At 40.7% G+C, this 276996-nt stretch overlaps 11 protein-coding genes across 19 annotated transcripts; 5 read left to right on the plus strand and 6 right to left on the minus strand.

Moving 5' to 3' along the window:
- The first annotated feature begins 338 nt into the window (after positions 1-338).
- On the plus strand, positions 339-6379 carry syt19 (synaptotagmin XIX). Its single transcript, XM_041037414.1, has 9 exons — positions 339-527; positions 1798-2032; positions 2143-2216; positions 3332-3451; positions 4283-4468; positions 4737-4889; positions 5219-5338; positions 5564-5675; positions 5776-6379. The coding sequence occupies exons 2-9, from the start codon at positions 1831-1833 to the stop codon at positions 6081-6083; spliced, it is 1275 nt and encodes a 424-aa protein (XP_040893348.1). The 5' UTR covers positions 339-527; positions 1798-1830; the 3' UTR covers positions 6084-6379.
- A 5935-nt stretch (positions 6380-12314) lies between these two features.
- LOC121181715 (myosin heavy chain, fast skeletal muscle-like) lies at positions 12315-22853 on the minus strand. 2 transcript variants are annotated; one of them, XM_041037806.1, is made up of 39 exons: positions 22647-22853; positions 22415-22558; positions 22160-22316; positions 22043-22070; positions 21853-21961; positions 21669-21761; positions 21517-21580; positions 21337-21435; positions 21128-21231; positions 20865-21003; positions 20614-20732; positions 19935-20084; positions 19662-19832; positions 19270-19573; positions 19023-19093; positions 18827-18914; positions 18595-18712; positions 18379-18502; positions 17962-18098; positions 17618-17873; positions 17285-17527; positions 17017-17193; positions 16791-16936; positions 16595-16685; positions 16115-16504; positions 15888-16014; positions 15675-15793; positions 15380-15576; positions 14879-15062; positions 14605-14770; positions 14340-14464; positions 13912-14220; positions 13610-13813; positions 13358-13483; positions 13096-13266; positions 12906-13010; positions 12711-12806; positions 12460-12591; positions 12315-12335 (listed from the first exon to the last, which is right to left on the minus strand). In XM_041037806.1, exons 1-39 carry the CDS (start codon positions 22851-22853, stop codon positions 12315-12317), a joined length of 5811 nt encoding a protein of 1936 aa, XP_040893740.1. The 2 variants fall into 2 exon arrangements, with proteins under 2 accessions (XP_040893740.1, XP_040893742.1); XM_041037808.1 differs by having other exon boundaries at positions 22415-22548; positions 22643-22853.
- Positions 22854-27360: 4507 nt separating this feature from the next.
- On the minus strand, positions 27361-38817 carry LOC121182544 (myosin heavy chain, fast skeletal muscle-like). 3 transcript variants are annotated; one of them, XM_041039115.1, is made up of 39 exons: positions 38641-38817; positions 38379-38522; positions 38124-38280; positions 37997-38024; positions 37804-37915; positions 37620-37712; positions 37468-37531; positions 37291-37389; positions 37082-37185; positions 36819-36957; positions 36560-36678; positions 35793-35942; positions 35520-35690; positions 35128-35431; positions 34930-35000; positions 34739-34826; positions 34507-34624; positions 34291-34414; positions 33469-33605; positions 33122-33377; positions 32789-33031; positions 32524-32700; positions 32298-32443; positions 32102-32192; positions 31622-32011; positions 31395-31521; positions 31182-31300; positions 30887-31083; positions 30028-30211; positions 29756-29921; positions 29491-29615; positions 29061-29369; positions 28764-28967; positions 28515-28640; positions 28252-28422; positions 28062-28166; positions 27867-27962; positions 27616-27747; positions 27361-27381 (listed from the first exon to the last, which is right to left on the minus strand). In XM_041039115.1, the coding sequence occupies exons 1-39, from the start codon at positions 38815-38817 to the stop codon at positions 27361-27363; spliced, it is 5784 nt and encodes a 1927-aa protein (XP_040895049.1). The 3 variants fall into 3 exon arrangements, with proteins under 3 accessions (XP_040895049.1, XP_040895048.1, XP_040895047.1); XM_041039114.1 differs by having other exon boundaries at positions 38635-38817; XM_041039113.1 differs by having other exon boundaries at positions 38611-38817.
- A 3156-nt stretch (positions 38818-41973) lies between these two features.
- On the minus strand, positions 41974-53072 carry LOC121182545 (myosin heavy chain, fast skeletal muscle-like). Of its 2 annotated transcripts, none has more exons than XM_041039116.1 (39): positions 52866-53072; positions 52646-52789; positions 52391-52547; positions 52274-52301; positions 52084-52192; positions 51900-51992; positions 51748-51811; positions 51568-51666; positions 51359-51462; positions 51096-51234; positions 50845-50963; positions 50166-50315; positions 49893-50063; positions 49501-49804; positions 49262-49332; positions 49071-49158; positions 48839-48956; positions 48623-48746; positions 48206-48342; positions 47859-48114; positions 47526-47768; positions 47261-47437; positions 47035-47180; positions 46839-46929; positions 46362-46751; positions 46135-46261; positions 45922-46040; positions 45631-45827; positions 44818-45001; positions 44544-44709; positions 44281-44405; positions 43853-44161; positions 43551-43754; positions 43315-43440; positions 43052-43222; positions 42862-42966; positions 42667-42762; positions 42200-42331; positions 41974-41994 (listed from the first exon to the last, which is right to left on the minus strand). In XM_041039116.1, the coding sequence occupies exons 1-39, from the start codon at positions 53070-53072 to the stop codon at positions 41974-41976; spliced, it is 5811 nt and encodes a 1936-aa protein (XP_040895050.1). The 2 variants fall into 2 exon arrangements, with proteins under 2 accessions (XP_040895050.1, XP_040895051.1); XM_041039117.1 differs by having other exon boundaries at positions 52646-52779; positions 52862-53072.
- A 3893-nt stretch (positions 53073-56965) lies between these two features.
- On the plus strand, positions 56966-86541 carry nlrc5 (NLR family, CARD domain containing 5). 2 transcript variants are annotated; one of them, XM_041037462.1, is made up of 55 exons: positions 56966-57073; positions 57936-58282; positions 59768-59857; positions 60985-61170; positions 61356-61510; positions 62569-62700; positions 63670-63985; positions 64846-65266; positions 65584-65734; positions 66097-66227; positions 67635-67866; positions 67957-68201; positions 69535-69618; positions 69750-69833; positions 69946-70029; positions 70194-70283; positions 70609-70659; positions 70766-70786; positions 71102-71185; positions 71408-71491; positions 72009-72098; positions 72418-72507; positions 73375-73458; positions 74230-74313; positions 74636-74725; positions 74979-75026; positions 75125-75154; positions 75523-75606; positions 75683-75766; positions 76090-76179; positions 76318-76377; positions 77023-77106; positions 77222-77305; positions 78047-78136; positions 78422-78487; positions 78848-78931; positions 79219-79302; positions 79630-79716; positions 79837-79896; positions 80003-80047; positions 80156-80239; positions 80359-80442; positions 80530-80613; positions 81107-81181; positions 81374-81457; positions 81703-81786; positions 82452-82535; positions 82655-82738; positions 83376-83459; positions 83722-83805; positions 83906-83989; positions 84087-84164; positions 84469-84552; positions 84805-84888; positions 85080-86541. In XM_041037462.1, exons 2-55 carry the CDS (start codon positions 57952-57954, stop codon positions 85159-85161), a joined length of 5733 nt encoding a protein of 1910 aa, XP_040893396.1. In that variant the 5' UTR covers positions 56966-57073; positions 57936-57951; the 3' UTR covers positions 85162-86541. The 2 variants fall into 2 exon arrangements, with proteins under 2 accessions (XP_040893396.1, XP_040893397.1); XM_041037463.1 differs by having other exon boundaries at positions 70769-70786.
- A 1466-nt stretch (positions 86542-88007) lies between these two features.
- cpne2 (copine II) lies at positions 88008-126545 on the plus strand. Its single transcript, XM_041037464.1, has 16 exons — positions 88008-88229; positions 90754-90954; positions 97601-97780; positions 98262-98336; positions 98660-98731; positions 100027-100110; positions 100338-100427; positions 100727-100825; positions 102569-102655; positions 104139-104198; positions 112980-113113; positions 113853-113907; positions 114381-114432; positions 116823-116956; positions 123846-124082; positions 126161-126545. The coding sequence occupies exons 2-16, from the start codon at positions 90778-90780 to the stop codon at positions 126266-126268; spliced, it is 1644 nt and encodes a 547-aa protein (XP_040893398.1). The 5' UTR covers positions 88008-88229; positions 90754-90777; the 3' UTR covers positions 126269-126545.
- A 3060-nt stretch (positions 126546-129605) lies between these two features.
- psme3ip1 (proteasome activator subunit 3 interacting protein 1) lies at positions 129606-137886 on the minus strand. Of its 2 annotated transcripts, XM_041039205.1 has the most exons (8): positions 137806-137886; positions 135937-136068; positions 135738-135836; positions 134576-134697; positions 131667-131806; positions 131223-131305; positions 130586-130792; positions 129606-130038 (listed from the first exon to the last, which is right to left on the minus strand). In XM_041039205.1, exons 2-8 carry the CDS (start codon positions 136061-136063, stop codon positions 130034-130036), a joined length of 783 nt encoding a protein of 260 aa, XP_040895139.1. In that variant the 5' UTR covers positions 136064-136068; positions 137806-137886; the 3' UTR covers positions 129606-130033. The 2 variants fall into 2 exon arrangements, with proteins under 2 accessions (XP_040895139.1, XP_040895138.1); XM_041039204.1 differs by lacking the exon at positions 129606-130038 and having other exon boundaries at positions 130051-130792.
- Positions 137887-139110: 1224 nt separating this feature from the next.
- Positions 139111-140687, minus strand: exosc6 (exosome component 6). The gene is made up of 2 exons (XM_041038521.1): positions 140345-140687; positions 139111-139957 (listed from the first exon to the last, which is right to left on the minus strand). The coding sequence occupies exons 1-2, from the start codon at positions 140620-140622 to the stop codon at positions 139414-139416; spliced, it is 822 nt and encodes a 273-aa protein (XP_040894455.1). The 5' UTR covers positions 140623-140687; the 3' UTR covers positions 139111-139413.
- Positions 140688-141181: 494 nt separating this feature from the next.
- Positions 141182-161066, plus strand: aars1 (alanyl-tRNA synthetase 1). The gene is made up of 20 exons (XM_041037913.1): positions 141182-141280; positions 144041-144198; positions 144356-144544; positions 145000-145145; positions 146356-146547; positions 149105-149249; positions 150062-150207; positions 150511-150619; positions 151906-152056; positions 152867-152991; positions 153930-154074; positions 154169-154347; positions 155115-155228; positions 155401-155607; positions 155883-156067; positions 158008-158116; positions 158654-158767; positions 158851-159057; positions 159452-159565; positions 159746-161066. Exons 2-20 carry the CDS (start codon positions 144055-144057, stop codon positions 159923-159925), a joined length of 2901 nt encoding a protein of 966 aa, XP_040893847.1. The 5' UTR covers positions 141182-141280; positions 144041-144054; the 3' UTR covers positions 159926-161066.
- Positions 161067-164415: 3349 nt separating this feature from the next.
- Positions 164416-195222, minus strand: st3gal2 (ST3 beta-galactoside alpha-2,3-sialyltransferase 2). Its single transcript, XM_041038155.1, has 8 exons — positions 195145-195222; positions 181413-182063; positions 174066-174125; positions 173507-173640; positions 170890-171069; positions 170432-170477; positions 169439-169558; positions 164416-169280 (listed from the first exon to the last, which is right to left on the minus strand). Exons 1-8 carry the CDS (start codon positions 195220-195222, stop codon positions 169107-169109), a joined length of 1443 nt encoding a protein of 480 aa, XP_040894089.1. The 3' UTR covers positions 164416-169106.
- Positions 195223-216043: 20821 nt separating this feature from the next.
- sf3b3 (splicing factor 3b, subunit 3) lies at positions 216044-245238 on the plus strand. Of its 3 annotated transcripts, none has more exons than XM_041038403.1 (27): positions 216044-216159; positions 216846-216971; positions 218915-219070; positions 220085-220255; positions 221073-221245; positions 221547-221688; positions 221890-222002; positions 222329-222466; positions 222784-222887; positions 223078-223243; positions 223415-223510; positions 224565-224637; positions 227046-227197; positions 227446-227601; positions 227928-228083; positions 229191-229334; positions 229688-229810; positions 230101-230255; positions 230475-230649; positions 231700-231905; positions 233761-233917; positions 236878-237003; positions 238464-238676; positions 238906-239004; positions 243217-243360; positions 243569-243673; positions 243761-245238. In XM_041038403.1, exons 2-27 carry the CDS (start codon positions 216902-216904, stop codon positions 243899-243901), a joined length of 3654 nt encoding a protein of 1217 aa, XP_040894337.1. In that variant the 5' UTR covers positions 216044-216159; positions 216846-216901; the 3' UTR covers positions 243902-245238. The 3 variants fall into 3 exon arrangements, with proteins under 3 accessions (XP_040894337.1, XP_040894339.1, XP_040894338.1); XM_041038405.1 differs by having other exon boundaries at positions 216047-216159; positions 216886-216971; XM_041038404.1 differs by having other exon boundaries at positions 216072-216107.
- The last annotated feature ends 31758 nt before the right edge of the window (positions 245239-276996 follow it).

Genomic DNA, 276996 nt, shown 5'->3' on the forward strand with positions numbered 1-276996 from the left:
TAACAACTAATGAACTAAACTTATTTATGTATTTAATACTTAAAAGTGCTATGGAAATGTAGCCCATGATATATAGCAGAGAAACCTCACAGTTTAGGCAGGTTTCAGTGCAAAAGAGCAGCAGCTCCTGTGGTACATGTTATCACCATCATACACAAGTGTGGAAACTGTCTGACCTGAACACTTGGTATGCAGAGGAATCTTTAAGAGGAAGTGAGCTGAGGATCAGGTCATGTGAAGCTCCGTCAAATGTCCTTTCGATCTAATCAAACCAGTTTGTCCAGAATGGGTATGCAGGAAGTCATATGCTGGGTGTGTGTAGAGAGGAGAAGAGAGAGGGAGTGTGTGTGTGTGTAGAGTGTTAAAAACAGGAGAACAGTTAGATGATAAGGTGGTGTTTTGCATTTCTCTTGCAGACAAGTTCTTTTGTTTCTGTGAAATTTTCAGAGTCTACAGCGTGGATTTATAGCACAGGAAAAAGCATGCATTCATGAAGAGAAAGATGAGCTGACGTTTTATTACTACAGGTAAATGTGCATCTTTTTATTAGTTCATGTCTCAAGTGAGTGGAAACAGAAGGCCTGCACACTAGCGAAAAGTATGTCTGTCTTCACTGTCCACCAATCTTTTAAAATAGGTTTTGATCTTATTTGTGTGACATTGTACAATAACTGACTTGCTTTCTTTGTCTGAACATGAATAATAACTTCTTTGTAGATTTTTGTTTGCAATGCTATTCATATTTTGCATGACGCGTGAGCAGGTCAAGGGCAATTTGACTGAACCGTTTCTGATTTTAGATAATCATGCACTTACAACCAAGCCACTGTTGTACCAATTTTCTATACTTAAAGAACTACTCAAATAATAATAATCCAGTCATTACAGTATATTCATTTTAACCTGAACCAAATTTTAAGTCTTCAGTGACCAAAAAAACAAAAAAAAAAAAAAAAAACCCTGTTTGTATTTTGGCCTTGATGTTCTGCTTTGACCATTGTTTTTGACCAAACAGAATTTTGGAGTGTGTTTTTTTCTTTCTGTGTATTTGTGTTACCACTCCACTCTGTGATTAATCCATTCAGTGTTTAGTCTGCAAAATATCAGAATATTTGTGGAAAAACATCTGTCTGGTTTTCCGGTGCCCAAGCTGGCATCTTTAAATTATTTGTTGTGTCACACCTGCAGTACAAAAGCCAAAGATATTCTGTTTATAAGCATATGAAACAGAAACAAATTGTACTTTTGTAGATTACATGTTATATGTTAATCGACTAACATAACTAATCAACCAGTTATTTCAGCAGTAGCTAAAAAGGAAATAATCGGTTGTTTAATTATTTAAGTTATGCTTGTTACAGTACATACAGGTGCAAACTTCATACACGTTCTCCTAAACACCATGTCTTTTACTCTTTTGTACTTTTCATTTCATGGTGGATAAGAGCGTGACTAGTGTATGTTCTTGTGTTACAGACTTACTTGTGCAGGTTAACTCACTATTTTTTGACATTTGTCCTGATAAGACAGTCTTAACAGGCTGTATAAGTGTCCTAGAGGTCAGGACTGTCAGAGGGGAGGACTAGGATCTCTAAACTGCTAGCTAATGCTAATACTGCAGTTGCTATTCACTCATACTACTCTTAGTGATCAAAGAGTATGATTAAGCTAACTAACAAAAATCATGTATTGCTGATACTGTTGTTGTTTAATGGTTGAAACTCCACTATGGCTGCTTCAGGGTCCATAAAGCCACCCCAAAACCCAATGGTCTTCACATATATTCCTGTATTGCAGAGGTACATATAGACTACATGGAAGCAGGGAGTCATGATCACTCTCATAGACTTTCCAGCTCATGTGGGGCTGATTTCGGCTGCTGGAGAGCTGAAGATGCCATTCTCAGACACGGTCAAGTACTGCATCCTGGGCATCTCCGTCACTCTGCTTCTGCTGGCCTTGTGCATCTTGGCCTGGCAGGCCTTCAGATGCTGCACCCAGAAACACAAAGTGTATGCCCGGCAAGATACAGGTGAGTAGGGATTAGGTTACAGTACGAAACAGTGCACCACAGGTTGATGATGTTTGGTGTCTGACCCATAAAGTAATTACTAAATGTGAACGTGTCTGATTTTTCTCTAGCGAGCAGTGATCTGCTGTACTCCCATGTAAAGTCAGCACCAGTAGGAAAGAATTCAGGAGCTCCAGGTACTAAGGTAAGAGGAGATGGAGACAAAATCCGTCCAGATGTCCAGTTCTGGTGAGCCCAGATTTGAGTTGTGTGGATAAACAAAAATTTTAAATGTGTTTTCTTACATATCAGGTGGCCTAGACTTCAAAGTACAACACAATATTAGCCTTGATCAGGGTTTCTTAACAAATTTGTACATGTGGCTCTGTCTGGTTAAGTGAAAACTGGAGCCAAGCCACAGCTGGGAAACTGAAGGTGAATCTGAATTATAAAATGTGCTTTAAAACAAACAAACAAAAAGCTGTCAAAGTAAGGGTTATGTGTGCATTCAGTTGTGACTTACAAATTCCGCTTTTTAATGAAATGATTCAGCAGCTCAGTCTGAGCATAAGAAATTCAAATGCATGCAGTTAAGATGTAATATGTTGGTACTAATCTCTTTACATGCATGGCTGCTCTGTCGTTGAGTTGTGCATTGCACGCGCTTACAATTAGGAATACGGCTGGTTTACATATCCTAATATCCTAACCTTAATGGAGAAATATAGAGGAACAGTCTTGCCAAGACTGAAGGAAACCTTTATTGTAGATTCATTTCCTGACATTGTCGTTTAACAGCTGTTATGCTCTCCTACATGTGAGATGTGTTTCAGAACTTTATTTGGATAGTCTGCTGTTTTTCTTCCTGCCATGTGACTGACGTGTCTGCCCTACTGAGCTACAATTAGTCTTTATCCATGTTTGAACAGGGTAGATTCTGAGACTTGTGGGTAAAGTAGAACTGGATGAAAAACTGGGACAAACAATGCACTGCTGTCAATGTACAGTTAAAAATGGCTGCAGCTTTCACCATCAGCACATCTTTGATACAGTGTTAATGCAGTTTTATTTTTTTAATTGCATGTAAAATATCACATTATATTGTGTATAAGTCCTCCTTGTTATTTTAGTCAGACTTTGTAGTCTTTGGAGATGTATCAAGTTGTGTCAACGGTGTCAATGTACATAAAGAGAGTGATGAGAACACTTGTTCAAACAAAGGAGAGTTGGGACTTATCATAAGTCACATAAAGGCTGGAAGTGCTGTAGTTATTAATAACACCACTGATGTATACGTGTATATGTGTGCATGCTGTCCAGGTGGAGGACGTCAGCACTGAGGCCCACAGGCTGAGTCGTTGTCTGTCTCAGGCTCAGTTTCCCTCCTCAGGATCCAGCCAGTCAGAGGGAGACGTGGGAGAGCAGACCAACATTACAAAGGTAACAGACATTACTGTGTAATCCAGTTGTAATGTGACACTTCTCCTCTGCATCTAAAGCCTTATGCATCTTCCCAACTATCCAAGTCTTCCTTTCAACTTTATTTCACGCAGTGAGGATGGAATAAGTCTAATTCAATACATTGTTAATGTGCATCCTAAACAGCAATTAAGATGTGTGAGACCTATTTCCTACTCACTGTGTTGTAAGGGAGACTTGTAGTAAGTTACACTTCCATCAGACTAGAATGATCATCCAGGCACCTTTGCAGATTTCACAACAATCCACGCAGTAGTTGTATTATAACACTAATATTTGACTCTGAACCATCAGAGTACTGTCGCAGAGGGAGATTTGTTTTACACACATTCCATGGAGCAACATGCTGGTAAACACAATGTGTGAACCTTACACTTGGGCACATATACATTCATGCCCCTGCCTGTGTCCCAGTTCACATTTATAAACATGTCACCAAACATCATTAAGATTCACCCTCTGGAAACCAAAAATATCTGTGCAGCATTTCATGCCAATCCATCCATTAGTTGTTGAGATATTTCAGTCTGGTTCAAAGTGAGTGACAGACCAACAGGCAGATTTTAGTTTTCCACTGTCTGGCTCCTGCCAACTGCTGAGAATTTGTTGGATATGTGGGATGCTTTTTATTCTTGACACTTAACTTCTTATGGCAAATTTTTGCTGAAATGTTTAACAGGTTTACAGAAATTAACAGAGATAAACTGCTCACAGAAAACAAAAGACTTTCAGACAATAACAACATTAGCATTAGGTGCTTCGAGTATTCCCTAACACATGCTCTTGTACCAGGCCGATGGATCGCTACGTTTCTCTGTCTACTATGACCAGCTGCAGTCCCGTCTGGTGGTCACCGTTTTGCAGGCGGAGGGTCTTCTGGAGCACCGCCAGACCTGCAGCCTCCAACCATTTGTTAAGCTAAGACTCATGAAGGCAGCCTCAGAAGCAGTGGAAGTGCAGGGCTGTAAGAATGAGGAGGTAATTTTATTAGTTTCTGCACTTGTTACTCTGAATTAGTGACATTATTAAATCAAGTACCGATCATATATAGCTTTTCTTTTTCTTGTCATAAAATCACTGCATTTTTACATAATGATTTTGCCTCAAGCAGCTTTAACAGATCTTATGACTCATGTTAATTGTTCAAAAATATGTCCCTCTGTCCTTCAGTTTTTCTTTTAAAATCTTCAAGCAGTGTCTCTGTGCTGTATAAAGGTGTTATGGATTACCTCTGTGATCCTCTTAGGGTGAAGGGATGCCGCCTGCTCTGTGGACAGTGCTGCATGAGTGGCGGACTCGCATTGTGAAGGGCAGCTGTAACCCTTTATTTGGAGATCAGTTCAGCTGTATTCTGCAGCAGGATAAAGACAGTCTTCATCGCATCAACCTCAGGATGGAGGTCCTGCAGCACACACCTCTCTCACTTTCAGTAGCTTTTTAATCTTATTTTAACAGCCTGAAATGAGCCATTACCTAATTTACCTGCACTAATAATACAATTCCAAAGGTACAATACAAAAAAATGCATGCAGATTACATCTTAGCTGTCATACTATAAGCTCAAAAGGATTTCAGACTGTAAGTACTACAGTCCCTGAACTCTACATGGACTCTAAGATACACACTGGAGAATTTACAATGTAGTCATGAGAGAAAAAGATATGTTTTTGGTTTTTAAACTGCGTGATTCTATAAGTAAATTGTCTCTTGTGTCTGTGTACATCTCAGGTGAGGGACTTTGATAAATTCTCCAGACACACAGTGTTAGGAGAGGTGAGAGTTCCTCTAGGGCAGCTCAACATCTCTTACCCTCTGGAGCTACAAGAGGATCTGCAAATACCCCAGAAGGTACAGTAGGACATTATGTATGCAAACACACACATTTATAATCACATAGGAATGTTCTTCTCATCTTTCAGTTGAGGTGAATTAGCATCCAGCTTGTCATATTGTAAATTCTGCAAATAGTAATTAAAATAAGCTTTGATCTTTGGAGTAGTAGTTGGAGTATTATTATCATTATCATACAGCCTACATCATACTGCAGTGTTTATCCTCTCTCTTTCTGGACAGGATCTTGTAGGACAGGTGCTGCTGTCACTCAAGTTTCTTCCCACTTCTCAGAGGCTAGAGGTTGGTCTGCTAAAGGTCAGAACAGTCCTCGCTGAGATATGCTCAGATGCAGGTAGGGTTAGACAAACATCTTCACAAAAATAAAGCCACCAGCGGTCATACGTTTACAATCTAACATACAGTTGCTAAATTGACTTCCTTGTGTTGTACAGCCTTGTACGCCAGGATCAGCGTCCAATGCAATCAGTGCAAGTTGAGGTACCAAAAGACCTCTGTAGTCGCCCGGTGCCCTGTGACTGTCTTCAATGAGGTGCTCATGTTCTCCCTGCCTGAGTTTCCTCTGGAGCGGTGTAAAATTATGGTCTCTGTGTATGAGACTCACATGACTAGGAAATCAACCAAACACCTGATGGGACAGATGACTGTGGGGAAGGAGAAGAGTTCACAAGACAAGCACTGGAACTTGATGATGCACTCATTCCGCCAGCCAGTAGCAGAGTGGCACGGACTGCTGATCTGAGCTACAGCTCATAAACCCTCTGTCCTTCACTCCTTAGATGTCTGTACCTGCTTGTATTTAACTAGAAGCCATGATGCTTGTGCATTTGACTGTTGAGGCATCTGCACCTGCTTAATTGAAGGGCAAGCAAGGACTCCTTTCCCTCTTGACTCCACAGTGGTAAAGAGGTCTTCCTGTTCCAGGAAAGTTGAGTGACTGCTCAACTGAAACCTAAGGTTACTCAGTGTACTTGTTCACTCACATCTCTTCTTTCTTTTTATCTTAAAATCTCATCATATTGAAAGGGCTCTAAAGATCTGGCCTTTGCACTCCTCACTTCTGATGAAGATTGCCTCAGTGTTGCGCTTACTGTACTCAGTGAATAACTGTGTTGTTTGTGTTACTGTAATATTTGTCTATAAGCTGTGATGCTCTTTTGTGCCTGTTTTAAAAACTGTCCACTCCACACTATTGAAACTTTATGTTGCTATGAACTATGAATGTTAAGTAAATTCAACAATTCACAGTGAATAAGGATTATCTAATGGCTTATATGTTACAGAAACCATATAGTTCATTTACAGAGGGTGTTGAATTGGAATGGCCAGGGCTTGACCCTTAAAATATCTTGAAAAGGAAATAAATGTCAACATAAAACCATACCAAGGATAAGTGGCCTTATTGTAGTAAAAAGCAAAACATAAAAACACAATCTTCAGGTTGAAGGTCTCTTCAAGAGACTCTTCACTGTAATTTCCTTCACCGGCCTTTCCTGCCACCTGTTGGTTTATCTTTGTGAAAGCAGAAAACCTAAGTACAGTAAGTACAGCAAGCACTAAGTGCTTGTGGACTCACTTACAGGGTGTGTGTTGGTGTTCTACCTTTCATCAGCCAATAACTGAAATTAGGGCTGGAACTTACAATGCTGATAATTATTGCTGTAACAGTTAGTTGTTTCATTATTTTGCAATGTGGATCTTTTTTCATAATAATTCCATAACTTACTGGTAAATGAAAACATATCTGTTGATCAATAGGACTGATCAGATGGATTGATTAGACTATTGCTAAAATTAATAATGACGCCACAAAGAAATTGGCGAGCAGATTAAATGCAGAAACAAAGATTATATTTGCTTTGTGTGAATGCACTGTTGACAAATGTGGGACAAATCATTCTTCAGCAGAGCAAGAACACCACTTTATCATTTCAGACCCATGATATCTGCTGTGCTAGTCCCATGCTGTCTTTCTCTGTTCAGGTAATGTACAAGGGGGGAGTTGGAGGTTTCAGCAGTGAGTCACTTCCGCGTTCAAAAAGCTGCAGTTCCTCGGCTGCCGCTGGGGGCTGGCTCCAGAAGTGAGCCATTCTCCATTGACCCCCATCCAGAGGCCTCCGGCTACCTCCAGGGGCTGTAGTGTCAGTGTTTGTCAATGTTCGGATAGGCTTTTGTGACAAAATGGCTTGTTGTAGTGTAGACTGTACTAACCGACCGCCGAAAAAGTCTGTGTTGCAGTTTTTAAATGCACTATTTTACCTGGATGTTTGCACTAATTAGCATATTTTAGCATATTTGCTGCTGGCTTATGACTTAATTGCCGATTTATGATCGCTGCTGATACAGATAGAAGACGAGCAGCTAATGTTAGGAACGCTGTTGAGGTGTGTTCCGTTTATTGCGGGAATACTAGGCTACAATTTTATTTAGTCTCATCTTTCTGTTTAAAAAGTCCGACATTGCATGGACAGAGCAGCTCCGTCAGTAAGCTGCTGCTGCTGTTGTTTGTGTGCTGCTGTGACTGTAAGTGGCTAGTGGAGGGAGGCAGCGGTGAAAGCCGGTAAATATTAAATATTGCTCCGATCTAAGTGGGTGGGTTCTCTGCCAGCTGACCCCGGCTGACCCGTAGAGTAACCGCCTCTCCGCCAAATATGGAAAGTACACTCCCCCTAAAATCCAAGATGGCGCAGCTCAAATGCCCATGGTTTGGTCCCAAAACCGACTCCTCGAAACCAATGGGTGACGTCACGGGTGCTACGTCTATATGCGCCACCAGTTGAGAGCGCATGCGTGACAGTTTGAAAACACGCGAGGGCGCCAACTGGCAGAGTTCGTTTGTTCGTCTGTGATGGGATGTTAAAGGTAAACCTTAAACTAACCGAAAATGTCAAATTTATTTAATAATGCCAGTCCATTTATTTTATTTTTAGAGTTTTAAGCAATTGTGAGGACTAAGATTGATTTAGAATTAGGTTATGTATTATATACATTTTAGCAAGCTAGCTTGAGTTAGTAGCTTAACTTGTAAATGTTTGCTACTGTAGCTATCCAAACTATCCACAGGTTAACTAGCAGATACTGTATAATGTTAGCACTGTGTGTGTGGACTTGTTTTATTATATTCATGGGGTTCTGAAACCTGGGAGCCCACTATACTTGTGTGAGAGAGACTCTTCATTGTGGTTGTAGTAAACTCACAAGAGACATACCTCGTTATTAAGTTTTAGTAGCATCTGATAAAGCTAAAACGAGGGAAACAGCTTTCCCTCTCAGTTGGAGTACAGTGTTCACTGCCTGTTAAATTTAAACAAAAAAGACTGCTTAGCTGCACCAATCAGAATGTAAGTATTTCATTCATTTTCTGAACGATTAATTTTATTTTAATGATTTTATAATTTCTGATTAGAAATAAAACCTGTCTTCCTTGACCCTTAAAATTTGCTTTCATTCAGTTGTTTCCCAACTATGTAGTCAGAATTAAAATGTCACCTACATTATAGTGTGTTAAAAACCATTTAGTTGTTTTAGTTGTTTATATGCTGCTCATAAATGCTTGATCTAACAAGGAAGGTAAATCACACAGTGTATCCCAAATTGACAAGGATGAAGACAAGGATGTGAAGTTGTTGTAGGTGTTGGTGGAGCATGAGATCCTCATCTTGACTGACAACCCCTTTGTTGTCTCAACATTTTGCTCCTTGGAGACAGCATTGTGAATTAAGACAATATTTAGCAATTTATTTATTATTCTTTTTCTGGTTTTCTTTTTTAACACTTGGAGCTGGATTTACTAAATCTCTTTCAGGCTGGTGTTTCATATGAGACGTTTTTCTGCTTCCTTCCTTTGACCAGCTTCACATTTGGACTGTGAAAGATTGGTCCAGTGAACATGGCAGCAGACCTGAATGAACGATCCATAGAGAAAATAGTCAGAGAGCTCACTGACTCGGAGGTTAGTCTCTTCTGGTCTCCATTTGTTTAAACTTGTGTTTATCCAGCCTGTGACAGGCCTGATTTGTGTTGTAGTGCTTGTTAATCAGCTTCTTTTCTCCTCTTTGTCCATTTCCTCCTACACATGTCAGGTACTCCACAGTTCATTGCCCTAGAAATGATCGTGAGGCAGGACTATGAGAACCCTGTAGACCGGTGGGCCGTGGGCATTATTCTCTGTGAGACCCTGGTGGTCTTAACCCCTTTTTCTGGACAGAGATGAGTTCTTTCAGTAGGTGGTCAAAAGTAAGAATCCTTAGTTCAATTTATTGCCTTCTCTTCACATGCAACCATTCTATTCATTTATCATTCTAGCAGTTCTGAATTAACCTTTGTTGTGTCTTAAAGACACTTAAAACATGTTCTCCCTCTTAAACTTGTCCATAAAATGGACATGTAGCTTGAAGCTCATTTCTTGTTTCTTTAGGATGTGTGACATTATCTTTACAGTACGTTAATGATGTTTTTCTAAATTCTGCCATTCAGTCCTCCCAGTACTTTTGGTGATGTAGGTAATATTTTAAATTACTTGAGCAGACAGCTGCTTTTTTTTCCAGATAAATTCATCTGGCCACAAGGAGGAGATGTTGTGCCAGCTGATGCCCAGGCCCTCATCAACCTTTTCCTGAAAAAGAACTTCATGAAGTGCCTGGGCACAGGTAAGTGGCAGTTTTACAAATGATGGACACATGGATGAATGCAGTATGACACAGAAACTGTTTGGGGAAAAACCTGTGGAGTAATAGGCAGGTGAATTCTAGGGTGTTTCCACACATGCATCACCTAAGAGCACTGATTTAATACCACCACTGTGACTATGTGCAGGCCAAGATTTGAGATTTACATTCCTCATAATGAAATACACTCACTAAAATTACTGTAGGCCTGTGCCTGTAACAGTCAAGGCTAGAATACTATATGAGCACATGACCAAAGGTTTCGATTCACAGATTTGTGCCATATTAACCTGATCTGACAACTACAGCTTCTTATATATATTATACATTTATATACATTGTATGTCTAAACAAACTTGTGAATCGAACCTTTGGTCATGCTTCGACATGCTGCTCAGAGTCATCACGTCCAGAGAACTAAGGGATCTAAATCTCATCAGCGTGGATTAGAGAAATGCCTTCTGCTGGAGAAGAAGACTCAGGCAAAAGATTAGCTTTCTGAAGGAGAATGGCATTTGTTTTGGGTGCTTGTGCATTGGGCATATGAGCAAAGATGGTGATTAGTGCATTAATTGCAAAGTTTGCATCCAGAAACATCCTAGTGTTCTTTTTTATCAGTAAGGCCAGTGGACATACACTTCTTTCTACTTGTGGACCTACAGGAGCCAGTAGTAGTGAATTGCTTTCTTTCTATCCCCCCAGAGCAGTAAAGTAAAATCCTCTAAAGGTAACAAAATTGTTCATATGCCTTTTTGTATCCAGGATGCAACATACTGTTAGTTAGTTTGATGAGAAAGTTGAAAAATAAATGCAATGAGAGCAAAATTCCACTTGTCTTCAAAGGCTCCAGATCAGAGAGATCCATGGTTTATTCTCCAGGGTTTGGAGATTGCTGTTTATGGTAATGAACAGTTCTATGACCCTTCTGAAGTTTTGTCTCAGAAAAAACGTGTCCAAATTTGATATCGTCTCAGGAAGTGGCAAAACGGCCATAGTTGAACGGCAGGGTTTTTGGATATTGTAGCCAGCTCAGTCCAGCTTCAAGATGAGCTTACAGTGCTTGACCATGTAGTCACACAGATGCTATTGTTTGAAGTATTTCATTGTATTATTATTATTATTATTATTATTATTATTATTATTATTATAAACAGTCAGTTATAAACAGTTTGAGCTATGGGAGTAGGATTTGATGTTTTGTTTTTTGTATATAGGCATGTAATTCAGACCTTTGTGTTGTCCACTCATGGAGCACAAGTCTGTTGTTCTTAACACATCAACATGTCTAAATTTGGAATGTTTTATAAGATGCTTTTCAGAAGAGCCTGTGTTAAGCACAGACAAAATACAATAAAATGTATAAATATTCCTTTAGATTGTTAAATGATAGTAGAAGCCAATAATGAACGGCACACTTTTAGAACAGACTTTTAGATTAGGTGTAATAATGTATATTAAAGTTCATGTCTGTACCACTATGATTTGTTTTGTTTTTTTTTGTTAAAATCCACTGTGTTTCTTGGAATTAGTAGTGTTCTGCAAAGATGGCGTCAGTGGTCAGGACATCTTCTGAAATATATTTTGGGTCTACTTTTGGAATATTTGTGCTTACCTTGAATATTGCAGTTCTCTGCTACTAAAGCTCCACTACGTTTCTGAAGGAAATTAGTTAATCTGACACCTACTACATAGCTGCGAGGTATTTTGAAGTTTAAACCTTCACATACAAAACATACTGTATGATCACTTAGTAAGTCATGATGAATTGTTAAAGACTAAACTGTCCTGCAATTGTTATGTTGGTGTTGTTGTTGCTCCACCTCAACCAGCCCCAACTTTTAAGTGCTGCTTACTCTTTTTCTTCTTTTTATTGTTATTTATGATCCAATGATATCTAAAAATAAAAGTTTTACGTTCTGCTACATCGCGAGTAAAGGAACTTTACCTGTAATGGAGTATTACAGTGTGGTATGGCTATTTTAGGTAAAGTATACGACTGCTTCTTCCACCACTCAGAGGTGGAAAATAGTGCAAATCCAAAACCACTCTTTGGAATGGCACAGATCCTCCTGAACCAGAACGATCCTGACCCAGTCCCAGGCCAACAATACCAAATTGTTACAATTATATCATCTCCAATAAAACAATACAATTGTTAGGACCTGCTCCAGATGCTGATGCTCAGTGTAATGGCAAGATTAAAACAAACAATCAGACACTTTAAGGGCAATGAGTAAAAAATTTATTTAAACAGCATATTTCAATTCATATTTTATGATTAGAAACAGCCGAACAGCCAGCATGCTTTACTCAGCGGCCTCTTTTCCCTGAAAATACACAAAAAATTTGGTTTTGATCAAGTTCATTTCAGTTACCTTAAACTCGCAGTAATTTTCCGCAAGAATAAGTTAAAATTTTTTATTTGTTTTCTGGACAGAATTGTATATTTACCTTTCCAGAGTCACGGCTCTTGGCTCTCAGCTTGTTGACCTGGGATTCAGCGATGTCAGCGCGCTCCTCAGCCTCTTCCAGCTCATGCTGGACCTTCCTGCACTTGGACAGGTGAACGTTGGCCTGCTCCTCCTGGAATATAATATATAGTAAATTGTTAAAATGTTGATAAAAGCCAACAGATATACTGTACATGAACTATAACATATGTATCAGTGTCTCATTGTTTAAAATAAATATGGTGCTCTCACCGCTTCCTCAGCCTGCCTCTTGTAGGCCTTCACCTTGAGCTGCAACTTGTCAACCAGATCCTGCAGCCTGGTAATGTTTTTCTTGTCCTCCTCAGTCTGTAATAGAAAATACAGATTTGCATGTTTAAATGTTTTCAGTATTAAATATGTTAGCTTGATTTGTACCATACATGTTAAATATTGTCGTGACAATACCTGGTAGGTGAGCTCCTTCACCCTCCTCTCATATTTGCGGACACCCTTAACAGCATCTGCTCCACGTCTCTGTTCGGCCTCAACCTCTGCCTCCAGCTCACGCACCTTCAGAAAGCAATAACATACTAAGTATCCACATCAAAACAAAGTCTTGCTTCAGCTGTGTAAATTCCTAACACGGCTGTCTTACCCTGGACTCCAGTTTCTGGAGCTGCTTCTTGCCACCCTTCATGGCCAGGTTCTCAGCCTCATCCAGGCGGTGCTGCAGGTCCTTAACAGCAACCTCCAAGTTCTTCTTCATCCTCTCCAGGTGAGCGCTAGTATCCTGCTCCTTCTTCAGCTCCTCAGCCATCATTGCAGCCTAGAAAATGGCATATTTTAATGAGAAATGTTATGAAAAAATACAGAGTTCAACTGGAGTAGACTAGTAAACAAATGAAATTTAAACCTACATCAGTGATGGCCTTCTTTGCCTTCTCCTCTGCATTCCTTGCTTCCTGAACAGTGTCATCAACTTCACTCTGGATCTGGACCAGGTCAGCCTCAAGCTTCTTCTTGGTGTTCAGAAGGCTTGTGTTCTAAAATGTAAAAAGAACAACAAAAAAGCAATGAGTCACTTAAGTCATCACTGGCCAAAATTTCACGTTATTTAAAAACTCTTTTGTTTTTTTTGAATTATTGAAGAAACTATTGTATTTGCTCACCTGAGAGTGCAGAAGTCCAACACGCTCACTGGCATCCACCAGCTCCTGTTCAGCGATCTTGCGGCCTCTCTCTGTCTGTTCCAGAGCAGCCCTAAGTTCCTCAATCTCAGCCACCATGAGACCGTTCCTGCGCTCCACCATAGCAGCCTGTTCCTTGAGGTCATCCTGAGCTCTGACAGCATCATCAAGGTGCAGTTGAGCATCCTAGTGAAAAAATATCAGGAAAATATTCACATGAACACCAAAATGGAGGAGGACTCACTATACTGTAGTTTGTACAACAGCACCATGTCTAACAATACCTTCAGCTGTGCCTGCACATTCCTCAGCTGCTTCTGGGACTCAGCAGCCTGGCGATTGGCGTGACTCAGCTGAATCTCCATCTCATTCAGGTCTCCCTCCATCTTCTTCTTGATCCTCAGGGCATCGTTCCTGCTCCTGACCTCAGAATCCAGAGTGCTCTGCATGGAGTCAATCACCCTCTGGCTGTTCCTCTTGATCTGTTCCATCTCCTCATCTTTTTCTGCCAGCTTCCTGTCCACCTCACCCTTAATCTGGTTAAGCTCCAGCTGGACACGCAGGATCTTAGACTCTTCATGTTCCAGAGTTCCCTGGTATCAAAGAATGAAATATTCATCTCTGCCGTCAGACCTTTTTTTAACCAATATACTGTATTTTTCCATGATTTGCATTTTTTCTTCAAAAGATCTCTCCAGATAAAAAAAGGTACCTCAGCCTCCTCAAGAGCTGTCTGGATCTCAACTTTCTCTGTCTCCACCTGCTTCTTGGCCTTCTCCAGCTCATGGATGCTCTTGCCAGTCTCACCAATCTGTTCAGTCAGATCTGAGATCTCCTCTGCAGAGAGACGCATGTGTTTAATAGAGTTAAGCCTTACAATGCAAAATATGAACATTTTATTCTAGCACATATACATAAATGTATTGAATACAGTCTAACTACAGTCTAGTTACTAACACAGTCAAGTAGGAACTCACGTTGCAAGTTCTTGTTTTCACGCTTCATGGTCTCCAGCTGATCCAGAGCCTCCTCATAAGAGTTCTTCATCTTGAACAGCTCAGTGCCAAGAGAACGAGCCTCCTTCTGAGCTCCTTCAAGCTCTGCCTGACCCTCCTCGTACTTCTGCTTCCACTCTGCCAACACCTATTGCAAATTTAAACAGTTGACTTAATTTAAGTATTTATCAATAGAGAGATGAGTCATTTAAGTCCCTTTTGATTTTATGTCATGAATGCCCAAAGTAAATGTTACCTTGTCAAAGTTCCTCTGCTTCTTGTCCAGGTTAGCAGCCAGCCCATTAGCCCTCTCCACATCAATCATGAGGTCCTCCACCTCACTCTGGAGCCTCTGTTTGGTTTTCTCCAGAGAAGCACACTTGGAATTCACAGCCTCAATCTGCTCCTCAGCCTCCTGCAGGCGCTGGGCCAGCTTTTTCCTTTTAAAAGAATGTGTGATTGGTCTCTCAGTGACAGCGTTAAACTTACAAATACATATACGTTTTTCCAGATATTTTTACATATGAAAAATGCTATGATTACATGTTTTTTAGAATCTAGACAAACACAGGAAAGTGGTGCAGCAGTTTAAACTGTTACATAGCACTAATCTAACTTCATAATAACTTCATATTTTGATAATGTAAAGTATTTTAAATATGTTTAAATATAAATATTACTACTAGCGATATTATCAGTTGCACTACACCATAATGTAATACTTTACTGTTTACTATACTGTTTGAATGCTACTCACTTGGCCTCCTCAAGCTCCTCTGTGCGCTGGATAGCATCAGTTTCATACTTAGTTCTCCACTGAGCCACCTCACTGTTGGCCTTGGACATTCCACGCTGCAGCTCAGCCTTGGCCTCCTGCTCCTCCTCAAACTGCTCCCTCAGCAGGTCACAGTCATGGCGGGCTGATTGCAGTCCATGGGCAAGAGCATTCTTGGCCTGGTAAGAAACAAAAATGGATACATGCATTCAGTGTGGAAAATGTCTAAATAACAGAAAGAACAAACTCTATCAGGACACACTCAAGATTTTCTTACCTTAACCTCCTCTTCAATCTGTCTCTTCAGCTCCTCAATCTGCTGTGTGAAGGCCTGTTTGCCTCTGGTCAGCTGGGAGACAAGAGCTTCTTTCTCTTCAATTTGACGGCCGAACTCACCTTGTGTGAAAATAATCATCAAACATCAGTTTGTGCTCAGCTTCTCGGTCATACACTGAAGATCACTGTAGTGTAACTCTGATTTTATACATACCATTTTCTGTCAGCAGACGTGCTTTCTGTGCACCCAGGTCATTGATTTGACGGGTATTTTCATCATTCTTGGTCTTCAGCTCACTAAGTTGGTCCTCAAGAGTACGGCACATCTTTTCAAGATTTCCCTTGAGAAGAAAAAGAAACAGAGAACAAAGATTTTATTTATATGTACTTTGTTTATCATACTAATTTGAGTTTTAACATGTTATTTAATGCACTGTGTACCTTTGCTTTGGCAACAGCCTCCATGTTGCTGGAGAGGTCATCAATCTCCATCTTGTATTCACTCTTTTCCTTTTCAAGCTTCTGCTTGACACGCTGGAGGTTGTCGATCTGCTCTCCCAGCTCAGCAACGCTGTCAGCCTGCTTCTTGCGAAGGGCGGCAGCAGTGGCTTCATGCTGCAGAGTGGCCTCCTCAAGGTCACGACGGACCTTCTGGAACTCAGCTTCACGCTTCTTGTTCATCTCAATCTGAGCAGCAGTGGCACCACCGGCCTCCTCCAGTCTCTCACTGATCTCCTCAAGTTCCCTGGACAGGTCAGCCCTCTGCTTCTCAACCTTGGCACGAGCAGCACGCTCAGCTTCAATCTCCTCCTCCAGTTCCTCAATACGGGCCTGTTGAATGTACAAATGTTGTCTCTCAGTAAACTTTCAGTGTTAAAACACAAAGTACTAATGTTTGATATAATACCATAAATCAGTTACCTGAAGCTCCTTGATCTTCTTCTGAAGCTGAGCACCCATTGACTGCTCATCCTCAATCTTGCTAAGGAGCTGACTGATTTCAAAGTCCTTCCTGTGAGAGTAATGAAGTGCATAGTAAGAGTTCATCCATGCAATTGAACATGTCCAGAAACATGATGGTTGTTTTAAAACAGAGATGAAAACAAAATTTTCTTACTTTTTAAGTTTCTCCTCAGACTGCTGCTTGTCATTCTCAAGATCCATGATGGATTCCTGGGCCAGTTTCAGATCTCCCTCGAGCTTCCTCTTGGCTCTCTCAAGGTCCATACGCAGCTTCTTCTCTTGCTCCAGAGAGCCCTCAAGCTGCACATTGATATTGATTTGTAATTATTCTGTTCAAGAAAAATCTTGTTTTGCGAACCCAAGTGACTTTTTAAACTTACATCATCGACTTGCTGCTCAAGCTTGGTCTTGGCCTTGGTCAGAGTGTTGACTTTGTCTTCCTCAGCCTGCAGGTCATCAAGAGTCTGCTGATGAGCCTCCTGAAGGGCTTTCTTCTCCTTGGTCAGCTTAGCAATGCTCTCATCCTGAGAGGCCATCTCCTCTGTCAGGTTCTTCACCTACAATCGCAAGAAAGATGTTGTTGTTACGGGTGATAATACTGACTAGTTGATCTGCTGCATATATTAATATTTACAAATATTTACAAACCTTGTTCTCAGTGGCATGTTTCTCCTTTTCCACTTTGGCCAAGGTAAGCTCCAGATCATCAATATCCTTCTTGAGCTCAGAGCATTCATCCTCCAGCTTTCTCTTCTTGGCAGTAAGCTCAGCATTGATTTCCTCTTCATCCTCCAGTCTCTCAGTTGTCTCTTTGAGTTTGGCCTCCAGCTGAATCTTGCTCTTGATAAGTCCCTCACATCTCTCCTCAGCATCTGTCAGATTCTCTGATTCCTAGTTCATTGTATGAACGTAAGTGTTAGCACATGAACATTTGACTGATGAAACATGAAACATTACAGCTGTCTGTTCACATGTACTTACGGATGCCACTTGGAGCTGCAGGTCGTTCTTCTCCTGCAGAAGAGACACCATCTTCTCCTCCAGTTCCTTCTTCTTGGCCAGGGCAGCAGCCAAGTCTTGTGTCATCTTCTCATAGTTCTCCTTCATCTGAGCCAGCTCCTTCTCAGTTTCAGCACTCTTCAGCAGAGGCTTGATCTTGTAGTACACCTTCATCCATGGCCAGTGTTTCACATTCATGAATGAGCGGACATTGTACTGGATGGTAAAGATGGCATCCCTGTGGAAAAGAGGTGGTTGTGGAAATTGTCATTGATGATTTTTCACACCACATGCTGCATGTCCAAAATTTGCTGTTTACAACCTACCTCCTCTCTGTCATCTTCACAAACTCCTTTCTCATGAGGTAACCACGGCAAACAGCCTGAGTCATGGTGACCAGAGATGCCAGCTTTTCATCTCTCATCTCCTCAAGGGTACCCAACAGACCAGCCTTGAAGAACACCTGAATAAACAGAAAATAAAAGTGGGCTTTTTGATATCCCACATAGTGCAAGAGCTCAAAGGCAAAGATGTTTTCCACATGATGGCTGCTCTTCATCTATACCATCAATGAATCACTTCTACCTTGGCACATGGTCTGACTTTGTGACAAATTCATTCAAATTAGGTAAGTAAATTTTAAGATATACTGACAATTCACAGACAAACAAACAGACTCAACAGTAAAATTCATTGGCCATGGTAATAATACTAAGTTATACAAAAGAAAGCACAGTGCTTACCTTGGTGTGTCCAAATCTGTACTGGTCATGATCAACATCAATCGATCCAAGCAGTTTCTCTGCTGCCTTCTTGTTGTCAATGAACTGGCCCTCAGGGATGACACTGGCATTCAGTACTTTGTACCTTTATGAGAGAGAATTAATGATCAGTGTGAGCATTTATTTTGTAGTTTCTGTCAAACATTAGAACACAGTAAAATATATATTCACTGATACCTCTGTTTGAAGTCACCATAGAGGATTCTGCTGGGGAAACCCTTTCTGCAGATTCTGATACCCTCCAGCACACCGTTACACCTGAGCTGGTGGATGACCAGGAAGTTCTCCATCAGACCTTTAGAATAGAAATGTGTCAGTTACTACTGTGAATAAATAATTATTCAGTGTAATGATGCCATACTAAACCAAGGCACCACACTCAGACAGTAATATGATCATGTTTTTGTACCTGGAGTCTTTGACTCATTGGGAATCAGGCAACGCACAAAGTGAGGATGGGTGCTCCTCAAGTTAGTCATCAGTTTGCCCAAGTTCTCCTGTAGGTACAAAATAGTAAATCTTGTCATGACATGTAACACATTAGTTTGTGTATAACCTGGGATGTGATGTGATGTTATTCCTGAGTTTACAACTTTAAAGCTTACCCTGAACTGTGAAGACACAGTCTGCATAGAGCCACCCTTCTTCTTGCCTCCCTTCTTTCCGCCACCGCTCTCTTTGATAATTATGTAGAAATGTTTTGTTAGAATCAGATTTAATATTTACAGGGACACATATTACATTTAGTTTAAAAAAAAAAAATATATATATATATATATATATATATGTATATGTATATATATACAATCTTAAATTATGTTTTAGTTTACTGTAGTTAATTCTGTATCATACCCTCAGCAGCAGCAGGAGGATACAGATGAGCCAGCAGTTTAACTGAGGACTTCTGGTACAGCTGCAGGACAGACTCATTCAGTGGGTCCTTGTTCTTGTCCAGCCAGCCAGAGATATTGTAGTCCACAGTACCAGCATAGTGCACCAGGGAGAAGTGGGCCTCAGCCTTGCCCTTGGCGGGCTTTGGTTTCTCAAATGCTCTGCATTTGCCAAGATGCTGATCATAGAGCTTGTTCTTGAAGGAAGTGTCAGTGGCCTTGGGGAACATGCACTCCTCTTCAAGGATGGAGAAGATGCCCATGGGCTTGATGAAAATACAAAGAGATATGTCATGAAGTGACAGAGCTCTTCAGAACAATTACATAGAGTAGAATCCCAAACTTAATGTGTACCTTTTCAATCAGCTCAATGCAGGCAGCCAGGTCCATGCCAAAGTCAATGAACTCCCAGATAATACCCTCCTTCTTGTACTCCTCTTGCTCCAGGACGAACATGTGGTGGTTGAAGAACTGTTGCAGTTTTTCATTGGTGAAGTTGATGCACAGCTGCTCCATGCTGTTGAACTGTGATGGGACAAAGAATCAGCATACTTTTTCTCTGACAATAACACTCTGGACTCTGTCATGAAAAGCACTGGATGCTGAATTGCAGGGAATGAAGCTTACATCAAAGATTTCAAAGCCGGCAATATCCAGGACACCAATGAAGAAATTCCTTTGCTGCTTAGTGTCCAACATCTGGTTGATACGGATGACCATCCACAAGAACATCCTCTCATAGATAGACTTGGCCAGGGCAGTCACTGAGTTCAGGACCTGAAAGAAAACAAAGGGAAGATTGATTTGACTAACGCTTCTTTAACTGACAGTTTTAGGCCACTTACAAGCATCAGACATATTATCACCCTGTTAGCTATTTAACAGGCAGTCACTCAGTGTATGAGCTGAAACACTCACCATACTCAACACAAGGGAAACTGCAGATTTCTGTGTTAACTACAGACTACATAATTGTCTCTCAGTTTATCAGTAGGAGTGACCCCTTTTACATTACATACAGGTATTTGATCCATAATAAGTGCAGATAAAAATTCAGTCTGCTGTTTTTGAACAGAATTGAACTGCATATTAAATAGTCATTCTCATTCTACATTTGTACATTTGATAATGTACAGCACAAATAAATTATAGAAAGTATAACTCATTTTTACACTACAAATGATGTTATTAGCCTTTTTCCTAATTGTCTTAATTGAGTAACTTTAGTGGTACAGAAATGCTTAACCTGTATTTAACAAACATCAAGATTTATTTTTAAAAAATCATAGCAGTAAATCTCATTTACCTGAGGTACAGTCTGTCCCTTAGTGACGTACTCATTTCCGACCTTCACTCTGGGATAGCACAGAGCCTTCAGCATGTCAGCAGAGTTCAGACCCAACAAGTAAGCAACCTTGTCAGCATCTGAAAATAGTTCAGTCATCTACAGTTAATACATACATGTGCCCATAATGACATAACAGAACCCAGTGCAATTAAGTACTTTACTGGCATTGTTCACACATCATTCACTTTGATATGACATTGAATACTCACCCTCTGTGCCATCAGGCTCAGCCTGCTCCTCACGCTGCTTCTGCTTGAACTTCATGTTACCATGATGGAGTACAGCACCAGTCATCTTGTAGATGCTGTTCTTCTCTTCACCAGTGAAGCCCAGGATATCAATAGCGTTCTGTGTTTGCAAGAGTTTTCCCAAAAAAATAACCACTTTAGAAAATGTATTTCAAAGATTACTTTTGAGATCATATTAAATGTATGCAATGTATTGAAATATTTGAAATATGAGGATCACTCACATCAGTGGCTTCCAGCTCAACTTTGTCATCAATGCTGGCCACAGTGATCTGACCCTGGCTGATCATGGGGAAGTCATAGGGGTTGGTTGTGATGAGTGACATCTCTGGAGATCAAAAAAAGGTGAAAGTTGCATTAGCTTGTTATTCATGAAACTTCTATGTACATTCAACAGTGCAGTTAGCTCTCTGCAGTGACTCAGTCTGCTTACCAATCAGCTCAGGTTTGTGGTTTGTCATCATCTGGTAGAAGATGTGGTAGCCTCTCTCATCAGAAAGCTGGAATGTCACTCTTGACTTTTCCAGCAGATCTGCAAATGTTGTTCACAAGTTACAACCTGGCCAGTTCTCAGTTGCCGTCATTTGTATTTGCTATGAGAATTGTTACTTACATGTCTCAATATCAGCACTAGCCAGTTTGCCAGTTGTGCCGAAATGGATTCTGATGAATTTACCCTGTTTGGAACAGAGGAATCGTTAAAGTCTCTCCATATGGGCAACACATAAAAAGAATTTTCTCTTGTGGAAATCACTCCATACTTACAAAACGAGAAGAGTTGTCATTCCTCACAGTTTTGGCATTACCGTAGGCCTCCAGCAGAGGATTGGCTGCAATAATCTGATCCTCCAGAGACCCCTATAATCCGAATTTTGAAATGATATCAGAAAAGTACTTTTCTTCTTGGACTTCATTCTATACTGTCAGAGATTTTGCCATCATAACATACCTGTATCTTGCCTGATGCCTCCTTCTTCTTGTCTCCACCAACTGAGATTGTTGCGAAGTACTGGATGACACGCTTGGTGTTCACAGTCTTTCCAGCACCAGATTCTCCACTGGGTATAAAAATAGACTTATATGAATCTGATCGAGATATTTTCATTATGTGAAACAAAGTCAACAAATGTGAAACTTACGTGATCAAGACAGACTGGTTCTCCCTGTCTGTTAAAATAGAAAACAAAGGAATTAACCAGGGATTTCTTTAACACTAACCTCATATACTAAGAAATAATACATATTTAAGGACATACCAGTAAGCATGTTCTGATAAGCGTTGTCAGAGACAGAGAAGATGTGGGGTGGAGCCTCCATACGCTTCTTGCCTCTATAGGCACTTACAACTTCAGCATCGTACACTGGGAGCCATTTGTAGGGGTTCACGGTGGCACAGAACAACCCAGAGTAGGTCTGAAAGTGATCATGGAGATAAAACAATTTAATCCATGTTTCCTAAAAGTATAGTCAATTTCAGTATTTCTATTTGATCATTTGGTAGATTGTCTTACGTAGATCATCCATGCTGCATAACGCTCTTTGAGATTATACAGGACAGAGGCTTCATTCAGATGGGTCATCATGGCCATGTCCTCAATTTTGTCGAACTTGGGAGGGTTCATTGGAGAGACGTCCTCTTCTTTAACTGTCCTCTCCTGCAACAGGACATTGGTCAAAACCAGAACTGATCACATTTAACTTCCCACTTCAGTCTTACTTGATACTTGTTACTATGATACAAACCTCCTGAGTGTCCAGGACTTTGACGGTGACTTTGCCAGCGTCTTTCTTGATGATTGTTGCTTTCAAGTACAGCTCTTTGGCATCAGCCACATAGCAGGCGCTCTTGGCATCAAAGGGTTTGTTCTGAGCCTCAATTCTCTCCTTCTCTGGCTTACGGAGGTAAATGGCAGCTTTGCCATAAACGGCCATCTCTGCGTCCGTACTCATGGTGGCAGTTTATGTCTGTGAGGTCATAACAAATAAATGTAATCTTATTTATCTGTATTAAAGCTACTGTCTTCAACTCATGTGACTAAACAGAACAAGAGTTCAACTACCCAATTAACATTTCTGTTCAACTGATTTCTGCCCATCATCACAATGACTTCACATGCACAAAACAGAAGTTTCAACTGAATGAAATGTTTCATAAAATTTTGAGAAATCAAGAAATTGTTTTCATACCTGACCCTCTCTCTGTAAAAAGTTTATTGTATTCCACAATCCTGTTGAAATCAATTCACATATTTTCAGTTATTGAGGGAAGGTTTTAAAGTATTGATCTATTCAGCAAGTACATTGCTGATTAATAAGTATTTTTAAAAAATCTGTCAAATAATGAACACATTGAATTGCTCCAAAGCAGACAGAACATAAGCCTACCACAAGCAGGGGTCTTCAAGGGTCTTCCACCACACACTCTTGTGTCGTCTTGGTACTCCTTATATTGGGTGTTACTTGCTTACACAGCAAAGGTTAAATATGGGACATATGCCAAACATGGTGTGGATCACGTCTTAAAATGGCATACATTTAAACATATTGTTCTAGCAAATATATGCCAGTTCCTTTTTTCCCTTTCTAAACAGTTTTTGATCAAAGTAATTCTTAACAATTTAATTTAATAACATTTTATTGAATTGATTTAAATTTCAAATTTAAAAATATTTCTTGAAAATGAAATATTTTTTTTCTTTTATGACAATCTTAGGTATCATGTCAGCATAAAGAAGTAGAACTACAATGGGGAAAACATGCGCAAGAAGCAGTTAAATGTATTTTTTTACATGTATTTTTTTTTTTACATTACATAATTGAACAGATTTTATACATAAAAAGTTATGTATTTCCATATCCCACTGGCTGCCTTCTGTCAACACAGAATGCTTTTCATTCACTTTTTTTATGTGCTACCTTTTCAACAGATGGAGGACCAGATATGCTTTAATTTTAATCTGTACAGCTGTCCGCAGGCTCCGTAGTGGCTTGGGTTTCACTCAAGTTTTACGAGCTGAACCACAAGCCAAAGCATCTTAATAGGCTTCAAGTCTATTTTTTGCCTTTTTACGAGCGTAAATTCTTCCACTTTAAAGTGTTAAGCTCTTGGTTGGGAGGCAGCCCAGTTAAACAGTAATTCTTTATTACTCATTTTGACCAAAGTTATTCTTGACTTCTTCATTGCTGTCATATTTTCTTTCTGTATTTGTGCAGTTGTAATGACTCCATTCCAATGAGTCCAAAACATGTTCTCCTGATGTACCAATTAGACCAATATGGTAAACTAACCCCATCATTGTATGATTGTTATAATTGTTATATAGCAGATAGTACTACAGTAGTACCAAGGAACTGTTAGTACATTTTGCCAACTGCCAAATTAACAGATTGACATGTCCATTCTAAGCAGAACTATATGGTAGATAACAGACGATATCCAGGATTCTAGACATATTTCATTCTAATGATAGATGACTATGAACTAGAATGGAGTGAACCTTAATGTGATAGCAACTACTGTATGCGAAAGACTGAGAAACATATTGGGATTTTAATATTACATATATACACCTTTATTAGTCCGACAATGGGAAAATTGCATCCGTCATAGCAGCATAGAGGTAGATACAGGCACCCTGAATATACAAAAAATATATATTTATATATAAGCACACACACACACACACACATATATATATATGTATATAACACATACCAATAAAAATAATCAATACATGGAGCAGTGGATTAAGTAGCATGAATGCTTTGAGACTAAGAACCTTCTAATGTTTTGATATATTTAGACTTTTTTTTTTTGTGCTGTGACTCAAGGTCGCCATTGGAATTTGTTGTTGCTGCCATGAATTCAAGTTGACAACAGCTGTTAGTGTCCGCTCTCAGTGAGTTAAATGTTTGACCATTTAAGCCCACACCAGGTCAGTGTAGGCTGTGTTGCTAGAGCACTGCAACATGTTTGCCTATTGAGAGTATGCTTACTAGTCTTTTTTTTAGTATGAGTACCTCAGATGTTTTCAGGATCTTACTACAGTTAATCATGTCTCTAAAGTGTACAAGGAACAAATATAACTTTTGCTGTTTCATGAGAACTTTAAAACACCTTATATGCTTTACCAACAGTCAAGTCAATTCATTTTTATTTATATAATGCTAAATTGTTAGACCGTAACTCTTTACAGCGTTAGACCATACTCTTTACCGCATTATATACCGAACATTTTCCCCATGATCAAGCACTTGATCGAGAGAGAGCAGGAGGAAAGAGAGCATTGCACGGTACAGGTTCCACCTAATAATAATAAAACTAATAATAATAATAATTAGGCTATAATAGGATTAATAGTAATAATTAATGAGACTTATAATGGGGGCAGTAGGTGGCCCACAGTCACAGATCCAGACTCTACAGCTCAGGAGAAAGATGAATCTAAAGAGAGCGACAGGAGAAGAGAAGAGACAGATGAGAAAGCACAACACAACGTAAAATGAAAGATGCCCAGTATTAATGACATATGAATACGTACAGATGGAGAGGTAGAGGAGAAGAGAGGAGCTTGGTGCATCATGGGAAGTTCCCTGGCAATCTAGGCCTGTAGCAGCATAACTAGGGAATGGTTCAAGGAAAGCCTGAGCCAGCCCTAACTATAAGCTTTAGTGAAAAGGAAGACACTTAAACATGGAGAGGGTGTCTGCTTCCCAGATGAAAAACTGGTAGATGGTAACACAGTAGAGGGGCCTGATAGCTGAAGGCTCTACCTCCCATTTTACTTGAGGTTCCCTCTCCCTCCCTCCCTGTATACTTAGGGTACCAGTCAAACATTTAGACACACCTTCTCATTCAGTGGTTTTCCTTTATTTTTTTTTACTTTCTACATTGTAGGTTCATATTGAAGACATCAGAACTATGAAGGAATACATATGGAATTATGTAGTTAACAAAAAAGTGTTAAACCAACCAGAATATGTTTTATATTTTAGATTCTTCAAGGTAGCCACCTTTTGCTTTGATGACAACTTTGCACACCCTTGGCATCTCAATCAGTTTCATGAGGTAGTCACCTGGAATGGTTTTCAGTTAACAGGTGTTCCTTGTCAAGAGTTAATTTGTTGAATTTTTTGCCTTCTTAATGTGTTTGAGACCATCAGTTGTGTTTTGCAGAAGTAGGGTTGGTACACAGTTAACAGCCCTATTTGACTACTTTTATAATCCATATTATGGCAAGAACCACTCAGCTAAGTAAAGAGAAATGACAGTCCATCATTACTTTAAGACATGAAGGGCAGTCAATCCGGAAGATTTCAAGAACTTTGAATGTCTCCTCAAGTGCAGTCGCAAAAACCATCAAACGCTATGATGAAAATGGCTCCCATGAGTACCGCCCCAGGAAAGGAAGACCAAGAGTTAACTCTTGGCTTCAGAGGATAAGTTCATCAGAGTTGCCAGCCTCAGAAATTGCAAATTAACAGCACCTCAGATTAGAGCCCACAGAAATGCTTCACAGAGTTCAAGCAGCAGACACATCTCAACATCAGCTGTTCAGAGGAGACTGCGTGAACCAGGCCTTCATGGTCGAATTGCTGCAAAGAAACCACTACTGAGGAAGAACAACAAGAAAAAGACAATTGTTTGGGCCAAGAAACACAAGGAATGGACATTAGACCAGTGGAAATCTGTACTTTGGTCTGATGAGTATTAGGGAAAAATAATGAATTAATTTAAAGTTTTTCCTACTTTTTTTTCTTTTTTAACAAAAGATCAGTGATCTCAGTGGGGAGGTTGCTTTAACATTCCTGTCAAACACATAAAACTCCTTTCTTTGACATGTGTTTCCACTCTTCACATTCTGTAGCTGGGTGTATTTTAATCAGGCCAAAAGGTGAGCATTCAAGGTGTGTTTCGGGGGTTGCCAGAGTGTTTGTGGTCTCCAAATACAGCTTCTGAGTGAGGATTCATTGTGAATTAAGCCACCATACATGTTCATGCCTCCTCATGGGGGATTTCAGTGAAACCCCTTTTCCTTTTTCCTCAACCAGTTTCTCTAACTTGGTGAATTCTGTGTGTGGTCCCAGACCTTCTTGATAATGAAATCCCCTCCGGCTCTCGATTGCCTGTACTTGTTGTATAATGTTTGTATAATGGATGAATGCTGACCATTTTTCCATACCCACATATCTTTGGTCATTGTTTACTTTAAAATGGCCCATACCCATACATGAACAGTATTCGGCATAGTTTATTTTGTAGCCAGACATTTTAATAAAGATTGCAGAACGTTGTTTTGCTGTGTTACAAATGATCCAAATCTCACATTTACTCTTTCTCAGAGAACACAATGAGATCAAAATAACACAGACAGCAGTCAAAGATAAGAACAAATTTTATTGTGACATATTTCACATCATATTATATGATTAGAAACAGCCCATCAGCTGTGGTGCTTTACTCAGCTGCATCTTTTCCCTGGAAAAAACAAAAAATAGGTGAATGCTTACAGCACATTCATGCATACATAAACATCACACTGCGTACATATAGACATTTTGTCTATATGTTTTTTGTTGTGTTTTTTTTGGCTATTGATTTTATAAATCTTAAGACAATAATGGTCATTTTTTTCAGTTATGACATATAAATCAAACGTGTTTTAAAGTATTGTGTTTCATATATATGAGTATGAAGAAAGTACATATTTACCTTTCCAGAGTCACGGCTCTTGGCTCTCAGCTTGTTGACCTGGGATTCAGCGATGTCAGCACGCTCCTCAGCCTCTTCCAGCTCATGCTGGACCTTCCTGCACTTGGACAGGTGAACATTGGCCTGCTCCTCCTGGAATATAATACATAGTAAATTGTTAAAATGTTGATAAAGGCCAACAGATACACTGTAGATGAAATATAATATGTGTATCAATGTCTCATTGTTTTAAACAAATATGTTGCTCTTACCGCTTCCTCAGCCTGCCTCTTGTAGGCCTTCACCTTGAGCTGCAGCTTGTCAACCAGATCCTGCAGCCTGGTAATGTTTTTCTTGTCCTCCTCAGTCTGTAATAGAAAATATAGATTTGCATGTTTAAATGTTGTCAGTATTAAGTATGTTAGCTTGATTTGTACCATACATGTTAAATGTTGACGTGACAATACCTGGTAGGTGAGCTCCTTCACCCTCCTCTCATATTTGCGGACACCCTTAACAGCATCTGCTCCACGTCTCTGCTCAGCCTCAACCTCTGTCTCCAGCTCACGCACCTTCAGAAAGCAATAACATACTAAGTATCCACATCAAAACAAAGTCTTGCTTCAGCTGTGTAAATTCCTAACATGGCTGTCTTACCCTGGACTCCAGTTTCTGGAGCTGCTTCTTGCCACCCTTCATGGCCAGGTTCTCAGCCTCATCCAGGCGGTGCTGCAGGTCCTTAACAGCAACCTCCAAGTTCTTCTTCATCCTCTCCAGGTGAGCGCTAGTATCCTGCTCCTTCTTCAGCTCCTCAGCCATCATTGCAGCCTAGAAAATGGCATATTTTAATGAGAAATGTTATGAAAAAAATACAGAGTTCAACTGGAGTAGACTAGTAAACAAATGAAATTTAAACCTACATCAGTGATGGCCTTCTTTGCCTTCTCCTCTGCATTCCTTGCTTCCTGAACAGTGTCATCAACTTCACTCTGGATCTGGACCAGGTCAGTCTCAAGCTTCTTCTTGGTGTTCAGAAGGCTTGTGTTCTAAAATGTAAAACGAAAAAAAAAAAAGAAATGAGTCTCTTAAGTCATCACTGGCCCAATTTTCACGTTATTTAAAAACTCTTGTTTTTTTTAATTATTGAAGAAACCATTGTATTTGCCTACCTGAGAGTGCAGAAGTCCAACACGCTCACTGGCGTCCACCAGCTCCTGTTCAGCAATCTTGCGACTTCTCTCTGTCTGTTCCAGAGCAGCCCTAAGTTCCTCGATCTCAGCCACCATGAGACCGTTCCTGCGCTCCACCATAGCAGCCTGTTCCTTGAGGTCATCCTGAGCTCTGACAGCATCATCAAGGTGCAGTTGAGCATCCTAGTGAAAAAATATCAGGAAAATATTCACATGAACAATGGAGGAGGACTCACTATACTGTAGTTTGTACAATAGCACCATGTCTAACAATACCTTCAGCTGTGCCTGCACATTCCTCAGCTGCTTCTGGGACTCAGCAGCCTGGCGATTGGCGTGACTCAGCTGAATCTCCATCTCATTCAGGTCTCCCTCCATCTTCTTCTTGATCCTCAGGGCATCGTTCCTGCTCCTGACCTCAGAATCCAGAGTGCTCTGCATGGAGTCAATCACCCTCTGGCTGTTCCTCTTGATCTGCTCCATCTCCTCATCTTTTTCTGCCAGCTTCCTGTCCACCTCACCCTTAATTTGGTTAAGCTCCAGCTGGACACGCAGGATCTTAGACTCTTCATGTTCCAGAGTTCCCTGGTATCAAGAGATGAAATATTCATCTCTGCCGTCAGACCTTTTTTTAACCAATATACTGTATTTTTCCATTATTTGCACTTTTTCTTCAAAAGATCTCTCCAGATAAAAAAAAAGGTACCTCAGCCTCCTCAAGAGCTGTCTGGATCTCAGCTTTCTCTGTCTCCACCTGCTTCTTGGACTTCTCCAGCTCATGGATGCTCTTGCCAGTCTCACCAATCTGTTCAGTCAGATCTGAGATCTCCTCTGCAGAGAGACGCATGTGTTTAATAGAGTTAAGCATTACAATGCAAAATATGAATATTTTATTCTAGCACATATACATAAATGTATTGAATACAGTCTAACTACAGTCTAGTTACTAACACAGTCAAGTAGGAACTCACGTTGCAAGTTCTTGTTTTCACGCTTCATGGTCTCCAGCTGATCCAGAGCCTCCTCATAAGAGTTCTTCATCTTGAACAGCTCAGTGCCAAGAGAACGAGCCTCCTTCTGAGCTCCTTCAAGCTCTGCCTGACCCTCCTCGTACTTCTGCTTCCACTCTGCCAACACCTATTGCAAATTTATACATTTGACTTAATTTAAGTATTTATCAATAGAGAGATAAGTCATTTTAGCCTTTTGATTTTATGTCAAGAATGCCCAAAGTAAATGTTACCTTGTCAAAGTTCCTCTGCTTCTTGTCCAGGTTAGCAGCCAGCCCATTAGCCCTCTCCACATCAATCATGAGGTCCTCCACCTCACTCTGGAGCCTCTGTTTGGTTTTCTCCAGAGAAGCACACTTGGAATTCACAGCCTCAATCTGCTCCTCAGCCTCCTGCAGGCGCTGAGCCAGCTTTTTCCTTTTAAAAGAATGTGTGATTGGTCTCTCAGTGACAACCTTAAATTTACAAATACCTATTAAGTTTTTCCAGATATTGTTGCTATAATTAAATGCAAATGTTATAACAGATGTGTCAAAGTGGTGCTACAGTGTAAAGTGTTGCGTGGCACTAAAAAAAAACGAAAGAAAATAACTTAATGTTTTAATAAATGTGTTCAACCCTCTTAAACCTACATAGAAAATAATTTAGTGGAACCTACCCTCTTTTTCTGGTGCAGTGACCATCATGCATTACCTTTGTGTGAGGCTGTGTTTAGGTTTTTGGAAACACCATGTGGAGTTCTGGATTATGACACTAGGGGGTGCACTTTCACCACTAAAGATGTTGTAATAGATCCACAGAATACTAAACATGTGGAACTAATAGCGATAATGTACAATTAGTCAACAATTATCATATATCATCAATAATTAACTATTTTGTCATGACTGATGATCTAAAATCTGAAAATCTCGCAGTTCAAACACAATTTTCTCTGTCATAAATTGTTCGAAACTTAATGTGTTTTAAAACGTGCATGCGTGGCATTGATCCTACACTCCTTAAATGCAAATATTGATACCAGCAGTATCATTGCTGGTTGAACCACACTGTAATGCTACACTTCTGTCATTTTAACTGAATGCTACTCACTTGGCCTCCTCAAGCTCCTCTGTGCGCTGGATAGCATCAGTTTCATACTTAGTTCTCCACTGAGCCACCTCACTGTTGGCCTTGGACATTCCACGCTGCAGCTCAGCCTTGGCCTCCTGCTCCTCCTCAAACTGCTCCCTCAGCAGGTCACAGTCATGGCGGGCTGATTGCAGTCCATGGGCAAGAGCATTCTTGGCCTGGTAAGAAACAAAAATGGATACATGCATTCAGTGTGGAAAATGTCTAAATAACAGAAAGAACAAACTCTATCAGGACACACTCAAGATTTTCTTACCTTAACCTCCTCTTCAATCTGTCTCTTCAGCTCCTCAATCTGCTGTGTGAAGGCCTGTTTGCCTCTGGTCAGCTGGGAGACAAGAGCTTCTTTCTCTTCAATTTGACGGCCGAACTCACCTTGTGTGAAAATAATCATCAAACATCAGTTTGTGCTCAGCTTCCCGGTCATACACTGAAGATCACTGTAGTGTAACTCTGACTGTATACATACCATTTTCTGTCAGCAGACGTGCTTTCTGTGCACCCAGATCATTGATTTGACGGATATTTTCATCATTCTTGGTCTTCAGCTCGCTAAGTTGGTCCTCAAGAGTACGGCACATCTTTTCAAGATTTCCCTTGAGAAGAAAAAGAAACAGAAAACAAAGATTTTATTTATATGTACTTTGTTTATCATACTAATTTGAGTTTTAACATGTTATTTAATGCACTGTGTACCTTTGCTTTGGCAACAGCCTCCATGTTGCTGGAGAGGTCATCAATCTCCATCTTGTATTCACTCTTTTCCTTTTCAAGCTTCTGCTTGACACGCTGGAGGTTGTCGATCTGCTCTCCCAGCTCAGCAACGCTGTCAGCCTGCTTCTTGCGAAGGGCGGCAGCAGTGGCTTCATGCTGCAGAGTGGCCTCCTCAAGGTCACGACGGACCTTCTGGAACTCAGCTTCACGCTTCTTGTTCATCTCAATCTGAGCAGCAGTGGCACCACCGGCCTCCTCCAGTCTCTCACTGATCTCCTCAAGTTCCCTGGACAGGTCAGCCCTCTGCTTCTCAACCTTGGCACGAGCAGCGCGCTCAGCTTCAATCTCCTCCTCCAGTTCCTCAATACGGGCCTGTTGAATGTACAAATGTTGTCTCTCAGTAAACTTTCAATGTTAAAACACAAAGTACTAATGTTTGATATAATACCATAAATCAGTTACCTGAAGCTCCTTGATCTTCTTCTGAAGCTGAGCACCCATTGACTGCTCATCCTCAATCTTGCTAAGGAGCTGACTGATTTCAAAGTCCTTCCTGTGAGAGTAATGAAGTGCATAGTAAGAGTTCATCCATGCAATTAAACATGGCTAGAAACATGATAGTTGTTTTAAAACAGAGATGAAAATGAAATTTTCTTACTTTTTAAGTTTCTCATCAGACTGCTGCTTGTCATTCTCAAGATCCATGATGGATTCCTGGGCCAGTTTCAGATCTCCCTCGAGCTTCCTCTTGGCTCTCTCAAGGTCCATACGCAGCTTCTTCTCTTGCTCCAGAGAGCCCTCAAGCTGCACATTGATATTGATTTGTAATTATCATGTTCAAGAAAAATCTTGTTTTGCGAACCCAAGTGACTTTGTAAACTTACATCATCGACTTGCTGCTCAAGCTTGGTCTTGGCCTTGGTCAGAGTGTTGACTTTGTCTTCCTCAGCCTGCAGGTCATCAAGAGTCTGCTGATGAGCCTCCTGAAGGGCTTTCTTCTCCTTGGTCAGCTTAGCAATGCTCTCATCCTGAGAGGCCATCTCCTCTGTCAGGTTCTTCACCTACAATCGCAAGAAAGATGTTGTTACGGGTGATAATCCTGACTAGTTGATCTGCCGCAAATATTAATATTTACAAATATTTACAAACCTTGTTCTCAGTGGCATGTTTCTCCTTTTCCACTTTGGCCAAGGTAAGCTCCAGATCATCAATATCCTTCTTGAGCTCAGAGCATTCATCCTCCAGCTTTCTCTTCTTGGCAGTAAGCTCAGCATTGATTTCCTCTTCATCCTCCAGTCTCTCAGTTGTCTCTTTGAGTTTGGCCTCCAGCTGAATCTTGCTCTTGATAAGTCCCTCACATCTCTCCTCAGCATCTGCCAGATTCTCTGTTTCCTAGTTCATTGTATGAACGTAAGTGTTAGCACATGAACATTTGATTGACGAAATGTGAAACATTACAGCTGTCTGTTCACGTGTACTTACGGATGCCACTTGGAGCTGCAGGTCGTTCTTCTCCTGCAGAAGAGACACCATCTTCTCCTCCAGTTCCTTCTTCTTGGCCAGGGCAGCAGCCAAGTCTTGTGTCATCTTCTCATAGTTCTCCTTCATCTGAGCCAACTCCTTCTCAGTTTCAGCACTCTTCAGCAGAGGCTTGATCTTGTAGTACACCTTCATCCATGGCCAGTGTTTCACATTCATGAATGAGCGGATGTTGTACTGGATTGTATAGATGGCTTCCCTGTGGAAAAGAAGTTGTTGTTATGGAAATTGTCATTGATGATTTTTCACACTACATGCTGCATGTCCAAAATTTGCTGTTTACAGCCTACCTCCTCTCCATCATCTTCACAAATTCCTTTCTCATGACGTAACCACGGCAGAGAGCCTGAGTCATGGTGACCAGAGCTGCCAGCTTTTCATCTCTCATCTCCTCAAGGGTACCCAACAGACCAGCTTTGAAGAACACCTGAATAAACAGAAAATACAAACTTACGTTATGTACTATATACTATGAAGAACTCAGAGAGTGTGTACCCCACACAATAATTTATGTTTCAGACTATTATTTTGTGTTCAGTTTTTTTAACAGCCTCAAAATCATAGCCTAAATCCTGTTCAGTGAGATTAGTGCTATTACAAGGGTGAATTGTGTCGAATTTCAAGTAATTTAGCCTCATTACAACCAAGTTATGATCACTTAAATGGACAGTCAAATTCATTGAAATTCTGAAGAACCACTTAAGACAAAATGTTATCAAGTTTTGGTGTATATTTAATTTCTAAATTTGTTTGCAGTTGCAATGTGCACACAAAGTACTGCGACTCATATCATATATGCAATACAAGAACCAGGCATCCCATCCCAAACAGTTTTACAGGAAATGAAATGCCACTAAATTCATTATTTTAATTTACGTACTAAGTTTGTGAAATTTGGATTAAACTGGAAGTAGGAGTTTTAATTCAAACTTCTTTCCCTTACATTTTAGCATGCACACGAAAGAACTAGAATCCAGGGCTGAAATAATCTGGAGTTTTATCCTTTTAGTTCATGGTTGACTGGGCAAAATTAGAACTGCTTTATAAGTGGCATGTAATTTATATACATGCTGGTCCTTCTCCTCTAAAATGAATGCAATCAAGGTGCTTACCTTGGTGTGTCCAAATCTGTACTGGTCATGATCAACATCAATCGATCCAAGCAGTTTCTCTGCTGCCTTCTTGTTGTCAATGAACTGGCCCTCAGGGATGACACTGGCATTCAGTACTTTGTACCTTTATGAGAGAGAATTAATGATCAGTGTGAGCATTTATTTTGTAGTTTCTGTCAAACATTAGAACACAGTAAAATATATATTCACTGATACCTCTGTTTGAAGTCACCATAGAGGATTCTGCTGGGGAAACCCTTTCTGCAGATTCTGATACCCTCCAGCACACCGTTACACCTGAGCTGGTGGATGACCAGGAAGTTCTCCATCAGACCTGTAGAATAGAAATGTGTCAGTTACTACTGTGAATAAATAATTATTCAGTGTAATGATGCCATACTAAACCAAGGCACCACACTCAGACAGTAATATGATCATGTTTTTGTACCTGGAGTCTTTGACTCATTAGGAATCAGGCAACGCACAAAGTGAGGATGGGTGCTCCTCAAGTTAGTCATCAGTTTGCCCAAGTTCTCCTGTAGGTACAAAATAGTAAATCTTGTCATGACGTGTAACACATTAGTTTGTGTATAAACTGCGATGTGATGTTAATCCTCAGTTTACAACATTAAAGCTTACCCTGAACTGTGAAGACACAGTCTGCATAGAGCCACCCTTCTTCTTGCCTCCCTTCTTGCCGCCACCAGACTCTTTTGACAATTAAGGAGAAATGTTTTGTTAGAACCAGACTTAATATTTATGGGGGCACATGTTACATTTAGGTATATACAATGTTAAATTATCTTTTAATTTACTGTAGTTAATTCTGTAACATACCCTCAGGAGCAGCAGGAGGATACAGAACAGCCAGCAGTTTAACTGAGGACTTCTGGTACAGCTGGATGACAGACTCATTCAGTGGGTCCTTGTTCTTGTCCAGCCAGCCAGTGATATTGTAGTCCACAGTACCAGCATAGTGCACCAGGGAGAAGTGGGCCTCAGCTTTGCCCTTGGCAGGCTTTGGTTTCTCAAATGCTCTGGATTTGCCAAGATGCTGATCATAGAGCTTGTTCTTGAAGGAAGTGTCAGTGGCCTTGGGGAACATGCACTCCTCTTCAAGGATGGAGAAGATGCCCATGGGCTTGATGAAAATACAAAGAGATATGTCATGAAGTGACAGAGCTCTTCAGAACAATTACATAGAGTAGAATCCCAAACTTAATGTGTACCTTTTCAATCAGCTCAATGCAGGCAGCCAGGTCCATGCCAAAGTCAATGAACTCCCAGATAATACCCTCCTTCTTGTACTCCTCTTGCTCCAGGACGAACATGTGGTGGTTGAAGAACTGTTGCAGTTTCTCATTGGTGAAGTTGATGCACAGCTGCTCCATGCTGTTGTACTGTGATGGGACAAAGAATCAGCATACTCTCTCTCAGACAATAACACTCTGGACTCTGTCATGAAAAGCACTGGATGCAGAATTGCAGGGAATGAAGCTTACATCAAAGATTTCAAAGCCGGCAATATCCAGGACACCAATGAAGAAATTCCTTTGCTGCTTAGTGTCCAACATCTGGTTGATACGGATGACCATCCACAAGAACATCCTCTCATAGATAGACTTGGCCAGGGCAGTCACTGAGTTCAGCACCTGAAAGAAAAAAATGAGAAGATTGATTTGACTAACGCTTCTTTGACAGTTTGGGCCACTTGCAAGCATCAGACATATCATCACCCTGGTAACTATATCACAGGCAGTTGCTTAGTTAATGTGCCATTTGGTGCTTCGTAGGCGGCATACAGAGGATGGACCTTTTTGCTGTTAAAAGTTGCTTGCTGCAGCTGGAAGAGCAGTGTATGAGCTGAAACACTCTTAACACAAGGGAAACTGCAGATTTCTTTGTTAACTGCAGACTGCATAATTCTCTCTCAGTTTATCAGTAGGAATGACCAATTTGACATTACATACAGGTATTTGATCCATAATCAGTGCAGATAAAAAGTCAGTCTGATGTTTTTTGAAACAAAATTGAAACTGAAATGAACTGCATATTAAATAGTCATTCTCATTCTACATTTGTACATTTGATAATGTACAGCAATAATAAAATGTATAACTCATTTTTACACTACAAATGATGTTACTAACCTTTTTCGTAGTTGTCTTAATTGAGTAACTTTAGTGGTACAGAAATGCTCAACTTGTATTTAACACACATATCAAGATTTATTTAAAAAAGAAAAATCATAGCAGTAAATCTCATTTACCTGAGGTACAGTCTGTCCCTTGGTGACATACTCATTTCCGACCTTCACTCTGGGATAGCACAGAGCCTTCAGCATGTCAGCAGAGTTCAGACCCAACAAGTAAGCAACCTTGTCAGCATCTGAAAATAGTTCAGTCATTTGCAGTTAGTACATACAGATTTTGACAGTGGTTGTCCACAATGACAGAAACCAGTGCAATTAAGAACTTTACTGGCATTTTTCACACATCATTCTCTTTGATATGACATTGAATACTCACCCTCTGTGCCATCAGGCTCAGCCTGCTCCTCACGCTGCTTCTGCTTGAACTTCATGTTACCATGATGGAGCACAGCACCAGTCATCTTGTAGATGCTGTTCTTCTCTTCACCAGTGAAGCCCAGGATATCAATAGCGTTCTGTGTTTGAAAGAGTTTTCCCAAAAAAATAACCACTTTAGAAAATGTATTTCAAAGATTACTTTTGAGATCATATTAAATGTATGCAATGTATTGAAATATTTGAAATATGAGGATCACTCACATCAGTGGCTTCCAGCTCAACTTTGTCATCAATGCTGGCCACAGTGATCTGACCCTGGCTGATCATGGGGAAGTCGTAGGGGTTGGTTGTGATGAGTGACATCTCTGGAGATCAAAAAAAGGTGAAAGTTGCATTAGCTTGTTATTAATGAAACTTCTACGTATATTCAGCAGTGCAGTTAACTCTGTGCAGTGACTCAATCTGCTTACCAATCAGCTCAGGTTTGTGGTTTGTCATCATCTGGTAGAAGATGTGGTAGCCTCTCTCATCAGGAAGCTGGAATGTCACTCTTGACTTTTCCAGCAGATCTGCAAATGTTCACAAGTTACAACCTGGCCAGTTCTCAGTTGCCGTCATTTGTATTTGCTATGAGAATTGTTACTTACATGTCTCAATATCAGCACTAGCCAGTTTGCCAGTTGTGCCGAAATGGATTCTGATGAATTTACCCTGTTTGGAACAGAGGAATTGTTAAAGTCTCTCCATATGGGCCACACGTAAGAAGAATTTTCTCTTGTAGAAATCACTCCATACTTACAAAACGAGAAGAGTTGTCATTCCTCACAGTTTTGGCATTACCGTAGGCCTCCAGCAGAGGATTGGCTGCAATAATCTGATCCTCCAGAGACCCCTATAATCCGAATTTTGAAATGATATCAGAAAAGTACTTTTCTTCTTGGACTTCATTCTATACTGTCAGAGATTTTGCCATCATAACATACCTGCATCTTGCCTGGTGTTGCGTCCTTCTTCTTGTCTCCACCAACTGAGATTGTTGCGAAGTACTGGATGACACGCTTGGTGTTCACAGTCTTTCCAGCACCAGATTCTCCACTGGGTATAAAAATAGACTTATATGAATCTGATCGAGATATTTTCATTATGTGAAACAAAGTCAACAAATGTGAAACTTACGTGATCAAGACAGACTGGTTCTCCCTGTCTGTTAAAATAGAAAACAAAGGAATTAACCAGGGATTTCTTTAACACAAACCTCATATAATTGTCCATATAATGAAATAATACATATTTAAGAACATACCAGTAAGCATGTTCTGATAAGCGTTGTCAGAGACAGAGAAGATGTGGGGTGGAGCCTCCATACGCTTCTTGCCTCTATAGGCACTTACAACTTCAGCATCGTACACTGGGAGCCATTTGTAGGGGTTCACGGTGGCACAGAACAACCCAGAGTAGGTCTGAAAGTGATCATGGAGATAAAACAATTTAATCCATGTTTCCTAAAAGTATAGTCAATTTCAGTATTTCTATTTGATCATTTGGCAGATTGTCTTACGTAGATCATCCATGCTGCATAACGCTCTTTGAGATTATACAGGACAGAGGCTTCATTCAGATGGGTCATCATGGCCATGTCCTCAATTTTGTCGAACTTGGGAGGGTTCATTGGAGAGACGTCCTCTTCTTTAACTGTCCTCTCCTGCAACAGGACATTGGTCACAATCAGAACTGATCACATTTAACTTCCCACTTCAGTCTTACTTGATACTTGTTACTATGATACAAACCTCCTGAGTGTCCAGGACTTTGACGGTGACTTTGGCACCATCTTTCTTGATGATTGTTGCCTTCAAGTACAGCTCTTTGACATCAGCCACATAGCAGGCACTCTTGGCATCAAAGGGTTTGTTCTGAGCCTCAATTCTCTCCTTCTCTGGCTTACGGAGGTAAACGGCAGCTTTGCCATAAACGGCCATCTCTGCGTCCGTACTCATGGTGGCTGTTTATGTCTGTGAGGTCATAACAAATAAATGTAATCTTATTTATCTGTTTTAAGCTACTGTCTTCAACTCATGTGACCGAACAGCCCAGAATAACTGCCTAATTAACATATCTCTATTCGTTTGATATGTCTGTCATCACAGTGCCTTGACGTGCAGAGTTAAGTCATAAGACTAACACTAACCTTAATTGTGACAAAATGAGATGAATAAGAAAGTTATCCTCCAATTTAAATGTTTCATATAAAATGCATAAAAGTAAAAAAAAATACTTGAAAGTTTTTCATACCTGACCCTCTCTCTGTAAAAGTTTTCTGTATTCCACAATCCTGTTGAAATCATATCACATAGTTTCAGTTATTGAGGAAGGTTTTAAAACATTGATCTGTTCAACAAATGTATTGCTGATTAATTTGTGTAAAGAAATTTCTCAAATAATGAAAACATTAAACTGCTCCAAAGCAGATAAAAGATAAACCTACCACAAGCAGGGGTCTTCGGAGGTCTTCTTCCACACACTGCCATGTCCTCTCGGGACTCCTTATATCGGATCCAGATTGCTTACACAGCAGAAGTTAAATATGGGACATATGCCAAATGTGGTGTGAATAACAGTTATGGCGGGCATCCATTTAAATACTTAGTGCTAGTACATGCATCTTGCATTTTAGAGTTCAGATTAGAAAGGCCAATTCCTGTTTTACCTTTCTAAACAGTCATTTATAAATTGTTTTTTTTTCTTTGTTTTCTTTTGAAACATTTTTTTTCTTTCATGTCATGACAAACAGGGAGGGCTGTATAAGCATATGAGGCATCTCCAGATTTCTTCTGACCATGTCCCACCAGCTGTCATGGCTGTGATTAACACTGTGTGAACCCTGCATTCTTTTCAGGAGCATTTTTCAGTTTTCCATCTCATGCACCAATGAAAGAACAGGTGTTTCATTTTAATCAATGTACTAGATATATCTAGATATGCTGTAAAGCAGCTCGCTTTTCAGTCACACTACGCTTTGTCACAGTCCCAAGGATTTATATAGCCTTCAGGTCTGTTTTCTGCTTTTTTAATACCTTAAGACATTGAGAACCTTCTTAGAACATTTTGATATATTTATACGTTTTTTGTATTTTTTTTGTGACCCAAAGTTACAAGTAGAATCCATTGTTGCTGCTAAGAATCCAAGTCGACAACAGCTCTGCAAGAGTCAAAAGTTGCCTTTATAGTGTCATCCATTTCACTCAAACTTCTTCTTGAAAAGGCTTATGTTCTCCTTTTTAAAAAAAAATAGTGAAGTCATCAGATGTCTGATGAGAATATAATAATTGATTTGTGAAATAGTGTAGAAATGTCTGAATGAGTTTGGAAGTCGATCACAGTCACTAGCATCACAACATGCTGAAACCCTTTGCACCCTCTGTCAGTCTATTTTAGAGAACTGCTTAAATTCTCAGTATGTGCCACCCATTGACTGACTGTACTCTTAGTGGGGGCATGACTTATGTATGTTAATTCTACTATTATCCTTAATTAATGTAACTGAATTCCTCTAAAGAGAAAATAAAAAATTGTATATGCAACACCATAGCTCCATTTCAAGGCAGTTTCTTTTGAAGGCTTTTCAGGCTGATCTAGTACCAGTGTTAAAACACACATAGTTAAAATAACTTACATATTTACCGTCAGTTTCATGTGTGCAATTATTAAAAAGCTAAAGTGTATATCTGTTATTAATCATTGTAGTATTAATTATTAATATAAACACATTTAATTAATTTAAGGTTGCTCTTATACACGTTATACTGCATAGCAGTACTCTATTATATTTGGACAAATGTGGTTGGCCGCATTAGAGAAGATAGAGAGACAAATATAAGCTTTGTAGGTCTTTACCACACTCACAGACTTGAACTGGAATCCTTGCATTGACTGTGTTTTGCTTTCAAAGCAGAAGCTAAAACAGGACATGTCAAATATGGTAAGGACGACAGCTGATGGCTAAATGAGTTTAACATTTATTGCTGGTACATACATCTTATGTTTCAGTTTTCCATCAGCAAAGGAAGATCCTTAATTTGTGATCCATACTTTATAAAAGGTAGCTTTAATTGTAAGTCTCTCGACTTACATTTAATTGTGAATTAAATGGTTTGGATTATTTATTTAATTTTAAATGTAATTAAATTAAAATTAATTAATGAATTCGTTTGATTAAAAGAATACTACATTCAAATTCTAAATCTGATATAGCAAATGCTTAAAAGATAATTACAATAAATTTTAAACATATCAACAATTAAAAATTAAAATGATTAAGATGTAATAGTTTCACAAGAAATACATAATGAAAAATATATAACTATTATTACTACTGATTAAGTGTAAAAGATATGTCTGTGGTATTCACACTCATATGTCATGCTATTCACACTTTAACTGACTCTGCAGACATAGTTTCATGTCCATTTCTGGCTCATGCCCATCATTGGACTGTGAAGGTCAGCCTCACTGGCAGCTGAGCAATGTCCTTTTTTAATGTCACAGGGTTAAAGTTTCACTACACTTGCAAAACACTGAAAATTTCCACATTGAATTGTCATCCAATAAAGGGACATTGATGTAGTTTGCAATGTTAAAAATATTATGTAACAAAGTGATTTACTTTCAGAAATATTTATTTTGAACATTAAGTTTACCCAGTGCCCAATTACAAAATGGTCAGGACACCTCAAAACAGCTGTTATAGTACAGTTGAAGCAGTGTCATTTGATTAGCTCCTTTAGCATGAGATACAGATGTATCAAGTCAGACTTGTTCACGTCTGGGATACCAGAGCTTATTTTGCTGTCTAAGTCCTGCCTGAGGCCTTTTAAGAAAATAATTTAATTTATGTTTGACTAAAAAAAAACTAGTCTACATTAATTAATGCCTGGAAAAAATATGTTGCTATATATGCTTTCTGTTGCAGTTTTTAGACATGATTTTCAGTTGAACATTGCAAAATACTCAAATCTCACACTAGCTGACCCTCTTGGGAATCAAAGAGATGAAAGTTACACAGCAATTTAGGAGCAACAGTTTAATCTTTATTGTGTCAGCATAAATTATATCATATTATATGATTCAACATATAGCCAAACACTCAGTGTGCTTTACTCAGCTGAGTCTTTTCCCTGTAAAAACAGATAAATTGTGTGTTAGAGTTTAATAAGCTTTAGGTGACAATCTTTGATACATTTATATTTTTTGTATATAACCCTAAGTACTATGTAAAGAGAATATAATACTGTAATGTACCTACTCTAATATATAAAAATATATATTGAAGAATTATGATAACAACTGTGGTGATTTTTCACCAAAGTGACATATATTTACCTTTCCAGAGTCACGGCTCTTGGCTCTCAGCTTGTTGACCTGGGATTCAGCGATGTCAGCGCGCTCCTCAGCCTCTTCCAGCTCATGCTGGACCTTCCTGCACTTGGACAGGTGAACGTTGGCCTGCTCCTCCTGGAATATAATACATAGTAAATTGTTAAAATTGTTAAAATCTTCAAAATATATAATTCAACAGATATACTGTAGATCAGGGGTGTCAAACCTGTCCACAAAGGGCCGGTGTGGCTGCAGGTTTTTGTTCCAACCAATGAAGAGCACACAGTTTGACCAATCAACTGTCTGAAGACTGAGATCAGTTGATTAAATGAGTCAAGTCTGGTGTGCTGCTGCTTGGTTGGAACAAAAACCTGCAGCCACACCGGCCCTTTGTGGACAGGTTTGACACCCCTGCTGTAGATGAAATATAACATATGTATCAGTGTCTAAAACAAATATGTTGCTCTTACCGCTTCCTCAGCCTGCCTCTTGTAGGCCTTCACCTTGAGCTGCAGCTTGTCAACCAGATCCTGCAGCCTGGTAATGTTTTTCTTGTCCTCCTCAGTCTGTAATAGAAAATGTAGAATTGCATGTTTAAATGTTGTCAGTATTACGTATGTTAGCTTGATTTGTACCATACATGTTAAATGTTGACGTGACAATACCTGGTAGGTGAGCTCCTTCACCCTCCTCTCATATTTGCGGACACCCTTAACAGCATCTGCTCCACGTCTCTGCTCGGCCTCAACCTCTGTCTCCAGCTCACGCACCTTCAGAAAGCAATAACATACTAAGTATCCACATCAAAACAAAGTCTTGCTTCAACTGTGTAAATTCCTAACATGGCTGTCTTACTCTGGACTCCAGTTTCTGGAGCTGCTTCTTGCCACCCTTCATGGCCAGGTTCTCAGCCTCATCCAGGCGGTGCTGCAGGTCCTTAACAGCAACCTCCAAGTTCTTCTTCATCCTCTCCAGGTGAGCGCTAGTATCCTGCTCCTTCTTCAGCTCTTCAGCCATCATCGCAGCCTAGAAAATGGCATATTTTAATGAGAAATGTTATGAAAAAAATACAGAGTTCAGTTGGAGTAGACTAGTAAACAAATGAAATTTAAACCTACATCAGTGATGGCCTTCTTTGCCTTCTCCTCTGCATTCCTTGCTTCCTGAACAGTGTCATCAACTTCACTCTGGATCTGGACCAGGTCAGTCTCAAGCTTCTTCTTGGTGTTCAGAAGGCTTGTGTTCTAAAATGTAAAACGAACAAAAAAAAAGCAATGAGTCACTTAAGTCATCACTGGCCCAATTTTCACGTTATTTAAAAACTATTATTGAAGAAACTATTGTATTTGCTCACCTGAGAGTGCAGAAGTCCAACACGCTCACTGGCGTCCACCAGCTCCTGTTCAGCGATCTTGCGACTTCTCTCTGTCTGTTCCAGAGCAGCCCTAAGTTCCTCGATCTCAGCCACCATGAGACCGTTCCTGCGCTCCACCATAGCAGCTTGTTCCTTGAGGTCATCCTGAGCTCTGACAGCATCATCAAGGTGCAGTTGAGCATCCTAGTGAAAAAATATCAGGAAAATATTCACATGAACACCAAAATGGAGGAGGACTCACTATACTGTAGTTTGTACAACAGCACCATGTCTAACAATACCTTCAGCTGTGCCTGCACATTCCTCAGCTGCTTCTGGGACTCAGCAGCCTGGCGATTGGCGTGACTCAGCTGAATCTCCATCTCATTCAGGTCTCCCTCCATCTTCTTCTTGATCCTCAGGGCATCGTTCCTGCTCCTGACCTCAGAATCCAGAGTGCTCTGCATGGAGTCAATCACCCTCTGGCTGTTCCTCTTGATCTGTTCCATCTCCTCATCTTTTTCTGCCAGCTTCCTGTCCACCTCACCCTTAATCTGGTTAAGCTCCAGCTGGACACGCAGGATCTTAGACTCTTCATGTTCCAGAGTTCCCTGGTATCAAAGGATGAAATATTCATCTATGCCGTCAGACCTTTTTTTAACCAATATACCGTATTTTTCCATGATTTGCATTTTTTCTTCAAAAGATCTCTCCAGATAAAAAAAGGTACCTCAGCCTCCTCAAGAGCTGTCTGGATCTCAGATTTCTCTGTCTCCACCTGCTTCTTGGCCTTCTCCAACTCGTGGATGCTCTTGCCAGTCTCGCCAATCTGTTCAGTCAGATCTGAGATCTCCTCTGCAGAGAGACGCATGTGTTTAATAGAGTTAAGCCTTACACTGTAAAATATGAACACTTTATTCTAGCACATATACATAAATGTGTTGAATACAGTCTAACTACAGTCTAGTTACTAACAGTAAATTAGGAACCCACGTTGCAAGTTCTTGTTTTCACGCTTCATGGTCTCCAGCTGATCCAGAGCCTCCTCATAAGAGTTCTTCATCTTGAACAGCTCAGTGCCAAGAGAACGAGCCTCCTTCTGAGCTCCTTCAAGCTCTGCCTGACCCTCCTCGTACTTCTGCTTCCACTCTGCCAACACCTATTGCAAATTTATACAGTTGACTTAATTTAAGTAGTTATCAATAGAGAGATAAGTCATTTTAGTCCCTTTTGATTTTATGTCATGAATGCCCAAAGTAAATGTTACTTTGTCAAAGTTCCTCTGCTTCTTGTCCAGGTTAGCAGCCAGCCCATTAGCCCTCTCCACATCAATCATGAGGTCCTCCACCTCACTCTGGAGCCTCTGTTTGGTTTTCTCCAGAGAAGCACACTTGGAATTCACAGCCTCAATCTGTTCCTCAGCCTCCTGCAGGCGCTGGGCCAGCTTTTTCCTTTTAAAAGAATGTGTGATTGGTCTCTCAGTGACAACCTTAAATTTACAAATACCTATTAAGTTTTTCCACATATTGTTGCTTTAATTAAATGCAAATGTTGTAACAGATGTGTCAAAGTGGTGCTACAGTGTAAAGTGTTACGTGGCACTAAAAAAAACAAAAGAAAATAACTTAATATTTGAATAAATGTGTTCAACCCTCTTAAACCTACATAGACAATGATTTAGTGGAACCGACCCTCTCTTTCTGGTGCAGTGACCATCATGCATTACCTTTGTGTGAATCTATGTGTTTAGGTGTTTGGAAACACCATGTGGAGTTCTGGATTATGACACCAGGGGGTACACTTTCACCACTAAAGATGTTGTAATAGAGCCACAGAATACTAAACATGTGGAACTAATAGCGATAATGTACAATTAGTCAACAATTATCATATATCATCAATAATTAACTATTTTATCATGACTGATGATCTAAAATCTGAAAAATCTCTATTTTAAAACATGCCTGTGTGGCATTTATCATACGCTCCTTAAATGCAAATATTGATACCAGCAGTATCATTGCTGGTTGAACCACACTGTAATGCTACACTTCTGTCATTTTAACTGAATGATACTCACTTGGCCTCCTCAAGCTCCTCTGTGCGCTGGATAGCATCAGTTTCATACTTAGTTCTCCACTGAGCCACCTCACTGTTGGCCTTGGACATTCCACGCTGCAGCTCAGCCTTGGCCTCCTGCTCCTCCTCAAACTGCTCCCTCAGCAGGTCACAGTCATGGCGGGCTGATTGCAGTCCATGGGCAAGAGCATTCTTGGCCTGGTAAGAAAGAAAAATGGATACATGCATTCAGTGTGGAACATGTCTAAATAACAAAGAACAAACTATCAGGACACACTCAAGATTTTCTTACCTTAACCTCCTCTTCAATCTGTCTCTTCAGCTCCTCAATCTGCTGTGTGAAGGCCTGTTTGCCTCTGGTCAGCTGGGAGACAAGAGCTTCTTTCTCTTCAATTTGACGGCCAAACTCACCTTGTGTGAAAATAATCATCAAACATCAGTTTGTGCTCAGCTTCCCAGTCCTACACTGAAGATCACTGTAGTGTAACTCTGACTTTATACATACCATTTTCTGTCAGCAGACGTGCTTTCTGTGCACCCAGATCATTGATTTGACGGATATTTTCATCATTCTTGGTCTTCAGCTCGCTAAGTTGGTCCTCAAGAGTACGGCACATCTTTTCAAGATTTCCCTTGAGAAGAAAAAGAAACAGAAAACAAAGATTTTATTTATATGTACTTTGTTTATCATACTAATTTGTGTTTTAATATGTTATTTAATGCACTGTGTACCTTTGCTTTGGCAACAGCCTCCATGTTGCTGGAGAGGTCATCAATCTCCATCTTGTATTCACTCTTTTCCTTTTCAAGCTTCTGCTTGACACGCTGGAGGTTGTCGATCTGCTCTCCCAGCTCAGCAACGCTGTCAGCCTGCTTCTTGCGAAGGGCGGCAGCAGTGGCTTCATGCTGCAGAGTGGCCTCCTCAAGGTCACGACGGACCTTCTGGAACTCAGCTTCACGCTTCTTGTTCATCTCAATCTGAGCAGCAGTGGCACCACCAGCCTCCTCCAGTCTCTCACTGATCTCCTCAAGTTCCCTGGACAGGTCAGCTCTCTGCTTCTCAACCTTGGCACGAGCAGCGCGCTCAGCTTCAATCTCCTCCTCCAGTTCCTCAATACGGGCCTGTTGAATGTACAAATGTTGTCTCTCAGTAAACTTTCAATGTTAAAACACAAAGTACTGTTTGATATAATACCATAAATCAGTTACCTGAAGCTCCTTGATCTTCTTCTGAAGCTGAGCACCCATTGACTGCTCATCCTCAATCTTGCTAAGGAGCTGACTGATTTCAAAGTCCTTCCTGTGAGAGTAATGAAGTGCATAGTAAGAGTTCATCCATGCAATTAAACATGGCTAGAAACATGATAGTTGTTTTAAAACAGAGATGAAAATGAAATTTTCTTACTTTTTAAGTTTCTCATCAGACTGCTGCTTGTCATTCTCAAGATCCATGATGGATTCCTGGGCCAGTTTCAGATCTCCCTCGAGCTTCCTCTTGGCTCTCTCAAGGTCCATACGCAGCTTCTTCTCTTGCTCCAGAGAGCCCTCAAGCTGCACATTGATATTGATTTGTAATTATCATGTTCAAGAAAAATCTTGTTTTGCGAACCCAAGTGACTTTGTAAACTTACATCATCGACTTGCTGCTCAAGCTTGGTCTTGGCCTTGGTCAGAGTGTTGACTTTGTCTTCCTCAGCCTGCAGGTCATCAAGAGTCTGCTGATGAGCCTCCTGAAGGGCTTTCTTCTCCTTGGTCAGCTTAGCAATGCTCTCATCCTGAGAGGCCATCTCCTCTGTCAGGTTCTTCACCTACAATCGCAAGAAAGATGTTGTTACGGGTGATAATCCTGACTAGTTGATCTGCCGCAAATATTAATATTTACAAATATTTACAAACCTTGTTCTCAGTGGCATGTTTCTCCTTTTCCACTTTGGCCAAGGTAAGCTCCAGATCATCAATATCCTTCTTGAGCTCAGAGCATTCATCCTCCAGCTTTCTCTTCTTGGCAGTAAGCTCAGCATTGATTTCCTCTTCATCCTCCAGTCTCTCAGTTGTCTCTTTGAGTTTGGCCTCCAGCTGAATCTTGCTCTTGATAAGTCCCTCACATCTCTCCTCAGCATCTGTCAGATTCTCTGATTCCTAGTTCATTGTATGAACGTAAGTGTTAGCACATGAACATTTGACTGATGAAACATGAAACATTACAGCTGTCTGTTCACGTGTACTTACGGATGCCACTTGGAGCTGCAGGTCGTTCTTCTCCTGCAGAAGAGACACCATCTTCTCCTCCAGTTCCTTCTTCTTGGCCAGGGCAGCAGCCAAGTCTTGTGTCATCTTCTCATAGTTCTCCTTCATCTGAGCCAGCTCCTTCTCAGTTTCAGCACTCTTCAGCAGAGGCTTGATCTTGTAGTACACCTTCATCCATGGCCAGTGTTTCACATTCATGAATGAGCGGACATTGTACTGAATGGTAAAGATGGCATCCCTGTGGAAAAGAAGTTGTTGTTATGGAAATTGTCATTGATGATTTTTCACACTACATGCTGCATGTCCAAAATTTGCTGTTTACAACCTACCTCCTCTCTGTCATCTTCACAAACTCCTTTCTCATGAGGTAACCACGGCAGACAGCCTGAGTCATGGTGACCAGAGCTGCCAGCTTTTCATCTCTCATCTCCTCAAGGGTACCCAACAGACCAGCCTTGAAGAACACCTGAATAAACAGAAAATAGAAGTGGGCTTTTAGATATCTCACATAGTGCAAGAGCTCAAAGGCAAAGGTGTTTTCCACATGATGGCTGCTCTGCATCTATACCATCAATGAATCACTTCTACCTTGGCACATGGTCTAACTTTGTGACAAATTCATTCAAATTAGGTAAGTAAATTTTAAGATATACTGACAATTCACAGACAAACAAACAGACTCAACAGTAAAATTCATTGGCCATGGTAATAATACTAAGTTATACAAAAGAAAGCACAGTGCTTACCTTGGTGTGTCCAAATCTGTACTGGTCATGATCAACATCAATCGATCCAAGCAGTTTCTCTGCTGCCTTCTTGTTGTCAATGAACTGGCCCTCAGGGATGACACTGGCATTCAGTACTTTGTACCTTTATGAGAGAGAATTAATGATCAGTGTGAGCATTTATTTTGTAGTTTCTGTCAAACATTAGAACACAGTAAAATATATATTCACTGATACCTCTGTTTGAAGTCACCGTAGAGGATTCTGCTGGGGAAACCCTTTCTGCAGATTCTGATACCCTCCAGCACACCATTACACCTGAGCTGGTGGATGACCAGGAAGTTCTCCATCAGACCTTTAGAATAGAAATGTGTCAGTTACTACTGTGAATAAATAATTATCCAGTGTAACGATGCCATACTAAACCAAGGCACCACACTCAGACAGTAATATGATCATGTTTTTGTACCTGGAGTCTTTGACTCATTGGGAATCAGGCAACGCACAAAGTGAGGATGGGTGCTCCTCAAGTTAGTCATCAGTTTGCCCAAGTTCTCCTGTAGGTACAAAATAGTAAATCTTGTCATGACATGTAACACATTAGTTTGTGTATAACCTGAGATGTGATGTTATTCCTGAGTTTACAACTTTAAAGCTTACCCTGAACTGTGAAGACACAGTCTGCATAGAGCCACCCTTCTTCTTGCCTCCCTTCTTTCCACCACCGGTCTCTTTGATAATTATGTAGAAATGTTTTGTTAGAATCAGATTTAATATTTACAGGGACACATATTACATTTAGTTAAAAAAAAAAATATATATATATATGTATATGTATATAAATATATATACAATCTTAAATTATGTTTTAGTTTACTGTAGTTAATTCTGTATCATACCCTCAGCAGCAGCAGGAGGATACAGATGAGCCAGCAGTTTAACTGAGGACTTCTGGTACAGCTGCAGGACAGACTCATTCAGTGGGTCCTTGTTCTTGTCCAGCCAGCCAGAGATATTGTAGTCCACAGTACCAGCATAGTGCACCAGGGAGAAGTGGGCCTCAGCCTTGCCCTTGGCGGGCTTTGGTTTCTCAAATGCTCTGCATTTGCCAAGATGCTGATCATAGAGCTTGTTCTTGAAGGAAGTGTCAGTGGCCTTGGGGAACATGCACTCCTCTTCAAGGATGGAGAAGATGCCCATGGGCTTGATGAAAATACAAAGAGACATGTCATGAAGTGACAGAGCTCTTCAGAACAATTACATAGAGTAGAATCCCAAACTTAATGTGTACCTTTTCAATCAGCTCAATGCAGGCAGCCAGGTCCATGCCAAAGTCAATGAACTCCCAGATAATACCCTCCTTCTTGTACTCCTCTTGCTCCAGGACGAACATGTGGTGGTTGAAGAACTGTTGCAGTTTTTCATTGGTGAAGTTGATGCACAGCTGCTCCATGCTGTTGAACTGTGATGGGACAAAGAATCAGCATACTCTCTCTCAGACAATAACACTCTGGACTCTGTCATGAAAAGCACTGGATGCTGAATTGCAGGGAATGAAGCTTACATCAAAGATTTCAAAGCCGGCAATATCCAGGACACCAATGAAGAAATTCCTTTGCTGCTTAGTGTCCAACATCTGGTTGATACGGATGACCATCCACAAGAACATCCTCTCATAGATAGACTTGGCCAGGGCAGTCACTGAGTTCAGGACCTGAAAGAAAACAAAGGGAAGATTGATTTGACTAACGCTTCTTTAACTGACAGTTTTAGGCCACTTGCAAGCATCAGACATATTATCACCCTGTTAGCTATTTAACAGGCAGTCACTCAGTGTATGAGCTGAAACACTCACCATACTCAACACAAGGGAAACTGCAGATTTCTGTGTTAACTACAGACTACATAATTGTCTCTCAGTTTATCAGTAGGAGTGACCCCTTTTACATTACATACAGGTATTTGATCCATAATAAGTGCAGATAAAAAGTCAGTCTGCTGTTTTTGAACAGAATTGAACTGCATATTAAATAGTCATTCTCATTCTACATTTGTACATTTGATAATGTACAGCACAAATAAATTATAGAAAGTATAACTCATTTTTACACTACAAATGATGTTATTAGCCTTTTTCCTAATTGTCTTAATTGAGTAACTTTAGTGGTACAGAAATGCTTAACCTGTATTTAACAAACATCAAGATTTATTTTTAAAAAATCATAGCAGTAAATCTCATTTACCTGAGGTACAGTCTGTCCCTTAGTGACGTACTCATTTCCGACCTTCACTCTGGGATAGCACAGAGCCTTCAGCATGTCAGCAGAGTTCAGACCCAACAAGTAAGCAACCTTGTCAGCATCTGAAAATAGTTCAGTCATCTACAGTTAATACATACATGTGCCCATAATGACATAACAGAACCCAGTGCAATTAAGAACTTTACTGGCATTGTTCACACATCATTCACTTTGATATGACATTGAATACTCACCCTCTGTGCCATCAGGCTCAGCCTGCTCCTCACGCTGCTTCTGCTTGAACTTCATGTTACCATGGTGGAGTACAGCACCAGTCATCTTGTAGATGCTGTTCTTCTCTTCACCAGTGAAGCCCAGGATATCAATAGCGTTCTGTGTTTGAAAGAGTTTTCCCAAAAAAATAACCACTTTAGAAAATGTATTTCAAAGATTACTTTTGAGATCATATTAAATGTATGCAATGTATTGAAATATTTGAAATATGAGGATCACTCACATCAGTGGCTTCCAGCTCAACTTTGTCATCAATGCTGGCCACAGTGATCTGACCCTGGCTGATCATGGGGAAGTCATAGGGGTTGGTTGTGATGAGTGACATCTCTGGAGATCAAAAAAAGGTGAAAGTTGCATTAGCTTGTTATTCATGAAACTTCTATGTACATTCAACAGTGCAGTTAACTCTCTGCAGTGACTCAGTCTGCTTACCAATCAGCTCAGGTTTGTGGTTTGTCATCATCTGGTAGAAGATGTGGTAGCCTCTCTCATCAGAAAGCTGGAATGTCACTCTTGACTTTTCCAGCAGATCTGCAAATGTTGTTCACAAGTTACAACCTGGCCAGTTCTCAGTTGCCGTCATTTGTATTTGCTATGAGAATTGTTACTTACATGTCTCAATATCAGCACTAGCCAGTTTGCCAGTTGTGCCGAAATGGATTCTGATGAATTTACCCTGTTTGGAACAGAGGAATCGTTAAAGTCTCTCCATATGGGCAACACATAAAAAGAATTTTCTCTTGTGGAAATCACTCCATACTTACAAAACGAGAAGAGTTGTCATTCCTCACAGTTTTGGCATTACCGTAGGCCTCCAGCAGAGGATTGGCTGCAATAATCTGATCCTCCAGAGACCCCTATAATCCGAATTTTGAAATGATATCAGAAAAGTACTTTTCTTCTTGGACTTCATTCTATACTGTCAGAGATTTTGCCATCATAACATACCTGTATCTTGCCTGATGCCTCCTTCTTCTTGTCTCCACCAACTGAGATTGTTGCGAAGTACTGGATGACACGCTTGGTGTTCACAGTCTTTCCAGCACCAGATTCTCCACTGGGTATAAATATAGACTTATATGAATCTAATCAAGATATTTTCATTATGTGGAACAAAGTCAACAAATGTGAAACTTACGTGATCAAGACAGACTGGTTCTCCCTGTCTGTTAAAATAGAAAACAAAGGAATTAACCAGGGATTTCTTTAACACTAGCCTCATATACTAAGGAAAAATACATATTTAAGGACATACCAGTAAGCATGTTCTGATAAGCGTTGTCAGAGACAGAGAAGATGTGGGGTGGAGCCTCCATACGCTTCTTGCCTCTATAGGCACTTACAACTTCAGCATCGTACACTGGGAGCCATTTGTAGGGGTTCACGGTGGCACAGAACAACCCAGAGTAGGTCTGAAAGTGATCATGGAAATATAACAATTTACTCCATGTTTCCTAAAAGTATAGTCAATTTCAGTATTTCTATTTGATCATTTGGCAGATTGTCTTACGTAGATCATCCATGCTGCATAACGCTCTTTGAGATTATACAGGACAGAGGCTTCATTCAGATGGGTCATCATGGCCATGTCCTCAATTTTGTCGAACTTGGGAGGGTTCATTGGAGAGACATCATCTTCTTTAACTGTCCTCTCCTGCAGCAGGACATTGGTCACAATCAGAACTGATCACATTTAACTTCCCACTTCAGCCTTACTTTATAATACAAACCTCCTGGGTGTCCAGGACTTTGACGGTGACTTTGCCAGCATCTTTCTTGATGATTGTTGCCTTCAAGTACAGTTCCTTGGCATCAACCACATAGCAGGCGCTCTTGGCATCAAAGGGTTTGTTCTGAGCCTCAATTCTCTCCTTCTCTGGCTTACGGAGGTAAATGGCAGCTTTGCCATAAATGGCCATCTCTGCGTCCGTACTCATGGTGGCGGTTTACGTCTGTGTAGTAAGTTAGACAAAGCGATCTTAGACTCATGTTTTCTCTCCATGGGTTGATCACTGAACAGTTAATGTGGCTGTAGCAAATGGTGTCTTAACATCATTACAGGTAGCCCTCGGCTTGGTAAGGCTTTTCACACCTGTTAACACCTTTAATTAATTTTAATTAATTAATTTAATTAATTTTAGGCCACTGATAAACCCACTCATAAATAGTAATACCACTAATAAATACTTACATAAATAATACATATTTTAAAAAAGTAATCAGTAGTAAAAGTTGTACATACCTCACCCTTTCCCTTTGTGAGAAGAATGTTATATTCCAGAATCCTATGAGAAACATTATGTTTTAGTCAGTGTAGGAAATCACCTAATATTAATTTTTAAAATTTAACATAAACTCACACATATTATTTTTAAGTCACAAGGAAGAAATAAATGTAATTTTGTTTCAGGGGAAAGCAGTGTCCAAAAATCTGAGACTACTTTCCCACTGAAGTTAATTACAATACATATATACACTTTTACATGACATTATATAACAGAAAAAATGGTACAATGCATAATTGTAGATAATCTCACCACAGAGAGGAGCTTCACCAGTCTTCCACCACTCACTCTGAAGCTCCTGTTGGACTCCTTATATTCAGTTGGGTTTGCTTACAAAGCAAAGGTTAAAGCAGGCTGACGTGCCAAATATGGTTAGAATGACAGCTGAGTCTTGAAGCATTTGAAATATTTTGCTGGCACTACATTTGGGAGCATCCCTCCCTAAAGTGGCTTTTGAGTTCTTTTGAAACACTCATATATATATATATATATGGAGATGGATTAATGGTTTCCTATAAAAACCTGCATCTTAAGGTAAAAACACCTTTAAGATTCATTCCAAGAGTTATATTACCCAATGACATTCTCTTAGTTCAGTAGTGATTGTAACTTTGATGGAGTTCAGAGTGAAGTTATAAAATATTAAAAGTGAGCATTTTTTTCCACTAATTGGTTTTGTAATGACACCTTGGAAATCCTCTAAGCTTTTAAATGGATGAGTAGGATGTTCTCCAATTTAGGTTTTAATTGTTGATTAATGTTTTGAAATTTTAAATTTATATTAAGAATGCAAACTTCTTTGCACTCCATCAAAGCTCAGAACAGTTTGCTCTCTTTGGAAAAATCCTGGAAAACTGAATTTTGAGAATAATATTTATGTAATTTAATTGAGCTATTAATGGGGTCATTATTTTTGCACATGTAAATATACCCTGCGGGGTGCAGTATGGAGGTGGTCAGAGTGAACCAGTTGTCAGCTAACATGGGGTGAAGTGAGGAACACATGCTATCTCTCTTTGCGCTCCATTTGTTAGGGGCCCTCTGTCATACTCCATCATGTAATTTGAGCCGTTTTAAAGGTTACTGTATGGTGGTGAAAGACGTGGGCATGTCTCCAAAGAGTGGGAGGGTGCAAAGCTTGCCCTGGATTGGTTTACTGTATATCGATTAAGCAAGAAGACTGTTTTAAGCAAGACTGAAGACTGCTTTTATCAGGAGTCAGGAGATGTACTGTCTTGTGTGTTAAAAAATGTTGCCACGACACTGCATTTACTCACTTGGAAGCCAGAAAGTATCCTTTTTGATTTATTGATATGTAGTTCTACTGAATGGATTGAAACAGTGTTTATGATATTGATATGATGTTTATGTATCTAATTATCCAAATTTTCAATTGGTAATGTTTACACAAATGTAAAATCTACTGAAGCTATGTCAGGTGAAAGAAGAAAATAATTAAGCAAAACAATGATGCCATGTTTGTACCACAAGTCGGAGGTACAAAGAAAATATATCATATCTCTTTCGTAGAGAATCTCCATAAATAGGATGCCCACTATATGTTTTTGCAACTGACAAAATCACATTTCTGACAACTATGCTGCATTGAGAAAACTTAACACATCACCTAATTTTGTTAATTTACTTAGTTTGTGAATATAAATGACTGCTGTGAGTTAACTACTACAAGCTGCAAGACAGACACAGGAGGGCTAACTTGAATATGTACTTGATGAAAATAGATAAACTTTATTAATCCCTGAGGGGAAATTAGTTTGTCAGAGCAGCACATACACACACAGAGAACAATTATACATTTACATTATACAATTATAAATAGATTAAGAACCCAAATGTGTGAGTTAAGTGAAGTCAGGTCAGTTTTATTTTTACAGAACCAAATCACAACAGAAGTTATCTAAGGGCACTTTTAAATAGAGCACTTTAGACTGTACTCTTTATCCTTTTATAAAACCTCAACCTCTTGGCTCAGGGTGGCCAGTCGTCTGGTTCAACCGGTTGGGTTGACAGAGATTTTTCTTCCTCTTATTGTTATTATTATGCTCAATATGCATCTTTCAGTAATTTGTGAAACAGAACAATGATTCAAACAATGATTAAAATGTTTCAGGCATTGGCTCCTACTTCTTGTGCACAAGACTCCAGATATCTGGCACCGATCCACCCCAGCAGCAGCCCCCTGCCCCAGCGTCTCTAGTGCATGTGCATGCTTGTGTTTGTTTCGTTCACTTGATGTGGGGTGAGTGCAAACCCGTCTTAATTAATTTTTGTTGTAATAAATGTGTAGAAATTCTTTCTTTACATGTTTTCTTATAGGCTCACCCAATGTTAGATGTGCTGTATCTCTCTAATTATGCAGGTTCAATGTAATGAGATAGGTGTCAGAATACGAAAAATGAGGGGGGAAGCTAGGAGGTCAAAGGTTGGGTTGTGTGCTTGTGGTGCAGTGGGGTGGGAGTTTGGAGGCACAAGGCTTGTTGAAGCTTTTGTAAAAAGCCAGTCAGCAGACTAGTTACCAAAGTGAAATAGCATTCTATAGAAACACTTTGACCACTCACGGTATGAACTGTGTTGGTATGATTTGTGTCTAAAAAAATGAGGATGAAAGGGACTGCAGGCCACCAAGGGTGAAGAGGGCACAGGGCATCTTGTTTATTCTGTCTCCCTGAGTCACAAATCAGCTTTGAATATTGGACTTCACTTGTGGTGATACATTTGTGCTGTAAAACAAGAGTGTGTTTCTCAGAAACACTGATCAGGGGGCTTGTAACGTAAATTCAGATACTTGTTATTGATTTCTCGTGACAACAGACAGCAGTTCTTTCTCTGGATCCTGACACATGAATGGATCGTAAGAATAACTGGTCTTCTCCTCTAAGAATCTCAGACTGCTCGCAATCAGATCATGTCCAGAAATATGTATTAATATGGGTGAATACAGTCAAATCACATAGCTTAATTTAAGCTATAGCTTAAAACTCCACTGCAGTGGATCCTGAGCGGAATGAGGCTCTTCAGCAAAGACAGCACTAGCACATGGCAGACCACCAGTCAGTACTTGAATATGCCTATTTGCTGTCTCTTAGAGATATTCCTGTTTGAACCAACTCTAATGAATGGATTTATTACTTAGAATTAAATTATAGTATTAAATTAAACTCGGATGGAGGATGTACCTCACACAGTCACTTCACATCACTCACTGGCCATCTGCCCCATTGACGACTGTTTTATAGTAGGAATCATAGTCTGAACCAGGCTCGTTTGCCCCCTGTGAGACCGGAGCCACACTATGGGCACAGCTTAAGACACGGTGAGACACGGTGTGACGACTTCATGTAAACACAGTGGACCTCAGTCGTGTGATCTAAGCTGATCTCGGGTCTTAATGTCAGATTCGGACATAACCCCACTCTGATTTCTCACTTAATTTGTTAGCTATGCAGTTAGTGAAAAAGGTGGTTTTACAGAGCAAGGTGCGCTACAGATCAATCCACAGCGTCTTTCTCCACGAATCCGGCCGCGTTGCTGTGAAGAAACGAAACCGAAACTATACTCCCTGCCTTTGGTTTCGATTTAAAATAATCGCCGCTTTGGCTGCAGAGAGATGCAGTCTACGACAACAGTTGCTGGTAAGTGCTCGTTTTTATGTTTTATTGTGTGTTAACGTCTACACTAACGCGTCTGCAAAGCGTAGTATGATCCAAAACGTGTTTCTGCACAGATGAAGAGACTCAGCAAACTCGTTACCTTAAATGACCTCGGCGCTAAACGTTTAAGGACATGACGATGGTTATCAGCGCTAACAGAACGCACCCTCTGTGCGTACGGAGTTCTTATAACATTTACATTGACACGAAAGGCACGAGAAGCTTTATGACCCCCCCAAAAAAGCAATGAGGTATAATCTGTGCACGTGAGCCATCCACATAAAGAGCACGGTTTGAGAACTGCTGAGCAAACACATGTCCTTTGTCCTCATGAGAAATTCAAAGTCAGAAGACTTTTAGTCTTAGAAGTTTGTCTGTTTATCAGCTCTGCCTAAATTAGATTTATGTTAACAGGGTCCTTCAACACAAGCACTTTATTTTAGTTGAGTAAAATGTAATTCAAAAACCAGTAGAAATATATGACAATGGACAGCTGACTACACATTTACTACAGAGCGCGTTTTTTTTTTTAATAAATGAAAATAAACGTGCATTAACTCTTGAAGGAGGCAAAATATAGACTAACAATGAGGTTTCTAAAGAACTTTAAGAACTTGGCAACTGTCAAATTGATAAATGAGGAACATAGGAACATAGTGTTTAGCATCTCCAATGAAACTAGTTTACCGGTTAGGTCCCCCTGCAGTGAGACTGTGTCAGAGCTGGTTTCCCCTTAGTTTCGATGCATGCCACACTTTTATGTTCCAGATTCTTCCTCTGTTAGATCTGATTGTGTGTTAATTTATATACACTATGTGTGCCTGTGTTCATGATTGTGTTTCAGCTGATGGAGTCTGATCATGGATGAGATTGACCCTGGTGAGGAAAATGTGAACTTCGTCTTGGCCCAGGAATCCTCAGAACTGTTCCACGTCCTTAGCAGCCAGTCACCTGCAGTCATAATGGACTTGTGTCAAATGATGCCCAGTGGTGTTGGGTGGAATGTTGACTATCTGGCCCTCAGTAGCTCATCAGCAGAATTAACAGAACTCATCAAAGCCATGTTGGAGTACTTAAGGGTGGCCAACCCTGCAGAGTGCCGTAGCTTCCTTCAAAGCATGTGCATGTTGTGTGAAAATATCCCCATGCGCCTGGAGGCAAGACTTATGTCAGTGGCTGGATATGCAAACCGTGAGTATGAAATGAAGCTGTAAATGTGATGCTAGTGCTTGGTGAGGAGGTTTATACAGTGTGTGCTCCTTTTGCTACGTGAGAGCATCGGTCAGTGATAAGGTAACCTATATTCAGGCTGAAACAGACTGTAAAGCACAACAAGAATGGTCATTAAAGAAGAAGTCATTAAAGTCTGTCCTTCGTTTCATATACAAACATTATGTATGAGTCTAATACACATATCTCAAGGTTTAGGAGAAAAAAAATAACTGTGTTAAGGACAGTCTGTAAAAGGCAGGAGTGATATGAAGTGAAATGTAAAGGTTATGCATTGTAAAGGGTAATTTAGCAAAAATCACACAAGGGAGAAACGGCGCCTGTATTTCTTTCAGTGAGTTGAAATGTAAGTATTTGGTTGTTGTTGCAGATTTCTCTTTTTCCTTGTCTTTGCAAATGGAAAGCACCTTCTGTTGCAGCATTTGCTGCGGTGTGACCAGAAGTGCAACCCCACAGTGAACAGTGCGTTAGCAGTTTTCTGCCCTTAGTAACTTGGCAGCTAATATAACTTTATTCAGGTCTTGTAGCCTCTTATTTCCTGTCCTTATTTGCATGATGTTTTCCATAAAGCAATAGAGGCTCTGTATTTTGTTCTGTTCACTGTATGAAATCGAATAATAACTTGTAAGTGATACTTAGTTACTAGTAACAAAAAACTGTTGTTGTGATGGCTTGGCTAACAGTATTACTTTCTGTTTGACTGCTCAGCTGATAGCATATAGTCTCTTGCCACAGTGCCTGTGTCTCTGAGAAACAGGAAAATGGATAATGTCTGCCTTCCCTGCCTGTGTTGCATGTGTGTGTGCATATGTGTGTGTAAAAATGATTTTACATTTTGTTTGTTCCAGGCTGCACCAGCTTACATAAATACATTTTCCATACATACAGTGGTTAAACAAGCAACCTCTTGTCAGTTCAGTGAAGTTCAAGCTACCTGCACTAATCTAGTGACTTTTCTAGTAGATTACATCTTTTTCAGGACCTCTCTTTTTTTTATTTAAAAAAGTCCACCGTATCTCTGTAGCCTGCATTTGTTTCTCCTAACTGCAAAATAATTTCCAGAAGCCTCCTTTATACAGTGCAAGTTTGTTCTACTCCATCAGCGGTCAGGCTTCCTTTCAGAAGCTTCACTACCAAAAATGATTTAGTTTTAGGTGAAAACTATATAGCCTTACAGACAAATTAAAGTGGAAAGTGAAAATTAAAGAAAGCTTTGGCGAGGAGCAGCACTTTCAAGCAACATTCACTGAATATTCTGTACATCTTATGACTTGTTTCTGTTCACTTTGGGATTCCCCTATATTTCCTTTGATAATAGTAGTTCCGAAATAGCTTAAACTCTTGCAGTGCAGCTGATAGCATTGTTGTTGAGTCTTTTTGGGTATCTTCTAGTATGCCCCAGGATTTTTGTGCACCATTTATCTTATGTGTTTTTCTGCACTGTAGACGTTTGTGACAGTTCCAGACCCAGTGCAGCGAATGAGGAGTTGCTATCACCGCCTTCAGAGCAACAGCTGATCAAACGCCCACGGATCGGTAGAACATACACACTACACTTCAACCTTGTTCTATTACAGCTACATTCACATGCACAAACTAATATGACAAATGGCCACTGACTAGTGTAAGTCCATGGATATGTGTAGAGAATCAGGTATGGTGCAGCAGAATCACCCTTGCAACTTCCTTTAAAGCATGTGCCAGTTTGTCCTAGTGGCAGTTGCAGTACAGTTATAAAAAAAAAATCCCCTAAACCCTAAAAAGCATTTTTCTTAAAGGCATTTTAAACTTTAAAGATTCTCTTATAGCTGTGAAAAGTGTTTTTTGCATTTGACAGAAATTGCATGTGTCAAGAGGTGCCAGTTACTTTGCATGTAGTACTCATATTACATTCATGTTAAAGTCTCATTTAGGATCCTCTTTGCACATGCGCATTTCATACCCTGTAACACACTGTCCCTGATGCCTGAAAATAAATCACTTGCCCCTCTTTGACAGAGCAGCAACAGGTGATAATATCAACAACATTAGAAAGTCTTGCTTTCACCCAACATCAAGATGTAACCATAAGACTGCAAACTGAGTTTTTCCACATAGTAAAAAACTAAATAAGAAAGGTATGAGTTGTTTTCATTCCACAGTAATGTGTTAGTTATGGGAGTAAACCAAGCATGTTAACTGTTTCTTTTACTGAGTATTAAATTACCAGGGTTAGTCCAGCTGCCATGTTTATATGAGCGTTAACCAAGGCAAGCTCACTTGAGGAGAACTAAGAACCAAATCACTGTGCATTCACTGTGCATTTCATTTTTTGTTGGACAGCTGGACTGTGTGTTTTGGATTTTATGAATCATGAATAATTGTATTTGTCAGATACACACAAAGAGACATTTCCAAACTAAATAATGCAGTTTCTTGCACTGTGACTTTTCTCAATTTTGTATCTTATATGTGTGGGTGGGCTAAAGAAACTTAACATACATCTTTACGTGTGAGCCAGAAATTATATTTATAAACTGCAATTCAATTTAAAAAAGGGATCATGTGCCCCTGTGGTGCAGTTTATTAATTATTTCAACTCTGCACCTTCTCAAGAAGAACAATTTTCTCCTCAAAGTAGCTACCCTCTTCAAAGAATGTTTTATACTGTACTCTACCTACAGACCACTGGGAACAGTACATTGCTGCAGTGAAGAGTTTACTGCTGAAGAGGTGGGAGCGACTGAGTGATGGCCTGGTGAAGGAGGTCCAGCTAGAGAATGTATGGGTCGGCCTAAGAATGGCAAGCAGAGTCAGGGACAGACCGGATCAGACCCCTGGGCCAGCAGACAGAGGCAGCAGAACTCCAGGTCAGCATGGCTTCCTTATTGAACAACAAGAATCTGCTGAATTTACTTGATTATTATTTACCAGGAAAGTAGATAATATTTTATTTTCTATGATGTGGCACAGCCATACAGACATAAAACTTTCCTAACCTTGCGTAATTAAAGTCTTGTGCACTAACTCAACATGTTTTCTTCCCCAAACTCAGAGCCTGATGGGGATTTTGGGTCTTTGGAGTCCAAAGTGACATTGGAGACCTTCCTCCAAGGATGCACAGGAAAGGTGACAGTTGTCATTGGCCAGGCTGGATCAGGGAAAACTCTGCTGATGTCTTGTTTAGGACAGCAGTGGGCACGTGGTCTTGTAAGTTAACATACTTACAGTATATAATATACAATAAATACTTGCATTAGGGATATTCTTGCAGATAGACTGAGATTGTTGTTGGTGCTCAAGTAATCATTATCATTGTTAAGAAGAAGAAGGAAAGGGAAAGAATCAGCTATTGAGAAACAACAGAAAGTGAAAGTGAGTCCTTAAAAAATATTTTCTGATTTTTGGTTAAAGCGACAAAAGTATGTAAGTTTCAGACATCTGTAATCTAGAGGGAATTGTACCTCTTTATTTGTGTATTCAAATTCATTGACTCCGGGGACACATTTTTAAAAATGTGTCAAGCGGAAGCTATTTCTAACACTCAGCATTGTGAGCAATGGACCATGAACCAGCACAAACAAATACATGGAAGCTACCAGTTTCACGTAAAGGTTAATGCTCCACTATTGATATGAAAAAAACGTATAAAGCCTTTTGTGACTCCAGAAGGAACAACATAACGTTTAATAACTGTCCTCAAGTGACGTCTCTTGAGTCAGCTTTGGTTGGGGCTTAAGAGTTTGAAAATGACAAATCTGGGAACGTGGAAAGAGGTGGGCTTAGCAGGGGGTTGCCAGATGGTTTTGGAGAAAAAAATAAAATAACATAAAAAAAATAGAGTAACATGTAAACAGGGAAATGGGTTTTTAAATATATTTCCTGCACCACTGATAGAATTTTCCTTGTGTGTGTGTTTGTGACACTCAAAGTGTGTGTGCATGAGTTCCTGATTAAAAGATTAAAATAACTTTCATTTTAGTGCTTTCATGTACACAGTATCATGCTTAACCAAGCAGCTGTCATCAGTTTTGCTAGCTATCCCCTGCAACAACAGTGTATTCAGTGTTTAATTTGTAAACCAGGAGGTCCTGAACACTGAGAATGTGCTGATCAGGCGGGTGCCTGCAGCCTTGAACATCAAAGCAGGCTAAGAAACCAAACTCAGTGACATGTTCTGTTTGTCTGGTTCTGTCTGTGTTTTATTCTGTCCCTTACTCTCTCCCTTGCTTCTCTTTCTGTCCCCCTTGGTCTCTCTTATCATCCAGGGCCCCATCCCTTCATCATACCTGTTTATCCTGCTAGAGTTTCGTCAGCTCAACCTACTGTCCGGCCCTCTCTCCCTGTCTGAGCTGCTATTCCGACACTACCTCCCTCCAAACGGGGGTGACGACCAAAAGGTATGCCAGTAGCCATACTGGAGCGGTACCATAAATCATGATATTTTTTTTCTTTTTTGTTATTTATGCTCTATTTTTTTTAAATAATTTTAATTGTTGCATTATTTATATTATTTTTAGGCATTTTGCTGTTATTTGACGTTGTAGAGAGACAGGAAACATGCAGAGAAAAAGTGGTATGACATGCAGTGCCCCTGACCAGGAGTTAACCACACTTTTATGGTATATGCTGTATCTATAAGGTGCCCCAAGAAAGTAGCATTTTAAATCTGCAGATCACATTTTACACAACAACCTACAACCATCCTGTACTGAAATCAGTGTTCAGAGTGGCATGCAACAAGTGACCTTATTCGTAAAACTGTGTGGTGGCAAGTGTGGAGTTGGTCCTAAATGTAAAACTCAAAATCCATTTGAATTCATAATGAAATAAATCATCTGAAGGAAAGGACTGTAGAGTTAAGCAGAGAAGAAAATTAGAAGGGTGTAGGATGCATATGTTGGGGGGACACAATAAAGTCTTCAACCAAAAGGAAAAACAATTGTTATTCTCAGTGTTTACATACATTTATATTAATCTTTAAAATAATACATAGTGATGAAAATGGGTATTGTGCCTTCAGTAATAATGGGAGTCCAGCAGTCAGGATTTGGAAAAATGGAAGAGGAAGCGCAGGTTTGATGTTTTGCTGCTGTTGATCTCTTAAGAGCTGTGTTAGCATGTCTCACTCAGGTAACTGCTTGCTACAATGCAGTTGAAACTATTTCACAACCGTAGTTGATTATACTCCTGCTCAACTTGTCTGGCAGTCAGCCATTTTTCAGGTTCCTGGAAACGTTGGTTAACAAGGCATTTTTTGATTTTAGTAGTAAATCACATTTACATCTATATAAACAATCGCAACAAACAAATCAGGACCACACATTGTTTTTGTTCTGACATTCTACATATATTCTGTGTTTGAGCAGAGAGCCATTGTGGATTACCTCCTTTCAAATCCAGAGCAAAGCTGTTGGGTGCTGGATGGCTATGATGAGTTTTACAGCAAACTCACCAAACAAGAGGTGAAGCAAGAACCGTTGGACCCAGAAAACCCTCTGCCGGTTGCGGACCTCATCTCAGGGTTATTGAATCGTCAGCTTCTCCCAGGTTGCACTGTGCTGATCACCTGCCGCGTGCGTGATGTTTTGGATTTGGAGGGGATGTCAGATAAAGTGGGGCAGCTGCTGGGATGGGACTATCATGAAATCAAGGAGTATGTGGACAACTTCTTTGGAGTGAAAGGTAAAAACTCTCTTCTTAATTGACACAGACATAGTGTATATTACAATTTGGGTGTAATGTACACTTCAATTTCCATGAGTTTAGGTCAGTTAGTGTGATTGTGTACAATGTTATAATGCTTCCTCCCACAATCACCAAAACATGCACATTAGGTGCTACTACTCTACATTGCATTGACATTGACATTTTATATCCAAAAGGTAAAAAAGATGACTGAGCTTTTATTTATATTTGTTTTGGTTGTTGTAGGTAGTGGTTACACAAATAACCCCAGCACCAAGCTCTTTAGCTTAGCCCTACTGTTGCTATCTTAATCTGCAGTCTGAAACTTATGCATTCATTTAGAACTGCAAACAAACACTATGTCAAAGCTGTCCGGTTAATCCACACCTTGCAGCCAATCAGAATCCATAATTTTTAGTGGCCCTGATATAATACATTTTCATGCATAAGCACCATAACGTTGTCTCAGTAACTGGTGTAAAACTGGGTAGAATTTGTTTTTAGAACAGATTGTAGAACAGAAAGTTAAAGCTAGTGTTGAATCAGTTGATTTGAGTCCACCTCATTTGAACTCATTCCTCGTACAATGCTGTTACTTCATGTTCATTTTGAAAGTGACATTACACGCATCATGGATTGCACACATTGCACAATCAGTTTGGTAATACATAATTACTAAACTTTTTGTAATAACGAGAATCTTAATGTGCAACAAAACCAAGCAGCGTCAGGCAGATGTCAGTAAAGCTCAGTATGAGCATGCCTACACAGGTTTTTGGTCAAATCAGTGAAAACAGCTGTGTGTGTCTACCTTGAGTTTATCTGGGCATAAATTAATTTATATCTCATCTCCAAAGGTGACTCTGCAAACAGAGCTCTTGGGGTGCAGGCAGTGGATCTCCTTCTTTCCAGCAGACACCTCCTTGCCATGTCATACCTCCCTGCCCTCTGCGACATCTGCTGCGTCTGTCTGAAACATCTGTTGCTGGAAGATAAAAAGGGAGGACCAAAAGAACAATCCAGAGAAGAAGACAGAGGAAGTGAGACAAGACCAAAAGCAACAGAAAAAGAACTAAAAGGAGTACAGATTGCAGGGGGAAGAGCAGGAGGGAGTGAAGGCATAAAGACAGATGGAACAAATGGCAGAGCCCATCTACCTCCCACACTAATCCAGATACCCTCCACTCTTACCCAGGTCTACCTCACTGTTCTCATTGCATTTCTGAGGCGTGACCATGATAGGGGAAAAATTGACAAGACCACAAAACATCCTAAGAGGTATAGAAAAACTAGAACACTAAATGTATTAGTACTGTTTCATCATCACACATAGCATTACGTCTCAATAAGTCTTGTAACAAATGAAAAAGGGTACAAACCTTACTATACAATACAAATATGGTCGTAAAGAAAGAACATGGAAATGTAGTAAAAAAAGTGTAACATGTTTATTTTAATGTCATTTTAATGAATTCAGTTTCAACTTTCATTTGATCTTTAACTACACACTGTACCAGTGCACAAATGTTGTAGTTGGTCAAATTCTGATTAAATGCTAATTAATTAGTTTTCTCTCTGTCTGAATCTGTCTGTAGGCTGATCGCTCTGAGTCAGTATCGATCTGAGTTATGTAAACTAAGTCAACTGGCCTGGAGAGGTTTAGAGGAAAGCAAGATCCTCTTCTTGAAAGAAGATATTCCTCAGGACGTTTTGGAGTTTTCAGTCAGGACGGGACTGTTCTCACAGGTCAGACATGGTTGTATATATATGAATGTTTTCTTTATGTCGGTGGGTGCACAGGGTTTCTATTAGAATTAGAAGCTGATAGTAGTTGTTGAAGGAGGTAGTGTGCCTTTGTGGTTTGGCTGTTGGCATAGTTTCAAATCAAGACCGGGTTTGCTCATTGTGAAAAGTAATGATTTAGCACACTGTACCGTGTTTGCTTAGCATGTGAAATTTAAATAACATTGCATTATGAATGCAATGGTATTGTGGCCAGAATAGTTTAGTGACACTGCATCACTGTGTGCTTTTATTTTACAGTGAGCATTACAACTTCACAGAGCACGTCACAGTAAATAATGCATTTGTCCCTGTCTTCTTGGAAGGTGGAGGTCAGACTTGAGGATGGGATGCTTGTCAATGCCTACTGTTTCACTCATCTGACCATACAGGAATTTTTGGCTGCAATCAGAATCATGACCAGTAGTGATGTTAGTGACATGCAGCTCAAGAAGAGGTAAGGAATGGTTTTATATATACACACACACATATATATATATATATATATATGTGTGTGTGTGTGTTCAGTTAGTTACACTTACAATTAATTACATGTGTTTATTCATGCAATAAATATTATAATTATATAATTGCATTAGTGCTTAGTTCTCACACTGAGTTTCACACAGGTATTTGCAGTTCTGTGTGTGTGGCTTTTTATAGTTTTATTTATACCAAATGTGCTTTGCGTTGCCACCTTTGAATGAGTTTACACAGATGGTGTCTCAGATTTCAGGTCAGGTAAACACCAACCTGTTTGCACTGCCACCAAAATAGAGCCTCGTAACATAAGCTTGAAAAATGATCTCATTCATAATCAATTCAAAATAATAAATGAATAATCGTAATTCTGTTAAAGTATGAACTATGCTCGGAGCTTCTATCTAAACGAAATTTAAAAAATTGCACACAAATCATTAGTGATCAGAGATATTTTTGGATTATCTGGACATTGACACAAGCGGAAGAGTGCTATAGAATTTGGCCATATAAAGTCGCACTGTATTCCAAGAATAACTCAGCCATGGAAGCAAGATGAGCTGGGTAAGTTGAGTACACTATGAGACGTGTCTGACCTTCCTCCCTAAAAGGAGATCAGAAATATACTGATGCAGGCACTAAGTGGATGATCCAATCACAGCAGCGGAAGCCCAGGGGATCAGCAGTTGTGGGGGGCTCTGAAAGTGAGATGTGACACTGCACAGGGGTGTCCACTGACACGCAACAAAAGCCTGTTGCTGCTACCTCACCTGTCAGCTAGGTGTTCAAACGACAAGAAACTGACTGACCGAAAATCTGCACTTTATTTTGTCAGTAGACTTTATGCTGTTAACAGTTTTCAGTACAGGTTTAATCGTGTTCCTATCCAGCTTCAGTCCAGCAGGAGATGTTTGCTGCATGTCAAACCACCTGCCTCCTCATGTTTTCTGTCTATATATACACTGTACTGTATATGTACACTATATATACACTGTACTGTATATGTACACTGTATATACACTGTAATCTGTGTAAGAGAGACAAAAATGCCAAAACAGTTTTAGCCGTGTATTTTATGATGAGGTTGCTGAATGTTACACAGAAAGTAAAACTCAAAACGTTTTCTAGTACACTGACATAGACTAGGTATAAAATATCCATGCAAACACCAAAACCCCTCAGATCTCAGTGTAAAATTTGTCACTAGTTTTGTTCTCTAAACGCAAAAGTAGAAACATAAATAGAGATAAATATTTATTAATTCTCATCTGGCTGAAGAGACTGGGAACTGACCATTACACAGCAATATAATGTAGGTGTGTACGCTAATCGTAATCTAATCAAAATATTGACTGTGCTCTCTTCTTCCTCATTGCTCTCTCAGATTCAGTCTGAAAACTCGTTGGACGACCAAGTCAGACCAGAGGACAGTCTTCACTGACTCTCTGCACTTATATGTATGTGGTCTGGCTTCCCAGCACTGCACTCCAGCCTTAGTTCAATTAGCTGGGGCTTCTGGTGGAGCGAGAGTCCAAAGTTGGGTCCAAAAACGGCAGGGCCTTGTTCTGAAACTGCTAAACAACCTGTGCCACAGCAACACCCTGACTGGACCCAAGGTAGAATGAACAGAAGTAAACTTGGTGAACTGTTTTTCTGGCTACCCTTTCTTCTCTGGCTCCTTCCTTACTGACCTTCTTTCTCCCCAGATACTTGAGCTTTGCCATTGTGTCCAGGAGAGCCAGGACCGCCAACTGGCCAGGGAGGTTGTGGCTCTCAGACCCATCCTGGAGCTGCGCAACATCCGCCTACTGCCTAATGATATTGATGCTCTGGCTTTTGTAGTCAACTCAGTAGGTGATAATGGCAGGACTGGGCTGGACATTGGAGCATGCACAATGGAGCTGGAGTGTTTAGATGTCCTGCCCAGGTGTCAGTACATTAACTACCTCAGGTAAGTGGACACAAGCACTTACACAAGCAAAATGAGACATCGAATCAATACACACGCACACACACTTTCAGAATTAAAATCAATTAGCCTTTCTGTTCAAAGTTAAAAACATCCGTCATCTGAAGCACAGTTTGTTGTGTACTGTGCGTGATGTTCACCATTTTCTCTCTGCTGGAGCAAATTCTAATGTCTGTCAATAATCAATCAGTCAAGTGTGTGTGCACAGTTAAAGTGTTTAAGGTACAGGAGATGTGAGGCTGTGAGCTATTTTTATGACCAGAGGGTCGGTGCACTTAAGGGGCAATTAAAAACCACAGTAGTAACAGATGGGGATGATGAAGTAGACAGTGTTAAGCCGTCAAGAATCTGAAAACCTGCGTTTAGCATTCGGATGTTAAGTGAGCAATTACACAGAGGTTGTGGAGGGATCTGCCTCTTTGACATTCTGTAGCTGATTGGCCACCTGTCACCACATACTGTGACACTGCCCGGAGCACTTTGATTCCTGCTGTGTGCCTGTGGTTGGCTGAGTATTTCTGTAATAGGTAAACATACAGTAAGCTGGACTCAAGTACAAAAAGATGGCAGCTGACACCTTTACAGGGTATTTTATCAGACCAGTTTAAAAGAGAATGAACTCCCACACAGTGTGTACAGTTACATGTAACTCCAGAGGACCTTTACCAGGCAAAATCAACTCAAACATAAAACAAAAACTATAAAAGCAGAAGGTGCCTGAAGTGAAACTGGCCGGGACTAAGCTGGCAAACAGTGGTAAAAGCTTGGAGTTCCGCGAAGTAGACTCAAACAGCAAGACGCAAAGCTGTGTACTGTGCATAGGCAAGTCTCCACATGAACACAGTCAGAGATAATGGCATGAACAAGTCAACAGTATGTCTCTCCCACAGATCTCAAGGTCTTTGTGCCACTGGTTCCAGTGCCAGTATCACACAGAGCTTCCATGCTCTTATACCAGGCTTATTGCATACAGTATGAAAATATAATGTTACCCAGGGGTAAGACGAGGATACTGTCCTACGGGCAAGGGGTGGAGCTCTCTTCAGGGGCCCCTTTTAACCAATGACTGTACAATAAATTAAACTGGTGATATAAACGCAACAATATCAATAATTATCCTATGAATTATGTAGAAAGTAATCACCAGCCGACTGACACTTCTTAATTTGTGTGACACTTCAGTTTGTGTTGTGTTCAGCTTGTGTTGTGTTGACATATTTTGTTTGAGTGCTGGCATCTCAGCTTTCAGCCCAACACTAAGGCTTGTTTCATTGTGAATGGCACGCGTTCCTTTTCACTGTCTGTGCTCCTTCAGTTTTCGCAGCCGCAAGTATGGTGACAAGTTTGCTGAGAGGTTATCCTCCATTTTGCCTGAATTCACTACCCTGAGAAAACTAGAGTAAGACTCAGATTTTTCCTTTTTTGTCCTAACTTTATTTCATTTGAAAAGCGCTGTATAAATAAAGTTTTTTATTAGTAGTAGTATTAGTGATTAACTGGTTGTCTATATCTTATCTATATCTTCTCAAGGTTTTGTGGTGCCACTCTGACTGCCACAGGAGCAGCTAGTTTGGCTTCTGCTCTGGAGAAGTGTCCAGACATCACTGAAATCAAGTATATTTTCTGTCTTTCATGTACAATGTTAATTTCAGTGCTAAAGTAAATAACACGTTGTCTGATTCAGATCTAAAATTTGAAGCTTTGTTTATGTGTTTTTGTGTCAAAGTCTAAGTGACAACAATCTGAAAGACGAAGGGATCAAACACGTAGCCGACATCTTCACCAAACTACCAAGCCTGGTCTCTGTGATGTAAGTTCATACTCCTGAAGAGACTGCTGTTTTTTATTTACTATGATACACTGCCTCAAGACTTTGCTGCTGTTTAGCCAAAATTTCTGTGCACACGGTTGTTTTGTGTGTGGGTGTGTATGTTTGCAGAGGTTAATGTGTGTGTGTGTGTGTGCAATTTGCAGGGTGAGTCGAAACAGCAGCTCGCTGGAAGCGGTGGACTATCTCATTGGGAAAATGTCTTCATGTTCGAACATCCAACATATTCATGCAGAGTATGTTTACACACGTATTCACAAATACACAGGAATCAGTATCTCACCATACATGTCATCCACACAGGCTCCTCAACATTTCAACACTTCAACACACTTTCAACTTCACACATTTGACTGCAGTTTATTGACTGTATATTGTTCACCTCCTTCTGCTGTTTTGGTACTGTCACCCTGTTTGCAGCCAACATATGTTCTCCTTCACATGCAACTTTAGATTCTTCCAAACTTATTTTAGAGACCTCAAAGCAATTAAGCAAAAGCGAATCAAGTAAAAATCATTACAAGCCTGTTACACAATATAGACTTTTGTGTCTTTTTGCAGTGCGATGAAAGAAGTGACAGTAAGTTTCTCCCAAACCTCGGACGTGAAAAGGTGAGTTTTATGGTTACAGAAAACTAATAAAACCATAAAACAAATACTGAACATACTGAAATCCTGTCTTGTGTATTCCCGTCTTATTATGTCTTCCCCTGTGCAGCAGGTCTGAACCAACAATCAGGTAAGACATTAAACAATACACCGCACCTGTTAACTACTTAACTACTAAGAACTTATGTGTATGGCCAGTCTCCTTGGAGAACTTTGTTCCCGCTTTGAAGTTAAGTTATTATGCTTGTGAGCAAAGTGCATTTACCTTGAATTTTGTTTTAGACCAAGACTTCATCTAATTAACTTTGTTTAGTTTCTGTGCATATTGATTGCAATTTGATTCGAATTACGGTTTTCAACATTGATTTTTATTTTTATTGTTGATATCTGTGTTATTATTTTGTTGTTTTAAGTTTCTATCTTTTGGTCCCCCTTTTTTCTCCAGCTTGTTGAACCAGAAATGGAACAAGCCTGAAATGCAAAAAGTTGCAAATTCATTGGCATGTTGCCCTGCCCTGTCTGTCCTGGAGTAAGTTGCCCTAAGTACACTTATTCAGTTTTAAAAAACCCCCTACCAGGGATCCAGCATACCAAAACAGAAACAGAAAACATTAAAAACAGCCAGTTATCAACTTATGGTTTTATTTTTGATTTGCACTGATTAGTACCACATAATGTGTGTGTATATATATATTCAAATCAAATGTTAATGAAGTTCTGTTTGTGTGTACTGTGTATGTATCATCCCTAGTTTATCTGGAGGCCAGTGGGATGTGGAAATTCTGAAGACACTGACTCAGTTTTTGCCAAAGTTCAATGTCACCAACAAGATCGTGTAAGACTGGATATGTACCAAACTATCCATCACAAAGCACATGATATATCATGATATAAAACTTCCTAGCTGTCCTATCTTCCTCCTTTTCCTCCTTTCACCCAGCCCGGCCATCGGCAGGAGGGTCCCCCATCTGAGCCAGGTTCTGCTCAAGGTTTCTTCCTGTTAAAAGGGAGTTTTCCTTGCCACTGTCGCCTTAAGTGCTTGCTCTGGGGTCAGGCTCTGGGTCTCTGTAAAGCGCTTTGAGACAATTTTGATTGTGGAAGGCTCTATATAAATAAAATTGAATTGAATTGAACATAAAGCTACATGTATTCTGCATAATGTTTTTCACAGTGTTTGACGTACAATATTCAATTTTGCTATACTGCTATTATGTCTAGATATTACAAAAATATGTTTAATACTCTATCAAATTTAGAGTGGTTAAGGATAGGCAAGTATAAAAAAACAGTGTTCAGCACCGATAAATAAATGAACGGCAGCAGTTTGTTGATGTTCACGTGTCTTTTCTCAGTCTCAATGACAGCTGCTCTTCAGTTGAGGGCTTGGTGGTTCTGACTGCTCTGCTGTCTGATTGCCCTGCAGCGGTGGAGCTAAACATCAGGTACAAACACACCTGTAATGTGCGTTGCATGCTATAAATGCACACATGCAAAGTTCACGTGTACAGCGCAAACAAATGCAGAATAACTCCCATCAGGCATGTCCATGGTGCCAGTTTTTTACTACCACTACTGACTCCTGTGGAAAAACAGTCAGTGTGTATTTAAATTAAATTGTTTAAGGTTAAGGTTTAAGGTTCCAGTGTTTCAGTATTTTACAGTATTCCAGCGCTGGAAAATGCCCATACATTGTTCAGTAATAATCTTAGGCCACAGACATTACTTAATTCAGTTCTGAACAGTGGTCTCTTTATGTTTTAGACTACAGTCTAGTCCAGATCCTGTTCAGGTGTCTATCATGTTCTCTGGAGAGAGAGAAAAGTCTGCAGATGAAGCATCTAAAACACTCTGGTATGTATTAAGTTACCTGTTTCAGTTCTGATCTGTTTTATTGGTTTTATCCTTTTTATTTCTCGTGTTCATTAGTTTCAAATTGTTGACATCTTGATATTTGTGCTCTCTTATTATGAGCTTCTTTAGTAGTCACCTGTAAGGCTTTTGAATTGTGATCAGCTGTGCAAAAGCTGCTCTACAAACAAAGTTGATAATGATAATGAATTATTGCCACAGTGTCACTACCACAGTAATAATCAACAGGATGCTGGGGTTGGGTGTAATGCAGAAAGAGATCGTATGAAATTCTAAAATAAAAGGCTGTGACTCTTTATGAACTTTTGTGTTGCGCAGTATTGTTAAGTATTTTGTTGAGATTTGTTCTGGTGTATTTCCTGTTTTATTTTGAAGCTCCGCTCCTTGTGTATCTGTTCGTAGTCTACTTCCTGTCTTTGTCCATTTCCTGCCCTAATGTGAATCACCTGTTGCTAGTAACCCAGTGTATAGAAGTCTCGTTGCTCCCTTGAGTCTATATCTGTTGTTGTCTCCAAGTGTGTTCCTATGGTCCTGTCTCCGTTTCCACCTGTGATCCCTTGCCTCATTGTTGTGGCTCCTGTGTTTGATCCTTGTGTTCCCTCTGGACGTACCTCTGTTGTCTTGTTTTTGAGTTTGCGTTCTCAGTGTTTTACTCTTTTGTGGATGCTTTTTTGTTACCTGGGTTTTGTTTCCGGGCTACAGACTTTATGCCAGTGTCATTTGTTCATAGAGTCAGGGCTATTCTGCCCAAGGATGGGAGCAATAATACATATAATGAGACCGATATTACTCAGCATTGACAGATAGTACTGATTATGATGGTAATCCTGAATCTGTTGCCTCTGTCAGTCTCAGTTGCTGTGGTCTGCTGCACACTGATCTGGTGAGAGTGTGGAAGAGCTTGGGGACCTCCTGTGATCTCACTGTGCTGGAGTAAGATACACGCAAAGACATAGTTGAAGCGCACACACTCAAAAACCATATACACACTGAAACACACTGAAGCACTGACACCTGTGTCTGCAACTCCAAAACCTTCCACATTTACAACTTTGAGTTGTAATTTGGTGACGTAGAAACTCTGTCACTGCATTAATGCGTTCACCCCTCACGCAGAGGCTCTATTTGTATTTACCATGTGTGTCTAAAACATGGCAGGAACAGAGCCGCTACAATTAGCACTGTGGAATTTGTGTATGCCGCACATGTACTGCTGCCAAGTCAGCAAACTGTGACTATGTGACTTTCATCAGTCTCTCAGTAAAGACTTATTATATTGTTTAAACTATTCAGTTTGCTTAAGTATCTCTTCAGGGGCTTCATGAACTGTATAGTGTTGCTACTGTAAAAATTTCCATTGTGTACAAAAGCTTGTCCTGGATGAACCTGCCTTTCACGCACCCTCACATTCTAATATTTGCAGTTATCTTGCTCGTCATGTTTCCTTACACAGTGAACCAGGATCACTGTTGATGTTCAGTATACGGTGAAAAAACAAACTCATGCACCTCTTTTTGGATTAACTGTAATCATGTGTCTCCACGTTCATTTCAGACACAAGTTAAAATTCTGTTATTTATAGTTTTTACACTGTCTTTATATTTTTTGCCTGACTAAAGTGTTTCTTTTGTTGTACTGTTTATTTCTTTTCTTTTCTCATGTCTCTCTTTCTTCTGTCATTTACTCCACATTCTTTATTATCAGTTTGTCCAGAAACTGTTTAGGCAACAAAGGTCTGAGGAAGTTGTTGGATGTCCTGCCGCAACTTAGGAACATCCAGGAAATCAAGTAAGACTCATGCACAAAATGAACTCCACTTAATTAGAAATATATATATATATAAAATAAGTGATCTTGGCGACATCATTTTGTGCCTACAGTTTGTTGCGATAGAGGAGGGACAGACAAAACTGTTGTCGTTAGACAGTTGATGTAAGCTAAGTAAGTTGGCAGAAGCAGGACTATTGTTTTCTCACTGAACAGATTCCAAAGAAAATGTGCCAATGCTATCTATTCCATTTTCCCCGAGGCATTATTCAGTAGAAACAGCTGACGTTGAGCTAAACTATGTCCTTCCTCCTGGCTTATTGGGATTATGTGTGTTTTTCAGTGCCAGTAACAATGGCTTCAGCATGGAAGGAGTGGTGATGCTGGCCGGTGCTTTGTGCTCCTGTAACAGCTTAAGAGAAATTGACATCAGGTACTCTTTGTTTTGCATTTAAGGAGTTTTCTAGTAGAACAGCAACAGAGTGAGCTCCTGCCTCACCTACATGGCAACCTGCCAGTTTGAACTGTAAGAACGGTTGAACAGCTCATTTATCTGCTTAGGAAAAATAAAAAAATACATATTTGCATAGAGATTAACTGATCACAGAGATAATAGTCCTGTTAACTATAAACTGGCTTTGATGTGCAGAACATGTTAATCTGACAGCGTCTTTTCGGTTTTACAGTGATGGAGGGAGAGAGAAGGTGATCCTGAAGTTCTGCTCTGACAAAAGGTAGAAAAGTTGCATTTATGAAAACACATCTGAACGCTGCTGTCTACATTTTGATTTGTCCGTTAACAAGCTAAGTCTGTGCTTGTCTTATTTTTCAGTGATGACAAACAGCAGCTCAAGATGTTCAGGTAGAGTAAGCTGATAAAGAGTTGAGAGGAGCACATTAGACTTGCTGACAAGTTTAGTGTGGAAATTAATTTGAAATATTTTGATAATCAATTAATTGATTTAGTAAAAAAAAAATCTACAAAATGTCTGAGGCCCTCAAATATGGGAAATTGTTGCTCTTCTTGGTCTCATTATTTTAAATTTGACATAACCTTGGATTGTAGGATGCTGTGATGAGTGTTTTTCCATTTTCTTATGTTTTATTGAACAAAAGACTGTGAAAATGAACAGCAGATTAATCAGTAATCAAAATAATTGTTAGTTGTACTCATTTCTTTATTTTGGAATTAATATACAGAAAAGTGAAATAAACTCTTTTATTCTGTAGGATTAACAACAGCAGTCTCCTGCCATCTGATATAACCCTGCTATGTAGGCGACTGGCCCAGTGTCACTCCCATTTGGAGTTGGAGTAAGTTTATCCACCAGGTAGTATTTCATGTTGCTACTTAACAGGTAGACATTACTGTGCTTTTATGTCGTGTCAGTTTGTCTCACAGCTCAATGAAAGACGAGGCCATCGAGAATCTTCTCAAAGTCATACCAAAGATGGTATCGCTGCAGCGGCTCAAGTAAGACATGCACACATACTGTATATGCTTTAATTAGGGTGAGCAAACATTTCTGCAGTTGTTTACAGTTTAATTTAGGTTATCATGTTAAATTTAAATGATCCTTGTTGGGAATATTAATAGATAAACAGATGGAGGATGGAAAAAAAAATTGAGTCCTTAATGAAAAAATCAGACTGACATATGCTGTTAATTATTATTTCACAAAAAGTGACTATAGTTAACTTACAACCATGAAGTTATTAAATCAAACATTTGTTCTCACCAATTATTTGATTACCTTCTTGTGTAATTTTGTGTAACTCTTCCCTCTCTTCCTCCAGTTTCAGCAACAGCACCTTCTCCACAGCAGGGGCACTGATTTTGGTCAGCTGTTTGACGGTCAGTCAGCGAGCCAGATCAGTAGAGCTCAGGTACGAGACTGGTGTGTGTTACATCTGAGGAAATACAATAAATAGGCTCCTGCAATAATTCTGTTTGCTTCTCATTTATTGATATGTGCCATGGATAATGTTTTGGTTGGTGATTTGGTGCTTTGAACTTTTCCTCAGGCCTCAGAGTGAATGCTTCATCCACTTTGACAGAGTGAAAGCAGAAGAAGCCAGCTGCAGGTCTGTGATCATACAACTGTTTTGTGCATTGTCTACTGATACACCCAAAAAAAAAAAAAAAAAAAAAACTGGTTGGCTTGGTTTTCAGGCTGCTCAGTTTGTCACGTTTCCAAGATTTCATTGTACCTTCATTATATCAGATCAAGCTTCTCCTAGTTTCTCTTTCAGTCTGACTGCCAGGGCATGTGGTTCAGCATGTAAATGAATGAGGGCAGTGGTGGCGGAACTTTCCAGCATTTTTTTTCCTTCAACTCTAGATAGATGAGACTATCCACCCTCCCTGCATTTTTGTTTAGATAAATATGTGCTGTCAACTTTGTTTCGCTTTTTTGCTTTTTTTTTTTTTTTTGCTGTCTAAACTGCTAAACTGAAAGAATGTACAACATATTGTCAACCACTGAGTTAAAAAAAAGATTTTTTGACATAAATAGTAGTTTATGATAACTCAAAGAAGAGAGAGGAATTGGCAGTGTCAGGTGTCAATTTGAAGTATCCTAGGATGGTACTGGGTTCCCTAAGATCTGTGTACTCTGCGTGCTGTGTGACAGAAAGAGAGTATTTTATCATTAAAAAGAAAAAGAACGTTGTGAACGCTCCACATCTGTGACTGTCTGTCTCCCTGTCTCACTGACTGTGTGTGCGCAGGTTAACTCATTTTAGCCTCGACAGTGACAACATGGAGAGACTGATTCAGACCCTGCTGCAGGGCCCTCAATTCTCTAACCTGGAGTATGTGCCACACACACACTCTCACATACCTCAGCACACACCCACGTACCCATGCACAAACCATTGCTTTCTTATTGAACTATGGACAATAAGCAAGTCTTTCTTCTGACTGCAGTTTATCAAGTAACCAACTGAAAGATGAAGGAGTGAAGCGTCTCATGGATTCTCTACCAAGGCTTAAAATCACCAGCTTTGTCAAGTAAGATACGAAATATTGAAAATATTAAGATTAAGTTAAGTTCCATATTAATTTGCAGCAGATATAAAGAACTAATGACGGGTTTGTTAAAAATAGAAAAGGGTTTTCAGTTAATCCCTATGACCAACAAACCTTTTTATCCTTTTTAATGTTCTACTCTACAGCCAGGCCTGTGGTATGGAAAAGTACAAAATAAATAATACCAAGTCAAAAATTATTCAGTGCAACAGGCAACAACAGGCCACATACTCTTAAAAAAATGGACTACATGTTTTTTTTAAACTTATATTTCTTTTTGGTTGTTTTTTGTGTGTTCAGCTGGAATATTTTGCACAACTGTTAAATAGTAAAATTTTAATCAGATCTTTTTTCACAGAAGACATTTTGACACTGACTAGAAGAAAAAGCACAAATGTTACTAATAACATTAACAATGGCTCTGTGACAGTGAGGCAGCAGGAACCATACCAGGAAACTGAAGCACCTAAATAGAATTCAGCCATTATTTATTTTATTGTTTACATCTGTGCTTTCGTACTGTGACTAGTGAAAACATCTGCTGGGAAAAAAAGGGCTCCTGTCTTTTTTCATGTTAAATGTTCAAAATAAAATACATAAATGAATCCAGTATTTTTTTCTTACTCACATGATGATAGTAAAGTATAAAAATAGTAAATATAAAATATATAGTATTCATATATAAAAATACTTTTGTGGTCTTCAACATGTCTTTGTCTGCAGTCTGAGCAACAATAGCCTGACCCAGCAGGGGCTGTTGGACGTGGCCAGCGCACTGTGTACCTGTGATGACGTCTCTGGTGTAGAAGTCAGGTGAGTCTGTACACTAGAGAAGAGTGTGTGTGTGTGTGTGTGTGTGTGTGTGTGTGTGTGTGTGTGTGTGTGTGTGTGTGTGTGTGTGTGTGTGTGTGTGTGTGTGTGTGTGTGTGTGTGTGTGTGTGTATGTGTGTGTGTGTGTGAAGACTTCCTCTTCTTTCTTTCTAGCAAAGAAATCAATTAAATGAATGGTGAATTAAATGAATTGAATGAATTAAATGAAAAGTATCTCTCTCCCATTTTGTTTGTCCATGAACTCAACTGTCTGATGTTTGCTGGTAGTCTGGGAGCAGAGAAGAGGTGTCTTATCTGGTTCAGACAATATGGAGGCTGTGAAAAAACTCTGAGGTAAGGCAACAGAAGTTAAATTTCATATGATTGTCTCATTATTGTAGTACTCCTTTGATGAGTGAGCTGTCCCTGACCTTGTGCCCCATCAAACAGAATTCACCACAATGGCCTCTATTTTCGTAAACCCAGCAGCGTGGGTGTGTATGTTCAAGTCTGTGAAATTCAAGGCCACTCAGATTCTCTACTTTCACCCACTTTAAACACAGGGATGTCCCTGTCATGATGCACGGACAGAAACTTGTACAAAGTTTTAAAACATGAATACAATATGCTGAAGAAATGTGTGAGCTTACCAAACAATCCTCATGTGTTTAGTTATTTGTTTGTTCTCTTCCATCTTTTCTGCCTCTCCACCAGTGTCAGAGAGAGTAGTTTGGAACGTGAACATCTGGTCAGAATCGCAGAGATCGTGTTTAACTGTCCCAGTCTGACCAAACTGGAGTAAGTACATCTCTATATTTACACCATTTAACAGCTTCTCTGTAACAGACATATCATATTTTTTTAATAAAATATCTAGATGTAATTTCTATATAAGATACTGCAAATTTTATTATCCGAAAACTTTGGTGATTTTCATTGTTGAAGATTTTATTTGAGTTGTGATCTTGTAGAAATGTCTAAGATGAAAGACCTGGCTCATCATTCTAAGGGTGTCAGGTTGCTCCTGATGCTTAATGGTCATCTGAAAGTTAGTGGTTAATGATTGTTCTGTGGTTGGTCCACAGGTTCAAGAACAATTCATTGCAGTCAGAGTGGATTGAAGACTTTGTGAAAGCGTTGCACATCGGTCAGAGGGGATGCAGTGTCAGGTGAGGAGGAGTACGACAGGTGGAGCCTGTGCTGGGAAGACCAGCTTCGATCACAGCTTATTTAGGAATGTATCCATTTTGCTGAAGCTTGTTATCCTATAACATATGAAGTCAGAAGCTGGTAGTCTTGGTAGAAATGATAACACTAACCAAACATTACACAGGGTGAGTTTTAGCAGTGATAGGTGAAGAATTTTTTTTTTTTTTTTTTAGCTTTGCTTTTGTTGATAATCTAATTTTCTGTCACGGCTGAACATACTTCTGTGTTTCTGCTGAATTCTATAGTTAAAATACTGAACTGTATCACACTCTGTCTTTTCTCATCAGTATTGAAGAGTCTTGGATCAGAGCTGAAAAAGCTATTAGTTTAGTGCGTTGCTGTCTCGAGCTCAGCAGCAACATTCAAACTATCAGGTAAGACATGCAAATACAAGTAAACACACATGCACGAGTCCAATACACCCTTTATACGCTCTTTACAAATATTCAGTATTCAATATTCATTAATAAATCTTTCAAACATTTATTTTGAAGGGTGCACCGCTCAACACTACACCTGTCTCTGATGAAATCCACTGGACTGACTTCAGACAGGTAATATATTTTAAGCTGTAAAATATGAAACCAACATCTGTGCTCCTGTGTAGCTCAGCTGGCGGTTGAATTGTCTCTTTCTGATGTCAAACTTTTTGTCTTTCAGTAACTTCGCCGATCCAGCTCCGTCAGTGGCTACAGAGAAAATAGGGTACATTTTTTTGATCCAAAGTGATCCAAACATTTGTCTACATAGCTAATAACAGCAGGTCCTAAAAGGAGCAGGTGTTAATCTCTCTCCCTCTCCCATACGCTTCAGCCTTTTGAACTGTGAACTACAGGGGAACCACCTTTCACTGATGAGGAGCATAATCCAGAGATGTCCTTTACTGACAGAGCTGGAGTTAGTACTCTCTTTTCTGTTTTTATGTAATATGTTCATGGCTGTATGCAAGGGAAATAGCTTTGTAAATCATGGAAGAAAACTCAATAAAAAATCATTTTTGCTCTCATTATTCACAGTTTTTCCCACAATACCCTGGGTGTAGAGGGAGCCGAGTGTCTCTGTTCGCTTCTGCCCTCGCTGCCAAAACTCACCTCCCTCAGGTTAGAGCTTTTTGTCACGTTCAACACTTTTACTAATGCCTGCTTTAAAGTTTCAGTTTGACAAGTATCTGCTCTTGTCTGTCACAGCATTGTTTCCAAAGAGATGTGTGAAACTGTGGTGGAGACGCTCTCAGAGGCCTTGCTGCAGTCTTTAACTGTTCAGTCCCTTAAGTAAGTAACACATACACAAACACATTTGTGTAGAGAATTTTTGTTCCATTTCTTCTCATTGCCATCATTCAGAGTCTAATTCAGGAGCACTGCTCCTTTCTTACTATGTCTTACTTTAATTGTCAGTGTACATCAGTGTGCACCATGGGTAGTACAGAGGTCCTTAGAACATTCACTATATCAGAATCAGAAAACTTTATTGCCAGGTAGTGGATTCTCAAACCATCTGGCAGGCATACACAGATGCAGCAGCCATGATTAACACTCATATCCAAATGCACAGTAAAAAATCTGTTCTTTCTTTTACCTCTCTTTTTAAATATAAACTTAAAGGATCATTATTTCTAATTTCAAAGAAAAAGACAATACTTTTAAATTGTTCTCCATTCTATTATTAAGTACTTTCTACCTCTCCCCTGGTCACAAGAGTTAAATATTTGTTGGCTGTATTCCTGGGCAACACACTCATTGTTTTCCTTTCTCTTTCTCCCAGTCTGTCAGGTCACATGATTAGTGACACCGCAGCTGAGAATATGACCAGAATGTTTCCCTGTTTACAGTCGCTCAAGTAAGAATTTAACATTCAGTACATATGTTGTGTACAGTATTTTAAATTTTTAGAGTTAGTTCATGTATATAGTTGTGTACAAATCAGCCACCGTGTAAATAAGATGAGGTTCTCATCGTGTACAAAATGAAAACAATGCTCATACAGTAAATGAACATATGGCAGTGTTATCATTTGAATTGTCTTCTCCAGTCTGTCTCATTGTGTATGGTCTGTGGCTGGAGGGCTGCAGCTGGTCAAAGCACTGGGACAGTGCGTTCATCTGGAAGTCCTTTGGTAAGACACATGCACACATATGTGCATGTGAATGATCATGTACAAAAATATCTGGATACAGAACGAGTGGCTTCTTCAATGTCATGAACTGCGTGTGTGTGTGTCTTTGCGTGTGTCTCTCTCTCTCTCTCTCTCTCTCTCTCTCTCTCTCTCTCTCTATCTCTCTCTCTCTCTCTCTGTCCCTCTCTTCCTCTCTCTCTCTCTCTGTGTCTCTGTGGTGTGTGTATTTGTGTTTGTACCTTAAGTCTGGACGGTGTGGACCTGGGTGAAAGCAGCAGAGTGTCTCTGGCAGAGGCACTAAGGAATATCCACTCTATACGCAGTCTCAAGTAAGAAACACAGTCTCATTCATCATTCTCATTAGGATGATAGAGTAAACCATATAAAAGTAATGAGCATAACTTATTACAGTAAAATGTGGCTAATCACCACGCAGTTGTAATTTAATTTATTTCATGTAGTGGCTTAAGCCCGCTGATCTATTTCAAGCAGATGTCTTTACTTTCATTGCTGCAGTCGAGCTGACAGTTTCATTCACACATATCTAGCGCCACTCTAAAAATCTGATCTATTTAATGTCATGCATTCGTTGGCAGTGTCACTGCCAAAGCCGCAGCTTCACTGCTCACATTGCAGCCTCCGTTGCTGCAGCTCGTCATACCTGCTTGTCATCACCTCCACATGAACTGCATCGTGAAGGAATAGGGTCTGATTACCCCCCCACCCCCCAGGGGAAATGTATCATTCCCCGAGCTCTCATAGTGATAAGCTGTAAAGCCTTGCTCGCTGATGATCTGCAGCGTCAGAACAAAATGTCAGCGTTGTTCATACAGCACATAAATACACATCATGCTTGCATGGATATAAATCCTTGTTAAATGAGATGTTGATTTTTTTTAACACCCTGTTGCTTGGTAGGTTGATTTGACCCTTTTCATGTGAATTATGTGTGTGTGCGTGTGTGTGTGTGTGTGTGTGTGTGCGTGTGCGCCAGGCTAAATAATATAGTGACAGAAGCCAGCAGTGTGTTGGATCTCCTAGCTGCTATGGAAGGACTGACACGAATGGAGGAGATAGAGTGAGTTTTTCCACACGTGCAGATAGTCTGCTGAACATAAGCCAATGTGATTAACCTCTTTTAAATCTGTCATGAAACAAAACTTGTCATCAGCGATCTTGGATCTCTTGTGGTTTCAGGTTGGAGTGCTGGCAAATGGCTGATAGTGGAGTAGAGGAGCTGACCAGACTCCTTCCTATCTGGACAGAGCTCAGGAAGATCAGGTTGGCGGGACGGTCTTATGTTTCTCCACGATAATTTTTGTTCCTGATGCCAAACAGAGCCTCGGTCCAGTTGTAGAAACAGTTTCTTAGATCCTGAACAGTCGTTTTTACACTTGAGAGACAAGACATGATACTGGTCCAAAACCTAAAAGTAATGTATTCATAAATAAAAGCAGTCGATTACCCTACTGCTCTCCAAGTTTTAATTGATGAAACATTCCACTGCTTTGGCATTTTGTACCTATAAATCATAGGCTTGCCCTCTGCTTGATCGTACTGGTGATAAGTGAAAGCCACTCAAAACAAACTTGCTGTTTTATTGGACAATTACCACCTGCTTTATGGGGACCAGCTGTTCCCGTTCGCCAGCAGCCAAGAGTTAGACTGACAGTCACAAACGGTGTTGTGGCTCAGTGAGTAATGTTAAATGCTGTAACCATTTATTCATTACACATTTCATTGTTGATATATATAGTATCTGTACTGCAGCTGCAAATTGCTTCATGGCTCCTATTAATGTTCCTGTGTAGAATTTGAATATTGTTGAGTTTGGCTCCACCCAGTGGTGAAAAGAAAAGAACATCAAACTACTAAATTCATACGTAATGTCATGTGTCTGTGCCTGTCCATCCCCTAGTCTTTCAAAGAACGTGATCAGCGACACATCAGGAGACAAGCTGCTGGCGGCCTTGATCAGCTGTAGTCATCTGGAGGAGCTATAGTAAGGACATAATGTGACATTATTATTTATGTGGCTCATTCCTGTAAATGCTCTTTTGGAAAGTAAGTGAAACACTTTATAAGGTGCAGTGTTTTTCTATGTGTTCATTCACATGTGCAGCACTTGTATGCAGGGCTAAAGAAGCTATATAACATTTTTGCTATATTTGAATTTTATTTAAAGAGAACAATTCATATTAAAAAATCTTTTTTTACATATATCATCAGTAAAAAATGACAACATATATTTGTGCTGCTTCCAGTCTGTGCGGGAACCGTCTTGGTGATCTCACTGCTGCCAGGATGGCCCTTGTTCTACCAGCAATGACACACATCACAGTGCTAGAGTAAGTCACTCACACATTGAAATTTCTTATTGACATTTATTATATTGGTCAGAGTTGTCCTAAGGTTTGTGTTCTTTATGCCTGTGTGTGTCTCGTCTAGTATTTCAGAGAACACTGTTGGATATGAAGGATCAGTGAGTCTCTCTAAAGCAATAATGTGCATGAAGAACCTCACTAGGATTCAGTAAGACTCATTAGCTTCTACCGTTGTTTCAGGGATTGACAGCGATGATGGATGACTAGAGTCACTGATTGTTTGCTTCTCCTGTATCGTCTTTCAGACTGACCTCTGTTGGGACTTCAGAGCTGTGTGCTGTAGCTGCAAGTCTGGCCCACTGTCCTCTCATACAGGATGTAGGGTAAGAATGATCATGCAATACTTTGGTTGTACAGTACTCAGTGTGATTCCCAGTGTGTCAGTCAGCTAAAGGCTGAAACACTTCCTGCCTTCCATCTGAATTTGGCGCCCTCGCGCCACTGCGTAGTGACGTCATGTGAAACCCACCTATTGAATAAAATTAGTCTAGCCTGCAGATTCACACATAAAAGTAGTTAGTCATAGTCAAGAAAGTTCCTTCTGATTTAAATGTGACAATTTTCAGAGCCGATCTAAAGGTTAACTGGAAGTGTTTCTTTAGAAATGTTCTTTCTCTTTCTCTCCAGTCTGGGATGGAATAATTGTGGTGATGAAGTGGCGCTGGAGCTGGCCAGAGTTTTGCCTCTCTGTCCACAGCTGACCAGAATAGAGTGAGTTTTTTAAAACACACACAAAAATTTGTAGGTTTAAGACTTGATTTTCTCACTTTAACGCAACGATATTTCATGTTTTTATTGTCTGAGTTTTTGTTTTAGAGCTTAAGTTCATGTGAGTGTTCTTTGTATTTGGGGTTTTTATTGCAATTAACAGTGAGTTGATTTTTACAGTACATCCTCCCTTGAGCTCCTTGCCCCACACACCTAACCTAACACAATATGTGTGTATGTGCTTATTTCTCCTAGTCTGGAGTGCAACAGTGTCAGTGTTTTAGGAGTGGAGGCTCTGGTTAGAGCCTTACAGTCATGTCCTGCGCTTCAGCTCATCAGGTAAATGTTCTGTCATAGTGTCTCTCTCATATCTGTGGGTTTTGTTTATCACCTACACTGTCTGATGATATCACATGGAATAGTTTGACCACGCCATATGCCTGTTATTTTACTTCAGGTCAGCTATATTTGGATTTTTTTTTTAATTCTTCCAAAGTGAATATTACATTTTCCACCACTGCGCTTTTCAGGCTGTGGAGGAACAAAGTATCTTCCAGTGAAGCCCAGAGGCTGAGTCTGAGGGACAGCAGGCTGAATTTCTCATCCACCTAAAGATAGTAGCACTGGTTCTCAGGGGTAGTATTCCACTTCATCAGCATCTGCAGGGGTGAATCGCTGCTTTAGCACAACATTCCTCTTGCCACAAATGGAGTGAAATTTTTAACGCCAAACTTTGTGATTAAAAACCTTTGATCAGCTGTGCATCCAATGAGGCAGGAGCTGGTGTCTCTAACGGTGTGAATGGTGAAGAGACCACTATGTGGTATATGCAGTGTTGTGAGTATATGGAAGAGTTGGCTTTTGGATTTTGTAATCTTAAGACAAAAGTCTCTGTTGTTGAATGTGTGACTATGCACTTAATGGCCTCTAGGGTCTCAGCAGTAAATTGACCTAAGCAGCTGACAGCATGGCCCTGATCCTTCACTCTGGTGGTGACACTGTTTATATTGATAACGTAACACACCCACACTTGGTGTGTATTTCTTTCTGTGTAAACCTCACCATTGCATCCTGCATGGGTAAAAGAATCAACATAAAGTCAGCAAATAAGGCTGAGGCATGTCTTGGCTGCTTTTTAATTAGTTTGGTTAAATAGGCCACTTAAGAAGCAAGATACTAATTTGAGGTTGTATGAGAGATGTTTTCTTATTTTGAGGATGATGCAGCGAGTGTTTTTGTCCAGGACATGTTGGCAACGCACGCTGCTGTGAAACTAGAGGCCGTGGTTTAAAGGATTGCTTGATTTCTAATAAGCTTTCCTGTGAGAGCTTTCCTTAGTATATATAAGCAGACTCTTATGTACTGAGTCACTTTGCACTGTTACTGTGTTTACAATAATTAGAGGCCACATCGGTGAAAACACAATAATACATGAACTCGCAGTAAAAGATCTGACAAATGATCATTTTAGGTTGTGGTCTCTGTCCAATTTGCGTATTTATTTATGCTGATATTATGGAAAGGAACTGTCTTTTTATTGAAAGGTATTTATCAAATTCTAATTTAAACTGAGTTCAAACTTTTACAGAAGTAAATTGTAGACGTTGGACTGTGTATATTTCATGTCTAAAAGCATGTGCCACACACTAGGTAACAATCACAGGTATCACTACTGATACTTATTTAGTTTCTTAGTGCACTGATAATGTAATAATGATGCTCCCAGTTCTGAAACTAGAACACCTTATACCTTATACCTTTCCTGTGCATTGCTGTGTATTCCAGGTCATTCAGTTTCATTATAGTCTCTGTAGAGACACTGGATGACGAGACGTCCTGACGCACCTTATTTGTTAAAACTTGTTTTGCTTTTCATAGAGATTTGAGTTCTAATGTAAGAAATTGCCTGTATGCTTGACATTCTCTCATTTTTTTTTCTGGTTTGCACTGAAATGTTAACTGAGAATTAAAAAAGACCATCTTGAGTTTTCAGTTGATTTCTTTGTCATTTTCTTTCTTTCTGTCATGTCAAGGACAAAAGCCAGTCCACGTTTCACTTAAATGTGTTAACTGTGTAAAAATGCAGCAAGATTTCCAGAAAGAATATTTGGACTGTCTTTTAACAAACTCTTTGTCTGTCCAGCAGCTGTTACGGCAGCTGTGCCTGTTTGTGAGGAATTCAGAGGACTCCCATTCATTTGTGTTCGCCTGGCGCTCTCTTGTGGTTAAAACTGGTAGTGCAAATATGGTGCAGCTGCTTCTGCTGTATTCCTGTGTTGAGGATCCACAGATGCACATAAACAGGACAATACATGCTACCAACAGTAATCCAAGTGTTTCAGAATTCGAACTTAGGCCCTATTTATATTTTAGAGTATAATGTTAACAACAGTTTTAAACACTGAAACACCCAAACCCAAATTCCTAGACCCTTTTCACTGCAGACGTGTTGACATGGCACAGCATTAAAAAAATCCCAGGTGTAAAAAATAGAATTCATAACGGTTACATTTTATTTAGCTGCTTCTGTGTCAGTGTTGTGACATTGTGCATACTGGCTCACTGTCACACTGTCATGTCTTACTGGGACACTAGAATAGAACAGAACCATCACGACTGTTATTAGTAACACCTGTGCTTTTCCTGCTATGACAAGTCAAAATGCCTGCAGTGAAAAACCATTGTCCACATTGTCCATCATTGTCCATCATTGTCCACAAGGAAAACCAGTGGTTGTTGTGCATTATGAAGATAAAAGTTTAAGTATAGATAAATAAAATTACATATACCATAAGATAAATTACCCCATTACATATAAAAGATCTGCATCCAAATGTTTACTTGAGTAAAAATATTTGATATTGATCAGCAAAGTTTACTATTATTGGATTAACATTAGTGATCCATTCACACATGAGCAGCACAGTAATGTTGTAGCTGGCTCTGATATATATCATGTCATTGTTTCATTTACTGTTTAACAATGCTTATAAAAGTAGCTGTTTAATAATTGTACAAATACAATACACACACACACATCCCCAACTTGGGTCCTTAAGTTGCTTGTTGTTGAAGACACTTCAGTGTCAGTGTCTTCACTGTATTAACCACAAGAGGGCGCCATTAGAACAATACGTTTTCCACAATATAACTTAACACACCATATTAGTACAGATTCAAAGGGCTGTTTCTATTTTGAACATACTAATCAACAGGGCACCATGAACTACTTCTGTCACACAAATATATAATTATAAAGTCTACCAGCATTACAAAAACGATGCATTGTCGTTTCTCAAAACAGAAATAAATAAGTCAAACATTTCGGACGGAAGCACTTCGCCTCTGCTTCGTCAGTGACGCTTTTATTTTGTAAGTGAGGTCGCCGTACTTCCGGTCTGAAGCTAGTCCCGTTAGCTTGATTGAGCTCGGTCAGTCAGTGGCGCTGGGTAGCGCTTAGTCCGGACTACGAGCATGATTTACGGCCACACTCTGTTGCGCCTTCCAGGATACTCGGGATAAAAAATGGCAACGGCAACTTCAGCTTTCAGTCTTTTTTAGAAAAAGTGGCGTTGGGGGCTTGTTTTTCTTTTTCTTTTTATAATTTAACTCCTTGCTGTGAGCGGTAATTAAAAGAAACGAAGAAGAAGAACGAAGAAGTTGGACCGTCCTTTTCGGAGGTGAGTGAGACACCTCAGTTTTCAAATTTGGTTCGTCTTTGATGTTGATTTTTTTTTTAGAGATTTAACAGCTGGTTGCCGTGTGCTGTTGGAGTTGGAGGGACACTGAGAGACTGCGGAGGCGCGCTCCGTTGTCAAAATGACACCACAGCTTAAAACGTGTCAGTCCGCTGGTTGGAGAGGTTACATGAGGAAGGATGTGGGGAGGATGGCACAGCTTGAACACCTTGCTCTCAGGGTGATTGTCGTGTGTGTTTGTGTTTGTGTGTGAGAGAGAGAGTTGCTGTTTTACCGTCTTGACCTGTTTCATGTTCAATTTAAGTTGACAAATCTCTAAATGATTGCTGTTTACGGTCTGCGCTTCGCGCCTGTTAGCTACTTTGGCACGAATGAGGCAGACAGGACATGTAATTAGACTTAATGACTGTGTACACAGTTCGCTCCGCTGCTAACACGTATGAAGCAGCTTCCATGCTGTTTTTTCCCCTCGTCAGTCAGTCAGTCACACTTAACCTGCCCCCTCTGTCAGGTTTTCCTGCTCTGCCCTCCTGCAGAGAGGTGACAAAGCTACTGGGGCAAAGCTACTGAACTGTTGTTTTTTAATAAGTATAAGTATAAGTATAAGTATAAGTAATAAGTAATTTCCAGTGGATATGGTGCAGCAGGTTTACGGCATCTGCAGCTTTTGAATTACCACTGGAAGACATTCAAATTAGGTTTTTCCTACCTGCATTGTCAAAAGTTGATTAACACCCCCTTGTTTGTGATTGTCGGTCTTGAGAGTTGCAGGCAAATGTCCTGCTTTAACATCTGCCCCCATTTCTTTGTAACATCATGTCTGATATGTGTTGAACAGTGTCCGTTGATGTTAGATGCTAAAAGACATTTTGTGTTTCAATTTTTTTTTTTTTTTAATCTGCACTGCCTTTTTAATTTTAGGATCCTCGGTTAGCAGTTAAACCATCATTCAGACCTCTGCTGGGTTTATCTCACTTTCTGTGCAGGACTCCACTGAAACCAGCTCCATGAAGGACCTGGCATTGTTAATGCAATCAGTAAACACAGGAGTAAAAAGACAATGAACGAGTCAGTGAAAATGAATGAATGAGTGAAAGTATTTCAGCCAGTCAAAACAAGCTTTCCTCCGCCTGTGAATGGCTGAGTAAATGAATGAAAATATGGCTCTGGTATTTTCAGTGCATCACCACTACCAGTGTGACATCACAGGAGCAGAGCGGGAGGAGCACGCTGGTTATGACACATTAGTTTCTTAGCAACAGACGGCATCGTTTTAGCATGCGGCTCTCAGAACAAAACCACCTTTATGGACACAAGGTGCTGTGCTGTTTATTTGTCCTTAGTGCTTGTAGAAAAATCATTTCAAACAGGACACAAGTTATTATTGGGAAGGACATGTTAACAACATGTTCAGACACAGTTTTTATTACACTCAGAAGAGTATTTCTAGATGCGTGTTTATCTCTTTGTGTTTTCCACTCTTTGCTTGAGCCTTCACCATTTTCGAGGTTCTGCAGTGGAGTTGATCTGGGCTCAGAGCACTGTGTGTGTGTGTGTGTGTGTGTGTGTGCTGGGTCTGTGTTATGCTTTATAATCGAAATCACTGTGGTTTCCAGAGGGCTGCCATGACCTACACCAGGATCATCTTGAAGGCTCACATTCTGCGTGTGTGTTTAATTTTTACTCTGCGGTTACGTCTTGTCAAACAGAGTCATTAGTCTGCTGAGTGCTGTAAAACCACAGGTCAATTAATAGTGACCTATTGATTTTATTTTTGTACAGTTTTTTCCCTTATTTTTTTGAACAGTGAAATGTTATGTAAACTCTACAGAGGTAAATCTCTTTTGCAACATTATTTAATGACAGTCTGCCTCAGTAAACCACTGATTTCTCTACAAAAATGCACCCTCTCCCTAGCAACAGATGCGGACACCCAGTGTGTTGTTAGCATCTTATTTTCTCACCGTGATGGTGTTTCCAGTAATTTATGATTTTGTCTTCTGTCAGTGCGAGACACACATAACACACACATTTGCATCTGTAAAGTGCTAGAGTTATGTAAGAATCACCACGAGTAACTGCATGTTATCCTGGACACCAGCCCTCAGTGTGTGTGTGTGTAACAACAAGCCACAGTTCATTTCGATGGCAATTTCTGGCAAAAAAAATTCAATATCACATCATTAAAGATACTTTAATGGCTCCCAAATGATATCCTACTGACTCTGGTGGTCCCCTGACTTTTCCTCTAGCAACATTATGAGGCTGGTTCTGAGAGAAATGTCTCAACTATTTAAGCTTGGTACAGACAGCCATGTTAGCTCTCATGATGAATTGCAAAAATGTTTGTGAACCCATAACTTTTAATCTCGAGCCATCATTAGATCAGATTTTTAATTTGTCCAATAGATCTGCAACAATCAGTCGATTAATCGATCAGCTAATTGAATGAAAATTAATCACCTGAGTTATTTTAACTTATTTCTCAGTTTTGTTTTTCTTCCAGGGTGATTGGTTGTGACCCCAGACCATGGCCTACACTCTAGGCTCAGCCACAGAGGGTCAAACGCGCAGTGTTGTACCTCAGCATTGCGTCACTCGGGTGGAGCTGTCCGTCACCGCATCCAGCCTGCTGGACCGAGATGTAGCCTCCAAGTCAGACCCCTTCTGCGTTCTCTTCCATGAAGTGGATGGGAACTGGGTGGAGGTAAGGATGGAGGGATAGAAGAAGAAAAACTGATAGATGGAGAGTGAGGTAGAGGAGGAGAATGGGCAGGAGTAAAGAAGAGGCATGTTATGTTTTCATAAAACGGGTTGAAAATGGGGAAAAAATCAGTGTAGGATGAAAATGGCAGACTGAGGAGAAAAGGCCAAACAGAGAGATAATGTATTGATATTCGGATAACAGGGAGTCAAACCCAGTTCTGGTTCTTCTCCATGCTGTGTTTCAACTCCAGGGAGGTGGAGAGAAGGAGCATAAAAGGCAGGCAGAAATAAAGTGAAGACTGAGGGGAAGATAGATAAAGTGTTAGAAGTGCTTTCAAGGTTACGTTCAGCGTGCTGGGTCTTCCGGCAAAGGAAAAAGATAAGAGGATTTTGTTTGTTGACTATGTTACTTTGCAGGCAGTATATGTTGTGAGCCAGATCCAAACTCATGATGTCTTGACCATCTGGCATGAGCCCTGGCGTGCTGAGCCCAGTGGGATGTTGCAAGATTTGTGATTGTTGGTACTGTAGACCTGTAGAACCGTTAAAAGGCTCTATCAGGGCTGTGAAGTTCATAATATAAGGTTTGTCTCATCACTTATAATGTTTGTTTGAGCAAAATGTATAGATAGAAGTTTCAACTGCTATTTAAATTAATTGTAGTTACTATTATCACAGTGTGTTTACCACATGACGTTCTGAAAAAAGGATAAGAAAAAGTTAAAAGTACAAAATTGAAAATTAAAAATAAAATGATCAATGTCTTGAAATTACTGTATGGCATTTTTGAGGTACTGTGTATGACTTTGTTCACTAAAGTAAAACCACATTTACCATTACACCTGTTGCTTCCTTTTGCAAAGGATGTCACTGTACGTACTTTAAATCCCCACATGACCAAGGGCATCCTCACATGCAAACTAGGGCAGTTCACCAACCACCAACCATTAGTTAAGAACAGGAAATAGAATCAGAACTTACTACATTTGAATGATACCTGACAATAGATTTTATACATCGAGCCTTTCAGTGTCCCTGCATCAGGCAGTGGATCAGTCGAGTTCAGGCTCGTTGTACTTTGTGCTCTGTTTCTAATTTGAACCTTCTTGCTTTATAACTCCATTAACAACATATGATGATGTATTTTCATGGCGTAGGAAGAGAAAAACATGAGCTCTGAGTCGAAGATGCTGAAGAGGAACGCGCTGATGAAGTTGTGGTGCGTGTAGGTTGCTGCCTCTGGGCTTCTCTGTAGCGAACAGCTGGTCAACAGGGCAAGCTGGCTTTTGTGTGTTCGTGTGTGCCTGTGTGTGTGTGTGTAGGCGAGTGCCTCCGGTTGTAGCTAGCTGTCGGTCAGCAGGGCATGTGGCTCTGATGTGAAATTGCCAACGGTTGCCATGGCAACGGGAAGGGAAACAAAAGCTCAGTGCTCCTGGAGTGAGGGAACGATGGAGGAGGTGAAATGAGGCCCAAACCTTTTCTTGGATGTTATCCACAGCTCGCTGTTTCTCTCGCACTCGCAGCTTTCTCACTTTCTCCGATCCCCTCCTGTTAGCTTTGTTTTCTCTCTCCTTCTTTCTTCGATTGTCTTTCTGTCATTTCTGTCGCCTGTCTTCCCCTGTCCGTGTCTCTCTGTCTCACTTCCTGTCTATCTTCATCTGTCTTGTGAGATAGAGGTGTGAGAATCAGCTGGGTCCATCAGGGGGAAAGAGGGAGAGAGGGTAAGAGTGTGAGAGCGAGGAGGTGTGAGAGAGGGAGATGAAACAAGGGTGGAGGGAAAGAAGAGAGGGTGAGGGGGAAAATTAGCAAGAGGAATGGAAAGAGCGAATGGAGAAGAACAAGAGAAACACAGAGAGGTGAGAATGTGAATGAGCGACAGATAGAAAAAGAAGTGAAGATGATGGAAACCATGATGGGAAAAAATGATAGCAACTGAAGTGTTGGAGAGGCTTTAAAGAACATGATAGGACTATAGAAATATGGATCTCAGCTATGCTAATGAAGTGGCACCCAGTTCGCAGACTGCTTGGGCTATTTTCTAAATCCTTTGAATTTTTTTTTTTTCTCTCCAAACTCCAAACCCTAATGCTAATCTCAGCACGTGTTATGGACACAGATAAACGCCTGTAACACTCCAAGTGAGAGCTTACATGCAGCGTGATATTTTACCACATACAGTAGGGATGCTAAAATCAGTGGGGTTTAAAAATCACTTATTTAGCAGTGCTCTGCTGTAAAGTGCAGCCTTATGTGGCTGTGACGTCACATGAACCATGTTTTCAGTGGCACTTCTGCTTTATTATACACATTTAAGTTCAGTGATTTAATCATATATATATCATGTCACTCTCACTGCTCTCATCAGTGGCGTGTTCAGCAGCAGCAGGCAGCTATTTTCTGTGGAAAAGCTCAGAGGAATCCACTGTACACTCTCTGCTCAGCACCAAACAGCAAACAGACAAAGTTAGCTGTAAACAGAGTGATTCATCAGATGGACACAGACAGGATTCCAAAATATTTCTACATCAACTTTCTAAAGGTGATAAAATGTCAAATTTATATTTCAAGCTTGTTGGCTCCAAAGGGGCCAGTAATTAGTGTGACTGTGTGTAATGATGTGTGTGTTTCGGTGCTGCAGTTTTGTCCAAGTGATTTCTTTTTAGCAGCAACTTCTCTGATGTCTGAGTCTCTGAGCGTTTGGGCTCGTCTCGTTGGTTCAGCCTCTCGGCTATGAGCTGTCCTTCATTTTACTGAGATGGGTCATTAATATTTTTTAAAATTCCTAAGTGCACATCCTAGCTCCGAGGCATGCACACATTTGCCATAGATAGTCACAAGGGTCCTTTTATTCACAGGCGAACAGTGTAAATTAAGCTGTAGGACTGTTAACATCACATCCATTACACTCCAAATTGGCTTACTCTAAATGGTTTTTAGGTCCTGTTCATACCGTTAACATGCGTCTCAGGTGATCCAGGATCCTGGACTGTAAGCTGCAACACTAACTCCTTACTTACCCCTTATGCATCCTGGGGGAGCCAATCACAGGTGGACAGCTCTAAGACCCAGACTACCTCCGGATGTGGTCTGAGTGATCGCATTTTAAATGTGTCCTCCATGTGTGACCCGGGCCTTAGATCGTTTTGAGCGGTTGATTTCAAACACTATCATCTCCATGAGCGGGCAAACAACTTTTCATTGAACATCAGCCAAACATATGCCAAACAAATCATAAACACTGGAAAATTATGCACTTGTAAAGGAGATGGCAGGACACAGACCAGCAAACCAGGCAGAAAAATGGACAAATAGTGGGATGTTTTTGAAGCTTAAATTATATTTAGGCTTCATGTTCATGACTACAATTTGAAGGCGTTCTTGTTAGCAGGCGATTATTACATCCAGCTGTTCATATTGTTGTTATTGCAGCATTTGTACGACTAAACCTTCTGTATTTGCCTGTTTTGTCGGTTTCTTTTTTTTTGCCTCATTCATCTGATAGTGAACATGAACAGATAAAAATAGAGGGGGGGCAGAAAGGGGTTGAAGCACCACAGGGGTCTGACTCATTTCCATAGCCCGGTGAGCCCGGTTCAAATCCACAGTGACACAAATGTGAGACGTGCACTTCAGCCTGCCAGGCTTCCACGATGCCTCAGTAATATCAGTTTTTAAGCCACAAAGTGCAGCCATTCTCGTGTGCTCTCTTCCCATGCATCAGACAGATGGATAAGTTCTCTGTGCACCATTAGCAGGCTGAAGTTAAAACCCTTTTCCCTCTGAAGTAGCTTTGCAACCTCTCTCTCTCTTTCTCTCTCTCTGTTCTTTTCTGAAAACAATATCTACAGTCAGAGAAATATAAGATATTTTTAATAAAGGAATGACATCACAACAACAGTGAAAATGTGCTCAGCACCATCTTAATTAGGTTTGTGAACAAGCTAATATTTGCTAATTAGCAATACATATTATTTAATAGTCAGCTATTTAATAATCAGCAGAGGCTGATGGGAATGTCATTACTTTTATCTGTGGTGACTCAGTTACAAGGTTATTTTTGAGACAGTAGCTACTTTGTTGTTGCAGTTGGTGAGTGTAATAGGAAAAGGGTTTCTGATTTTTTTGTTTTTCAAAACAAATCTGCCTATGGGTACAAATAAAGTAACCTGAACCTGAAATTGAACCTATGAATAAATATAAATAATTTTCAGGTGTTTCCATTTCATGCATTCTATAAATTATCATACTTAATTTAATAAAATTTAACTAATGGACATTTCAAGCGAAAATACTATTTGATATTCACTGGGAACTATTTAGCCATTCTTCGTTTTTAAGACAAGACAATAGTAAATGATAAACTATTAGATTTTCTATAATTTAATGACCATTCAAAAATCATGACCCATCCCTACTGTTTACTACTTGATGCTTGTAAACTGTGGCACAGGCCATATGTGATTGTGTGTCTCCAGATGGGTTTCGGTGGTTCAGTCCGAGTCATAAGACCCAGTTTTTATTTCCAGCCACAAAAGAGTCATCAAACTAGCATGGCTAAATACGTTTATACTGACGGTATTTACATTTAGTGGATTTTTTGTGTGTGAACTAGTTCAAATTCAGCTCTGTTAAATTTACCAACACTTATGTCCAAACACTGCAACACTACATCACCAGTGTAAGGAAAATCACAACAAACTGTGCACTGCATTGTTTAGTGCCTGTGAATCAGCAGCAGGGCAGATGTAATTCAGTCCCAGGGTGCTGACATTTCATGGTCGCCATCTCTAGAGTATCGGTTCAATGGCCATTCAAATATGCCTTTTATAATCACTCAAATTCAGAAGTGATGACAGGCTAGACATACACTGACCTTGTGTAATGGTGGATAAACACACTATGTAGTGTGTCCTGGGTGAGTCAGAGCAGAGAGTAGCAAGGCCAATGAGTATTAGTCATCTAACCACCTGGTTTAGAAGACCCAGAGCAAATAACAGCTCTCACAGTGCTCTTATAGACGCCCACACACTCCGATCTGTCTGTGCACTGTCCAGACTATTTTTTGGGGGCCACGAGAACTCATCACTTGTAATACGTCAACGCTGGACATCACCGAGGAACAGGGTTAGGATTAAGACTTTGGTTTATGAGCAAATACATGAAAAGCTAATAAGATTCCCATCAGCCAGAGCTGTAGTTTGTGTTTTGTGCTAATAAGCACTGTTACCATTCTAACATGCTAAACTAAGATAGCGATCATGGCAAACATTATGCGTGGTAAACATCATGGAAATGTTAGCATTTAGCTCAGTGCTATGCCCAAGTACCGTGAATGTATTAAGTAAAAATATAGTCCAACAGGTTTCATGGAAAAAGAAGACTGATTTATTGATAAAATGACTAAAAACATAGTAGGTTAGCAGTAGGTGAGCAGCTGTTTGTTTATCTGGTGGCTACAAGTAATAGATTAATTTGACCTTGTTCTCTTTACACATTATTTTCTTACAGTTGGTAAACTGGAAGTTGTTTCAGAAATGCTGGCCAACTTTTGCTTTTAGTTACACATAAGAGAACCCAAATCCAGCAGCGCTGTAAATGGAGTAGAGTCCAGGCAGCCAGAGATGAAAGTGGGTTCATCAGCTACTGCCGTAGCTCAGTTGGTCCAGAGATGACAGTGAGAGGCTGGACGTGGAGGAGGCAAAGATAAGACTGGCACTGGCACAATCAGAGAACTGCATAATGCTATAATGTTATGATATAACCAGGTTACTTTGAAAAAAAAACAGCACAGATCACAGTCAAGTCTGGTGCTTGTTGCACAGAATTTAACTAGTAGATCTACTGTGAGTAATTGTGGTTTCTGGCTAACAATTGCTGATGGAAAAGATACCTGCTGCCTTCAGTCAAAAGGAGAGCCCCTCGTTATAGGCTACCAACTAACCGTTGTGGATTACAGGGCTGGTAAGAGGTGCTCATTAAGTTTAATTCTGTCTGGCTGGTGTTGGTGCCATAATCAGAATAAAACTTTTTGTTGTCTGCATCATCACATATCATCTAGTTAAAAAATGTGGCTATATTAATAAACAAAACATTTTCAAACAAGGGTTGGTCCGAGTGAGGTTTTCTGTACGTGTGCCTTCACCGAATAAAGTGACCAAAATATTTATTATACAATATTTCACTTGAACAAGTGTTCAAGTGACAAAATACTGTCTGTTTGAACACAAGGGCTCTGAGCACACGAACGGCAAACTGCGCAAAAAGCATTTATTCTTGGCACCAAGATTGCAGCGCGCCACTGGATTGACCATCTGCTGCTCCTGTCCTCCCACTGGGGTGCACGTGAGTCATCAAGACACCAAAGAGACGCAGTCAAGGAAATAACCTCAGCGTGCCGCAGGAAAATACCAGTTCCGTTATTTGTGAACAGATAGTTTGATGTAAAGTTGCCAGATTTAGTTAAATGCCTCATTCTTATCCACAGTCCCTGACAAGGTTGATGTTGAAAATTTAAAATGAAAAACTGACTCTACCTGTTAGACCTGACAGCTGCATTCACAAGCTCAGTCACAGTTCAACTGAATTGCATTTGTTTAGCAGATTTTTTTGTTTTAAACGTCTGTCTCTCCTTGTTTCTCGTTGTTTAGCTGGGCCGCACTGAGACAGCTGTGAACAACTTGAACCCAGTGTTTGGAGTGAAGTTTCAGGTGGACTACCACTTTGAGGAGATCCAGAAGCTTCGCTTTGCCATGTTTGATGAAGATAAGTGTGCCACGCAGCTCTACGAACACGACTTCCTGGGAGAATTCATTTGTACGCTGGGAGTGGTACGGAGTGATTTTTCCTTTGCAGTCAAAAGTTGGTTCTGTGTTAAAGAGCAGGACAACGAGCAATTTGCCATAAGAGGTATAAGAGGTATGGTTTAAGAGAAGGATGTCTGTGAAGATTCTCAGTCATCCAGGTCATGGTATTTACAAAAGCTATTGAAAGGCAACTGGACTTGGTTGAGATTCTTGAAGACGTTTTACCTCTCATCTGAAAGGCGAACTGAAGAAGCCTTTCAGATGAGAGGTGAAATCTTTCAGTAGCATAGGAAATTGGAAACATTGGACATTGGAAATTTAAGAGAAGGAGTTTGTGTGAGAACCTGGCAACTAATAGATTGAACTAGAGTGAACTGATTCGGGTAATTGGGTTCAGACTATATTTTAGCGTAGGATGGGCTGAAACAAAGATATCTGTAGTTTAAACCCATATTTTTTATTTTTATATTTTGTCCTGTGTGTCTCTCTTTTAATTGTCCACTAGATTGTGTCCAATAAGAAACTTCACAGACCATTGATCTTAGCCAATGGGAAGCCAGCAGGCAAAGGATCCATTACGGTAAGCATTAGTAGTTCTTTCTGTATATCCCCACCTCTCTTTCTTTCTTTCTGTCTCTCCTGTCGACACACCTTATACACACTGTACTGTATCATCAAAGGCTGCCATTGTTGGCATGTGGATGCAGTCACTGTTGTTTACTGTAATGGTATGGTTGCAGTGGTTGATAATGATGATGACAGTGAAAACGTTATTGAGGCTCCTGCCCTTACTGTTGTTGATAACTGTGGTTGTTGTTGCTGCCGTCCCTGCTGATGTCGATGTGAATTGTTAGCAGTATTTTTTTAGTTGCAGCTAATGTTGTTCTGTAAATTTTACTTTAGATAACAGCTCAGGAGCTGTCTGACAACAGAATCATCACTTTGACCCTGAGTGGGCGTAAACTGGACAAGAAGGTAGGCAGTTAGACCCACACACACACACACTCAGGATGCAAATGCAAAAACACACACACACTCAGAGTACATTCGAGCATTACATGCTACTTTTGGGCACACAAGCTAAGCCCACACAGACAGCATTTACAGTAAATATTTTCACACTCTTCACCTTTGCCTGCCAACTAATGGGCTGTCAGGTGCACTGATAGCTGGAAATGAAAACCATGTAGGATCTATACTTATTTTTAAACTGTTTATTTTCAATCTTCAACCTATGGAGTAGCTGCTGGTATACTGTGAGGGGAGGAAAGACAGCAGGTCAGAAACAGCACAGCTTGGATTGTGATTTGAACTCATGCTAATGTGTGAACACTGTGCACCCCCTGGTTAAACCACCAGGATACACACAAATCATTGCATTGGCTCAGAATATATTTTAATAACAACATTTGCAAGGATTGGCTGAGAGATAGAGGAAGCACATGTGGAGGTAGGAATAATCTTTACCCACTGTTTGGAGTATTTGCAGTTTACACACAAAAAAGACTACACAAACATAAACTTAGAAAAACTGGTGAAAAGACACAGACATATTATCAATATAGGGTTTTTAGGGTGCTTAAAAGACTGTTCCTTGAAAAGAGAATTTCCCTCTGTGCTCTACCCAACATGGTACGCTCAGATACCACCCTGAAATAAAAAGCCTCTGAATCTCCCACTTCTTTATATGATAATCTGGACCTTTAACCAGGAGGTAACATGGGGTGAAGCACATAGGATAAACATTTTTAAATATAACAAAGAAAGGAATTTAGAGTGACTAAATGAATTTGAATGTATGTCTGACTAATGTGTGGTTATCTCTTTAACATGTAAATCATGTCAGGCTGCATGCTGACATGATTGCAGTGACCAAGAGCAATTAATCGCTTTCGTGGTTAGCATTCAAAAACCCATTTACGCTATTGCTGAGACTTGCTTGTAGCCACAGAGGCTTATATCACACAGTGAAATAAATAATAAACTTTATTCCGGCCTTGTGGAATAAAAGAACGAAATAGAGTGTGATGTGTCCAATGTGGAGCCTACTCTCAAGGGGGCGCAGGTTAGTACCACAACAACATTAATCAATAGAAAAGACTTGACAGTGCAATATAGTGATTTCTTTTTTCAACCACAGCAATTCAGTTTTGTGTTAGCAGTGCACTGATCAAATTGAAATACAAGTGTTGCAGTCGTTGGCTGAGGAGAGGAGAAATGAGGAGAAAACAGAAATCACCTTTACAACAAACTGGTTCTGTTCTGAGCAGGACTTCTTTGGGAAGTCGGACCCCTACCTGGAGTTTCACAAACAGGGAGAGGACGGTAAATGGATGCTGGTGCACAGGACAGAGGTGAGTCATGGGCGGGGATTCAAAGCACTTTCAGCTGCCACTGCCATGAGCTGTCATTGTCTGCTAAACCAGGTCTTACAGAAGATCAGACACTGTAACTTTAACAGTAAGTGTAGAAGACGATTACTGATGCTTAGGTAATTCTGCTGTGGCTGCAACAACGTGATATATCTGCTGCTGAGTAATTTAATGATAACTTGCCTGTTTCTGTGTGCGTGCGACTTCAGGTCATAAAGAACACTTTAGACCCATCATGGAAACCTTTTACTGTGCCTCTCATTTCTCTCTGCAATGGAGATGTGGAACGGAACATCAAGGTTAGTGAAAGAAGGACAGGAAGTGGTTAGCTTAGCATAAGTCATTTTAACATGTTCTGTAATCAGGCCCTCTATGACAGCCATAGCTGTCACATTAACAAATCCTGTTTTCAAAAATGTAAAATAAATAAACTGCTGTCCATGTTGCACTTTTGGCCTCGTGTTTGTGTTAGAGCGACAAGTATGGAGAGGTGTAAAGAGGCAAAAATACCACTCGAGTTTCAAAAAGGAAGCTATACGAGATAACCACACCAAGGAAAAGATGATGGCATGATGTGATGTGTTCTGCTCAATGACAGGTTCTGTGTTATGACTACGATAACGACGGAGGCCACGACTTCATAGGAGAGTTTCAAACTACAGTTTCCAAGATGAGTGAAGCCCAGAACTCAGTGGAGGTAAAACATGTTTCACATTATTGTAAATGAGTACATCTTAGAGCTGAGCATTTTTCACACACACACTCACACACAAGCTAACAACCCATTTCCCATCAACCCCAGCTCTACTTTGAGACATCATATACATAACACACTTAACTGTTGGTGTATTACGCTAACATGCTAGATTTACACAAGCTAGCACACTAACTTTCTAAATGTTGAGCATGTAACATAGTATGAAAATACTTACATGTATGTTAACATGCATCCAAGCTTGAGGGCGGCATCAACATGTTAGCATGCTAACATTAGCTTTCAGCTCAAGCAAAGCTGAGCCCAAGTACAGCTGAGCCTGACAAAATATAGACTGTACAGTACAGAAAACATGTATGCTGCACCACAACACTGGGTCCTACTGGTTCCCACACCTGCCAAATCCCACTTTCACTCCTGAACGTAAACCATTCTGATTTAGACACTGCCATCAGGTCAAACTATGAAATTTTCACCAGTAACGGTGACCTTGCTGAGCTTCTAATGTGGTTTTGGATGATTTAATCTTCAGTTAAACGCTTACATCATCCAGTTTGTTTTACTACACTCCAGCTCCTGAATCCTTTTGGAGCAGAAGGTAATAGTGTGATCCTGAATCTGGCTAAACACCATGAATCCCAGCCAGATATTTTATCTTTCTTAGCTATACTGAATTTGCCACAATGCTGCCCCGTACTGGCTAATTTGCAGTTTAAATGCATTCAACAATGAAGCTGGAATAATAATGTACAAATTTGCATTGCTCCATTTTTCACACATTGTGGCCTCTGAGGACCGATTTGGGCTGAAGTCTGAGCTGCTAATGACTAAATACTGTTGAGATTTTTTTTTTTTTTTTTCACTTTTGCATTTCTGGTCTGCTAAAGATATAAAGATGCAGGGATCAGAATACAGTCCATTCATTAGCAGCTCTGTGTGTGTTCGCATGTGCATCTGTGTGTGTGTGTGTGTTCATTTGTGAAACTGCGTGTGTGCATGTGCCAAAGCAGCCTTATGACTTGTTCTCCCACGGAGTCTCTTCATGTGTGGTAATGATGTTAGGGGTAACACAAAATAACGAAGAAGAAAAAAAAAAAAAGATGGCAGGATGGAGAGATGGGGGATGGAGAGCGAGAGACAGCGTGTGTGAAGAGAAGGATGAGAAAATGAGAGGTGCTTTTGAGATGTAAAACAGCCTTTAGCTGAGCCCTAGTAACACGACAAGGCATTTAGAGCTACCTGTCATATGAATCACCAACTGACTTAAGGCATATGAGTCTGTGCAGTGTGTGTGTGTGTGTGTGTGCGTGTGCATGTCTCAAATGTCTCTTTTGATCAAACACAACTATCTAAAGTGTATATTTGTGAGACTTTCAGTACCAAAGACCGATCTGTGTTTTTCTTTTATCTTCGTCACATAAAATTAATTCAGTGTGTTTAATAATCAGTATTTCTACACCAGTACAATTCGGTCAGCTTATAATTCATCGCCGAGTTTGACTGTCAAGTTGAAGTTACTGTAGGCGGCGAGTGGAAAACATGCAGAACCAAGTCACGTCTCTCCGCCGTCTGTTCATTTCTTCCCAGCTCCTCTTTCCAGCTCTGCTGTCACCTCTACTTTTCCCCTCATCCCCCCTCTCTCCTTTTAACTTTTTTCCCTCAATTTCCCCTTTTCTGATACTTGTCATCTTTCTTGTGTCTCCTACTGTGTTTCTGTCTCTTCAGGTGGAGTTTGACTGCATCAACCCCAAGAAACAGAAGAAGAAGAAGAATTATAAAAACTCTGGAATTATCATTGTCAAGTCATGTAAGGTGAGGATGGATGGATGGATGGATGGGTGGAGGTGGCTGGATGGGTGGAGATGGATGGATGGAGCTTTGGTCTAATCACTTTTTAGCAGCATCCATGTTTGCTTTAGAATTTTAATCTTTGCTTGCATACCAGTGACCACTGGTATCTCTGTTTGGGGCAGATGTTACTTTCTCACTGTTCTGTAATTAGCTCAGCACATTGGACCTGTGGAGGCAAAGCATCTCAAATCAAATCAGTTTTTACATCTCATATCTCTCCCCACAGAGTATTTGCATCTGCGTTGGGATACCCTGGTTGATGCGAACCATGAGCCTTAACCAGTACAGCAGAATGTGTCTGTGTACAGGCTGTAAAATCAACAAAACAATCTATAAGAGACGTAAAGCAGTGTCACACCGTTGGGTGTGACATTTTGATTTCGTTTGCATTATCATCAATCACTCGGGTCAGGTGTAAGCTACTTAAAGATTTACCTGTTCCAGGTAAATTTTCATTTAAAAAATCAATACAAAGAGTTTTATCCATTAAAATTCTGAGGTGGAAGAACAGAAATAACGACCTTAACAAATCAAACAAGCCATTCACTTTATCCTCGTGTCTTATCCCCTCATAAAGACCCATCCTACACTCGACTCAGTGAAACATTTGATTAAACTATTGTGGTTTAGATCAGCAGACCCACTTCTAACTGGGTGTTCATAACTCATAACTTCATCTGAATAACTAATTAGTGTGGCAGCTTTGAGCCCCACAGAGGACACATTAAGATGGAATACTGAGTCTCTAGATGCCTATTGGAATGACATTAAAGCCGTGTGCGTGTGATGACAGGCTTTCATAATTGATTCTTTTCCTCCTTCCTTTTCTCGTGATGCAAAATGACGAACGAGCCTCTGTACAGACGCACACAGACACATCACATTGAACACACACGTACACATAGAGCACAAGCACAAAACTGCTAATACAGTAATTATATTTGTTGGCTGCTGGCAGGGATTAGACTAATGACAGTAAAATCCGTGCTAAATATTCATTGTAATTGGAGTGGAAATTGTGTTCAAACAAGATAATAATTGGTACTCCATTGGTGGTACCTTATATCAGAAAAACATGAGCTGTATTGTCATTTTAAAACAAATTTTTACGGTTCTGCTTATGAAAACTATTTATTTTTACAAGTTGCTGTGTTCGGTTCAGGTTGTTTACTACATGATCTGTGCCGGTAGAATCAATTAGTCAAAAGAGCTTTCAAAGGACAAACTGCTTCAGACAGGAAAAGAAACAACAATTTGTGTTTTTATTTGTTACTGAGTTAACAGTGTATGATGCGGTGAGGTCTACAACAGCCTCATGATTTACTAACTCTGATCCAATTTTTAACATACTGGCTCTCCTCTTCTCAAAGGATCAATTAAATCCTCCTCTTTTGTGGCCGTCGTTATTTTTTTGTCTTCTTACTTTTCCCTCTTGTGTCTCTAGATTACAAGGGACTACACTTTTCTGGATTACATACTGGGAGGATGCCAGCTCATGTTTACTGTGAGTATATATCAGCATGTCTGTTTTTCTGTCTCCGAAATGATGTGATAATGAGATACATGCTTTGCTCGTCGAAATGGATGGAAAACATTCACATTTTCTGTTGTCATCTCCTGGGGTTAGAGCTGGATGATCATTTACATACAGAAAGGAAAAGCGCGAGAGGCAAGAAGATGCGTGAGAGTAGAGAAGAGTAATGGGATACTGTGAAACGCTGAATTGCGGGTACTCTGCTTGAATTGTGAAAAATGGAGGTCAGAAAGAGAACAGGGAAAAAAAACAAGTGAATGCAAAACAATTACTTTTGAAATGGTGAAAACAGAAAGTGAGCGTGAGGTAAAGATACAGGGATAAAAAGAGACAGAGACGGCTGTTGGACATAGGAAGGGAGAGAGAGGGAGAAGCGTCACAGTCTATTTTGGTGTCTTGTTGGGAGAAACTCATATATGTCCCTGGTGATGTCACACTTTTGTGTGTAACTGAGTAAGTGTGGAAAAATGTGTTTATGATAGCCACACACACACACACACACACACAACACACACACACATACACATACACAGACAAACTCACAGTCATTGAGTAGTTTCATTATTTGTTTTGTATCCAACAAATACAAATGCTGATAAATCTCAGAACCATTCAGACTGGCTCACTGTTATTGTAACACTCATATACAATGAGAGGACACACATACAGTGCCAATTATACATATGCATATTCACACTGTCTTTTTTTTTTTCTTCCACCTCTGGGAGCTAGAACCAGGCTCCAGATGTAGAAGGGTGCAGATAAAGTCGTGTGTTACAGGCCTGATTTTGTGGCATTTTTCTTAAAATTTGCTCTGAGATTAGAGACCTGTGCATCACCTTGTGTTAGAATCATTGCATTTGTTGTTTTTCCTGATGGGTCATTTTGAGATGAGGTATTTAGTAATACTCCTGAGAGAGATCACCGTAAAACAAATAATGTATTCCCACTATAAATTTAAAAGGTAAAACCTGTGGTCATCTCAGAATTATTCAGAACCGAAACACAAGAATCTCTTGGATAATTTCACTAGCTGATTCGAAATCCAAAGAAAACATATTCTTTAATTGCTAAATTTATCTTCTGAACAGCTGAATTCTGAAGTTCGGCTGTTTTAACTCCACCCCCCCTCGCTGCTGTATTGGAAAACACAACTCCACTGAAGTGTCCTTTGTAGCATCTTGTACGCTGCGCCTGTGTCCCTCTTGTTCTCGTTGAAGGTAATCTTGTAATCGTGTGGAGCACTGGCTCACACTGGCTCAGGGTCTTGGTCAAGTACAAAAGAGCTGTTGTGCGGAGGTGACTTTACTCCTGTTGTTTTGCAGAGATGCTGTCAGTGTCAGAGGGTGTGTTCAGTGTGTCTTATGGAGGGCAGAAAGCTTCAGGACATTGTTGAGGAGCGCACACACACGCACACAAACACAGGCAATAACAACCTTCAGTGTCAACCTGTTATTTGCACCTTATCTTATTGTTGGAAATGAGGCTTCAATGCATAGAGCATAGTTATTGTTGCCATAGCGATGCTCTGAGCTGTTGATGGAAACGTTTGCGCCATGATGAAAAAGTGAGGGAGAAAGAATATGAACAAGTGAGGAAAAGAGCACGAGAGCAGAATGGTTTAATGCATGTTTCTCTATATGAATCAATGCAGGAGGAGGATCTTTATCCTCATTATGAATTCTCTGTTCAAAGTAGGTTTACTCTCAGTAGGACAAAATAATTTACACACGATGAAGAAATGTAATGTTTTTTCTTTTCTTTTTCTGTTTTATTTCAACTGTCTAATGTTGAAAGAGACAGCTATTTTTGGTCGTTCAGATTACTGATGCAAAAGGTGCAGAAACAGTTGATCAGGCAAACAGCGATTGTCCAGTTATAGCAGTCAAGCTGCATTTAACAAATTTTTCCTTATCATACATATACCAGCTCTACACTGCAACACAAGAACAGTGTTTTTTTTTTTCTTCCCCCCCACGTCACTGATCACCAGCTGGTGAGGATGCTGACCTTTTGCCTCAGAACTGTTAGCGTTAGCGTCAGTCCTATAGTAGTCCTAATGCAGTATATGCATCCATGAAGTGGTTCTAGTTTTAAGATGAATCACCTGGAGACATTTAAAAAGTCAACCACAGACAGCATTTTCAACAAACTGATGGAGTTAACCTCAACTTAATTCGCTAGCTCAATACAAAATCTGCCAGTGACAGGTAATGTAATGTTTGCTGAAATCAAACGAGCTGTTACTACAGATTTTCATGGTAAATCTTCCTCTGTCATTATTATAAACTGTATTCTCATTATTATTATTATTATTATTATTATTATTATTATTATTGCATACTGCATTATAAAGTGCATAAAAATAGAAAGCTTGCCTGGAGCAGAAAGTAATTTACAGGGCAGAGCTTAGAAAATAGTACTGTAAATTGCAGCCAAATTTCAACTGGAGATGCGTCGAGATCTCATATTACAGCCATCCCTCTGATGACCCCTGTAGTTATTGGATGATAAAACTGTTGTAATAACGGTGGGTAATTCCTCCCGTTTGTGCTGTGGTCAGCTCTTCATAACCAGTTAAAACCAGAACGGGGAGTTCTGACTTGACCAGCGGTGATGAGCGTTGAAGTTTTCAGCCATTAGGAGTGTCCACATCCAGCCTGCTCTCTTTTAGATGACTGAGGTGAACGAGAAACACTCTCCTCTCTGTTATCAACCAGCAGTCGAGTGCCTCTGTAAAGGGTTGGACAGTGTGGGTCTGCTCTCAGCTGTGGAAATGTTTCACTGCTGAGTGTGTGCATGTGAGGATGTTTGCTAAAAATGCAAATTTAAAATACAAGTATCACAATTAGTAGAATTAGCAAATGGCTACGTGTAGTTATTGACTGAGAGACGGGTGTAAACATTTTAATAATTTCCTCCCTCCAGGCTTTGCTTATTTGTAATGAGCAGAGTTTCAGTGCAGTGGGAACATTTGCCTGTTCTAGTGGTGATTAGATGAGCAAATATAAGGCGGAATGGGAACTCTTAAATCCCCACTGCTCCCTCCTAATCTTTTGCCTTTTGTCACAGACCTGCAACTCTTCCGCTGACGCACACACACAGACACACACACACCTAATGCTGTCTTAACACAGATACTTCCTCTCCTGCGCACAAACTCATTTACATACACACGTGAGCACAAACATATATTATCCTCTTCGCACTCTCTCTCCTGCTCTCACACTTACACACGACGACCGATTTACACGCAAATTCCCAAACCACTCACACACACATACACACACTTGCACACAAATCCAAACACAGTATCTTCTTCATACAGACATTTTATCACACGTACTTTGGCACTCTGAACAAGCCGTACTGTATGCGTGCGCACACACACATAAATCTTCAAATGTGCACCTTCCCTGCTTACGCACACTGACTGATTTAGACATACTCTCACACAGACACTCAATCATCGATGGTATCTTCCTCTCACATACACGCTGCCACTTATAAGCACAGATTTTTACACTCACACCGGTGTTTTTGTACACACCCGCGCAGATACGCATGCATGCAGAAGGAGCCGTTCTGCGGTGTTCAATCAGACTTAGTATGGCTCTAATCCTAATCTCCAGGAAAGTCTCTCCTCAGGGCTGTGGGAGCTGGAGGAGAGAGCAACATTTCTCTGTTACACACAAAGAGGCAGCCTGCTACTGCTGATGGGCTGTTTGTGAAAGCCTCATTTCAGCTGAATTATGCTGTTATTCATATCTTAGGTTTGAGATCATTCAGAGCTGTGTAGAGCATAACTGGTTGCAAGGGATTTTGGTGAGTTGAGAGCAGAGTGTAAGAAGTACAGAAAACCTGCAGTAGAAACAGAGAGTGTCTGTTGTGTAAATTGTCCCTTTGGTACTGATGGAATGATAAATAATAAAATATAGTAGGTCTGCAGCATTTTAACTCACCTTGTATTGAAGGTGAACTAAAAATCACAACACAATACTCCCTGTGGATTCATGGAGAAAACAAGGAAAGCACAGACAAATGTATGTTATACAGACAGTATGAGTGAAGAGTCAGAGCTGCTGGTTTCTGCCCGCTCTATGCTCTAATTTATAACATTATTCAGATATCATTCTCACAACAGATCTCAGGTTTCATTTCATTTTATTATTTTATTTAAGCAGCTAAATCTGCAACTATCAAATAATTTCATCAGTAATATGATGATTTTTCTGAATTAATAGTTTGGTCTGTAAAATGGAAGAAAAACTTTGAAGTATCTCTGTTGTAATTTCCCTCAGCCTAGAGAGATATGGTCAGATTTCGTCTTTTATTCAACCATCAGCATTTTTTGCTTAAAAATGACTGAAACAAGTCATTTTAAGATGACATTTGAATTCAAATAGCGTCTGTTCTGATTGGGTTTCATGATCAGTTCTTTTATCCTACTGTTACATAAATTAGGATTGTGATTATTAATTGTATGGAGGTGAAGTTGCCTGTTCTTTAATGGCTCACACCTTAAACATTTCCACAGAAGCTATTTTATCCATCCAGAATTATCTTGTCAAATTTATACAAAATTTTAGCAGCATTTAGTATAATGTCAGATACAGTCAGTTTCTCTCAGCACCGGTGGGAAAAAAATGGTGATGTAGAATCAACTGCAGTTAATTCGAGAGAAGGAGAGTTTGTTTGGTTATGGCATATTGTTGCACTGATGGAATTTGCACTGTGGAAATAAAAAATCTGACAACAATACACAATACTGACAATATTCAGTTTGTTATTTAAACACAAATATTCTCATATTGATCATATTACTTGTTGCAAATTAAGATAAGAGCAGATCAAATAAAAAGGGAAACGTTTTCCTAAATTATGATCACATATGCTTTAATTACTTTAATAATGAAATACACATTAATTATAATTGAAGTCCAGTCTCCAGTATAACCCTGTGTCTATCTACAGTTGAGGTAACTATAGGCCACTACTTATGAATATATAATACATATATTGAAGGCAGAATAAAATTAACCACATTTTTTTAAAAAATGATAATTTTAATACCTCTTTTCTGGATATGACATATTCATACAGCTACTGTGAGTCATCACCAGCGTATGCTTGACATTTTATTGTTTTGTCTTAAAAACATAGAGTGGCTCTAATGTGTTGAATAACACTTGTCATGAAAGACACAACTGTACACAACAACATATCTCAAAAAACAGACTCTCCCTCTGTAGAAGTCAGGCGGTGGACAGCAGCTCCTGGCTGTCACTGTGAAAACCTCTGAGTAAAACAGAGAATAAACTCAGGGAGCTGTTCACACAGGGTTTGACACACTCATCCGTCCAGCCTTCCCCTCCATCCATCTCTCGAGCTGTTTAATTGCAAATGAGTCTGAGAGGCCCTGGCGTGTGAATTGGCTGATACTTGACAGGACACAGCTGAGAAAACTCCAATGCGAATGTCAGCACGTCAGTTATTTGACAGTAATGTAGCAGTAGAGGAATCCCTCTAATTTGCTGCAGTCACAGGCGTTTTCTGCCACATTGCTGCTCTGAAACATACAGTAATGGGATGCTGCTCTGTCCCCTCCACTTTCATTTTTTTACTCTTTACTTGCTCGTTGAAACTGTGTTTGCCATGTTGTGTTTAGTCCTCTTGTGTGTTAGCAATTACTAATAGCTTGAGGTGAGGAGTAAGTTGGAAAGAGAACGGTGTTGTCTCCCACTGTCATCGAATTCACAGCCATCAAACTAATAATGTCTGTCACTGAGGAGGGCACTGAAGGGAAAATGCTGTAATAGTTTCACTTATATACACAACAGGAAAAAAATGGAGAATACAGTCGTTTCTTCTCTCGCAGTGTGTACGTTCAGGCCTGTGTGCAAGCAGTGCATTGTTGTATTTTGTAGTTCATTAAATTCCCTAGTGGTAAACCATGTGATTTTCAGCATGCTTCTTCCATGTATACACTTGTACCGCTTGTAGGAAAATCCTAATCCTAATAAAAAAAAATTCTCAGGTGTCCTTACCTATTTGGGTAGAGGCTATAATCCATTTAATTGTAATAAAACACTGTAAAAACATCAGTGGCATCGGTAGCAGACTAAATAGACTAAAGACAAAATTGTAAAAAAAAAAATAAAATAAAATAAAATAAAATAAAATAAAATAAAATAAAATAAAATAAAAAAATCCAAGTGTGTTTAGTAGTCTCTGTGGCAGCCCTGTCTAAGAGATATCAGTGGGCCTGCTTTCTGAAACCAGGCCTGGGAGTGCTGTTCGGCGCTGAGTGCCTGTTGGTTGGGTAATTAAAGTAACTCGGCCATGCACAAGCTGAAAACGCATCTTGGGCCTCGTTCAGTTTAACCTGTCTCGGGGCAAAGGAAGCCGAGGTTATTGTGAGTGTTTGAGGGCGATCATAGTCACGACCACAGAACCAAGCGAAAAGAAAAAAACTCTGAACTGAACTATGGTGGATGTGATTCACTGACTGCTTGTGTGTTGTGCAGTGGCCGTTATTGATTGTGACAAAAAGGATATGAAGAGATAATTTCCTGCCTATAAAACTGGATAGTGAAACACAGCTAATGATAGTTCCCTCCTTTGTTGTGTTCCCTTCGAGGTCAGCACTGCCAAGATGATTTGAGGTTAAGCTGTGTACACACTGTGTGTTTTTATTTATCTTGTGCGACTTAGTGTCCTGTTGTTAGATTTCTATGGCAGTGGAGTTGCTGTTTAAAGATGGAGGACGGCACCATGGCTGACTAACCTGTTCTCAAGCCAAACAGGAAAATTATTAGAACAATTTGTATTTCTGCTGTGCTCTATTGTAACCTTTATTGTTATTGCAATTATTTGGTTTCCAAGAGAGGTAAATAAAAGTTCCAGTATACCCTTCACCCCTTAATGCTATCACGTTGTTTCATTTCCAGAAACCGTGATTATGGGAAAGAAGCATTTGTCCACCTGGCACCCTGATCCAAGAGCAGTGTGCAATATGGGTCTCTTTTCACACATATGTCGTTCCAGGACTAACACACATAAACAAAATACAGAACAACACGCAACAGCACCCTAATTCTGTCACCCCACATCTCTGTGTCCGTCACTCCTGCTGCTCCTGCTGCTCTTTATACTCTGCCCCCTCTCTCTCCTCCCATTCTTTACCTCATTTGCCCAATTTTTCTCTCTTGTACTTACACATCTAAAAGCTTTCCTCTCTCTTACAGCGTCTCCATTTTCTCTTTCCTCAGTGGTTGTCCATATTGAACCAGGGTATTGTTGTTTTATTACACTACTACAGGCTTCAAACAAAGAGAGAAAGAGAAGGAGCGAGATGGTTTAGACTATCTTTAAGCTGATATGAGGGAGGCGGAGTTTCTGGGTCGGGTTCTTGTCAGCACACAAACTGCTTTTCAGCGCCTGAGGGAAAGCTTGTCACTATTAATCTCATATTATGTTCGGCTGTGTGTCTCTGCGTGTGTGTGTGTTATGGGCGCATGTGTTGAAAATGTGTGTGTGTGTGTGTTCATATTTGTATATACTGTATGTTCTCACAGTGTCACCCTGTGGTCATCTGTCTTAAAAATATGCCTCTGTATGATTTTGGGGGCCAGACACGGCTGCGCCACAGTATTTATTTATTTTTTTTTTAAATTTGTCCTCAGATGAAAACCTTGTTTTTCCAAGAATTAAGAAAAATGATCTCTCGCTTAAGGGCTTTGAAGTTTTGAAGTTGCATTATTTTTAATGTGTTTGATGGATAAGGAAGGTTGTTTAGTGGACAGATAACGAGATGTTCCAGCTCAGACACCGTCAAAACAGCTCCAGTTTCCTCTTTTTTTCAGTTTGTTGAAAATATCAGCTGTGTGAATATTGTGTTTCATGCTTAACAGACATTTTATGTTTTTATTTATTAATCATTTATCAGTTTATCAGTTATCATGGTGTTCTTTGTCATGTTTTTGTGTTGTCCATCTGACCCATGCTTGCGAACATGATATCCCAGGAATGCCTGTGTAAATCTTCTGTAGGGATGGGAATTGATAAGATTATCAATTCCTTCCTCTCCACCATGACTCCTTCCTGCTTTCAGCAGCGTAGACGCGTGAGTTTGATGTTATTGTTTTGCAGTGCGCAGCTCTCAGAAAAACATGCCAGCACTGATCATCTCAGAGGCGTATGATTCTAATGGTTCAAGCAATTTGGAATTGGTTGTCAATTTCCATCCCTAATCTTCTGTTCTGCCGGGTTGAAGATGTGTGTAAAGATCCATATCAGAAGCATTTTCTACTGTCATGGCCACAGCAGTGTTGATGTACACTGCACCTTTACTGGTTGACAGATGTGTACGACCTCAAGGCTTTAATTCTAGTTGGAAATGAAAGCATTATGCTGTTTTACATAATCTTCTTAGTTACTGCACTTTTTAATAGAGAAACAAACCTAAACCTACCAAACCATCAGTGGCTCCAGCTAAGTGATGGAGGCATTAATGAGAGCAGCATATTGGGTGCTAACATTAAATTCCACGTCTCACGTCTAGACGTTATTCAATAGAGTTTAATTGGATAACAAATTAAAACCCACAACTTGTGTAGATGTCAGACCCATCAGAGTAAACTGTGGCACAGAGGGTAAATAATAAAACTGAGCTCCTGTGAATTCATTTTATATCAGAAGACATTCCTCACTGGATGACCTCTAATGCACCATTTCTCTGTACTTCTGTAGGTTGGCATCGACTTCACAGCATCCAATGGGAACCCTCGAGAGCCGTCCTCCCTCCACTACATCAACCCCCTGGGCAGCAATGAGTATCTCGCTGCCATCTTAGCTGTGGGACAAATCATACAGGACTATGACACGTGAGTATCTAGTTCAGCCTTCTTGGTTGTAGCATTGTTTTTAAACAGCTAGGACTAGGTTGATGAGGTTAGTTGATGTTGTAATGTTTGGTTTTCTGAGTGATCACAGTTACGATTAGACTCCTCAAAGACTGACAGCATGGAATGGACCAGGGACCAGAGAAAGACACTGATCTGTTGGTTTTGCAGTGTCTCTGCAAACACCAGCGTCACTGTGGGGTTTGCAGAACGACTCAGACTGGTTTATCAGTTCCCTAATATCTGTCTTAATCCCATCACCCACCCATGCTCCTCTGTACAGAGGTTTAGCATGGGCGTCAATGGTGCGCACAACCATCTGTTGTTCATTAGTTTATATGTTACAAAGACCTTGGTTTGTGACACTGAAAACATACTGAGACCATCAATAATACATTTATTAAATACATTATACATATATTTATAAATAATTTTTAAGATCATTCTTAACAACAATTACTTAAAAAAACAGAAACTTCAGAATTTTTTGTATCCTGCCCATCAGTCTGTTTTCTTAGTGAGAAGCCATTTTACACTATTTCTTTTTTCTACCAGTTTTCTCCTTTTTTTTTTGTTTAATCTGCAAATGTCTTTGAATACGTCTTTGTGGGAAAGAGGTAACGGGATTTCCTCTGCTGTCTAAATCCAGCTCGTTGAATTTGGATGAAAAAAAAAAAGGTTTAACTTACGTTCCAATCTGTTGTCATGGTTTCCTCCTCAGCGACAAAATGTTTCCTGCTCTGGGATTTGGAGCCCAACTCCCACCAGACTGGAAGGTATGTGAGTGTTTGTCAGTGATGTTGTTGTTATTGTTATTGTTTTTGTTTAGTGTGTGTGCTTGTGTGCATACCTGTGTGCGGGTGTGTGTGTGTGTGTATGTATGTATGTGTGTCATCTGTGTACTGTATGTAGGTGTGTGTTGGTAAGTGTGTGGGTCATATGCAATTGTGCAGTTAAAATTGCATATCATACATACATTTTACAAACACACACACACACAGACAGACTGTAAGCCTTATACATGCATATTCACATGATTATGCAACTGTCAACCCATCTGTGTTGCCATGGCACTGAGCTGATTAAAAGGACAAAGGAGAGAGAGCAGCAGTACACAGAGAGATGGAGAGAGGGTGGGAGGGAGAAGGTGTGGGAGAAATGGACAGTATTTCTCACCAATATTTTACAGTGTAGTGCAGGATGAACATCAAGTTTACTGTCTGTTTTTTTTTTTTTTTGGTCTCCTCAGGTGTCACATGAATTTGCCATCAACTTTAACCCCACCAACCCCTTCTGTTCAGGTGAGACACTGTGTAGTTTTTACAAATGTCACTGATGATCCTGCTGCAACCTTTGGACGCTAGTGTTGCAATGACAAAAAGGCTGCAACCGCCGCATGACAGCTGAAACAGTCAGACATAAGGCTGCAATAATGTTGAGACGTTGTGGACATGAACAGACTAGAAGGACAGAACTAAAACACCATTGCTGTAAAACTAAAGTTTTCTTCAGTTTAACAAGAATGTCAGATGCACAGTAACAAGTAAAAAGAAAAAAAAAAGAGACATGCCATCTCCAGATCATGTGACAGCAGCAGGTGCTGCACTGCTCTGTGAGTATCTTGCTGAGTCTGAGTAAATAACAGCTTCACACTTCACCTACACTTTCTACTTAAGACTGACTTGGCAGTGTAAACGCCAGTGCACAAACAGTTGCTCCTGACAGTTCAGGCCAGGGAAAGATCCAGATAAGTGCATTCATATTTAATTATTAGAACACAGCTCTAAAGAGGTTAAATGCCTGGGACCTCCCACCAGTCGGTCACAGCTGAGGAAGCTTTTTGGATCAGAGACAAAAATGTATCAACAGAAAGTGAAAGTAGCTGCTTGAAGAAGATAAAGTAGATAAAGTTTTCGGGGTTTCAAAGCTTGCAGCGTGCTGCATGCTATTAATGTACACCTGATAAAATCATTTACGCTCAGCACTTTCATCCGTGCAAGCACAGGGATTGCAGTATAAGTCGTTTGGTTGGTCTTCCTAAATTTTGTATAGACTTTCATGGTCCCTAAAGGATGAATCATATTTGGCAGTACTCTGAAGTCTAGCAGCCCCAGCAGGTTGATATTTTTGGCTTTTCATGAAATATCTTGTCAGCTATCGGATGGAGTGCCAAGAAATTAGGTACAAATATTCACGGTTCCAAGATGATGAATCCATAATGACTAAGGATCAGCTGACTTTTCCTGTAGTTCCACCGTGAGGTTGAACTGTGGTTTTGAGTGAAATGTCTCAACGACTGTTGAATGGATTGCCATGAAATTTGGAACAGGCATTCACGTCCGCCTCAGGAATTATTATCAACACTTTTCATCTAGCACCATCATCTGGTAAAATCAATGGGATTCCCATCAGCCCCAACCGTACTGTGTGTTTTGTGCTGATTAGCAAATATTAGCCTGGTAACACGCTAAACTGAAATGTTGAACATAGTAAACATTATACTTGCTCAACATCATTTGCAACACCGTTTTAGCATTTAGCTAAAAGCACTACTGTGCCTAAGTAGAGCCTCACAGGGCTTCTAGCATGGCTGCAGACTCTTAGTCTTAAATATAAGTGGTAGTAAAAGATTACTTTCCATAAACACTGCACACTGTCTACATTTCCTCACCTTCGCATTTAGTTCAATTGAAACAGATTTGTAAACCCTCAGTGTCCTGCACCTGTTTTAATATTAAAAAGTAAGAACTCCTTAATATGGTGCATTCGCATCTGTTAACGCACCATTAGCATTTTGAAATGTGTAGGATGCAAATGTGTTTATTGACAAATGCAAACGACTTGAGTAACAGCTGCTGAGAGCACAACTGCGAGACCCAGGATTGAATTGTGTAACACATATTTTAGCCTGACGGAGGCAGGAGGCTATGCTAAATAAGTGCATTTATACTCAGCCTGCTGCCAGTGAAGACCTGTGTCAAACATTAAGTTCTGCTTCTCCGTTATTAAAACATCCGCCTTCACTAACACCCTCCATTTTTAAGGTTAGCAGCAGCTTCTCTACAAAGTGTGTGAGAGGCCATTACAGCTCATCTTTTCTTTGATAGGCCAACACGTCCTCAAGTGCACTCGTAAAGAAAAGAATGAGGTCACACAATTAAACCTGATTTGAAGGCCTGCAGACACAAAGTGCTGCTCTAAGTGCTGCATAAAACCTTTTTATATAATCTGCAATATTCAGCCATTCAAACACCAAATGGTTGTTTTGTTCACATATATTTATACTGTATATTAGGGATGGGCCGATGTGTTTTTTGTTTTGATAGGATTTGATACACAATACGCAGTCTGGAACTGGTTGGATGTAATATGTAAAAAAACACAACCATACATGCAAAAGATATTGCTCAAAAATATTATATCTTCTAATAATAAAAAACGATAAATTCTCAGAATAAATTAGGTAAATTAAAGTGTAAATTTAAATTTAATTATATCTGTAATTAAAAATCAGACCCTAACTTGAGAAACAAATGGATGGAACCTGGAGTTTCAGCTCCAACATTGTGAGCAACTTTCTAAAGCCCCTGCATTTGACTACAGAAAATGGCTGTAGCTCGGTTGCAGTGAAGTTGCCAGTTGCTTTGTGTTTGAATTTAAATTCCGTCTCTCTGTCTTTCTTGGTCTCCAGGTGTGGAAGGTATTGCCCAGGCCTACTCTGCTTGTCTCCCTCACATTCGTTTCTACGGCCCAACGAACTTTGCTCCGATCATCAGCCACGTAGCACGTTTTGCCGCCCAGGCCCTGCAACAAGAGAAAGCAGCGGTAGGTGACAGTAACTAGCCTGTTTATCTTCTTTTCCACATTATTTTTCATTTGAACTCGAAGAAAGATGAACCCACTGAACCCACCACCAAACCACTTCCTAATATCCATCGCCACTGACGCACCAACAAAAATATTCAAACTTTAGCTTCAGTCACATTAACAGCTCACAGAAAGAGCAGGTGAGATGAATGAGTGTCATTATCATGTCTTCAAAATTGCAGTGCATTGCTGCACTTAATCATTTTATTTATTTTGTGTTTTGTTTGTTTGGATATATGTCTGGCTGTCATAGTTATCAAAATGTTTTGTATACAGATATATACAATCAGCTCACCACACTGAAAAGCTCTAATATTTTCTTAGAAACTTAGTAATCAGAGGGTTTGAAGATTCAGAAACATTTAAAAACACAAGTTATCTCATCAACTATTTAAAAATCTGTTCTCATTTCTAGGCCAGCAATCCAATTTAAGCAAAGTTGGGGCACTGACCGACTTAACTCCTTTGTATAAAAGGTCAGATTCTTTGGCATCTTTTTCATTGAAGCGTGTGTTCGGACGACACTCAGGTGGATTTGATCTCCTCATCAGAGGCTCGTTTAGGTCACTCAACTTGCAGCCAGCGCTCACCTGTTATAAATAAGGCTGTGCCTCATTTAGCCCTAAATGTGGACTTCTGAGATAGTCTTCATTTGTACAATGCAAATGATACCTAACTTACTTTATTCACCAGCAGTAGAACAGCAGTCATTAGTGAATACCTGTCAGGACGGTTTGTACTCATAATTTATCTGCTCTGTTTAGCAGCTTGATGGCTGACAGGACAAACAAGTGTGTGCATCTGTTGGTTTGGACTCCTGGCATGTTGACCAGAGTGCCAGGGAGGAGGGTGACAGACTGGAGTGACAACTTCTGTCCTCATGCCACTTTGCAGCTGAGACACTGACCAGGCATTTCACACATTTTTGGGCTTAACAGCATGATAGGGAGGCTTCCTCCATCTCATTTTCTCCTTTTCGTTCTAATGGCACGGCTCTAGTGACGGCAGCGTCTGTAGGTCTGTCGGTCCACCGCTGGCTTATACTGAAATATCAACAGGTGGATTGTCATAAAATTTCCTGTTCCCCAGCATGAATTAGAATAATTTTGATGATCCCCTGACACTTCTTGTAGTTCCATTATCAGATCAAATTTATACTTTGTCTGTTACCTGCTAAACTACTGACATTCGCATCAGCCTCAGCTGAACTTTATGTTTAATAATAAGTAGGAAATCTTAGCATACTGACACACTAAACTGAAATGGTAAATGTGGCAAACATTAGATCTGCCAAACGCTGTCATTGGGATGATTGCTGGTTTCCTAAAACACAACCTGGAGCTATTTTTCATATATACATTCTCCCTTGTAACAGTTCCACTGTGCAGTTGTCCTTTCACTATAATGAGATTCAAAAAACATGTGTTAAGCTTTATACATGAAAAGATTAGATGATAAGATTAGTGGCACATGTGTAGTAATCTGTAAGAGTCAGAAGAGCCAGTCCCAGTGGAGCTTGTTTTCGATTTGACCTCAGTTTTAGTCCAAATGAATTGCAGCATACTGTATTTCCAACTGGTGAACCGCTGGATTATTTATCTGACGCAGTAATACATAAAATCCAAATTAAGAGCAAGCCTGAGGCTCTGTCTCACACCCATGAAGGCTTTCTATTTTCATACCACTTCTCATTAGGAAGCCATATAGTATTCCTCGATCTGTGTGACAGTCTCATTCAGGTAGGACTTGCAAGAACGTCCTTTTAGGCTGCGTTTAAATTGACCATAACACACCTGTCCGTCATGTTGTAGTTATTGTTGTAGTTCACTGTGACAGTGGTTTGGCTTGTGCCATCCACTTATATGGTAAACCAAGTTTCCCAGATTTCGTTGACTGCAGTATCATTGACAACACTACTCATAATGCTGATCGGCTAGTTTTGTACATTATGGCGTGTGGATGTGGAATCGTGTGTAATGATTTGATCTGTTTTTGGCAAACTCACTGTTTTTCTTAATTGTTGATTCTGCTAAAGGCAGAAAAAATCCACTTCATCCGTCTCCAGTATTCAATTACATCAATGATTGACAAACTATAGCATCTGTTCCTTCTGCAGAGACTCGATGGCATGCTCTCTGTTGGACTCCGTGGCATGTTTCCTGTAGCCCTTATTCAGAAATGTTGAGTTGGAGCTCCAAATTTTAGGCATAAATAGCACAATTCGGCTCTGACCGAATATTCCAGGCAGTCTCTGTCAAGAAACCATGAGCACACGAATTAACACTTTTCCCCTGAAATGGATTTGTGTATTTTTCTAATTTCACTTGTGCAGGGCTGTTAGTGCCAAGGTCGTCTGGCACAGTTCATATTGGAGCTCCCGCAAAAGGTGCTCGACACCCTGTGAACCGCATGAACCCACTGAACCCACCACCAAACCACTTCCTAATATCCATCGCCACTGACGCATCAACAAAAATATTCAAACTTTAGCTTCAGTCACATTAACAGCTCACAGAAAGAGCAGGTGAGATGAATGAGTGTCATTATCATGTCTTCAGAATTGCAGTGCATTGCTGCACTTAATCATTTTATTTATTTTGTGTTTAGTTTGTTTGGGTATATGTTTGGCTGTCATAGTTATCAAAATGTTTTGTATACAGATATATACAATCAGCTCACCACACTGAAAAGCTCTAATATTTTCTTAGAAACTTAGTAATCAGAGGGTTTGAAGATTCAGAAAAATGTTTAAAAACACAAGTTATCTCATCAACTATTTAAAAATCGGTTCTCATTTCTAGGCCAGCAATCCAATTTAAGCAAAGTTGGGGCACTGACCGACTTAACTCCTTTGTATAAAAGGTCAGATTCTTTGGCTTGCATCTTTTTCATTGAAGCATGTGTTCGGACGACACTCAGGTGGATTTGATCTCCTCATCAGAGGCTCGTTTAGGTCACTCAGCTTGCAGCCAGTGCTCACCTGTTATAAATAAGGCTGTGCCTCAGGTTTCCAGCAGATCATTGTTTCTAAGTAGCTCTGTGATAGTGGGAAGAAAGACATCAGAACTAAGGGGAAGTGTCAGAAGTCAGATTGTTATTCTAACTAAAGAGGGGGCTTTCTCAGCTTCAAGTCATATGTAGACTAAAGCTTTCTGAGCATGAAACTCTAAAACACTGTGCAGAAACTGGATCAGTTGGATCCAAAGCACAATCAGGCAGAACAAAAGTGACCACACCATCAGAAGATCAATACACCAAGCATCACAGACACATTTGCTAAATAAAGAACGCAAGGCTCCAATCAGCACAAGTACTGTCAAAAGAAGGCTGTCTTCTAATGATCTCTGAGGACGAGTAGCTGTTTCTAAACCACTTCTCAAGGGGGGAAACAAGGCCACATGCTTGGAGTGGGCTAAGAAATACCAGCATTTCACAGTGGATGACTAGGGGAAAAAAAAAAAAAAAAAAGTTCTGTGTACTGATGAATCAAAGTGTGAGATGTATGGCAGTAACAGAGGGGTGAGACGAACAGGAGAGAGAACGACACCACAGTGTATCAAACTGCATATTTAATATTTAAGGGGTGTTTTGCCTACTCTGGAGTTGGACACCTTCACCAAAGTGAATGTGCAATCACTGCTGCAGCTCCTGCTGCTGTAGCTTCTAAATCCTCCACCTGGGGACCCAAATAAGAGCATTTGCCTGTTGGCCACAGACTTGCTTACCATGAGGCAGCAGTGGTTAGCATTGGCTAAGGTTCAAACCCCAGCAAGGCTCACTGGTGCAGCAGCAGAATCATGGCAAGCCCATGTATCCATTTTAAAATGTCTAATCCATTTTTTTTTTCCAGATTTAGAGATAACAATACAACATGGATGGAAGTAGCCATTCCATGACAAAAAGAAAGAGTAAGCTGTGCCGCTGGAGGAAGCTTTGCCCCATTCACGGTTCATTGTGTTTCAGTTTATGCTTTGCTGCGTGACTACTCTGCAGCTAAAACAACACAACAGTGGGCAGAAACTCACATCAAAGATGCCCAACAGCCTTGGGTAACTTGGGTTAGGAATTAAATGACCTGTAAGGCTCAGCATGATGTTGTACAGATGTGTGATAATCAGAGGAGCTTTGGATCTACAAACTTCCAACATATTGTTCATGTCCGCCCCCCCACCCCCCCCCCTCGTCCAGTGGTACGTCTCCTGCCTAAATCTGAACAGAGTGCTGTAGCTGGGTATCATTATGCTCCCACGGGGCTTTTTGTCCATAATTGTACCCTGTCACCCTGTGGAGAACAAATACATGAGCAAAATACACAAAGGGTTGTACTCATCTGTGTGCCGTGTGCCACAATCCTATTGTTTCTGTAAGGAAATGATTGCAGACCCTTTTCTTGTTTTATATTATAGCGAGTTCAAACAGGGGTGGACCATAGGAAGGAGTAACAGACAATAAGATGTGACAGCCACAGTAGAAGTGTGTGTGGACCACATACTGGGGTAGTGGATGGTGACTGCTGTGTATGTGTATGTGTGTGTGTGTGTGTGTGTGTGTGTTGGGGTAAGTGGGTGGGTAGGTAGTAGGCTGCACAAATCGGCTGCTGCTCTGCCTCACTGTTCCTGTTCCTGGTCCAGATAATGAGACAACCTGTGACTGCAGACTGTGTGACTGTGTACGAACACACTCCTGCTACTGACACACACACACACACACACAGAGGCTACAGGCCAGTGCAGCCTGTGTGTGTCCCAGTGTGTGAGCGACCCTGTCTGTCTGTGTGATAATGATTCTCTAATGAGCGCTGCTGTTAGCACATTAAAGAGACAGGCTTCAGAGCCCTCCCTGTGTGCCTGCGAGTTTCTTTGTGTGCCTATCGTGGAAGTGGAATTTTTGAAGGAAGCACTGAAGTAAAGTCAGAGTCTGTCTTCACCTTGTCTTATCACAGAATAACCATTCACATTCTAGTACGCAGAACTGATCGTGGGTTTTTTTTTGTTTTTTTTTTTTTGTGCATGTGCTCAAATGTAGTCTGTCTCATGTGAGATCACATTTTCAAACTTTAAACCAGGCGCCTGTTAGAACAAGGCAGGTTCAACTCAGTCTGTCTCTCTGTGGGTTACCAGGCATCACCGAGCCTAACACTGGTAATCCTGGATATCTAGTCTCACAAAGCTGGCTCAGTAAAGCCAGGCTTTACCAAACCTGCTCTGAGCACATTCGTAAAAGAGTCAAGGGGCCCTGTTTTTGTGGTATAATGACCATCACAAGCAGCGCTGTGACTGTTGACCGGTGTTTCCCTGACTTTTTTTTTTTTTTTTTTTGCTTTGCCTGTCTCTGTGGTGCATGCTGCACAGATGGGAGAAGAGGCGCAAACAGGTGGGAGGTTCATTCAAATTAGGCAGCAGCGAGTTGTTGGTATTTTGGTGGAAAATGTGCCGTAGATGATGCTCTGAGAATAGACGTCTGTTTCTGGCTTAACGTCGCTTTAAGGCCAGTCTTGTTGTATTGTTTTGCAGCCCACTACTTTACCGTTTTGGTTCACTCTCATCGCTCTGCAGCAGACAACTGCTTCACGAAAAAGCTCCAAAAAACCCCACTGAACACTACCTGCTCAACATCAAATGGCAGACAGACAAAGACCAGCGGTGAACATAGTGGAGCATTTAGAGACGAAACGCGGAGCTAAAAGGAGATTGATTATTGGACTTACATATCAGCTTGCACAGTGATTTTATGTTACACATAAGCGGCTTGAAAATTGATGAATAGAGGTTAAAACAATCGAAATAAAATCCAAAAACACTCAGTTTGGTCCGTTATTTAAATTTTGCCATATTCTTCCCGTGAAAACAGTATTGCTAATTCAGTAATTTATTAATTCAGCACGAAATACGATAATATATATTCAGTATTAGTGTATTTTATTGGTTTCTCCTTTTAAATAAATTTGATGCTGTCAGTTTATGATGAGGAAGACAGTTTTTCTTTTAAAGAATTTTCTTGATTCATTCATGTCAGAATGAAATACAATAAAAAGAGTAGCCTCGTAAAACAGCGTTCAGTCTCATTTACTCTATGTAACTGTGTTTCATCAACAGGGCATGGGCTCCTGAAAATGGTTTAGTTATCATTAGTGTATGTTTGTTTTTTTGTTAATAAAAAATGACAGAATGAGTGCCATCTGTCCACGCAGTCCATTTCCAGACTTGGCCATGAAACGCTCCTCCTCCTTTTTTTATGCAGTATGTACAGACACTAATTTTCATAATCTTCACTTTAGTCCAACAACCCCTCATGCTCTTTGTGCATTCATTATGTTCCTCCATTTGTTAGTGCTTTAATTTGACAGGAAAAAATGTCAACATATATTGACGACAACATGCTATAGGATGTTTGTCATATCCGGAAGCCTGATGTCTTTCCCTCCTGATTCATTGCAAATATTTTTCTGTTTGTACTTTCTTCCTTTTCTCATGATTTCTCATTTCATCTTTCTTCCTCTTCTTCTGTTGAATTCGTTTTTTTGTTTCCATCCATTTTTCTTGCAGGAACAGGTGGTGTGCTTTATCATGTGAATGGAGCTCAACCCACTGTAGAGCAGAGAAGCTTTCATTGTGTCTCTCTGCTTACCATTATTGACAGAATAATCATCGTGATTGCAACTGATTTTCTCATCTTTTTCTCTCGATGCGGATTCTTCTTCGAGTGACTGTGGGATCTGCTTCAAATTTAGCAATGAAAGCTCAGCTGAAAGTCACATTTTCTCTTGTTTCCCTTTCTGTCTTTCCTCCCTCCTTTTGTCATTCTCTCCACATCCCTTCCCCTCCATCATCCCTCTTCCCCTCTGCAGCAGTACTTCACCCTCCTCATTATAACAGATGGTGTCATCAGCGATATGGACGAGACACGTCATGCCATTGTACAGGCGTCTAAGCTACCCATGTCCATCATCATCATCGGTGTGGGAAATGCAGACTTTGCTGCCATGGAGTTCCTAGATGGAGATGGCAGTGTTTTGAGGTCCAACACAGGAGAGGAGGCTGTTCGGGACATTGTGCAGTTCGTCCCTTTCAGGGATTTCCGTAATGTGAGTATTGGTCTTTGCCTGTTAAAAAATGAAAACCAGGGGGCTGACAGGCACCTGAATGCAACTCAAAAAAAAGTGAACTATAACTCCACATACTAAATTATTTGTCCTGCACATAAATATACATTTTGATGACTAAAAAAATAGCAATAGGAAATTGTATTAATCGTCAAAATGAAGAAGCAATCGTGAGCAATGATTGAGCAATGGTGCGAGATTGAGGACATAGTTAAACTGTTGGGGAACCACTGTGAACAGTTACTGTCAATGGAAAGTAACTAAAGCTTGAAAAGTGGTTAAATGTGTTCGATGACGCAACACACTATAATTATCATATTCACAACGTCACTGCTATATTTGCATTCAGCCTAGTATCAGCTGGTTTCAGCCCTTTATCTGTTTGCTTCTCTCCAACAGCTGAATTCCCAATAAAGCTGTTCTCATTGACATGTTTTTTCTGTTTCTGTTGTCAGACAATGCAACAAGTATGAAACAGTGACTGAAACGTGGCTTGGCAACGACTGTGCTGTGAATTCAGCTGTATTTACGTGTAAAATGATCAGTCAGAGAGAAAGTTAGAGGCTCATTCACGTCAGCTGCTGTGCGGTAAAATGAACGAGACACACAGAGGTTCTGGTTTTTAAAAAAACTGGTTCATTTGCATTTATTTCTGAGGATATTCTGAAATGTGTACTTGAAATTCAGGGCTACCAATAATTTTGAGCAGGTCTGTAATGACATGATGTCTGAGAGTGAATGTGTTAGCAAATGGCAGCCTGTTGCTACTCAGAGCCTAGCTGCTCACACACACAGGGTCGGTGGTGAGATGGGGGTAGCTCTCTGTCTGTGTGTGTGCTTGTGTGTGTGTGTGTGTGTGTGTGTGTGTGTGTGTGTGTGTGTGTGTGTGTGTGTGTGTGTGTGTGTGTGTGTGTGTGTGCGTGAGATGTGCTCTGTTGAGCATACTTAGGATTTAAAAAGTGTTCATGTCAATGAGTGTTCATGCATGTGTGATAGCATGCAGGTTAACTAGTGTGTGCATGCTTTCAGACTGTGCACAGGAGGACTAACGTAGTAGATTTTTGTTTTTGTTTTTGTCATTTTTGATTATTGTGTGTGTGTGTGTGTGTGTGTCCGTGTGTGGGCTGGTAGTGGGCGAGCTGACTTCCTTTGTTGTGGGAGGAACAGACAGTGTTTGCTGGCTTCATTTCATTTTGTTGGTGGGAGGGTGAGAGACAGCAACAGACAGGAAGAGGGAGAAATGAAGCAAAGACAGAGAGGAAACGTCTTAATGAGGGTGAGCTGAAAAACAGGTCAACTTTTACTACAAATTACCTTCCTAAGTTTGGTGTAGTTGGAGGGGGTTAGACTGAAAGTTAGCAGCTATTGTTGTTATGGAATTTATTAGCTTATATTAGAAGTTAAGACATCAGCTTAGCACCGATAAGAGACAAGGCCAAACTGATGGATAATGTGCCCTAAAGGAAGCATGTAAAGGGAGAATCAGTCAGGTCCCAAGGTTGCGCCTTGTGGAACTCCACATGCCAGTGAGTCTGGAGGAAAACTGTGTAATGCATCTAAAATTGAATGAGTCAGATCCACGAAGGATCAGTAATCATGCAAGAGTGTTGTAATGCTGCAAGATTTAGATTTAGATTCTCTGTAAGAGCGAGGCTCTGTGTATCGGCTTGTAGGTTCGTTTGGTGATGGCCCGAGCATATCGCCAAACGTATGCAGACACCAAATATTAGAGTCATGCGGTGTGCACTCGTTGAACATTTTATTCAAAAACCATGTGAATTAATCAGCTGCTGAAACATCCTCCGCTGTTCTGGTTTCAGAGCAGAGAGTCTGTCTAAAACGTCACTGTATGCTGAGGCGTTAAGTTTTCCACTTACTTGATATAAGGGGCCTGAACCACACCATGCAAAACAGACAGAGGATACACAAAACAGTGTCCATATAACAGTAGACATACACACAACTAGCAACCGGCTCTAGGCTGCTAAAAGCAGAAGCAACAATCGCCAGTATTCTGATCTTTTCAAGATGCCTGCTAAGGTTCTTTCTTTCTCTCTCAGGCACCCAAGGAGACTCTCGCCAAGTCTGTCCTGGCCGAGCTGCCTCAGCAGGTCACCCAGTATTTTAAACAGCGGAATGTCCCGCCCATCAACCCGGCACCGGAGTGAGGCGCCCCGAACACGATCTGACGAGAGCCCACACGCTGTACAATAGCTCAACAAAACCTCTCCTCTCGTTAACGGCAAACAATACAGAATGAAAGTGTGTGTATCAGCTGTGAACAAAAAATGAGTTGTGGACCAAAAAAAAAAAAACAAAAAAACAAAAAGAAACATTGACGACATCCCTGCCATTATATTTGCAAAGTCTGTACTGGTTAAAGACAGTTTGGTCAGTATCTTAAAGCTACAGATCTGTGATGATAACCTGTAAAGGACCTTACATGTCTAAAGTGATGGCAATGATAATATGAATACGCAGGTAAAACACTGGCCCTTTTTAGAGGAATGAAAAATGTCCTGAATTATCAGGATGTAGTTTTTTTGTTTATGTTTTGTTTTGTTTTTTTTTCTTTTGCATGTGTGTGTCTTGTGACTGATACCATGTGATACATACAACTCCTTGGTGTAAGGTCCCTTATAAGCTGAGCTGTATCAGTGGTTGAATCCTCTCCCGTTGTCTTATGGATCGTTTTCAGGTCTCAGATCAGATGAAGGCTGCTCATGTTGTGTTGGACTCACAGACTGAGCCTGCTGCATCGCCGGGGGGCGGGGGCGTAAATTTACAGGTTTTGATCAGCTGTCATCTTTGACGCAGGTTTTCGCTCCACTATGTTTATTTGATTTAAGACAGTTGAGTGAGAGGAGGATCAGGCCGTAGTGGTGGCTGTAGCACTAACACGGGAGAAGATGTGGGATACTGCGCAGACTCGTTTGGCTGTTAAATATGGGGCCATTTTGTTTGCCTTGTATTTCTTATGACTTTGGTTCATCCTGCATGTTGCCAATATCTACTCACTGTTTACAAACTGATGCTGACGATCACAAACGCATGATTTTTACTTTTTATTTTTCAAATGATGTATTTAATAGAGTTTGTAAATATTTTAATGAGATGATGTTGAAAGTAAAGAAAAGTGTTATGTGGCAGAGAAAGATGCGTCAGAGGAGGCTGTTACTGTCCGAGTCTTACAGAGTGGAAGCAGACGAGAAGTTTCTGATATGCATATATATCGAATGTATATTTATATGATGCTGTTTATGTTCTGATAAGCCAATGTTTCTGACATGTTTTTAATGTACTTTTTATGCAGTGCTGAATTGTGTACTTAAACTGCTACTACGTGTATTACTGTGCATCTTTGTACTAAATGTGATCTTAATTTTATAAAGTTGTGTCCGTGTCCACACTCAGGTTAATAAACTGAAGAAAATGTAAATGTCACGTGTCCTCTGTGTTGATCAAAGATGCAAAAAATGACTTTGAGTGGTCGTGAAACAACCACAAAAAGATGATAAATGTCTACAAAGAGTCGCAAATCAGCCACAAAGAGGCTGCTCCCCCATCCAAGAGTTACTGAGGAGATGGTGAATTACAGCCTGATGCTACCAGACTGAACAGACTGAGTTCAGTTTACACAAAATGTGGAATCAGAGAAGCACGTAAAAGACTGAGAGAAAAAATATTTTCATTCCTACAAAAATAGCACCTTCATCCTACAACCTTTTTAGGCAGAATGTGGATTTCTTAGTGCTCTGGTTTGGTGCTGCCTCCTTTGGCACAAACCACCTTGAATATATTGTAAGAAGTGCCAGACTGAGGAAAAAGAAACGTGGCTGCTGGCGACTTATTTTCATCTGAAAGGCTTGTGTTTGGTGCGGCTCAAAGCTCTGAAACGATATTTTCGTTGCGTATGTTGGTTTTATTATTTGTTGTCATAGCAACTCCTTTCACAGCTACACCAGAGGTACTGGGCTTCATCTGTCGGGTTAAACCGAGAAACCCGCGGCTGCCTTAATGATGTCGGTGAACTGTCCTCAGACAAACCAAAACGCTTGTTACTGGCCATGATCTGCAGCCTCATCATCACTCTGTGTTTACAGAGACTTTGAGCCAGTCTCATACCTTGAGCGACACACTGTCACAGAGACATTTTATACACTAACGACAAATACAAACATTGGGCTGCGTATGTTGATTAATGCCACTATCTCAACCAGAGAACTGAACTCAGCTCCACGTGCACAATTCTCCTGCCAAGGTTTTAATGAGGGCTGAATACACATCCCAGAATCCAATTACCTGAATTAATTTTGATCTAGTACAATTTTACATATTTTATGGCCCATGTGGGTTTGGCTCTGAGCTTTTAATCTCAGATCTTTTAACCCCTTATAAACTGACAGAGTCTCTGTGCTGAGTGACAGCAAAGTGTTCGTCTTCTATCTTTGTCTTTCAAACCTGTTAAAACAACTTTTTCAGTTCAGTACCTCAGCACAGTAAACCAAAGGCGCTGGAATTATATTGCTTTGGTTTCTTCATCATTTTTTTTGTGTAGGTCTTAAACAATCCCCTCAATGCACAGGCAGCAAAATTACACCGGTCAACAAGATAGGAAGGATATGAAAAGCAGTTGATGCCTGAGCTTATTTGATTAGGACTATTTAGATCATTTAATTCTGAGAATATATTTATGTTTTTTTTATATCATGTTGACAGAAAAGACACACCATAAAAACAAATACTCAAATTCACTGCTTTGTTAATTTATCAGTTTCCAGATGTTTTAGTCAAATGATTTTTAGCCACATTTGAAGCAGTCCAGAGATGGCAGTGACTTCTCAGTTCATCACTTTGGTCCAGTATAAATCATAATGTATTAATCATAATCACTTGATGCCCAACTTTTCGTCTCATGCCATCATCAGGTCAAAATTTTAACCCATCAGCCTCAAATGGACTGTGTCTCAGTGCTAATTAGCACATTTTAGCGTTCAAGCACACCAAACCTAGAGTGGTAAACATTAAACCTGATAATCTTCATCATTGTCATTGTGATATGATTGTGCTTTTAGGGCCCTTTTTGTGTGTAGGCTGTGTTTGGAAAATGGGCCTCTTGAGAGGAAGCTCTACGAATAATTAGTCTTCAGAGGTCTGATTTCCAAACAAGGCTTGTTGCAGCACCAGTGACATTTTCTCTACACTGTCATTATGTACTGTCTCCTCCACTGATTTTACACATTAAAGAATGTCCTCACATCTTGGGAAGTAGTGCTGTATTTATGGGAAAAAAGGTGTATAAAACCATTTATGCTGCCTACAAATGGAGCTGTCTGATCAATTGACTTCATGTTGGTTGGGGCTGAGGAAGACAAGTCTGAAAATAAAATTTTAAAAAATCCACTGGTCCCTGAAATTTAAATAAAAAAATCTCAGTACCCTGCAAATGTAATAAATCTTTGTCTTTGTCTCACACACACATAGACACACACAGTAAACACAACGTACAAGGGAAAGCTCTTTATTTCTCTCTGCTCAGACTTTGACCAACAAAACAAAGCTCCAACGCCTGAGACAGCAGCAAACAGTCCGGCATCTTTCCAGTGTGATGTCACTTTGAAACAAACTACTGATGAATAAACACAAAACATCACACAAATACAAACAAATCATTTATCAAACCATTTGCATTTGACCCAAAGAGAGAAAGAAGCGTGTCCTGCCCCGGCTCTCTCTCTCCTCTGCTGCTGATAGCTAAAAAGGTGTGAGTCATGTGACACAGTCTAAAGCAGTCTCTTCCTTGCTCCACAGCTGTCAATCACTGTTCCCTCAGCCAATAGCACAGCTTGCAGTCGCTGTGGCTTGGGTTGGGAGGGGGGTGTAGGGGGGGCAGGATGTCATCAGGGTAGGCAGTGCGGGATTGGTTTCTCGGCTTAAACTGCGTGAGATGTAATTGAGGGAAGGAAGGGTGGAGGTGTCATGTTTGAGTGCCACAATAGCAAAAAAAAAAAAATAACCCACAAATAGATACACAGATTTAGTTAAGAATAGAGTTTAAATTGGTTTGAATGTTACTGTCAGGATTAAATTACTGGGCTGAACTTTGTCTGGAGACAAAGAGCAACAGTTCAACTCACAGCTGTGAAAACAACAGGAATACTGAAGATGTTTGCTTGGTGTGTGTTGCCAGTGTATGACTCTAACATGATATGAACTTGGATGGCCTGCAGGTACTCGTCTGTAGGCTCTGTTTGTGTGTGTACCCCGACAATGATGTGTGTGTGTATATGTGTGTGTGACCTTTAATCTGTCTGTGTGTGCATTTCTTGTGTGAGGTTACCTTTCCTGACTGTTTGCAAACCTTTCTAAAGGCAGGCAAACATGCTTCAGAGGTTGTGTGTGCGTGTGTGTTTGTACGCTGTTGTGTGTCTATCTGTAAGCCCTGCTGTGCCGGGGGTACGGCAACATGATTGCGTCCACGCTACCTTCGCTGTCCGAGCTGCTGTCAGAGTCGCTGCTTCCGGAATAAACCCACAGTCCCGGTAAAACGCCGACGCACACGGCTGCTGACGGCAGGTGTAACACGCCCTGACCGGAGCTCAGGGGAGCCGAGGGCGTCTTCGCCGTCAGGCCGGGGACTGTTTGTTGATCTTCAGCTCCCCCTGCTCCTCCTCCTGCTCCTCCCTCCTGTTCTGAACAGCACAACACACTGTCAGATTCAGAGACTGTACATGCACACAGGCTCTTTTCAAAAAGGTCAGGGATGAAAATTTGGAGAGTGGGAAGCTTTGAAGTTGGCGGAGAAAAAAAAAAAAGAGATAAATAAAGAGTGAATGTTGGACAAGTCAACACCGATGTTGCATGCTGTACCATCTTTATAATGTAATACCAGTGTTGTTTTCTCTACATCAGAGTGGGTCAGCTGTCCTTTCCAGTTATAAAAGGCAGTTCTAGCTCTACATGTGGAAGAAAACCCACACTCCATCGAAGCATCATTCAGGGGAACAGTGAGCTGTATAGGAGTTTGTGTAAATTACAGTGAACTGTCAAAGAGGTGCACAACTCAGTTTCTGCCTGCTTCAGACAGCCATTCCTCCTTCTAGGCCTCAGGCTGCAGCCCACCTGTGTGTCTGTCTCCATTTCCTGTCGTTGCTGTTGTGAGTTCCACCTTCTGTTTCTTGCTGCTGTCTGACGACTGGGAGGAACTGGGTGAGAGAACAAAGAGATTTTGAATAAAGATGCTTTAATCAAGATTTCATACTGACAATAGGTCAAAAGACTAATGTCTAATGTCACAGTGGCTGCTCCGAGTGACAAACCCACAGTGGAGCAGTGGGTGGAGACCAAAACAGAGATAATAGGAGAGTGAAGTGGATTTACATTTCATCAGGTGGACAGCTCCATCTGAATGCTCATGTTGCTCCATATCTGCTGCTGTGTAAATGCTAACAAGTTTGTAATATCAATATATAAGGTGACAATATGTCAGTGTTGCATTTACAGCTTGTTCTGCTGCTCAAAAAAAAAAAAAAAAAAGATGCGGGTTTACAGTATGTGTGTGCCTACCTGCGTCTCTTGACAGCTCCTGCCAATAAATGGGCCTGAGACAGGTGGCTGGTTTTTTGCTCTGATCCTGAATGTTTTGGCGCTGCCTTCTTTTCAGGCTCTCTGCGGCTTTCAGCGGACGCTTGCTTCAACAGAGCACTGTGGCACTACAGAGTTAAGATAAATAAACCACAATGGAGCCTTGGAGAAGGGACAGAGTGGGGCTCAGGGGTAGGTAGAAACATACAACCCATTCAGCCGCACTCAATTCAGCAGGTTACACTCTGTCCTCCCTTCAGGGGGAGACATTACATGTCTCCATCAGTGCGCTGGAAAAAGCGACACAGTTCTGAGAGGCTAAGAAAAGCAGTCAGGCACAGAGACAGAGTGAGGGAAAGAGGGACAAGAGAGTGACACAGATAGAGAGGCTAAAACAAGGAGATGGACGGAGCTCTGGAGACGTGAAATAGGGTCGAGATGGAGAGACAGAGGAACATGGACGGGGAGAAAAAAAAGACAAAACGCACAAGGTGGAAGGGAGACCAGAAGAGACACAAAGCGGGAGATTAAGTATATGTGATGTACAGAGGAGCAGACTGGAGTATTCACTGCATTAACTAAGGTCTATACCTGTGTGTGTGTGTGTGTGAATGGACATTGTGTTCACAGCAGCAAATGACTGCTTTAAATCGTCACCGTAGTTACCAGCCTATGATACAGTTTCCACGACAACCCATTCTCTTCATCTGCAGACAAACCTGTCTGTCTGCAAAGACAGAGACAGAGTGACAGAGTGAGGGGAGCAGATGAAAAGCACAAAGAGCAAAACTACTGCTCACATCGTGAAATGTGCCCTGTGGACATGTAAGAAACAATGTGAGGTAAGGACCAGGACAAGGGCCAGGACCTGTGTGTACAGTATGGATCATGGTGTATGGATTTCAAACTCCCAAATATCAATATCAGCATCAGCCTCAAAAAGCCAGTATCACAAAGACCCTATATCACAAAGACGTGTCCTGTAATAACTCTGCCCTTCAGATCAGGCTGTAACGCAGAGAGATACCTTTGCTGTTTATAAACAGAACGCTGTGTGTGCAGTGTAGGGCTGCTCTCATACGTGAGCACAGATTATAGTTTAGAAGGTGTATGTGTGTGTAATGTATGCATGATGCAGTCCCAGCAGGAGCTTGACTATGGTGGACTGTGCCAACACGCATAAAGCTGCTTATCATCCGTGAACCAAGAGATTCCCATATTAGCAGCATGCAAGTCCTTCAACTGTTGAAAACAGCATGAAGTGCACAGAAAGACCTGAAAACCGCTTCGCTGCTTAACCAAGGCAGAACTGCTGCTCTTCCAGGACATAACACATCTCAGTCACAGTTACTTTAGGGGACGGTGTGCTGGACATCCATGTCTCATCGTGCACCTTTTCCTACCAGTACATTTATCATCATCAATCATCAGTTATCTAACAGACAATCCACAAATGAATGGGTTTGGTTATTTAGTAAATAAAATACTAAAATAGTAGCTGATAAGATTTGCTTGTTTTTGTCTTTTTTATCTTTCAACAAAATCAGTAGCACTGGGGGTTTTTCTGCCAGGACATGGTAACTTGACGGGTCCCTCATTACCTCTTTTTATTTGTCATTTTACAGCCTAAATGTAAAATAACAAAAAAAAGCTTCTATTTAGTTCCTATTTTAATATTTTTAAATAAATAGTGGTCTTGGATGGCTTGCACTAATGTCCTTTGAAATTATCCTTTGAAACAGCATCTTCTTAAAGAGGGAGGCAGGTCATCTATTGAAGACACTGAGGAGAGGAGTAGTTCAGTGGATCCTATCTTCTCTTTGTTCCATTACATTAAGTCTTAGCAGGCCCAGGTGTATAAGAAAGACCCAAACCTACGTGACACTGGGTGATATGAAGCTTTATCGTTCTGTGTGTAATCCTGTGCAAAGACTCAAAGACGTCAAAGTCTTCTATAAACATCTACTCACTGTATGAGGGAAAGTGACACAGTACAAGTGCAGTGATTATTTATGACTATCAGTCTCTATCAGTAGGAAGTAGTAACTGCATCCACACCAACAGATCTCTGGCACAGCTGATGCCGCCCACCCTTACACGTACAGACGCCTGTGACTGACACAACTCACAATTTCACAACAGATATCAGTGAGCTAAAAAAAAAATAATGAAACAAACAGGAACATAACAATACTGCTCTGTCAACCTGAGTATGAAACCCCCCCCCCTCTGAGCTGAGCAGTTTTAAATGGATGCAGGTCTGGAGGAAGGAGGCCTGGAGTCTCTGGATGTTTCAGTGGGCAGAGGATATTTCTGTTTCGAGACAGTGTACGAGCTGGAAGGTGAGTTTGGTAAACAAAACGATCTCAGCACCTGGAAAAGTGGGTGGCAACAATTTTATGGATATTTTTTTAGTGCTTGCACTATGAATGACACATTGTGCCTTAGCGGGTTAATTTTAGCATTAGATCTGAGATGTGTGGATTAGGTTTGTGAAAGGGTTTGCATTACATTCACACTGAGAGTGCTGAGCAAGCTTCATCTAATTGCTAGCTGAAGACCCGTGGTTGGTGGTGAGCGAGGAAGTGCTGTAAAGCGTTACACACTTCTCGTGGGAGTTCGCACCTGCTCGACCCAGGTTAAATAACAGAGTCAGAGCGAAAGAGGCACCATTCTCTCAATTACAACTCAGTGTCCCATCAAAGTGATTTTGAAGCTGTTATTTTAAGGTAAAACTGTTGCACAATGTTGCTTTAAATCTGCTTAATCTGTTGTAGCTCACTAAAATGGGGGATAACAGATTAACATATTTAAGCAAATGAGCACAGAGTGATCCTGGCTAATTAAAATGTTTTTTTTTTTTATACAAACAAACACTCGATAAAGGATATTCTGTATTCCAGCAGCTCCTGATTCTCCTCGTCCCTGCGTTGCTTCTCTACTAGGCTCTGTTGCCGGGAGACCTCGTCCAGGAAGCCGGACTCATCCTCGTCCAATCCCCTCACCATGTTCCCTGTCACCAGGGAAACAAACATGCTCTCAACACATGGCAGGAAAGTGCATATTTCAGAAAACAAACCATAATAGACTGTTTGAAATCCATACACAAGTGACCTTCCTGTAAAAAGAAAAGCCTGAAATCCAGCGTAACATTGGGCAGATGTGAACCTCCTTAAGCATCGAAGAGTTATTTAAATTAAACCATCTGAGAAGTTTAGAGGAAAAATGTGTCTTTTGTGAACCTGCAAACAATTCAGACATCTGACACGTGGCCCCAACTTCCTACTTTTTAATAATGAAAACATATATTTATGTTATATTTACATGGAAGTGAAAACATTGCCCCTAAATGATTGTATCTTATTGGAATTTGATCCATTCGGTCCAATAGCATTGGACTGTGAGCCGTATGATTAAATTACTTTATCCCATTAATGTGCACATGGAGCCAACAGGAAGTGAGCCAGCTCAACGAGCAGCAGGGCTCTCAGGAGCATGCCCCATGGGACCAAAAACACGAAAGCATGAGGAAGCCTGCTGAGACTTTTTTGGCGTGTGCACCCAGTGAACAACTGTCACAGAAAGGAATCCAGTGCAGTCTCTGAACATGGTATCCAGTTCCTCTTAATACATCAGTGGCTAAACGACCTCATCTTTCAGACTCTGTACTCGACACTTGTCATGTAGCTTTTCTGTAAAAGATTTTAAATCTCAAGTTTGACCTGAAATAACCCTGATAACGTCATCAGGGCTGTTTATCACACAAAGCTCCCTCTTTCTGTATTCAATCCTTAACTGCAAAGTAAAAAGCAGTAAGAACACCATAAAACTGTGAAAACTAAAATTTAGAAACTGAGGGTTAAAGTGAAGCGTTTGATGGTACCAATGATTACAAATCCTTGTCATGTCATCCTTGTCTTGATCTTTGTAACACACACACACTGGGTCTTTGTCTTGCTGGAGTAGCAGAGAGAAAGTGTTTATTCGAACCTAGATGACAAATGGAGGTAAAAGTCCTAATGACAGCAGAGAAACAGATGGAAAAGGACCCACTGAATTTAAATTGCTCTTCATATTCCTCCTGCTTCTTGTCTTTCTGCTCCTGCAGTCGCTCATAGAGGGATCGTGGGTCGTACTCTTCCTCTGGGGCCTCTGAAGAGTTCACAGACAAGTATGTGGACATTCACATAGGTGTTTGTATTTTAGAGGTTTGGTGAGTTTTGGATCCATGTGTAAATGTATGTATTCTTACCCTCTGGGTCGTCAGGTTTCCTGACTTTCTCCCACTCCTCCTGTCTTTTCTTTCTCCTCTCATCAAGCTCTGCCTCCGACACAAACTTCCTGCTGAGGTCGACGCCCGCTGCCCCTCCCCCTGCCATTACCACTGACAACACAACAGAAGTGTGTTATAATTATTATTATTCAAAGCTGGACAAAGACTATTTTTGTTGGATCATTACAGACTAACGGGTGTAGAGGTCTATAGCAGTGGTGAGTTGTGTCCCCTCTGGGAACTCAAGCTGAAAATTCATGGCTTCGACTGACTTATTCCTTTTCTTTGTCGTCCACCGAAGGAGTAACTAACCTAATCAATTAAAACCCAGCTTCTGTCCCCTGAGCAAAAACCCTGCACAACCACTGCTACTGATGTCTGCACAAAGCCATTACTTAGCTGTGAGTGTTAACACATCACAACAACCTGAGACCAGAATTCACTGATACATCTGTGTAATAAATGCAACATTAATTTCTCTTTGCGGATCCATGGGCCCTGTAATGAATGAATCTGTTTATATGAAATGTTTCAGTGATCAAAACATAACAGCATCATAAGTGCACTAGAAAAGAAATAAACAGTGCAGCTGAAAACACTTACACTGATGCTGTGATGTCAGAACAGCTTCACATCTTGCCATTAAAAAAAAACAACAAAAAAAACAACAAAACGGCAGGCTCTTCCTGTCGTTTGCCGTTCTGCCATCATATTTGTGAATGAATGTCCACAATGTTGGATTTCTGAAACAAGCTGTACAATGTCACAAACTTATTACCAAAGGCGGTTTAATGCTGCACACAGTTGCATCATCATTAATCCAGCAGCATGCAGTTTCATCATATCACTACTTTAAAAATGAATTCATGTCACTTGCTCGCGTTCCGCATCATATTCTGTGGGCAGGAGAAATCAATAGCTTGTACCAGAGTCACAGTTAACAAGCCATATCCCTGAGATGATCAGCCACAGGTGTGTCTCATATATGTAGGCTTGTCATTTTAAGAATATATGAAAACAGAGGCCAGATGCACCAGGAAAAAAAATCACAATAACACAATTTTTGGTGTGTCAGCAGTGGTAAGTAAACCACAGTTAATGATTGTGTTACAGCACATGCACACCGTGTGATGTTACTGTTTATGTTTAATCACTTAGGTAGTGACACGCATGCTGCAGTGAGATCACCAACAAGACAACAAATGCAAACCACAACAACAAAATAACCACTGCATAAGTTGTTGTTGTTGTTTTTTTTTTAAGATGAGGGCTAAACTCAACCCGTAAGGTTTTGGCTCTCCCTTGTGGTCATCTTTAATCGTCACAAGCAATGAAACAAGGTTAAGGAACTTTGCTACAACGATACCACAGCCGATTTGAAACGATGAGACGACGGAGATAAATACGCAGAGTCTGTTTCATGGACCAGAGCCGTCGGTCTGCGTCGGCCCCTGTCCATTCACTCACCGTCACCCATATCAACGTTAGCCACTAAAGAAGGTTAGCCTTTCAAGCCAGACGGTACATTTGGCCATAGATACAACAGCTAGCCTTCACAGCTATGAGCCCGGTGTACCACAGTCAAAGTCAGTCTGTTGTTGTAGTTTAGATCGTCCCGTGATAAACCCTGCGGACACCGGTGGACACGCAGGTGCCTTGTGTGCTGCAACCGCTCGGCTAACGTTAGCTTCGTTAGCATCCAAGCTAACTGCTGTCACCGCTGCCAGTGAGGAAAAGGTCGTGTCATGCTAGAAAATCAGTATTTTCAGATGCATAGCCAAACAGACTTGAGTTTCAGTTTAAGACTGCTTCATATCATGCTGAATTTCTGTACCCATTTAAACTTACCAGTCGGGATGATGATACTGCTCCAACTCAATGACGTTTTGAGTCACTTTAAAAACGGCTCGGCGCGATTTTCGATGTGTGGCTTTAGTTCCGAAACTGAATAGAAATGTTACAGCGGATATGTTGGGCACATTCCTGCCAAAGAACAACAGTTTAAGGACAGCTCCAAAACAAGTGTAAAGTTGTTTCACCATCAAGTCCACAGAAAAAAAAACAATTAATATACTTTATTTATTTTTTGATTGATTGATTGAACGGCGTAGATAAAGAAATTAGAAACATCTCTAGGTTGAGTATCTTGACAAGGCCCAGACTTTTTCTTCTGGATATTTGGGCCAAATATCCAGAGGCTAGAATTCACAAGTATTGGATTATATATATGACCATGTAGTACTGAAAGAAGGATCTGATCTTTCTGTTCTGTGCTGAAGGGCTGGATAAAAACACACCTTCCCTACAATGGTGTTATTCAAGGATAAAGCACAAGGAAAAGGTGGTGGTTCAGTGTTACCCTTAAATAACTCCATCACACCTTTGGACATGGCATCCATTTCAACAGAAAATTCTACTGGGGTGACAGTTATTATAAATGAGCAAATAAATCAAATTGCAGCTTAGTGCACAGCCTTCAGAATTACGTAGAAACACGGGTTTGTTTTTGGAAAATGTCATGGCTATTCCATTCATTTTTAAAGTAGTGATATGATGAAACTGCATGCTGCTGGTTTAAAAAGAGAGACACTGTGAAACCAAGCTAACACAATTTCTTTGTGGAAATTAGATGATCTAAATAGTAATTTTTCAAAATTGTAGTTGAACATAAAGAAAAAAGGCAGACCACCTAGTCCAGAAAATTTTCTACTTGGAGCAAAGTTCTTATTAGTTTCTGGGCCACAGAGACTTTTTTGTTCAGGATAAAAATCTAAATAGTTAAGTCAATAGTATTCATCATAATCAGAGTTTTTCCTATAATTTTGTTTTTTCCAATGAACAATAATGTATATTTTAGTAATCATTTCATTTTCATTTTAAAACTTTACGCAGGGAGTTTGTGTCTTTGGCACAAATTATAATTTTTTTACTCACCTCTTAACTCCATTGACTCTCCTCCTCTGGTTTTTGATGGACTCAGCTTAAAAAATCATAAACTATCATGCACAGCTGCATAGAACATAGATTTAAATTCGTCTTAAACAGTAACCTCTAGCAAAGCTAATGACAGAGCAACAGCCCCACGGTGCTGATACCCTTTGTTGACCGATTTAATCTGGGATGTTTATGAGGTCTGTTCATTTGCAATAGAAGTTCTTTATTTATTTCTTTTTGCACTTAGCATGTTACATCATGACAGTACATTCAGGAATCCCAGATCCTACATGAGTAATGTCATTAATTTAAACAGTGCGCTCGTCTGTATTTTCCTAGGGCCCAAATGCAAACTATAACATTTAAGTGCACTCTTAAATTATTTAATGAGAAAACAGTTAATTAGTTTTATCATTTCAAGAATATAATAGCAAACATAGAAAAATAGGTTTTGTTGTTAAATGACAGAAATTTATAAAATAGAAAAACTGTGAACTGAGCAGTTATTGGTAAACGAGTCTCTCAGCTCTCTGATGGTGGGAGCGCAGCCCTGCGCACACCTCGGGCCAAAGCTTGTTGGATGACCGGGTACAGTTTATAGCATCCCTCGATGCAGGTCCGTACCCCGGCTGTCAGAGTCTCTTCTGTCATTTCTCCATCTGACTGCAGCCCAGAAATCTGGTTCAGGCTGGGGAGGAATGCAACAGTCAGACTGCCCTGGTTCTCGCTGCTGACTGAGCAGCTGTTTTCCTCCATGTAGGAAGGGTCAACCACATAAGAGGCGCCATCCTGCCGGATGGAACAGCCGAGCACCAGATCATACATTTCGATCCCTGCATCTGCGAGAGCGAGAGAAGCGCATGTGACTGCATGAGCCAGAACTGAACCGCTGTTCTCGAGAATCATCACGTTGACCTCAATCTGAGAGCGGGGGTATTTGTGGAGGCACACCGCCGGCTGTAGACTCTCATGTAGCATCAGGGAGAAGTCCTTGTCCTGGCTCCCCTGAATCCAGGATCCCCTCTCAGGGCAGGAAAATGGAGCAAAACGCATGTCAGTGGTCAATCTGGGAACACAGAGAAAGATAGAAAGGTCTCTACAGTAGATATCACAGGCACACAAGCAAATGTAGGATATTAAGTAGTGACGTGGATGATTGAGGGCAAACCCAGCTTTGCAGAGGCTCATGATTTAAACTGATATTCACACTGATCACAGGGAAATGGGCCTTGGTGAATGTTTGTATTTAAACGGCATGCTCATAAATATTTGTTTCTCAGAGAACAATGATGCATACATGGCTATAACTGCTGCATTTAGGGACATTGATGCTGATAACTCCTACTTAGTCTACTTCTCACTGATGTTATATTGGTCTCTTGTTGTTGTTGTGCTCACTGTGTCACAGATCAATAAATAAGATACAATGAATAATAAATAAATCACTACAGACCTTCCACATTTCATATCGGTCTCATCTTTCCGCTCTGTTTCTTTGGGGCCATACACGCAGCACATCAGCTTGGTGTTTCCAGCCTCGATGTACGCGGACCCTTTAGCCTGGCTCACCAGCCCGCACCGGACAAAAACGGGCCGGACGTCCACTTGGTCCCGCTGCCGACCGTCCGCTCTGGGGCCGCGCGGCGGGAGGACAGCCGCGGGTTTGCACAAAAACAGAGACGGGCTTTGGGACACTTCGGGGCCGCGTACACGCTTTGTGTCGGTCGGCATGGTACAGATCAGTGAAAACGAATCTGGCAGAAGTAGAGGCAGCGTGTGATCAGGTCCTTCCGCGACATCTGTCCCCCCGGAAACATAGCTAGCAGAGAACTGTTTCCGCCAACGTGTGCCACTGAATGAAAGTTAGACCTCAAGCGTGTACGCTTGCAACAATAACAAATAATATTTAATTGTGATTATTATGCCACAAAATAATATTATTACAATATTTATCACCAATATCCAATATTGGTGATAAAACTCATTATGTATAGGCCAGAACTTAACGACCTATACTAATAACTGTGACCACCATAAATTATTTTAAACAAAACATTATACTTTCTTTTTTTTTTTTTTAGTTACGAATATGAGCAGAACAACCTTTCTTTATCAAACAGAAGATAAATGTCTATTGACACCGGTCTTTTCCATTGCATCAGCCAAGGCAGGGAAGTTAGTACCATTGCAGTGGCGGGCTCGACTAAGATTGGCAGCAGGCTTGTCCAATAGAGAAAGGCGTTTGCCGACGTACCGGTGTCACGGACCAATAGACAGCTGCTTTGGGCGTGTTCACTGGCTCTGCGCTTTCCTTCTGGTTGAGCAGCGTGGGCTAAAGCAGTGTGTTTGGGAGCAGTAAGTGATTCATTCTGCGAGAATAGCGACTTCTGTGAGTATTATAATCTGCTCGTGTGCTGTTGAAATAAATAATATTCACCTTACCATTTAATAAAGTGGGGTTTTTGTTAGAGTTTGTTTAAATCTCAGACTCAGGCTGAACAGACAGGGGCAGCCTGTATGGCTAACATTTAGCTTGCTAACCTCAGGTTGTCAAGCTAGTGCCTCTGTCCAACACAGCAGTTTACAGCCAGCTGACGATTCAGTATTGCAACCTCCCGGTTTTTAGAAGCGGTTTGAGAGGAATGATATGGTCTGACATGACCGGCAGTGTTTTATATGTTATGTCACCGTTTCCTGTGCGCTTATTTACATCAGAGTTGCAAAGGTGGTTTGGAAGAACTGATTTTAGTCTGCAAGGAAAAAGGAGAGTAACCCTCTGACACCCGATGTTAGATATAACTCGTTTTATTCTGCTTTAGGATTTGGACTCTGGGCATTAGTTTCAGAAACAAAAACACATTTCTTTGGTTGTTTGTGTTTGTTCAAATTGCACAAGTTTCCCTCTTGTAAGTGTTGTCTCGTGTTGTCAGTGATTGGATCCTGTTTTGTGGCTCACTGATGTTTGTAATCAAGTTTCACAAGCCTTTTTTTTCTCCAAGCTTTTTTCAAACAGTCACAGTCTGTCCTTCACAGAGGCTGAAATTTCCATCCTATCACCCCGATGTCTCCACTTTTTCTGGTTGCCAGTGTGGTGGTTTCGTAGTCAGGATGGGGACAGTGGCTGTTTACTGTGTGCTTGCTGACCCCAGAGAGCTAAACGCACCGGCTGTGTGGTTTCCTTTGCCTGCTAGTTTACAAATAAGCCCACCGCTGGGAATTCAATTCTGCTCCCTTTTAATTATAGGCATCATGCTGATCTTTGTTATTATGTGTTTATAGTCCAGAAATATTTTTGAACTGAATTCAAATTCTTCAGGGACACTTAAAGGTTTGGGTTTGGCTTCATTCAATTCCAAGTGACTTACAAAAGTTCTTTAATTTCTCTCTGATTGCAGATTTGTATTACACTGGTCTTGATTGTTTTTACTTGTTAGCAAATATTTGTTCTTGTCAGCATTAGAGTTGAATATAACTTGAACTGTCACTAAATGACTTACTTACTTAAATAACGTACGACAGTTTTCTCTGAAGCCCTGGGTGATGTCTTCAAATTTCAAAGGTGCGAAATTTACAATTATATAAACAGGAAAGCTGCAAATCCTTACTTTTGGGAAACTTTAGGAAATTAACAAGCAGGGTTAATCATTTTTAAATGAGTCATATTACTAATTGATTATCGGAATTGTTGTCACGTTTCTCTCTATTGACAAAACCTCAAAATGCAAGTCAATCTTTCCTTCCGTCCTTCACAGCTGCTGCTATAGGCCTACACAGGTACTTCATGGGAGCTGTGTGTTAAACACTTCTAAAGCTCCATCTCACCAAACTACATCCTTTGTGAGCAACTATGTCAGCAACGGGCTCCTGAATGCATTTAAGCCTTAAGGCTGTTGTTTTTTTTTGTTTTTGTTTTAGATTAAAAAATGAGGAGCACAAAGAACTTGAGAGAAGCCAAATCATCTGCAAGCTGAGTGATTCAGTGATGCAATACTGCAGCAATATGACTGTGTTATTCTGTCACACATTCACATCCAAATGTTATTGGTCCAACATTATTTTTTGTCAACTTGATTACAGTGCACTCAAGCATGAAAAATCTCACCTGCCTCACAGGTTTACTGAGCTGCTGTAGGTTTATGAGCAGAGTCAAAGGCCAATTTGCTGGAGGGAAATGACAGAGTAGAACATCTCAGCTAAGACAGCCTGTCAGGACACGGTAGAGACTGACTTGAGGATAGCCAATTTATATTATCTCAGACTATGCCAACCCTACTGTAGGCCAAGACAAGAATCCTTCCCATGTCATTAGATAACATGTGATACTTATATACCATTGATAATACAACAAATATTAGCATTCCCTGAGCTGTGCTTTCTCATGTTTTGCGTGCGTGCGTGCATGTGTGTGTGTGGCCATTCACTAAGAGTGTGTTGAACCAAAGCAGACCTCGGGGGGCAAATGGCAGACTTGCAGAAAAGGCTAAGCTGGTTGAACTGGTTTGTAATTGGTGTCTTTACCTTATGGTGTTTTCTGACCAAATAATTTTTTTTTACAGAGGATGAACTCACTGTGAAAATTGAAAATTGTTTGACAGAAATGGGAGACGTTTTGTAGTGTCTCTGTTATCTATCCACATATATAGTAACAGCTCTTCTTTGGCTGGTTGGACCATGCGTCTCTGTCTTCAGCCTCTCCAATCTGCGCGCTGCAAACACACCATAACTGCCAAATTAACATTGGCTCAGTCCAGTCTGGTAATTAAAACCAGATAAAGATTTGGGTGGTAGAGCAGTGAGATCCCATCCCTGATGACTGCAGCTTTGCTTCAGCTGTAAACACACAAGAAACTCGAACACAGAATAAGCACAGTTGTTGCAAACACTGTAACTTTTGTTGACTCTTTAATCAGTTAAACAAAAAAAAGTTGGTTCTCATGGGATCGAATCATAGTCTTATTTTGTTGCCCTATATATGTACGTTGGCACATTTAGACCAGTTTCTGTTTTTGGACCAAGGTGTTAGCTGTTGTGGTAACTTCCATATATATATTTTCATGTTGTGACACACAGCCGGGGACCCAGAACAATTAAATTTGGACATGCAGCTGAATTTAAAAAAAATGTCTGTGTTGTGTGTGTTTTTGTTCAGAGAGCTGATTCAGAATGGACTCCTCTTTGAGTGCAGCTCAGATCCGTGAGAAGTTCATCGACTTCTTCCGTCGCTATGAGCACCAGTACGTGCACTCGTCATCCACCATCCCACTGGACGACCCCACGCTGCTTTTCGCCAATGCTGGCATGAACCAGGTACGCTATCCATGGGTCTTCACGTCTTTCTGTGCCTCAGGCTCAGGCTCTTTTATACCTACCCACTGATTTACAATGTTTTGACTTATGAAGTTCTTGTAGCAAACTTCGAATAAAAAACAACTCACAAATTAGTTTTTGCACCTCTTTCTCTTAGTTCAAGCCCATCTTCCTCAACACCATCGATCCGTCCCACCCTATGGCCAGGCTACGCCGTGCCGCCAACACCCAAAAGTGCATCCGTGCAGGAGGCAAACACAATGACCTGGACGATGTGGGTAAAGATGTCTACCACCACACCTTCTTCGAGATGCTGGGGTCCTGGTCCTTTGGGGACTACTTTAAGGTAATATGTTGTCATCCTTTTAAGCTGTGTCACTTTTTTTGTGATTTTACACAATTGATGATTTGAAAAATCAACTTTTCAGTGCTTGGAGCCGGCATACATATGCCAATACCAATATAACTGCAATTAACTAGTATCGACGTGTCAGATGGACTTGCTGTACAACTTAATCGCCTTTAGTGTTCTTTATTTTGATATGAATGGCTGTGTGTATGTCTCACTGTTCTTTATTCACATGCAAGAATTCATTTTTAGAATTTGTAAAATAATTTAGGTCGATCATAAAAATAACAACTTTAAATTCTTAGTCAGCCTTAGAGTTGTGAATCAGTTGTTTTATTTCCAACTACATCCAAGTGTGTTCTTCATATAGTACACTGGAGTTACTGTCTTTCATGCTTCTGTCTCCTCTGCTCATTCTGCATCTTCCCACATCTCTCTCTCTCCCTCTGCAGCAACTGGCCTGTAAGATGGCCTTGGAGCTCCTGACCCAGGAGTTTGGCATTTCCATCGACCGTCTGTACGTCACCTACTTTGGGGGTAACGCAGACGCAGGCCTGGAGCCCGACCTGGAGTGCAAACAGATCTGGATTGACTTGGGGTGAGCCTAGCTTGAGAATGAGATGTGTGAATATGTGAATGAGATTTGTGAATGTGCTGGATAAAGATTTACTTTGAGTAACTGTTAACAGTCACCACCCACTGTGAATTATGTTTCATGCTCAGCTTTGACTCCTGGGAGTACCTGAGAGCTGCTCTACAAATTATTTACAGCTCTTACAGCTCTTTTTTTTTTTTTTTAACAAATTTTGCATTGTATTTGTGCTGCACAGCAGATGTTGCATAATGTTGCGTGATCATTCCCTGGAGAACTGCTGTTCATTTCCCCTGAGTCCCACTGAGCCACCATACCTCTTACAACAGCCTAGAAGATTCCCCGTCTCTCTCCACTTCTCAAACTCCCTGTCTCAAATTATATCTCATCATTTTACCTGTACATGAAACATTTTCCCCATGGTGATCCAACAGCAGTTATGTACCCTTTCTTGAAGTAATGTAGTTCAGTCGCAGCATTTCTCCCACTTAGCATCTGACTTTCTATAATCCTTTCCTCTCACTTTTTTTTATGTCCCGCCACAATGGTACAAGGTCTGCAGGCCGTTATGTTCTTATGAAGGGATCTTTAACTCTGTAGATTCATTCTTGTGAATAGAATAACTTAAAAACAATACATAGGAGAAACTTCATTCTTACCCCACCAGCTTTCCATGTGGAGTAGACAACTTAATTAGATTGTGGCTCACCTTACTGCATAAATTTGTACTTTATTGATGAGAGACCACTGATTTCCCAACTCTCACCCCTTAACTTTTAAAGCCAGCAAGTTCAGATTGATTTCAGATGATTAGTGTGCAGAGACAAACATGTTGGTATGAAAAATCTCTGCTAATTATTGAACTAACTGGCTTAATAAGGATGAAACTGATTTTTCTTGTGAGCACAACTCCATATGGAGTAGACGATCTGATTAGATTTTAGTGTGCCTTGCTGCATATAGCTGTAGATTAATGAGGTAAAACTAATGTGTTTTTTTTTTTTTTTCAAAAACTTTTACACCAGACTTCTACTGCTCTTTTGTCATTGAGATGACGGCGAGTCATTAGACAATCCAAGTGTCTTTTGTTCTGATTTCTAATTTTCTTTCTCTTGTTTTTCTATGGATATAGACACAATAAATTACTTAATTTTTACCTGTTAATAGAACTGATGCACTGAAATCTTCTCTTTCTATGTGTGTTTGTTCCTCTCAGGGTGGAGGAGGCTCGCATCCTGCCTGGCAGTATGAAGGATAACTTCTGGGAGATGGGAGACACTGGTCCCTGCGGCCCCTGCAGCGAGATCCACTACGACCGCATCGGAGGGAGAGACGCCTCTCACCTGGTGAACATGGACGATCCCAACGTCCTGGAGATCTGGAACCTGGTGTTCATCCAGTTCAACAGGTAACAGAGTCACACACAGTGCATTACAAGTTCTCAGAGGACGGTATTTACCTCACAAATCAATGATCAGTGCGGACAGATAGACCAGCCCCTGCGTTTCTAATGAACCAAATGGCTCATTTTTCTGTTCACATTGTTGAAAGGTTTTCGTACAACAGCACTTAAGGTAGTTCTAAAATAAAACGATTGAGTTCCTCAAAATCATGGGTCAGGATTAGTGAAGTCAAGGCTGCACTCCTGTCTGACTGTGGCTTTGTTACCCGTGTTTTTTCCAGCAAAACTTAGACCACTTTTACACCTGTACTCCAAAGTTAGTTTTGGTTGTAATGCTTTAATTTTAAGTATTTTCAGTCTGATTATTTTACCCCAAAAAAATCAGTCGTAGAAAAAAGATGCAGACGCCGCACACTGCCTTTGGAAAATCTTCACTGAATACTCTAAACTAAAGTTTCTACCAACGACATGTTCTCTCAGCTTTATCATCCATTTGAATGAATGTGTTGCTTTATTTTAATTTAATTTACGGCCCATAGTTCATTAAATTAAACGTATCTTTAGTTTTAAATAAGTCTGCCTCTATCTCACAAGCTAGCTTTCCCTTGTTACACCTCTCTTACTTTACCTGTCTAGTGATCTGTCTTTCTGTGGCACACAGTGCTTGGATATGAGTCCAATGATGAGTCCTACATCTCACAGATTATCAAACCATAGTTCAGCAACTACACAGCAGGTGGAGATACTATTTTTTGTTTTTGTTTTTTTGCTTATTTTGAAGTTGCTGCAAATTTTAAAACATGTTTTCACAACATGTATCTGAGAAATCAGATAAATGTTATAAATGTTATAATTTAATTTTGACCAAATGAGTAGTTTCTGTCTTTTGCCTTTGTAGGACAGTGTGGTTTGGTTCAGTTAGTCTGACCCAAATAAAAGATTAATGTATTGTTCAGTTGTAGTCAGTGTTCACATTGGATTTATGGACTGAGAGTTAATTCATTCATTGTACAGCTTTAGTGATGGCATAATGCACCATCAGTGCCTCACGGACTCTTGTAGGCAAATCAAACTCTGGCTGACAGAAGGTCGTGCAGCCCTTTACTGTCTGTTATCTGTCTTTTTATGTCCTCTGGCAGGACATAAACATAAAAGAGCCCACAAAGAAATAACAGCTTAGGAGCATTATTAGTATGCACTGCAAGTGGACCTCAGTTTATGAAAAACGACCAGGTAGAGGCAGGACAAAAAAAATCTAACATGTAATATTACAGCAGTGTGGTCACTATAGTTCACTTATTTTTCTAGTGAGGAGACCGCGCTGATACAAGCTTGACACCTTTTGGTTTTTAACTCTTTTCCATCATCTGAACAATCAGAGAAAATCTCCATATTCACACACTGGCATGTGTTTGTTTCACCATGGTTACCAAATAATGTGCATAAATAAAGACTCTCCTATTCAGACGGTCACGGTCCAGCTGTTTGATCCACACCAGCTCAATTTACAGCTTTCACACCAGCACTAACAATCCAATCCAAACCAAACAGGCAAACACACCAGAGTTTTTTTTTTGTTTTTTTTTTAAACTGAACCAAATGAGGATGTGAAAGCACCATGACAGCAACTTTTAATCTGTATTCTCTGTATTTGTTCCTGCTGTGGTTGTCCAATGCAATGAAATGTTTCCAGTGTTGATTTCAGTCTCCACACAGATGATTGATCACGTTGGCAGCTCGTAATTTTCATGCATCTGAATTACTTGTTTTTCATTACATTTTTATGTTCTTTTTTTTTTTTATTGCAACTTCTAGCCAGTTAGTCAACAAAACTCTGCCTGCAGCTGTGGGTCTCATCTCTGTCTGTCTTTTTCAGTTGAGGCTTGTAACCAGTTCAGTGGGTTATATAAAGAACATTTAAATGATCTCACAGTTTATGACAAAAACACACCTAAATATAAACCTAACCGTAAATTAAAATCAGGTGGTGCGGGAATTTCGACACACCTTCATCGTCTTCTGCTTTGTACAATATGGAGAGCAGCCGCTGAATCAAATGTACACACCCTCTCTCTCCACACATTTTTATTTTTACAGCTCCTTCGATAGAAAAAATTTGTAGTTGTTTACGTGCTGTTTAAGAGTAATCTGATTTTATACCGGTAAATGTCCTTCTCAACAGTAGACCTGTTGCATGTCAGAGGATTAAGATAAATTCAAATAGATTCTGCCATGTAGATCATTCATCTGTTTCTGAAAGAGAAGACGCAGGACAGAAATAGCATGGGTGTGAAAAGGTGAATGATTTCTTGTATATAAAATAATCCAAAGTTTGATGAAAACTGAGTAAAACTGTATGGTCCTCCTCCTACAAACTGAAAAGTAGAACTAAATAAATTAGTTTCCACAGCAGACCAGTAGGTTGGTTTGTAAAATTCTTAGAGATGCACACAGTAAGAAAAACCTGTGTGCTGTCCCACTACATGATTTCTCTGTCTTACACTCATGTAGTAATCAGTGAATCAGTGTCTTTAACTCCTGTCCTTGTCCATCGCCTGCTCAGGGAGTCAGAGACGGAGCTGAAGCCGCTGCCTAAGAAGAGCATCGACACAGGGATGGGTCTGGAGCGCCTGGTGTCTGTTCTGCAGAACAAAATGTCCAACTACGACACTGATCTCTTCATCCCGTACTTCGAAGCCATTCAGAAGGTACTGAAGTGCCCAACATACGTGTAACTGAATGGGAGTATAAATGTGTTAGGAAAATCTCACTTATCAGCTGATACATCCTATGAAGTCAGGTCACACATCTGTTTACGCTCTTTAAAGCTTGAGGCTTCTGGTTTTACAATATAGGAAATTAGCAACTTCAAATGCAAACCTTAAGCATCAACGTTCTTGGCTGAAATCTGATCCTGCACAAGAATCTGAAGAGTAGAATCTCTTGGAAATCTCTGATCCATTTTTTTTTTTTACTTTAATTATCATGCAGCAGTCAGGTACCTGAAGAAGAGTTGAACACCCAGGCTTCCAAAGTCAGCTGCTTAACAGCATTTCAGTCATTTGCTGTTTTATTACACGGTTCAAGGTACACATAAGGACAAGTACCAGCACACAGCAGAGGGCACTGTTGCTGTTTGTAGAATTGAAATGCTATATTTACAAAAGCAGTATTCATACCAGGCTTTCATGTGGCATGAGCAGTCTGCCCCAAATCCTCCCCACCTGATGTGACGTAGGAAACACAGTGACTCCTAACCAGATATGTGTGGAAATATCTGAAAAAGGTGATTTAATTAAAAGAAATATGTCCAAAAGTTTGTGTTTAGGACAAAAATCAACTTAAGAATATGTTTAGAAATGTGTGAGGCCGATCCTTAGTATGCATTAACACCATCTGCTGCCATTGAGTCTTAATGAAAACTACGTTACAGATGGAAGTAATGAAGGTAATGAAGGGCTGTGGGAAAGAAACCCACTGATCTCGTACGCAGTCACAACATAATTTGTGTTTGTTTCAGGGCACAGGTGCTCGACCTTACACTGGTAAAGTGGGCGCTGAGGATGCTGACGGTATCGACATGGCCTACCGTGTGCTGGCTGACCACGCCCGCACCATCACCATCGCCTTATCCGACGGTGGCCGGCCTGACAACACAGGAAGAGGGTGAGACATGAACATTGCAAAGCAAAAAAAAAAAAAAAAAAAACAGTTTTGCTTTAAATTGAGTTTCAGAATTTGTAAATGCCATACATGCTTGACAAACTAGTCTGCGAGTCCTTGAGGTACAATGTATTTCCAGAAATGAATTTGGGTAATTTGGTGTTTCAGTGCTGACAAACACACCAGAGTTTGTACAATACCGCACAGCTACACAGGGTTTCAGACAGCATGGTGAGGAATACAGGGTATTATAGTTTATTTTTAATATTTTATTGTAATTTTTTTTGTTGTGTCCACCACGTTTAGATACGTGTTGAGGAGGATCCTGCGTCGTGCAGTTCGCTATTCCCACGAGAAGCTGGGAGCTCAGAAAGGCTTTTTTGCCTCTCTGGTGGATGTGGTGGTCGATTCCCTGGTGAGATTTTCTTTCCTCCCTTTCCCTGTTTTTGTTTCAGTGGTGACAGGCCTTAAAATCTACATTTTAAAAATCTAAATCACACTGACCAACAGGATTTAATGTTGCATATTAAACCTCTGGGTTTTCGGTCTCAGCCGAGTCAAATGCGTTTTTCCTTCTCATTTTATTGTACTATACGTTTGGCTGGTTCTGCACAGGACGCCACCTGCTCTCTCAATTTCCCCTGACAGTAACGGGATTTAAGAAAGTAAACAAATCGTTTACCAGTGGAGCTAAGCCCTTGAAGTCTTTAGGAAAGAGCCAAATTCTTATTATCTTTGTTTGTTATTAGTGAGAATCTGTCCCAGTTTTTAGGGACAGATTCTCACTAATCTGAGCGCAGAGCCTCCATGGCCAATGGACGACATATTGAATAAGAGAAGGAGGAGAGCTGACTTTTTAAACAGGTGACAATATTTACAACATTTTAATTACTGTATGTTGATCATTTTAAATATGCTTATACATGCATATGGAGACACATCTATATGGAAAAAATATATAATTGTAAAAATAATATAAAATATATAGTGAAGGGTGCCAGCATTTGGAGGTTTATCACTGCTGGGACACACTCGGTTCATTTGGACATCTGCACCTTCCTCTCATATCTTATGAGAAAGCAGATACAGTATTACAGTTACAGTCAGACAACAGTGAAAAAGCTGAAAGAGTAACACAGTGAATTGATTTTCAGTAATAATGTTGATGCTGAATTCAGCATTTCAACACTTCACTGTCTCCATGTCTGCTCATTGGTGTCTGTCTTACTGTCCTAAGATCAGCTCACAGGCACATTACTGCCAACAACTGGTATGAAATAACACAGCAGATGGAAATGAATTGTGGGAATCACTTAGCTCTGAATAGCACTTCAGAGTTGTATTAGTGTACATCATATGTGGGTCATGTGTACTGTGTGTTGGCATTTTCCCAGCGTGGGACATACTTGCCTACTGCCTGGCTCAGTAGTAGTGTGGGTACTGGGACAGACTCAGTATTGAAGTTTCTTTGCTGAGGTCTTAACATGCATTAGATTTATAAGTTCAGGCACTGTGCAGACACCCTGCATCACAGATCAGTCACTGTAGAAGGCACTGGCTTTTTATTGTCACTGAAGACAACTGTAACGTCTCACATTCATGGTGGCCTCTCTCTTTATCCTCTTTCTGCGTCTTCCTCTCCAACCCTCCCTCGTCCCATCATCGATCCCCCGTCTGCCTTCACTCTCTTCTTTTCTCCAGGGCAACGCTTTCCCGGAGTTGAAGAAAGACCCAGAAATGGTGAAGGACATTATTAATGAGGAGGAGGCGCAGTTCCTCAAAACCCTCAGCAGGGGACGCCGTATCCTCGATAGGAAGATCATGAGTCTGGGAGACTGCAAGACCATCCCAGGTGAGACACACTCAAAGAGAAGTGTTATTACGTGTATGAGTACAGGTTACACGTCCTACCTGATTTTAGCGGCAGGAGTTTACAGTAGCTAGCAGGCTTTCTCTCTTTGATCTCTCCTCACCACCCACACTTTGCTTTCTCTTTTCGCTCTTCTCTCTATCCTCCCTTCCCTCCTTCCTTTGTTTTCTCTTTTAATCCAATTAGAATGTTTCTGTTGACATTATGGGTCTGTCTCTTCCTTCATTCATCCATCTGTCCAGCGGTCACGCATGATGTCTCAAATCTTTCCGGTGTCAGTATTTAAAAATACTCAGATTGATTAAAGGAGAGAGACTGCAGTCAGAGAAGCCAAAATCTCACTAACTGATCTTTCACATCATAAATTCAAATGACATTAAAAAAAAACTGATTGACATCCAACTTTCCCTGAAAACGTCCTCCAGGTTTGTTAGTGTACACTGTATTGGATTTCTTTGACAGACTGTCGTCTGCCTCTAATTTATTTCCCCTTTGTCCCGAGGGGTGACAGCATCATTTGTGCACTCAGCCAAGATGAGACACCACAAATGCACAAAAGTACAAGTCAAACGGACAGTGTCCCTGCAAAATGCATGTGACTTCTTGGAAACATAATGCACTGCACAGACCCAGAGCTCCTCACTGATTGATGGAAATGATGATTGTGTTGTTTTGTATCAGTAACATGTTTACTGTTTGACCGGAGGACGTGAGTCTTCCAGCCCCGTTGCTTCAGACAGACGCCTCTCGTGCATATCAAGCAGCATTTTCTCTCTCCGTCTGTGCGTCCAGGTGACACGGCATGGCTGTTGTATGACACATACGGCTTCCCTCTGGACCTGACCTCCCTCATCGCAGAGGAGAAGGGCATGGCGGTGGACATGGCTGCCTTTGAAGAGGAGAAGAAGGCAGCACAGGTGAGGAGGCGGGAGGAGGGCCGGATGGCGATGAAAGAGACCTTCTGGTATTTAGTGATTGTTTGAGTTTGGCCTCGACTGCTCTGCGAGGGGAAACTCCGCCGAGCAGTGTGTGTTGTGTCCTCTCCCGTGGGTACACTGTTTTGCTTTGCATCAGCGCTCCCCGGTATTGCACCGTAAGTCAGAATCAGAAGCCGTACACCTGCTGTTTAAATAAACCCTCATTTACTTTACAGCCCTGTTCTAATCCCTTGTTGTTTGATTTAGCAGAGAGATTGATTTTCTTTTCTGTGAAACTGCAGCCTCACACTAACATCCAACACAGTGGAGCGGTGTCTGCATACACTCACCGAGCTTTTTGTTAGGAACACCACACTAATGCTGGCTAGTTCCTCCCTTTGGATTCCACAGGACGTTGGAAGCTTCCCCTGGAGGTTCTGCTCCATGTTGACATGATGGCACCACATCATCTCTGCAGATTTGTCAGCTGCTCATTCATACTGCCAATCTGGAATCTCTCAAAGTCACTGAGATCACATTTTTTCTCTCATGAATAAACAGGTGTACAGGTGTTCCTAATAAAGTGCTCTGTGAGTGAACATACTTGCACAGCAGTTCTGCTCCCTGCCAGATGGGGGAGTGTGATATACTTCGCATTTATATTTCCTACCTATCCTGTGCTGTGTGACCAGTTTATTAAGTACACCTGTAGAATCTAAGGCCATTTAATACAGAGCCATCTTTGTGAAGCCTGTAAAGTCAGAGTTCTGTTGTAAACTCTCACCTTTGTCCAGTTTCAAAATGAAACTGCAAATCACATAAACAGAACAATGAAAAGTGAGTTCACCAAACTCATGATGTGGTTAGTCAAGTTAGGTGTTGTGAGTTTGTGTTATGACTGAATAACAACACAAATTTGTGTGTGTGTGTGTGTGTAGTTGAAGTCCCAGGGTAAGGGTGCAGGAGACGAGGACCACATCATGTTGGACATCTACGCCATCGAAGAGCTGAGAAACAAGAAGATACCCGCCACAGACGACTCTCCCAAATACAAATACACCTCGAACGAAGACGGCAGCTACGGTCAGTGATGAGACTCTTCACTCACAGAGGTCAGTGGGACGTCCGTATGTTCAGGACATTAGTGTGCTGACCGTCATCCTGTTCGTGTGTTTAGAGTTTCAGCAGGCCTCAGCTACAGTGCTGGCCCTGCGGCGTGACCGCGCCTTCTGCGATGAGGTGACCACAGGTCAGGAGTGCGGCGTGCTGCTGGACCAGACGTCCTTCTACGCCGAGCAGGGTGGACAGACGTTTGACGAGGGCTTCATGCTGCGGGAGGACGACAGCACAGAGGATGTAAGCTCCACGAAAATGAAGAATATAAAGACTATAATGAAACCAGAAAGCTTGCCAGTGTGTGTCTCAGTGGGTTGTAATGAGCTCAGCTGATGCTATTTGAGACGGCTTTGTATTAAAAAGCCCTCATTAGGGTCATTTTCAGAGCTGGTGTGTTTCTTTTCCCCCAAACTGCATAACAGTCACATTGCAGGCACAAATAAAAATCTAACTTTCTGCCAAAGACAAAACCAAATCACCTTTGGTTTACTTTTAATTGGGGAGAAAACGTATCTGAACTCTCTCAGCTGGTGTTAAAGGTTTGTTTGAATAAGACTGGTGGCTCTGATAGCTGGTGGAAATTGTGCCTGAAGGCAAATAGTCCCTTCTCTAGAGGCCGGCAAGTAAAATCTCACAGCTTTGACAGAAGAGAAGGTAAAGTCCCATGAGTGAGAGCTCGACTGGCATGAGGACACGTTCATGTCACAGTTTCCAGAAGGCTGTGTGTCTGTCTGTCAAAAAAGAAATTCTTTTCTCTGCCTTGATATTTCATACAGTTCTTACAACGCTTCAAAAACTTTGAGGCGTTAGTTTTAAAAACTGTATCTTTAATCTCCAAATGCAGAACGACGAACAAAACATTCACAAAGCATGAGCCAGCTTTCTTAGTAAACTGACAGGATTTAAACTTTTTTTTTTTTTTTTTTGCATGTTTTTCCTTTTTGAAAAACATGTTTAACCATGCTTTCTCTGTCTCTGTCTCTCTGTGTTCCTGTCTCTGTTTGCAGCGGATGGAGTTCACAGTGAAGAATACACAGGTTCGAGGAGGTTACGTTCTCCACGTGGGGACGGTCTATGGAACGCTGAAGGTCGGAGACCGTGTCACCCTACACATAGATGAGGTGAGAACACCCAGTATTCAAAAGTTCACAGTCATACATGAGGTTCTTTATTATTAGTCAATGAAATGTCAAGAAAGTTTTATTTTTTGTTTCTAAGCTCTGTCTGTTTTATTGCCCAGACACAGCTCTGAGTCGTCTGTCTGACAAATGTCCGTCCACGTTCTCTTTCCAGGCTCGTCGCAGGCCCATCATGAGCAACCACACCGCCACGCACATCTTAAACTTCGCTCTGCGAGGGGTTCTGGGAGAGGCAGACCAGAGGGGCTCCCTGGTCGCTTCCGATCGCCTGCGCTTTGACTTCACCGCTAAAGGTGCCCTTAGCACGGGGGAGGTCCGCCGGACTGAGGAGATCGCTTGTGCCATGATAAGAGATGCTAAGGTCAGTTTGGGAATACATAGTAGTGGGACAGTAGAATATGGCCTAGACAGGTTTTTACTCTGAATGATATTGATGTACTTTCTAAGTCAGGTGTTTACATTAATGCCAAAAACCTCTGGCCTGACCTTGAAACTCAAACAGATTGTTTCGCATGTAATAAAGTAAATATTTAGTGTCTCCTGAAGAGATAATGAAGGGTTTCACATGGTCTCACCTTTGTCATGACAAGTGATTTTTACTTCAGCCTGAATATTGACTCCATATAAACCATTCAGCCCGTGTACGCCATGGAAGCCCCCCTGGCAGAAGCCAAGGCCATTCAGGGTCTGCGTGCCGTGTTTGATGAGACCTACCCCGACCCCGTCCGAGTCGTGTCTATCGGCATCCCCGTCGAGGAGCTGCTGAGTGACCCCAACAGTCCCGCTGGCTCCCTCACCTCCATTGAGTTTTGTGGTGGAACGTGAGTATGATGCTTTATTTCCTCTCTCATGCGTTTCTGCTAACTCGTGTCAGGGGGCGTAAACCGGCCTGTCTTAGTGGACACGTAGTCAGCATCCTAGCTCGCTTTACCTCACTATGTTAGTACTGAAAAAAAAGCAGGCTGCAAAACTCATGTGGAGAACGTGTTTACTACATGTTTTCAAGTGTTCCTGGTTCATAAAGGTAGAATTTATGAGCCAGGAACATTATGACCCTTTTTTTTTCTTTAAGAATAGAGTTTGGATTTCCGATAGTCATGATGATTGTACCTTTTAAAACAATGCATAACACAGTGCTTTACAGAGGAAAAAACTAAATTAAAAAAATAACCAAACTACAATAAAATAAGATAAAAACATTGTGGATCTGGAAAAATAGAACTAAGAAATAAAAAGATGTTATTGATTTTTTTGGTTTGTTTTTATTTTTGTTTGCACTGACAGCTAATTATATCAAGTGAAAGCTAACAGCCACAGCTAGCCCTAGCTAAAGCTAACTGCTAACCTTGCTGTTGCATCTCTGTGTTATTCCTCATTAGTAAATGATGTAAATTGTAAAATCCTGTTGTAATGAGGAGAAAAAAAACATAGCAAAACTGTTGCTTAAGCTAACATCATTAGCTTGATGTGGTGTGGTTCAGTTGGCTTCACATCACGTATTTCTATGTATTAAATTCTAAGTGAATTTATTGTGCTGATTTCAGAATAATTATTAATATCAAACAGACACAGATCAAAACAGAGATGCACTTATTCTCCATGACTCTAAACAGTCAAAGTAAGGTTTATTTTCCTAAAACAGTTAAAAAGGAAACTACAGCTGATAGATCACATTTCTGCAGGTACATATTAGGTAAATATTATAGTCCTGGGGCAGTAAGCTTTTTGGGTAAAATCATTTTATATCGTTAATTTCCTTCTCGGTTGTGTATTTCCTGGTCTTTGGCTTTGTTGAGCAGTGGAGTACATTATGTTTGTGTGCTTCTCTTGTACTTTGCTGCCACGTGGCTTTTTTAACTCAGCTCTGTAATTGTCTGTCATTACACAAAATGATGGTGTGTGTTGCTTTGGTGTAACAGTCAGTTGAGAATGAGTTTCCATGAATTTGGAGAAAAGACACAACGGCAGGACGAGGAATTCAAACATGTAAACACTTTTCTGAGCTGAGCTCCGGCTTTGATCTAAGTGTGCGTTCACCTTGACATCTGAAGTCCTGCTGTTAGTCACTGTGCCTGTTCTCACTGGGGGTCAGTGTGCACCATAACTCAGATGGGCATGAAGAATGAGACTTGTGTCTGAATAAATGTCTGCATCTGCGTGAAGCCAACACTTTTCAGAGGCGTCCGACCTGCCCAGTGGTGGTGTGTAAAGTGGAACCCATTAATTGGATTTGTGGGTCTTTACGGGGGCCACCGTCGTGTTCCTGTGCAGACGAGGCCTTGAACATTTTGTAGAGCTCAATCCAGCGATTAGACTTGCTCCACTGACTTTTACAGTGTCTGCTCCAGGCTGTAAAATTTACCTGAATGCCAAGATTTCCCTGCTCTGACATAGATTATATAAAGACTTTTCATTTCATTTGATTACTGCTGGAGTCAAAATGAATTCAAAGCTGTATTTTCTGTGTGTATGAGTTGAAAACGACCCTGAGTGTGTATAGAGCCGGCATGGATTTGAGCACTATCTCATGCCGCTTCAGGTTTTAGTAAACTGTTTTTGTGCGTCCTGCTTTTGTCTTTGATGTTGTTTTTAATGTGCATCCACTTCAAAGAATCCCTTGTTCCTGCTGCTGCTGTTTTTTAATGTTTTTTTTTTTCTCGTCTCCTCCTCGTCCTCTGCTCCTCGCCGCTCTCCTTCTCATCTGCCTCCCACTCCACTGTAACGCCGTTGGTAATGTGCTGTTGGTTTCTGTTATCCACAGCCATCTGCAGAACTCGGGTCACGCTGTGCCATTTGTCATCGTCTCAGAGGAGGCCATCGCTAAGGGCATCCGCCGCATTGTAGCTGTGACAGGGACGGAGGCCCAGAAGGTCAGGACACACACGCCCCCCCCCGCTTCCAGTATTACACTTATGCACACACACACATTCACACACACTTGTAAATGAAAATAGTTCAACTGGTATTTTAAAGTAGATTTATTTGTTTTCCCACAGAGTATGTGTCAGTCTAATGCTCAGTGATTACCTTTTGTGGTTTGTTAACTCAAAGTGTGTCTCAGGCTGAGGGACAACATGCCTTGTTTCGGTCCCTGGTGACAAAATGCACCACGGTGATGAAACTTTAATTAAGCTTGTTTTTGTCTTGTGGTGAACTTGGAGCTAGAAAGGAACATTCTGCATTTTTCTCCTCTCCCCAGACCCCGAGGACACATTAATCTTTCTATTTTTAGACAACAATTGCTGTTTGATCCTCCTCTTTATCTTTTTTGCCTTTTCCTCTTCCTTCTCTCTCCCACCACTCTGCTTCTTTTTCTTTCTTCACCTCTCCCTGCATGTTTTTTTTTCATCTTTTCCCTCATCTCGTTCATACCGACTGCTCACACTACTGCGTCTCACATCCATCAGGCCCAGAGGAAAGCAGACGCCCTGCGCCAGGCTCTGTCCGCACTGGGAGACAAGGTGAAGCAGCAGACGGCCCCGAACAAGGACATACAGAAAGAGATCGCCGACATGACTGAGGTATAAGACAGTTATCGTGCCAGAAAAACTTCAGAAGGGAGCGACTCTGTGCCGTAGTTTCAACACGTCTGTCCTCTCCGCAGTCAATAGGCACTGCAGTGATCTCCCAGTGGCAGAAGGACGAGATGAGGGAAACCCTGAAGGGCCTGAAGAAGACCATGGACGACCTGGACCGCACCTACAAGGCCGACATCCAGAAGAGAGTCCTGGAGAAGACCAAGGAGGTGATCGAGAACAGTCCCAACCAAACGCTGCTCATTATGGAGATGGAGACCGGAGCCTCAGCTAAGGTGAGAGTCCGGACAGGGTTTTCTTTTTTTTCCTTGCATCTACATGAAATCCATGATTCAGACTCTGAAGACTACAGTAGCATCCTGTGCAAAAACAAATGAAAAGTGCAAACAACATTAAAATGTACTTTATCTCTGCAGTGTTGCACATTTTCTCAGGCAGTCTCATTGCTTATCTCATTGTGTTATTGCCACAGGACCAAATCAGCTCTGTGGCCCATTAGTTCTGACCTTGAGACATCAATAGTTCTGATTAGGAGACTTGTTTATCTTTCTTCTGTTCTTGTTTCTGCTCTTTCCCTCCTTCTCCCTTACATCCATCCATTCTTCACTCTTCCTCTCCGTTCCTCTCTCTCTCTCTCTCTCTCTCTCTCTCTCTCTCTCTCTCTCTCAGGCTTTGAATGAGTCACTGAAGCTGCTGAAGACGCACTCGCCTCAGACCGCTGCGATGCTCTTCACCGTCGACCTTGACGCCGGCAAGATCACCTGTCTGTGTCAAGTCCCTCAGGTAAGACGCCCACTCGTCCGTTCGGCCATACAGCTGAGCTGACGCTCACTGTCTCTCTCTCTCTCTCTCTCTCTCTCTCTCTCTCTCTCTCTCTCTCTCTCTCTCTCTCTCTCTCTCTCTCTCTCTCTGAGCGCCACGTTTTTCAGCAGCGCTAACCTTTATCATCCCTCCTCTCTCCAGGATGTGGCCAACCGTGGTCTGAAGGCCAGCGAGTGGGTTCAGGAGTTGTGCCCCCTGCTGGACGGCAAAGGCGGCGGCAAGGACATGTCGGCCCAGGCCACAGGCAGGAACACGCAGTGCCTGCAGGAGGCGCTACAGATGGCCAACGAGTTTGCACGACTCAAACTGGGTGAGAACTAAGAGGAGACGGGAACCTGTGTGGGAGGCAGAGAGAGAGGGGGAGGTGATGGGGAGTGAAGTGGAAATAAGGCGATGGTCGACGAGTCCTGAGTCTTAACCGAGTTAGAAATCATCGAACATCTTTTTTTCTTTCCTTTCCTCCATCCCTCGCTCCTCTTTTCTTCTCTTTTTGGGTAAGAAAACATTTGGAAAACAAGCAAAACTCCTTGGTCTCTCGCTCCAGCCATTTGACGGATGACCACTGACACTCAGCCAGCAGTAAATGAGCCACTCATATATTTATTGGGGATATGATTGCTGACCTGCCCAAGTAAAAATTCATCTCAGAGGAAAATGCTTGAATATAAAAGAAGATCCTTTCATGCAGTTAAGTGAAGGGGCGATTGCAGGTGATCTGAGAAATAAATTTATTAAGTGCGTCATCACAGCATGCATGTGTACCGAGGAAAAGAAAAGTTTTGATTTAGCCTCCTGCGAGTACTGTACGGCTCAGATGAAGCAACAGAAGCTGTAGTTTCCACATCAGACTCTTGTTCTGAGCACAGTTGGCTTTTGATAAGCTCTGAAACTCTCATCCTGCCTCTGCGTTTGTGTTTCATCTCACCGTTTGTCCTGTTCATTTAGAAACAACCCCCAAAGCACTTTTTTTTTTTTTTTCTCTCCCGCTTGATCAGGGCTGCTTTAACTTTTGGCTTCCTGAACCACTTAAAGCTCAGCCTCGGAAAGAAAAGTGAAAAGTCAGCCCAGCTCTTAAATGGTTTAGGTACAGTACACACAGTGCGTCCTTTGTTGGCTGAAGTCTTTTGATCCGATCTCTGAACAGTGGCTCCGTCCATCTGTGTGAGCGAAAGCCTGAGTTCTCTCCTGTGGACATAAGTTGTACATGCAAGTAGCTGTTTTATAGTCTGGCTTTTCAAATAACAAGCCATTATCTGACATGTGTGATAACGGGTTAAAAGTAGTAAATTAATTATTCATTAACTGTATAAAAATCATCATGAACGTGTCCGGTAATAAATCTGTGTAGCTTCACAATATCGATTCAATGCAGAACGTGTAAAATGTCTGTTATCATTGTAGATGCTTCATGTCAGACAAATGTCACGTTATGGAAATGGAATAAATACAAAGGGTAAATTCATCATATCTTGTTCTTGACAAATGCATGATGGATTTGTATCAGTGATTAACCTCAGCAAGTATTGGCTTCTTTCAGATCTTTACACCACGAGGCTGGACTGAGATCATTAGACGTGGATCACTGAACAACAGCTACTGAGATATAAATTCGTTAGGAGGCTCTAAATTTTATCGACACTGTAGTTGTGGGGCTAACTTCAGTGAGAGGAACCTTGTTAGGGCCTGATGTTTCCCTGAGGCTATCTGTGTTGGTATCCACCTGATGAGGAATACTTAAGTACAATATTTAGGCATGTTTTGCTTTGCACCACCTCCTGAGAAAAATACCTTAAATGCTTTATTATGTTGACCAGCTAATTTATCAGCTCTTTGATGCTGGGGAGGAAAGAGAGTGAAGCTGCAAACTGTAAATCCCAAACAACAGAAAAACATGCTTCAAAGCTGCATACAGGCGGAGTCAGGTGATAATTCTCAGGTTCACCACTATAAAGCCACAAACACATAAGTAGTAAATGGTTAATATAAGAAATATCGATTAAAGCCGCTTTAAATGTTTGTTTTGCTGTTGAAGAAAATTACTGACTAGCCTTGTTAATTACTTTAGATTTACCCATCTTCAGGTTTTTGGTTAGTTCAGACAAAATGCCAACTCACAGTGGGTAAATACGGAGCTCTTAACAAGTAAATGTACCAATAGGCAGCCTACTGCAATAAAAAAATAAAAATACTGTAAGTTCAAGTCCTGGATTCAGAGTTTCACTCAGTAAAAGTAGGTGTAGCAGCAGCTGAATAGTAACAGCAAAATGCAAAATGGCAAATTTCAAAGTGCTATATTATATATGGTTTAATCTATAACAATACATATTTTATTAAAATGACATTTTATGTATAAAACTATCTGAGAAATAACTGGCAGTGAAATCAGTGCAATGGAATAAAAAGTGCTATTTCTCATATAATTAAAATACTCAGTTACCGAAAAATTATCCATAAGCACAGTATTTGAGCAGCAGTAGAACCAACTTGGAGCTAGTTTAATGATTTCTATGTAGATTTTTCTCAGCAGTTCACACCAAATCATCATTTCCCAAACACATCAGACTTTAACCTCATGTTTCATGAAGCTTTTATTTACAGTAGCATAAGATACAAAGAGTCTGATCACATATCATACAGATGTTACAGTGTAGTAAAAGCACATGTACTGCCTTGTCCAAAAGGTAGTCCTACTTAAGAATGAGACATTAAAGCCGGGACCAGACAATGACAGATCCAGACAGATCAGGAAACCACCCACATGGAAAGATTTCACCCAAACAAACTCAAGACAATTCACTCTCTAAACTCCTTGAATTCCTTTTTTTTTTGCCCCCTACTGTTTCACCTGAGCCACCTGTACGTGTGCTGTTCACTAAGCAGCTTTTAATCCTACTTGATAAGTCCAATACTTTGTCCTAGTGACTGTGGAGGACTAGCACAAAAGCTGACGAGAGGTTTGAGTGTTGGCGTTACAATCCACAGAGACGCTCTGATATGTTGCAGTCTGCAGCACACTGACTGCTGCTAAAGAGCCGTTTCTGTTCAATGCAGACCAGTGAACTGATGATCTGAGAGCCGCCTGTGGCTGCTCCCGGCTCGGCCTCGGCCGCCACAGCACGCGACCAGCAGTCGCAGGCAGTGTCGTAATGCCAACAGCCCGGACCGGCAGTGTTTTGATCATGATGTGTTTGCTCCTTTAGGCTCTTTCTCCAATAGTTAGTGAAAAATTTCTGTCCCTGCTGAAATGAGCTGTTCTCTATTACCTCAAGAACGACAGAGCTTTACTGTAGCAGCTGGAAAGACACAGGCCGAGGAGACGTGAGTGGTGTTAAAAGGACTTTTCAAGACCCGAGAGCTGTGATTTCCTTTCCTCTGGCACAGATTCTGTTTTGTTACAGCTGGGAGACACTGCCTTCATTGTTCCTCTCCTGCCAGACGAGCACAAATTGATCCAATTTTCTGATTTCGTGTTAACTCGATCTCAGTAATGAGGCTCTAATTCATACTGTAGAGTAATAAACCCTCAAATACATCAAGAAATAACTACTCAGTTTGCCCTCAACGCTGCAGTTAAAGGATATAGTTTGACATTTTGGGAAATGTGCTTATTCACTTCCTTGCTGAGTGTTTGATTGATGCCACTCCCATGTCTGTGAGCTAAATATGAAGTTAAAGCCAAGAGAGGCTTAATTTGGCTTGGCTTAGCTTATCTTAGCTTAGCTAGCCCAATTGTCCAAAGACAACAGAACCTTTACTGTCGTCTCCACAGCTCACATATCTTAATCTGCACTAAAATCAGAGGTTTAAAAAAAAAAAAATTCTACTGTGTGCCACTCTTTCTTAGCTGGGAACAGTTAGCTTTGGACAGAGCCAGGCTAGCTGCTGTTTTCAGTTGTTATTTTACCCTTTGCAAAAAATAAACCCCAAAATTTTAATAAGCATATTTTCCAAAAATGTTTACAAAACCATTCCCTTAAAAGCAGATGCATGTAAGGCATTTAGACACTACACACACATTCTTCCTCTGACATAAAAACACCTAGGTTTTCCTAGCTGAACAGGTGTGCTTTCAGATTGTGTTAGTTTCCACACTCGTTCTGTTTAATTAGCCCATGAAAAATGCATTTAATGAGTTTAATGAGCCTCTTTTATTCCAGGAAAATTGAAATTGTGGTATATTCCAGCTGTTTGTGTCTGCTGCTTTGTGCAGCTGTACAAAGCTCGATAACATGTTTTCAGGCAGTCAGTAATTGGGTGATGTTTGTGGCTTGGCTGAAATGTGCCTCAGCGCATAACGTGTGAGACAAATAGGTGTAATAAATAGTCCTGGGTGTAAAAGGAACCTGGATTCCACTGATAGCAAAGTGGAACAACGGTGATTTCAGTTGTGGGGATGTTTTAAGGAGTCTGGCCTGAAATTTCCACAAATGACAATGAACCTTAAAATCAGCCCAGTTTGAGCCGTGACAGAAACTCACCACATAAGTCAGCTACACGTCTGTCACTGTTATCAGAGGACTCAACCACACATTCAAATTTCACCTGAGAAAACTTGCTGCTCCCTGAAAAAAATCAAGGCCCACATTTCCCAAAATGCTCTCAACCTATGCAGCCATTTATTATTGACTAACACCTAAACAGCTGCAACACAGACCTCAGCCTGAAAACCTGGTGCTGCACACATTTGAGAAATTATTTTAAGAATCAACTCAGGGAGGAGCAAAAAAAAAAAAAAAAAAAAAATCAGTGTATTGGGTCAGTGACAGGAGAAAAGACCTACTTTAGGTTATAAATGCTACAGGGAACTCTCAGATCTGTGTCATGTGCTGTAGGTGGGGTGGGGGAGTGAGAAAAAAACTAATTTAGGCTAGCACAGCAGAGAGGGATCACCCTGCACCCTCCTCCTTCTATCTGATCACAATGTTCTGGTCTACAACTGTGAGAAACTGGGGAGGTTGATAACAGTTCCCATGCTGTAACGGGGTCTCTCGCCTGTTTGGGGGCAGAGTCGACTATTAAGAGTTTTCTACCTCCTGCAGACACGAGGAATGTGTTTTTCCTCTGCTGCCAGAGAGCCTGGGAAATGTCACGATGAAAGCCACGATACCTCCAAAACAATTTACACATTCATTTTGAAGCTGGAGGGAGCATCTTGGGAAACAAACATCAATAACACAGGACCATGACAGCTGACACCGCGGCGCACTGATATGTCTAAACCTTTAGATGCGTTGTCATCTTCGCCATCTGTTGTTCCACAGTCACTGAGTACTTCAAGTCAGATCCGGAAAGGCGGGGACAGGTATGTGTAGTACGGTGAGCTTTAATGTAGCAGATGACCCTCTGCGTGTCGGCCATCTTGTTCATGTCCTTCCTCATTGTCTAGAAAAGCAGGAATGCCTCAAAAGCATCAACTACATGTTCAGAAAAGTAGCAAGTGACCTAATAAGAATTCACAGCACATCCTGTCCTTTAGCCTACACAGGTCTTTAAAAAAACGACGTCACTGTACAAAGCGGTAAGAAGTTAAGAGCGGGAGGCGCCTGTACCCCGAGCCAAAGGCAGAGTGTGTGTTTTCATGTAGCTGTGTGTGTGTGTGTGTGTGTACAGCTCAGAAGGCACAGCTCTCAGCTAGAAGACGTGTGTGCATGTGTGTGTGTGTGTGTCTGTGTCTGTGAGGGACTAAAAAAAATGCAAAGGTAGCAGGTGCGTGTTGCCAATGGAGCAGCTGTAGGCGAGTGACATCCAGCAGCAGGACAAGGCACGAAAGCATGAGTGTGTGTGTGTGTGTGTGTCTGTCCAGATTCAGCCACACTGACTCTTAAGTGAGCCCAGCTCGACACTGAAGCAGCCCATAAAATCTGTTCTGTGCAAAGTAGGATAAAAACACTGAAAGCAGAAAGAACAATGGTCGTACATGAGAGTCATCGGTGGTTATACAACATCACCCAAAGGTAATACAATAACACGGCAACAGAAGTGATATCAGCAAAGGAGGCACAGTTCTTCCCATCACCTGCTGGGGGCAGTGTGACACCCTAACTCTCCTCACTGTGTGTGTGTGTGTACCTTAAATCCTTCTCAACAAAAGTGATTTGAGTAAAACTTAAAACACGTAATAAGAACAAGCCTCCAAATGTCACTTGGTTACATCCCTTAACTTTTAACTGTGTGCTCTGTTTTCACACATACACATGAACGCAGCATCTGCTGCAGCGGTGGACACACACAGCTCCTACACAACTTCTACCCACAGGTTTAGCTATGACCATTTTTGTGGTGGCAGATTTGTTTTTTGTTTGTTTTTGTTTTTTTAGTTGACTGTATTACACATAATGAGTCACTAGATACTGACTCCTGAGGATAGAAAATCTGTAACTAGTATAATTTTCCCATAGTTTGATCAAAACAATATTTTAAAGGCCTTAAAAACACATTTTCTGAATCTGTTTTTTAGTGTGAATTAGTTTTCAGCAGTTTTGGGGTATTTCAGTTGAGGGATTTCTGTTTTTTTTTTTTTTTTTTTTTTTTTGCTTTTGTTTTTGCTTTTGTTTTGTTTTGTTGTTTTGTTTTTTTGTTGTTTTTGTCAGAGTTGGAGGTGGGCGGGGCCCGGTTGAAGAAATGTGTTGATACATATTTTTCCATGCACCAATCAAAGTTGTACAATGGTCGAATCAAACTGTGGCAGCGGGTGGTGTGTTGTTTTACTGTGCAACCAGGCCACTGTTAATCAGATCTGACAAAACCACATCCACACAGTCCTGATAAAACAGATTAGCTGAGTCTTTGAGCTTTAAACTCCCGGAAAATAACTGATAATGTTGGTTTTTCTCCCCAAACTTAAAGGTGCCCCGTGGAGTTTCTGTTTACGTTCAGTGGTATTCATGAACACACACTGTGTGCATCCTGCATTATGTTTATATCCATGTTTACCTGCTAACACTCTTCCTCTTCCCTGCATTTATTGTCACCGCTGCCACTTGTAGATAAGTAGAAAACCACTTTTTCTTGTACTTGTACACGTGAAATCACATGCACGTGTGTGAAAACAAGCAAAACTGGGACCCACAGGTAAAGAAATATCCCTCTATATCTGTACTAGTCATCAAAAACTCCACACGGTACCTTTAACTCTGAATGTTTAGTCAATCATAAATATTTAGTATTATTTGAATCCAAGTTTTTAGAAGTTCTGAGTAAATTATCAATTTTAATCAAGTGTCTTTCAACTGAAATAACGTACGTATTAAAAACCTCAGCGCAACTGCTGAGTCGTTAATACTGATCAATAATCCAAAAAATTCAAACCCATACATAAGTTTAGTGTAAAGGGGCAGTGAAAATATTACTCATCACATCTTGAAAGACAGTAACTTCTTTTCCAGACCTACACAGGACCTTTACAGGAACTCTGAGTAGTTGTCCTTAGCAACCAGCATCTTCATCATAACATCTTTAGATGGATTTTTTCTGTTTTTAGAAACTATCTGTATGTAAATAGCTGACAGTGGAGACTGTAAATGGGTGATGCCAAATGATGATAGAAACCATTAATGTGCCACCTGGATGGAAAAGAAAATCTAATCCGAGCTAACAGTATAAATCCAGCCGAAGTGTAAACTCAACAGTAAACAGTACAAAACTAACAAATGAAATCTGCAGTCTGCAGGAGGATGTGCCATCATCGTGAAAATCAGAAGTGCAGTTTATGCTTTACAGAGGTGAAGTCTAAGGCGTCTGGTGGCTACACCCCCTCCAGACATAGCTGAAGTTTTAATTGGCTGAGCAGGGACCTGGGCTCGTGGTTAATGAAGCCGAGCTGCTGACAAGTTAAGCAGTTCCCAGATCCAGTGGGGTTTTCCTTCACCCCATCATGTGGGCCTTAATCTGGGGTGAAATGCTCCTGATAGTCTTTAACCTCACTGGGATACAGGAGTCAGGCTGGAGTGTTCGATTCGTGAAGGGGGACGAAGAAGCAGAGTCTTTGTTTCAGTCCTTTCCAAAACCAAAATGGCGAGTCCAGTACAGTTTGTGTAGACGTGTGAAGGTGCCGCAGATAAACACCGAACCAACTTCTTTTTATTTTCATCCCATAAAACACTGGAGCAAAGGATGTGTTTCTCATGCTGGCTTTGTCAGACTGGTTCTTCATGCCCCAGCTCTCTGTCTCCTCCTCTCCCAAATTAGACCCTGACAGACCGCATTGGGATTTAAACTCCGGTCCAGAAACCAGTGTGCCTCCATCCAAACATGAAATCCCAGGAGATGGACTTTTGGCCTCATTAGAGTCTCACGCAGTCAAACCAACACCCTCCCAGAACATTTCTGTCTGTGTCTGGATGTGATGTGTAGCTGGGCCTGTGGTTGCTGTGGCATTTAAAATCAGGCTACAGAAGCTGAAGCTCATGCTAGTGGTGCAGTGATATTTCTGAGTCAGAGTGGCTGAAAGGCAAAAGCCTTGATTGTGTTTCTGTGGATCTGCCGCAAAGAGCTGAAGCCTCGCTATAAGCTGGGTGAGAACCTGGGGGGTTTAGAGGACAGTCATACGCTATAAACCCACAGCAAACACCTATCGTCTTATAAGCAGACGTTTTATAGCCCGTCACAGCCAGACTAAGTCCCCTGTAACACTGTCTTCTGAGGCAGAACTCACAATAAAGTGGAGTTATGACACTGAAAAGTGGCAAGAGATGTTTCACCTCCCGATATGATTTGAGAAGATTAATTCTTTCTCGAGTGAGGGCAAATCAGAACATGGCCCAGGGTTCTGTCAGAGCAGCAGGAGTAGTCATGGTGCCTTCAAAATGTTTGACGGTACAAAGACTTCTGACCAGCAGTTCCCGGTGTTTGCCAACATCCACAGCTTGGAAGGTGAAGATGAGCTATAGGTTTGCTGTCAGACACCACATGGCTGTAGAACAATAGCCCCCAGGATGCTAACGGTCCTGTTTATGTGGTGTCTTCAGTACGTAGACTACGTTTTTTTTTTATACTACTCATCCATAGGCGAACATTTCTACTAGACTGAGTCCAGAAGTGGGACATGTATTTGTGAGATCTTTCCGTCTCCGGCTGTCTTGGTTGCTGTACACAGTCAAAGTCGGTATTTGTGGTGAAGCTGCCCTGGGAAAGAGGTCCATGGTCTTGTTTTGGCCGTTAGAGGTGAAATCTTGAGCCAGTTAGTTCACAGTCTAATAAAAGGCTCAGCTCCCACTTTTAGGTCAGTGAGCAGGACGACATATGGACCTCCATGTTCCCTGTTCCTGGTTCAGAAACAGGACTGGTGAGAGAGTGAAAGGATTAACTTTTTGGTAACAGTTCACTTTGTGTGATGAGTCACCTCTGTGACCATTTCGTCTTGCCTTCAGTATTTGGTTTATTTCAACTGGGTGCAGGTAAGTGAAAGTGAGAATATCTAACACATTCTAAGCAGCCTCCATGGCGACCGTTGACAAAGCAGTTCTAACGTGAAACCTTCGATATCTGGAGGGTGATTTGCTGGTTATTTCCCAGGGAATACAGTGATTTTGCCGGCCTTGGCCAGACGCTGAATGATCTGGGCTTCGTAGTCTGCATCGTGGACGCCGGTCTTCCTGAACTCTCCAGAGTAGCGGTTCTGCTCCCAGTAGTGGTGCCAGTTTCCTCGGCCGTCCGCCCCGAAACCAAACACATTCACCTAGAGAAGATCGACAAGTGAGTATTGGAAAGCAAGCGTGTGATTATACATGTATCCATCCAGGATGAATACCCAGCAAGTACAGTTTCAGCATGGGTGCAAGGATTTACAGTATGTGGTGATAACGTGAAAGCAAAGAGAGAAAGAGGAACACTGACCTCATCACAGACGTGAAGGGCAAAGAAAAGCACGAGCATGCCAGTGGACGGGTAGCGCCCGTGATGTCGGGTCCAGCGGTCGTGGATGTATTTAAAGAATGCTGGGTTAAAGATCTGGACCTGGGTGGTGGACAGAGACCCAGAGTGAGGAATAATAGTTGACTTGCTGTAAATTTCACAAAGAATCAAACCCAAACTTCAGCATAGAAGGAAGAAGGAGAGGAGAGTGTATTTTTGTAAAGGAAAACATTTTACTGCATTGCTCCATCGTCTTCTCTTCAGAGAGATATACAAGGCATAGCCACAAAATGTGGATTTGTTTTTTTTTTTTTTACAAATGTTCCTTGTTTATGGAAAGTTAATCCAAGTTCCTCTGAATTCAGATCTATGGCATCAGATAACTTACACAGTAATACTTGGAGGATAACCTCAAATCGTATCTCATGCATATTCAAAAGGTCCAATTGAACAAGAAAAGATTTTGCCAGGTTAAATTTTAATACTCTCTGAGGTTTTGATGGCTGTGAAAGATTAAAAGTGCTGTTAACCAAATGAATAGTAATTACAAATTTATCACCTACCTCCAGGTGATGCTCAGTCCTGACAAACAGGACTCTAGGCTGCTTAGAGCTCCTCTGCGGAGGAGGAAGTCTTATAAATCTATATTTTTGGGTTGGCTCCAAAGAAACTGTAAAAACCGTGTCTCTGACCAGACGAAGATATTCACAAAGTCTTCACGGGGCCGGGATTAGTTTGAGTTTATTTATTTTCACGGATTAAAGAGCAAGCAGAAGATTACTGAAAACAAAGGGAAGGTTTATAATCTAACTATAATCCTTCATCAACAGTGGGGCAGGGATGGCATAATTGCAGCAAAGCAGGGTCACTGCGTGCGTGTGTGTGTGTGTGTGTGCGGATGCATATATGTATGTGTTTTTGCATATTACTATGAGTGTGTGAGAATGGCCGAAAGTAAATGTTGAAAATTCACACCTTGTCTTTATCTACACGGAGGAACTGCTTCACTGGAGCGTAGGTACTGAGAAAGAGAGAGAGAGGGAGAGAAAGAGAGAGGGAGGGAGGGAGGGAGGGAGAAATTGATTAAACACATTCAATCAGCACTTTAAGTGATTGCTGCAGCTATGAATTCTGGATGATTGACGGCTGACAGATTGCTCCAACCCAGTGACTCTCTGCTCTGTGTGTGTGTGTGTGTGTGTGTGTGTGTGTGTGTGTGTGTGTGTGTGTGTGTGTGTGTGTGTGTGTGTGTGTGTGTGTAAAGTGGAATATATTTATCCCCTCAAACTATACTTATGTGTCTCTAATGCTGGATGTCAACCCTTTAGTGTCCCTATGCTGTTTTTATGCACATGAATATGCATTCACATATGTGTTAATCCCTTGCTTAGACACATCTGTGTGTGTGTGCGTGCACGCGTGCGTCTTCTTACAATCGAATCTGGCCAGTGGACAGAGCACTCGTGATCCAAACAAGATCCAGTGTTTTGAAGGGAACCAGGACAAAGCTGACGTTGGCAGCCAGGTTTTTGGCGCTCTCCGGGTACATGAAGTGGTGAGTGGTGTGGCTGCCTGCGTCTTCCTCATAGCCCACTGTGGGGGCCAGATTTATCCTAGGAGCAAGAGTGAGAGGGAAACAGCATGAGGAGATGTCTGTCTTCAGCTCACACGTTGCTATCTATCGATGTGTGAGGCCTCCAGCTGGCCGATGAAATGATCTAAATAATTAGCATTAAAAAAAATTCCCACAACAACGATGATAAACTTGAATAATGAGCAGTTTTGGATAAATGTGCAATGCTGTTGTCCATTTGGATCAACACTCATCTGCACAATCACTGAGCAATGGGCTCATGTAGCTGACACATGTAGGTCAAAACAAAAGGGAAAAAAAAACACACACACACACTGGAAATGTAAAAAACAAGTGACCGTGAGAAGAGTCAGACGTCTGCACGAAGCGAGGAAAATGCGTCAAAGAGAACTCATACAGTGTTGGTCATTTGGAAATAGTTTGGACTCCTAAAGCTGGATAAACAGCTGCCAATGAAGGCGGGAAACACTACAAACCTTCTCCATGATTTAAAAAGATAACATTCCACCGATTGTAGAAAAATTCAAAGCCTGCGCTCTGAAACTGCTGCCAGCAGCTCACTCACAAACAAACCTCATGTGGTAATGTTAGTTCAAACCCCGGCAGCAGTCGCTCATGTCTGTCTGTCTGTCTTTTCAGTCATTCAGTCTTCTCTGCGATAGAAACCAGACCAGTCACTGTTTGTCCCTGTGTAAGTTACATTTATCTAAATTAAACTTCCTGCACCACTCTGCAATAGTTGATATGTGTAGCATAACATGTCGATCTTTGTGTGACGTTTATTAAGAAGCTGTGTTGCTGTTTCCTTTTTAAGGGACAAATGTTGGCAACCATGTTGGCAACAGTATCTGTCCAATATCTGTACTTACAGTGTGTACACAACAGAATTCATGAATTCATGTTTCTGGCCCCCTGGTGAGTCTAAGCCTAGTTAAAAAAAAAACAGCTAGCCTGCCTCTGTCCATTTCAAAAACATGCCTGACAACATTTTTAAAGCTGACTAATAAACATGTCTGCTCTTCTCTTCCCTTTGGGCTTTAGGGTTAAAGGCCAAGAAGATAAACTGTTGCTTTCATCATGTCATAAAAGGAAAAGAAAGACAGAAAATAGTTTGCTAGACATTCAGTTTTTATGATCGAGTTTCCTCGTTAGTTTCTTCTTCTTGAGCTGTGTAAACTTTCTCGTGCTGGACAAGTTATCCGAACATGACGTTATTCTGAGTCTTTGTTTGTTTACCTGTGGTTTGCTTCAAAGCATCAACAGGTCTCATGACAAGGACTTTCCAGCAGCACATCTTATTATATAATATAATTTAGTCTGGTGTAACCTTCAGTCAGACAGCAACTGAACCATTCAACTCTGTGTGTGCTTAAGACTTTTGCTGTATTTACAGTAGACGTGACTCACTGTCTGGAGGAGTGAGTTGTTTATGTAAACAGGAAGGTGCACCTGAAAAAAAAAAAATGGCCGCTGAGTGCGCCTACCCATATGTCAGCCAGCAGAACAGATGCTTGCCCAGATAGCGGGATTGAAAAGGCAGACAGACAGGAGGTGGGTGGTGGTGGTGAGTGGGCCTGTTGTGGACCCAGCTGATTTTTAAAAACAAATGAGAATCAAAACCACAGCGACGAGAAAGTGTAACAGGACATGGAAGTTGGAGGCTGCCCACACCGGTCTGCTGACAGTGCATCGCTAATGGATGCTAATGTCTTTAGCACACAAGATACTAGTCATTCCTGAGGCTGAGGCTTTCATAGCAATCCAGCACGTGGCCTCAACATATACACAAGCGCTGCTGGAAACAACAGACAGCTGTGTGTTCATGCCAACTGACAACAATAACGCTCTGTGATGCATCGCTGCTGCACGACAATGGTCGGGGAAAGATACAGACACAAAAAGGATTTATCTGCCCCTGCGCATGGGTGTGTATGTGAGAGACACACAATTTACACATTTCAGCTCCTTGGATATAAAACCCTCTGTGATGACCTCATATGAGTCAGGTGACCTCTCCGTTAACCAATAGGAGAGCTAAATAGTGGACAGCATTACACAGTGAGATTAAATATAGTATCAGAAGAACACATCAGCTGTCTGCTTCTTTATTCTGCAATTTCCCTTTTGGATTAAAAAAGTACTTTATCATCTTTCTTATAATAAGTACATCTCCCCCTCACACACGCACAAACTTGATGATGATGATGTAACTTTAATGGCACAGACTGTGCACTGTGATGGTATAGTGCTCTCCTCCCAAGAGCTCTCTTCCCCCCCTTTATCTCCAGCTGTCTACCTCCTCTTCCTCTTCCTCCTCCTCTATTCATCTGCCAGTTTCAGCCTTCGTCTTATCTATGTTTAGGTCTTGCTCTGCTTAATGCAGCCCTGCATCCACTCCGCTTTCTATCTGCTTTCTATCACTTTGCCTCTCTACCCATTACATCTGTCCCTCTCACCTCATGATGTAGTTGTGTCCATCAATGGTGGCCCCATATCCGGCCCCCCGGAGGTTTCCGGAATTCCCCACCACGGCGCAGCGCAGACAGCGCCCCTGATCCCACGAGCCGTATGGTGACCTTCCGGGAATGACCTGCGATAGACAGCAGTAATGGAATAAAGCAGATTGGGTTCAAGCTAAACAGGAAATGAAATAGGACACTAGAACAGCAAGCTGCACAAACTAACCTAACCAGCAGCTGAGATGCGATTGTAAAAAACACATCCCGCTCTCAATATTGGGGAGAGTTCCTCATGAGACCCTCCATGAAAAATACATATGCCCCTCCTGCCCTGAGGGAGCCAGACTGAGATATTTAAACACAATGTGCTGAGAGTCAGACTGAGAAAAAAGATATACAGATACATTAAAAAGGAATGAGCTGGGTCACTGATAAAACCTGATGCCTAATAAAGGCAATCTTTTCCCCTCTGCCTTTGCCCAAGAGTGTGAAGTAATGACTTGGCTGATTTGAAAGTACCATGGTAATGGAAAGATTAATTAATAATATAAAATACCTGGAACAACCTCAGCAGCACCTGCTGGATGCTGTGGGGTTTAAACTGGGGCTGTAACATCTAGAGAGGGAGAAAGAGAGAGAGAGAGAGAGAGAGAGAGAGAATGGTTAGGATGTGTAGTTTCTCCTCTGCAGACAAATTGTATCTGACAACAGACTTTAAATTTAGTTACTGTGTGCCCATGTACGTGTGTATGCATGCATTTGCCGGCATTCATGTGCAAATAAGCAGGTGCTTGTGCCTGCCTGTGAGTGAGTGTGTGTATGTGTGTGTGTGTGTGTGTGTTTAGGTAACAGCCATGTGTCAGACTGACAGGATGCAGTCAGACTGTGGTGAGCTGTGGTCAGAAGAGCAGAGGCATCGCTGTCCACACATCAAAAACAAGCTGAATTTAAAAAAAAACAAAACTGAAAACAGACGACCATGAAAGCAAGGATAAAAGGCAAGAGGTACTTTTTTCAGACTACATGTGCCTACGTGTGGCTGTCTGCACATAAACTCTTCAAATTACACTTAAACAGACACAGTGTTAAAGTTTCTTTGTGTCTTTCCAGTTGTTGTTTTTTTTTTCCTCTGTCTGTCACCAACCACAGTGAGATGTCCAAAGGACCTTCTGTTCTACTCGAACACGTAAACAAAAGTGACAGCACAGATGACAGCAAGGCTCTCCTGTCTGGATGAGTCAAAAATGACCAGAATAAATAGCATGTGGATGAAAAAGTTAAAGTTACGATTTGAATATAAAGAAGTGTGAAGCATGAAAGAACAGAAGATGTAAAGGAAGTTGAAAGACATACAAAGACAGGAGGAAAATGATACTGTAGGTGATTTTGTCCTTAGGGTCCCCAAGTGAGAAAGGCTTAACGGATATATAACACCATGACTTTGCAGCTATTATTGTTGTTCACAAGAAAAGTTCAGATTGCGATTTTCTCTCTGACTACTGTGAAAATGGCCTTAATGCACTGTTGAACATCTAGTTTGGAAACATTTAAAAACCATTTAAGTGCTTTAGCTTCAAAGGTCACTTCATTAAAGCTGATATTAAAGCAAACACAGAAAAAAGTCTACCTGGGTTTTGAAAAAGCAATAATTAAACCCCAGTCAAAATTATAAATGATTCTTTAGAAAATTGAATCCCTTATACAACAAAACAAAAAATAACAAACCAAAACATGTAGATACATTAACACAATTTTTTTTAGGTGCAAAACACCAAGTTGGCTAATCTACAAAAGCTTGGAGATTCTCCACAAGGGGGAGCTCTTTGGTAGTTCTACATATGCAAACCTGCATCATTTACTGGTCGGAAAAGTAACAGCAGCTTTGGCCTGTCGATGTAGATGTGTAAATGTGTTCTCGTACACACAAAGTTGCTTGACTTTTAACAGATGCGTCACCTGCAGGCAATAAACATTACATCTTCAGCTGTTTTTACCAGCCGCAACAGCTTGGCTCTGTGTGTGTGTGTGTGTGTGTGTGTGTGTGTGTGTGTGTGTGTGTGTGTGTGTGTGTGTGTGTGTGTGTGTGTGTCATCATGGCAAAATGTGGTCCTGGAGACACTTAATGTGGGACCTACCACAGAGGTGGTTTTGAGTACTTGAGCTGGGTGTTTATGTGTCTGTCTGTCTGTCTGTGGACAGATTTTGTCACCACCATAGCGTCAGAGCCGTGCAAGATGCAGTTAGGAAACTTTGCAGGTGTGTAGTTGAAATCAAAATGAAGGCTGAGTTTGAAGATGGGCGTGGTCCGACCCATGAGTACTGAGCACTCAAGTAATGGCTACTGACCACTCGTGGGTCAGAACGTCAGCATGTTGACGCGTCACAGCTGGAGTGATCACATCTCTGGTTATCTTTTTTTACATTCAATAGGTTTGTTTTGGAGGTTTAACACTTGACTCAATAAATAACTTTGGAAACCACCATCAATAACTATCTAAAATAAAATGATAAAGTCAAACTGTTCTCCAATGTATATTAAACAGCTATGATTTAAAAAAAAAAAAACAACCTATCACTTACATTGGGAAGGGATATTTAAATGGCCTGTATGAAGAAGAGGAATGATTACAGCTAACAAAACCTATTTCAGTGTTCATGTAGGCAGCAATCTGTGCACCTGTCTGTTCTGAGGCAGACACCAGTCGCCTTAGATTGACGGTGATTGTGTTTTTAGAGATGTGAAATGTTGTGAAGCCGCATGATCACGCTCAGGAGTAAAAATATATTCCTGCTTTGTCTAGTCATTTTAATGCAGAGTGTGACTGTTATTTTTTTTTTTTTTCTGGATCATGGTTTTGAACTGCTTCATTGTGGGATGTAAAGACAATGGTGACACACGCCCGCAGCTAACAAAGAGAAGTTGTCCACTTTTTGAAAAAAAAAAAAAATCTTGTTCCAATTTGAGCATCTGCCAAACCACACAGGCAAATGTGCATTCATGCATGCAAAGAGAAAGAAAGCACCTGCACACATAAAAACTAGACACACACACAAAAGTTCCATCAGGATATTGGCAGCCACTACACGGCTGCCCCTCTCTATAACCACATTTTCCCTTCTGTCGCTCTCTCCCTCTCTCCCACACAGCAATCTTCATTCTCGCACTCCTTTGTAACCACTTTCTTTTCACCCACTATCGGCCTTAATTCGCTTTTCCCAACATAGATCTCATTCGCTTGCATTTTCATTCATACATCCTCTCCAGCAGTCTTCTTGCCCTCATGCCTAATTCCTTCTCTTTAATTTCCCTTGCTCCCATCTTTGTTCCTCCGCCTCCTCTTGTCTTTCTTCATCTCTTCTTCGTCTCTCTGGGACGCCTGTGCACCATGCAGCTCATCATCGCTGATTTGAGACCACTAAATCTTTCTTTTACTTTCCTTTACTCTCTCCTCTCTCTAGCTTTCTTTCTCCTGCTGTTGCCTCTCTGCATTTTTCTCCTTTCCATCCTTCTTGATCCCTCCATCCTTTGACTCCCTGCATAATGCCAGAGCCAGCTTGGCATGCTCCACCGCTGTTGTTCAGGGGCTACTAATTTTTGGCAGATGTTTTTTGGCAGCCATGCCAGTTCTGTCTTGCTTCCTTCCTCTCAGCTGTCCTCTGCCTCCTAAAGTATAAGCTTCCTGACACCTACTTTCAAGTAATACAACTTTTCTTTTTCATTTAAGCCAATACATCATACAAATTGCTGCTACTTCAGGAGTTGGCTGCACAAGCTTTGCGTGACCTTACACTTAGCCTAGTTATAAAGTAAGTGTTAACTGAGTGGAGATTTATGCAACACTAAATTAAAAAGCACTGCACCACTCAAATATTTCTTGTGTAGAGATTAGTTGTTAAATATTTACACCCAGTAATTGCCAGGCGTAATTGTTACATAGCTAATGGAACTGACAAAAGTAGCATTAGCTCGGTAAAATATGACCCTTTTAGTAAACTAAGTAATATGATCCGCAAATCTGAGCTGACGATCAAAATGCATATTTCTCTTTCTGTTCTCCGTCTTTCTGTGTTTCTCTGTGTGTGATTCCAGAGAGCTGGAGTGACACCAGAAGTTCTGGACCCCTAAAACTGTGCAACCAAATCCTGCACTCTGGTATCTGTCACATCCAGATCTTGAGTCAGGTCCTGCTTGTCTGTTTTCCTGGTACCAGCTTGGTTACTTTCCTGTTTTATTTTGAAATCACTAACCCTTTGTCTCATTGCAGATTCACTTCCCGCCCTCCTTTGTTTTCCCGCCTTTGTGATTACCTGTCCAGTCCCTAATGTGTTGCACCTGTGTCTAATAGTCTTCCCACCTAGTGTATTTAAGTCTTGTTCTCCCCTTTATTCTGTGCCAGATAGTCTCTGTTCCTAGAGTCAAGTGTTCCAGCCTTCATTCCTAGTGTTGCTCCTTGTGTGTTTTGACCCATTCTATTTCCCCTGTGCTCGTTACTGATTTGGCCTCATGTTTTTTTGATACCTGTGCCTGATTGTGGACTGTTTTCCCGTGTACCGAGTGCACCAAGTATATTAAAGACCAGTTTTTTCCTATCCCTGTGTCAACTGAGTCGAGCATCGAGTCCCCTGCCTGTGCTGTTTTTCACAATATCAACTATCTTTGGAAGCAAATGTCCAGACCTCAGTATTTTTCAATTATTTGTCTGTCTCTTCTTTCAAAATCAGTGCAAATCAAAAACATGCCAATGAACTGAAAATCACCTCCAGTGAATCAAAGTCATCAGTAAAAAAAAAAAAAAAAAAAAAAAAAAAAAAAAGCCCCCTTTAATCAAAAAAACTGGTGGCTGGGTTTATGAAAACTGTTTCACCAAACTGAAGCTTCATTTAAGTCCTGGACAGGAAATCATTCTTTAAAATGTTTCTATCATTTAATGCTTTATTCTTCCTCTCCTCAGGCAGGAGTGCACAACAACACACTAGGTTTGACTGAAGAACATCACATACAGCACTCACTCAATCATGTGTATATTTGTTTGTCTTTCCTTCCAAACACTGGTTGATTGGACTCTGCACTAAAAGCAAGTCAGTGGGGTGGGGAACAAAGCAGAGAGGTTGTTTCACCACTCAGTTTGGTTATGTTCACTCTCCATATTAAAACCTCTGGACTGAAGAATTTCTTTCAGAAGCGAAAAAAGCAAATAATTGACTGGGGAGCACTTACATTGCTACCTCTCACTGTGAATCTGTGTGTTACTGGGAAACAACCACTTATTCTGTCTCCTTGTTCCCAAAGGCAAAAGCCTGAATTTCCCCTCACCTTTACATTATGATGCCCAAAAAGCAGAGACCTGGCATGACTCATGCTGTACTGATGAAATTAGCACTGTACAAATGGACATTATACTAATTTACCAGATAACCGATAAACATGGGTAAGTTTGGCATTTGTGTTAACGGGGATCAGGGGACACTGGAAATAATGGCCGGTCTCTAATATAAGCCTACAGTCCAAAGGACAAAGGAGTGGTTCTTTGTGCCACTGAGATAAATTAAGAGAATCTAAGTGTAAGTTTAATTTCAAAGTCGACAGGCACCCTCCCTAAAGATGGTAATGAGTTGTTGGTCTTCCTAAACACAGGGCTTTCTAGCTTTCTCTTGATGTTTTTTCCTTTCCAAAACCATGTAAATTTTTGAAAGTCATCACACTAGTGGGGACTAAAGTTGTTGTTTTTTTTTTATCCTTGGGTTAAATCCTTTAACAATTCTAAAAACCTTGGAGTGGTATAATGATTTTTTTTTTTTTTTTTGGCCAGAATTTATTTGCAGGCACAGAACAGAAAGTCTAAAATGTGATTTCAAGATTTGTGTACAGCATATTAGCAGGTTACACATGCAATATGTAGGTCCCAGACTACTCCATGCAGTTAAACATTATGTTCTCTCTCATGTAGAATAACAGAGAGGCACCACTGAGAAGGAAGCATAAGGTCCAAACAGAGAAACGCTGATCTAATAGGTCTGCAGAGACGGGTATGTTTATCCTGTTTGGTATGGCTCTGCACCTTTCTTCTCTTTGTCCTGTGGTTTGTTTTATTGTTGTCTCACGCATTTTCCATATTCTTCATATCTTCCCTTCTTTTTCTGTACTCCTTCCTCCCTATTTATCTGCTTTATCTGTAAAACTGTTTCATCCCTCACTTCCCTCTTTTGTCATTTCACCACTCCCATTTTCCCACTCTCTCTGCTTTATCCTATATTTGATCTCCCATATTCCTTCCCTATCCGTCTCCCTTCTCTTCATCTTTTGTTGCACTCATTTATTTCTCCTTTGTCCCCTCTCCCCTCTCCACCAGTTCATCACCTCCCTGTTTCAGTGTGACCTAATGACTTGGCAGCTGTTGGCCTGTGTTTGCAGTTTTCTGCCATTTCAGAGCTGGAGTGAGGATACTGCTCTGAAACAGGACTCTAAACCAGCCACAGAGGGATACAACGCTGGAGATAACACCGGAAACACACACACCAATATGTGCGTACTTTTGAGTGCACCTATACACACAAACAAGTATACAGCCACGGAAGCACAGCGACAAACACAAATACACACACACACATTCACAGAGGGGGGTGTTAATGCAAGAATTCTTTAATTAAGTGCCTCACATCTCTCTCTCTCTCTCTCTCTCTCTCTCTCTCTCTCTCTCTCTCTCTCTCTCTCTCTCTCTCTCTCTCTCTCTCTCTCTCTCTCTCTCTCTCTCTCTGAGGATGTATTCATTTCATTTTTTTTAGTCATTACTCAGTTTTGGTTCAAGAAAAGCCCAGTGGCCAATCCTGTGATTTTCCACTTCTCCACTAACACCATGACATATGACTGGCAGGGATACATGAGGAGCATGTAGTACTTGTAAGAAGGGATTGGTTGGCTCAACGATGAGAGTGGATGAGGAGGATGGAGAGAGATATGCGATTATGATGTATTACTGAATTATGTATGTTGGTGCCCTGATAAATTTATATACCGATCAGCCACAACATTAAGTTAAGCAGTTACCAGTTTTAATGTTGTGGCTGAATGTTGTGTGTTTCTATATATACGTATACATATATATATATATATAAAAAACACAACTCCCCACTCGCTCCTGTGGGTGGTCTTCTTTCTTCAAGCTGGGGCCTGGGACTCAGGTCGGGAGATATTTCGGGAACTCTTTGTTCCAGAGGTTAAAGTCCCATTTGTTTTTCCCCACAGACAATGATGATTCACACTTGAAGAACTTCTATGGTTTGAATTGGCAGGAAACGCTGCTGGTTACGTTAACGGTACAAGGGATTTACGAGTGTGTTAGAATATATATGTTTGTTTGATAAAAAAGTAGAGGGTACAAGTCTGTGTACGTAAGAGTTTTGAGGTAAAAGTTCTTCTCAAGGTGCAATTCGGCAAAAAACTACCAATCACCAAGCGTTAAATTCTATTATGTGCATCGCTAATGGTGGATGGAAGCAAATAATTATGGTGTTGGGAAAACACAATCTGCAGATTCACATAATTTCAAATCAATTTTGGATGAATTCAGTAATTCTGGTGCCAAATTCAACAACATAGCATAATGTGTTCACTCCAGTGCCTCTGACTGGGTACTTCTCTATAGCAACAGTGACTGAGGCTCATGGGTATAAATGACGGACAAAACATGATTTCTCAGACGAGGATGAAAGAATTGAAACTGCTGTCAATAACATAAAACTGTAAGGGAGGCCTGTGTTTCTATGTTATGTAATACTAAAGACATCATTTAAAGAAAAATGTAAATAGGGAGAAAACACTGCTGGAACCAGCAGCTCCTCCCACATCACAACTTTATTGGTGGCAGAACTCCAGCAGGCAAAGCTATATCATATTGTTACTTACCACCCACCAGTAGTAGACATCAGAGGGCAGCTGGATGTTGTCTCTGGTCCAAACAGGTGAGATATCAGGGTCGTAGTTCTCATCGAACCAATCAGAGACGCCGGGGTCTCCGACACAGCGTGGGCAGGCACATGTCTTCTGCTGTGGGGTGTCAGGTGGTGACAGGCGGTGTGCGCCCACATAGCTGGGCACTAGCTTCACTCGCCTCGACTCCTCCCACCCAGGCGGCTCCAGGTAGTTGAAGCTGACGCCCCCGCGGAGTGAGACGGAAAAGAAGAGCGAGGTGAGGAAGACGAGAATCAGCGAGGCGAGGAGAACCCAGATTCTGCGGGAACATCTCACCCTGCCTGCTTTCTCCGCCCCGCCTCCTCCACCGGTATTACCTCCACCTCCTGCTGCCCCAGCCACCCCTCCGCTCAGCCAGGGCCTGAGCTCGGAGAGTCGGGGAGCTCCCCTGGACGGACCCCCGCCCCAGGACCCCCAGCCCCAGCGCCTGTCCCGGTGCAGGGTGGAGGACGGGATGCGGCCCCCCCATGGCCATGCCCCCACCCCTGGGCCTGCCACTGTCCCCAGCCCACCACCTCCTCCGCCTCTGTGCAACGACCACCAAGGCCTGGTCAGCGTGATTGGGACGACCTCCTGACTATGACTCTGAACCACAATATCACCCACTATATCAGGCAAGTGAAACACACACTCACACACTGATAGAAGATAATGTGTCAGAGTCAATTTGTCTCACAGTCAAGCTGTGCACTCAGCGATGCTCCAACGCTCGCTCTCTGTCTCCTGCTGGATTCTCTCCCTCCCCTCTCCTCCACAGCTATGTGCTCGTCTCACACACAGCAATGTCTTGACACACACACACAAACGCGCACGAGTCGCAGCTGAATCACACACAGCTGTAGCCTGACTGCTTCGGAAGTCCTTTGCTTTCGATGTAAGGTGATCTCTCCTTCAGCTTCGAGCACTGTCTCACCTTTTTTTCCTTTCTGTCATTTGTTCATTCTCTCCTTTTGTACTTTCCAACTTTCTCTTCCCTGGCTTTCCTTGTCTTTATGACCACCACTCTCTTTTCTCTCCCTTTTTGTCATGAACTGCAGTGTCCATCTTCAGTGAAATCCAGCGGATGGATGCAGCAGGTCCTTCTCGCTTTCCCTGCCATCTGTGTGAATGGTAAGCTTGGCTCCAGCGCTCTGCTTTCTCTCTTTTCTGTCTCTCTCTCGTTGCACTGAAGCGACGTAGCCAAAGAAAGCTGGCAGACTAGTTGAGAGCAGCGGAGAGAGGGAGGGAAGAAGGGAGGAGGAGAGGGAGGAGGAGCAGTACAAGGGAGGAGGTTTGGCCTGAAGGGTGTTCCATCACGTCTCTAGCCATCCTCAACAAAAAAATACCTCTCTTCCCCTCTCTTGTGCTTTTGGTTTCTTGTCTTCCCTGCTTGGTTCTTCTGTGACCTGCTGTTTTCTCTGTATTCTTGCTTTTTTTACTCCTCTTTTTGCCTTTTCTCTCAACTTCACCTTGCTTAATCTTTGTCCGAAGGTCTCACCCCTTTCAGTCCATTGTCTGCATCTGCCTGTTTCACTGAGTCTCTCTGAGCTATCTGGTGTGTCGAGTTTAAAGCACTCTCCTGTTCCTCTTCACACTTTATTCAAACTCAAAGTATTAAAAGCTGGCATAAAAAAGGTTCAGTTCTTTGTGGTGAATGATGAAATCTTAATGAAAAAAAAAACCCTCTAAGATAGTAGTAGAAGATTTCATGACATTCATTCAATGAAAGTACAGCATTTCCCACTATCACCTTGATCTCAGTGCTGCAGTTGAAGTGTTCTGCTAAGTCTGACTGGTATGGTAAAAAAACCCAAAAAACGAATCAACAAGTCCTTTCGCTGTTCGGCTGTGTCGCCATAGAGATGAAAAATAAAAAAAGCCAAAGATAAAAGTAAAAATAACTTTAGGAGAAGTAATCAAAGCATCACAAGCTGAAGGGCCGGCAGTCTTCTGATGCAAAGTTTTTTTATGAAGATGGTTCATCCGGGGCCAAGGCTGCGCCAAGGAAAGTTGAAAGTGGTGGATGGACTGAGGCTCAGAGGGTGCGATGTAAAAAAAGACAAAACCAATCAGTCCCAAATCTCATCGTCTCTCCAGCTGGCTTTGAGAGGATGACGAGAGGAAGGGTGGGGGCAGCATCTGTCCTGCTGCTCAGAGTGTGCATGCATGTGTGTACGTGCACGTCTTTATGCCACTGATGTAATGTGTGTAGGGAGTTAAGCTAGGGTTGCACACTGTTTGCCAGTTGCACTAATTTAATTGTGTTCTACAGCTGTGCCAGTGTGTGTGTGTGTGTGTGTGTGTGTTTGTGTTTGTGAACGACCCATTGGCTGGCGGCGGAAGTTTCATGGGGCTGATGAGCTTGAGGTGACTCCTGCTTAGCTCTAATCTGCTACACTGTAATCCGAGGGTGGGATCCCTGCAGTGCCCACTTTATGCCAGCTGTCTGCCTCGCCCATACTCATCTGATGCCCTATAAACACCTGCTTGACTCACCTGTACATACACTGATCCAAGTTATAGTTCAGTCTTTCTACTGCGATAACAGTTAGCTTTTCATGTGCACGTGCTGGACCCCTAAAGCACAGACCAATGCTCCCAGTAAAGTTATGAAACTGATTGCAGTGTTGTGTTTTTGTGTCCTTCGTCTGACGACGGCCTTGTCTGGCTTAAAGTCTGGCTTCCTGTTCCACAGAGACCCTGTAGAGAAAGAGAGAGAAAGAAAAAAGACGCATTGTCATTTACTGCCATTAGCCTCATTGACCACATTGACCACTTTAATCCTCCTCTCCTTTTCCACTTTGATCCTCTTCCCTTCTATTTACTTCTCATTTCCTCTTCTCTAGTTCTTAGCCAGCTCAAATATTCTCTTTTCCTGTTTTTATTTGTCTCAAGCAGCATTTTTTTCAGTAAGGATGGAAAAAATGGGAAATTTACACATTTCCCATTTTTTCCATCCTTGCTCCTCTTGTTCAGTTTGTCTTTCAAGCTGTCCATCATGAGGGACAGGGGCGAACATGGAACAAACTTCTGCTCTGCCCTGTTGTGTGTCGGTTGATTGGTACTGAATAAATTTCAAAATGTCACTATGCTGAATTGGAAATGCTGAAGTAGACTGACAGGATACAGATTGAAAGAGTCAGGCAGAATACTAAACAGAGGAACAGAACTCCCATACAAACTCCTCTCGGATCTGCTGTGTTTATTGCGATTGTAGCGGATGATCGTGCATCTGTGGGAGATATTTACGAAGCCCACTACAAAATTACATCAAGTTGCTTAATTTTCCCATCATAGACATCATAGAGGGGTTAGAGACTCCAAATGTAAATGAGTCCTGTTTATGTGCCGCTGCTGAACTTAGAATATTGGTTGAAGAAGAAAAACCATTATTGGAATTACAAGTGTGTATTTATCCAACAAAAGGAAGGCGGTGTATAATGAAATATGAGTTATGCAGTCTAATGTCATCAGCTCAACAAAAAGATCAGTGATTAAATAGGATATGAAAAATCACAGTGAGAGATTTTTGATGAAACTTTTAAAGTCCTTCACTAGAACAGATAAAAATAACATAACATGCCTACTTAACAAGTATTAATCTGGGTCAGCTCTTTGTTGGTTATCTGTCTAACAGAAACATTTTAGTCAGTTGCGAATGAGATAACTGACACTGTTGCTTTGGCGTGCCACAGGGTCTGTTCTTGGACCCATTTTATTTTCTATCCATATGTTACCATTGGGGTTTTTCATTCATTACCTTTATATAAGTTATTAGCTCTACTTTGAGATGCTTGTGTTTACCTCTGAATCTCAGAGGATCTCAGTAACTTAGCCAACCTAAATGACTCCCTGAAAACCACGAGATGCTGCATGTCCCAAGATTTTCTAAAACTGAATGAGGATAAAGCAGAGGACCTCATCATAGGCACTGAAAGTGCTCCAAAGACCCTGTAACAAAGCCTGAGACCTTTCACCATAAACAACACAGTAAAAATCTAGATGCAACTTTTGATTCTAGTCTAAATTTTTCCATATACATTTCCATTTTGAAGCTTGTGAAATGATTTAACTAATTCATACTTCTGTGTCCTCACACCTTGATATTTGGAATTCTCTGTATCAGCCTTAGTCACGAAAGCTGTAGGTCATCTGCAGATGGTTCAAAATGCTGCAGCCTGTCTTCTAAGACAAAGTACAGGGAGCATATTACTTCAGTGTTGGCCCCTCTCCATTGGCTGCCAGTAGAATTTAGAGTCAAATATAAAATCTTAGTTATTACCTATCAGGCTCTGCATGGTGAAGACCTTGAGTACATCTCTGAACTGTTGCGTCCATACAGAACCTCCAGTTCTGCAATGCTGCTTCTTTGTCTTGTGTGCTACTGCATCTAAATCAGTAAATAAGTCCTAATTCCAGCTTCTCACTTGTTTGGATATATCTGTGTCTTATTTGATAGTAAAATGAATTTTTTTTTTATTGGTTTTGGTGTTTTGATCAGAAAAAAAACAAGCAATTTGATGAAATCATCCTGGACTTTGGACAAGATATCTGGATGAAATTTTTTTACGCTATTTTCTAACACTTAATAACCCACTTAGTTAATCAAAAATAATCAGCAGATTAATTGATACTGCAAAGAACTTTTACAATATAGTTTCATCCCCTCCTTCATTATAACAGCGCAAACCCATTTACCAATCCTGTGTTAAATGAGGAGAAACTAATTTGCCTGAAAAACGAGACACAAGTCCTTAGTAAATGTTCCATTCTTTGGTTGTACACAGGAATGTCTTTTTGCCCCCACTTATGAGAATGTAATAACTAATTAAATGATGAAGGCAATCTGCCTTTCTTTCTTGCTACCAACCTCCCCACCCACCCAGCAATGAACGATTATTTTCCACTACTCTATTTTTGATACATTGCCATGGCAGCCAGCAAGCGATGCTGGGTTGTTACGGCAACACAAACCACAGAGTCCATAACCTTGACCCATCCAATCAGTGCTAGAGAACTGGGACAGACTTTACTTTCCTCTAGTTGACACATTTCTTTGTTTTTATTTATGTTCCAATCCTATATTTGCTGTATATATCAAGACTTCCATGACAGGGAGTTGCGCATATTTACACCGCAGTCCTACCTGTCCAGGTGGTTTTTCATAACTTTGCCATTGTCACTGCACGTCCTCCGGTTGTAAACGAGTGACGAACCAGTGACGAACAACACCCAGATGCAGAAAAATACACATACAAATCTACGCAGAGCTGGTGATATTACCACTGCTGTATTCTGAGTCCTAACATGCTGCAGATTTACAATATGAACTTAAGCTGGTTGTTTTTTTCCAAAAGTTACACTTGAGGAAAACTGTTCAATTTTCAGATTCTGTATAATGGCTTGTTAGCATTCCTTCCATTTGTCATTGAAGCCAAGACACACAATTAATTTGAGCATGGAGCTCGCCTCTGCCCCTTTGGTTTAATAAGAAATGCTCCCAGTGCAACTGAAAACATTCTTTGTTGTGTTTATTATTCATTTTTTGATAAAGCAAGGGCAAATGCAGATAATTGTCGACTATGGCAGCTGTTAATGGAAACAGCTGTCAGTATTTTCCAGTGTATTTCCCAGTGTTAGCCATGACGTCCTTCAGAGTCCAGACAGCTGTCAGTGAAATCTTCTGTTAAATTATTCATCTCATCAGCCTTTCACTGAACAAATGCTCATTTCTGTGCAGAAATGAGCATTTGTTCAGTGCATTTTTCATCAGCCCAGAGACATCACCTGTGTAGGTGTTAATACATATACACCTTAGGAGCAGCTTTCAGTATGTGAACTTGACCTTTGTATTTTGTATTCTGTCCAGTTTTTGTACACTGCTCTGCCTTCTGAATGGTAACATTTCCCTTGCATTTAGCTCAGTCTAACTTTAACAGGAGCATACCACTTTAAACTGTCAGTCACCTCCCCCACGTTTCCCTTCCGTCGCCGTCTCCACATTCTGCTTTGGACACACCTATTGTCATATTGTCATATTCCTGAGAGTTTGATGCCATCACATTTTTACAGCTAGCAATTATCACCATATAACCTCCTGCCAGCCTCCTTTCTGTAACAGTGGCTCTTAACGGGTGCTGGAAAATTTCAGTCTTTTCACTCACTCTGCCTCCTGTTGAGTGCTCTGGTCTATGATGCCCTCAGTCTACTCAGTCTCGCCTCCTCTCTTTATTCTGCAGGGGAGGGTGTCTAATGACTGAACAAAACAATGACTAAGTCAAGTGCAACTCTATCCCCATGCAAGCGGCTTTCAGGCTCTCACTGGTCCCAGGCCCAGGCCACGTGCTCCACAGTGTACATATGTGGTAGACAGTTCTGGCTGTCCTAGCAGCAGTTTTGCTCCACATGATGTGATCCGCTGCAGAACAGCGAGCACCACATCATCATTACTGACACCGAAAACCTGCCATAGGAAACAGGAAACAGACAGTTCTGCTCTGGGTCTGCAGTCCCATAAAAAGATGACAACTATAAACAGGGTTATGTTATCCTCACAAAACATACTAACAATTATTTAAGAGAGGGATACGGTATCCACAAATTGTGAATATATTAATATAGAGTATGTCATACAGCACTTTAAGGAAAAGTTTGCCCAAATTCTATATTTTTCTTAAGGTCAAAAATCCCATAAGAAATCCAGAGTCAACATGAATGGATCCTAACAGGTTTTGCTTGTGTTGTCAGAGTTTGATATAGATTATTTCTCTGTGCCACAGAGCTCCATTGTTGTTCAACAAGACAAAGGATGTGTTCAGATCCACTTTAGCCGTGCGAGAAAAAATGCAGCCCTCTCATTCGTTTGAATGAGGCCAGTCCAGCAGTGGGGGTGCCAATGTAGGGGGGCCGTGGCAAAAAAAAACTTGAACCAGCACCATGCAACATCATCTGGCACATTCCTGGTGGATTACTTTATAGTGTGAAAAGTGAATTTCTACTGTTTGTCTCACAATTGACCCAACATAAGATAAAACAGTAGCTGTTGTGATAACTTGTGTGATAAAATTCTGTCTTTGAGTATTAGAAATGACTGCGTAGTGTTTTGGTGTCTGAGGCCCTGGACAGACCTGGCATTAACATACATCTCGGGTGATCCAATCACAAGTGGACCGCTGTCAGTACAGACTCGGTCTGTATTAGTTTTTCTTCTTCTTTTATCTTCTGGAGGACAAGGCATGGGCAGTGCACTGCTGCTTAAAAGCAGTCACAAGTGGTCACTCAAGATGCATGTAGAGAGGCATTTTCATGCCAGGTATGAACAGGACCTGAGAAGCCTTCAAATACACAAGTCTGTGACTCAGACTCAGACAGGAAATGCATATTTCTGAGCCATTTTTGTTTTACAGATTTATGTCTAAAGTGGGAATAAATGGACATGGGCTGGTGTGCCGACCTGCCATTAACCTGTCTGGATGAGTTAAATCCCGTCAGTCGACCTGTGTCATCTTCTTGAGTTTAAAATACCGCATCAGCAAAATCTTGCTGCAGAGACATCTGTCATAAGCAGCTGTTACTGTAGTACTGACCATTTTCAATTATTTCTCCCAGTCACCTTCCACTTTTTACCCTCTCGCTTCTTCTGCTGCCATTTGTTTCTGATTATTTCCCCTCATTAACCCGCATCTCCTCCAATCACTGTAACAGGAGTTGTGTTTATGACGGTGAAAGACTGTTGCCGTCATTACAAGTGCATAACCCCCCCCCCACCCCCCAGGTGTGAAGCATCCCCATCAGAAAAGTTTTCTCTCTCCCCTTGGTTTCTTTGAATTTAATCTCTCTTCCTGGCTGACTGAGTCATTTTTCCTGCAAGTAAGAAACAATAAAATGCATCCATTTTGGTTGTTACAGGTGCAGGTGCCTAATGTACCTCCTCCTCCTCATTCTCTCTCTATACCCATCTCCCTCACCTCCTTTGTATCCTGGCTGCGTGTGGCATTTGGCAATAGCAATGCTTCACAGCCGTTGCATACAAGTGAGGCCACGATCTCCATCAACATAAATTATAGATGTAGGTTTCAATGGACAGTCTTAGTTTATTGTGATCTCCAGTGTGTTTTTGTTATGCAACCCTCTCTTCTTCACCCTGCCTGCATTTGTGCAAACCACATTCTCTTAGTTTCACTGTTATCTACACATTTTATCCTTTTGGCCTGCTCCTTTTGAACTTCACCTGTCCTCTCTCCTTTGTCCATCATTACTAATTAGAATCAGTTAACCGTGTTAGGCTGATAACACAGCTGCAGCTTCCCAAAACTTTTCTTCCCAAAACAGATTCAAAAGACTAGTGTCTGAATCAGTGAAATAACACTGGTGTACAATAAAATATTCTTGTATACCTCAGAGAATAAGGAAATATTCTATAAGATGTAAAGACTAATTAGAACATGGAGATGATTGACCTCCACTAAGATCACACTCCACTGATGCTGATGATTTTAAAGTTTTAAGGTGTTGTGGAGATATTTCAAGTAGAAGGTGCACAGCTGATGACTGAGCCTCATTCACAGTGTCAATCCCACCTTCATAAGTCTCCTCTTTCGTCTTAAAGAAACAGAATCCCCAACAACGTCTTGTCTTATGTCTGTGCTTCGATGTAGCTGAGACCAACATTCTTGACTTGGATGGTATTCACCATCTTGAAACGAAGAGCCACAACCAGCCACGAGTGACACAGCAAAGTGAGAAAATGAAAACATGAAATGAAATATAGCAAGATGAGAAAATAATCCCAGACACAAAGAGCAGCCAGTTTGAAAAGAAGATAATCTATCACCAAATTCAAGTGTCTCCATTTTTCTAAACTGCAAGCAGAAAGCCCTGCTCTGCAACTGGGCTGTAGCCATGGAAACCCACTATCTGTATCCTATGGAAAGAGATTATTCTTTCATTCCTGCCTTCAGTTAATTGTGTCATACAGCCACTCTGATTACACAAAATTGCTGTAAAAATCTAGTTAATGTTTTCATTTAAAAGAGAAGATTTCTCCTGACTTTATCATACAGCGTCATTTTGAAATTCCTCAGTAATTTTGCTTACAACTGATGAACTGAACCATCTGAAATCAGATCTGTTTTCCAGGGACTGACTGATCAGACCTGCTGCAAGGAAACGGATGGATCACTGTCATAAAAACATATCCTGAAATATTCACCTGAAAGCTCACGCTTGTGACACAATGTGCAGTGTTTAAGAATACAGAAAATCTTGCACGTTGATTTTGACTATAGCTGCAATATTATTTTAAGATTTCTCTGCCAACTAACACATCCAACTAAAAATAATCTAGCACTGTGAGGCTGCTACTAATAATATAGTGGGAGAGATCTGTCTCGTGGTATAAAGATTCTGGGAGTTAGACTTTTCATTTTAATTTTTTAAGTTTATTTAATGTTTTTCATTTGGACTTACATATTCGTTAATCACAGTTATTTATTGGCTTTGAAAAAAAGGGGTGTGACAGAAAAGTTTGAGAAGCACTGATCTAACAAATACAGCTATATCTCATTTGATTTTACAATGCTTTGCAACTATTCCCTACAACAAAAAGAAGGGAACTTTAAAAGGAGGAAACAAATACATAACGACACCAATCCATGTAAAATATGTGGGAGGTAGTTCTCCAAGCTCCTGTTAAAAGTAGAAACCGTGCCTTTCTTAGTTTTTTGCTCCAATACCTCAAACAGAGATGGTCGCAAGTTTTACATTCTGTGTGAAGAACCATCAGAGAAAGAGCTAAAGTGTGAAATCACAGGCAGGTCGAAATCTTTGAACAAAATAATCCTTTAAAATCTTTACGGATAACTCAAAGAGCTTTCACATCAATTCTGGCTGACAAAAGAAGCCAGTGTAAGTCAAATATGATGTGTGTTATGTGGTCTCTTATTTCTGTCTTTGCCAAGACCCTGGCAGCAGCATTTATAATAATTCGAAGCTCTGCAAGTTCCTAGTTTGGTACTGTCAGCATGACTATAATTAGAAGAGCCTGGGTCCTATGGCCAAAGATCATTTCAGAATAAAATCTCCTGACCTGAAAAAAATGTACACGTACTGCTGTAAGACTGGATACAGAAGAATTGAGACAACAAGAGTTTTTTCATTTTCATGTGTTTGTTGTATGTTTGTACACCTGCACAATCTACTGTAATCCTGTCTGTCATAAACAGTACTTTTATGACCCCTTTAATGTTCAGTTTTTGTTGACACCAGCACAGATGTGTTAATTCAGTTTTATGTTTGAGCACCGAGGTTACAGCAGCAACTGTAACTATGACCTCAGCAATAAACATGTGACTGAATTCACACATTTCTGATGATATCACCAAAAACTGATCATTACGAGCGTCATGACGACGGAGGTTATAACAGGGCTGTTGTCTTGAACTGTGTTAGCTTGTGCAGGTTTACCTAATACAGAGGTTATGGAGTGTATTTCTCATATATATATAATGTAGCTAAAATCATGTTAATCTTACAGACGTAATAGCCCAGACACCTTCTTGAACCCTGCTCATCCTCTTTATTTTAATTTTTTTCCACTCTCTATGATAATATCACATATTTCTGAGTGTACTTTGATGAAGTTGCTGTATATGATGCTTATATTATTACACCTGAGACTATTTCTTTATTCGCTAGACCGTTAAAGTTAATGAATATTCTGAGTGCCCTTTGCATCACTTTATGGACGTTTCCTGCAATGAAGACTTTTGGGGATATTTTCTATAATTAGAATTTATAATTAAGTTAAATTATGGAGGTTTTAAGGTTTTTAAAGGTTAATAAGATAGGTGGAAACTTTTTTGCACTGGAGATGAAAAGTAGCAATGCTAGTTTTCCCAGAGGTCTCAGAAACTGACAAAGAGTCACAGATAATCACACCAGATGGGAATTTGCATACTGAGGAACAACTCGGAAGGTTCACAGGAGCAGCATGTTCCCAGCATAGGAAATTAAAAAGTGGTGAGGACATACAGCAGTGACATTATCAGTGACATCCTCTAACAAGGGTCAAGGGGACATTCACCATGGCAAAATTCAGTTCTCCGAGAATAAAGTCAACAGATTTTGCCCTTTGAACTGTTGACATTAATTAATTCCTGTTATTACTTGGCTGAGAGGTATTATTTGCTTATTATTATCCATAAGGTTTCTGGAACCATCTTTAGCATCACAAACAGGGCATGTCACGGCCACAGGCACGCAAGTGGTTTGGCATCGCTGAGCAAAGCAGCAAAGCAGCAAACCAACTGAGAGTAAGAGTAACTCTGGACTTTATTTAAAGAAACATCTGCTTGCATAGCAGGGAGACATGTTACAAGACAAACTAAATTCACCTCATCTAGCATGAAATAATATTAAAACAAAAGCAGCCTAATCTATTCATATGTCAATTGGTGTCAGGTCTCGGACACAGCTGGGACTACAGCAACAATTTAAAGGTAAAATATACCAAGTTCCAATAATATTACAAGTGACATATATTAAAATAGGAATGTCAAGGAGAAATTCCCCCCAGAAATTAATTTGAGATGTCAACCTATTTTGAATCAAGTGACTGAAAACCACTTTTTTTTTGCCTAGCTGTACATGAGATTATTTTCATTTTTTGTTTTCCGCATTCGTCTGGACCTCAATCAGCAGTCAGACAGAGGGAAGAGGAGGTTCTGAGAGGCAGAGAGAGAATTAAAGTATGAAAACAAAGACAGAGATGGATAGAAAAGATAGAAAGAGAGACAGAGACTGAGAGAGAGAAAAGAGCGATCCATCCAGTAGCTCCCCAGTGGCCAATTAAACACATCAGACATCTTTCTGCTAGAGGAATTCAAATGACTAATGCTTGACTGTTTGTGTGTATGGGTCTCTAATAGTGTGTGAGGGTGTCATATAAGCACTCTTTATCTGTAATTTTGCCACAGTGAGACAGACAAAGAGAGAAGAGCGAGTGAGAATAAATGAGTGAACTAACTACTGAAGATAAACTCTCACTCCCCTGCCGTGCTGCTGGGAGGTCACAAATATGGTTTCACTGATGGCGACAGATTCCTGAATCAAACCATGAACTGTTCTGAGCATCCTTACTCAGCTTTGCTCTGCTACTCTTTTATTATACATAGGAAACTGTAACATTAATGGTAGGAAAATGACTTCAACCCCCTCAAGCTGTCAACTAGGACCGGTAAATCAACTCAACCAAACAGGGATGTCATGAAAGCCGATACTTCAGCACCATGTCGATGCCAAATTCTGAAAAGGTGAGGGTACTTGTTTTTTAAGAGCACTGAAGGCACTATAGATGTTATTGGTACTGGAGATGCAGTTCTTCTGGGACTGACAAAGGGAGCATAATAACCCCACAAGTGTTCTGATCTGACGTCAAACGTAAAGGGAAGAAGAGGGAAGGCAAAGTAACAATAACAACAACATGGGGAATTGCAGAAACAAGATCAGGTGCAGCAACAGGTCCACCACAATTTCTGGAAAAAGAAACACATGAAGTGCACTTGCATTTGAGACAGATCATCAGGGACAAGTTATAGACAACCAACAGCGAGTTTGCGAGCAGTGTCACCGAGCATTTCGAACGAGGAAACGCCGCAAACTGTAAGCACCTCTGAGACAGGCATCCACATCTGTACGCAGAATTCAGGATGAGGGAGTGTCAGTTGGTAATGTTACACCAACAACACGTCCTCAAAATGTTCATATAGATTTAATGCTAGGCAGGTTAGTAGGCTTCCACCATTTACTGTTCAAAATATCAATATAACACTGACTTTTTTTGCAGAGCGTTTTAGCATCTTTCAGCTCACTGTTTTGGATTTACGGCCCCACAACTTTATGTTTTGGTTTGGTCACACCATACCATATTTATCATGTTTCCATCAGCAGCAGGCAGCTCTTTTCAATGAAAAAGCTCTGATATACCCACTGTAGACTAGCAGACAAAGCTAGGCTAGCTGGTGAACACAGTGGAGAATTTAGGAGCTAAAAAAGTGCTGGTGGAGACCAAAACAGAGCTAAAAGGAGTGTGAATATTGGGCTTACACTGTATCTTCATTTATAAGTGGCCAGAAACATAACTTCAAATGAATGCTAATGTAATTATATGTTGATGTTTTGTTTACAGCTTCTTGTGCTGCCCTCGAGCGAAAAAAGCATTGCTAATATTGCTTTAAGGCACTTATTCACACGGGTCAAATGCAGAACAATGACAAAACTATCGAACAAATCTACTTTTATGCACTTGCAGCATTTTATTAGGCATGAAATACGATGTGCAGAAATGAGACGGTGGCTGCCTGCCTGAAGCCAGTTCACACAGACACACAGACACCCACACTCAAACTTAAAAAGACTGCAAAACATAAGCCATTACCTCACTAAGCATTAATTTAGGCTACAATAATGCTTCATTCTGACGAGGAGATGTTGTATGAGGCTATGTCTCATTTATTGCACATAATTTCCACCTGGCTGCCAGAGCAGTGGGGACACTGTAAGATGAGTTTTCATCACAGGATGGTACATTAGAAGGTGCACTTTGGTTGGAGGTACACAATGTCCATTCAGAAAACATGAATGTTTTTCCTTCTGGCCTGATCTCTCTCTAATTTTACAGAGCCTGCACCTCCACTACATCATGCTGCACCACTGGACTTTCGTTGGCTGACCCTCTCACACCACAGCTGCGATGAGGTCCTGCCATACTCGCATTCCTGCATCTGAACGGAACCATCTCCAACACGACTTAAACCAGTCCTCTCTGTGAACAGACGCCAGGACTTAGCCAGAAGTGGTAGTTTGATTTTTGCGTGTCTGTCTCTCTGTAAGTATCCTGTAAAACCAATCAATTAAAAAGTGAGGGCCAGGGTAGCATTCTCCTGCCCTGTGCAGTACATAGCACTGAATTTTGGTTTAATTATATCCTGCTGATTGGAGAACAGCCAAATGAGAAAATATTCACGCCTTACAAAGTGAAGTATTGCTTTAAAATTCTTCATTGTTGGGGTGTTATACATGGCTGCATCATGATTAATCAAAGATAACAAAAAAAAAAAAAAAAAAAAAAAAAACACAACAAACAATAAATTAACCTAATGAGAACCAAAACAGTCACTAATGGACTTGTCCTTGTTTTTACAATTCATCAGTTTCAATTACTCGGGCTATATTACACAGTTGAGTTACACTATTATTAAAATAATAGTGAGAGAGGAGCTAAAAGCAGTGTAACTAATGGGGCATCCCTACACAGGAAAGAGAATAGAGTAGGTAATGTTTAAAAGGTCTACTCATCATCCCCCTCTTTCTGTGTATGTATTTCAAGCATATTACCATCTTATTTTTCATGAAAATACGGCTTTAACGCCGCATTTTGAAGGTGGATTGAAGCTGCAACACATATAAGCTTGCAACTTCATGCAAAGCAGTGATGCGATGTAGCGAAGGCTAACTTCCCACCAGTGTGTTTCCATCACAGGCAAAAAAAAAGAAAAAAGAAAAAAGGATGCAGTAGCTAATTTAATGTAGAACATGCCCCAGTCTACAGCATGGTAAACTACTATAATGTACATGGCCTAAATTAATGCATTTGTATATTTATCAACAATTTAGCTCTGCCATTGGCTGTTGTATATTTAGAGAAAAATCAGTCTACTGACAGTAATTCTAACAACTGATAGCAGGTGCACTGACCTCAGTGACTTGGCAATCTGCGATTAAGTCTGTGTGATTAAACAAAGCAGCAACATGGAAGAAGTACTTACAGTGGTGACACACAAACACGTGCACCAACTGTGACCTGTAACTCATGTGCAGTGGATGAAGTTTGTGGACCAGTGAGAAATTCCATGTAAGCAGTTCTTGCAATTCCTGGTTTTATTATTTGACACATTATACAACACTCTCCTGTATAATTACAGGGTAGTGGCAGTGGGAGGCTTAGCTGGCATAAACAGGTTTAACCATGCCTTCATATTCCATAACCGCCTGGTTTGTATGACAATTTTGCCTGAACCCAGTGGGTGTTTTTGTGGTGATTAGCTGGTGAAAAGCCTTTTAAACATCTAAGCTAAAACCAGGATCTTCTTTTTGAAAAGGGTTGCTAGATGTTTGTGTCTTAGCAGGACTATGCAGGACTGTTTTTTTACACTGTTAGTCAGACAGCTGTCAAGCTTTCACTTCAAACAGCGAGAGGAAAAGGCAGAGGACACAGGGAACAAAATATACTACGCTGAGCACTAGACAAACCATAGGATTTGAGCATGACGGGTGACAATTTTTAATTTAAACGAGAGGGACTCAGATTGGCTTATGTCCTTCATGGCTAAAGAACATATATGCTCACAGTACCTGTAGTTTTAATATGCAAATAATATGCAAATATATGCAGCAACGCACATCAAAATCTAATCAGTTCACCCACTCCATATGGAGCACCTGTGCTTTAAGTATGAGTTTGTACTATATATCATTCTCACACTATCGTGTTCACAAATTCCTGTTCTCCTAGTCAAAACATAAAACAAATCCAAAGCTTATAGGCTAGATTACCACTTTTATCTGCTAGCGGTACTGTATCATATTTTATTTTATTGATTGTGCTGAGCAATGTTGCTAAAATGAGAGGTGTCCATTTCTAGAACTTATAGAAACCACGCAGTGATGCCTTAAATCTAAAGTCAAGGACTTAAGAGAAGCAGCACTCCGACAGCAGCATTTTGCTCTGCTGAAACCTTACTTCAACTTTTGGTATTAAGCAGAGTCCACCAGCCAACGGGCTAATGCAAGTCTGTGTGCTCTCATTGTAAAACTACTCCGACCCCTGAATAGTTGGAGTGTAGATCAGAGCTGGTAATGAAACCAAATGAAGAGAGGCAGAGAAATGTGTCAGTCAGAAAGAGAATGAGAGTTCAGCTACAGCCAAATCAATGGAAATCCTGTTATTTGTTCATTCCTTTTCATGGGATAAAAGCTATACATTTTAATCAATCATCCTGTATTTGTCCTCTGATTCATGTTTATCCTTCCCTCCTCTCTCTCAGTCCTACTGTCTTAAATCTGATTGCACAGATATACAGTTGACTTGACCACAGAGTCATTACTCTAAAGTAAAAGGACATGGCTTTCTCTTTTCAGTTGTTCGCTCAACTTTCTTTTTTGGGATTTATGAATCGTTACAGCCTGTATCTGAATTGGATAGCATCGCATTTGTCCAATCACTGGAAAAAAATGGGTGCACTTAAAGAGCACTTACGATATTTCTTCCCCGACAGCTGAATAAAGGCACCGGTGAAGTGGCCTATCACCAAAAACTATCACCTCCTGCTTTTCGTCTCCCTGCTCAATTTCCCCCTCCCCCTTCTTTTTCTTCATCCACCCTTTATCACCGTTCCCCACTTTGCCCATTTTGACCTCATTCTCTCTTCTCATAATCTCTCTATTTTTATTGTCTTTCATTCTACAGGTACCACATGTGGAAGGGTTTTATGTAAAATCCTGTAGAAAATTGGATTTTCACATGAACTGTATTGAAATTCTACTCAGCCATGCGTCCCACGAGTTTCAGATGGGTTATTTTTGTATGTTACTGTAGGGAACATAAATTAAGGGGATGAATCATAAAAAAAAAAATCTATACACCTCTCCTCTCATTCTCCTCTTCAGTTTTAGAATGGATTCATGCTTGTACTTCTCTTTCACGTCTGTCACAAGTTTCTCTGGATCAGATCACAATTATTTTTTTCAGCGCTGCTCACATTCACACACTACTAACACTCTCACACGTCTCATGCCAACACTTTCACTCACACACACACACACACACACACACACACACACACACACACACACACACACACACACACACACACACACACACACACTTGTCATGTCTGCCATACTGCCTTACGTTTAAGCCTTGATTACTCCCTGCATCCCAATACCTCCACCTCTTTTCTCACCTCAGTTTTTTCTTTGAGCCTCTTATCGCTCACACCCTTGCTGTCACACACAGATTCTCTCACACTCCCGCCTGCTTGCTTTTTAATCTTCGCTCTGTGCTGTATTTTCTCTCTGTAATTTGCATTTAGGTGAGTGCTGCGTGACCCATATGCACCTTTCAACAAGGCTGATCATTTCTGTTGCTTTCAAACTGACCTGTTCACAGCTTTCATACTGTTAAGGACCGGTTCTGCTACATTGGCAGAAACTATATTTCGCTGTGTGTGAAATCCCTGGGGTGATATGTGACTGTTAAGCAATTGGGACACTTCGTGCTTAACATCCCTGATGTCTAACAGAAATTGGCGTTAAGATGAAAAACTCTTCTTGACTCTTTAGAAAACAGAAACAGCCCTTATATTTACTGTGTTATGAATGTGAAACTGCATCTCACATTCAGTCCGATCATAGCTTAGTGACCGTGACTAGGCATGGTGGGTCTAGGACTGGATTTCTGCACACTGAAAAGGTGTGCATGGGGCATTTAAAGAATTTGGAGGGTTGTACCAGTTTTAATATCCTGTCAAAAACCAAAGACACTGACATAAAAGTGTAAGCAATGGAATAATCTGAGTGTTAATCTGCTCTGACCTAAACTCATTAGTATGTCCAGCTAACTGGCTTACTACATGCAGTGCATGCATATGTTAAAACTGAAAACTAACTGAAAATATACACAGGGGTCAGTTTAGGTACAGTCGTACTATCAGATGTCTATGACACTGTCTCAGAGGTGTGAATGAAATGCTATGTTTTAGCACTAAGGTCAGACAGTAGTTACTGTTGTAGTGGACTGTATTACATTCAAAGAGGTGTTTCTAATATTCTGACCCCGTTGTGTATGAAAATAGGGAGGCTGAAAAATTAGGAAAACCTATTATTATAATGTATTGCAGTACACCACCACATTTAACTATGACCTCAGTATTAAAATATAACTGAACACATTTCTGTCAACGTGAACAAAAAATGAACATTATAAACTACGTAAAGGCACAGCTGTTGAACTGAATTGCTATAGACTGAAAGGGTGGAGCTAATACAATGGCCACTGAGTGTAGGAGTATGTAATTTAAGCAGACAAACAGGGTTATCTAAGAACAAATGATGTCTGCTCTAACATCTTTTCTCTTTATTTATCTGTCACACTGGGACCAACATGCTCTGTGCTGCATAACAAGAACAATTATGTTTATTTACATATTTTCTACATGTATCATCATCTGATGAGGACTCAGTGAATGAGTTTACTTACAGCAACCTATGCCCTCGAAGTTTCAGGTACTCAATCATAATGAGAGGTGCAACAAACAAGACTGCCAAAGTACACAGATGGCATGTCTGCATTAGTGGGGTGCTCCTTCAGTTTTAGACACACAGAGAGCATGAACCAACCACTTGTCTTTCTTCCCTCTCCTCTCCCTGCTACCCCCACTAGTGTCTCTGGGCTCTTCCTCCGCTCCCCTCCCTTCCTTCCTTTTCTTTCCATTAGTCCTCAGTCCTAAAGAGAGAGACGAGAGGAATACAAAAGGGAAGACCAGGAGGAGAGTCCTTCGTCCTGAGGCCCAGTGCCAACTGCTACTGCTGCAGAGACTATCCATCCAAACACAGGCAGGCAGGAGTGACATTGCTTTGGAATTCAGCCCTTGATGCAAACTCCGTGGGTAAGCTTTCCTCCATAGACCCCTGTGCTGGCTGGGTGCTATGCGACGCCCTAGCAGTGATAACATAAGTCATCCAAGTCTACGCTCTGTAAACAGTGTTATCATTACAAGTGTGCCCATCTCTTATCTGCCATGTGCACAGATGGCCAGAAGTCTTGTCATCTTTTCTCCATGTTTACACATTACTGCGTACAGCAGACATAACAGCACACATATACCAACAACAAATATCAAACATGTACTGACACATTAGTATGGACTGTGGGCTATACTGTATGAGAAATAACAATAGAAGATGAATGAAAAGCAAGAACACAAAAGATATTCAAAGAGATGATGGAGGTCGTCCATCCAGATATTCCAACATTCTTGTTACTCTGCCACAACAATAGGATAGGCCTGCGTCAGCAACACATCTGTTGTACGTGTCACATTTATCACAATGCACATACGGCACTCCCATTTGTACAGCTATGTGCAAAAATGTGTGTAGAAATGTGGCAAATCTTGTCCAAACAACAATGAAAGTGTGTATCTGACATTCTTTTATTTTATGATCTATCTGTCATTGCTGAGATTTCCCATCAGCCACAACATAAAAGCTGCACCTGTTAACAGAAAAACTGGAAAACTGCTGCGTCAGTTCAATTTGAAGTAAACTGATACAGAAAGAGAAAAGCAGCTTTAGATTAACAGCTGTAATCACCAAGAATGAGCTCTGTGAGCCAGAAGCAGTGTCAGCCAGAGAGAGCATGTATTTCAACATAAGTTGAGGGCGCATAGTCAATATTTTGTGGTGTGGATAAAGAGACTGAACAATGGGGTAGTTTTCAAAGGCCAGTCTGTATGGAGCCGCGTTTCTAAAGCAACTTCAGCCCTGACAACAGGCGAAGTGCAGTAACATACACTGAGTCATAATTTTGTTATAGCTCAAGCAAAGCAAAAACGCTGTTATGTCCCAGAGTGCATGCCATTTCTATTAATAATTGTGTCTAAATAAACAATTAGGAGCACAGAAAATAACAGACATTTAGTAAATAATAGGGGTTTGATTTCTGAAAACCAATCACTACAATTATGTGCAATCAGCATTGGTAACTATTGTCGAATAAGGTGCTAATTTAATTTGCCTCACACCTTCTCTGAACGACAAGCAGCTGCATAGAGTCATTTTGGATACTTCTTGATGTAGTTCAATCTACTAGTCGAGAATTTGTCAGTGTTGCCATGACAATGAGTCACCCTCACATCATTTGCCTGAGTCAACTGTCGCAGTTTTGGTATCCACTCATACTTGTTTTTTTAAAACAGTTTCTGTGAGAGGAGGGGGGACCTGGTTGGAGAAACGCTGCCAGAATTCAAAAAATGGAAAAGTTACAACAGTTACACTGTACGTTGGAGTGTTAGGAGGGCGGTAACCATTGGTTACGAGGTACACATCCAGTTATGCGAACTTGTGGGGGTGTAACTATAAACCCCCATCTGTCTCCATTGTCATATAAATGGTTGAAATCTCACAGGTTTTGTGTCATTCATATTCAACCACAGTGAAATAATGACTACTTAAATTCAGCTCAGTCTTTCTGGTTTTAGGGGAAAGTCGATGAACTAGGTCTCGGCCCTACATTATTTCTTGAAAAGAGAGCAGGAGGGATCCCTTTGCTCTTCCTCTCTCTCTCCTCTCTCCTTTGGGTGCTCTTTCTTGCTCCACAGAGAGATGAGATGGGGAGAAGAGACAGAGGGATGAGAAGGTTTCTGGGAGACAGATGAGATGAAGTGAACACTTGACAGACAGCAGCCCAGGGAACTGCTCCTGTCTGTGTTGCCGTACGACAGAGAGACAGACGGAAAGAAAAGAAACTCCCTTTTTTTTTTTTTTTTAAACTTTAGGAACAGAGCCGGCAGCTTGTTCTTTACGAGTCGGATTAACTGGAAAATACTGTAGAGGAAGGCATGAAAATCAGTGACATGAGCTTTTCTGATGACAATGTCCTCATAAGTCATCTGGTCATAAGACTCAGATCAGTCCGTTTCAAGGTACCAGTAATGATTTCGACTGAAGAGCTGATACCAAAATAGCAACAGCTACGTCAACTGCTCGCTATCTGGAGCTCCAGGACGGGGTGTTTTCAAAGCTGATCATCAGTGAAGCGAAAGACTTATGATGGCTGTCTATCCATGTGCTCCCAGGTGATGACAGGCCATTTAAAGAAGGTACGATAATCCTGAGAGAACAAAGCCCTCAGATGAGCAGTGAGCTGATGTGATGGATGGTTCTGTCTACCTTCCTACCACCCACCTGGAACAAAAAGGATGCTATAACAGGCGTGACATGGAGACACACATGGGCTGATGTGAGCTTGGTGCAGGTGCACATACACTAGAAAAAATATAGATGCCACTATTGTGTGCTATGTGATATCATATAGGCTGGGTTACTGAGGAATTTATGTGCAGATAAAAAAAAATGTTATGCATTAATTCATTCACACCCACACACTCACCAAGACATACACGAATACACACACACACACACACGAAATACTTACACAAACACAAGAAAGCGTTAGGTTACATTTGCACACAGATACAACATTTCCAAGCGAGGCCTATTTTACTGCTGGCTCAGCCTCTCACAATGGGCAGACACAGTGGTCCCTGTCACACTTCTTCTCCCAGACTAATGCCAGAATTGCTTTCTAATACAACCACGGTGACATTTTGCAGGCACCTGTCTGATATTGCACTGTATTACATGAAAAAAGCTAGATTCTTTGTAGCAGGTACACATTTGGTACACAATTGGTAGTTGCTCTCGCTCGGGGGCTTCTTGGGGGAGTCTGGGACTGTCACCACTGATTTAAACAGCTACCTGCAGACTGTCCTAATCGTGCTGACAAGAGGCATTTTCCTCTTTCTATGATGCCACACCAGCCGCTCAAAATCTACAGAGACATGATCAGAGAGAGACAGAAAAACACATGACACATCAGTGGGCAAATGCCATTATGAATTTGTGCCTCTGAAAAACCAAACAAGTTCTTTATTATCGGAGACCCATGACATCCCTACAGAAAAAAAAGACTGCATATATGCTCAGGCAACAAGCTGAACACATTTGTTATAATCCATAAGATTTTCCTCATTTTAAACTCCATTTTTGATACTACTTATGATTGGCATTTTGTTTATAATTTATAATAGCTGCACTAGTCCGAAATGTCCTACAGACACACAGGGGATTCACAGGAAATGGTGCAGACATGTACTGCAGTGTCACTGCTAAAAATTTTATCTGACGTCTAGAAGCCTCGTGTTCCCTTTATAATAAAAGCATTTAGCTAGCTAACTATAGGGTTTTTGTTGTGAAGCAGGCACAGGAAATGCAATGTCTTTCTCACAGAGGTTTGCGTTAACTGCTACCGAGTTTGTGAGAACCGGTACACCTCCAAGTGTCCAGTGTGTGATCTGATTGCAGTTGATGCATGATCAGCATGATGGAAATGACTGATGTTATTAAACCATGACACAATGAGTCAGCCATAGTTTGTTTGGCTGCACTATAAAGAGACACAAGAGCTGCTCTTTCCTGGCCACAGCTAAAGCCATCATAGTAATAACGGCTGCTGCCAAATCAGTCTTAAGGATTATAACTTTAATGTAATGATGTACTAGTCAAAGCTCTCCCCATTTCAGGACAAAGCATAGATGCAAAGTGCTATATTTACATTACTATCACATTTTAAAAAACAGCTACCTGATGTGTTTTTAGCTGACAATGGTCAGTAACATTCATACTGACAATCTGTGAAAATACATCACCACAGGGAATGATTCCCTATGATTCCAATATGGATTCTGTCAGATTCAACTGCAAATACATGGCCACATTTAGCTTGAGTGATATACAAAAACATTTTTGAAGTAAGAGTAAAATACAAAAAGGCACCTGCACAGGGGGGGACTTTCAGTAAAAGGAACATCAGTTTAACACCTCAAAGCTGTGTGTCCGCTTATTTGTTCTGCGAAAGTTGTGAATGTATTGTGTAATTGAGGGAACTCCCATTGTGAGTAATGCGTGTGAAGAGAGGCAGACTGAGAAAGTAACTTTTATGAGGCTGTCAATGGGATGATCTTTCAGTGTGTTAACCCATAGTAGCAGAGACCGTGTCATTAAACAAAAATAGAGGAAAGATTCTGAGAAGAGAAAAGAAGAGGAGGAAAATTGCTAACCCAGTTAGATTTGTGTAGCTCTTTTAAAACTCTGTCTGCTCCCTAGGTATCAGATTAACCTAGTTGAGGCTCCTCCTGACGAGTTAATTAGACATGATTGGAAAGGGCTTCTGAGCCCCGCCACTGCAGATTTCTAATGATAAGATGAACATCAACGGCTCCGCCTTCATAACTGGGCGCGTGAGCAGGATGGTGATCTATAATTATATTATTTGACTGAGTTTGAACTCTCTGCAGAGCAAATTGTGACTGCCGGGAAATTTAATCTGATATTTGGGCATTTATTTCATCAAGCGGGAAATGCTGAGATGTTCATTGAGTTTTGCTGAGTGTTTCATGGTTGTTTGGTCTTGGTGGACAGCTTAAAAATAACTTTAATAGTATGTACCGGTGCATTTTAGTTCATTTCATTCCTTTACACCTTCACAACATACATCAGAGGGTTAATGTTTCATTTGGCTCCAGTCTGCTTTAAAAAAGCAAAGAAAAAGAGGCACACGGATGACAGCAGACGGTCAAGAAAACTACTTAGTACAGTTAAATTACACAATACTCCACAGAATCATCTGTTTTGAAAACTATACTGTAAAAGCCAGGTCAATTCAGCATTTAAAACAGACACTTTTTGTAGGGAAATCAAGTATTTCCATTGGAATCATCACAATCAGAGGAATCACTGGCAAAGTAAATCTTCTCATATTTTTCTACAAGTTCAAATTGAACTTTAACATGCAAATTTGCACCACGGATCAATAGCAAGGTGTCCTGACAGTGCTGACCTCTGAGTGAATGGAGAACTAAAGAGTCCAAAATGGAGGAACCTATCATCTGTGTTGCACCTTCCACTCTTATTGAACCTCCTCTGTCGCAGTATAAACTGCTCCACAAAAGAGGTGTGGTTCGCAGACAAGTTACCAGACAAGAGTTGACAGTATACAAATAATTATTTAAATTAATTGTGTGAGCTTAATTTTCAATCAGTGGCCAACCTTACAAGTTGGTAACTGACAGTTAGCAGGCAGTTAACAAGTTCAATGTAATTGAATGAAAATTATATAAAACAAAAAACAAAGGAGGAAGAACATGGTACAGTGCAAAGAATGGTGAGTTTCTCTCTTTTTTTTTTCTAGAGATAGTTTATACATTTATATTGAACACATAATACCCACAACACCCTAGATTACCTATTCCTGTCAACTAAAGTATGCTTAATGTTTTCATGAGTTTGGGCAACACAAAGTTTTTGGTCAGTGTTAGAGAATCACTGTGGTCTTGGTTAACCATAGTATGGTTAAGAGTGTTAAGTTCATTTGAGGCAACTAAAGCACTTTGTTAAGGTTAGGGAGAGACTGGAGTCTTGCTAAAATATTCAAAAAGTCAATGCTGACTTGAAGCACAACATGAAATGTCAATTCTGCTCCCTTGTATCAAGATTAATGTGCTTTGATCTGCAGTTATGGTGGTTTGTTTACTTTAGCCTACTTTCTCAGAGTCTATGTGGAGTCAAGCACGAACTGACTACAGCACTTGTTGTGACAAGCAGCATTTAAATGCTGTCAAAACTGATAATTGTAACTTTTTTTTTTTGGATTAAAGGATGTTTGCCATATGCTTTCTCACTGAGATTTAGATGAGAAGCTCAATACCACTCTTATTTATTTATTTGTCCATCAAAAACGAGGGTACAGCCAGCAGGCGGTTAGCCTAGCATAAAGACTGAAAGCAGGGAGAAGCATCTAGCCTGGCTCTGTCCAGAGGTAACAAAATCCGGATTAAACAAATGGGATATAACATGTAAATTAGTGAGCTTTAGAGGTACTGGTAGGCAGATCTGTTAAACCTTAAAAAAGAACAGGGTAGCTGTTTACCTCCTGTTTCCAGCCTTTATGCTAAGCTAAGCTAAGCTAATTTCCTCCTGGCTCCAGTGTTATACTGAGATGAGAGTGGTATTGATCTTCCCATCTAACTCTCAGCAAGAAAGGGAAAAATTTCCCCAAAATGTCAAACAAATCCTTTAAGGCAATAAGACAATACTGCTTCCGTTACTGAATATGTGCATACTGTTGCACACTAAGGCATTAGCTTGAGATTTATTTGCTAGATAATTTGATTCAAGGGCACTGTTGAAGCGGGAAACAAAAAACGTATTTATATGACACGGTGAGTTTACTTGAATTAATACAATACACTAATCATTTGATTACAAGTTGGCATCGATTTAAGTGGTGTTTTCGTCTTCCTGCTCCACGAGCACAGAGTGGTACAATATTTCCCTATCGTCCATGTATGGTTGCGTGTGCGTTTATCGGCGGCAACAGAAGTCTGAGGTCATTGATCAGTAACTAGACAAACAGGCTGGAAATAAATGTACGGATTTAGCCTGTGTTATCTCATCTGATGGTTTGAGTAGCTATGTGATTTCTATTGGAGAAATAATTAGAGATAAACAACAGGACCAGATAACCATCAATGATATGGCAAACAAATGAAGATTAACACAAACAAAAGTCAGACTGAATTGATTCCCAGTAATTTATATAAATAACTGTATGGTGCACTGCAGAGAACAAGGTTTTACACTAAGTGGTTTTTAGCATTGATTCAAATACCTGTGCAAATAAAGGAGTTACATGTGTGTGAGAAAGTTAAGTAGTTTACAGTGATAGGATTGAGTGTTTGTTTGTATCTGTGTGAGAGAGAGAATAAAATACTTAAGGTTACTGTAAGTCGTTTAAAATGATAGGATTATGTGACTGTGTTTGTTCGTGTACGTATACGTTAGCCAGTGTAGAGTTTTTTTTCACTGCTGTGGGTTTTCCAGGCCAGAGGGATCTGCATTACCCCCCCACCCCTCATCAGCCTGGTGCCTTTTGGTATCACAAGTCTTTCATGAAGGCCCATAAACTTAACATCACTGAAGGCCTTTTACCTCAAGGCAGTGTTTAAACTGGATGCATATCATACAATTTCTTCTGCTCATTAAGCACTAAATTTGCTGTCACTGCCACATTTTACACACACACACACACACACACACACACACACACACACACACACACACACACACACACACACACACACACACACTTTGCCCTGAGAAAGAAGTTTGCAAGTTAAAATTTTTAATTTTAAACTTCTAACCTTGACAGTTGATTGTTGTGAGTAAATGACCAGCAGCCACAGAATTTCACCATAGAATCAAACTTCATTGCAACCAAAGTCTTTGAAGAGGATCTTAATCACAAGTCCCAAATTAGCAATTATTAAAAAAGAAATCTATTTTATAATCAGCACATTAACAGTTAGTTTGCTGTGCACTGACTGTGGGCACTGCTGTGATTGGCTGTTCACAGACCAGATGACTCATGGCGTTCGACAGAGGGGATTTACATTTCAAATCTGTTCTCAGTATTCTCAGAATGTCGCAGGAGTACAATGAGGGGAGTGTGTGTGTGTGTGTGTGTGTACGCATGGTTTAAAGGTAAGAATCCTATTAGCAACCTCTTGCCTCAGTGCTTAGTATGTCAGCTGATATCTCATGTCCCTGCAGTACGTAGCTAGACTTGAGTCTTGACTCACTTTGTATTTGTTACAGATTTGCTGGCTTGATTTGTAAATTACCTTGAAGTATATGTTAATGTTCTGGATTTGTTTGTATATACAGAAAGTGGCCAGTTTGAAAAAAACTCTGACAAGTCGTCAAAGATAAACTGACCACCACTTGTTATATTTCATTTAATATCCTTTCTTATTTAATGTAGAGGAGATGAACTGATATTCTGGCTCTAAAGTCCTTGCATATTTCTGTACCAGGGTTTTCCTCTTATAAAACAGATTTTGTCCGAGAAATTATGATCACATGGTATGACACTGTATTGCAATTTTTTGAAAAGCACTATTATGTGGTGAACTGGTTCAGGCTCAGTCAAAAAGGACACACAACATGTCTGAAGGACATGAAGTGCTTTTTGTCGTGTACATTTTTCACTAAATGGCCTTTTCTCAGCCATCCAAGGTCACTGTAGCTTTTTAGTGTTTTATGGTGAGACACATTTACGCGCAGGCCCTTTCAGTTTTTATTGCCACTGATACATTAAATACATCCCTGCCTTGCAACCGTGGCTGTCCCAGTCTACCTGCATGTTAGCTTGTGACAGGTTGAGCTAACTGCATGAAATGTAATATGGTCTGATGATAAATAATGCAATGTCACAATATACACATTTTATTTCACGTTAAACTACACAAAAACATTTTTCTTAGATCAATTCTGTTTTCACACATTATTACTTTTTGATTAATCATTTGAAATGGATGGGCCGTCAAATCATAGGACAGATCTTTAGTTTGAACTGAGTTAGAATGAAAAAGGTGTTTCCAAATGCAAAACTGTAATGATCTCAATATGCAATACAATACAGGATATCAATACGCCTGCAGAGGACAAACATTATTTATAATATATTTATTATATCTCTAGTTTCTTTTTTTCTGCGTTTTCACGCTCCAACAGGAATTTTCCACATACAATATGTATGGGCACAAACTCTTACTGTGTTTGTGGTTGCCAACGTGTGTATGAAAAATCTTAAAACGTTAAATATTAAACATAAAGAATTCTAAATGAGTCTATCTGGCACATCAGTTGTTTACATCGTAGATTTATTTATTTTTTTAATCTCTGTGTGCAGATGTTTTGCTGATTCATACAATTGTGCAAGCCTGTGTATACCTCAACTGCAGAGAATAAATGCTTGGAAAGAATCCAAGTTAGAGAAGACAGAAGGGGAACACCTTTTTTACCGGTCACTTGGCTACAAGAGCTACTAGATAGATTGTAAGTAGAGTGTAACTAAACAAGTCAAGCATTGCTTTCCAGCTTTACTGCTGAGAACATTAAAAAGAAAAGAAAAGAGAGGAGAAGTTAAGGGTTGATAAAGTGCTCCAAGGCCAACATGAGGACAATGTTCCCTCTTCAGGCAGATTAAGGGGCAGATTTGGGTTGTTTAACCTCCAAATTAAAATTTAGAAGAAGTAGATTTACAGTGATTAATTCTGACAAATCGATGGGTGTGCTCTCATACTCCTAGCAACAAAAATGTGACATAAATTGGATCAAGAAGTTGAAGATTCAGCTGTGAGTCTACGCCAGAACACAGTGTCAATACAAGCATAAAATTAGAATAGACGGGGGTTTAGGTGTTAAACTGGCCATGATTACAAAGCCAGGCCTGCTTTGTTGAAGCAGTGTCTAAGCCTCTTTTAAAGCCTGGAAAAATCCAGAATGGGAATTTGATATTGTGCTCAGTGTGTTGGATGCAACTCGTGCATTCATCACCACAGGACCTATTCAAAAATAAAAAAAAAACATTTAGTTTAATAAAACAGAAGCTCTGCTCTAAAAGTAAAATTATACATGACAATGTACAACCTTTAGGGAAACTATGACAATAATAATAACATACCCAAGTGTTGTTGCCCTTGATTTTAATTCGGTGGCAGCCTGCTGACGTTTCTGTTTATTTTTAACACTTAGATGTTTAAACCAGGAGGCCAGGTTTAAGGTTATAACACTTCTTACCGCGTATTGCTAAGCTAGTGTGAGAATGTCCCTGCTTACATTTAAGCCCCTGGGTTTTCTCAGAAGATAAAGTGTTGCTATGCTCTTTTAAAAATATATCCACATGGGATGAAAGGAAGAGGACAATGAGAGAGGAGCTTTGCTAATAAAAGTAAAGGCAACGTAATGTAAGGTGGCTTTTTACTACGTGGTACTACATGGACACAATGCTTCCTGCTAAAGTTGGAAGAGATTGAGGTATTTGATATGAGGCAGTGCTATATTTCTTTTTTTTTCTCTGAGCTCACAGCTTGAAAATGGACAAGGTTTTAGAAAAACCTGATATCACATATTTCCATCCCCCAATCAGGATTTAGCTAATTTGAAATCAGAATCTGAGGAAATCTAGTGGTTTCGTGTGTTAAGAGGCACTTCAATAGCTGTTCAAGTTGTACTATGTTAAAGGTCAATGCAAAGTGTCTGTGTACTGTATCTACATTATATTTACCTTATCAATATTGTATTAGAGAATAAAGTACATTTAACAATAGGGCTGTTGTTAATCGACAGAAAAATAAACAAACAATTTTGATGATGTATTAACCAGTTATAGTAATTTTTAACAGAAAATTGGTAAATGTTTGTGGTTTCATGCTTCTCTCTGTTCTATATCAGTGAAAACTCAGTATTATTTTGGGTTTGCTTTGGGTGTGCTTGATCATCATCAAATTAATCAATAATGAACATAACTGTCACTTGAGCCATATTTAACAATACAGAAAAACAGACTCAAACTGTCTGAGCATTATCACTGAGTTTATTTTCATAGTTGTACGTTGGGTACGGTTCCAACTTCTTTGCACAACCCATCAGCTGACATACAGGACCAGGCATGGGCACAGCATGTGATTCTGGGGACATGTGCAACAACTGTGAGCTAGAGTTACTCAGAAACCCCTAAAGCAGTACTCGTCCACCTAATAGTACAGTATAGACAGTTTCTGACGCCTCTACCAAATCAGATAGGAAGATGTAATGTGATCAGAGTGCCAGAAGTGCATCTATTAGGAACTGTACTGATGTTAAAATGTTTGGGAGCCACTGAACAACCAGACCCGTTAAATCTTGAGCTCTTTCTCTGAGCAGGTGAAGTTGCCCTTCCATCTACTCTATCCTTCACAGCGCTCCAACTGCTGTTGTCTCTTAGCAACGCCGGTAGGCAAATCGATGAAGGGGAAAAGAGAGAGACAGAGAGAGTATGAATGAGGGGGCTGAGAGGACAAAAGGTAAGGAAGAAGTGCAGAAACGTGGGGAGAAGGGAAGATGGGTGTCAAGTGTATAAAGAGAAGGAGAAGATGGAGGGGGCTGAAGTGAAGATGGGGGGGTGACTGGGAGAAGAGAGGAGGGAGAAAGAGGAGGAAACAGTAGGAAAGAAAACAGGGAAAGGATGTTTAAATGTCAAGCTCCATCTTCTTTGCGTTTAATGTCATTTGGGATTAAAACGTCAAAATAATAAAGTAGACTACATTTTGAAAGATAGCGGCTCATGTTAACTGTACACTGACAACATTTCTAGGAAAACACTTTACTATAAGTTTAGTTAAACAATTCACAGAAACTTCAATTCCCTCAACTCCCTCAACAAGATCTGACTGCAAAGCAGTTCCTCGATGTTACGGTTAGAAAAAAAACATGCAAGATTAAATGTGTGATAAAAATTAAGTGCCGGGGTTAGACAAGTGCCCACACTTTGTCCAAGTGCCCACACTTTGTGTTACTCAGCTGATGCTCGTGGGGAAAGACGACACAAGAGCCGGACATTGTCAGACAGGTCAACGACTACAATGCATCTCCGGTCAGATGCAAAGAGCCGATGGCCTCCGACATCAGCAGCAGACACTGGAGGAGGAGGAGGAGAATGATGCCTGCCTCCTCATCATTACCACCACAAACAGTACTATTTGACCGAGCTGCGTTTCCGCGCACCCCAAAGCCCACTCGGTTCAGATAAATTGGCTGCATAAAAACGATGTTTTCAAAGGCTCACCTCGCTGTGCCGGTGGTATTTCTGGGTGAAATCCCAAATCAGCGTTGCTTTAAACGACCGGTCCTTCCCAGGCTCGCTCGCTGCTGCTGCTGCTGCATATTTCAGGCATCTAGCGGTTCTAGTCGCCCATGGCATGTAGTCACGTTGCCCGAATCTGAATGTGTGTGTGTGTGTGTGTGTTTTTTTCCTCCACTCTTTCTGGATGCAAAGCAAAATCAGCAACGGAATTTAAATGGACCTCGACTACAAAAACAAACAAACAAACAAACAAAACAAAACAAAACAAAAAGCAGTTAGCAGCTTCAACCGAGCAATGCAAAAGCAACGGGTACCAGATGTTGAGGGAGCTAAGACCTGCTAACCCGCTCGCTGAATAAAAAAAATGAGTGATGAGGCGATGTCCAATACGTGAAGAAAGACCGTGGACTGTTCTCCGGGACGGCCCTCAACAACGAGCCAGGAGGAGCAGGAGGCGGCGTCGGCTGGTGTCTTCCTGGGAGGGACGGTCCTCACAGACCCCGGCGACCACTGCTGTCATGCTAACTAGCATAAATCTACAACTTCCTGTTCTACCTTTTCACAATTAAAAATTACTCACTGTGTTGAAATTACAAAATTATATCAGTTTGGGAAGTAAAAAAAAACTTATAGCATAAAGGCCTAAAGAGAATGCTATTTATGTCAGAGTTGTATAAATCTGTAATAATAGTGTAACTACATAAACGAATCAGCTTAATCTAGGTAATCTAATGGAAACTAATATATACTAATCTAATCAAATCTAGCACAGTCTGTTAGCATGTGGCAATTGCCCGTTTCTTTTATCAGAACATTGCTGCTTTACTCTCAGGTAGCCTCCTAAAGCAGTTCACTCCCCAGCTTTATGTGAAGAGCTAAGTTAATCACTTATAGAAGATATCCAGAGGAGCAGAACCACTGCAATTACAGCGATATTGGATCTTGTTTTATATACGAGGCCCACGGCTGCACAGTCAGGCTGTAAACTCACCTAAGAATATCTGAACATCGATTAAAAACATTTGTATTTATTGTTTTCCAATACACTTGATAGTTCTGTTTAATCATGAGTTGCACTAACACGATTGAAAAAATAACCACACCAATCATGACGAGATGAACTCACTTTATCCCCACTGTATTTTCAGGACCGAGCTCGCCAAACTCTGGCCGTTGTTGTCCCCCAGAATGAATTGAATGAATTTTTTTGTACCACAACCGTTTTAGTGTTATTTAGGCTTAATTTATTCTTACATAAATTAGGGCGCGGTTACGTTGAGTGACAGCTCCATAGACTGGCACTGGCAGTTAGCTCTTTGCTAAAGCATCGGCTGGGCTAGGCGGCTACATCCAGAGGCCTCCGGCTACCTCCAGCGGTTGACAGGGGCTGCAGTGTCCGTGTTTGTTTGCCAATGTTTGGATAGGTTTTTGTGACAATATGGCTTGTTGTAGTGTAGACTGTACTAACTGACCGTCGGAGTCTCTGTTGCAGTTTTTTCGGTAAGTAAATTCCTCACTATTTTACCTGGATGTTTGCACTATTTAGCATGTATTAGCATATTTTGCTGCTGGCTTATGACTTCATTGCTGATTTATGGTCGCTGCTGATACGGATAGAGGACCGGAGCAGCTAATGTTAGGAACGCTGTTGCGGTGTGTTCCGTGCTCTCAGAGTCCGTTTATTGTGGGAATACTAGGCTACAATTTTGTTTCGTCTCATTTTTCTGTTTAAAAAGTCCGACATTGCATGGACAGAGCAGCTCCGTCAGTAAGCGGCTGCTGTTTGCATGCTGCTGTAACTGTAAGTCTATAGTGGATGGAGGCAGCGGTGAAAGCCGGTAAATATTAAATATTTCTCCGACCTAAGTGGACGGGTTCTCGGCCGGCTGACCCGTAGAGTAACCGCATCTGCCAAATATGGAAAGCACACTCCCACTAAAACCCAAGATGGCGCAGCCATAGTTTGTACAGAGGAATGTAGCCAATTGATTTCACCTTTATGTTTCCAGCTAACGCTAAAGTCAGTATATTTGAAAGTAAATGTAACATCACATCCATCCCAGGTCTGCAGACTAAGGTGAACATTAACATCAGGACATTTACTGGTCTTTTTTTTTTTAAACAAAGGTGCCAGTTTCAAATATTGACTCCAGTCTTTCACACTGTGGCTTTCACTGCTGGGAAGGTAAAGCGCTATCGTGGACTTTAAGCTATTGCACCTGGAGAAAATAGAGGAGACAGGTCAGAATGAGACAGAAGTGTGACCCTCCTGTGTACACTCATCAGTGCTGCCACATTTAATGACACTGTGTGGGTCATGTACACTTAGTTGAGCCTGTTGTTACACTTACTGCAAACGATACTGAAGTCATTATTGATTGTTTGAGGTCCCCATAGAGAGACCACCCAATCAGCATGCATAGGTACACATACAGTATTTAGAAATTAGAACCATACTGGAAAATATTGTACCTGACATGTATTGCATGGCAAGTCTTTATTGCCTTCATTTCAAAATGGTGGAATGGGCACATCAGTCACAACTACTACAGAACATTTAGGTATGAAGGACTCAAAGGGAATGATGTGTGTCGTCTAGCTGTATGTTTATAGTGTATTGCTTCATCACTGCACAAACAGTGACTTTAAATTTCACACTATAGTTCTGCATGGCTTGGGGAAAGTGGCTATGCATAACATTTATCTCTGTCTCTGCCACATGTCCTCTTTTTGTTCAAGTCCATGTCATGAACACTGACGTTAAGTTTCCCCTCCTGACAGTCGGAGCTGGGAGGTCAGGTGTTGCGTCAGCCAAATTGTGTTCTTCTTACTGGGCCAGGTGTGCTGACAGGTGACACTGTGGAGGCTGCTTCAGCGCAGTGCTTGCCAACAGGTCCAGGAAGGAAAACCTTTATAAGTAACTGCTGTCTCCTCTAGGTGTTCTTCCTCTCCATACATGCCTCCTGGATGTTGCTGTATTTGTATTTTAAAAGACAACTCCTGTCAGACACACTCTGCCACAGGAGCTGTGCCTCACTAGGACTTCAGGTGATGTGATGCTGCACTCTTCCTCATGCTCTATTACTCATGTAATGTCTGCTGTTACATTCTTCTCTGCTGACAGAGCTGGAACTGGTGGCATCATGCATGTTGAAAGGCTAAAAATAACAGTTGTATAATATAAACTGTCTGGAATATTTTCACTTATATACATGATCAGTACAACATTAGAAGTCTATGTCATGCAGCCGTTGCAGTGTGACACGTTGAATGAAGACTATGTAGAGTCGGGTGCCTATGTGTTTTATAACTGCAACTGTAGTTGAGGTCAAACAGCAGGTAGGTGACCAGGTGCTGACTGGAGGTAGTCTCCTCATACCCTCTGCAGATTCAAAACGAGGTCGTGATAGGCTTTTATCATCTATGAGACGATCTTTATTTACTACATCTAGCCTACATCTATTAAAATTAACATCGGGTATTACACATTGCCAAGGCACGGCCATCGGTATAATGCTCCCGAGACCAGGACCAACAGAGCTTTTACTATGAAAATCATGAGCCACGCCTCCACGTCCGTTTTTACAATTTCCTTTTTAAATTAAAATAAAAAAAGAAAGAATATCATCATGTATATCACTAAATTAAACGCTCCTCATTCAAAACGTTGGTATTAATTTAAAAAAGGAAAATTCGCATTTTGTCAGTTACATATAATGAAAGAAAAAAGGGATTTTTGTTATTTATTTTTTCGTACTTTAAAGTGAAAATTAGAAAACGAGGTTGTTTTTTTCGTTATTCGATTTCTTATTTTAAAACCCTTACGGACTGAACAGAGGTAGCCCCCCACCCGTTTGTATCCCTGTGCTTTAGTCATAGACTGTCTGTAGTTCATCAGTCTTGAGGTCTTTGTTGACATCTGCTGGACATTCCTCGCCTCTGCCGTATGTCCCAGATTTCTGTCAGGCACTGCGCGGGCCGCCTCTCGTGACGGTGTTTTGGCCGACGAAGGACCCACGAACGGCGGCTCGTCGTTGGATTCCCGGAGTTGCAGAGAAACTATTTGTGTAAATGAAACTTTATCCATCTGAAATCAGCATCATCTTATTTAATACGCCGGTAAATATTTTATTCTACAAATCTATAGCTCGTCCCCATTTAAATAGACGTTGTATGCATGCAAAGTATGCGCTATATTAAATAATATTAGGAGGGAAACCGAAGATGCGTCAGGCAAAAGTGGCGCTTTGTATGAATGGGCGCTTCTCAGCCCGCTGTTAGTGCATGCAAGTTAACATATACGTTGTACTGGTTAAAGGGGGGAAAGTTGTACTTAATGGCTACTTTTAAGTGCAACTAATAGGTGACGCTATCCTACAAGGCTTATAATCAAAGAGTTAGCTTTGCAAACAAAAGTAATTGATGAAAGTTGGTTGACTGCTTGCTAAGCTAACGCTAGTAATGTCAACTAGCTAACATTAGCAGTGCTCAGCGGTTGCTGGAATGTAAACAGTAACGTTCTGTGTCTGGCGGTCATTTCAACCCTCTACTAACTTACAACGCCTTTACTGTGAAGAGTTTATCAGTCTGAATAGTGGTAGTTTGTTCCACCGCACCACTTCCTCTGTAGAGTAACTCCTAAACAGGTACCTCATTTGTCAACAGTTGAAACATGAAAAGTTAACCACTGGTGAACCTGTTCATAGCATTTGCCGAATAGCGAGCTTTCACTTACATTTACTTTAACCTTTTATTTATTTATTTTTGTGTGCATACACTATTGGTTTCCCCTTCTTTTGCTTCAGTTTTGAGCCGGGCTAAGTGCTCTGTTTGCTTCCCCTGAAGAACCTTGTGGGGAGCCATGTTTCTCTACAACCTCACCCTGCAGCGTGCCACCGGCATCACCCATGCCATCCATGGAAACTTCTCAGGTGAGTTAGTTCAGGATGCTGTTGCCATCTTTCTTCTGCACTCTCTCTCTCTCTTCTGTTTGGGTTATCATTAGTTTGTCTAACCATGTTTCCAACCTGTTCAGTGTCAGCCTGCCTGTTGATGAGTCTCTTGTACACATTTGTTGATTTGCTTATTGGTAGATTCTTCTTGCTTGGGGTTTTGTTTCAGTTGGCATCATTTAAGTTGCATTACTGCCTCTTTCTGGCTTCAGTCGTCCACTATTGTCTGCTTTCAAAAACCTAAATGTCTATTTTTATCCCTCCACCGTGCCATCACTTTCTCCCCATGCCTAATGGTATACTTTCAAATGTGTCATTTATCATAACTGAGATTAATGTAGGACACTCCTCTTGGGTGTACCTTTTTCTGCAGCATGTTTATTTTGAGAGCTCTGACCCTATTTTAACCCGAGTAGACCATCCACTTAGAAAGTCCATAATCCAATTGAAGATGTTTTTCTCAATACCCATTCACTGTAGCTTGATCAACAACCCTCCTCTCCATAACATATTGTGCCTTTTCCACATCAAAGAAACATTGCAGCCACTGTTTCTTTATTAACCTGGGCTTTTCTGACCTCGTTCTCTAAACGCAGAACTAGGCCCACTTTGCTTCTACCTCTCCTGAACCCACTTTGGTGTGCATCTGCCAAGCCCCTCTTTTTCATGTGCATGAGCCTCAGTGCATGAGCTTCTCACTAACCATCCATGCCATTATTTTACAAATATGTGATATTAGAGCAGTGGGTCTGTAGTTTACTGGCACACTATCATCTTTTCCAGGCTTTGTAATTAGAATTAGAATGGCTTCCTTCCAGCTTCTTCCAAACTTTATTGAATAAAGACAGGAACTTATTTAATCTTCTTTCACTTAGGTGTTTAATCATTGTGGGACATAGTCCCTTTTTTCCTGGTGAACTCTTGCAAGCTCTCGTGAACTGTTTTGACGAATGCCCCTTTTGACTCTCCAGTAGTAAATAGGATATCTAATTCATTCCTGGTTTGAGGGAGGCTCAGTAATTACAGGCTGGCTACCCTCAGTTATAATTGTGCAGTGTGCATACCCATGCTCCCCCAAGACTTGGTGTAAATAATGAATCCTGAGGGATTCAAGTGGTGTAAAGGAATAGCACCTTAAACTTGAGCGGTGGAACAATGAATCCCTTCAAACTGATTCCTTGTTACAGTGTTGTGATTTTCCACCTTACTCTTATTGGTAAATTCTTCTTTTGTCTGTTGGGATAGTTGTTAATCTTTTCGTACATTTATTTGCTTTTCCTAAAGTTTGTTTTTGTGTTCAGTTTACTTTTGTTTGGGCAGATACACAGGCCTACTCATTTTAAGCAGTGATTATAAGTTTCCATCCTGTCATGGCTTTTCTCTGACTGCAAATCAATGCACAGATTTGTAGCACTCCTGATTGTAGCACCAGAACACAGTACATGTACACACGCGTTTTCTCACAGCTTCAAAAGAATTGCATGCTGGAGATATCACTTCTGTTCTTGGTAAACTAAGATGTCTTCTCAGAACTGAAGTTTGATGCTTAAAGCACAGAACTGCGGAAAATTAATGAGAATGGTGCACTCACTGTGTCATCATTCTTTCAGTATTCATTAGAATATATGGAAGAAACGGCTACAAATCCTGTAGATTGAGTCACTTTTATTGCTGAACAGCTGCATTTAAAGGTCATAGTTCATTATATTTGACAGTTGTGGTTTAGAGATAATGCAGTTTGAAGAATGTGGCTGTATTTCATTACATGAGTAGTCGTTAGCACAGTAAAACATACATGTCATGCTCTATGAATAGAGAGCAAAACTTTTCAGGAAATCCCGTTCAGTCAGTTCCTAGGCTTCAGTTATAATAGACACACAAAAAATGCTGAATGCTGAAATGGGTTGTTTGTGTTTTGTTAGGAACCAAGATGCAGGAGATTGTTGTTTCCAGGGGGAAGATCCTGGAATTATTACGACCAGATGCCAACACAGGAAAGGTGCACACCCTGCTCACAGTGGAGGTGTTTGGCATCATAAGGTCCCTGATGGCATTCAGACTCACAGGAGGAACCAAAGGTACATAACCAAGGCTACATGCACTCGTACGCAAGTATTTGTGGCTACAAATATGGATCATACGCTGCTGGTCAGAAGTTTTAGAGTACTTTCACTGAAATTTCATCAGTTCAAGTCCAGTGAAAGAACCTCAAATGGTACAAAGCTCAGTGGTAACCTTTCCAGGTTAAAATAAATAAATAAATGCTTAGGTCACCAAAAAACTGAAAAATAATATAAATTTAATAGAAAACCGGCCTTTGAGAAACTGGTTAACTTCCAGTTTTCTTACAGCAGTGGGAGTAAATGAAGCCTTAAAAGTTAATGCAAACAGTTTATGCAGGTGACCCAACTTTTGCTGATGACTTACAAACCCTCTGTTTGTACAAAGGCAGTGTCGGAGCAACAGTATTGTACTGCAGGAATTAGTTCTGTTCTGTTGCTGTCATAATGATGAGAAAAAGTAAAATAACAAAGGAAGACAAACTGGTTGGTCAGAGCTTCATTCTACAGAAAGATAATGACCCAAAACATTAGAAGAAAAGACCCGGACGGTGACTTCATATGATGAAGACCAGCACAGTCTCCAGACTTAAACCACATGGAGCTGATTTGGTATGAACTGGACAGAACGTGAAAGCAAAGCAACCTGCAAGTGCAACACATTTGTGGAAACTTCTGCAACAGAGTTTGGATGAATATTAGATAAAAATTTAGCTCACAAAAAGATTCCATGATCCCTTTTTTAATCTTTATTATTTATTTGTTCTCTACTTTAATCACTTCAACACTGAGACATTACAATATGTCAATTTCAGTAACAGCAGGAAAAATGGAGGTGTTCTAAAACCTTTGACGGGTAGTGCATATTTTTTGTTTTTCATTTTTCTCTTAGAGCAGATGATGAGATGAGCATGTTTTACCTTGATTTTGTGATCTCACAAAAATTATTGATAATTATTGATAAGCTGCTGAACTGTAAGGGAAACGCATCTTTTCTCACATGTACATGTGTCTTTGTGTGTATATTTGTAGATTACATAGTTGTGGGAAGTGACAGTGGTCGTATTGTCATCCTGGAATATCATCCATCCAAAAACATGTTTGAGAAGATCCACCAGGAAACGTTTGGGAAGAGCGGCTGTCGGCGCATCGTTCCCGGACAGTTCCTGGCTGTCGACCCAAAAGGCAGAGCCGTTATGATAGGTACGAATTAACATCAAAGAGTTTGTGTATATGTCTGTAACAAGCTGTTGAATCAGATGAGAAAACCCTCATGGCAGATAAAGTTTTATTGAAATATTTTGCCTTACACATTAAACCTTACAGTTTACCGCAGTCCAGTCAAACACTGTAAATGACTCAAAAATAACCATTATGTTTAATCAACGTCTCTTTGATACTGTGTCAGCAATAGAAAATGACGTGTTTCAAAGGTAGTTAGTAATAATAAATATTTAATAGTCCAGTCCAGAGATCAGAATTCATCTGAATGTATAAATTGTAATTAGAGATTTGTGGATCTTAAAAATAGTTGAACTTTTGCTTTACTATTACTGCTGCATTTTCAGTTACATTTGGCTTAGCTCCTAGAACTGTAATTTTTTTGCTGAAATGTCAGCTTATGCTTAAGATGGAAATTAATTTAATATTATTAACATTTTAAATGGTGGGTAATTAACAAAATAATAAAGTATCTGAAACCTCAAAACTCACCCTGCATGGAGGTAGCACACACATATAGATTAAACTAGGCCACTTCCATTGCTTTAGGTCATGATAGTTTCATTGTGCAGGCTGGTACTTTGTCAAAAGAGTTGATTTATGGAATAATCAGACATTATGTATAATCAGAGGTCTTTCAAGAATTCCTGAGAATGATGATTAAAAAAAAAATACAAGTACATGTATTCTATGCTAAAATTGTGTTGTTTAATGCTAACATAAGGCCTGGAAGAAGCATATTACTGAAAGTTACATGAAATTAAGCACTTTGGATGTGTGTTGTCTTTCCCCTGTCCAGGAGCGATCGAGAAGCAGAAGCTGGTTTATATTCTGAACAGAGATGCTGCTGCGAGGCTGACCATCTCCTCTCCTCTGGAAGCCCACAAAGCAAACACTCTGGTGTACCATGTAGTCGGAGTCGATGTTGGCTTTGAAAATCCTATGTTTGCCTGCTTAGAAATGGACTATGAGGTGAGGCCATGAAAACTTAAGGTCACGAGTTTATGAAAACGCACAGAGGCCAGTAAGATTACAGAGTATTATTGAACACATCAGGCTGCTCTAGATGTGATGAGTTTGTCATGTCTCTTCTCTGACTGTCACTGGAGAAAGATTTAACACTTCTGATCTCAGCACCTGAGTTTTTGCATCATAGGCATTTTCAAAATGAGGATGCTATCCACACAGTGTCTTATGCTGATATTGAGCCTAATACTGGACACACTTTGTCAAACTCTGATCCTGTGTGTTGATGCTTGTTTGATGTTTCCAGGAAGCTGACAATGACCCAACAGGAGAAGCTGCCGCCAACACGCAGCAGACGCTGACCTTTTACGAGCTGGACCTTGGCTTGAATCACGTCGTCCGAAAGTACAGCGAGGCTCTGGAAGAGCACGGAAATTTCCTCATCACTGGTAAGCATGTGTGTGCACGTATCAGGGCTGAAACAATAGTTACTTAACTTGTCAGCTGCTGTGATAGTTAGCAGGAAAGAAAAGCAGCACTCACAGCTCACAGTTGGAGATTATCATAAGCTTTTGGGTTCCAGCTGTCTTCGCTATAATCCTATTTTTTAAAAAGAGCCACACCTGACTAAAATACTCCTCTCTGTGTAGTTCCTGGTGGTTCAGATGGGCCCAGCGGAGTTCTGATCTGCTCCGAAAACTACATCACTTACAAGAATTTTGGAGATCAGCCAGACATTCGCTGTCCCATCCCACGACGCAGGGTGAGTCTTTAATACATAAATACATCATAAAAATCACAATCAGCATGAACACAATCAACTCCACCATTTCTCGTTCTGTGCTGTTTTTCCTGAGAGTCTTTTATTACATACTCCTACGAACCTGACCTGAAAATATGACACTGTAAGACAGTACTATGATTATAGGTGTAAGGGTGTTTTTCTTGTTTATGTAGAATCTGTGTTATGATTGAAAACATTACACCCACTTCATTTTTTAAAATCTATGTCTGTTTTTTTTCTCTCTCTGCACATTTATCTTCTTTCAACTTTTTCACCTTCCTTTTCTTATCTGTCCCATCCTACAGAATGACCTGGACGACCCCGAACGTGGCATGATATTTGTCTGCTCGGCCACCCACAAGACCAAGTCCATGTTCTTCTTCCTGGCCCAGACTGAGCAGGGAGACATCTTTAAGGTTACCCTGGAAACAGATGAAGAAATGGTGAGCCCAAATGGAAATATTTATTTGATAGAATCTATCAAACCAGTGACAGAATACCACCAGACTCCACATTACTTATCAAGATGAAAAAATAAACTGAAAAAAATAGTCCAAGGTATTCAGTTGACAGTGGTTTAAAAGAGGCTGGGCTTGTTGTTTAAAACTTATACCACACAACCAATTATTAAATACTGTAACAGTTGGTATAAACCATGTCAGAGTACATGGCCATTGGTTTTTAGTTTATACCACCTACCCCAAAAAGTTACAGGGGGAAAAAAAACCCATGTTCTGAATAAGTCTGTGTTGTTTTTCAGGTCACAGAAATCAGGCTGAAGTACTTTGACACGATCCCTGTGGCAGCAGCCATGTGTGTTCTCAAGACTGGCTTCCTGTTTGTGGCTTCAGAGTTTGGAAACCAGTAAGTTTCAGACTGTACATCACTTCCGGAGTTAGTTGTGTCGTCCGTATTCTTTAAGTTGATTTGTCTTTCCTCTGAAAGAATTCAGCTCTTTTTACCCTTTACAGTGTTTCTTTTCCACAGGTTAAACATTTGTGTTGTTCTTCTCAGACCTCTTTTACTCATATTGTTCCTCCTCTGTTTCCTTTAGTTACCTTTACCAGATCGCTCACTTGGGAGATGATGATGACGAGCCTGAATTCTCATCTGCGATGCCACTGGAAGAGGGAGACACTTTCTTCTTCCAGCCTCGCCCCCTCAAAAACCTAGTGCTAGTGGATGAACAGGAGAACTTATCACCCATCATGTGCTGTCAGGTGAGTGTGTCAGTGAGTTTTGGTTTACTGGGACACAAATTTAGTAAGAATAAAGCAAGAACTCTGGGCTAACAGCTTTTTGTCCCTGTGACAAAAAGCCTGATTTGATTTTGATGTAAACTGCAGAGTTCTTTACTGGATCCCTGTCTGTTCTTTTCCTGTTTTTGATAGATTGCTGATTTGGCCAATGAAGACACACCTCAGCTGTACGTGGCCTGTGGACGAGGACCCAAGTCTACTCTAAGGGTCCTTCGACACGGACTGGAGGTACACATACACACACACACAGTCACACTCACACTAAAATAAATGTGGGTGCAAGAGCAGGCACACACATATACTCTGCTGGCTGTGGAAGTGATGAGTTTTTCATGTCTCTTCTCTGAATTAAAGCTGAGGAGTCTGTAAATCTCTCTGATCTCAGCACAAACACAGAATCTGGTATTTTTACTATCATGCTTTTTCACCTGTGTACGTTTTTGTCACTTTCTCCTTGTAAACTTGTCAGTAGGCTTTTCTGGTTCTGTATGTGTTAACATTGTTGGTCTGTGTGTGAGCTTTTTCACAAAGTCCTGCTGCAGGGCTTTCAGAGATCATGTTTCCCCAGCTACAGGTCTACAATATAAAGATGACAACAAAAATGCTTCCGTCAGTTTATAGTTATCTTATAACCAAGGAAACCAACAACTAAAAAAAAAAATCATGTTATGATGTACACACATGCAAGATAATCTCCGACCAGCTTTAAATCTAAAACTGATTGACTTGGGAGTCTTTGGATTTAACAAGTCTAACTGGATTTAAAATCCAGAAATCTTTCCAACACAACATGTCTGTCTCTGAGGGCAAGGAACGTTATATAATCCAGGGACTGCTAAATTTTCATGTGACTTGACCAGTAGGTCATAATGGTCCTCAGGCGTTCAGTGTAGACAAACTGTATTCACACTTGAATTCAGTAGATGGTACTTTAGTTGTTTATTAAAATTCCAAGTCTGACAAAGGTAAATGTGCAAAGATACACATTCAGCTGTAGAGTGAACAAAGCCACAATCTTTTTGTGGCTGTATTGCTCCAGGTGGGTTTTGTGACAGCCTAGATGATGAACTGTACATGATGCATAACATCATCCATATGGTCTGCTGTAGTTTGCACACAGCAGACCAGTTTTGGTTCAAACTCAACATGTCAGATGCCCTCTGACTCTTATGAACCATTTTGACTTAATAACATCCTTGAATATGTGATTACTAATAAACATTAAATCCTCTTTTTCTAATTTTTTGTCCTCCCTTCTTTCTTCTCTGTTTGTCTCGATCAGGTGTCAGAGATGGCTGTGTCTGAGCTGCCTGGTAACCCCAACGCTGTATGGACAGTACGCAGACATGTAGAAGGTAATAACATGTTGAAAAAAAAAAAAAAGTGTGGTGATATCTTCCTGTGAATGGTGACGACTGACTGTTAGTCAGTATTTTTTCCTTTTGTCTTTTCTAAACCCTGTAAGGGCCAGACTTTTTAAAGTAGATCTGGAGCAATTACATAATATTTCCTCCTCGTCTTTCGTGCCCCTCCAGCTGGTGACACCCTTGATGCCTATGCCTAATAACAGCCCTGCTGGAAAAGGTGGGATAGCCTGCTAACTATTACAGTTGGCTGAGGTGGAAAAGTAGATGTATTGAAAATAATAACATTTCTTTGAAACTCTTTATTTTCCAACCTCCAAAAAACCAAATTTATGCCAACTTTCCACTGAATACCTTTGAGAAGATTGGTGAGTCTTACTGGCTTTTTAAACAGTGACCTCCAGGCTGTCAGAATAAATATATTTTACTGCTCATCTTTTATTGTTGTAGTTACAGACATTGCTAATGTAAACAACTGATTTATTAAATTGTATGTTGTATTTTAGTTTGATTACATTCCAGTCTTTGCAGACCATTTTTAGTTTCTTTTTTTCCGTCTTTGCTTTTTTCCATTTTTTGAGCTTAATAATTGACACTGCAGAGTTTAAGTGATTTCTGTAGGACACCAAAACAGGGTACAGGCTAACCTGCAGGTGCATTTAAAGATATTTAAGAGACCACATTATTTTGTTCCATGCCAACACGTTTCAGCCCATCCTAAACCCTTACCCAAACTGATGACAGAGCAGAAGCCCCAGTAAGTTAGTCTGTGCATGTACCTGTCAATCAACATAGGTTTGTGGTAGATACGTCGTAAATACGTCGACAGGACGTACGTTGTCTGCAAACTTGGCTGCGGGTTTTTGTTCCAACCAATGAAGAGCACACAGTTTGACCAATCAGCTGTCTGAAGACTGAGATCAGTTGATTAAATGAGTGAAGTCTGGTGTGCTGCTGCTTGGTTGGAACAAAAACCTGCAGCCACACGGCCCTTTGTGGAACAGTTTGGACACCTCTGGTCTAGCATTTTGATTTATGCAGGGAAACAAAAAGCTTGGATTTTTCCCTTCAGTTTTTTTTTTTATAAATTATTTTGTGCAGTGCACTTCCCAGAAGTCACATGGTTTTTACGTTTTTGACAAATTGTTTGACTGCAGCTGGTAGAGATCAGTTATTGTGTGTGTGTGTGTGTGTATGCTTCTCTCTTTGTGAGGACGAGACTGAGTTATTAACTGTATGGAGTGAGGACATTTTGGAAATTTCAGTTTCTGACACACCTTCAACGGGCTGATTTTAGGGTTCAGGTTAGATTTAGGTTTAGGTTAGTTTAGGTCATTCAGTTGTTATGGTTACGGTAAGGGGTAGGCAATGCAGAGTCCCTACAAATATACTAAGACAAGGGTGTGTGTGGACAAGAAAGAGAGAGTGTGTGTGTGTGTGTGTGAGAGAGAGAGAGAGTGTGAGCGAGCAGGCTTATGTAACAAACGGAAAAAGACATCTAATTTCACGTTGAAGCTCATGACATGGACACTGTTTGTACTCTGGCACAACAATCTTCAGGTCCTTGAGTTATTTTATTTTTTTTAATAAATGTGATTAGTAATTGAAAAATGTGAAATATCTACTTGTTTCTGGAGCCTGCCTGCAACAGGCTGCCTGCTGTTTTTCCAACTTGCTTCATGGTGTCAAGCAAGGCACGGCCACACATTGGTTGTGTTCCAAGAATGACATACCTAACTTTGTCATGGCGATCTACAAACAGGTTTAGTTGTATCAACCTTCACTTTTTCTGACATCAAACATAGTACCAAGCCCTGTATTTAAGCAGCACTTATTAATTCCCCTCTGGCGAAAAACCTTCTCATTGTTTGTCATTGCGCCATTGATTTTGTTCTAGCTCCCACTTTCATCCACACACTTAGTGAAGTAAGTAAAGGAAGTCAGTGTGTTGTTTCAGCCATGAACTTTGAGGTTTTCTGTGTCTGTCAATGAGGCAATGGTGACCCTTTGACCCAACCATGACCTACTGCACTTTCCTTCATTTATAAAACAGAAGAATACACTGAAACATGTGCAAGGTCTTAAGCAGATGTGACAGGTCACATCTGTCTCAACTGCCCGTGGGGAAACACACTGGAAGAAGTTTCAGAGTATAAATATCACCCAGAGTAGTTGTGCATTGCAAGACTTTATTCATGTCATAATTCACATGAATAAAGTCTTTAATGGCCAGTGTTAATTACCCCGCAAATCTCCCTGTTGTGCTGCTGTTTCTTTCCCAGTGTGTCCCTTATTTGCCATTTATTCATCATATATATCCTCAGCACAACTGCATCAGCATTATTTTTCTAATCGTTACTCATTTGTCTTTGGGTTTTTTCCGTTCCCTTTATCATTAGACGAGTTTGATGCCTACATCATTGTGTCTTTCGTCAACGCTACCCTGGTCCTGTCCATCGGGGAGACTGTAGAAGAAGTGACAGATTCTGGGTTTCTGGGAACAACGCCCACTCTCTCCTGCTCACTGCTGGGTGAAGACGCCTTGGTGCAGGTGAGTGAGCTTTGATCATACCTGTGATCAGAGCACCTCAAGATTGCCGAGAGTATTGACCATTTTAATTTTATGTCCTGATCCCCCCTGAGTTCTATTGCCTTGATGTATCTTGAATCATTAAACACAGGAGCTGATGCTGGTAAACGAAAATGGTCACAGTAGTGATTAATATCCAACCTTCTACTATTTGTCTTTCTTTCCTTCATATTTTCTCATGCCTTTTCCCTCTCTGGTTCTCCACACAGGTGTACCCAGACGGCATCCGCCACATCCGAGCGGACAAGCGTGTGAATGAGTGGAAGACTCCTGGTAAAAAAACAATTGTCCGCTGTGCTGTGAACCAGCGGCAGGTGGTTATCGCCCTTACTGGAGGGGAGCTGGTCTACTTTGAGATGGACCCGGTAAGAAACTTAACTAAACTGTGAATTTTAAATTACAAAAAGTAATAAAATTCAAACAGCGGAAAACTAGTGTGTGTTTCAGGCCCATACATGTTCAGCTTCTCAGGCTCTGCAAAAATGAAACACAGCTACCTTCACTAGATTGGTATAATAATGTTTTGGGGTTTTTTTTTTTTTCTTTCTGAAGACAAGTTAAGTTATATGTAACTAAAACTAATACTGAAGACTCAAACTAAATCTTTCACAGGTGTCATAACAAATGCAGCAGACAAGTGAGATGCTGTGTAGTAAGAGTGTTGGTCCCTTTGTCTCCTTCTGTTCTCCAGTCTGGCCAGCTGAATGAGTACACAGAGCGCAAAGAGATGTCTGCAGATGTGGTTTGCATGAGCCTGGCCAACGTCCCGCCCGGCGAGCAGCGCTCTCGATTCCTGGCTGTTGGACTGGTTGACAACACTGTCCGAATCATCTCCCTGGACCCTTCGGTATGAACAGAAACATGAGATTGTAAATGAAATAGGTGAAACAGAAATAATCAGCAACCTGACATGTTTAAGTGTACATTCTCTGTGTTTGCCTAACTCAGAGTAAAGTGATCGGAATAAAATTGCAGTTATTGTAATTTGAGTGAAGTACTTTTGTGGTTGCTTCAGACTCAGCCAATCCTGCTAGCTAGGTTGATTGTGCTGAATCAGTTTTTATCCTGCGTCCAAGTAATTTAGCACCTAAATAAATTCAGATTCAGAGAACTTTATTTGTTTCCGGGGGCCAATTTAAGGCACATGGAGCAGCATGAGGTGGAAAACAAGACACTTAAAAAAATAAAATAAAGTAGAGCAATACACAATACAAAAGCTATGCAAATGTTATGTAAACACACAAGCAACTAGTTTGAGACAACTTTTATACCTGTTTCAGTGATTGACATGTGTCCCCTCAAGCCAAAACTAAGTTGTTTAGCTTCCTCTCGGGTCAGTAACAAGTAATATCCATCCTTGTTCAAATAACATTTACAGCCTGCCGTAGGGGAAAACTTGATGCAACATGAAATTTGACTCCTTGCTTTTATTGCCGTGAAGGATGACCAGAGCAGTGGTCTTGGGCCTTAAAATGTGCACTAGAGAGCTCTACTTCAGGTGGAGGCGGAGGCGCAGCCAAAATAATAACATTCAGCAAACCGGACTGATGATTATTTGCCCATCTGCCAAAACAAATGACCGGACTTCGGGAGTTCACATCCCTACAAGAAAATGAATGGTGTCAGACTTGTGTATACATAATCGTTTTATATTTGTTTAGGCCTGTAAATGGCGAGAAATACTAAAATATTGACCAGGGTCCTGATGGATGCTATTTGATTAGTTAATTTATTTTGTGAATATGATGTTGCCCAAAACTCTGACTTTGAAAATTTCCTTACTGACTTGAGTGGTTCAGCTTGATTCCTTTTAACTACACCATCTAAGCGGAAGCTCCAGTTTGCCTTAAATTAACCAAACCAAGAAAACAGTTTATTTCCAGCATCTGTACCATTTTACCAACCTTCTGTATGTTGAAATAGTTTTAACCCTCTGAACCTTTATGACACTCAGGACTGCCTACAGCCGCTGAGTATGCAGGCCCTACCAGCCCAGCCAGAGAGTCTGTGCATCGTAGAGATGGGAGGGGTCGAGAAACAGGATGAACTTGGAGAAAAGGGAACCATCGGATTCCTCTACCTCAACATAGGGCTCCAGGTAACAACCCCCCCTTAAGACAGTCACATCTACAGTATACTGTATGTTAACTCCAGCTCAGACTGATAACAGTTTTGAATACTTCATGAATTAACAGTAAAGGCATGTGCTGTCACACTTGATCTCATCAGTGTAGGAGCACACAATTTAGAACTAAATATTGTCCAGTTCAAAATTATCTGCAGCAACCTACCTTCTTAAACAGAAGTTCAGCCCAGCAGTTAACCACAATCCAGAGCAGTGGTCTAGAGTTTCTATTTAAAATCATTCACTGACATTAACTGATGTAAAAATAAGTTATCGTCTACTTTTGGGCTCTTTGTGACTTGTGTGTGTCTGATACCCTTTCTCAGAACGGTGTGCTGCTGAGGACTGTTCTGGACCCAGTAACCGGTGACCTGTCAGATACAAGAACACGCTACCTGGGATCACGACCTGTCAAACTCTTCAGAGTTAGGATGCAGGGACAAGAAGCTGTACGCAACTCATTTACATTTAATCTGCACAAATAAAAAAAGACTTTTCTAATTTAACTTCAACTTAATAACAAAACAGTATATTGTTCTCATTATGTTTTCCTTGCTACTCAGACAAAATTAGGAACCTTAACATAAAACCTTTGGGTCTAAGAATCCATAGGAATTTAATTTTTTTCATATAAAAGACCAAATAACTGTGTGATTTAACATAAATCGGTAGATGAATTGTTGTGAAAATGATTGTTAGATGCAGCTGTAAAATATAATCTCTTTCCTCTTACTGACAGGTGCTGGCAATGTCCAGTCGCTCCTGGCTCAGCTATTCATACCAGTCTCGCTTCCATCTGACCCCTCTGTCATATGAGACTCTGGAATATGCCTCTGGCTTTGCTTCTGAGCAGTGCCCAGAAGGTATAGTGGCCATCTCCACCAACACACTGAGGTATGGATACACACTTCAACAGTTAGACATGTTTGCTTGTAACTTGGTCAGCCCTTTGTTCATTTGAATGTCTGAATTGTCTGTGGTGGGACTTTGACAGGGACTTTGGCTCAGTGGAGAAACCTTCATCTATCTTCAAAGTACCCCCCACTTAAAAATGACTTGTGATTGTCTCTCCCTGCCTCCTTCTCATTTCTCCTCTAATTATCTGTCTGGCAGAATCTTGGCCTTGGAGAAGTTAGGAGCTGTCTTCAACCAGGTGGCCTTTCCTCTGCAGTGCACTCCCAGGAAATTTGTAATCCACCCAGAGACCAACAACCTCATTTTGATCGAGACTGACCACAATGCCTACACTGAGGCGACCAAAGCTCAGCGAAAGCAACAGATGGCTGAGGTATGAAGTGCAGTGTCAGTGAGATGATGGTCTAATGATCCCACTGGCAAAGCTAAAGTCAATCTAAAATAAATATTGTGCCTTAAAACACACCTTTTAAGTTTTGATGTTTGCTGCAAGCCAGACCATTTAGAGTTCAGAGACCACCCAGGCTGAGTTATCACACTTAGGTATGGCCAAGGGTCAGTTTTCCAGTTTTTTTTTCCAACACCGTTTATTGCAGTATTAACACGAGTTCACAGAAGCAGTGAAGATGTGAAATTATTTTTGATTAATTTTGGATGTTTGATTTGTATAAGCATAAATAGGGCGGCCCCATAAACATCAGACACGAGTCATCCTGTGAGAAGAACCCCAGTCGACTTGCCTTTTGTCAGTGAAATTACTGGACTTTTTTTTTTAAGCTGCATCATTGTATTCTTGAAATGTGTGTTGTGTCACAACAACAGGTCATCTTTGTATATATTAGGACTGCGACTAGTGATTGTTTTCATCATCAATTAATCTGCCAATTATTTTCTAAACCAGTCAATTGATCATGTAATCTATGAAATGTCAAAAATAGTAGAAAAAAATGCTCATCACAGTTTCTCGCAGTCGAGCACGTCGTCTTCTGAGTGTTTGTTTTCTTCAACCGACAGTTTAAAACTCAAAGGTATTCAATGTAAAATGATATACAGCAACGAAAAGCAGCAACTGTCATATCTTAGAAGCTGGAACTAGCAAATGTTTGGAATTTTTGCTTGATGAATGACTCGACCGTGTCAACCAATCATCTGAATGGTCACAGATGAATTCTCTGTTGCGCTGATAAAAACATTAAACATACATTGAGAAAGTTAATCACCCCATGAGAATAGAACTGACTGAGAGCTTCCATGGAACCCTGAGACCACTCTTTGTATGGGTGGCTTTGGACTTAGGTTTAGTATGTCCCACTGCATGTGTCAGTCACCTGGTAATGGAGAAGGTTTGGCTCAAGCTGTTAAAAAATGTGGTAGTATCCTTCGAGCTGACCAGTCTTGTTCTGTGTTGCTGGTGCCCGTGCAGGAGATGGTGGAGGCCGCTGGCGAAGATGAAAGAGAACTGGCTGCTGAGATGGCTGCTGCCTTCCTCAACGAGAATCTTCCAGAAGCCATCTTTGGTGCACCCAAAGCTGGAGCCGGGCAGTGGGCCTCACTTGTGCGACTGGTTAACCCCATACAAGGTTCAACATTGGACCAGGTGCAGCTGGAACAGAACGAAGCTGCATTCAGGTGAGCGGGTTCCAGTTCACAAGTAGAAAAATAGTTTCTTTCAGATGAGAAATGGATGGAGGTAGCAAAGAGGAAATGGTGGGAATCAAAACAAAAACAAGGGTCAGAGCGTGGGTGGGGGTGTTTGTTTATGGAACGATGTTGTGAAGCTTTAAATGTTATGAAATGATTCATAAACAGGAAGGAAAAGAATTTTAGAGGATGGAAGACTGAGTAGAGATCAGAAAGGTTAAACATTGCTGCAACATAAAAAGTCCAACTGGACTATTCAGAGTGTGAGGCACAAGGACTGGATGCTGAAAAAAAAGGGTCCCACATGACACTGTGTGATAGCTTTCAATTTTAAGTGGTGCGTGGGCTGGGCGGGGGTAAATGTGGTAATGCAGGTCAGAGGCTGACAGTGGACTGTTTCCTGTTTATTACGCCTTTCACATTGATTGACAGTCAGCCTCCAGAACTCCCAGAATTCCATAAATTGTAACCAGGGGGTTTCCTGACTAACTGAATTTAACCAGCAGCTGCATTAGCAAAATTTTGGGCTTCCAAAAGTCAACGGAAGATCATTTAAATTTTAGTGTTTTCAGTAAACATAGTAAACAGTACAACAGAAGTAGTGATTTTCTAATTTATCTTTTAAACATAACTTTTATAGAATACCAAACCCTAATATAAGGATAGCAAACCCTTTTAAGCTCTGTTTTTTTATTATTCAGTTTTGTTTTGTTTTTTTTTTTAATTAGTTGAAATACTTTAACCGAACTGTTCAACATTATATCATCATCAGAATATTTTAAAATCAGGACTATTGTGAGTAATAGTAAGTACTCACCTCCCAGTAAAATTGATGTGCATGTTCCATTTATTCACAAAATGCAAGTGGATATGATGGGAAGCATTGATGATCATCATTATCTGAGATAATGGAAGATTTTTGTCTGGACTGCAACAGCAGAGCCAGACCTATAAACACGAAAGTCTGTCACTGACTGACTGAGAGATAAAGTTGCACCATTGGTCGCCTGGCTGAGTGTTAGAGTTTCCCCATCGGTCGTTACTCTTTCAAAATGAATTGGTGAGAACAGTTTCTATTACACCGTCGGGGGGGTGTTTACAGGCAGTGTAGCCAACTCAGCACCTCTGTCACTAGATTTACCGATTTTTCAGACCTGTTTAGCACCTAGCATGTAGTCATGTAAAATAACATGTACCTTAAAGAAAACCTTGTGAGAGCAGCTTTACTGGGATTCATATATTACATCATTTATTGACATTTAGCAGCATTTTTCACAGGCTTTAGCCACTGTTCATTGAATGAAGTTGTTTACAGAAGTTTTCAACAGTTTTCAACAGTTTTCAACATATCCTCAGTTTTGCACATTGACCATACCGTGTACTAAGTTTTGACCTAGTCCTCTTTATAACCGTGTACAGGTATTTGTATAGTATTTGCATTAGTCTGTTGAAAGTGTTATGTACTTATCTGCAAGAGCAGATGACTTTTTTGCAACAGTGAACATTTCCCAGCAAATGCAAAAATAGCACAAATGCATTGGACAGTTTTTGAAAAAAATCATCAGACTCTTTCTTTTTCGCAAGAAGCATTGCAGTCCGTTTGTGATGATGCATGGTTAGCAAGCAGGTAAGCAGGTAACTTGAACATGGTAGTATATCACTTTGCCCTGTGGGATCCTCAAATACAGAATGTTTAGTGGAACTGATGTTCTCAGGAAATGCTGCTGTAGTTTCATTTCTGTCTTGGACTTTTCTCATTTGCTATTAATTCACTGTTTTGTTTGATATTTTACAAAAAAAATTTCTCACTTTTTTCCATGTCTTTGTGTTTGATATTTTTCAGTGTGGCAGTTTGTCGTTTCACCAACACAGGAGATGACTGGTATGTTCTGGTTGGTGTAGCCAGAGACATGATTCTCAACCCCAGATCAGTGGCTGGCGGCTTTATCTACACCTACAGGCTCACTGGTGGAGGTGAGAAGCTGGAGTTTGTGCACAAGGTGGGTTTGACTTACACATAACTGATCTTTTTTTCTGGATTTTTTTTTTCTTTTTTTGGATATTTATTTGTACATGCATGATTAAAACTTACTTGCAATCTCACTCATTCACCAGAAACTAACACTTATTGGCTGCAGATGGGGCAAGAGCAAAAAAAATTGCAATTGTTTTTCTGTCTTTGCCTGTAGGTGGCAACCTCTGCCTTGTTTAGGTATTGTGCATATCTGAACTGCTGCTGTTAGTGCTTAAGTTGACCTGGACCTGCTTTACGGTTGTGTGATTATAGCCTGACTAAGCAAAAAAAAGTAGCGCAAGTACAGTGCAAAGGATTGAAAATGAAATATGACCAGTGTAATGTCAGACACCTGTGAATTCATTTTCCCTGGAGTGAGTGGGATCGTGTCACTTGAGCATTTTATTTATCGCAGAGGGTGTTAATTGTCCAGGGGAGTGGTGTTCTGTAGTAGGTTACTGTTCCAGATGGGTGCTGAGATAAGGATTGGAATTGAGGGTGAGAATGGCATTCAGAGTGCACCATGCAGGCCAGCACTGGGTAAAGTTTAAATGACACCAAACACAGATGTTACTGCCCCTGGCGCCATGCTCTTATCCCCGGGCAATTCCCCTGAAACTTGAGCAGGGTGGAGGCCATCAGGGTGAGTCAGCCCACATTCGTTTGTTACCTGATGTGGATTAGCAGTGGAAGTGAGTCATACGTGTGAGGGTTAGGGTTAGTGTTAGTGTTGCATAGTGGTGACAGCCACCTCTTTTCACATTTAAAGGAATTTCCCAACCGCTTAACCAGACATTTTAGATATTTAGATATTTTAGATGAGTCTATCTGGTCTGAACACACATGTTTTACTCATGCACATGCAGATGCATATGGATACCCAGGTAGAGCACAGATCAATGCATGCCCAAGTTGACATACTCAGGTACACACATGTAGGCACAAAATGATGACCACAAGTACAGACCACAGGCACTGTCATGGGCACACAGAGGTTCATGTACATTGTGTGCATGCTACAACCCACAATGCATTGTATGTTTTTTCTTCTTTTTTTTTTTTTCTTTTTTTTATTACTGCTCATGAGACTCCAGCTCTTGACACTGCTGAACCCAAAGGTCTTCTCTTGCTTCCTTTTCTGTCTGCCGTTAGTCTCACCCGTTCTTGGTATTGGTTGGCTGTTTTGATAATGTGACCATTCACTTTAAATGTCAGTGTAGCCGATCTCACAGCACAGCTAATGTCAGTGAGCTGTATTTTTGTCTAGTTATTTTATTTACAGGTGCAACAGCTTACAAATAAGAACAGTTATATTGTGTTTTCAGCTACATTAAAACACAGTATATGTGATGACAGAGACTGGATGGAGGTTTAGACAAGATTGTCTTCCTCCCTCCTCCTCTTGGGCTCTATCTCTCTCTCAAAAACAAAACTTGAGCACTAATGTAGGGTACAGTATAAGTAAGATTATTTAGTAATTGCCATGCTGTGCCATGTTTTTCATTTTAGCATCAGCAAAATTGTTTCTAATAACGGTACATTTTTTTTGACCATTTCTTTATTTGTTAATATTAAATCAAAATTTTACTTTTGCAGAGCAGGATGTCTCCAATGGTTGAATAAGATTTTGAAATCTGAACAGCTTCACTCAGACAGCGTCCTAAAAGGTTAATATTTCGGACGTAACATTCTTTCTAGTATAAAGTTGTGTGGTGGGATTTATGTCTCAGCAGAGTGATTAACGTTAAACATGCATCAAAGCAACAACTGGCCTTTTGAAAAAGGAAAGTGAGTGCTGACTTGAATGGCTTCCTGTGCTCACTTACCAGACCTCATCCCTATTCAGAACTGGAAAGTTTAAGGAGAAAGGCAAAACATACTGTAACGTCATAAAGCTAATGAATTTTCTGAGGACTGTAGTCATTCTAAAGTCATAATATCTAATTCACAGTAGTTTATATATTTATATAAACAATTTTATATATTCTGTTTCAATCATAGACAAAAGGGAAACCTCAAAATAATCAGGAAGATCTAAAGTCATCACCGTGGTTTCCCATAAAAAGCTTTGCTGAAGTTATCATCTTTGCGGTTGCCATGTAAACAACACATTGTTACTATGCAGGCAGGTGCATGATATTTTACAGAAGTTTGATGCAGTTTCTCTGTTATATTATGAAATATTATGAAATTTCACAGGGGTCATCAAGAAAACATAATACCCCCCAAGTTGTGCACTCTACACTTTGCACAGCTGACTGGGGCTAGTATGAAACAAAGGGCAACCTGCACACACACTTCACTATTTATCAGTTCAGCTTAGGCTGTTGACGAGTGCTTGTCCTGTAGCTGGCCAATTCTGTCAGGAGAAATGAGATACAGAGGCAAAGCAGACCTGCCTCTCCTAACAAAAAGCCTTCTACTTAGCTCATGTCTTTGGCAAAGGCAGAAATATAAGTCCCTGAATCAAGATAAAGAAAGTGATCCTGTGAAAGTTAATCCTGTTACACATTAACATCGTGTGCTGCCCATACTGGACTGTAATTACTCAGGTTGGGTATAATTAAACAGATAATTAAGCAGAGACAGACCCAGGAATTTCATCTTAAGCTATTCCCCCACCAACCCTCCAGCAATGCTGCTAGGGGATACACTGATTAGATTGTGAAGTCCTACTACGGATTGATTGTGAAGTCCTACTACAAAGAGTACTGGCCACTCTTTTCCTTCATACCGTCCTGGATCCCTGTTATGACCCAAGGGGGATCTGGAGCTTATGTCTAAAGCTGTGTTTAGTGAGACATTGGAACCTTCTTCAAAAAGACTTTTCGACCTCTTAAGAAATATGAGCTGTTCTTGTTTAGACAATCCTGCATTATCCTAAAACCTGCCTAAAAACAACCTGATTAGTTATGGCTTATTAATTCTCTGTGTTTTGATTGACAGACGCCTGTAGAGGATGTGCCTTTGGCCATTGCCCCATTTCAGGGACGAGTCCTGGTGGGAGTTGGGAAACTGCTGAGAATCTACGACCTGGGCAAAAAGAAGCTGCTTCGCAAGTGTGAAAACAAGGTAAGGCAAGGCTCAGCTGCTAAAAAGCATGAAGGGTTTGTGTATGGTCTCATGCCTGCAGTTTGATAATGCCTCCTTTCAGGGCTTTTAGCTATGATTGATTGACATTCTGGAGTAATCATCTTGGAGACACATTTAACCATCACTGGTCACTAATAATGCTGGGAACAAATTTTTATTATCTTAAGATTTTTTTTTTGTTTCCAAACAAAACTGTAGATCTTCTACCTCCAGGGGGCAACTTTTCACAGAGGCTCATTAAAGAGCTTAAATGTGTGTGGAGCCTTTCAGAAATGCAGATACAGGACTGTCTGTCTTTAGAAACACACCTACGCTTTCACCTGACCCCACACTAATTGATTGAAAGTCAGGGGAAAATATTCATATCCTGCTACATAATGAGCTTAGTCTCCATCTACCTTGTAAATTCACACTGCAGCTGATACAGAAACAGTCTTTATATTATTAATGCGCGTAATCAAGTGTGAGTTTTGTACGCCTATATCTAGATATTTTCACTGTTATCCCTACAAGTTTTAAAGCCATGTAATCTAATAAAAGACTGAGCTAATAAAATCGATTATTGATTAATCGTGATTATATTATGGACGATTATGAATCAATTATTAAATTTCTGTCTTTTCACAAAGAATAAACAAATTTAATTTGTCCAAGTATCAAAGTGATACAGTGGCAGGTGTGAACAAGGTCGTGTTCATGGGTATGAGTGGAATTAAGAGTTATGTCATTGTCAGTCGCAGATATACAGTCCAACACTTCTGGTCTAGACTGTATGTTTTTGTATCATTTGTATTTCATTTTGTGTGTTTATACACATTTTTGCCCATTGCATAGCGATGTAAGACAAATTAACAGCTGGTGGTGAAAATGTGCTGTTAAAAAAAGATGTTTGATGATAAGATTGCCGTTTTTATAGCCATATTATAAAAAAAATAAAATAATAGGCTTTGGAAAAATTTTATGAGGTAGGAAAAGCACTCACCATGTTTGTGAATCCTTGAGGACACACACAAAACAGCTGTTGTTTACAGAGAAGACTACACAAGGTGCCTGTAAAGGCCCAGCTGATGCACAGTTTGTGCACAGAGATGTTACCGTGTAACTGTTGTATTTTAGACCATATACGTGATTTGTATTTGATTAAGGTCGACAGTTGGAACACAGATTATGTGTAGCTGTTTAGCATTGTACACCAGCTCAGGATTGTACTTGTAACAGGGCTTTCCTATCTATTTGGCTCCTTCCTTATTGATTATATCCTTCTGTGTGTATCAGAATCAGTTTTAATGATTAACAAACTGGAACAGTCCACTTTGAATGTCATAGTTCTCATTGCTGCACATTAGGCAGCTTGTGGGACAGGGCTACATGTTTCCCCTGTTCAGGTAGTGTCTATGTAAATATAAATACATGTACTTTATTGTTCTCCTCCTGTATAGCACGTACCCAACCTGGTGTCTGGCATCCATACCATCGGCCAGCGTGTGATTGTGACTGACGTCCAGGAGAGTCTGTTCTGGGTTCGTTACAGACGTAACGAGAACCAGCTCATCATCTTTGCCGACGACACATATCCCCGCTGGGTGACGACGGCATGTCTACTGGACTATGACACCATGGCCACCGCTGACAAGTTTGGGAACATCAGCATTGTGAGTACAGGGATGAGGAATGTTGAATTTACAGTATGTGATGGCAGCAGAATAAGTCACAGTTGTCTCTCCGTGAAAAACATTGAAAACATCAACCCCAATCAAACAAAAAATGCCCCCCCCCCCCCATGTGACTTTATCGCATGAGCGTTTTAAAACATCTGCAGGCCTGTGGGACCGACAAGATAACAGGAAACACATTTCTTCATTTTCCCTTTGATTTACTCAGGTGCGTCTTCCCCCCAACACCAGTGATGACGTGGATGAAGATCCCACAGGGAACAAAGCTTTATGGGACAGAGGCCTCCTTAATGGAGCATCACAGAAGGTAGAACTCACCAAACCATCCTCCTTGTACAAGCTTCTGAAAGTTTACTGACATGTTACTAATTTGTCACAATTTTAAAACTTTTTGTTTGCTTTTCATTTTCTTTGAGTGAATGTAATCTCTGGCATGTTCTGTAGTTAGTTACAGGTGTGTTTTTAGTTTCCTACTCCACTGGTAATACCTGCAGGGGTAGTTGCAGCACAGAGGTCTTCACCTAAACATGATGGAAAAGCCTCAGCATGTGATTTTATTACACAGCTGAACTTTAATGTGAGCATTTTTTTACAGTCTAAGCAGTCTTTTCCCCCAGCATCTGCGTCTAAGTGGGAATTTCACAGTCACAGTGGTTTTAGAAAGTATTCAGACCCCTTCACTTTCTGCACACTTCAATGTGTTGTACATTTAATTTTAAACGGATAAACACATAGGTGTGTGCCTTTCTAAACTATATCTGATCAGTTCAATTTGCCACAAGTGGGCCTGAATACTTTTGTAAGTGAGAGAAAAAACACTTTGTAAATATGGATTATTGAGTGCAGATTGATGGCCATTTTATCTGTGCTATGCTGCAGCTGAAGTATCAGTCCTGTGCAGGACTCTGGCCTGATACACTAATCTGCCTCCTCCACTGCTCAGACCTCCAACCGCCAACACACACAGACACAACACACACGCACTCGCACAAACTGCGTAACACCGTCAACCACAAGTTTAACCTACTCACAAATGCAGCGCCACTCACACACACAGAATCACTTTTCCCATATTTAAATCCTGGTCAAAAACTGTTTAGGTAGCAGATAGACTGGGAAAGTCCCTCCAGTTTAGACATTATGAGTTGGTCCTGGTTGTCTTTGTGACACAGTGTTTGTCCGCTATTTCTGCCTTGGTTCACATTGATAGACTATTTCATTTGAATGTGGAAATGTACCGTGTCTGTTTTTAGATGTGGGTGTGGATGCTTGGATATGCCTTTATCCAGAAAATTGTATGCATGTGCGTGTTTGTGCGTGTGTGTGTGTGCGCGTGCGCGCGTGCAATACATTTTGGTTTGAAATCATTGTTGTGAGGACTTTTGACTGGTCCTCACAACTTCAAAGGGCTGTCTGAGGGTTAAGACTTCACGGTTAGGGTTAGAATAGGGTTCAGGTTGGGATAAAAGGTTAGGGTTAGGCATTAAATTGTGTTCAGGTTGAGGTAAGGAAATGCCACAGGTCAATGACAGGTCCAGATGAATATAGTGAAACAAGGATGTGTGTGTGTGTGTGTGTGCGCGCACGTTCACATCTGGCTGGTTGAACTTAATTATCCTTACGTGGTTTGGCTAAATGCTGTCTTAAATTAAATGTATTACACTTTTATTTGATTAATGTATCTCAAAAGATCAAGGTCAGGGCATGCACAGCTGTCTGGTGAGCAAAATGAAAGGAGTTATTGTCCTGAACCCAAATGTCATACAGTCTGTGAGGATGATTTCTGTCGTGTTGTCTCCAGGGCTGTCAATCTTTCCAAAAAATCTAGTTCGAACAAATCCACAAAGACACAGAACTTCTTTGAATCAATTTGAATCGGAACCCTTATTCTTACGTATAAATCTTGTTACGTTATCGGTGATGGCATTTTTACGAGCTTCTGGACTGGAGCCTGCTGAAGCTGAGTGCACCACATAGTAGGCAGTTAGACGAGGTTGTACATTTGTCGTTGCTCCATTTGCCTGTGATGCCTCCGCTGCAATCATTTGGGCGGCAAGCTACCAGGTGAGTCTGCAGATTTGTTGTTGTTTTAGTGTGAGACAGCGGCTTTGTATAAAGTCATCAAACAGCCTTATCTTTGTTAGTTACTTTTACTATCTTCAATTGAAAAACCAAAATCCTTGCACACATTGCACATTCTTAGCTTAGTTTACTGATAAGTCAACAGGACATGACATAGGTTAAGCTGATACTTAAAATTTATACCGCTGTCTGTTGGAGCACAAGGCAAACTACTTTAAATGGTCTGTTGAGCTTATTCACACACATTTATTGACCAAAAAAACCTATACAAAGTAATCATAAAAATGAGAAGTTCTCATCACAGAAATCTTCATTAGTTTAATGCAGGAATAAACCTGTTTCCTCATATTTTTATTCATCACACACCATTGCTAAGCCATTTTTTAATTCATTTGTATCAGCTGTAATATACTGTTTCCAACGGCACAAAACAAAACCAAAGTGTGACTTCAGCTGTCATGTTAGACAGCAGTTAGTCTTCTTAGTATTGAATTCCTCACCTTCTTCCCTGCAGACATAACCTCTGGTCATTGTGGCCAAATAACAACTGTCATGTGCCTTCCAGGTGTAAGTGTTTGAACAGCACCTGGGGAATCCTCCCCCTCTCCAAGGCTGCATTAATCTGTGCTGAGGTCCTTTCCTCAGCTGCTCGACACGTAAGAAACAAAAACATTATATGAATCTTGTGTTGAACTGTTTAGCCTTCGCTGGCCGGATGTGACATTTCCACTGTGTTGGAATCCCCCACAACAGCGTGTGAGCGAGACATGCCTCATTTATTCTCAACACGATGACACGCTGCTGCAGTTTGTGACCAGATGAGACAGCACATCATCTCCATTGGGGGAAAAAAAAAAAACATAAGGGCAGTTTGAGTCAGGCACCGCATCACTGCAGATGTTTTACTGCGGCTACTCTACTACTTATAAGTACAAGTTATGTTTGAACTTGCACTTCTTTTATTTGGTTTTATAGATACGTTCTTTTGTCTTTGTTACTTATGCTGCTACTAATGTCAGTGGGTGTGTGAGTGTTTATTATTTATGGCTGCAAGAATGTTTTTTAATTGCACTGACCTCACTAAACAAATCCCTAATGACTTAGTCGTTTGGCAATAAAGTGTTGAATCCTGAATCTAGTTCATGTATCGCCTGTCAGACCTGCTGTTTCCCATCAAAGGGGAGCTGTGTTCTTTGCATTCCTGGTGTCTGGGCACAGAAATTATTTTAACTTTGCCTGTGCGTTTTTTGGTCTCATGGCGTCAGTGTCATGTATGTCCTATATGCGGTTCACTTAGGCTAATACTGAGGGTTAAGTGCAACCCAGTACTGCCTTTGTATCCAAGGTTCATCTTGATTGTTACCTCTAATTATTGGCAGAGCAGTTTTTTTTTGATGTTTATTAGATTAGATCCGACCAATTTCCTCTAAGCAGAGGAGCACAGTGTGTGTCACAGAGTTCACTGTTCATGTACTTTATGCGTACTTGGAGTAGGGCCAGGTGGTATACCAACTTTTATATATAAAAGTTGGTATACCAAAAGAAATATAGGATGAGACAATACTGTTCATATTAATATAGTATGATGTTGTGTTACATAACCCCTTTCTTCTGTAAAAGCTGTGCCAGTGTCTCCAGGAAATTAGAACCTGAAAAGGCTTCATGTGACTGGGTCAGACTAGTGCGGACTAGAAAGACCATGGCATACGAACTGATGACGCCCCTTGGATAAGAGGCAAAACGTCTTCCCAGACAAATATAAGTCCAGTTGCCTTCGATTCAATTTGAGGAAGAGATTACAATGACCTGGATGAATGAGAACATTCACAGACATATTGCTTCATGTGACGTACCTGAAGTGTGTAATTATATGATCTGATTTGCCCTTTTCTGTTTAATTACCTGTGGACAGATGTTAGCAGCTGTATGTGTGTACTGTACGTATGACATGAAATAATATTCAAGACTTTCCACAGCACTAGGTTAATATTCAAAGATGCTTAATTATAAGCCAGATATTTCCCTGTACAGTTAAGACAATAACCTCATTTCACTATTTGAATTATATTTTGACTTTTCTCGTCATGTAGGTAGAACTGTTGTGAACATCGCATCCTGATTGAAATGGAAAAATAAAGTTCAGGTCAAATGGAGCGACGCTCAAAAGGAAAATTTTGTTGCGAGTCACAGCAGGTAGTTCAGAGTCACAAGGGGTCAGGAATGAATGACTCCCATCTGTATTACCATCTATCTGTTTGCATCTCAGGCTGAAGTTATTATGAACGTCGCTCGGGTGAATCCCCCCCCAACAACAAAAACACATGACTGTGTCCCTCTCTCTCTCTCTCTCTCTCTCTCTCTCTCTCTCTCTCTCTCTCTCTCTCTCTCTCTCTCTCTCTCTCTCTCCCTCTCTCCCTCTCTCTCTCTCTCTCTCCAGGCTGAGGTGATAGTGAACTACCACGTAGGAGAGACAGTGTTGTCGCTCCAGAAAACCACTCTGATTCCCGGAGGTTCCGAGTCCCTGGTCTACACCACGCTGTCTGGAGGCATCGGCATACTGGTCCCATTCACCTCACATGAGGTACAACACACACATATGTATAGTACTCATTTCTTACACATCCACATGCCTTCAAAAGACACTGCCTCTGTCTCATTGGATGATATATTTCATTACCTATGGACATACTAATTATTTCTTTGTTCTCTTTGTCTAATATTTGTATTGCCCTTATTTCCTGGTCCTTCTCTCACTCTTCTTTTTTGTTGTCTCCTCTCTTGTTCTCCAGGATCATGACTTTTTCCAGCATTTAGAGATGCATATGCGCTCTGAGTTCCCGCCGCTGTGCGGCAGAGACCACCTCAGCTTTAGATCGTACTACTTCCCAGTTAAGGTCGGTATCTGTCACTTTTGTTTTTACATGTCTGTGAGAAACAAATATACTGAGTCATCTTTTTGTCTTCTCTGTTCTTTTCTCCAGAATGTGATTGATGGAGATCTTTGCGAGCAGTTTAACAGCATGGACCCTCACAAGCAGAAGAGTGTGGCAGAGGAGCTGGACAGAATGCCCCCAGAGGTCTCTAAGAAGCTGGAGGATATTCGCACTCGCTACGCCTTCTAATCGTACACACAACCTCATCGTGACGCAGAAGAGCACGGACGAACACATCTTTTTTTTTTTTTTTTTTTTAAGCCATTTCACCTGCTGTTGTGCCGCATTTTGCCCCCTTAAGAACACAGATTAATAGATACATACAGATTGCTCTAATGTTGATGCACACCACATGAGAACGTACAAGATTTCACACGCGTGTAATTTCCCACACATTGATCAATTATGACGCAAGTCGAATGCCCCGTTTCCATGCCTACGCAAATGCTAGCATTCAAAACTACAAGTTCGGGAACAGTCAACCACACAGCGGTGTGAACAGCAATCCCATCGTTCCCCCACATGCATACTTGCTGATTCAATTACTGAGAATTTTGTGTCAGTTTTTCACACCTCCCTGTGCTGGTGTCTGCACAAACTACAGGCATGCAGCGACACAGTCACCATTACATGCAAACACGACAGGAAGTCTCGGCCAGTACCTTCTTTTAACATTGCTAAATTGTGGTGTCGCAGTTGCCTCCGTTCACACATACGGCTGTGTGAACAGGCCTCACACACGCAGCTGTGAACATCAAACGCACGCAGACACAAAGCCGTGTGAACAGAATTCACACGCACGCGATTGTGCAAGCAGCTTTCGCACTGTCATCGGAACATTTTGAGAACATGCACACTGAACCCAAATCATCCGTCATCATCTGTGAGCAAGTGAATACATTTTATTTAAAACGCGTTTTAGCTCACGACAAGTAGGACAGTCTAGTTTATCCCCAAATGGACACGATGTGTCGAAATTTGGACAGAAGACTCCTGAAAACTGAGAGTATTTTTAGTGTCTGTAACAGGTTATTTAGCAAGAAGGCGATTATCATTTTACGTGTCCTCCATCTTTGATTTCAGCTAAATGTTTTTGTATGACGTGATTATTTTAATGTGTATTGATTAGAAGATGCATTTACCATTTTCCCAGACGGCATCATTAGATCTTTTTTAGCCCCTACCTGTGTCTAGTTGATAACACGTCGGCCCCCCAGGCTCATTAAAGCATATTGCTCACTTGCAGCTGGGAACCAAACAGAAGCCGACCTCGAAACCAAGTCTAAGCTTCGGGCTGCGGAAGAAGTGTTGCCATACTGTGGCATTAGACGACGGGTGAACTCAGACTAAATAAGTGGGTGGAAGAATACTGAAGGTTTGCACTGGGTGTTGTTCTTCTCAGTCCTGTAAATTCCCAACCTCAGCCACAGGCGCAGACATAGCATTCCACAGTAGTCACTGAATTTAGGGGTTTGTGGGACAGGGGCAGTGGTCTGTTTTGTAAATAAAGATGTTTTTTTTGTACTTTATAATGCCATGTGTTTGTGTATCATTTCACTGTGTGTGTGGAGGACCGTCACTCAGCCAGTCTTCTTGACAACATTTGTCTTAGTCATTAACACGTTAGAGGTCCAATATTAAGTTTTCGGATTTTTTGTTTTGTTTGTTTGTTTCTTTTTTTTTTTTTTTGTCATGGCTCAGGATAAGAACAATATTTGTGTGTAAAATTTAAATCACTTAGATAAATTTGATTTAGACCTTGCAGACAGAACAGATGCTTTATTGTGCAGTGACTGGCTGGTGACACCAACCCCTCTACAGTAAAATGTTCAGTCTGTTCAGTAAAGGCTGGGCATCAAGTTCAATTGTGATGCATTCATTTGAGATAACGGGAGATGTAACATGTTAATTAGTGAGCTTGAGAGATGCTGGTAGTCAGAATTTATTCTTGGACAGAGGTCATTATTATTTCATAAAAAAAAAAAGATTTTCACACTTTTCAGTGTTTTTCTCATTCAACATATTTAGTCATAAGGAACATTAGTAGTTGCCTTGTTTCTTGTGAACTAGATGGTACAGAGTTTTATTATAAGATCAAACCCTCAAAACCTTCCTACGAGCACCTCTAAAGATCACTAATGAATGTTAAATCTTGGGGGTTATGTTGGTTATCCTTAAGCTTTCATGGGAGCTCTGACTTTTTTTTAATTAATCTTCCTTTCTTGTTTGTTTTTCTTGTTTACACAGAATCTGCCATGCGTTGAATGTTCATCACGGGTTCGCACGTCCCGCTGTCTCAGCCTTTGCATTTCTTTTTAACACCACTCTCGCCTCGGTTCATTCAATGTGAAAATGAAACCACATTTTAACAGAACAATCTTGTCAACAGGTGAAAACCCTGTGGAAAAAAAATAATGCTGAGTAAGTAAGTAACTGAGTATGTTTTCATATTTCTTTATTATTTGGGGTTTAAACTAACATTTTCTCCACTGATTTGCTTTGTTGGTCAGAGGGCACTCTCACCTTAGTTAGCATTTATTGTCATGCAAGGTCAATGCCATTTTCATCTTCTCATTTGATGATAGTAATTTCTGGGTTCTGAAATCCATCACCTGGTGATGATTTGTTTATTTCCTGATAACTGTAGATAAGATTAGTCACTTGCATGATAAACACACTGCTCTGATATTTGTTTTCCCTCCATAACTGGACACAGTAGAGTTCAACATGGAGCAGCAGCCTGACAGCTCTTCACTTCCATCTGCTGTGTCTTACATGTGGCGACCTCTCTCCGGGAGGCTGGTCCTTTGTTAACAGCAGCCTGTTTAAATTGCGTAACGGCACGACGATAATGATTTGTCACACAGAAGAATAACAAACACTCAGCTGCACCAAAGTCCTCCCATCTGGTGCATTGCTTTTGCACATGTGATGGGGATTTGCCTCTGTGGGAGAATAAAATACTGGTCCAGACTAAACTTTCCCACTTAGAACAATGGCATTGGAGAGTTTCATAGAAGTATAACCACATAGGCAGGTTTTTTAAATATGTCAAGGATAACAAAACGGTGCCCTGTGGTGAATTTGATCCAGAAAACATTTGCTCCTAATCTGAGGAGAAAAGTTCACAGGGCACAGTAAAAAAGACTGGGTTTATGAAAATGCCCATCATACAGAAAATCACTGGTTTCTTAAGCTCCTTTACCAGTTAATTTCAGTAAGACTTCTATTATATGTATGTATATAATGCAGTACACATTCTTGTGACTTGGGGATGTAAATAGATAAATCTTTTTTTGTCATAATTTCTCACTAAAACAAGAAGATTACTTTTTAAGTAGGATATTGCATTTCAGTGGGCTTCAACCTTTCCACTGGACCCACTGACAGTTTCCTCCTAACATTAACTGTCAACCCTCACTGTGGCACTTTCTAGTGGCGGGAGGTATGTGACATGACGGTGAACTTTTTGTGGAAAGGTTGGATTTTTTAAGAGCAAAGTTTATTCAGTTCATTTTTTTTCCTGGCAAATCTATTTCAAAAATCATTTGATAAACATATTGGCTTTTTCCCCCCCCAAACATATTTGGAAATAATCCTTTTAAATTCTTTTTTTATTCACTGAGACAGGGTCATTTGCAGTTGAAATGTAAACTTTATCAGAGAAGACAGTAACAGTACATTAAAATAACATTAAATCTGAATGACAAACACCATTGTTAAGTTACTCTAAATAAACATAAATGAAAGCACTAATGCAGCAGAAATGTTTTAAACCTCAGTTTAAATTAATTCTCAGTTTAAATTCGTTCTAATTAACAAAAATTAGACTCAAAAATACCTAAAAATGCAGCCTATAAAATTTACTGTTTATATGCTGGTTTCTATTAACAGATCTGGCCACATATACACCTGTAATGATTAACGGGTAACCAACAAATATTGGTTGATAACATCACTGTCACTATGGTGAGCAAGTACTTTGTAAATCCCAACACTGTTCCATCTGCAGGATGGAAAGATTTAACATCACTGGTGCTCAGTCACATCAGGGGGTGAGGGCCACTTAATGTTATGTAAAGCTTCACAGGTTTAAGCCATTATCATTACTAATGATGTACTAATGTCATTAATCCATTTACCAAAGACCTCTTCACATTCTCAGTGAAACTATGTAATGTATTAAAGAAGAAATTGACATTCAGCCTTTTCTATATGAAAACGTATGTGTCATTGCTAAATTAAACTCTGGGGTTGCATCGCTACAGCCTCACTTGGTCTGGTACGACCATTAGCTTATGGTAGCTACCGTTAGCAAACAACCGTTTCCAGTTTTACCGTGCATTCAATGAAAAAATGGTGCTGAAAAGAGGCAGCATTCATTCAAAATGATTCACTGGCTGAGTTGATAGATAGATAGATACTTTATTCATCCCCTAGGAGAAATTCACAGGTTCACATTAAAGTCCACGTAATCATAATTTTATTAATTTGTTTTACAACTGCCTTAAAAAAAAGACTCTCTCAGTCTTTTGTACACTATATCCCAGTGTGACTTTTCTCTCCTGCGATATATAATGTTTGTGAGGAGCAGTTCCCACATTGTGCCAATCCACAGAATGTAATGTAATATTAATAACGTAATACTTGTTACACAACATGCCAAAAGGGAACCTCAGCAGTCATGTTACTACACCTTTAGAAGTCAAGCAGCCTACACCGTCACACGATTGGGTTTCACACGTGACCCCTGAACTGAAAAATACTGACAAATTAACAGTAAAGGCTGTGAAGGCATTACAGCACGCCTGATGGACTGTGTCTGAGTGATGTCCAGAGTTCATGACTCTGGGATATTGTGGTGCTTTTGACACACTGCTTTCCTCTCCCACCTCTACATAACTCTTTTTAAAGGTGCTAAAAACATTGAAAGTTCACTGAGGCTTTCAAGTTGAGAACATGTCTGTACTTTGTACTTCCTGTGTACTGTTTTCATGTAGTGGTAACTCTTAGTTCGACTTTGGTCTCTGTTAACGTTGCATTGCATGTTGCAGCTCCTGAATTGCATAACATCAGTATGATGAAAAGAATTGCTATAATCTCTGCGCTTATATGTGCTTTGTGAGGATCTGTTGCATAAGGATAGTCACTTTTGCAACTTTACACTTTTCTCGCATGCCTCATGAAAACAAGGACGATTATGGTTGTGTGTCTGCTCAGTTCATCCAGTGAAAATCACACATTTCAATACATAATGATTCTTTCATGTCTTTCAAAAGGATTAAATGGTATTTTTTTTTTGCTCAGGGGAATTGAACTGAAAAGAATCTGCTGAACTTGGGGGGAACTGTCAAATTCAAGCTTAAAACAAATCTGTGTCTGTCTAGACAACTGATTTTTATTGGACACCAGCAACATCAACAACGACCTTCTCTGTAATTCAAAAGCCACACCAGTACCTTTTCATCGTGCCTTAATCAAATTTCAGACGCTGAACTTTTCCTATTCAGGTTTCCATTAGCAAAAACAGAAACTGTTGACTTTAGCGGTAAATGTCCCACTTATCTGAAGTTGAAAAAGAAAGTAACAGCTGCCTGGTTTCAGTATATTAAGGTGATGACTAAAATGGAGTATTGACACATGATGCAAAAATGCAAGCACTGATTTTCTCTGTTTGTTAAAATCAACAAAAATCACTTTCAAAATGACATGATACAGTTAACTTTGATGAATCTGCTTCAAAGCAGGACGTTTTTGTTTTTTTTTTCCACTACCTGGCAGTTTTGCATGTGAGATGTCCCATAGAGACTCCCTGCCATGTCTGGACTTCTGTTTGCCCAGGTTGTGGCTCAGGCTTTCAGGACACCACCCCTGACCGTAAAATTTACCATGACTCGACCTAAACTTTACGATTATAGCAAGAGTCTGTACCCCTGCATCAGGAGGATGTCTCCCTTTTGTCTGTCCCCATAGCCACACTGTTGTAGATAGACTGGACACATTTGGTCCTCACACTCTCTTCCCCAAGAGACCTCATCGTGTTCTGCTCTGTCCAGCAGTCAGAAAAGAGACTGGGCCAGCGCTGCATTTGAACACCACTGCTTCAGAGGGAAGTAAAGTTCCCACCAACCATATGTCAAGTTACTCAACAATGCTAAGGGTAGTTTTTCTTCATCTTATGAAATTTCTTGGTGGTTACTGCTGCATTTCTCCATTGACTTTGCGAGACATCCAGCCTTCTTTTGACATTTGATCCACGCATTTTATAAAACCACCTGATAATTTAACTTTAATTTGTGTACAGTGATTGTCCAATTAAGAACAGTTTACTGTCATTACAGTAATATGCTTTTAAATCTGGCTTTATTAGTTTCAGTTAGGAGAAATCCAATCACTGTATTTATTTATTTGGCCCACACCTCTACCAATGGAAATTTAGCAAACTGAGTTAGAGGCCCCTTAACCTTCCCAGTCCAATGTGTTTTTTTTTTTTTCCCATTCAAATTCATATCTGTTAAATGATACATCCGTTTTCACTGTACATCACATGTAGAGAGAAGACTTGCACTAAAAGCGTCTGTATCTCTGTATAAAAAGAAGAGTCAAAGAAGGAAGCCACGTGACTTACCACAGGAGCGATGATGCTTTTTCACTGTTGTCTATTTTTAAATCCTAAAGTAAAAATAAATCTGACACCTGTCCTTTTGTTAATCGCTGAGCACCTGCCAGAATTCATGGTGTCGTGCTTTAACCTTGCAAACTAAAAGTCAGCAGGAACACATCTTGAGGGGTGCCAATGCACCACTTCTGGCAGTTAAATCAAAATAAAATCAACTTTATTCAGATGTTCAGATTCATTTATTTCAATATGTCCTCATTTATTTATTTGAACATTTTATTTGAAGGTGTTAGGCCTCGATACTAAGAGTCTGTAAACAGCTTTCACTGTTAGAATCGGTCTCTGAAAGATGTCCGGGTGGTGTTGTCCTTTCTGTGTGCAGTTCTCATGTTCTCCTCACATGTGCCTGCTGGGTCTTACTCCCACAGCCCCAAAAACATTCAAGTCAGGTGAATAGGATACTCTCAAAAGCTCATGTCAAAGTTGTGTGGGAAGGACTGGTAAACTGTCCAGGATGTTGCTTTGTCCTCTGCCCTGTGCATGCTGGGAAAGACTTCAACCCCCATTTTAAAAAAACAAATGCCTTAAGGTGAATTTTTCTACAAGAAATGTACTGTGTCCCAGTTCCCCCTTTCTGCAAAATGTGTTGTCCTCGTATTTTATCAAGCTTATCTTATTGCTTTTAGCTTTTTTTTTTTTTGGGGGTGGAGGTGTATTAAAATCTAATTGTAATTCTCATCTGTCAGATATATAACTCATAAACCTCATAAACATCAATATATTTTTGGTAAGTCCTTTATTAAATAATGTTTATAATGAGTTTACAGAAAACTTGCAGCTGTGCATCGTATGAACTATGTGTTTGATGAACCTTATCCTACAAGTTTAAATAAAATTGAAACACTTCCACAGAGGTAAAAAAAAAAAAAGAAAAGAAAAACAAAAAAAACAGCCTGACATCATGTCTGTGTAAACACACCAAAGTTTACTCAGTCCTTTTTCAAAAAGGAGTGTTCTTCACTCTTTCCTGTTTGCCCACCATGCCACTTATCAGCGTGAACAACTTCTCCTCAACACACAGCAGGCACATGGGGCCTGAAATATTTTTTTGTTCCACCCACATTTTGGACACACCCAGCATGTGGAAGAGGATCTTTCTCACATTAGTGACAGACAGAAGAATAGGAACTAGTATGAACTGTTATTTAAATTTTAAGCAGGTCTATGAGATTTGTCTCAGTGTTTTTTAAACAGACACAATCAACACCTGAGTGCTACAAAACACTGAAGGCCGCTCATTGTGAGACGTTTTCATGCTCAAATAGCAATGAAAAGATTAGATTTTGTGTCATACAGGTGGTGAAATTAGATTTAAGCTGGAGGCTCTAAATCTACACCAAGTTTTCTACCAACATTGACCTTTGTCAACTGACCTTTTCTGTGTGCCTGTGAATGTTATTATGCCCTGAACTCTCCCAGTCTCAGTTTGTGTCTCTGTCTGTCTGTCTGAAGTGATGAGCTAGCCAGGCTCAAGTTCCTCCTCTCAGGACAGATTTATTATTCACAGCTGGCTGCGTTGAGACCTCACACTCGCACGTTAACGGCACATGTATGCAGCTCAGGTTTGCAATCAATAATACATGTAGTAGATGAAAACTGGTGCTGTTCACGATCACCTGAGGAAATCAAGCAGGAGCAAATCTGAGAGGAGGCTCAGACTTCGCTGTGATTGGCTCACGTCTTCGTGAACTAACATCTGATTTGTCACTTCAGCCAAGTAGACTGACGACTGTTCAGTGAGACTAAATTTAGTCTTTCTTATTTCTTAATAATTTATCTTTAATCAGTGGTTCTTAGATAATATCCAGATAACATATGGAATAGAGGGACAGCTCTACTCACTGACACAGTGACTGTGAGCTTCAAGTGTGTGTTCGTGGCCCTGATTTACCTATTGAGAACTACGTATATGGACGTGCTACATTTTCTACACATTTCACTGAATGTGGATATAAACACGGTCATTAAAGCCAAAAGTCAGCACTTAAACCCTGTAGTTATTATCATATATTATTTCAATCCCAGCATGCCAAAACAAAAACACTTGGAGGCTACTCTGTAAAAACACCCATTATTCTTTGCAAATACATCCCAGAGGTGATCTGTGTTTTATTTCTCAGTTGCTTGTTTGGAGTTTTCCACAGATCACAACCATATTTCCTGTGCAGCTATTTTAGAAATGCAGAGTTCAACAAGTACCTCTGTATATCCTGTAGGTTCTTAGTGACATTAGCGAATGCCAGATGGTAGTGACAGACCATAAAGTTATGCAGCCCAAGGTTCATTTAAGTCAGCTGTAATTACTGCCATTTATCGCTCCATTTTATAGAGGACATTTTATAGAGGACATCCAACACTTTCATCTTCGGATAAACACATGCGAGTCGGTCCATTGAGAACATTGTTTTTGTGTTCTTCAGCTTATTTACCATGTATATGTTCACATGTATGTGAATTATATTTCTCACAGCCATTCTCCAAAGCATCCACTAAGGATATCTAATGTATTATAAACAGCCATGAAAATCATCTCAGAGCGTGAAACCTGTTTGGAATGTGTAATCCATCACAGGAGTTAGTGATGTTGTCCGCTCCTTTTTCAAACCAGATGTGCGTGTGTGTGTAGGTGTGTGTGTGTGTGAGACTTACAACTGTTGCCTGTAAAAAGTATGGTACCTGCTTCTCAAAAATATTTCATCCTTGTTTTGCTTTTGTTCTGTGTTGCATGGTGAATTATTTCACACAGTCAGTCAGTCAGTGACAAGGGGTTTTTCCCGCCCTTGTCACCTCTTTCACTGCAGATTTTCTTCAGGTGTAGCGAGGAAGCTTTGGCATTCGCCCACTGTTTGAAAAAGGGCTGAGTTTTCCAGTTGTTTCAGGCTGTAACTGTCCAGATATTCAAGGTTTCTAAGCATTAAAAACTCTTACTTTCTGATGTGAACATAAATGTTTGAACAAATTTGATGTGGTTTTCTTACTGTTTTTACTTCACTTTTAATACATTGTGTCTGAGTACAGGCTTGACAGTGCTCACTGTAAGAGCTGTGTGGAGGTGTAGGTTTAAGCACCTACCATAAGTGTTCTGTTTCACTTTGAACTGAACTGAATATCAATACTGGCTTGGCTTCCTCACAGATTTTTTCCATACTACATCACACCATTGCTGAAATGACATAATTGTAACATATCAGGTGGTCCTGGTCTGGCTCCGGGCTGTCTAAATGGGCCGGAAAACAGGCACATGGCTAATTAGCACACGTGTGTGGTTTTCTTCATTCTTTCCTTCCTGACAAAACTTTTCATTGAGGAAAAAAGCTGTGAGATGTCAGGACCGTGTGGCTGAGATCGGATGACAGATACATGCCACAAGAGAGCTGCCATGACTGTATCTCCTAATAACATCCCCTCCTCCCCTAGAGGGCAGTTTAACACATTTTGGACTGGTTCTATGTCAGTCTGTTAGAAGGCTGTCAGTAGGCTTGATCCATTTATTTTTATTGTGGCTATTTGCTTTCCTCAGTATATTCTGGTGTTGAATGACTGACCTCACATTTGAATTTGTTTTTTTTGTTTTTTTTGTTTTATTTGACAGGCACTGACCAGTGACCATGTGCTGTCATTCCATCGGCATCTGTCCTGACCTTGCCGAATGCTGAGTGGACTCCAGCGGGAGCCAGACCCAAGGTCCCAGCTCAGACTTCCAAACCTAATCGGACCAAACATCTTTTTACTTTCCTAAAGCACTGTGGGAAGCCTGTTTTTATCTCAGGTTCCCACAGTAGGCTGTGGTACTGGTTTTTTCAGCAGACTCCTTAGTCTTTATACTTGACTGCAGTTGTAGAGCTCATAATTTGAGTTTTATTGACAATGTTAACCTGTTCTGGAATCGTCTGTCTCTTTTTAACAGGGACAGTATCCACCCAGACAAATAAGGTGAGTGTCTTTAGGAAACCTTTTAAATGACATAACTTACCATGTAATGCATTTTCTTCCTTTGAAGTTTGTCCACCCACTGATGTTTGCTTTAATTTATGGCAGTCCAGAATCTATCAGCAGACAGACCCTGAGTTCCCACCCTGGAATTATAGTTATATAGTTTTCCCTGTGAAACAGGGAGCATTAACACAATCTGGCAGACAAAACAGGCACTGTTACACTAAATAAGCTAAAATAAATAAATAAAATACACTTGGGAGGGAAGGGTAATGAGGGGCAAGTGAAACAAACTAGGGTAGAGCAGGCAATCACGCAGGCGGGAAACACACAAGGGCAGGAAGTGAAGCATCTGAAATGAGAGAATAACAATGAAAGAATAACATTAGAAAAAGAAAAGCATGCCCTGGGACATATCCACAAAATTGTTTGTTATGCTCATGACACACAGATGTACCTGCCTGTCAGAATCACTGATCCTGGTTTGTTGTGTTGTGCACTAAGTGCCTGCCTGGACGCCACAAGATTTTCTGCTGCTGAACTGAAGTAAAACAGAGGTTGTCATAACTGGTTCCCAGCACACAGAAAAACAAATCCTGCTGTCTGCTGGTTCCCAGTCAGAGCACTATCCAGACTGCTGCAAAGAATCATTTGGCTTGATTGTAACTTAAGCTTTGAGCAGCACACAACAAAACTTGTTTTGTATCATTAGTATTACCGTCATTGTTATCACTGTCCATGTGTGAAATTTGTGCCCAATCTGTAATATCAGGCCATAATTTCTAATTAAGCACTGACTCATGAGGTCAGTTGTTTGACATGTGTTGTTTCATTATTGATTAAGCTGTCATCAGTCCTTTTTGATTCATTGACAAATAGTTTAGTCTTTAAAATGTTCAAAAATAGTGGAAAACACTCACCAAAACTTCAATTTTGCAGTAAAGTCTGCAAATTGGCTTGCTTTGTTCCAGAGGTACTCCCTTCACTTCACAGTTACACAAAACAGGAATAATACCTAATATTTGAGATGCTGGAAGCAGTGGATGTTTTGTATTTTTTGCATTTTTTGGTTGGACTAATTGTTTCAGCAGTGTTTTAGAATCAGTAACACAGATTGTGTTCTTTGTCTTTTGTGTTGCTACAGCTGGACTGTTCATCCTTCCTCAAATATGCTGTAGGTCTATGATCGATGTGGGCAAGTTCCTTGAAAAATGTGGTGGTTGAAAAAAAAGCTCCATCAAAGGATCTTTTAAACAACTCTGAAGCATCCACGCTCACAGGTTTCAAATGCTGCATGGGATGAACAGCTCTTTTGATGAAAATTTGCTGTGTCCAACAGTGAGCACAGTGACCAGCGAAGGTCAGTATGGTTAACGTGACCAAATTACACCAATTACACTTATGTGATGAAAAGCCACAGCAAACTGGTGGAGGAACTAAAAGTTATAGAAAGACACTTACCAACCAACAGAGTCCACTGGCAACTTATTTTTAACATACACGTCATTGGAAAAATCACCAAAACCCCAGGATCTGAGCATGGAAAAGACAAAGCATTGTGCTTTTGTGTGTGTGTGTGTGTGTGTGTGTGTGTGTCTGTTTGTGCATTTGACACTTTTAGCTTTTTGCTGCTTTTCCCAGAGAAAGAGAGACACACACATGCCTTTATTGGGCCACCACAAGGAAAACCCAAAGAGCACAAACAGTGACATTAGACAATGGCTATTACAATACCATCCATCATCCATCATGTTACAGTTAACGATGTTATAGTGTTGGAAATACAAAACCAGGTCACTGTGAGCTCCCACAGTATAACTTATCCTACAGCATATATGACCTAAAGTTCACCCATCCGTGTGCAAAAGATGCGCTCCTTTCTAAAGAACAGTTGCCAAAACTCCTTTCAGCACCAGCTCTGAGGTTACAGATGCCACACCCCACATCTGGCTCTTCCTAGTCAGTAAAAATATTTAATTTTCCAACACCAGACAGAAATTTTAAGAGAAATGTGAGCACTTTCCTTGCTCACCCCTACATGGCCACAAAAAAAGAGAGAAATTTCACTGCAATCTTTTTAAATGTTTATTTTCCAGCAGTTTGAAGATTCAGTCTAATTGTGGGGCAGTGGAACAGATGCTCTGTGCAACTTGATCAGTCAAAGAAAACAAAAAAAAAGCGATAAGATCTGAGTCTGGAGTGTGTGTTTCCAGTGTTTTTATACTATACCTTGGGGAAGAAATTGGTAAAACCAAAATAAACCACTGCAAACCAAGAATTCAAAAAGGAAACTAATTTCTCAGAAAACCAAATAATCACAGAAAAGAAGCACTCCAGGCCCACTGGCAGTCTGATAATAAACAGATTTAGGAGGAGCTGTGCCCACAATCTGCTAAACCCAGTTCAGACAGACTCAGGCACACTGAGAGAAAGATTAGAGAGAAAAGAGCTGGATCTTACTTCAAAAAAGTATAAGTAGTTGACCAAAATACATGCTTGCAAAAACAAACACAACTTACCCTTCCTCATGTACCTCTCTATCTGAGAGTGACATCATCAATATCCAGTCAGAACAAAGAATCAAAGAAAGAAAGAGGTTTTTTCTTTTGTCAAGTACGTTTTATTAAAGAAGGGTGTTGAGGAAAAAAATGAAGTCAAGGACACTAAAGCAAGAGAAAACAACAGTATCCAACATAAATAAACACACACACACACACACACACACACCCTCTCCCTTTCTGCTCAGTAAGTAGTATATGGCGAAAAAGGTTGTGGAAAATTACAGAAACATAATAGAAAAGTAATAATGGACAGTAGATTAGACAAGAAGCGTTGAATGGTGACTCTCTATTCTCCAAGGTATAAGTCAGTTTATTGAGCCACAGTTTAAGAGTGGTAACTTCCTTCTTCTGCCAGAAAGTTTTTTTTTTTTGTTTTTTTTTTTTAAGCTGTGATCAGACCATAGGAGAGAAGCTGCTGATGTGCTCCAGAGGTGGAATCTGAAGTTCACGGTACAATTAAGACAGGATCATGTTCAGTGTGGATGTTAGTATAGGTCGAAGGACCTTCTCCCTCCCTGCCACTACATGGCGCTGTGCCAGTTTATGGTGCACAGAGTTGTGGGAGGTGCGTTGCGCCCCTATATATATATACAGGTGTGCCCATACATCGGTTTCGCCTCCCGTTCCTCTCATCCCCCAGTGGTGGCTGTGGTCTGGCGCGGCAGAGTATTTTTGTTTGGCGTGACCGTAACTTCCTTTGACCAGACGCAATAGCTGTTGTTTGTGGCAGCCGTCGAAGCACCTGTCTCCACGTATACAGCGCGCCTGGCTGCTGGCGCTGTGAGAGACGGATTGCGCCGCTGGATTTCTTCCAGGTGCATTTGCGTGACCGTTTGCATGGTCGAGCCGCGGCCTTCGAGGCTCAAACCCTCTAATCCTCCGAGTCGCTGCGCCCTATGGCCAGGCGAGAGTGGTGGGTACGGTTTCAGTTATACTTTAAAGGAACAATCCCACTATTAGTATTAAATCTGTTTAAGTGCCTGAGACCTGGTGATTGCTTGACCTGCCACTGGCTACCACTTCCTGGAGGCACTGCTGTTTTGTTTTGTTGTTCTGGTTCTGTTCTTTTCTGCTGTTCTTTTGTTCTGCTGGTCTGTGGAGCGTGCTGTTTTATGTAGACTGCTGCTCTTTTGCACACTGCCGTTCTTTTGCACTGTGCTGGCTATGGAAGAGTCCTGAGCTACTCTACAGAGACCTCCACAATAGTTTAAATCGTTATTTCTTTGTTTTCTTCTTTTTCGTGATTTCCCTTGAGTTATTTAGGTTGTAGTTATTTGTTTTGTTTGTATTTACTAATGTCAACTGTTAGTAACATTTGTTGTATTTTGCTTTTTTGTTAGTTCAATTTATTTTGAATTGGTTACTTTGGATTGTTCTGTCAGCACGAGGGATGTGTAGCACTTGGCCTGTTTTTAATTTTCTTTTTTTTTTTCTCAAACAGGTGCTGAGGGCCTAAGGCGGCAGTCGATCCCTGTTGGCGATGGGTGGATAGTTTTATGGACCCTTACCTTTTTGGTTTTCCTGCCGCTGTGGTAAGCCCTCGCCCTGTCTGTATTCTTAGGCCCAAGTGCAAGTTTTACGGTAGTTGATCCCTTAGTGCCTGACGTTTAGTTTTCTTTTTAACGTTGCAATTTTGTTAATTAGTTTTGTTTCTTGCCCAGCGGTATTATGGAACATGTGCTACATATTCAACCCTACACTACAGTAGTTTAGTAATTTCCTGGGGTGAAAATACATTACGTATAGCGGATATTGTTTTAAAATGTTTTGTCCAATATTTCACTACCCTGGGACAGAGTATCTACGTATCTATGGAGGAGATTTGCCCGTCTATGAGGAGGAGTGTGAAAACATCTTGTGAAGCTTTGATTTTGAATGGTGGAGTCTGTGGATAACCCAAAACTGAATGAAACAATGCCTAGAGTTGTTAAAGCAAGCGCTAATCTCTTTAAGGCTCTCTTCCCTGGTCCCATCGGTGGTCTGCACCTCCAGCTCATTTTCTCATGCAGTTTTCACTGCTATCATAGCAAGATTGACAGATTCCAATGACTTTCAAAAATGTGACACCTTTGTAGGGCACATTTTGGAGAAGGCATCTATCTACAGCTGAGGGCGAAGCACCTCAGAAAAAGCTTTTCTGAAGCTATTCACGTTTCTTACAACTGAGCAAATGAGACAAAGGCTCCATTTAGATAAAGGTCACCAATTGTATGAATACCCACGTTTTGCCACTGCAAGAATCCATTGTCAAAGTGGGATGGTGGGAAGAAAGGATTTCCAGTTATGGGGAGCAGGAAAGAGTGTGAGCGAGTGTGGATCTTAATTTGCTTACTTTGGTTCTGACCCTGCTACTGTGTGTATAATGACGCTTTAACTATAAAGAGATTTCTCTAAAGCCTCTAGAGACAGGATCACCGCACCCAAACTATATGGGTGGCCCCAGCTCCAGCTGCAGCTTTGGGGGTTCGAGCTGCCCGTTAATCCTGTGGCCAGAGAAAGTTCCAAACAAGTTTATTTTGTTCAGAATAGCAGGAAGAATAAATTGAGTTTTGGTAGCAACAAAATGTCATCTGCCTATAGGAGTATTGTACGAGCTGTGTCTGTGATGTGGAAGCAATAAACATTTAGGTCTGTGTGAACTGACCAAGAGGCTCAGTAACCAGTGCCAACACTGCCCTGTCTTGTGCTCCTAAACAGGCTGAAGTGGGAGGATAATACTCCAATTAGCCAATATTTGGGCCTTGGGGTGTTTGTACCATATTTTAATTCAGGCAATGAATTTATCTCTTAAATCAAATTCTTCCCGCGGGGCAAATAATTAGGACCATTCTCCCTGGTCTTGGTCATGCTGATCATGCTGGACTTGGTAATGGTACATCACATTAAAAAGACATCTAAGGTTGGAGAAGGAGTTTCTATCAGGGTCAATTCCTGCCCATATACCTATTAAGTCTATTTGCTAAAACTTAAGCCAGTATTTTCTGGTTCACATCAGGAAGGGAAACATGCCGACATCCTCCAGCACCGTGTTGCTTCCCGGGTCTTCCCGGGCGTTTCCAACTGGAGCCTCTTCCTCAGGGCAGTTTGAGGCAGATGGGCCTGCTTCAGTAGTTTTACTAGGTTGGTTTGGAATGGTCGTATTTCACCACGTTGTTAGATGTAACAGCGATGAATGGTCGTGTAAAGTTATTTCATGTCCTACATTAATTATTGGCTAAAACATTTTGTTTCAGATCAGTTTTATAAAATCTGACTGTGGGAGCAGTGTGACTCACGTCTTGAAGAACTTGTAAACCAGAAAGAACAGATTCAGTTAGATTATTGTTTAACAAATTACAAAGTCATTTTTTTCCTTTTCATGGTCATTGTCTTGAAGTGTTTTTTTTTGTAATGTGTCTTATGGTTTTTGTTACATTTTTCTTTTCTTTTTTTTAATAAGTAATGCAGTCTGCTGATGACGACAGTAAAACGTTATCGTGTCCAACAACTGTTCTTCAACAGTTTTTCCTTGCAGGGAAATGAAAGTCTACAGAACAGTGACTTCTGAAATGAAAAAAAAAAGAGTTGAAGGATCCCAAAATTAAATCAGTTTTCATTATTTCAGTTTCAAGTTACACTCCCACTCTTTTTTTTTTTTTTTTAATTTTTATTTTCAGTCTGTCACTAAAAACTGTTCATGCCTTTCTAAGAACCAGAATTCCTGGAAGGAGCAGAGACATTCAGAGTTTGATTGCTGTCAAAATCATATTTTCACAGATGGCTGTAGCCTACAGAAATCAATCATCCCTGTGTTTTGGACCTGCCTAATGTGTTGCGCATGGACCTGTGTACTCAGGGTCACGAGAACATGTACCGCCAGCAAACAAATTAGGTGATGGATGGTGTGTGTGTGGGTACTTGAGCTCCTCTAAATATGCTCAGACTGCATGGGGATCAGCTAATAAAATTTATTTTTAACGTCATTCTGGTGGGGGGTAAGTTACCCAAAATAACTACAAAAGAATCTGATTTTTTTTTTAAATAATCCATTGTGCTTCAGCAGTAACTACTTACCAGGTAATTAGTGGTCTGAAACAGATCAGCCTTTGAGGAAAGAATGGCACAATATTTTGTTCACTTCTTTTGGCTGAAGGAATGAAAGGTTGACCACCAGTATTTGCTGATTTGCAGGGACTTGTGGGCACAACTTTTTTTTTTTTTTTTCAAAACCAGAGTCTAAACTTGTTGATGCATGTTTTTTTCTGCAGAAAGTCTTTTTTTTTTCCAAAGGTGAATTAGTTTGTCCCTTTCTGAGAAATGCCAGTGAAGGCAGCATGCCCTGAAATTTGTGTGCTTGTGTGAATAACTACATGTTTGATTTGCAGTGTCAACTTTAAGACACAAGGATGCTTGTTTGCAGTCTGTCATTTATACCGCTGGAAAACGTGGTGACAGTGAAGCCTGGGACTCTCTTGTCGGCACAGCTTGACTCAGGAAGATCCTGCTCTAAGTTTGGGTTTTGCTTTAATGTGGTTGACATTCTTTTCTTTCAATCAATCATCATCACAACACTGACATGGCCAGATTTTCCCCAGCTGTTAAAGGGATTTGAGACAGTGAGTGTCCAGTGCTTGTATCCATTTCAGTGGATTACATTTGACACTTCCTCACAACCACAGCTTGACTCAGGCAGTGATCAGACTGCTCCTTCATGTGCTGGGGGATCCTGTTGCTTTCTCTCTGTGTGTCTCAGGATTATTCAGCATCCTGTGCTTTAAAATGTTCAGTGATCTTCTCACACAGGAAAACTTATGAAAACACATCACAAGTTTTCAAAATCAGTTTTCTGTGAACTGGAAACCAACGGTTTCTTTGATCCACTGAGGGACAGATCCTCTCAATATGTAACTCCTCTGCCGAAAACCTAGATCTATTTGTCTTGACAAAGTGCCAGACTTTGGTCGGCACTTTCCCTCCAGCACAGAGTTCCCCTTTGAACAATTTTCCTCAGACCCAAGATCACGTGGTTTACAAGAGCAGAGTCATATATCTTTTTAAATTGTTTGACTACAGAAGTATTTGAAAGAAAACACACTCCCCACATGTCTCAGGAGAGGGAAGTGTAAGCATGCACACTATAATTCAAGGGTCAGATCCATTTAGATACCATAAGGACTCCAGTGAAACATTGTGCAGACAGATTTAAGACAGATGCAGTGTGAGACGAAACAACCTGTGCTTGGCACGGGCGACTTTTCAATAGTGTAACTCCTGTAGACACGGAAAACAGAGTCAGATGTGACAGTAATTGTCTGAGGTGGCTGCTCCTCTATGGAAAATGAATGTTGTGAATCAGAGGTGAAGTGTGACTGACTAAGGTCGTCTGTCCCACCTCCACACACACACACACACACGCACAAAAACCAGCTTGGAAGTCAACCTACAGCTGTGAACAAAGCCACCCACATTGTCGAACAGTTCACTGTGTTCACTTCATTTTTATCACATTTGGGAGCATAAACACTCAATTTGATGCCTGATTTGTCTAATATGTATGTTTTTCATAAGCGGCTGCATTTTCAACTCATAGCACATTGATAGCTACCATACAAAGTGCTATGAAATTAATCAACACACACACAGCCGCTGTTTATGATCTGATTGTCAAACCTCAAGTTACTGGTGTCTTCAAACATTCACTCACCAGAGAAATTGCAGGTAGCCCAGTGGATTCTGATGCTGTTCTGAAAACTATGTCAAATGTCCTCATTCAGAATAATAATCTTGAACAACTCCTGTGTGCCAACACTGTTAGCATTAGAACTGAACGAATTCAGTTGTGACAAAAGTGTTAACAAGCCTGCACCCTCACTTTCTTTGGTTGCAGAATCCATTGCCACTGTCAGATGAGGTTAAAAACTTTTACCTGGGGAAAAGGAGAGATCGTTCTGTGATTTTATTGAATCAGAGGCAGCAGAAGCCAAAGCCTGACTGATACTGGGGCTAACAGACAGCCAACAGGAGCAGGTGATACGGGAGGAAACAGGTTTGATAGACCGAGTGAATGGATGGTTGACAGCTGACCTCAACCATCACGAACAGGCTAGTACAAAGACGACTCTGTTTTCTTCCCAAGTGTATCTCTGACAGGTGGCAGCAGCATTATAGGAACAAATGGAGCGAGATGTAATTTTGCAAAGAAAAAAAAACAAACTTTAATTTTTTATTAATTCATCCAATTTATTTTTTTCTTCAAAATAACAGAAAACTGCATTATGATACATCCTTAGAAGGGCAGAGATGTTTAGCCATCCAGAAGAAGGGGTGAGATGAAAATGGAAAGGAGTGAAAGAAGTGTAGGGGGAGAAGAAAAAAGAAAAGAGGGGTGGGAAAGACAAGATGAGAGAAAAACAAACAGGAAGGTTCACGAGATGAGAAACAGGGTTTATTCCCTGTTTCTCATCTCGTGAACCTTCCTCCTGAGTGAAGGAATAAAACGCGTGCTTGAAAACAGACCCTACAGTGTTTCACATTACACTGTATGATGACACCTCAAGTTGTGTTTTCATCTATTCTGACTTTATGAACAGCAGCTGTTCAGACATCAGACATCTTCACAGGCGGACTTCATAATTTTGAGCTGTGAGCTTCACTGTTGGTTTCCATGCATCTCTTCACCTCCGATCACCCATTATCACAACCCAGCCCTGCATCTCTGTCTTCTTCTCAGCCACCCTGGAGGAGCACTTGATGCAAAATAGAGTTTGATAAAATGAGGTGAGAAAAAAAAAATCTGAAGTAAAATCCACATAGGTTTCTATAACTGGCTACTTGTTTGGAGACTCATGTGGGGGGTGAATACTGCTAATTCTCTGCAGATGCTGCTCCATCTGCCCCACCCAGATATCTGTCTCTCTGCTGGTGCCCTGCTTACCTCCATCTCAGACAGTGGAGGTCCCAGGAGGTCTTTTAGCATCATGTGGTCAATCAGTATGTGCATGTCTGTGGGGCACTTCCTTCTGCTGAACACCCATAAAATGAAATGAATGAATCAGGCTCATGTCACTGTGTGGTTGTGGTGAACATTAACTGTAATGCTCTTCCTGACGACGCTGGAATATTCCAGAAAAAGAGGAGTGATTCACTTCCTGCGGTTGCTGTTGTATTTGAATTGTTGACTTCTGATGGTGTTAAATAATACAGCTAATTTTATAAAAAGCATCATATTTCCCACATAAAAAAAAACATTCTCCACTAAGCTGGTCAGGTAGTGCACAGTGGATTTTATAAGAGCCTTTTTTCCCCGTTTTCTTTTCTTTTAAATTTAATTTCTTTAAATGAAGAAAAAAAAATCCAGATTTTTGGTGCAAAGCAGTGGACAGCATGGATGCCTTTAAAAAAAAAAAAACAAAAAAAACCTAACCCAGCTGAGTCTGGGAGACTAAACTCTGTCGTAGACAGGACATGAGGTCAGAGAAGTCGAGGGCAGGGAGGACAGGGAGAGCATAAATCTGTCGTAAATGTCCTCCAACTCTTTGTCTTTTTATCCTATGAATATTGTTGGCTGCATTTGTGGAGTTTAGTGAAAATGGTTTTATCAGATGCAAAAAATAGCTGATAAAACTGCAAATAAACCATGCACACCACCCTAACAAGCAAATCAGTGGGAAAGCCAGCCTGGCTCTGGTCCACTGGTCCATTGTCTTGCAGCTTATCCGGCTCAGTCAGTGTGACTGCAGGGCGAGCGGAGGTGAGCTCAAATGTCCTTTTCCTCTAGCAGCCTCTTCATCTGGACGATCCCAGCTGAGGGGTCGTAGCCTTTCCAGAGAGTCCAGGTTCTCCACGCAGACTCCTGCCAGGAAGCGTTTCTCTTTTCTGAGCAGGGGAGCAGAGCTTCGGCTCCGGGTAATGCCAAACCTCTGGCTGTCACAGACAGCGAGCACAGCTGCCCTGCAGAGAAGCTGTGTTTTCTTTTCTCTGTGCCAGTGAAGATGAAATAACAATAATAGCAAAGCACAAAATAATAGACAGGCAGATTCCTGAGTGTGACTCAAGATTGAAGATTCTTGTGTATTAAGTACAGAGGAATGCTTACTGTCCACTCTCTGCAGCAAGCAACTAAGTAGGTCCATAAATAAGTATGATAAAAAGTGACTAAGATGAGTTATGTGACTAAGTAAGAGTTATATTATTATGGCATTTGGTGCAATACATGTAGTAAAGTGACAAAGTGCAGTGCAGTGATAATAATAGTATAGTAAATTCAATCTTTTAGCTACTTGTGGCTGTGAGTTTTGGCTCAGCTTCACAGCTGCTGAATGTAAAACTAGTGACAGTGATGAAGCAAAATCCCTCATATTGAGCAACACCTTGGCTCACTGAGCTCCACAGTCCAGTCAAGCATCAGAAACCTTGGGGTGTTGTTTGACAAATCAATGTCCCTGGAAAAGCATTCAGGGAAGTGAAAAGCTGCTTCTTTCATTTGAGGAACATCGCGAAACTCAAAAACGTATCAAGCCCTGATCTGGAGATGGTTATTCATGCTTTTGTTTCATCTCGTTACTGTACTTCTCTTTTTATGTGTTTTAACAAGGGCTCTTCAAACCATCTCCAGATTTTTCAAAATGCTGAGGCCAGGCTTTTAATGGGAGTTAGCAAGCGGGATCACGCTACCCCAATTTGAATTGCTTTACACTGGCTACCATTTAAATTTCGTATTGATTTTAAGATTTTAGTTCTGACTTTTAGAGCAATACATGGAGAAGCCCCTAATTATATTTGCGATCTTTTAACCCCATACTCTGTGGGTCGATCTCCCAGGTCTTCTAGTCAAAATCTTCTGTCGGTGCCTAAGATACATTACAAAACCAGAGGTGACCTAGCGTTCCAGTCTGTCGCTCCCCGTCTATGGAACTCTTTACCAGTAACCCTGCATCTGATCCAATCTGTTGACTCTTTTAAAAAAAACAGCTGAAAACACTTTTATCTAGACAAGCTTTTATTTGACTGGGTGGCTTGCTTATATTATTTGAATGGTTTGTTTTTATATTATTTTATTGGTTTGGTTTTTACATTATTTTATTAAGTTGTATTTATGTAGTGTTATTTTAATTGTCTTATTTTTACCTCATGGCACTCTGCGCTTTTGTTGTAAAGCACTTTGTGATCTTTATCTGTGAAAAGTGCTATATAAATAAAGTTTACTTATTTTCTTGCTATGAGGGGCCATGTAAACATTAACTGTGAGCAAAAACCTTCAGCAGACAGAACAGTGCTCTCTAAAATGTCACTTTTAAGCCATCTCTCTGTCTTCATTTATTACAGGGTCACTCCGTCAATTTTATTCATGAACTTACAGGAGCAGCGGGCAAGATTTAGGGGCATCTAGCTGGGATGCTGCAGACTGCAACCGACTGAATACACCTCCCCTCGCCCCTCCCTATCCAAGCATGTAGGAGAACCTACAGTGGCCTTCAGGTAACCTCTCCTCTCCAGTGCCAGTGTTTGGTTTGTCTGTTCCAGTGACATGGCAGGCTCTGCTTCCTATGTCGATATGAAGGGCTCATTCCAGGCTAACAAAAACACAATTCTTAGTTTCAGGTGAGCATACACTAATGAAAACACAACTGTGCATATTACACTCAATTTCTGCCAATAGATTCCCCTAAAATTCCCCTAAAAAGTTTACTACAGAGCTGCTAGTCACCCTGTAAGAACAGTTGTATAATGTCTTCTGTGGATCTGGAGGAGCTTCCTGGACTGATGCCTGATGATGCTTGTTTTACAAACTGGAAGTTTAGAAGGGTCTGATAAACGTGCCATGGAGCCGTATTAAGGGAAGGTTTTTGAGCTTGGCCCTTATGAGGGACTAAAAGTCAGGATGCCTTTTTTTTTTTTTTTTAGTTTTCTTTTGAGTCCCTCAGCTTCGTAGAAGTGTAAAACCAACTTGATGGAGCATCCCTTTAATGGCATTCCGCTGTGGCAGGATCTTGTTTGGGTATTGCCTGTGAAATGAAGATTGCATGTTGAAGAAGTGTTGATTTTGGACAAAGTCATGCAGAATGACAATAATCACACTCCTCTTACTGTTGTAAACATTTTAACTTAAGGTGCTGATATTTCTTCCTTTTTTTAGGAAAAGTAGGGAGACAGTGTGTCTCCTGTGTGTTTTTCACACTAAGAAGCAACTTGATGACAGTTAAATCCCATCTTTGGACTTAATTTTTTGACTGAGTATATTAACTGAATAGGACATAGTGTCATCTCTTATTCAAATAAGTTATTTACAAACTTAATGTTATAAAAAGCAAAATCAAACTGGCTCCAAAAAGAGAAGAAAATGTTCCATCTGGGATAAATCAAGAGAATAAGTTTAACTCCAAAATCTCAGAGGATTGTCCTGGTCTGTGGTGAGGCAATAAACATCATATCAGGAAAGACACTTTGACAAATTGAGGGACATTCACAATTCAAGTGAATGGTAATCCTGAGGCATCACCACCATCTAAAATAAGCCCAAATGGTGTGACAGGGAGCATCCTGTGGTGTAAACAAATGAGCCTGGCATCTCAAATATGTTCCATCTCAGCTTTGAAGTTGCCATACCATAAAATTAATTTCACACCCAATATAAATGAACAAGCATGTGTTGCTTTTTACAGCTTGTTTTATGATCTCATGCCACCTTGTATAACCTGACTGAATGAGCAAGCACATTCAGTCCAGAAACTCAACCCACCACCGACCTTTGATCCACGGAGCAGGATTTTCACGCAAATAATCACATGTTTTTCGAATCAGGATTGAACTGCAGGCATTAACATTTCCCATTAAACATGGGTGTGGGTCAGGAAAATTCACATTTCATATTAAATCATAAAAAAAATAATTTTCACATCCTGCCCTGTTAACACTCCAATGAGAGGACAGGTAAAGCCTCCTACCAGCTGGACGTGCCCAGAAAACCTCAGAAGGAAGGCACCCAGGAGGCATCCTGATCAGGTGCCTGAACCACCTCAACTGGCTCCTTTCGACCCAGAGGACCAGCGGCTCTGCTCCGAGCTCCCTCTGGATGTCTAAAAGGGAACCCAGCCACCTGACCTCTTGTATTTATAGGTGTGGACCGGAAACGTGGACACACTGGTAAATCGAAAGCTTTTGCCTTCGGCTCAGCTCCCTCTTCACCACAGCGGTGCAGTGCACTGCAGTGCCCACTGAAGCTCTCACTCAAAGGAATTTCCTGTCACATGGATTTTCCTCTTAGCTTTTAAAGCTGTATGATGCACTGATTCAATAAGTCTCTTTCATTCAGCTACAAACAGGAGCTCACTGCCTGACTTAGTTATGGTCTTCTTCTATAGTGTATAATTCTACATACAAGAGAGTACTGTTCAAATGGAAGGACAACTTTGGCTCATGTAAACCCAGTTAGTAATGTGATAAAGACACAAGTGGTTCAAATATATGTTTACAGATATATAAGTATTTTCAGAGAAATCTTAAGTTTTTTAAGCACCACTGTGGATTTTGTTGTCTAACAGTCACCCATCCAGTGTAAGGAACTGCAGTAAAAAGCTCAATGAAGCCACAATACAATTTGCAATAAAAAACAAACCAAATGTGAACTGCTGCATTACATTTATATAAAATCCTTAGGATTAATCCTAAACTGGAGGCTATTGCCAGGCTATTAAGTGCATCAGCCTTTCAAGGGAATTTAAAGCCTTTCACAGTCAATAATGTTTACAACTACAAGCAGCCTTTTGATGTCAGTTTTATAGCGTGTTCTTACACTTGTAGAATGTGTTTACAACTGTTAGCCTAATTGACTGAAGGGTAAATTACTACTGGGTGCACTCAGAGATGATCCCCCGATATTTGAATTGAATTTCTCTCCTTCTCATTTTTTGTTATCCGGTAAAAATGTGACACATCAGACACATGATATATATCATTTACATTAAATGCAGATGTGAAAAATTAAACAGATGGCAAATTGTACATATGTCTTAATCTTAGGGGGTGGGTGGAGTGATCTCCAAAGTAAAGCTATTTTGAGTATGGAGACTAGCATCAACAAAACTGATGCCAAAATAAATAAATAAAATAAAATAAAATAGATCCATCACATTAGATCACATTCTGGGTACATGCATATTATTTAGTGGTAAATAAAATATATTCAGAAGTAGACTATTGATAATAACCTTCACTTTGACATTGATAGCAGTGATCCTTGTCCTGGTATTACTTGATGTTGGATCATGCCATCGCCTATCCCCACTAGTTCTGCTGCAAACCTTGCTGCTGATTTTCTCTCCCACCAGTAAACTGCACTTACTTGCTTTCAGTCTAGATTGCTCAAACCCCACTGGGGTATATAAAACATTTAACCTTACTATTTTAAGGGCGGTGTGGGTTTTCTCTGGGTACTCTGGCTTCCAAATTTATGGGTTAATTGGCTACTCTAAATTGCCCCTAGGTGTGAGTGTGTACCTGTGTGATTGCATGTCTTTGTTTGTGGACCCTGTGATTCACTGGCGACCAGTGCAGGGTGTACCCCGCCTCTCGCCCATAGTCACCTGGGATAGGCTCCAGCCCCTAATATTGCATATTAGGGGCTGAGTTTTTCCCTTTTATGATTCATGAATCTTCAACAAAAGAGATGAAATCCTGAGGCCACTAAAAAAGAAACTCTCCGCTCCTTGGCGACACTTTCAGATTCTGTTCATGAAATTATTTGGTGATGATGCATGGCCCTGGTGGAGCCCATCACCCATTGAGAATACACTTGACTTACTGGTTTGAATGCAGACCAGCCATACAAGCACCAGATGGCCCTGAGCCATCTGTTGAAATGCTGTATTCCTGCAGAATCCCCCTCAGGAAGTACAAGGGGACAGGATCAAAGTCAAAGATTCTCCTGTTCAGTCTAAGGAGTCTGGGTGGAGCCTCCTCCCCAACTCCCCTGGCATAGGCTTCATAGGGATGAGCGGATGAACTGGTGCACACCCTCCAGTTTCTTTTTTCAAAAAATGGGAAATACCACAGCTATCTGCCAGTTAGCAGGCTTTATCCCCAGCCTCTATGAGTGATTAAGATGGTGTCAAGCATGGCAGCCTGTCAGCATCCAGCTCCTTCAGCATCTTGTCCACCTCTGCCACCTTGTCTACCTCCTTTGAAGGAGATGGGCAAAGTTTCCCCCAAGACCTGTGGCTTGGCCTTCTCCATGGAGGACATGTTGCACCAGACCCTCAAAATCTTTCTTCCAACATTGACTACATCTCCATCCTCAAGGTCAGCTGTTCTCATCCTGCTGGGACCAGCCTGCCTCCACTGCCTGAGTTCAGACAGATTGGCAAAACCTTTTGGAAGTCAAATGTTTCCTTACCGTATGCTCGCTGATCTCCTCCCACAAGCAGCTTTTTACTTTTGCAGCCATGGAATTTACAGTTCTTCTGGTGTGGTACCTGACTGCAGAGTCAGCCAAGAGTGAGAGGCCTCCTCTTCAGCCTGATGCCTTGATCTACCACTGGTTTCCACTAGCAACTCGTTGATGCACGATCGAGCCACAGCTCCAAGCATCAGCCTCAGCAATGGAAGCTTGTCTCCAGCCTACCCAGGATGGATGCAGGATGATTGGGATATGGAAGAGGAAGAATCTCTGGACATGAGTCCCTGCCTCAGGTTCCCGCTCGGCCCTCGCTGCACGTTTGGTTTCTCCAGGTCTGATCCAACTCACCTCCTGGTGAGTTTATTTTTATTTTATTATTTTTTTTAAATTTGCTTGTTTAAATCAAGGTTTAATATTTTTGGTGATGAAAAATTACTTGATGAAAAAGGTGCGGGATGATTTAAGGCAGGTGTTTTGTGAATGACTGCAACAGGTAATAGGTCATTCAACTGAGCTCTTAAATATCTATCAGAGATTTTTTTTTTCATCTTTAAAAGGCATTAAAAAAAACCCAACTGAACTTCAACCATTTAGGAGTGTGACAGAATGACAAAGAGAGATGACAGATATGCAATTAGTCATTAAACATGCCAGCAAGCCTCCGGGCTGCGTATTGATCACAGGACTGTATTATATGTACCTCGATAAACGTAATGAATAAATATCATGAAAAAGAAAAACTAACAACTCCAATGGGAGTATTACACTGTTGCTATCATTGCACAAGAGAAAACTGTACTGCTAAAAATACTGCTATTACTGCACAAAAAAACTGTTATTATTGCACAAAAAAACTGTTGCTATTTATTGCACACAAGAAAAACTGTTATAAACTGTTACTATTGCACAAGAGAAAACTGTACTGTTCAATACAAGTCGTCGTGTGGGAGCATAGGCAAAGAAACATAGCAGCAGTCAGCGGTCCTATGTGACGCTGTTGTTATACAGTCTGACTACTGTGAACTGATATTTTCATATAGATTAATACTGAAATCTTAGAGCAGCAGTTAATGTATGTGATAACATCTCATAATATGTCTCCTTGGGTTTGGCACTGGATACTGACACAGATGATTCAGTATCATCTGCCACTGGTTTTGAATCACTGCATTTCAAGTGTAAGTACCCCTAAAGGTCCACTTTAGGGGTACTATGCTTGACACATGCTAGACACAAATGCTTGGTGTCCTCAGTGACCCAGAAACTGTCTGGTGAAAGTGATGCAAAAACAGTGAAACAACGTCAAACAAAAACAGAAAGCTCAGTGGTGGTCAAACTCTCCGTTGAGCCATGTCACCAATGCCATAAATCATAGGTCAGCAAACTGACCCTGTTTAGACATATTTATGACAGCGAAATGTATCTGAGGATGTACTGAAAGCTAATCAGATCTGAAGAGGATGGTGATTTCAAAAAGAAATTAGCATGTTGCACTGCAGGCCTGAGGCTGAGCAATTAAACCAAAGGGGAACAGACAGTCCTGTTTTACCACAAAGAGGTGACCGCTTTGAGAGTCTTGTGGTGATGAGGACTGTCTTCAGAAGACAGTTGGTTGGTGTCTGAGCAGCACGACGTCGTTTTTACATTACACATCATAACAGAGCCTGTGACTGGTTCATCCACAATGCGTCAATTCTGATGAATTTGTTATTTGAAATGATGTTACATGCAAATTCCCACCCCTTCTGTCTTCTGTCTTATCCACTGAACTTACATTAGTACTGTATGTGAGCTGTAGTCTGGTTTAACTTTGAAGGAATGTTAGTGATTTTACACGTGTAAATCAATTTACTAGTCACACAGAGTTGAACCCAGGTTGTTTGTCTCTACACAGACAGCGTGTTTTGCTTGTCTGTCTGTCCTGAAAGAGAGATCCCTCCTCTGTTGCTCTTCTCAAGGTTCTTGAGGAGTTATTCTTTTTCTGAATCAAGGATCTAAAGATTGAGAATGCCATCGATGTCACACAGTTTGTAAAGCTTTAACTGACAGTTTTGTGATTTTTTCCCCATGAATAAAACTGATATAATGTGGTCAGGCTTCCTGACTTGTGAAAACAGTTGTATAATGCCTTGGATCTTATCTGGAAGACTTGTCAAGTCTGAGAACATAACTAAAGCCCTGGTCTGATATAATTTTTTTAATATATATTTTATAAAGTTATAGCCAGCCTGTCAGTTTAGCTTAGAGCCAGGATAGCTGTTTCCCCATTTTCTTTGTGCTAAGTGACGCTAACTAGCTACTGGCTTCAGCTTCATATTTAGCCTGCAGACATTAGAGAGGCAGCAGTTTTCTCAAGTAATTCTCAACAAGAATGGAATAAGTATATTTCCCAAGATGTCAATCTATTTCTTTAACTGTGTGTTTGTCAGATTGCAAAAGTGCACCTGATAAATTGGTGGTTTAGTCCACTGTGCATGGAATTTGTGCAGACACTATTATTTATTTGTATTTACACCTTTCACTTAAAAATTTGCAGAAAATTTGATACATGCAAGTTTCCATGCTAGTGGTAGCTCTGGGATGCCAGTGTCTGTCTGACGATTGGCTGGTCCACTGCCTTGGGGCCAGACTTAGCTGTCCAATCAACTATTAGATTGGTGTCCACGATGTATGGTGTATGACATATCCCGATGACTTCTGTGATTTCGAAAGTCATTAGTGCTACCATGACTTTGCAGTTTGGAGTTAAATATTTCAGCACCTATGATGGATTGTCTTGAAAACTCTGTAGATGTTCATGTCTCCCTTGGGGTAAATTGTATTTGACCTCCATCAGGTCAAAATGTACCTTCGTCCAAGACTTTGTTTTATGACCTGCAAAACTAATGACATTCCCATGAGCCTCAGCTGTGCTTTGTGTCTACTGTGCATTAGCAAATGTTAGCATGCCAGCATGCTAAACTGGAATTGTGAAGGTAAACATTCTACCTGCTTAATATTAGCATGTTAGCATTGCCACTGTGAGCATGTTAGCATGATGATGTTAGCATTTAGCCGAAAGTGCTAATATTTCTAAAATTTAATGAAGGCAAGGCAGTTGTATGCAGTTGCAGTTGCTTTTTTTCATGTCAACATCAGCAAGGTCAACAATATTGTGTGTGATGTTCAAACAGTTAAACAAACATCAGTCAGAATCCAATCAGTGGTACTGATTGAATAGCTAACAGATAGTCTGACAAACCACAGACCCTTCCCCAATGTCACCGTGAGGGACAGAAAGACTCCTTGTTTAAACCTCAACATCAGACAAATGGCGTCACCAACATTTTACCAGTTTGATTTCCCGGTCTGGCTTGGAAAATCGAGCCTCACAGTCAAGAAAGCACTAAAACGCAAAACTGGCTCAGAAATTCCCTTATGACTCATCCAATATGTGCATCAGTGAGGGCGATGAGGAGCAGTGAGGAGGTGGAGTGTGATGCAGAGCCTGTCAAGTAGGAAACAATATCGACGGCTTAAAGGAACAGGTCGTGGAGCTCACTTTGGTATTTCTGGTCAAACGTCCCTTGTGTGCGCTTACATCATTCTGCAGCATTGATTGGTTTGGGAGACCGTGTCCATAGCTGTTAACAGCGTCTTTGCTCTGTAATGAAGACAGGTATGTGTTACAGAGACAACTGAATTTTTCATGGTCAGTTTCGTTGTCATGCCATCCCCCAATGGATGTAAAGTCTGAAACCTAGTATTGATTCTTACTGTCCCAGTGTGAAAAGTTTTGAATCAGTCAAACCTGAGTTGGGTTTTTTTTTTTTTTTTTTGCAGTGTCTAGGAAGAATATTTGACGACAGCAAAACACAGAACCACGTAAGATGTATTTCAAATGTCAGAACTGTCCTTAATACAGCTCATTGTGTATTACGTGTCATCTATTAGGATTTACATTGCTAATCAAACTTTATTTGGCCCTTGTTGAACAATGGAAATGGAAAGCTGGACACAATAACAAATCCAAGCACAACCACAGAGTCTTCTACCATTCGGAACTAAGCATCTGTACCAGAGCTGAATCACTACTGTTGGCAGAGGGGAGAGCATTTCTATGGTTTTACTAACATTTTGCTTTTCATTTCAAGTTTTTTTTTGTCACATTTTATGGTTTTTGAAAACGTTTTATGCAGCACAAATAGATGTGTCTGCTGTAAAAATGTAAAAAAGCCTAGAATAAAAGCTGCTGGCAACTGCAAGTATTCTGTTGAATTGGGCTTCATTTGAACCAGACCTGTTCATCGTCTCCCACGTGTACTCTCAGTGGTACTATTTTCACGTGTCAGCTGATCTCTACAATGATCTGGTCTTCACTGGACCAGATGTTGTCTCAATCATCAGTACTGTGCTCTGGATAATAGCTTCTGCCAGATGACCTAAATGTAAATATTAATATGTAATACATGGCTGATCCTTGTCTTCAGGGCATCGGCTCAGTGTCATGGTCGCAGTGGCTTTTCTGAATTTTAGAAGGTTTTATCAAAGGCTGTAGAGGGAGTTTGAAGAATTACACTTTGTCGATACTTTTGAAAAATTGAATACCAGGGCAAATGAGTAAATTATTGCTTCACTATTTCCCCACGAAAATGATATTCCTGGTTGAAGTGGAACAACATGTAGAGAATTTATTCTAATTGAACAGCAAAGTGAATTAATAAAATCTAAAATAAGTAACTTAAAAAAAAAACATTGAGTAGAATTTTTTTGAGAAACTTTTGTGGTCTGGTTAAGATTTTCTGCAGGTGCAGGTGGAAAGTTGGACTCTCGATCTCAGTATTTCCGAATTGTCAGCTACAGGGCGCTGAATGACCTCCTTGTCTGCTCATAGCCATTCCTTCTACAGCCATCTGGCTCTGAATGTCTCCTTGCATGTAAATTCTTGAAAATTTGATATTTTCTCCTCCTGAATTCAGAGCTGTATTAGCAAATATGCCTTTGTGTTTATTTCTCCTTCCCAACTGACTTCAAAATTAAACATCTGTAACTCCTTCTGTCAATACCTAATTTTATCAGTAGTTTATGAATAATTTATTGATGTTTTATAGATCAGTTATAAATGATTACTAATAAAAAAAAAGTGTTGGTATGTGTGAAGAATCCTTTTGGCTGTAAGACTTTTTCACAGCATAGCAACTCAAACATTTATTGATCAGTGGCTCATACCTGATCGATAAAACAAAAATAAATGACTTATCGAACACTGCTAAAGCCAATAGATACAGGATATAATCACTTTAACTCAAAACTTATTTGTTATTATGACCCTGCTTTTGTTGACCACTCTGTTTCTTGAAAAAGTATTACGGGGCTTAATCCTAGTACAGTTTGGCTTAAAAACTATGTCAAAGCAGACCTCATGACTAAATGGAAATTATACTTTAAAAAAAAAAAAAAATCTGTCAGGGCCCCTGCGGGCTTTCCCATCTGAGCTCAGCAGCCAGTCTGGAGGGACACATGCGGTTGTGGTGGAGGTCTGGTTCAGAGTATTCTGGTGTGATCTGGCTCTGGTCTATAATAATCCAATAATATCCCGCCAGTTGGTCCTCTGTGGACATAGGCTATTAAGAATGTGTTTTCATTAATAAAAATGCCCAAATCCATGCAAATAGATAGATAGATAGATAGATAGATCGATAGATCGATAGATCGATAGATAGATAACTTTATTGTTCCCACTGCAGGGAAATTCACTTGTTAGACAGCTCACAAGCAAAACAGGAGAAAAGGGTAAAGTGCAGAAAAACAAGAAAAAGTTAAGTTACAAATATATATATGTGTATATGTACATAGATAGATAGATAGATAAGAACACTCTCATGTCGCCAGAGTCTAAACGTGATGAATAAGGAGTCAGGGCAGGCCATAACCCGAAACGACCCCCTTGAGAGGTCACATATGATGCCGAAATTCCTGTGTGTGAAGCAGAGGACACAGACAGGACGGAGGTATTAGGACTGAATCTGTGGCTGAATGATTATTTGTATGATCGCTCACTGATAATAGATAGATAGATGGATAGATAGAGATACTTTAATAACATGTCACTTCATACACAAGCTTACGCATGGCCTTTTTTCTGAGGCTTGTATAGACTCACATTCCCATCTTGATGGTGCGTTGTGTTTGTCCTCCCAGCGGGAGATCAGGTCATAAACGTGGGTACAAAGTAGTCGACCTAGGTGAAGTGGGGGTGGTGGCATTGGAGGGGGGGGGGGGGGGGGGGGGTCTCTGAGAAACTGTCGTGGATGGCTTTCAAAGTAAAATCCCCACGTGTTTCATTTAATGACGGAACATGCCGGGAAATGAAAGGAGAGGGAGTCTTAGTGATAACTCAAACCACATGGTTTTTTGTGACGTTAACACCACATTTTCCACAGACTATGGAAACTGTAGATTTAATGTAGATTCTGCTAATTGTGTGCCACGATTTTTTTTCTTTCAGGTGTACCGCTTGCATGACACAGCAGGACTGTCAAGGTAAAAGCCTAGTTAAGGTTGAGTAAATAAACTCACATCGAGGTTAGAGTCATCATCAGAAAAACAAACCGTAAACACCAGTTGCAACAAATGGCACGACGTGCGTACCGAAGAGTCACCGCCGGCAGGCTGAGTTACATCAATAAATCCCTGTTTAGTTGATAAGATTGTTATTTCCTGACCTGACCTTCAAAGAACTTGTCAAAAGTTTTATAGC

This window comes from Toxotes jaculatrix, chromosome 5 (genome assembly GCF_017976425.1).
Source record: "Toxotes jaculatrix isolate fToxJac2 chromosome 5, fToxJac2.pri, whole genome shotgun sequence".
NCBI lineage: Eukaryota > Metazoa > Chordata > Actinopteri > Toxotidae > Toxotes > Toxotes jaculatrix.

What these genes read in the sequence shown, in the direction of transcription:
- LOC121182544 (XM_041039113.1), bottom strand. Translation starts at nt 38,817, where the DNA reads ATGAGTACGGACGCAGAGATGGCCGTTTATGGCAAAGCTGCCGTTTAC. An exon ending in TAATGAGTCAAAGACTCCAG is followed by an intron (nt 34,625 to 34,738) that starts GTACAAAAACAT and finishes TCTATTCTACAG; the next exon opens with GTCTGATGGAGAACTTCCTG. An exon ending in TCCAGAAACTGGAGTCCAGG is followed by an intron (nt 28,167 to 28,251) that starts GTAAGACAGCCA and finishes TGCTTTCTGAAG; the next exon opens with GTGCGTGAGCTGGAGACAGA.
- exosc6 (XM_041038521.1), bottom strand. Translation starts at nt 140,622, where the DNA reads ATGCCGACCGACACAAAGCGTGTACGCGGCCCCGAAGTGTCCCAAAGC. An exon ending in ACCGATATGAAATGTGGAAG is followed by an intron (nt 139,958 to 140,344) that starts GTCTGTAGTGAT and finishes CTGTGTTCCCAG; the next exon opens with ATTGACCACTGACATGCGTT.
- nlrc5 (XM_041037462.1), top strand. Translation starts at nt 57,952, where the DNA reads ATGGATGAGATTGACCCTGGTGAGGAAAATGTGAACTTCGTCTTGGCC. An exon ending in CCCTGTTTACAGTCGCTCAA is followed by an intron (nt 81,182 to 81,373) that starts GTAAGAATTTAA and finishes TGTCTTCTCCAG; the next exon opens with TCTGTCTCATTGTGTATGGT. An exon ending in AAGAACCTCACTAGGATTCA is followed by an intron (nt 83,990 to 84,086) that starts GTAAGACTCATT and finishes ATCGTCTTTCAG; the next exon opens with ACTGACCTCTGTTGGGACTT.
- st3gal2 (XM_041038155.1), bottom strand. Translation starts at nt 195,222, where the DNA reads ATGGCAGGACCTCATCGCAGCTGTGGTGTGAGAGGGTCAGCCAACGAA. An exon ending in TGCAGCATGATGTAGTGGAG is followed by an intron (nt 182,064 to 195,144) that starts GTGCAGGCTCTG and finishes ATTGTGGTTCAG; the next exon opens with AGTCATAGTCAGGAGGTCGT. An exon ending in TCCACTGGCCAGATTCGATT is followed by an intron (nt 170,478 to 170,889) that starts GTAAGAAGACGC and finishes TCTCTTTCTCAG; the next exon opens with TACCTACGCTCCAGTGAAGC.
- aars1 (XM_041037913.1), top strand. Translation starts at nt 144,055, where the DNA reads ATGGACTCCTCTTTGAGTGCAGCTCAGATCCGTGAGAAGTTCATCGAC. An exon ending in TCACCCTACACATAGATGAG is followed by an intron (nt 155,229 to 155,400) that starts GTGAGAACACCC and finishes TTCTCTTTCCAG; the next exon opens with GCTCGTCGCAGGCCCATCAT. An exon ending in GTCTGTGTCAAGTCCCTCAG is followed by an intron (nt 159,566 to 159,745) that starts GTAAGACGCCCA and finishes TCCTCTCTCCAG; the next exon opens with GATGTGGCCAACCGTGGTCT.
- syt19 (XM_041037414.1), top strand. Translation starts at nt 1,831, where the DNA reads ATGATCACTCTCATAGACTTTCCAGCTCATGTGGGGCTGATTTCGGCT. An exon ending in GTATGCCCGGCAAGATACAG is followed by an intron (nt 2,033 to 2,142) that starts GTGAGTAGGGAT and finishes ATTTTTCTCTAG; the next exon opens with CGAGCAGTGATCTGCTGTAC. An exon ending in AGCAGACCAACATTACAAAG is followed by an intron (nt 3,452 to 4,282) that starts GTAACAGACATT and finishes CTCTTGTACCAG; the next exon opens with GCCGATGGATCGCTACGTTT.
- LOC121182545 (XM_041039116.1), bottom strand. Translation starts at nt 53,072, where the DNA reads ATGAGTACGGACGCAGAGATGGCCATTTATGGCAAAGCTGCCATTTAC. An exon ending in GCATTGAGCTGATTGAAAAG is followed by an intron (nt 49,805 to 49,892) that starts GTACACATTAAG and finishes ATTTTCATCAAG; the next exon opens with CCCATGGGCATCTTCTCCAT. An exon ending in AGATTGAAGAGGAGGTTAAG is followed by an intron (nt 45,828 to 45,921) that starts GTAAGAAAATCT and finishes CTTTCTTACCAG; the next exon opens with GCCAAGAATGCTCTTGCCCA.
- psme3ip1 (XM_041039204.1), bottom strand. Translation starts at nt 136,063, where the DNA reads ATGGCAGGGGGAGGGGCAGCGGGCGTCGACCTCAGCAGGAAGTTTGTG. An exon ending in GAAACCTGACGACCCAGAGG is followed by an intron (nt 135,837 to 135,936) that starts GTAAGAATACAT and finishes TGAACTCTTCAG; the next exon opens with AGGCCCCAGAGGAAGAGTAC. An exon ending in TGAAGAGCAATTTAAATTCA is followed by an intron (nt 134,698 to 135,737) that starts GTGGGTCCTTTT and finishes CCCTGGTGACAG; the next exon opens with GGAACATGGTGAGGGGATTG.
- sf3b3 (XM_041038403.1), top strand. Translation starts at nt 216,902, where the DNA reads ATGTTTCTCTACAACCTCACCCTGCAGCGTGCCACCGGCATCACCCAT. An exon ending in TCCTTCGACACGGACTGGAG is followed by an intron (nt 223,511 to 224,564) that starts GTACACATACAC and finishes TGTCTCGATCAG; the next exon opens with GTGTCAGAGATGGCTGTGTC. An exon ending in TCTACTTTGAGATGGACCCG is followed by an intron (nt 227,602 to 227,927) that starts GTAAGAAACTTA and finishes TCTGTTCTCCAG; the next exon opens with TCTGGCCAGCTGAATGAGTA.
- LOC121181715 (XM_041037806.1), bottom strand. Translation starts at nt 22,853, where the DNA reads ATGAGTACGGACGCAGAGATGGCCGTTTATGGCAAAGCTGCCATTTAC. An exon ending in TGAAGGAGCTCACCTACCAG is followed by an intron (nt 12,807 to 12,905) that starts GTATTGTCACGA and finishes TTTCTATTACAG; the next exon opens with ACTGAGGAGGACAAGAAAAA. An exon ending in AGAGGCAGGCTGAGGAAGCG is followed by an intron (nt 12,592 to 12,710) that starts GTGAGAGCACCA and finishes ATTATATTCCAG; the next exon opens with GAGGAGCAGGCCAACGTTCA.
- cpne2 (XM_041037464.1), top strand. Translation starts at nt 90,778, where the DNA reads ATGGCCTACACTCTAGGCTCAGCCACAGAGGGTCAAACGCGCAGTGTT. An exon ending in AACTCCCACCAGACTGGAAG is followed by an intron (nt 113,908 to 114,380) that starts GTATGTGAGTGT and finishes TGGTCTCCTCAG; the next exon opens with GTGTCACATGAATTTGCCAT. An exon ending in CTTTCAGGGATTTCCGTAAT is followed by an intron (nt 124,083 to 126,160) that starts GTGAGTATTGGT and finishes TTTCTCTCTCAG; the next exon opens with GCACCCAAGGAGACTCTCGC.